The sequence below is a fragment of the Barbatula barbatula genome (assembly GCF_947034865.1).
Source record: "Barbatula barbatula genome assembly, chromosome: 9".
In the NCBI taxonomy this organism is placed as follows: Eukaryota; Metazoa; Chordata; class Actinopteri; order Cypriniformes; family Nemacheilidae; genus Barbatula; species Barbatula barbatula.
Window position 1 is genome coordinate 18,324,988 of NC_136772.1, and position 288,358 is coordinate 18,613,345.

At 39.0% G+C, this 288,358-nt stretch overlaps 9 protein-coding genes across 18 annotated transcripts; 6 read left to right on the forward strand and 3 right to left on the reverse strand.

The window, feature by feature from the left end:
- Window positions 1-27,494: 27,494 nt before the first annotated feature.
- Window positions 27,495-33,338, reverse strand: rsph1 (radial spoke head component 1). Its single transcript, XM_079463886.1, has 8 exons — window positions 33,190-33,338; window positions 32,999-33,112; window positions 32,809-32,914; window positions 31,970-32,060; window positions 31,659-31,794; window positions 31,191-31,262; window positions 30,986-31,100; window positions 27,495-27,966 (listed from the first exon to the last, which is right to left on the reverse strand). The coding sequence occupies exons 1-8, from the start codon at window positions 33,238-33,240 to the stop codon at window positions 27,938-27,940; spliced, it is 714 nt and encodes a 237-aa protein (XP_079320012.1). The 5' UTR covers window positions 33,241-33,338; the 3' UTR covers window positions 27,495-27,937.
- Window positions 33,339-33,696: 358 nt separating this feature from the next.
- cln5 (CLN5 lysosomal BMP synthase) lies at window positions 33,697-39,782 on the forward strand. Its single transcript, XM_079463793.1, has 4 exons — window positions 33,697-33,953; window positions 38,314-38,488; window positions 38,571-38,796; window positions 38,948-39,782. Exons 1-4 carry the CDS (start codon window positions 33,862-33,864, stop codon window positions 39,430-39,432), a joined length of 978 nt encoding a protein of 325 aa, XP_079319919.1. The 5' UTR covers window positions 33,697-33,861; the 3' UTR covers window positions 39,433-39,782.
- Window positions 39,783-48,964: 9,182 nt separating this feature from the next.
- mycbp2 (MYC binding protein 2) lies at window positions 48,965-140,880 on the reverse strand. 7 transcript variants are annotated; one of them, XM_079464020.1, is made up of 85 exons: window positions 140,197-140,880; window positions 138,752-138,827; window positions 123,568-123,783; window positions 120,966-121,119; window positions 120,657-120,853; window positions 116,969-117,211; window positions 116,704-116,775; window positions 116,444-116,540; window positions 115,959-116,032; window positions 114,389-114,527; window positions 114,227-114,303; window positions 111,932-112,136; window positions 111,655-111,819; window positions 107,744-107,902; window positions 107,349-107,553; window positions 106,967-107,112; window positions 106,305-106,415; window positions 103,659-103,763; window positions 102,521-102,640; window positions 102,350-102,431; window positions 101,767-101,884; window positions 101,152-101,356; window positions 100,886-101,039; window positions 100,216-100,388; window positions 99,795-99,920; window positions 98,884-99,011; window positions 98,695-98,786; window positions 98,288-98,422; window positions 98,123-98,206; window positions 97,065-97,161; window positions 96,668-96,860; window positions 96,040-96,314; window positions 95,220-95,441; window positions 94,927-95,118; window positions 90,265-90,471; window positions 89,937-90,074; window positions 89,424-89,602; window positions 89,191-89,333; window positions 84,222-84,322; window positions 82,693-82,911; window positions 82,360-82,582; window positions 82,099-82,217; window positions 81,729-81,816; window positions 81,295-81,344; window positions 80,807-80,979; window positions 80,457-80,601; window positions 78,267-78,473; window positions 78,141-78,196; window positions 77,926-78,041; window positions 77,517-77,614; window positions 76,717-76,833; window positions 74,519-74,659; window positions 73,158-73,259; window positions 70,936-71,157; window positions 69,604-69,736; window positions 69,376-69,501; window positions 67,534-67,698; window positions 63,434-65,047; window positions 63,186-63,355; window positions 62,000-62,244; window positions 61,535-61,702; window positions 61,269-61,426; window positions 60,913-61,112; window positions 60,432-60,581; window positions 60,181-60,341; window positions 59,831-59,987; window positions 59,521-59,745; window positions 59,337-59,402; window positions 57,798-58,037; window positions 57,630-57,719; window positions 57,432-57,512; window positions 56,890-57,156; window positions 56,104-56,387; window positions 55,608-55,704; window positions 55,309-55,428; window positions 54,803-54,904; window positions 54,576-54,704; window positions 54,164-54,296; window positions 53,810-53,913; window positions 53,523-53,711; window positions 53,319-53,426; window positions 52,577-52,786; window positions 52,068-52,175; window positions 50,388-50,553; window positions 48,965-50,235 (listed from the first exon to the last, which is right to left on the reverse strand). In XM_079464020.1, the coding sequence occupies exons 1-85, from the start codon at window positions 140,463-140,465 to the stop codon at window positions 50,120-50,122; spliced, it is 14,232 nt and encodes a 4,743-aa protein (XP_079320146.1). In that variant the 5' UTR covers window positions 140,466-140,880; the 3' UTR covers window positions 48,965-50,119. The 7 variants fall into 7 exon arrangements, with proteins under 7 accessions (XP_079320146.1, XP_079320151.1, XP_079320147.1 ...); XM_079464025.1 differs by lacking the exon at window positions 73,158-73,259 and having other exon boundaries at window positions 106,305-106,391; XM_079464021.1 differs by lacking the exon at window positions 73,158-73,259.
- Window positions 140,881-142,683: 1,803 nt separating this feature from the next.
- scel (sciellin) lies at window positions 142,684-150,407 on the forward strand. Its single transcript, XM_079463766.1, has 25 exons — window positions 142,684-142,872; window positions 143,771-143,818; window positions 144,081-144,180; window positions 144,281-144,343; window positions 144,506-144,589; window positions 144,805-144,840; window positions 145,069-145,116; window positions 145,196-145,261; window positions 145,369-145,437; window positions 145,553-145,606; window positions 145,696-145,725; window positions 145,804-145,875; window positions 145,981-146,052; window positions 147,660-147,713; window positions 147,814-147,843; window positions 147,931-147,984; window positions 148,074-148,127; window positions 148,217-148,288; window positions 148,388-148,453; window positions 148,684-148,746; window positions 148,857-148,916; window positions 149,038-149,148; window positions 149,235-149,343; window positions 149,526-149,628; window positions 149,712-150,407. Exons 2-25 carry the CDS (start codon window positions 143,779-143,781, stop codon window positions 149,726-149,728), a joined length of 1,527 nt encoding a protein of 508 aa, XP_079319892.1. The 5' UTR covers window positions 142,684-142,872; window positions 143,771-143,778; the 3' UTR covers window positions 149,729-150,407.
- A 2,035-nt stretch (window positions 150,408-152,442) lies between these two features.
- Window positions 152,443-160,810, forward strand: slain1a (SLAIN motif family, member 1a). Of its 2 annotated transcripts, none has more exons than XM_079463823.1 (9): window positions 152,443-152,985; window positions 153,471-153,607; window positions 154,991-155,119; window positions 155,636-155,734; window positions 156,917-157,066; window positions 157,695-158,027; window positions 158,203-158,382; window positions 158,488-158,770; window positions 159,475-160,810. In XM_079463823.1, exons 1-9 carry the CDS (start codon window positions 152,546-152,548, stop codon window positions 159,548-159,550), a joined length of 1,827 nt encoding a protein of 608 aa, XP_079319949.1. In that variant the 5' UTR covers window positions 152,443-152,545; the 3' UTR covers window positions 159,551-160,810. The 2 variants fall into 2 exon arrangements, with proteins under 2 accessions (XP_079319949.1, XP_079319948.1); XM_079463822.1 differs by having other exon boundaries at window positions 157,695-158,018.
- A 1,372-nt stretch (window positions 160,811-162,182) lies between these two features.
- On the forward strand, window positions 162,183-162,929 carry LOC306899027 (THO complex subunit 1; the record flags this gene model as incomplete). The annotated part of the gene is made up of 3 exons (XM_079464979.1): window positions 162,183-162,203; window positions 162,301-162,464; window positions 162,695-162,929. 3 exons carry the CDS (start codon window positions 162,183-162,185, stop codon window positions 162,927-162,929), a joined length of 420 nt encoding a protein of 139 aa, XP_079321105.1.
- An 8,862-nt stretch (window positions 162,930-171,791) lies between these two features.
- On the forward strand, window positions 171,792-174,566 carry kbtbd7 (kelch repeat and BTB (POZ) domain containing 7). Its single transcript, XM_079464960.1, has one exon. The coding sequence runs from the start codon at window positions 172,117-172,119 to the stop codon at window positions 173,989-173,991; it is 1,875 nt and encodes a 624-aa protein (XP_079321086.1). The 5' UTR covers window positions 171,792-172,116; the 3' UTR covers window positions 173,992-174,566.
- Window positions 174,567-180,462: 5,896 nt separating this feature from the next.
- On the forward strand, window positions 180,463-184,569 carry rgcc (regulator of cell cycle). The gene is made up of 5 exons (XM_079463808.1): window positions 180,463-180,695; window positions 180,874-181,044; window positions 183,048-183,155; window positions 183,253-183,315; window positions 183,671-184,569. Exons 1-5 carry the CDS (start codon window positions 180,662-180,664, stop codon window positions 183,676-183,678), a joined length of 384 nt encoding a protein of 127 aa, XP_079319934.1. The 5' UTR covers window positions 180,463-180,661; the 3' UTR covers window positions 183,679-184,569.
- Window positions 184,570-203,704: 19,135 nt separating this feature from the next.
- Window positions 203,705-277,637, reverse strand: vwa8 (von Willebrand factor A domain containing 8). 3 transcript variants are annotated; one of them, XM_079464690.1, is made up of 45 exons: window positions 277,388-277,637; window positions 276,934-277,011; window positions 276,516-276,646; window positions 276,285-276,395; window positions 272,044-272,211; window positions 271,425-271,589; window positions 271,276-271,325; window positions 271,089-271,197; window positions 269,024-269,128; window positions 268,722-268,853; window positions 268,380-268,514; window positions 268,121-268,198; window positions 264,728-264,888; window positions 263,987-264,100; window positions 258,925-259,093; window positions 258,312-258,389; window positions 255,380-255,495; window positions 255,060-255,163; window positions 254,606-254,712; window positions 251,600-251,671; window positions 250,915-250,991; window positions 248,776-248,851; window positions 245,649-245,784; window positions 245,434-245,553; window positions 244,918-245,123; window positions 239,822-239,973; window positions 238,188-238,296; window positions 237,873-238,011; window positions 237,064-237,251; window positions 234,772-234,894; window positions 234,286-234,350; window positions 234,064-234,189; window positions 233,867-233,976; window positions 232,414-232,568; window positions 232,124-232,316; window positions 231,944-232,025; window positions 231,539-231,743; window positions 220,951-221,059; window positions 220,554-220,710; window positions 214,971-215,079; window positions 212,249-212,374; window positions 211,633-211,791; window positions 206,535-206,633; window positions 205,086-205,324; window positions 203,705-204,361 (listed from the first exon to the last, which is right to left on the reverse strand). In XM_079464690.1, exons 1-45 carry the CDS (start codon window positions 277,524-277,526, stop codon window positions 204,253-204,255), a joined length of 5,691 nt encoding a protein of 1,896 aa, XP_079320816.1. In that variant the 5' UTR covers window positions 277,527-277,637; the 3' UTR covers window positions 203,705-204,252. The 3 variants fall into 3 exon arrangements, with proteins under 3 accessions (XP_079320816.1, XP_079320815.1, XP_079320817.1); XM_079464689.1 differs by having other exon boundaries at window positions 276,922-277,011; window positions 277,388-277,622; XM_079464691.1 differs by lacking the exons at window positions 203,705-204,361; window positions 205,086-205,324; window positions 206,535-206,633; window positions 211,633-211,791 and adding an exon at window positions 211,924-211,975 and having other exon boundaries at window positions 276,922-277,011; window positions 277,388-277,622.
- Between the last annotated feature and the right edge of the window lie 10,721 nt (window positions 277,638-288,358).

Sequence of the window (288,358 nt, forward strand, 5' to 3'; positions counted from 1 at the left end):
TGATGAGAGCGCTTGAATATTGGTGGCATCCTTTTTTAAAAGCTATGGTCTCAGCACATGTGAGCACGTGTGAAGTTTGTCAGGGATATAACGTTAAACCCACGATTAAACCAACAAGGGGTTCGTTTCCTTTGACCGGTGGTCCAGGGGACGAAATCGTGATTGATTTCACAGACATGATCACGAGGGTACAGGGTAAGCGTTATGTTCTGGTAATCGTAGACTATTTCACTGGATGGCCTGAAGCTTATCCTGTCGGCAGAGAAGACAGTACGGCGGTGATAAAATGTTTAATAAATCATTATATACCTCGTTACGGTTTCCCTCGCCGTTTACGATCAGATAATGGCAGTCACTTTAAAAATGAACATTTGCGAATCGTTGAAAAGGCCCTAGGCCTAAAACATGCATTTGGTGCTGTCTGGCATCCTGCCAGCCAAGGTAAGGTTGAACGAATGAATCTCACACTAAAACTCAAATTGGCTAAAATCTGTGCACAGACAAAACTAAATTGGTTGTCAGCTTTGCCATTGGCCTTAATGTCAGTAAGATCATCTGTTAACCGAATCACAGGATTCACCCCTTTTGAATTGCTTACAGGTCGCCAGTTTCCAGGGCCACGGAATGCACTGTCGGATGCCATTGTGACACCATTATCTCACACTGTCTATTTTGATAAACTGACTGCTCTCATTAAGACTTTTTCATGCCAGGTCAATCCATCTCCAGCAGCAGACCCCCCTCCAACGACGGTACAGTGGGTGAGGCTGAGGACGTTCAGGAGAAAGTGGAATGAGCCAAGGTGGTCAAAACCCTATAGGGTGACAGCGAGGACATCACACTGTGTTCAATTGCAGGGCAAGGGTGACACTTGGTTTCATTTAACCTCATGTGTAGCTTGTGACCCCCCCTCAAGGGATCTTGCAGAGACACGGGTGGACCTGTGTCGTCAGGTCCAAGAGAGGGAAAGTGTGGGTGGAGAACCAGAGGCTGAAGAAGCCACAGGTGAAATCACAACACCACCAGTACAATAACAATTGCAAATCGTTCACAAGACAGGTGTCCCAGGTGAATGTGCTGTGACCAAAGAGAAGGACGGTAGAATCATTTTCCAAAAGTGCAACAAACTTTGAGTGAATATTAACGGAGGTGGAAATACGTATTACCATTTATTCTTTATAATCAAGATATATTGTTATAATTGTGATTTTTCATATTTTAAATATTCACATTTTCCATATTTATTATTTTCATATTTTTCATATATTTCATATTTTTATATTTACTATTTTTCATACTTTTATATTGCTATTGTGATTTTTATATTGTCATATTCATTAACGTATAACCATTTATTCCTTACATTTCTATTTTGTGGGATTTTAACCATATATTTTTTCCTTAATTGCATATTCCCATTAAGTATACTGTGTGTTTAACCATTTTAATTTCCAAGAGAGTGTTTATTGTTCCTTTAAAGTCCAAGAGAGGGCAACAAGATGAAGCTGTGGGAAAACTGTAAACTGTCGGGGATCCTATTAATAATTTCAGTAGTTATAGTGGGAATAATTTTTAGCCTGACAGAGGGTCAGGGAAGCAACAACACCATATTGAAATCGAGACACAAAAAAGCCATAGCCGATACGAGGTTACCTTGTGAACAACTCGTAATTAACTATGTTTGGGGTAAGACCACATCATTTACTTTCGACCTATGCGCTGTCATAAATTGTGGGGGAAAAAATAGCTCATGGAGGGGGTACAACATATATATATGTATGGATGGGAATATGGACAGTGTTTGCAAGGCGTTCCAGTCTAGGCAAACCTATAGGGGTGAATGGTGTCCATCATGGAATAAGGTAATAGCATATACCGGTGGTTGGACCCCGGAAGAACCTAGCCTATGGACCCGTACCTCGGCAAATTTTGATTTCAAAATGCAAAGAGATTACAGTGCAAGTCAAAATCCACTCACCCTTTCAATATCCACCAGAACGGGATCAGCCAATTATACAGGGGAGTTTTTCCTTATAATGGGGGTGCACAGCCCAGGAATAGATAAAAAAGCAGTAATAAAATTTGTTGTGGACAGTTCACCTGAGGAGGAAAGAAATGGGACAGTAGCTGAGCCATTATCGGTAGGACAAAAGAATGGAGTGGTAGAAATAGATTACACCATGTTAAAACCAGAAGATATGATAGAGAGAGCCACAGGATATGGGGAAAATAATTTGTGGCTGGAATGGATAATTACCACAGCCAGAGAACAGAGGTTAGATGATTGTGTAGGATGTGCTAATGCAAGACCCCATTTATATATTGAACCAGCCCCGTTGTACCAAAATGATACGTGGGGCTATGAGTGTATGCTGGCATTGACACGGATGGCCAGTCCAAAAAATTGTACCACATTGGCAGCAATATTCCCACCAATAACCAACCTTTCACGGGCAGGTCCATTTACACCAAAGAAAGCAAATTATACCTGTTTTGAAATTAAACGTCAATCACCAACCAGCAACCTGGGGGAGATAAACAAGGAGTGGTGTGATCAGGTAATAGTAGATAATGGGACTAAAATAGGTACGTGGGCTAGGGCAGGTTTGTATTATTATTGTGGAGATCGAAGATTGTTTACTAGGATACCTGAGAAGGCAAAGGGAGTGTGTGCTTTGGTAAGACTGGGAGCCCCAATAACTCTGATAGGTGACAGAGCAGTCAGAAAGGAAACCATAAATTCAGCAATATTGACTAGAAGACGTAGGAGACACATCATTAAACAGAGAGCAATAGGTTCAAGTGTAGATTTATCATTAAATAGTCCGACATATATTGATGCGATAGGGATTCCCAGAGGTGTGCCAGATGAATATAAGCTAGCGAACCAAGTTGCAGCAGGTTTTGAGAATATACCCATAATAGCTGCTCTTTTTCCAGTCACCCCAAACAAGAATGTAGATAGGATTAATTATGTTCATTATAATGTGATGAGATTAGCAAATATGACAAGGGATGCCGTAGATGGTTTAGCGGAGCAACTAGCACCAACTTCACTGATGGCTATACAGAACCGTATGGCTCTGGACATGCTGTTGGCAGAGAAGGGAGGAGTATGTTTAATGTTTGGTGATCTTTGTTGTACGTACATTCCCAATAATACTGCCCCAGATGGATCAGTGACGAGGGCGTTGGAAGGTTTGAAAACTTTGTCTATCGAAATGAAGGAACATTCAGGAGTAAATAATCCTATTGGAGATTGGCTAGACAAAACATTGGGAAGATGGAAAGCAATAGTAATGTCTATTGTGATGTCTATAGGGGTATTTGTAGCAATTTTGATTACGTGTGGTTGTTGTTGCATTCCTTGCCTTAGATCACTGTGTAATCGCTTAATAATTTCAGCTATGGAGAGACCGGAAAGCCCCAAACCATTTAATATGCCATTGTTATCTAGCTATACTGACGACACGGAGGACCAAGAATTTTGACCTCTTTCGAGGTCAAGAGAGGGATTATTGGGATTACGATGTTTTATGTATTATAAATTCATGTTTACTGTTGTTTTACTGTTAAATGATATGAATATGTCCATGCTGTGCTGGGTTTTTGTCTTGAAAACTAGTTGGCAGAAGTGTGAAACACGAGCTCTGAGGAATGCAGAAGCAGAGTCTCAGATAACAAGTGTGTGAGTGTGTGTGTGTGTGCGTCAATCGCATCTTTTGGCAGGACCGGCTATTTTCAAAATGTTTTGCAGGGACCAATGGTTGGGGGAGAATGGAGTCAGATTAACATGTCCCGAGGTGATTGGTTCCAGAGGATTGAACGCCCGCCCAATGAAGGGGAGGAGCCTGAAGAGAGAATCGACGTCACATATATTATAAATATCTGTAGCCCGGAAGTGTGTTTTTCAGTTGTTAGCTCATATATATGTTGAGAGACAACCCCAGCTGGAAGAAGCTTTTACATCTGATAATAAATTGTACTTAAACTTAAACTTATTGGGAAAAACTGTCTCTTTGACTTTTCTTCAAATTTTTGAACATGCAGGACTCAAGCGAAAAAGTCCGTTAGATGCAATTCCCTCTAAATACTTGTAAGGCTCAATTACGAGTTCCCTTTGAAGTTAAGGAATGCAGCAAGTGCAAAATGTTAGTCAAATCTTGCTGTGGATTTGTTGGCAATGGCATGTTAGGTTTTTATGACAGCATGGAGGGCCCAGACACTATGTACAATAAATGTACAATGTTTTTAAAAATTTTGACAAATATGTATATTATTAGGTTTTTTAATTACTTTTCAACAAACATTTGTGAATGTTGTTACATGTATTTATGAATTGGTGAATCTGCATTTTCAAATCGTCACACGTGTATGGATTGCTTTGAATTTATGTGTGGTATTTTTTAGACTTTTTGCCACGGTGAGAATCACACGTAGCCTATAATTTTCTTAAGGATGGCCTGTTCAGCCAATCACATTGAGCATATAATCCACAAATCAATCAAATATAAATCAAATATAATCCACTGAAAATAAACCTGATTTACCTAAAATTCCTCCAACCGATTGTGTCTGAGCTAAACAGACTTAAAATATTTCAGCTTGACAAGCCTGATCCTGCAAAGCTCCTTACAGAACTTTTAACATTTTACCAGTCCCTTCTTGAGCGTATAGCATTGCCAAAGACATTTCAGAACTGGCAAGACGTTATGGAGTTTAACCTTTCTGATGAGAATCTTTTGCCCCTCAATGCAGTAGACTTTGGGGTCCAGTACCGCCTTGCATTGCTTGAATCAAAGGGAATAAGCAAACAAGCAGAACAGGACATGAAACGTAGGTACATGCTGGAGTTATCTAAGGAGATTAGGAAGAGACTTCCAGACAACATGAAACAATTAGAGGCTCTCAAATTCCTGTCACCAAGACATGTTGTGACTTCAAGCAAGCCAATGCTTGATGATCTTCCTTTTTTCTGCCTCTTCAAGGGAGATGTAGGAAAAGCAGAGCAACAGTGGAGAATAATTCACACTCTAGAGTGGGAAAATAAAGAGGATAGCAAAACTGAGGACTTCTGGGTAGAAGTGTCACGAATATGGTAGGAAGAACCCAAGTGCAGGTAGCGGATGCAAGGGGTAACAAGATTTTAATAAATAAAACACAAAACTAGAATATACTTGACAAGGCTTCTAGGACAAGGTAACAAGTACAAGCAAGGAAACATGTACAACGAACGAGCACGGGACAATAGGGCATTATAAAGGGAGACAAACAAAAGAGATAACGATGGGCAGGTGTGGGTAATGAGACACAGGAGGAAAGCTATACTAGGAACGGGAGGTGCGGGGCCAAATGACGAGACTGGAGAGAAAGCATATTATGTCCTGATTGTCAATAATATGTTTCTCTCCACATAAAACAAGTGGGTCTGTCGTGATTCTGCCCCTAGACCAGAAAATCAAGACAAGAGAAGGCAGAATCATGACAGAATCCCCCCCTTAATGAACGCCTCCTGGCGTTCACCAAGGGAGCAGACTAACGAGACAAGACCGACTGGGAAACAGACATCATCCAACAAAACATGGTATGCAAAATAAGGGGTAGACAATAAAACAAGACAAAAGGGTTGGGGTGGCAGCCGCCCTCCGTTGTCTCTTCTTCTTCTGCCGAGCCACCCCCCTGGTGGCCGGCTGCAGGAACGACGAGAATGGGACGTGCGGCTCGGGATTGGAGGCCTCAGACGAGGACCCCCAGGATTCCCATCTCCCTCGCTTGCCAGTGAGACTGGCCGGTTGTGGAGAGACTGCAGAGGTTGGAGAGTGGTGCGTGGCGATGCCCACAACCCCGATCTGCGGAGGACCACTCTCAGGTATCGCAACCAGCGGAGATGAGTAAAAGGAGTTCGATAAGGTTGTGGACTCCGAACGACCTGTGGCTGTAAACCACACAGCGTCAAAATCCGACGGCCTCATCGCCCTCATCTCCGAGTGAGAGAGTGGCTCTCTGAGGCCGGTGTTGAACAGCACCGCCAGCTCCTCCTCCCCGAAGACGCCCTGTCCTGCGATGTCCAGGAACCTCTCCACATACTCATCCACAGTCTTACTTCCCTGGCGAAGGCTGCAGAGGCGGTGGGCCAGGCTAGATCGGCCAGTGTCCATGCTGCCGCTGGGATCTGTTGTGGCTCGTTCGTTCTGTCCCGAATATGGTAGGAAAAACCCAAGTATAGGCAGCGGATGCAAGGGGTAACAAGATTTTAATAAATAATAAAACACAAAACTGGACTATACTTGACAATGCTTCTAGGACAGGAAACATGTACAAGGAAACAACCACAAGACAATAGACAAGAGGGCATTATAAAGGGAGACTAACAAAGGAGATAACGATGGGCAGGTGTGGGTAATGAGACACAGGAGGAAAGCTATACTAGGAACGAGAGGTGCGGGGCCAACTGGAGACTGGAGAAAACGCATATTATGTCCTGATTGACAATAATATGTTTCTCGCCACATAAAACACGTGGGTCGGTCATGATTCTGCCCCTAGACCAGAAAATCAAGACAAGAGAGGCAGAATCATGACAAGAAGTCTCTGGGTATACAGATACTGCAGGTAACAGAAGCTTTGAAGAACTTGGCAATTTTGCATTGTGTCTTCTTGCTTTACCATTCAGCAATGCAGCAGTTGAGCGTGCCTTTTCCCAAATGTCACTAAAAAAGAACAAGCTCAGGAACAGGTTAGAGCAGACTTCTCTGTTAAATATAATGAGAATCCGAGCCTACATATGCAAAGAAGAAAAATCTGCTGCCATGAATTTAAACCATCACCACGCATGCTATCCCTCTTTACTGCTGAAATATATTCAACACCAGCTGAAGAGGGTAGAGAGGAGAGCACAGATTTCTAAATGAAAACAGCCCTAAGACTGTACATAGTTCTTGTTCAAGCTGTAATAAAAGGGAGGCAGCACAGTTTTGCAGTATAAAGTTTTAAGTTCTGAAAAGAAGGCAACCAAGAACAGCTTTTAAGTTTTCCAGGACAGTGGACAGTGTTCAAGTTATCCAGTAAGCATATATACTGTATTGCTAACAATATTAAAATGCCAGTTTATGTTCATTTAATTTGCCTGTGTGTTTTGTTTTGATGCTTGTGTGTTGACGGAACAACAGTGAATAAGAATGAGAAGAGAGCAGTGAAATGAACAGAAAATGTAAGTACAAGTAATTTTTATTTGTTCATATATGGTAGGTGTTGTGTTTGTACTATTTAACACAATAAAGATCAGACACCAACGAACTGTCTAACTTCTTTTACTGAACAAAAACTGGCCTGCCAACCACGAGGGGTTGGCCAACCAAAACCGAACAAAGAGTTCCTCTCTTAGAATGGACATGCATAACAAACCCGGAGTTTCCCCACACTCCATACACCACAGTAGGTCCAGGGTGTATTGTGTAATACTATGCAATACATATAGGCAAGCCAAGATAATATAATCTAAACAAGACTAAAGTAAAATGCATTAAAATATATGTTTAGCGTTACTTTTTATGCATTTTGTGGTAATCACACAGTTGTCCACTGTGATTGGACACGAGAAAGATTGGGCTAGTTTTGATTAGTTTTGGGCAGGTTTTAAGTTGCCTTTGGGCTGGAAATTTTTATTGGACCTGGCAACCCTGCTCAAGAAGCTCAACGCTGCGCAGTACTGTAACGTGTGCATCAGTCAGTTTAAAAACAGAGCATGCGTGACGCTTTTAGCAAGACCACACTTAACAAGTAAGTAAAGTTTACTTTTTATACCCGATGCCACTCTTAAAAATATAAGTAAGGCTTGTTTTTGTTACTGAGCTGGCAGTGTTAAAACGAAGGTAAACATACTGTGCACAGATGCCATGACCAGTGCGTTTGAAATAGTCGCAACACACTTTGCTCTTGCGGTTCATGTGATAAACATTTGAACAGATGTTTATAGGAATACTATCAATGACGCGTGTGCGTAAGACATATTCCTGCAGGCTGGTATTCATTGGGTGAACCACTTATATTTTATGTAACGGGTGGAATAATTATTCACGTGTCATCGGGTGTAGTAGGTCGGGAACCAATGTGTTGAAGCGCTGTCTGAAGAACACAATTTGGATGGACAGTAATCACTTCATGTTCTTATCACAACTGAAATAAACGTTTAAGCTCATCGTGTTGCTTCCCAGCAAACACGTGTATGTGGGGCCCACATGGGTTGTAAATGGGCTACAGGGGTACAGACTGGGCATGGGCTCAAAATGGGCATCTTATCTGGGGCCCACTTGGGTTGTAAATGGGCTACAGGGGTACAGACTGGGCATGGGCTCAAAATGGGCATCTTATCTGGGGCCCACTTGGGTTGTAAATGGGCTACAGGGGTACAGACTGGGCATGGGCTCAAAATGGGCATCTTATCTGGGGCCCACTTGGGCGACCCAGATAGGACCTACATGGGTGAACCCAGGTGGGCTCCCCATGTGGTTTCTAGTTGGGTAATTCATGTGAAATGTGTGCATGGGTTTAAAATGGGCTACAGTTATGTCTTTTCACAAGGAGTATTATTTAATTAATTTGTTTCTTTTTCTAGCCAAATTTAGTAGGTATAGCCATGGGCTCAAAATGGGCATCTTATCTGGGGCCCACTTGGGCGACCCAGATAGGACCTACATGGGTGAACCCAGGTGGGCTCCCCATGTGGTTTCTAGTTGGGTAATTCATGTGAAATGTGTGCATGGGTTTAAAATGGGCTACAGTTATGTCTTTTCACAAGGAGTATTATTTAATTAATGTGTTTCTTTTTCTAGCCAAATTTAGTGTCCACAAATGTACATTTCGAGGAGACAAACCTATATAGGTGTTAAGGCGGAAATCCTATCTAATTCAATGTAATGTTTAGCAAATATAAAAGTATTTTGTTACTTAGTGTTAATTTAACATTTTAATTGTTTTATTTTGATATTGCTATAATTTAAATATTGTGTTTGGTTTTTTTATGTATTTGAATAATGTACCCAACATTTATATTTGAATAAAAAAAGAATGGTCTTCACTGCGCAGAACCATTGGCGTATGTCATCAAAGTACCGCGAGATGCAGCCGCAGAAAGATCCGATGAGATTTCCTTTAGCAATTCCCCTCCCCCTATAAGTATTTGAATCGCGCCGCCAGCATTTACCTGCACGTCCACAGACTTGGCTGAACTTTGCCTGCAGTTTATAGAAGGTAAGAATTACAAGTTAAACAAATATATATATATATACACAATGTATATACTCTTTAAGTATGAAAATACTGTTTCATTATGGTTCAAAAACTTAGTTTTGACACTTGTCATGATAGAATGAAGACAATATCGCGTCATATTTTTCTCATTTCTGGCGCCAATGCTAAACGATAATGCTGTAAATTATGCCTTTGTTCCCAACGCCATCTAATAGTTCAAGACACGAAAAAGCTTATACTTAAACTACAAGTTTGGCACCATGCGGTGTGCTCACGATCGAGGAAGATTAGCGTTATAATTAGATGAAAGGGCTCATAGCAGAGAAGCTAGTATACGCTAGTGTATAAAGCAGCTTGGGACAGATCTCTGTCAATAATTAACAAATAGGCTTTAACAACTTTTAACAATACATAAAAATAAAACATTATTTCATATTTATCATGCAAACAAATCGTTCTGCAAGGGCACATGGAGAAGATGGGTAAAAGACTCTTTAATTTTAAATCTTGATGTTTGGCGCCAGAATGCTAACCTGACACCCGTTGTTTTAACTGTGAAAAGTGTTATCATGGTTGAGTAATTATTGTCTTTTCACAGGGCTGTTGGGAGAGAGAGGAACGAGGACATGGGTGAACCCATTCCTCTGCAAAACTTGAAAATTCTGCACTTGCATACTGAGCTCCATTGTCAGATACTACTATGTCCGCAATTCCATGTCTTGTAAAGATGGACTTTATTTCCCTGATGACTCCACAGCTTGTCGTGTCCCTGAGTAGTTTTACCTCAATGTATTTTGAAAAGTAGTCCACACATAACAGAAATGCTAAACCACTATGATAAAAAATGTCTGTATCTATTTTTTCCCAAGGTCGCCCTGGTACTTCATGTTGGAACAATGGCTCTTTTTGATTGCTGTTCCTGTTTTCATTGCAGGTAGCACATCTGGATACTGCATCCTCAATTTGTGTCGACATACCTGGCCAGTACAAAATGTCTCTGCCTCTTGCCTTGCATTTGACAATTCCCATGTGTGACTCATATATTTTGTTGATCATTTCCTGTCTTAGCTGATTTGGAACAATGAGCTTATTTGCTTTGAATAACAGACCATCTTCATAGCTGATTTCCTCTCGAAATGTCCAGTATTGCTGTATTGGTTTGCATCATAGATCGTTCTTTTGCCCATCTATTCAGCGCTGCCTTTTTTATCATTTGCATCTCTGCATCCTCTGCTGTTGCTTTTTTGAAAGCATCCAGTTTCTGTTCTGAAATAGGAAGCTGTGATGTAATCCAGTTCACTGCTAGATCCTCTTCAAGCAGATTTTCCTTCTGCTCATGTAGATATGCACGACTTAGAGCGTCTGCTATGTATAGTTCCTTACCAGGTTTGTACCTTCAGATTGATCTCTGTAGTCATAAAAGCATTCTTTGTAATCTCATAGGAGCCTGATGCAGCGGCTTCTTAAATATACTCTCTAATGGCTTGTGATCACTTTCAACCGTGATTTCCTTCCCGTACAGATACTGGTGAAATTTCTCGCATCCATAAACTATGGCTAGCAGAGCCTTCTCAATTTGAGCTTATCTACGCTGACAGTTGTCAGAGCTCTCGAGCCATAAGCCACTGGCCTTCCTTGCAGAATCACAGCTCCCATTCCTTCTGAACTGGAATCTACTGACAATGTGACCAGTTTGCTCACATCAAAGAATTTCAAAGTAGGACTTTGAGTAACCAGATATTTCAGTTTTTCAAAACTTTGCTGTTGAGCATCTTCCCAGTGCCACTCTGTCTCTTTCTCCAGCAATTTCCTCAAAGATGCACGTATGCCTGACATATTGGGAATGAACTTTGGCAGATATTGCACTATTCCAAGAAATCTTTGCAGTTCTTGCTTGCTTTTTGGTGGTGGAATTTCAGTCACAGCCCTTACATTTTCTTCGTCTGGCTTAACTCCTTGAGCACTCAGTATGTGTCCTATGTATTTGATCTCCGTCATTCTTATTTTGCACTTGTTCCTGTTGAGCTTTAGATTGTTTTTTCTTCCACATTCCAGCAGCTTTATCAGCCTTTCATCATGCTCTTGAATGGAGTCTCCCCACACCAGCAAGTCATCGATGATATTTCCCACACCTTCCAGTCCTTCTATCATTTGTGCAATGGATCTCTAAAAGACTTCAGAGGCTGAGGATATACCGAAAGGTAACCTAAGAAAACGGTATCGCCCGATTGGCGTGTTTCATGATCTAGCTTTATCTGCCAAAACCCTTGATTCGCATCTAGCACAGAAAAGTACTTTGCATTTGGTATTCTTGAGACCACATCTTCTACTGTCAGCATTGGATAATGCTCTCTTTTTATTGCCAGATTCAGATCTTTAGGATCCATACAAATGCGCATTTTCTTTAATTCTAACTACAGTTACCATGCCGTTGACCCATTCAGTCGGCTCAGTTTGCTTTGTTATGACCCCCATCTGCTCAATTCTTTGTAGTTCTTCAACCACTTTCTCTCGCAGAGCTACAGGTATCCTTCTAGGTGCATGCACAACTGGTCTGATATTTGGATCAGTTTGTATGTGATGTTCTCCTGGTAAACAGCCTAATACTTCAAATAGATCGTCAAAATCCTTGAGAATGTCACTGCTCTTTTCAATTTCATAGTCTTTTAATCATGCCCATTTTTTGACATGCAGTCGTCCCAGAATGGCAGGTGCATCATGCTTCATTATTTCAAACAGGATTTTGTATTTCTGTCCTTTGTACACACAATTCAGTGCTTTTTTGCCCAATGGCGCCATCTTGTGTCCCGAATATGTAACAAGTTTGCAGCTTGAGCTCTGCAGTCTCCCTGCTATGTTTAGCAAATTGTACCCTCTTTCTGACATGACATTACATTCAGCTCCTGTATCCAGTGTCACTTTTACATCATTCTTGTATATCTGGATTGTCTCGAACCATTGTCCATCCTCATTGAGTTGATGGACATAAAAATGTTTATTTTTCCACTGTAATTGTACGAATAAACATGTTATCCTCTTGTTCAATCACGTGCATTCTTTTACTCTGTCTCTGCAGGTCTTTGGAATTACACATCTTTGCAAAGTGATTTTTCTTCTGACAAGACTTGCATGTTTTCCCGTAGCCTGGGCATTTTCTGTACTCGTGCTTGTTGCCGCATCTGCTGCATTCCTTTCTCATCAATGACGTCTGCTCTGATTTGGTGTCTCTTTTCTTTGGCTTTACGGATTCAACTTTGTGTACATTTACTTCATCACACCGCTAACAGAGAAGGCTAAGCTAAACATTTGACATGAGGTGCAAGTAACATTAATAAGAGAGAAGCCGTAACTCCCCTGGTTTGAAGAGTAATTCCAATTTACCAAGGTTGTTTGATGAATCATAGAATACATGTGTAAGATAATTACTTTGTCTAGGTAAAAAAGTTGACAAGTCTAGTCAATGGAACACTCAGCAGACCCGGGCCCCGGGGACCAAGAATGACACAGACACAGAAGTGCAGTTCACTCATTTACATTTATTCATTTGGCAGACGCTTTTATCCAAAGCGACTTACAAGTAGTTTTATACAGTGGCACATTACTGCAGAGCAATCAGGGGTAAGGTGTCTTGCTCAAGGGCCCTTCAGTCATGACCTGCTGGCACTGAGATTAGAACCGGCGACCTTCTGATCACAAGCCCAACACTCTAACCATTAGGCCACAGCTGACTCAAAGTCAAAGTTTATTAGGGATGCGTACAGTATATATATGCATAAATGAGGATATGAGAGTACGCACAGATCCAAAATATAAGGTCAACAGAAAGTTATTTTTTTTTTACATCTAGGCATTTGTCAGATGCTGTCATGATCGTGGGTGGTGAGACAAGGACAGAGGACCCAGGTGCAGACAGCGGGTAAGGGGTTAACAGATATTTTAATAATAAATTATAAAACAAACACCCACGAGGGGGTAAACTAACAAAACAGGGGATGGATACAATAACATGACAGGACTAAGACTAATTACACTAAAACAAGACTAAAATTTACTTTAAACATAGACTACACAAACAAGACGCAGAAACTCACCACACAACCACAATGTACCAGCACAAGACAGAAGACACAAGGGCATTAAATAAGGGACCAAATCAAGAGGGGAACAGGTGAAGGGCAAGAATCCATAACGAGGAGATGAGAGGGCGGGAACAGAGACGAGACTGGAGAGTTTATGGAAGGCCATAAGGGCCATAAATGCCTCTCTCCACACAAAACATGAGACTCTTTCATGATCCTGCCACTAAACCAAGAGAAACATGACATGATGCGGCAGACGCTTTAATCCAAAGCAATTTACATTGCATTATACATTTTACATAGGTATCTGCAATCCCCTGGGATCAAACCCACAACCTTGCATTGTTAATGCAATGCTCTTACCACTGAGTTACAGGAAAGTCACATCATGCTATATTTAATCATTCTTATATAGGGTACAGATATAAATGTTAGTCGGTTCTTTGTTCATCTTGTCAAGGTCATTGTGTTCTTGTCTCCCCTATCCCTTGAGTCTAACCCCCAAAATCTATAGACAACGCTTTTGCTAAGAGATGTGTAACCTTTGACATGAAAGGTGTCCCGTTGTCGGATTCGATAGTCGAAATTATGCCATGTCGGGGTATTATTTCCTTTGTTAGGATTTTAACTACTGTTTTAGCATCTTCTTTTTGCACACGGAAATGCTTCTGGCCACTTTGAGAATCGATCAATAATTACCAAGAGGTATGTCAGATTACCTATCGGTGGCATATGACTGAAATCGATTTGTACATGTTGGAATGGGGATTCTGGATGTGGCAACGCATCGTGCTTAATTGGTTTGGCAATATAATTGGTTAATTGCCTGAACCACTTTTGCACAGCTAGTGTAAGAATAACTATGATAGTACCTAATTAAATAATTCATCCTACCTTTGGTAGTGCAAATCTACCCTTTTCGTCTCTTTCAATCCCTTCTTTATCTGGAGCTGTGTCGGCTGACATGTTAAGATTTTGATGTCGATGTCATGTACATTCTTTAAATAAAATGTCATAGCTACCTGTGTTTCATCTTTTTGATGAAATGGCGATTTAATCTTTGAGCCTCCTGAATCCGGTTTACCTGCTGGGTTATTGGCTTCTCCCGCAGTAGTTCAGGTGAACCAAGGGACAGTTTATATACCTGTTGTTAATGTTGGCGTGACTGATGTAGTGCTCTATCTACGGTCCATTAGGAGCACGTTGAGTAGTGTTTATGTGGTAAGTTTACCCACATGTGTTACAGAGGTTCAGCCGGTTGTGGCTCTTGTGGGGGCGCAAAGCGCGGAAGTAGTACCTACTGTACAAGAGCAGGTGGAGGCCATGGACTTGTCGATTTTGTCAGAGGAAGAGCAGAGTCTGGTAAAGTCTTTACTCTGTAAATTCCAGGCAGTGTTCTCTACCCAGGAGGGGGATTTGGGTTGTACGAATTTAATTTCACATGATATTCCCTTGGTAGATGAGACTCCAATTTGACAGCGTTTCTGGCACATACCCTCATCGGAGTATGAAGTAGTAAAGGCCCACATAAATCAGTTACTCGATGCTGATATTATTCGAGAGATCTGTATTTTATATGCTTCACCAATCTTGCTGGTTAAAAAGAAAGATGGTGGCCTGCGTATGTGCGTTGAATACCGTCAACTCAATGCCAGAACCTTTGCCCCGAATAGATGAGTCTCTTGATTCCCTGAGTGGTGCTTTTTGTTTTTCTACTCTTGATTTGGCCAGTGGGCATAATCAGGTTCCAGTCAAGGAGAAAGATCGGTTTAAGACAGCTTTTCGTACACCCTTTGGACTCTTTGAGTGGAACCGTATGCAATTCGCCTTGTGTAATGCCCCGGGCACCTTTCAGAGGTTGATGGAGCGGCTGTTCGGGGACCAACAGTGTCAATCCTTGCTCTTATGCCTGGATGATGTGGTAGTATTTTCCACCTCTGTAGCGCAACATTTGGAGCGTCTGGAGGTAGTTCTGAGTCGTTTAGAACGTGAAGGACTTAAGGTTAAGTTAAGCAAGTTTGCGTTTTTCCAAAGAGAGGTGAACTATTTGGGCCACGTTATATCGGCCTAGGGGGTATCAACAGACCCTGCAAAGATTGATGCGGTAGCTGCTTGGTGGAGGGGTTTGCCAAATTGGCAGCCCCCCTACATAAGCTGGTTGCAGTGTGTACTGGTTCAGGACCCAGAAAGCAAGTGGATCAGGGGTTTGCTGGGGCTTGGACTGAGCAGTGTCAGGTGAGCTTTGAGGGTTTAAAAAACAGATTGTCTACTTCCCCCGTGCTGGCATATGCAGACTTCTCCCGGCCCTTTATCCTGGAGGTGGATGCAAGCCATAGTGGGCATGGTGCCGTCCTCTCACAAGAGCAGGAAGGTAAGGTGCGCCCTACTGCTTATACCAGGCGCGGCCTGAGGCCCACTGAGCTCAACATGACTAACTATAGATTACATTAGATCATCCAGCAGGCAACGGCCAGTGTGAACGGTTCAATCCATTCATACCCTTCTTCGTACTCTTCGGACCTCCCGTAAATGTGACTGGGCATCTTGCCTTCTGCAGATGTTGTTCTGCTATAACAGCACCCCTCACCAGAGCACAGGTGAGTCTCCATATCTCCTGATGTTTGGTCAGAAGCCTAGACTCCCTGTTGATTTCCTGTTGGGTAGGGTCCAGGAATCTGGGGTGGTGGGGTTCATGAGTGGATGGTAGAGCATCAAACTAGGATGCCCGTGGCCTTCGAAGGGGTACGAGGGCATTTGAAGGCTGCTGTTGAAAGCCGTAAGAAACTGCATGACCAACACGTTCGTGATGCACCAATGAGGGAGGGTCAGCTGATTTATCCCCGGGATCATTGCGTGAGAGGTCGTCATAAAATCCAGGACCTGTGGAGCTCTGTGGTGTTTCAGATCGTGAGAGCTCCTATAGATGGAGGCTCTGTGTATGCTTTTGCACCTACGGATGATCTGAGTAAGATCCGGCATGTTCATCGTTCATCAATGAGGACTCGTATACAACGAGAATCCCCAAGAGTTGTTTATTCTTGTTTATTTCCAATGCTGTCGTCATTGGGGGATGTAGAGGAAGTAGACCTTTGGGTGGCCGTTTCAGGTGATTGGCAGGTTGGGTCAGGCCAAACCGTAGCATTACAACCCGTAGCCGTAGCGAGGTACCAGCCACCAGCATCACCGCCTCTGGAAGTGGTGGGGCCACCCCCGGTAGTGTTTGTACCCTCTGTAACTTATGAGTTGGCACCGGATGTTGATTCTGGCCGGGCAGGGGTGCCTGTCTCTCTCCCCTTGAACCATCAGGGGGATAGTGTTGGAGCAGTGCGAAGAACGGGACGAGCTACCGTGGGCCAACACCCTAATATTTACCATCTCCCTCAATCGGTGGAGAACGTGAGGGCTGTCCCGTGTGTTCCAGGGTCTATATCCAGTGTTACTTCTAGGTTGTTTAGGCCTTGGGACTAATACGTGGTGATTCGCAGCCTATTGTCGGGGTAAGCTGACTCAAGGCTGCTCCCGCACCTTCATCGGAGTTAACAGCTGCTGATTTTGCATTGTTCTTCGTAAAGAAAACTACCGCCATCAGCAGCCAGTTTTCTACGCCACCACCTGTTGAACCCGCCCACATCCCTGACACGTGTGTGTGCTCCCTGCCTTTTCTCCTCTGTCTGAAGCTGATTTTTCCAAGGTCATAGGTTCCAACCACCCTACCACCAGCCGACTGGATTCCATCCCCACCCATCTCCTCCAGGCCATCTCTCCAATGGTTGTGCCTGCTCTGACTCACATCATCAACTCTTCGCTCACCACTGGGACATTTCCCACAGCGTTCAAAGAGGCCCGCGTCACACCGCTTCTATAGAAACCCACCCTCGCCCCTACACTGCTAGAAAACTACAGGCCTGTTTCCCTTCTTCCCTTCATTGCCAAATTCCCGGAGCGAGTTGTTCAACCAGCTCTCCTCCTTTCTCATGCGAAACAACCTCCTGGACAGCATCAGTCCGGTCATTCCACAGAGACTGCACTGCTCTCAGTCATCGAAGCCCTGAGACTGGCAAAAGCATCGTCCATGTCCTCTGTGCTCATCCTACTGGATCTGTCTGCTGCTTTTGACACTGTGAATCATCACATCCTCCTGGCTTCTCTGTGCTATGGGTGTCTTTGGAATGGCTTTGCAATGGTTTGAGTCCTACCTCTCGGGTAGGTCATTCAGAGTATCCTGGAGAGATGAGGTCTCCGCGTCCCAACAGCTCAACACGGGGGTGCCACAGGGCTCAGTGCTTGGACCGCTACTCTTCTCCATTTACATGACATCCCTCGGCTCGGTCATTCAGAAGCCTGGCTTCTCTCATCACTGCTATGCCGACGACACACAACTCTACTTGTCATTTCAACCGGACGATCCGACGGTCTTTGCTCGCAGGTCCTAGTCCAGGCTCTTGTCTTGTCCAAACTGAATTATTGCAATGCGCTTCTGGCTGGACTTCCTGCTTGCACAATCAAACCTCTCCAGATGATCCAGAATGTGGCGGCAAGAGTGGTCTTCAATGAACCGAAGAGAGCGCATGTAACTCCGCTCTTCATCAGGTTACACTGGCTCCCTGTTGCCGCCCGCATAAAGTTCAAAGCTATGCTCCTCGCCTACAAGACCACCACCGGGTCCGCACCATCGTATCTCCACTCGCTAATGCAGATCTATGTTCCTGCCAGATCACTGTGGTCTGCAAAGGAACAACGACTAGAGGTACCATCCCAAAAAGGAAAAAAGTCACTCTCCCGTACCTTCTCTGGATCTGTTCCACATTGGTGGAATGATCTACCTGCGGCTACAAGATCAGCTGACTCTGTTGCCATCTTTAAAAAAAGCCTTAAAATGCATCTCTTCCATCAACACATCTCTGATTGATTTATCCTAATTCTTTTCCCTGTCCTTCTTAAAAAAAAAAAAAAACATAAAATACTCACCTCACTATTCTTAGCTTTGTATACCGTGCTAAGCTTTAATGGACTAGTTTGATGTTGTTATAATTGCTTCCAATGTTTCCTCATCTGTAAGTCGCTTTGGATAAAAGCATCTGCCAAATGACTAAATGTAAATGTAAAATGTATGCGTTTCAACTGTGCAGCCCGTTGTTTTGATTTTAGAATTAGGTGATGCTGCATTGTTTCTTTATTTGTATTTGTTTACTGTGACACTCTTGCCATCGAGGCTGCACGTGTTTTCGACACACATCCACATTGTAAGTTTTAATGTGGTACCGTTGTAATTTTTCGGGAAGTTTGTTTGTTTGAATGATCTGCAATGCATTTTAGTGTGGCGTGCCTTCGTGGCATCCATTGGTGTGGCATCTCTTAGTTGTCTCCTCGGAGTTCCAGCTGTTTGTTGACTCGCTAACGGACCCATCCGTGTTTGTGCCGATATTCAATACCAGTATTTCATATCATATTCATATCACCAGTCCTTTAGCTGCATGATCATCACTGTTTTATGACTTATTGCATGGATTGATCGCAGCCAAATGGTCCTGTCATCTATATAGTTTTTGTGATTAGTTTTTGCTGTGTTATTTCTGATCACTATTTGTAGTGGAGTGGGACTTTCGAATTGTGTTTTTCTTGCCCTATGCAGCTATAGGTAGCCTGCTTTCGGGGGCCTCAGCCCCTGCAGTGATCTACATTCTTTGTCTTTTTGTTAACGGATCGAGACAATTTATTGTGAGTTGTTATTATTTGTTTATCTGTTCTCTTTAATAAAAAAAGCTTGTTTAATTGTGAACTCACACCTCCTGCCTGTCCTGAGCAAACTGACTTGTGTCCCAATTAATTAGATTATTTCCCCGGTAATTCGGGGTGGCGTAGTCACTACTAGATGAGCCACGTTTTGCTACATGTGGCGTAGTCGGCAGGATTGCACAAAATATATGGCGGAGACGTGAGTTGTATATTTTGATTTATTAATTTGGTAAACGTTTTTTTGTTAGTTTGGTGGTTTTTTGTTTGTTTTCTTTTTCTTTAGGAATAAAGCAGCAGACGTGTGCTCTGACGATTGCAGTTTTTGGCTTGACCTCCTTAGGTGCCATTGGTTGTGGGTGCAGAGTTTGGTTAAATTAAGTAGGTACGTGCTTTAGGAATGGAGAGAGCCACAAATTTTGAAAGATTTATAATTAATCATTTATTTATTAACCAATAGGTGTCACCGGGTGAACGAACCAGGAACCGAAGAGAGACTGCGACTCGTTGTTAGGGGGAAGAAATGCCGGTGCGACACCATAACGAGCGGCAGCTGAAGCTAATGATTAGCGCTTCATTGAAGCATGTGCTTCAGTATAAAGAGAGAGGCTGAAAGCATGGTAGGAAGAGAAGAGGAAGGGGGAAGAGAGTGTTCGTGCAGTTGTGAAGCGCTGTAGGAATACTCGAGGATCATCGTAGTGGCAGTGAGTGGTGAGTGAGGAACAGAAACTGTACCAGCTGGGGAGACCATCGAGTACGGGTTTATCGTTTGGAACTACTAACCTTTGGATCGTTCACCCTATGAAGAGGAGAGAAACGAGTTGATTAATCGCTGTAAAGAGAGAGTGAGTTTGCAGTGTCTGATGGAGTGAAACCAACACGTGTGAGGATTTACCAGAGTGATTTATGCACGAGTGTGGTGAGATCGAACAACTGTTTTCTCTGAGTCTCTGATGGATGAAACTGGTCTATAACCTTGAAGATGTATTCGAATTGAACTGTCCCTGTAGTTGTTTCCAGGTCCCTAACGATCGTGCGCATGGCGTAGAGGAGGAAGGAGAACTCAATGCTCCGTTGTTGCCACAAATCACGAGCACTGTATCCCGCCTCAGCGAAAGCCCAGCCTTGCCAATTCTTCCGATGATGCCTTTCCAGTATATCCAGAACGAGAGTGGAGGCTGGTAAAGTACCCGGTTTTTGTCTCACCTACTACTGCCTGCCTCACTATCGAATTGTCCGTCCCTTACAGGGAGTAAAGAGGGAGCTACTGTGACGAGTTGGATGGTGGCTTTGTGAGCACGTTGACGAATCCAAGTCCAGAAGCTGCCTGCCCCACGAGTAATTCCACGAGTCTGACGACGAGGAAAGTCCCGATCGGTCCCACGAGCCTGCTTAGAGAGGAGTATACTCACCTGGAGAACGGAAAAGCACCTACCGGCACCCCCCTTCCTCACTTCATCAACGCTACAGCCACAGGCCCACCAAGAGAGGAATATCCTTACCTGAAGGACGGAGAAGTACCTACCAGCCCCCCTAACTCACTTCATCAACGCTACAGCCACAGGCCCACCAAGAGAGGAATATCCTTACCTGAAGGACGGAGAAGTACCTACCAGCCCCCCTAACTCACTTCATCAACGCTACAGCCACAGGCCCACCAAGAGAGGAATATCCTTACCTGAAGGACGGAGAAGTACCTACCAGCCCCTGCTTCTTCATTGCGTCCACGCTACAGCCACGAGCATCCCCACCCCTGCTTTTATCCCTTTTTAGATTAATAAAGAAACTTACCTTTTAAACTCATCCTTGTTGTCCGCCTCTTGGTGTTCTCTGGTGTCTGCTCCTCCGGAGTGTGGTAAATAACCCTCGGCCCTGTCACCGGGTGACATAACTTTTGGCGTAGTCGGCAGGATTACCACTCGGGGTTGAGCGGCCAGGGGACCCAGGATGGCGGATGAGGATTTGCCAGCCGCCCGGCAGCCGATGGCATCTATATTTATGGGAGCCCCGTGGGCTCAGAAGTACGGTGGGCCCGGCTCAGAGTTGAGCTTGACAGACTGGAGAGCGCAAGTCGAGTACCTGGCCGGACTGCAAGGGCTCAGAGAAACCCAGAGGATACAGTTTGTGCTGAATTCGCTCGAGGGGGAGGCAAAGAGAGAAGTTCGAGCAGCACCTGAAGCCGTCTGAGCCACTACACAAGCGATCTTTGAGTTCTTGTCCAGACAGTATGGCGATTCCACTCCCGTGGCAGTGTTGCGGGCTCAGTTCTTTAACTGTAAGCAGGGACCTGGGCAGACCCTGCGAGCATTCGCTCTGCGACTACGAGAACAGTTCGCCAGGTTGAAGAGTCGGGAGCACCATGGTCTAGGAGATGAAGAGACATTATTAAGAGACCAGTTCCTGTTGGGGTTACGAGAAGGTCCAGTGCGACAGAGTCTGAGATTGCAGCTTCGACGGGACGCAGCACTGACTTTCGAAGACCTACGTAAAGAGGCCCTAGCCCTGGAACAGGATCACCACCAGACCGTGGAGTCGCCGGTGTGTATGGCTGCAAGTGGTACTAGTGCCCCAGTACTGCCTGAACCGACGGATTGGAAACAGGCCTTACGTGCAGAGTTGATGAAGGATGTTCGAGAAGAAATGGCTGAGTTCTCGAAGACTCTTCTGGGAGAGATCCGTCGTGGACGGCCAGAGCCCCCGCCTTTGCTCCGAGACCGGTCGTATTCTGACGGGGGGAGGGATCCGGGGAGACGTACCGGCCCACCATTCAGTTCCAGGTTCCAGTGGGATGGGCAAGGGCGCCCGATCTGTAACAACTGCGGAGAGCCAGGACACTACAGCCGCCAATGCGGCCCCCAACGTAACTCACAGGGGGGTTTTTAGGACGACCGGCCACTGTGGGTCAAGTGGTCGGAAACCCCCGTATGGACCCCTTTTTAAGCTCAGCTCCACGAGACGGCCTGGTGGGACGTTGCCCCCTCGTGGAGATTAAAGTCAATGGAGTTACTGTTCGGTGCCTGGTAGACACAGGATCCCAGGTCACCATGTTTGCCGAGAGTCTGTCTAAAGATCTGTTCGATGCCCATCACTTACTTGAAGCTGAAGTCCCCTGGCTCACCCTGCGAGGAGCAAATGGCCTGAACATCCCCTATATCGGATATCAGGTGACCGACTTTGAGATCCAGGGCACCACGATCCCACAGAAGGGAGTGGTGATTGTGCGGGACTCCTGTCTGGGGGAACATCGAGCCTTGTTGGGGATGAACGTAATCATGGACTGTTGGGAAGAGCTGTTTCGCGTGGGTCCTCTTCGTTCCACTTCTGTCGCCGAGAAGCGAGAGTGGGAACGTGTCATCACCGACTGTCGACGAGTACAGGTCGCCAGCTCCCAACAGGATTGGGAGGACGTTGGCCGAGTGGCATGTCGATACGCTGTCTCCATTCCTGCCCGGAGCGAGGCTGTGGTCTGGGTCCGTCTTCCTGAGCGGGCCGATGGTCCTGAGGAGTGTGTCCTTGTCGAGCCCCACTGGGAATGTCAGGCCGTCGAAGTTGCTCGGGGGTTAACGGTAGCCCGTCGGGGCCGAATTGCAGTTAAAGTGAGAAACACGAACACTTACCCTGTCCAACTCTATCGTCACCAACGGTTGACCCGTATCACGCCAGTGAGTTCCCATCAGGTGAGGGAGGAGCAGGAGGTTCGCTTCTGCCAAGTAAGCGCAACGGTGGTCGAGGTCGGTTTGGCAAGGGAGGAATCTGGTCATGGACCCGCTACCCACAGCATGCCGACCCATTTGCGGAGTGAGTCCCTGCAGGGGGAGGGCCTACAAGAAGAGCAGACCCACCAACTTCAGAGCTTGTTGGCCAAGTGGCAACACGTTTTCTCCACCCACGATGAGGACTATGGGTGCACCGACATCGTCAAACACGTTATACCTACCGGAGACGCTCCACCCAGTCGAGAGCGGTACCGTCCGGTACCCCCGACTTTATACTCCGAGGTTCGTGCCTTACTAAAGGGGATGCTGGGACGTGGAGTTATTCGGGAGAGCAGCAGTCCATGGGCCGCCCCAATTGTTCTGGTACGAAAGAAAACGGGCTCTTGGAGATTTTGCGTGGATTATCGCAAACTGAACTTGGTCACCAAGAAGGATGCTTTCCCCCTGCCCCGGATCGAGGATTCCCTTACAGGACTGACCAATGCCGCCTGGTATTCCACCCTTGACTTGGCGAGTGGCTACTGGCAGGTACAGGTAGAGGAGCAAGACCGAGAGAAGACCGCCTTCACCACCCCTTTTGGCCTGTTTGAGTGGGATCGCATGCCCTTCGGACTCTGCAACGCCCCTGCGACCTTCCAGAGGCTGATGCAGCGATGTCTGGGGGGACAGCTGATGGATTCCACCCTGGTATACTTAGATGACGTGATCGTCTATTCCCCCGACTTTGACTCTCACCTGTTACATCTGGAGCAAGTCTTCCGAGCTATGGAACGGTATGGACTGAAGCTCCAGCCAGGGAAATGCCAGCTCCTTAAGAGGGAGGTCCAGTTTTTGGGGCATCGAGTGAGCGCTGCAGGAGTGGCTGTTGACCCGGAGAAGGTGTCCGCAGTACAGGGCTGGGTTCCACCAAAGACCGTCAGGCAGGTGCGGTCTTTTCTGGGATTTGTCGGCTACTACAGACGCTTCATAAAAGACTTTTCAAAAATTGCGAAGCCCCTGAATCAGCTGCTGGTCGGATCCGGTTCTTCACGGAGACGGAGTTCCCCCACGATTACTTGGAGCCCAGAGTGTGAGACCGCCTTTCAGAGGCTAAAACAGGAGTTGCTGCAGGCCCCCATTCTGGCTTACGCTGATTTCACCCGACCCTTTGTACTGTACACCGACGCTAGCAACAGCGGACTGGGAGCCGTACTGGCCCAGCGACAGGACGGAACAGAAAGGGTCATCGCCTACGCCAGTCGGAGTCTCCACCCAGCAGAGCGGAACGACGCCAACTACAGCTCTTTTAAAATCGAGCTGCTGGCCCTGAAGTGGGCTTTGTGTGAGAAGTTTAAGGACTACTTGTGGGGAGCTGAAGTGTTGGTGGTGACCGACAACAGCCCATTGGTCCACCTCCAAACCGCAAAGCTAGGGGCGGTGGAGCAGAGGTGGGTGGCTCAGCTCGCCAATTTCAACTATCGGCTGCAGTATCGGCCAGGCCGTGAACACATAAATGCTGATGTTCTGTCACGATTACCACCGTCAGGGGAAGGAGGAACCCCAGAACCAGAATCAGAGGAAGGGCTGATGGTAGGGATAGTGGAGGTACCTGGAACACGATCGGAGGGAGTACCGGCAAGTTGGGGATGGGACCCCCACCGATGGAAGGAGAGGCAGGAACAGGATGAAGGGTTGGCTACCCTGCGGACCTACCTGGAGCGGAACAAACTCCCGGGGATGGATGAACGACGGGGACAGCCCGTGGGATTAAAGAAGCTTCTGGGGCACTGGAAGCGACTGAAGTTGCAGGAAGGAGTGATCTGTAGGTCTGTCTTGGACTCGAGGACCCACGAGATGGTATACCAGGTGGTGGTGCCTGAAGCCCAAATTCAGCCATTGCTCCAGGCCTACCACGATCGGCTAGGACATCAGGGTCAAGAACGGACGGTATCACTGCTGCGCCGGCACTTTTTCTGGAGCGGGATGGAAGAATCAGTGGGGAGGCACGTACAAGGATGCCCCCGCTGTGTGTTGTTTAAGTCCCGACGAAACGTGAGGGCCCCCATGGTTCCGGTGAGGCCCAGAGCCCCATTGCATATGGTGGCTATGGATTTCTTGACCTTGAGTCGTCCAACAGATCGTTATCAGAACATCTTGGTCGTTACGGATTTGTTCACCAAGTATGCCTGGGCCATACCGACCTTAGATCAGACCGCCACCACCACTGCCAACGCTCTGTGGAGACATGTCTTCCAGCCCTTTGGATGTCCCGAAACACTCCACTCGGACCAAGGGCCGAACTTCGAGTCCCGTGTCATCCAAGAACTATGCCAACTGTACGGATGCAGGAAGACCCACACCACTCCATACCACCCACAGGGAAACGGGGGATGCGAATTTTTCAATCAGACGCTTCTGAGTTTACTGGGGACTCTGGATGCGGACCACCAGGGTTATTGGACGGATAGCCTCCCGGCCCTGGTGCAGGCCTATAACAACAGCGTCCACAGCACTACGGGTTATGCCCCTGCTTACCTGATGTTTGGGAGACATGTGCGTTTACCCATGGATCTGCTGCTCGGAGCAGCAGTGTTCGAGGCCCCCGCCACCAACACCGAATGGGTACACCGACACCACCGCCAACTCCACTCTGCGTATGAGAAAGTGTCCAAACATCTCGACGTGGCCGCCCAGAAGAACAAGCGTCTGTATGACCGTACTGCCAGAGAAGCCCCCTTGTTACCCGGAGAACGGGTGCTGGTGCGAGATAACCGGCGCCAGGGGAAGGGGAAGCTCAGCGACCGGTGGGAAACCGTGCCATATGTGGTAGAGCAACGACAGAGACCTGACCAGCCCGTCTACACCATCCGGCCAGAGGGGAAGGCCGGCCCTGTGAGAATTCTGCACCGAAACTTGCTTCGCCCCTGCCCTAGCTATCCGCAGCAAGAGACTGAGGAGCCGCCGGCGCCTGTGGCCCCTGCACCACCTTGGGTGGGTTTGGCTATGTTCCCTAGAGCCCCTACTCCTGAACTCAGGGAGGAAGAACCCGCTGCTCCAGCTCGACGCTCCCAGCGGGAGACCCGAGGAGTACCTCCTATCAGGTATAGAGAATAGGAGTCTAGACCCCGTTCTCGGGACTAGAACGGATCCGGTGGGGGAGGATGTCACCGGGTGAACGAACCAGGAACCGAAGAGAGACTGCGACTCGTTGTTAGGGGGAAGAAATGCCGGTGCGACACCATAACGAGCGGCAGCTGAAGCTAATGATTAGCGCTTCATTGAAGCATGTGCTTCAGTATAAAGAGAGAGGCTTAAAGCATGGTAGGAAGAGAAGAGGAAGGGGGAAGAGAGTGTTCGTGCAGTTGTGAAGCGCTGTAGGAATACTCGAGGATCATCGTAGTGGCAGTGAGTGGTGAGTGAGGAACAGAAACTGTACCAGCTGGGGAGACCATCGAGTACGGGTTTATCGTTTGGAACTACTAACCTTTGGATCGTTCACCCTATGAAGAGGAGAGAAACGAGTTGATTAATCGCTGTAAAGAGAGAGTGAGTTTGCAGTGTCTGATGGAGTGAAACCAACACGTGTGAGGATTTACCAGAGTGATTTATGCACGAGTGTGGTGAGATCGAACAACTGTTTTCTCTGAGTCTCTGATGGATGAAACTGGTCTATAACCTTGAAGATGTATTCGAATTGAACTGTCCCTGTAGTTGTTTCCAGGTCCCTAACGATCGTGCGCATGGCGTAGAGGAGGAAGGAGAACTCAATGCTCCGTTGTTGCCACAAATCACGAGCACTGTATCCCGCCTCAGCGAAAGCCCAGCCTTGCCAATTCTTCCGATGATGCCTTTCCAGTATATCCAGAACGAGAGTGGAGGCTGGTAAAGTACCCGGTTTTTGTCTCACCTACTACTGCCTGCCTCACTATCGAATTGTCCGTCCCTTACAGGGAGTAAAGAGGGAGCTACTGTGACGAGTTGGATGGTGGCTTTGTGAGCACGTTGACGAATCCAAGTCCAGAAGCTGCCTGCCCCACGAGTAATTCCACGAGTCTGACGACGAGGAAAGTCCCGATCGGTCCCACGAGCCTGCTTAGAGAGGAGTATACTCACCTGGAGAACGGAAAAGCACCTACCGGCACCCCCCTTCCTCACTTCATCAACGCTACAGCCACAGGCCCACCAAGAGAGGAATATCCTTACCTGAAGGACGGAGAAGTACCTACCAGCCCCCCTAACTCACTTCATCAACGCTACAGCCACAGGCCCACCAAGAGAGGAATATCCTTACCTGAAGGACGGAGAAGTACCTACCAGCCCCCCTAACTCACTTCATCAACGCTACAGCCACAGGCCCACCAAGAGAGGAATATCCTTACCTGAAGGACGGAGAAGTACCTACCAGCCCCTGCTTCTTCATTGCGTCCACGCTACAGCCACGAGCATCCCCACCCCTGCTTTTATCCCTTTTTAGATTAATAAAGAAACTTACCTTTTAAACTCATCCTTGTTGTCCGCCTCTTGGTGTTCTCTGGTGTCTGCTCCTCCGGAGTGTGGTAAATAACCCTCGGCCCTGTCACCGGGTGACATAGGTTTCAACATTATCGACATGTTTTTCTGTGTTGTCTGTTTATATTAATAAATATAATAAACTAATCTTAAAATATTAATAATTTTCTCTCACAAACGTATTGTTTAACTTTAAAAAACACAGTCTAATGAATTATGACAATGGATAGATGTCAAGTCAAGTCAGCTTTATTTATATAGCGCTTTTTAAAATTTTCATTGTTACAAAGCAGCTGTACAAGAAAACATTGACTATAAGCAAAACATATAAAGTTATGCAAGTCAAAACACAGGTCAAATATCAGACACACTATAAATTTCTATATGCAGTGTTAATAAAATAAGACTATAAAATTCTAGGGACCTAGAATGTGATGTGATTTTTTTAAGCTTTTAGCGTATGTCTCCATTAAATGGAATTACAAAGCTAGCATGAGTCAGAATATTATTTTTAAAACTCCAATTGTGTCCAGCTGAAGAAAAGACAAGGACATTATGAGATACTTTTCGTAGTTTCATATCTTTTTCATTGATAAGTTCAAGTACTATCAGATGATCAGGAGCAGGACTTTGGCAAAGCAGAAGCAGGCCTGGTGCAGTCGTCCCTCTTCCTTACTCACACTCTTCCACCACACCTTGATCTAAAACAAGACAGACACAAATGTCTTAGGAAACTAGATCTAGAAAACGATCAGGAGTAAAAAGCTGTTGCTTTATGGTGACATTTCTCTATTGTTGGGACTAAACTGCTTTAAATGGATAGTCATATCATTTATATCTTGTAATGTTACACATGCTTACAATGAGAAAAAATCTTTTAAATATTTATTATGAATTTAATAGGTCAAACAACATTAAAAGAAAGAATATAAAGGGTGATTGTGTTGGCCAAAACAAAAGCCAAATAGTGATACTAGTCACAACATTATAAACAGTGCGTGCATAATTATTATGCCAGTATAATATTAAATATAAGAAAATATTTGAAAATTGTCTAACAAGTGTTTAATCATAAAGTTTAGGGTAAGGTTAGGGGTGTAGGGCGTTACATTCCCAAGAAGTTACCATCATTTTAATAATTTTGATAAATATAATAATTTACTGTCATTTGCACAAAGTCCTGCTCCTGATGCAAGATGGGCTCGCATTTATAGTGTGGAAGAAGCAGGCGCTTGATGTGCTTCACACCCCATATGAAATTCACCAAACAAACCTGAAAAGTTGTTTTTGTTATTATTTTCAATAAACATTGCATATTAAAATGATAGGTGATTTTGTAAATTAAAATAAAATTGACTTTTAGCAGGGCTTGACATTAACACCCGCCAACCCACCAAATGCGGGTAGATTTTAGCTTTGGTCAGTAAAACAGCCACTTCCACTAGCCATGTTGGCGGGATTCATATATTTTTATAATTCCCCTACACCCAGAGTTTGATTATCAGAATGCGCAAAGTCTTCGTTATGAACGGAAAAGTCCAGTTGTTCATAAACGCAGCATATCGACAAAACGGCAAAAATATATATACACATATATACAGTGGGTAAGGAAAGTATTCAGACCCCCTTATATTTCACTCTTTGTTATATTGCAGCCATTTGCTAAAATCATTTAAGTTAATTTCTTATCTCATTCATGTACACACTGCACCCCATATTGACAGAAGAATACAGAATTGTTGACATTTGTGCAGATTTATTAAAAAAGAAAAACTGAAATATCACATGGTCCTTAGTATTCAGACCCTTTGCTGTGACACTTATATATTTAATTCAGGTGCTGTCCATTTCTTCTGATCATCCTTGAGATGGTTCTACACCTTCATTTGAGTCCAGCTGTGTTTGATTATACCGATTGGACTTGATTAGGAAAGCCTGTCTATATAAGACGTTACACCTCACAGTGCATGTTAGAGCAAATGAGAATCATGAGGTCAAAGGAACTGCCTGAAGAGCCCAGAGACAGAATTGTAGCAAGGCACAGATCTGGCCAAAGTTACAAAAACATTTCTGCTGCACTTAAGGTTCCTAAGAGCAAAGTGGCTTCCATAATCCTTAAATGGAAGATGTTTGGGACGACCAGAACCCTTCCTAGAGCTGGCCGTCCGGCCAAACTGAGCTATCGGGGGAGAAGAGCCTTGGTGAGAGAGGTAAAGAAGAACCCAAAGATCACTGTGGCTGAGCTGAAGAGATGCAGTCGGGAAATGGGAGAAGGTTGTAGAAAGTCAACCATCACTGCAGCCCTCCACCAGTCAGAGCTTTATGGCAGAGTGGCCCGACGGAAGCCTCTCCTAAGTGCAAGACACATGAAAGCCTGCATGATGGCCTGCATGATGGACTCCAAGATGGTGAGAAATAAGATTCTCTGGTCTGATAAGACCAAGATAGAATTAAGGCCAAAAAGTTCTATGCGGTATGTGTGTAGATAACCAGGCACTGCTCATCACCTGTCCAATACAGCCCAACAGTGAAGCATGGTTGTGCAGGATCATGCTGTGGGGGTGTTTTTCAGCTGCCGGGACAGGACGACTGGTTGCAATCGAGGGAAAGATGAATGCGGCCAAGTACAGGATATCCTGGATGAAAACCTTCTCCAGAGTGCTCAAGACCTTAGACTGGGCCGAAGGTTCACCTTCCAACAAGACAATAACCCCAAGCACACAGCTAAAATAACGAAGGAGTGGCTTCACAACAACTCTGTGACTGTTCTTGAATGGCCCAGCCAGAGCCCTGACTTAAAGCCAATTGAGCATCTCTGGAGAGACCTGAAAATGGCTATCCACCAACGTTTACCATCCAACCTGACAGAACTGGAGAGGAAATACTGGGCAAAGGGTCTGAATACTTAGGACCAAGTGATATTTCAGTTTTTCTTTTTTAATAAATCTGCAAAAATGTCAACAACATGATCAAGGTTTATTATTTTAGGTTTTATTTCAGAAAGGCAACAGTTACGTTTTAGTGGTAAGAATGAAACTACAATGATTACATCTTATGATAAATAAGTTAGCGCTGTTGCCTCACAGCAAGAAGGTCCCTGGAACGAGCAGGCGGGAGGCCTTTCTGTGTTGAGTTTGCATGTTCTCCTTGTGTCAGCGTAGGTTTACTCTGTCTACTGCACAGTCCAAAGACATGCAGGATAGGTTAATTGAGGATTCCAAATTGTCTCACCCCTGACATGTGTATGGATCGATTTGTGTCTAGAACAGACTGGTGTTTAGACTAACTAGTTCTCGCCATGAATTTAGCCTTAGATGGTGGAATGGCATTAAGAACAAAACCATAAATAAATAAATCATGTTTTTTAACTGAAATGAGACAACCTGGATGATGTGTGCGGTCGACAAATGCAACCACCAGAGGACAAAGCCTTTTAATATTTATTACAACAAAATTTTGGCCAGTTAAAATGCTGCGTGGCTAGAAACTTAGGCTAGTAAAAAAAGCACTAGCCAATCTTGGCGGTGAGCAAAAAAGTGGATATTACCCAACACTTAGTTTTGGTCACCCTCCACCTGTCAAACCAGAGTTATGCCTATAACTTGCATAATACTCATGCACACACTGTAATGTAGATAATGTATATACTCTCACAAATTAAAGTAATCAACTGATCATCATGTATAATATGTACATGATCACATCAGCATATGCATGTACCTGAAGAGACCGTATCTATTACAGTGGTCCAATTAGAAAGCTTTGTAACTGCCTTGGGTTTCCACTGCAATATTGTTGTTATGAAAGGATCATCTTGCTCAGTTTCTCCTTTCACCTATAGAATCCAGAGAATAACAGCATTTTACTTTCTTATATTATTCATCTTCAACAAACAAAGTGTGTCTGGCAAAACAAAGAGACATACCTGATCTATCTGGAGATACTCTCCATGCTGCGCACATCCATGGTTAAAGACATATTTCCCTGAACCAGATGGCTAGAAAATGTCAATAATACTTACAACATGGTAATTGTGTAAAAGAGGTACAACTATCTTTATTCAAGAATGGAGATGATATGGTATAGTAGTTCTCAGCTAGTTGTGCTTTTTGACGTTGGTTTCACATTGGACATCACATGGCAATCCAAAACACATTACCAAAAAACACCAACTTAAATATTGTGGCATTTTTATGCATATTTTATATAGATGAGATCGATTGCCGTTGACTACTTACATTTTGTTATATTAATTATAAATGTTTATATGGCTACTTGTCTTTTTAAATGTCATTTTATATGTGCATTGGATTTTCCCTGCTGTACAAGAAACTGTCAGAACAAGACTGCCGCCACATCCCTGCACCCATGAGAACAACTGAGTGTTACTTACATTATTATGAACAAAGTTTCCCTGATATCTATGGTTGAGATGGATAAGCTCTCCAGCTGTCTCAATTTTACCCATGATCCATGAGCCCATGTACTGAGAGTTTGTATCATGATATGTGTATGTACCTTGACCATGTCTAAAAGAAAAGAGGTAGATACATCTACTGCATAATTAAGCATGTTCTACATTTAAATGAATTAATCTTAATTCATTGTGCATATTTTCTAATATACATAGAAGAGACAGACTGTTAGATTCGATCAGTGAGAATTTGTATGCTGTTGAGCTACAGAGTTAAATTGCAACTTCACCTTTGATGACATAGCCATTCACCATTGTAAATATCTCCATTAGGGTATGTGTAAACACCGTGACCCTGACGCAGATCTTCCACCCAGCTTCCTAAGAAAGAGCCAATCCATAAAAACCTTTTGTCATTTTGGGGTTTTTGTTTTTTCCACTTTTGCTTTAAAGTCATGAAATCAAAACTAACCATTCTTGTTTTTATGGAATATTGCAGTTTGGATTATGCTATTTATCTAAACAGAAATATTTTTAAATGCTAATTATTATAATGCTATGTTTATTTTATAACTAAATGCTAAATTATAAATAAATTTAACTTTTCTGTGTTTTTTTATGTTTTTAACATTACATAGATTTAATCATACATTTTTGTACATGCATTTTGTAATGCAACAGTTGCATTTTGTTGTGTCTGACTGTTTACATGCACAATGTCGCCTACGGAACAACGCTCTCTTCCCCTCATTCATTTGCTATCCACTTTAATTAATCACTTCTCTTCCATACATTTTTTTTATTATTTCCTGGCTTGAAAAGATTTTGTTCTTCAAATAATGTGACAAAAACAGAGTATTTGTAAATGCACAAACCAGAAGCAATAATACACAACAAATGGAGAAGGAATGGATCTTCATAGAACATAAAATAATTTCCATGTCCCCATTTATTAGGAATATGGGTCATTTTCTATGAGACAATTCTGACCATATGGGTATTTAATCCACCAAATATTTACATCAGAGTTCACAGTATGATGAAAACATGGTAAAAACTTTATTTGTTTATTGTAAAGTTGACCATCCTGCATATTATTATTTTTTAAATAAAACAGCATATGTCTTACCTTCATATTTGGAGCCATCTGGATAATAAAATACACCTTGTCCATGTTTTAAATTCATATACCATTCTCCAATGTATCTGGCCCCATTTTTGAACTTGTATGTGCCCTAAATAAAAAGCACATAAGTGTTACCATAGGAGACCAAAGACTACGAAAGCATTCAATAGAGAATCGTTTTGGGCACAGTTACCCTGCCAGATCTCTTGCCGTTTTCATACGCTCCCTCGTAAGTGTCTCCCTTAGGTAACACAGACTTGCCTTGTCCATGTCTCTCTCCAATTTCATTTCTATCCCCCTCATACTCCTGCAACACAACTACGATGATCTACTGCAGCACAGTTGAACAACTGTGAATCAAACAATAACCATTAAACCACTCACCCCCAAGGAACCTTGCTCGTCATCAAACTCTTCGGATCCAACGTCTGACATTTTAAAGTTAAGGCTGATGAGCAGATTAAATGGAACAGCGAACTTTCGGTTCAGCGTTGTTGACTGTTACCATAGAAACGACGCCGAACAGTTCACCCGGCTCTGGTTCATCCTTGCTGGAAAATTGTATCCTGTTTTCAAAATAAAGCATTTATTATAAAATATCATTATCTTAATTTTAAAATAAGCATATAGATAACGTCTTAGAGAATGAAGAGTGCAGAGCTGTAATGTTGGCAAATGGTTGCTACTGTATATATTTAATGTAGTATCATTATGATTTGTTTAACATGGTTTCGCCAATATTTCTTTCTTGTAATTGTTTTGTTTATTCATTTAGTTCGCTTACATATAGTATTATAGTATTAAATGGTTATTAATTATTATTATTAGTAGTAGTAGTAGCAGCACTAGTGGTAGTAGTAGTAGTAGTAGAAGTGTGACTTTTATTTTGACAGGATTTCAACTCGTAAATAACAGGCACACAAGAAACCTCGTGAGTGATCAGTTGACACTTAGAAAGTCATGTGATCTGTTTCGTCTAAAACAAGGATGTGATACTAAAAGCTACACGTCTGCGATGTCGACAGTATACTACTGTTTCAGTACCAATATTCTGACATGAATCATATAATTTACGCTGTTCTTCTTTTGTGGATTCTGGTTTTACCATGTAGTGTTCATGGAACGCACGTCTGGCCAGTGCCTTACAAGTAAGCAAGCTGCAGACAAAGTAGCACAACATTTATTTATTTAATGTTAACGTACTTAATTCATTTAAATTGTTTAAAACGATCTTATTTATGTCGGATTAATTCCGTTGTTTGACTATAAATTGACTTCTCAGTGTCCTTTCTGTAGTTTAGGAGGCATACGTGGAAGTTTGTTAAATGTTTATAAATGCACTAAACTAATTAACTGTTCACTTTTTGGGGATAAAACCCAACCTTAGGATAAAAAATATAGACGCGCGCATGCCTTGACTATTCCTTGTGTCTGTTAAAAGTCAAGGAAATCTCTCACTGCTTGTTAATCAATAGCTTTTTGGTAACTTAAATTATGATTAATTTGTACAAGCTATCGATTAGTTTTGTAATAGAGTATTCTACTGATTCTTCCTATTAAAGAGCAATACTAAATATACAAGAGAAAATAAGACAGGTCTCTTAAAATGAACAACTACTTGTTACTTTGTAAGATTTTTTTTATTGCTGAAATTGCATACATATCTGTGAAAACTTATCCTATTTAGTACATTACATTGCCGTATTGCATTCATAATGCAATATACACTGAACAAAATCATAAACGCAACACTTTTTGTAAATGTAAATGTTTTGCCCCCATTTTTCATGAGCTGAACTCATTGATCTAAGACTTTTTCTATGTCCCCAAATTTCATATTTCTCTCAAATATCGTTCACAAATCTGTCTAAAAATGTGTTGACCACTTCTCCTTTTCCGAGATACTCCATCCAACTCACAGGTGTGGCATAAAGATGCTGATTAGACAGCATGATTATTGCACAGGTGTGCCTTAGGCTGGCGACAATAAAAGGCTACTCTAAAATGTGGAATTTTACTGTTTTGGGGGGTCCGGGGATCTGAAAACCAGTTAGTATCTGGTGTGCAGGGCTGGTCTGATAATATGGCATACCGGGCAAATGCACGGTGGGCCGACGCACTTGGGGGCCGATATAATATAATATTTTTAATCGGCCAACGACCGGCCCATAAAGCAGGGACAGTGGCCCATTGGTTCATTTTCCATACTGACACTGTGCTGGCCCAATCATCTCTTAACAGGCTCCACCCCTCCCCCTCCGTTTCTTGTGTCAGATCCAGTCAGTGTCTTATAGAGTGTTCACACCAAACGCAGCAAATCGCGCTATTCGCGTGTAGTTGGAAGCTTGAACATTTTGCGTTTACTCGCTTCATTCGCTTGTGAAATTCGCGCCATTCGCACGTGAAATTCACGTCATGGAAGGCGGCTTTCCGTCTAATTGCGAAATGGCGCACATGGATTTTGTTGAGAGGGTAGCTTCGCATTATGTGCTATGGAAGGCTGAAGAACGACGAAGGACTCGTTCGGCGCCGTGTCTGGGTCCATCAAATCCTTCAGAGGCGCAGTCCTCAGCTCGCTATGTCATAATCACGTCCGTAGAGCAAGCTCCTGGTTGGTAAACGCGGCGCGCGAATCACGCAAACTATGGGAAGCCAAACAATCCAAAAGTGGGACGAGACAGCGGGGTATTACAGAGCTCGCGCCGCGCTGACATGTCATCTGTGTGATTCAACGGACCGTGCCGCGCAGCCGAGTCGTCAGCGCACACGGACATGTTTCCCAGCGCTGCGCCGACCAATTTAAACAGCGCAAACCGTACACTCAAATGTACAATAAAGAAACCCCTCATTCCTTAAAAACATTTACATTGGTTCTCTGCTGAAGTCTAAAAGTTTTTCCCTAGAGAAGACAAAGCATAATCTTTTTTTATTATTATCTTTAATAGTTTTACAAGTAAACGGTAGCGTTGTGCATCGATACTTTGAAGAACTGCCCATATGTATAGACTCTATACTATAGAGGCTACGGAAAGACCTGTACAAAGCAGAAACTTAAATGACTTCTAATATCGTAGTCTTGAGGAGCACGCCAACCTCCTGGAAATTATATAGGACAGTTTACATGTTCAGGTAATACATTTTATTATTGTAGTACGTTTTGTGCCTAGCCATTTTGTAAATGAGTGGCGCCAAATGAATTTGTATATGTTTAAATTGGTCAGCGCAGCGGATTGGTTGGCGCCACGCTGCCCATTGGTTGGCACTAGGAAATTTAATCGCGCAGATGACATGTCAGTGCGGCGCGAGCTCTGTAATACCCCGCTGTCTCGTCCCACTTTTGGATTGTTTGGCTTCCCTTACTAACGAGCGATTCGCGCCAATCACACCGCAAGTAGGTGTAGGTCTATCACCAGGGAGTCAGTCAAGAGAGAGTCGGCACACTGGTCCACTTGCACTGGTCCACGGCACTAAGTTCTCTGCTTTGTAGGTTTTTTGGGGAATGGAACAGTGGATATGCATATCTACAGGGGCCGCATGGATGGTGTACTGGTTGGTTGTGTCCGACCGATTGTGGTTGGCCGGTCTGCGCAAAAATGCCAGGGCCCTTTTTTTGTCAGTCCAGCCCTGCTGGTGTGATCACCATTTTCCTCACGCAGTGAAACACATCTCCTTCGCATTGAGTTTATCAGGTTGTTGATTGTGGCCTGTGGAATGTTGGTCCACTCCTCTTCAATGGCTGTGCGAAGTTGCTGGATATTAGCAGGAACTGGAACAAGCTGTCGTATAAACTGGATTTGGCCACTCAAGTCGGTTACGCAGTCAGGTCAAGACCCTGATGAGGATGATGAGAATTCAGATGAGCTTCCTGAAGACGTTTTCTGAGATTTTGTGCAGAAATTCTTTGGTTATGCAAACCGATTGTTGCAGCAGCTGTCCGGGTGGCTGGTCTCAGACGACCTTGGAGGTGAAGATGCTGGATGTTGAGGTCCTGGGCAGGTGTGGTTACACGTAGTCTGCGGTTGTGAAGCCAGATGTACTGCCAAATTCACTGAAACGCCTTTGGTCTCCTGTTACCTGTGAATTGAATGTTCATTTCTCTACCATGAGCCGGCTGGATATTCCTGCAGTCAGCATGCCAATTGCCAAAACTTGCGACATCTGTGGCATTGTGCTGTGTGATAAAACTGCACATTTTAGAGTGGCCTTTTATTGTGGTGTGATGTGTGCAATAATCATGCTGTCTTGATATGCCACACCTGTGAGGTGGATGGATTATCTCGGCAAAGGAGAAGTGCTCTCTAACACAGATTTAAACATATTTGTGAACAATATTTGAGAGAAATAGGCCATTTATGTACATAGAAAGAGTTTGATCTCATGAAAAATTGGGGAAAAACCAAAATTGTTACGTTCATAATTTTGTTGAGTGACATACAAATGTATAAATAAGAAACATTAATAAAAATAGAAAGAATAATTTCAAAGGTAAACCACTAACTTCATCTTATGCATGATGCATTTAGTTTATTGTATTAGTTTAAGTAAATTTTTTTACTATAAAATAGTAATATATTTGTCCAGTTAACCAGACTTTTATTTTGTAGTAAACGTTATTAATAAAAATGTTTTGGCATAAAGATAAATTATGCTTACATAGACCCAGAACAACCCAGTAAATTTCATATTCATTAAATCTGAAAAATAAGCTGTTCACTTTATAAGCAGCAGCACATTAAAACATTCTGTTGAAATTGACCGCAGAGACACCCTTTTGCACTTGTACATTGATTGGTTCCACCAAAAAACATTTTGGAGTTTTTGTACTAAACCTGCAGGGCAACCAACTAATAGTGAATAACAGTAATCTAGTCTTTATGTCGTGAATGCTTGAATTAACTTCTCTGCATCTGATGGTGACAGCATATGACAATTTAGATATATTCTTAAAATGGAAATACACAATTCTACAGGTGTGTTTACATGGCTCCCAAATGACAGATTACTATAGAATAAAACACCAAGAATCTTTGCTAACGATAAGGGTTTTATGGAGCATCCATCAAAAGTTAAGCGGTATTCTTGGTTGTTACGTATGGCGGTTTTCGGTCCAATAAAGTAACACTTTATTGTTTAGTAATAAAAAGTTGTTCCTCATCCAGTTTTTTATATTGACTGCATTCCATTATTCGATGGAACTGCTGTGTTTCATGAGGCTTCGAGGAAAAAAGTTGCGTAACAGCATAACTCCGTGTCCCTTAATTATATCTCCTAGAGGTTGCAAAATACATAGTTAACTGGTCTTCAATGCGGCACGCATTACTTAATAACTATTAATTGGTGGAATTTCATGTTTTGGCTTTCATAACGTCACATGTTGGTCTTGCTTCTGTAAAAATAAGAAAAAAATAATAATTGCGCCTGGGAAATCTTAGAAATTTGGTTGATTTGACATGGAATGACCCAGCTTTTTATACTGCATATCTCATGCAACAACACATCTCTTTTTAGGAGACTTGACAGACGTCCTGATGTTGAACCTTACTGCCAGGCTTTATATCCATTCTGCCCCACTGGAGATCCAGACGGCCAGATGCCATGGATGAAAGCTTCTGATACCATCTCAGTGTTCAGGCTTCAGGCTCCTGTGTGGGAGTTCAAATATGGTGACATGTTGGGAAAGTTTGTAAGTGCATTTATTAAATAGAAGGCCTGTTTTCTGCATGCTATATTACATTTAGTCTAATCATGAGTTTTGTACTGTTCAGCATATCATGCATGATGCCATTGGCTTTGCAAGTGCAGACACTAGAAGAAACTTTACTATGGAGTGGTATGAGCTATTCCAGCTTGGTAATTGCACTTTTCCACATGAAAGAGAAAATGTAAGTGCACCATTTTGGTGTAACCAAGGAGCTGCATGCTTCTACGAGGGAATAGATGACATGCACTGGAAACAGAATGGGACTCTGGAGAAAATAGGAGAGATTTCAGGTAAATCTAATTTCAAATATAGGCTTTACATCCACAAAATATTTAAAGATCAGACACAAATTATGTTTCTTTCAAGGCTTAATAAATATGGTGTGACTTGTTTTTATTTTCTTTAGACTTCTTGCTTTCTGATTAAGTTTCCTTTCATTAGGTGAGATGTTTAATGAGATGGCCCAGTGGGTTCAAGACGACAATGAAACAGGTGTATATTATGAGACTTGGACTGTGAAAAGAGACCCTGGAGCCAATGCTACAACATGGTTTGAATCATATGATTGTTCCCAGTTTGTACACCGTACATATAGGAAATTATTGGAGCTGGGTGCCGTTCTGTTGAGCAAAACCCAAACCAATTATACAAAGATCTATTTGTACAGTGGAGAGCCTGTGTATTTGGGAGATGATGCTATTTTTCAACAGTCTTCAACAAAAGATCTTGCTACAGATATCAAGAAGTTTTATCATTCATTTCGCCCTCACCAGTCAGTTTTGGAAGTTATTATTAGTGTCTTTGAAGCTTATGAAGAGACAATCCTTGAGAAGACCTTCTATTTGTACTACAACTCTGCATATTGGAAATTGCAGATGAAACAGCCCTACTTAAGAATAACCTACGAGGAGATCCCCTTACCATAATGCCATACCAGAATATGATCTACTATTTTTATTTTCTATAAAAAAAAATCAATTTTCATTATCACTACCACATTATCACCAGATAACTTGGCATAATAAAAGCAATGTTTACCTATATTGTGTTGTACATTGTTAACAAAATACTGATTTGTGAACCTGAAAATATTTTCTTATGTAATAGTGTTGTTCTTGCTGCTTTAACTCTTGCTGTAAATGTGACTTGATATCATTAAACAACATTCAGATATGTCTGCATAAATGTTTAGTTTGCCTATATTTAAACATCAAATACCTTATCATGTTTTACAATGCAAATAAATACAATCCTTCTGATTAAAATGTTCACAAGCAGACAATGCTCATTTGATATATATATCAAAATCAAAAAGTTTAAAATCATTTGCTGTCATACAGAATAGCCAGGTTAACAAGTGTGATGTTTAAAACCAAGTTTTTGTTTTAAGAATTATCTAATGACAGAACATCTCACCTCCAAATAATAGTGAATAATTTTATCCTGAAAAAATATCCCAAAAATTAATTAAACATGTTTTTTAAATGGAATGTTTAGTTATTCCAAAGCATAGTTCCGTTTAACACGATACAATTGTGTTTGAATATAAAACCTAATACAATGGTGTTCCAGTTTTTTCAAATTGCTTACACACAATTTTTTAAACGTTTTTCTCAAAACTTCACAAACAATACCAAAAAACACACGCACGGAACTATTTCGCTTCTAAAAAAATATTTTTGCGTAGTAACCCTGCACCCAAACATAAAATAATTAGCCACATACACAGCAAACTACACACAGATGTGAACAATGTAAAACACTTCTCTCTTGTGTCTTTTCCAGTGTGCTGTGAAGTGCACAGGAATTTGTCATAGCACTCGCACTAGATTTACACATTCACGCTGTATATACAGTGAGGGAAATATTGATCTGATCCCCTGCTGATTTTGTAAGTTGACTGCTTACAAAAAATAAAGGGTCCATCATTTTTATCGTAAGGTTTATTTTACAGTAAATGTCCTAGCCAGTTTCTAGAGCCTAGTCCTATAGAAAATCTGTGAATATTTATGGTTCGCTTTTTGTGCATATGTGAATTTTATATGTGAATGTTTGTGAAACTTTACATTAGTCCTCTACAACATTAGGAAAATTAGACCTTTCCTTTTGGAGCACTCTACGCAAGTCCTAGTCCAGGCTCTTGTCCTGTCCAAACTGGATTATTGCAATGCGCTTCTGGCTGGACTTCCTGCTTGCACAATCAAACCTCTCCAGATGATCCAGAATGCGGCGGCAAGAGTGGTCTTCAATGAACCGAAGAGAGCGCATGTAACTCCGCTCTTCATCAGGTTACACTGGCTCCCTGTTGCCGCCCGCATAAAGTTCAAAGCTTTGCTCCTGGCCTACAAGACCAACACCGGATCTGCACCATCGTATCTCCACTCGCTAATGCAGATCTATGTTCCTGCCAGATCACTGCGGTCTGCAAAGGAACAACGACTAGTGGTACCATCCCAAAAAGGAAAAAAGTCGCTCTCCCGTACCTTCTCTGGATCTGTTCCACATCTTTAAAAAACGCCTAAAAACGCATCTCTTCCGTCAACACGTCGCTGATTGATTTTTCCTAATTCTCTTCCCTTTCCTTCTTAAAAAAAAAAAAAAAAAAAAATTACTAACCTCACTATTCTTAGCTTTTTATACTGTGCTAGGCTTTAATGGACTAGTTTGATGCACTTATGTATTTTGTTGCCTATGTTGTTATAATTGCTTTCAATGTTTCCTCATCTGTAAGTCGCTTTGGATAAAAGCGTCTGCTAAATGACTAAATGTAAATGAAACTCTATATTTATTTGCGGATTATAGTTTATTTATTCCGAATATTGCAATAATTCTGATCACATACCCATGTGAGGGATGATAATTGTTTAAATTACATTTAAAAAATATATTTTAACAACGTGACTGTTTGGTCGTTAGGACGTGCTCATCACGTCCCAGAAATGTTATTTGGTACGTCGCTGCGACAAGTATGGTACGTTCCAGGTATGTCGTCAGGGGATAAACTCTATCTCCCAACAACGTCCAATGTTACGTCGTCAGGACGAATATGGAAATCACAAAGTTATTGTGGTACGTACGTCATGTCAACGAATATGGTCCGCTCCAGGTACGTTGTCACAACGTAACTGTGTTAGCTGGGAATAACATTTACATTTCATAACACATCAATGTCTTAGGATATACTTGCAGCACAAATACATTGTGTCTCTAGACTTGAAAATGAATCGCCGATAGCTGGAGCCGAAACATAACTGTACTCCACATAAGTTGTAAATGATTGAAATCCGTTGAGAAATTGTTTTTTATCCAGATAAACCGCAGAACCGCCATTCACTTGCATGTGTTTGTAGATGAAGGTTGCCACCCCTAATATGGCAGTGCCGTTGACGTACGATCCAGCAGCCAACAAGAAAGTTATTTCTTATGTCTATGGTCACAACTCGATGCGTTCTGGGGTTATGGCTTGAGGGACTGGGCAGGTTACACTTCAGTATAGGGTTCAATTCTCACTATAAACTATTTGTTATTAGCATGCCTATTAATTTTAAAATGGCTATTTATTAATACTTATCCTGCATGACCATCCTCTACATCCCTAATCCTACCCAATACCTAAACCTAATAACTACCTTACTAACTATTAATAAGCAACAAATTAAAAGTTTATTGGGGAAAAAGTCATAGTTAATGGTTTGTTAATAGCGAGAATTGCCCCCTATACTGAAATGTGACCCTGGGCATGCGCACTTCAATACCGCATAATTTACTGTTAATAACTATTTTCTTATTGTAAGGTTAAGTTTAGCGTCGTGGTAGGTGTTGGCTAATGCAATTTATTGTAATTTTATGGCAAGATTTTGCATCATTCCTGCTGTAGCTGTATCCAATCTGGCCACAACCCGTTAAGGGGCACATTCTTGCTCAAAACGGTGTCATGTAAAATTCAGTCCCATACTAATGTACTGACATACTAATTGTTCTTTCGATTAATATTAGGACGGATAGTATGCTGATTGGAATGCAGAGCCAGTTTGTCATGAAAGGTGTCATGAAAAACCTCATCTACGCAGGGGTGGACAGTAACGAAGTAAAGTACTTAAGTACAGTACTTACCTGAGTAATGTACTTAAGTACACCTCACTCACTTAGACTCCCGCAATTGACTGTTTTCTCCCACTCTCACGCCACATATAATTTTTTTCATGTAGGATCGCATCCACCATTTTTCTGTGCTGTTAATAACATTTGTGATAGAAATGCCTAAAAGCCATTGAGTAGACCTCAATGTTAAAATAAGGTGGCCACATTGACCAATCAAATGTAAGAATGCGGGAGTAACTGTTGACCGAGCCGGTGTGTTGACCAAATAAAATCAAAGAAGACAGCTAAGATTCGAGTGCAAACAATTCAACGCATGATGTTAGAGTCCAAACATTCAATATTTTAACATTTTTTAACAATAGAAATGTTTAGCGGTAGTATCCACTGATGCAAATGACAAAACGCCATTTTAAATGGGAAATATGTAATTTACGTGATTTGTGTAATGTAAACATATGTTGTGTACACACATATGTCAATATTTCTGGTTTCATTTCAGAAAGGCAACGGTTAAAATTTAATTACAACTATTACGTTGATTTTATAATGTTTTTAGCTAAAATGAGACAACCTCGATGATGAATGCTGGACAAATGTGACCTCCGGAGGGCACATCTCTTATTTGGTCTGTGGCTCAAAATTTAAAGGAACAGTTCATTACTAAAAAGCTCTTTTTGAGAACTCAGAAGGGTCAGAAACAAGCCTTTTGGACTGAAAACTGCTTTTTGTGATCCCCAAGTTTACCATTTTTCTATATACTAACCAAACTTTAATTAAGCTATTTTTTATATATAACCACAGTAACAAAAATTTACCATAGTTTCATTATAGCAGTTATAGTTTATATTGTAGTTAAACTATGGAAATACAAATGATAATAAATCAAACAAACACATGGCTTCTTATACAAGAACCTTACTACTTACTGCTAACTTGCTGCTAAAACTGGCCACGGAGCAGTTCCCAGCTCCGCTGCTCCTCGCACCAGCGTCACGACCAAGACGATCGTCTGTCTCCCAGTGCGGCCTGCACCTCCATGGCCACCTGAACTGCACTTTCCACCCCTCCCTGATATGCGTGGGCTGTGGGAGAAAGTTTAGTTATTGGAGAAGGCGGTCGGTGTGGCACTGTCCTCTTGCTTGATCCAGGTTTCAGTAAGTGCTAAAAGAGAAAGACCAGAATGTTTAGCAATAGCTTTGATGAAATCTGCTTTGTTTACAGAAGATTGGCAGTTCTATAAACCAATAGGAAAGGTAATTGAGGTAGTTGTGGATACTGAAAGATTATTAGCATCACGATGCCTTCTACGTGACACAGGTCATTTCAAGTTGAAGTTGACATTAGGGATTTGAAAACACAAAGTCAAAAGCGGAGATTAAGAAATATAAAGACAAAGTAAAGAAGAGAATAGATAGAAGTACAAAAAGTTAATACCTAATACCGTTTTCTTCAGGATCTGAATATTCTTGAAAAAAGAACACAAAGAATGTCCTTCTCAGCTGCCATAGATGCAACTCTTGCGTCATCAGAACAGTGTTCAATGCACCACCTTTTCCTTTAAAAGTTTTTGCAACGTTTTGTCGGGGCTAAACACAGCCCAGGTGCTGCACAATTTTTCCTAAGCATGTGCAAAAGCACATCTACTACGACAGTTGATCTGTGGATGTGCTCGATTAAATTCCTGGGCTGCATCCGAAAGCTCTAAAATGCTGCCTTCAAGGCACGTCCGAATCCAACTTTGTCTCCTGAGCATATTTTTCCTGCCGTTAGGGCTGTTTCCCCATTCATTATCTCATTAGGTTTCACAACGGTTACACATCTCTCACACATTTGCTCTCCTTCTTAAACCCTCTGTTTTCTCGTCTTGTGTCGGATCCCCCGCAGTTGAGTCATTCTGTTGCCGCTCTACTCTCCGTGTCTATGCCTTGGATTACCCTGTTCCTGTGCACCATGTCCTTTCGTTTTGAGGACTTATCATTATCACCTTTTGTTTGTGTTGTCCCCCTTGCTGGAAGGTTTTGCTTTGCTTCCTTGTTTGATTTTTACTGTGTTTTCCCATCGTGGGTTTTTGTGTTTGTCCTTTAAGTGTCTTTCAGTTAACCCCTTGCTGTCTGCACCTGGGTTCTGTCTTGCATTACGTGACACTGTGAGTGTCAGTGGCGGCTCCAGACAATTTTGATTGGGGTGAAATGGGGTCCTGGTCATTTCAAGGGGGGTCTCGTGAAAACCAACAAAAAATACAGTGGACACGGCTAATAACTGCATATTAATGCTAGTAAACAAATAAAACAACACAGCATATCAACTACTTTGGTTTTAATTAATTAATCAATTGTAGTTTGCAAAAAATATGCTCAGACTTTAATTGCCATAGCCACACCCAGTCCGCTGCTAGCCATATTGGTGCCCTAAGCATAATTCCATTATGATGCCCCCCCACCTTGAAATAAAAAATAGTTTTTGCTTTTTATTACCAAACATATAACTCAATACCAGTAACACAATAGCAGCATCACAGTGTAAAACCTAAGAACACTAAATAGCGAAAGTAAAATCTTCAATGCAGGGACGTGCACAGGAATTTTGAGGGGCAGTTGCTCTGACCTGAAAAAGGGCACCCCCCCAAAAAAACAACAACTCACAGGCAATATGAAGGACTTAGAATAACAGGGTCTTTAATAAAAAATATATGTAAAGAAGTAAAACACTGAAATACAGCACTCAATCACCTTAACTAGTACAATTAATAACACAGAAAACATCCCTACATCAATATCCCTATCAAAAAGTATCCTGAATTGTCTCTCCTGAATCCGCCTCTTTTCAGTGGGCATCTTGGCTTCAAACAATACCCAAAATTGTGATAGGATTTAGGCATTTAACCATTTTGAATAAAAAAATTAATGTGATGCATTACTTCCATCATTCATTCTTCTTCCTAAAACAAAACCTGAGAAACTAACTATCAGCAGACACTTAGTTTGCCTAATGCCTACCTAGCAACAACAAATAGTAGCCTAGGCTGCTTGTCTGCAAGCAGTAGCGGCTCCAGACAATTTTGATTGGGGGGTCAATGGGGGGTCCTGGTCATTTAAAGGGGGGTCTCATGAAAACCAACAGAAAATACAGTGGACACGGGTAATAACTGCATATTAATGCTATAAACAAATAAAACAACACAGCATATCAACTACTTTGTTTTTAATTAATTAATCAATTGTTGTTTGCAAACAATATGCTCGAACTTTAATTGCCATATCCACACCCAGTCCCGCTGCTAGCCATATTGGTGCCCTAAGCATAATTCCATTATGATGCCTCCCCCCACCCTGAAATTTGCCAGTTTAACTTTTTATTACCAAACATATAACTCAATACCAATAACACAATAGCAGCATCGCAGTATAAAACCTAGGAACACTAAATAGAGAAAGTAAAATCTTCACAGCTTTGCTGACTTTGTCAAACATATGTATAGCCAACACACACTACACATTTGAAAGTGCAAACTTTTCTTCAGTAAACAGAATTAGTAGCAGCACATCCACATTTCCCGAATTTAAGTTAATTAAACATGGACATACCTGCATGTGATGCACGGTCATCATCTCGCAGTTTCTTCTTCTTTCTTTTCTCTGATCCTGACTCCTAATGTCTTTTCGGGGCCATTTCCAAATAAGTTGCCTAGACTACCGTCTGTCACACTGCGTCAGGCGGACGCGCCATCAACCGGCGCTGCCGCGCGGACCGTACATGGGCGGGTGGTGGTGATATGGGATTGTTCGGTCGTGTTTTTTTTACATATACATGGCTAAAATGTGCCCGCCTAATCATTTTTCTATAGCCTTGTGAAATAATATTAGATTTGTAAAAATGTTTTTCATTATGCTATTTTGGTGTCGCCTCAGCACTTAACTTGGCGTTAAGTTAACGTCACACGTCACTCAAAATGCAAACGTAATAGCTCATTTGCATAGCCCGTCCTTTTCTAGGTTGCGGGCTCTACGGCAAGTTAATGGTTAATTTGACTGCAGTGAATGATGTTTAATACTTTAGGGGAAAATCTTGGTATTAAAAAATGAACAATACATTTCTGACGTTATAATTAGCTATTAATGTTACCTGTCTACACCTGTCTACAATACTTTGTTCTCCATGCTCTGGTGATGCTTCCAACAAACAATCAAGTTGTGAATTTATGCGATCCCTTATTGCAGATAGGCGTCTTCTAAAATGATGATTAGGTTCTGTAGACATAATAAGAATGAATTGAACTCCTGACTTTATTTTAAATCAATCCCTTTGACCCGCGCTTTTGCAAAACTGGATGCTCCGACTTGCCGTAGAGCCCGCAACCTAGAAAAGGACGGGCTATGCAAATGAGCTATTACGTTTGCATTTTGAGAGACGTGTGACGTTAACTTAACGCCAATCGGCGTGCGGCGTTATTTAAACGCGTGGCGGCGTGTGACGTTAGTTTAGCGTCAAGCGGCGTTTATTTAACGCCTGGCGGCGTTAAGAAATCGGCGTTTCAATATTAATACGGCGATTAAAAGCACGCGTTTTCTGACCCTGTTGGCTTTCCATAACAGCGCGTGGTAGCGGCGGCGTTTGCCACACCCATGACAGAAAACATATTTACAATCCAAACGAACTAAGCGTGTATGATTTAAATTGAGGCTGTCTTGGTTTCTCGGCTGGGCAATGGATTAAATCCCCAGTTAAATCCTCTCCGCCGTCAGGATTCCCACCATCTGTGCTCGCTGTAGCGCTCGATGAGGCGCCATTTCTTTCCATCTGCTCACCTGTCTCTTCCGCCCTTTTTTAGGTATGACAAAACGATCCATTTTTTAGCTTCAAGAAAAGTGCGTAGCAGCTCTTGCGGTCGCGCGACAGCGCCTTGAACGCAATGACGCAAGACGCAGCGGCAGCGGCAGCAACGTTCATAGGGCGTCGCATTGATTCTGATGTTTATATTTTTTTATATGTCGATTAAATTATTAATTATTATTGTTCTGCGTAGTTTGAAGAGAACGATTTTTAAATCTTTATCCTGGATATATATTTTAATATATATCAAATATTTTTTAATCAGGAAGGGGTGGGGGGTCTAATGGGGGGTCAAGGCGTTTTTTGGAAGGGTCTTGAGACCCCCCAAGACCCCCCCTGGCGCCGCCCCTGTCTGCAAGCTATCTGTCTTATTATTTAGGCTAAAAGTCGCAAACTCAGCCTGGATTTATGAAGATTTTAATTCATTTCATAAAACTTGATGATGATCGTTCGTTTGTTATACATCACAAACTCACCTTTTCTGACAACGTAATGGTGGCCATTTCCATAACAGCAAAAAGGAGGACACTCAACATTTAGTGAGGCAAGAATAATTGCATAGGACTCTGGTGTACTCGTAACTACAATACAATTTTGTGCATCATATCGATGGTCTCATTATACAGTGATTCTGAAACAGTCTACTCTTTTCATTGCCAGACAATTTTTTGAAAAAATATTTGACCTGAAGATGTACCTGCAGCTCGTCGGTTCGTCCTTGACTACAAACGTCCACTTCACAGCGACATCCATGAAAACTGTCTCTACTGCCTTTTTATATAAAGTTGCGCTCTTTTGTCCATTCCGGATTAAATGATGTCTCACGTTTCAGCACGTTACCGTTATGATGTGACGAAGCCAGCACGTGGACTCCACTTCCACGTCGTGGAGGCTTGTTTACGTTTTTAACCAATGATATATCAGGTATTTATTTGACACCTCTTTTCGCCAATCATTTGTTTGACCGGAGATCTTACAGCGTCAGACGCTGCTGCTCGGCTCAGCAACTACTCTTGGAGAGCGGAGCTACAATTTCTCCTGGTGCAAGAGTCAAAGGTAAGAAAAAACGATTTGATCTCATAAGTGACTTGTTGTTCTTGCACATAACCATGTTACTTTTGTTCCTTGCATTGATAATAAAATCAAGTTTGTAAATGTCTGGTTTCAATATGTTTAGAAACGTATTCATTTCTAAGCAAACTTATTGAAGCAGAAGCGAATATCTAAATGTCAGTATCCTTGCTACTAGGTCTTTACAATAATAATAGATAATAGGCTATTTTGATCTGTTTCTCCAATTTTCATTTTCTGCATATAAATGCAATTTATTTGAAATTTGGGAGAAATTTTGTTAGTAGTTCACAGAATAAAACAGAATTATAATTTTATTTCATCACATACCTATAAATAGTAAATTTTTAAATCTGAAAAATGGTCTCCAAATCAATATATGTTGCCTTTTCAAAGATTGTATAAATTATATTAGGTGTTCCTGGAAATTGAAGAAAAAGCACACAACACACTTTTTGTAATGTACCTTTGCTTAACAGAAAACCTGTTTTATTAAATGGATTACCATTCAGCTCCATCCACAGATAATAATATAAAGCAGACTCACAAGTTACAGTTTTATGTCTTCTACAGCAGCTGTTAACCACACCTTAAACTCCCCCCACCCCTAAACATTCCTATATGTCTTCGAAAGTTTCGAATATTAATTATTTTGTTTTCCTCACATTCCTTTCATTTGTTGCGAGGACTGGCCCCAAGAGTCATGTTCTTACAATACAAAAGCAGAACATACTCACCTTTTGTTTTAAAAGGACAGAAAATGATTTATATCACGTCATTAAGACAAAAAAGGGAGACACGGCAGACATTAAGCCCCTCAATACAGTTCAGAGTACAGAAATTATATACTTGCCAGGGGAAAACACAACCGCGTGTGTATCACTGTATAAAAATGTACAGTGGTTTTATTGACATACATTCCATATGTTTACATCTGCGAGGAGGCACACCCAGTATTGCACTTCATTAAAACTTCTGGCTCAAAACAAAACCCAGAATGTCAAACAAAACTGAAGTGTAGAGTAGCAACATCAGAATACACATATGAAGGGTTACTGTCATTATATACAAGATTAGATAAATCGTACACTATTCCTCCCAGCGTAACATTCTACAGTCCTTATATATGATTTTATTCTTTATCCGTCAAACCATGATGCACTTCAAAGTTAAGGAATACTGTACAAGATTAAGAAAAGAAAAGTTTACATACAACAATATAATCTTAAATTTGTATATCTGAGAGGCTGAATTAATCTTGTTTCGCCTTTTTTCACGCATCCACGTGGTGATAAGCAGCCTCAGATTCGGTTCAAAAATCCTTAATACAATGTTACACTTCAGTGGTCAGAAAGTGTGCAATGTTTATGGGAGCCACAGGGTTACAGTGGCTGCATGCAAACATGTCACAAAGGTTTTTTTTTTGTTCTTTTTGTAATTCTTCAGCATCTAAAGAGAGGTGTGCACCTCGGAACACAGGGTGCCAGTTAAAGTTCCCTCAAGAACTGGACAACCGGTGAATCTGCTCTCTTGCTGTGTTGACAAGGGAGCTAATTGACACAGGATGATACTGTATATATAGACAAAGAGCTCATTACAGAATCCTGCCATTTAGAAGGTATGGGCATTTCTACAAACACCACACCCCAGTGCAAACTCCTCTCCTGTGGGAGGATGTACCACATGCAGGGGGCACTCGCTGCCCTCTAACTGTTTTCCTTTTGGTCCTGAAAATGAAGGAATAAAAACAACCTTGTAAAGTCTTGCCAAATTTTTCCAAGACAACATTTGAATCAGCATGTAAATAAAAAGCAGCGATTAAACAAGTAAAGAACAATGAAATTCTCAACGCACAAATATTTAAATTAAGCATTTTTACCAGCAGGACAATGAGGCAAGTCTTCTTTGGGAACACTGGTCATCCTTTGGAAATCATCATGACAAGCATTGCAAAAATGCGTGGTGCCAAAACAGAAGAACACCGCCACAGAGCAACAGTAACGGCATTTATATTCCAAGAAATCTGTGCCGTGTTTAGAGCACATCTGCAACAAGAATAAAGTATAAATCTACATTAAGTGTGCAAAATAAAACACTATGCATTATGCAAACATTTTGTTTATGTTTAATGGTATACTGGATATCTTAAGTTAGCATATCTTAAGCTTTAAAGGTGTTTATTGGCAAAAGTCTAATATATGCAGTGTCAATATTTTTCACAACTCTGTCATGCTGGACAATAGCTTCTGGGCCAAATCCTGACTGATGGCGATCCTTTCTTGCCCAATTAGTGCTCTGAGATTATCACAATTTTGGGGCTTCTGTTTGGCCACTCACTTTTTGGGGGATTGACCACAGGTTCTTTATAGGGGTGGGTCAATACCAGTTTTTCCTTTACAATCCTTTTCCGATACCTGAATTGTAGGCATAGGCTGATACGATACTAGTTTCATGGTCAGTGTACAATTGCATGTATTTTAATGTATTGAACAAAACTATAACATATTTATGAAAGTTGACTGAACATTATGATATATGCTTTATGATGTAGTGCAATATTATTTTTCAAAGTAAAAACAATGTACATGAGTAAAAGTGAAAATACTTCACTACTGTACATCATTGCTCTAATTTAAAGTGGGACAAAAGGGCCCATGCAGAATTATGCACTTAATAGATCAGCTCTACACATATAGTGTATTCTGGGAGCTGGATGACGTGCTTCATTCATTCTCTTATTTACACATAATGTATGTGTCTCGGCTGCAGAATGTTAATACATCCACCTTGATGAACTTAACACACCTTGTTCTGAAGTTCAACACAACACAAAGGTAAGAGATATGTTATACGTTTTACATAAAGTGTATCACATCCTAACAGTTGACAGAGTTATTGTGTGTGAGAGACTTCTAAAATAGCCAAACAAGCTCTAAAAGCATTTTTTAGAGAGATAGACAAAAAAAAGATATGAAGAAGTTTTTTCTCAGAATATAATTTTATTTTTGCCTAATGTTCCTGGGATCATTCTGATGGATTTGTTGTGTTTTTTAAATCTAACTATGGTCTGATTCTCTTGCTTCACAACAACATCTTCCTAAAGCAAACACCACACGTAGAATAAACTACAGACCTTTCACATGTTTCATTTATGAATAAATTATTTAAAGAAAATACCATATCTGTGAATAAAATAGCTTTTGATTCGACTGTCCAATTACTTCTTGCCCCTTGAAAAAGGGGGAGCTAAATATTAAAGAGCTGTAATTCTTAAACCCTTCAGTTAGTGCATATGTGAATGCACTTTAAGACAATATCCTTTACATAACTGTGACTCGTATCATTTTGTACACAGCTAAAATAACACAAAATGTGCCTTTGTCCAAATAGTTATGGACCTTACTGTATAATCTTTACTTTAGTTAATTTCTAGTATTCAAAATGCTTTATGTTGAAAAATTGCTGTTCTGCAATGATGTATATGCAATTAATGTATGTTTAAATCAAACATTTTTAAATGAAATATGGACAACTTGGAAATGTCTATTCTTGCACTGACCTGTGCTCGGGACACATCTGAGCATGCTCCACAAATGAGCTCACGGGGATCATAGTCATCACCTTGTCCTGCCTCAGCATCACAGCGGGCCTCGCCCCCAAAATATGCCTAAGATCAGATCAGACACTACTGTTATCAGTGTTACCAAATAACAATCTATTACTCTATATTTATAAACCTCATTTAACATCAGAAATGGCAAATATGGATGTACCCACAAATTCACCCACAAATACAAAATGTGTGTTATTTTTACTTATTTTATGTAATTCAATAACTGTATCATTGTGAAGTGATTGCTTGATACGAGAGAAGTAACATGGTATCATTATTTTCAAACCTGAAAATGTAGGAATTGAAAGCTATAGCTATTGCATGAACCAGAAGACTGTTTTTCTTTTTGCTTAATGATGTAGACAGTAAAGAATGACAAGATTTTCATTTTAAACTTTAGTTTCAGCTAATCTTCACTATCTGTGCTAACTACAAAATGAACAGTTTGATTGAACCTTTTTACACTTGAAGCAGACATAGTAAGCATATCTGTTCATGGCAAATCCAGCTGGGTCATTGTAGAATCGAGCTCCAGACATTGTGATGGCTTCACTCTTGTGTAGACCTTCATACTCTAGTCTCATTAAAGCCTTTCTCCTCACATCCTCATACAACTCTCTGATGGGGTCCAGCAGATCTTTCAGCACAGAATGGTTTATCTTGTTCTAAAACAAATCAGTAAAGATAGATACATTCACATCCAGCTCTCATGTCATTTCGAGTGAGTTATACAATTTTCCTACAAATCATTATTTTGATTATTTATTTAGTTTTAATGCTAAAATGTCTTCCGTGAAGATACTTAGCAAACAAAGCACATTGTGAAAGGTGCAACAATTAAAATTTTGAATGGAAATGGTCATGTTTCAAAAATGAAATGGAATATTGTAAAATCACTAACAGCGTCTAGTTATAAATGTGAAAAAATCAGAATTTTTTTGCTCAATGACCAAATGAGCCTCCAAATAAACAGGATTTTCTTTTGATAAACACAAAAGAACAAATTGTGTATTCCTGAGCTGCATTTGTGTGCTGGAATTGTTTATTAAAGCAAACAATAGCTCAGAAAGCAACTAAAAAATTGTGTTTGGTGAAAATTGTAGTAATGAAATTAGGTTGAGAAAAGGGTGACCAAATATTTTTTTATATTTTTAAACTGTTCCTTGAACTCCTATAAATGAAGTACAGAAAATATACCTTGCAAATAGGGCAAGACATGAACCCGAAGGTTATCCTGGGCCCAAGCCAGCGGTTTTCGAGAACCCTTCGTGTACACTGAAGATGGAAAACGTGACTGCAGTCCAGCTAAAAACACAGCAGAACACACTGTTACACGCTGAACACTTATGTATTTTAAAATCCATGCAACCCTGACACGCAGATTAATAATTAATTGTGTACCTGGATTGCTGGAGCAGCAGACAGAGCTTCAGTAAAGCAGATCATGCACATATCATCAGCGTCCTGTTTCAGACACACTGCAGTTTTGTCACAACCATGCAGACAGGGCAGACACATCTCTTCATTTTTTACCCCACCACATGGGTGACCACACGGATGAGTCTTACTGCAGGCCAGTTTTGCATACTCCTACGCAGAAGATAATGCTAGATCACAATGCTAGAGAGACCATTTGTTAACAAAGCGATAAAATGAATATCATTGACACAGCATTTTTGAAGGTATACCTGACAATCTTGGTCTGAACACACACTGCCCACAGCAGATAGCTCTGTTCCGTTCCTGGTACCACAGAAGCGGCATACGTCTGAACTGCTGGATGCCGGTTTACCTGAGTGATAATACAATTACTTAAACAGTCTGTGCAAATCACTGAAGCCACTAGTTTAATAAGGCAGCCAGCAGTCACAAAACCCAAAGTGTCATTTTGAATTGTATACCAGAGCTGTGACCTGCATAAGAGAGTCAAAAACAAATTGGGGACCAATAAAGGTGACTGTCAAAAAATATGCTTAAGAATTTCCTTTTTTAAATTTTAAATCCACCATTACTCTGTCCATTGTTTGTAATGTAAATGTCACCTGTGTGCTCACGAAACTCCACCATGGCCTTCATGGTCTTGGAGTCAGCAAGTGCCATAAGCCAGAAGAGTTTGGTCCTGCCACAGCCTTCATGTAGGTCCACCTTAATGGCCTCCTCTTCTTCCTTAAACACCTGCACAAGGCCAGGAATAAATGTCATGAATGAGGATGTAAATCATTGATTTACTTTTAATTGATTCATAATTTATTTATTCTGATTTTACTTTATTTATTTTCCACATCTGAGAAATTATCAACAAAATATTGCAAATCAGTACGTACTGTGTGGTAACATATCATTTATCAAGTTTCTTTTATTTTAACAAATTTTGTTATTAATCTTCAAAGCTAAAATGTACAATTTTTAAAACAGCAAAAGGACAGCTGCTTTCAAGCAGGTTTAAAGCCTGACCTGTCTCTGGTGGGAACGTGTGCGCCGGTGGAGATGCAGGAAGCGGTCGCAGTCAGTGCACAGGTTTCCACATGCATTACATAAAATGATGGCCGCGGTCTCCCCGTCATCGTGGTTATCACACATGGGCTGTAAATAAATTGTCAAGGTAATGGAGGAGGACTATTAAACTCTACAATTCTACTAACCGGGTTTTACTGTGCCATTATTAAACTCTGTTGCCATACCATCTGTTTCTGCTGCCCGTCTTTACCCATCCAGCGACCAGAGGATAGTCGGTCCACATGGTCCTGATCCAGCACACACAGAGAGGCCAGAGCAAGCCACAGCTAAAAGAACAGAAACAATATTACCTTACCGTTTTATTACAGTAATACAGCATTAATACAGAGTAGGCAGACTTTTTTGGAGACAGAGAGAGTGAACAGGCTCTCCTATTTCTCTTTCCTACAGTCATCACAAGCGCGACAAATCTACATTGCTCATAAATTACATTCAATGATCAAATAAATCTTTGGCGAGGCAAAAATTTGTTTTGGTAGCCGCCCAAACATTTTTAATGTAGAAAAAACCCTGCATGTAGGGTTGTGTAGATAAGAAATGGGCCAAACTATACACATGAGAAGCAAAATATACAAGTGTGCTTCAGGAAAGTGTATAAAACAAAACTCTCTTTTAAAGCATGTTCTTCAAACAGGGTGTCAACAAAAGCATTAGTGTAATGTAGTCGTACCCGAGTGGTAGCGATGCAGCGCACGGGAGCTCTGTGTTCTTCCTCCATCTTTGTGAGTGCAATGATTGTCTCAGCTATAGCATTCTTAGTCACCCTTGACCAGGCGTCCGAGAGGTGCCCCTGGGGTAAAAAGACATTTAAGTGATGAGAGACTATTTCTGAAACAAAAGCATTTAAGTGCATTAGCTATGCAAGATATACAATTACATTTGATGATTCATATTCATCAAGCTAAATAAACAGGTCTCATGGATATTATGAAAGATAGTGGAGCTATGGGTTAAGAAGTTATTACTCACGGCAGCCATGTCTTTGACCAGTTTGATGATAATCTCAGCTATCTGTGGGGGAGTTGATCCCTTCATCCACCAGTGACTCTCTCCACGTCGTATGTAACTGCACAAAAACACACAGAAGCCTGAGAAAATATATAATTTTGAAAGAAATTGCTTAGAAAAGCACTGTAGAGAAGCTAAGGTTCAGGGTCCAATATTAACACTGACCAAGAAACAAAAGCAAATACAAACTAGATTTAGTAGGTAAATTAAGTGGCAGCTAATTTTAACAAAATAAACCGTTTAACTGAACTGAAAGAATGCTAGCCAGTCTTATGCTAATGTAAGTGACATGCCAATTCAAATCAAACACTCTTCACCACCGTGGAAATGTGTTTTTATTATGTAGTAGATTTTATGTGGAAATCTATTTGTGTACTCATGTTACCACTAAAGGCTGTTTAATACAAAATATACAAATACATTTTGTTATTGGCAAGGTGAAGGCAACCAAGCTGACCTTGAGTTAAAGATCATTGGCAGAGTGACTGTCGTGACTCCTTTGCCTGCAACCATTCCAGCTGTGCCAACTATAGTGGTGCCCTTAGCCTTGAGCTGCACTGTGAGGGCTTTGGCAATGCAGCCCAGGAACATATCCAAAATGCAAAGCTTGGTCCAGTCGCCCTTCTCAGTAGAGTGAATGATATCACTGATGTCTGCTGGTGGCAGGGCCTTCACGCCAATGACACTGGCCAAACGCATGGGAGTAACCTCAGGAAGAACGCGTCTGAGCAGTGATGTCACCTGAATGCAGAGAACCCGGAGAACAATCAAAACTGCATATCACAAGACTAGTGGTCAACCAAAATGGCCTTTTTAAATCCAAAGACGAAGGCGGTCGATAACAAATATAATGATGATTATGATGTATATAAATAGTGTAATTTAATGTAAGAAAATAGAATATATACAAAATGTATGAAACAAAACAAAATAATTTAATATTCAAATATTCCTAATTGATTTATTCTATGAACAAAAACGTCTAGCAACAGAGGTTACTAGGGCTAAGCCAAGTAGTATTTGGCTAGTCATGTGACTGCAACAAGTCAGCCCCCATGAGGTGACCTGCTCCATGTAGAATATAACTTTTTAATTAGGCTACTAATAAGACAACTGATCAAACAGGTTCGTGAACTCAAGGATATTCAATTATTGCTGTAAATTGATTTGCGAAATCAGTCATACTGATGAACGCGTATGAATCTTTAAAACAATTTATGATCAGGACACCAAAGACACAAACCTGTCTCTGGACACGTGGTGAAGCAGTGTGAAGCAGGGAGAAGAGGTCCTGCAGCAGGGTGAGCTGCTGAGCCAGATACTGCCTGCCAACGTTAGATCCACTCAAGGCCAGGACCATAGACAGCAGCTCAAAACAGTACGCATCCGACGAGGCATCATCATCACTTGGCTGCGAGTTTGCGTTCTCCTTGCTGGAGATGGCATGCTCCCATTCCTCACGTACACGTGTGGCCTCCATTCGAATGGCTTGGACGATATGGGCACATACCTTTAGACACAGTCAATAAGGTGTGAATTAGCTTATGTTTATAGAGAAACTTTTTTGGACTTATTTTCCAACTCAAGTGGAGCCTTGGGAAATGGCTAAGTAAGATCTAAGTAAGACAACTATAAAAGAACACAAATATTGGGAAAGACTGCTCACTTGAAATCTACCAATCTTCTCAGGCTTGGATCAAGTCTTTGCATCGCACATTTATCTGTGCCTGTATAGACACTTCATTAAGTTTTGGAACATGCACAGAGTAGTTCAATTGGTGTTACCTGTTTCTGAAGGTTAGTCAGCTTGCTCCTGCTGAATATAATGCCAACCATGTGCTCCTTTAAGTCTGCATCAGATGGGGCCTAAAGACAGAACATTTCCAAAACTGTTTGATAACTTCATGCTACGCAAAAGCACACGATAGAAAACTGGGTAACGGCAGTAGGAAGCCACCAAACATAAGACATTGTAGTACTCACTTTGTCTTCTCCCTCAGGTGATGATAGCAGGTTCTTCTCTTCTTGTTCTGGTGTTGGCTCTGCATCCCCACAAATCAGTTTTCCAAATACCTACGAAAGAAATGCCATATTGCATTTATGCAAAAAAGTGGAAAGTCTAAAAACACTATGATATGATTACAGACTCACCTGTGATGTAATAAGGCGAAACACACGCAGCGTCTCAGCCTCACAGTTCTTCTGCTGGGCTACACTGGCTGATATCTGCCCAGCAATCTTGATGCTCTCGCCCTCCTTCCAGCCAAGTACTTTGACCTGTCGTACCCTAAGCGTGTTTTCAGGCCCCTTTAGCTCAATCTTGATTACATTGTGGTCCCCTCCAGGAAGCTCACTGGTGACCCAGCCCATGTGTCTGGAGTCCAAGTCAATCTGACACAACAAAAACTCCATCAAAATGACTCCATGCAGCCAAGTTGCTTCATGGGATACTGTGTGTACCCACCATTTTATAACAATGGATTTTAGTAACACAAATCCGTAATGGTCTTTTTTAAAAGATGATCCCAGAATCTGTTGTAATACGAATTTCTGATACATGCTACATGTTAAGCAACTCAGTAGAGATACAGTTGTGTTCAAAATAATAGCAGTGTATTTAAAAAAAACTGAGTAGATCCTTATAATAACATACACAAATGCATTGGGAACACTGCACATTCCATTGTACATCAAAACATGAAGAAAATAGTATAACATGTGTTATTACTTTACAGAAAGTGAAGATTTTTGGGCCGTTCAAAAAATAGCTTGTCTACATTTTTCTTTACAAAGTCAAACTGCATTGTTACTGTGTAAAATTAAAAATTCTTTAAGATTTAGCGTTCTTGTGAATCACTGAACAAATATTAAGTTGTATAGCCATGGTTTCTGAGAACTGCTTCACATGTTGCATTGAGTCAACCAACTTCTGGCACCTGTGAACAGGTATTTCAGCCCAGGCCGATTGCACTACACCCCACAATTCCTATCCATCTCTTGGTTTTGCCTCAGAAACAGCGATTTTGATGTCACACCACAATTTTTCTATTGGATTAAGGTATAGAGATTGGGCTGGCCACTTCATAACGTTAATCTTGTTAGTCTGAAACCTTACTGGTGTGTTTGGGGTTGTTGTCTTGTTGAAACCCATTTCAAGGGCATTTCCTCTTCAGCATAAGGCAACATTACCTCTTTAAGTATGAACTTAAACTGATCCATGATCCCCGGAATCCGAAAAATAGGCCCAACACCACAGTATGAGAAACATCCCCATATTATGATGCTTGCACCAATATACTTCACTGTCTTCACAGTGTACTGTGGCTTGAATTCAGTGTTTGGGGGTCGTCTGACAAACTGTCTGCAACCCCTAGACCCAAAAAGAACAATCTTGCTTTCATCAGTCAGCAAAATATTGTGCCATTTGTCTTTAGGCCAATCAATGTGTTCCTCGACAAATGGCAATTGCTTTGACCCCAAATTTGGGGTGCAGTTTGTCTTATCTTGGAGGTAGTATGCCTTATATTTATGAGTCATGACTCATGCATGACTTTTGTTCTTTCAATCATTCCCAGCTTCTGGGGTGGATCGTGTTTATCAGTCAATAATAACTATTATCATGGACCCTGATCAAAATGGTTGAACCCAGGCTGCCAAAGTGAAGGTGTTGTAGTGTAATCTTATTCCCACCTGTTTGATCCTGCAGAGATCTTCCACAGCCTTCCCACACAGGAACGTCATTGATGTAACTTTATTCTGAGCACAAAGAATAGTTATATTCATCACTGGCTGCTCACAGACAGTGTCATATAAAATGAAATAATTATTACAATGAATTTCAATAAATGCATAGCAATGGATCATGAAGACTCACTCCAATGTCACGGGAGTTGTCCACATGAATAGAGACATAGGAAGCATTGATCCCTTTAACACAGCTAAAAGTAATGCTCTTTGTTTTGTTCTTATCTTCATCCCCAGACTCCCAGAATGTCTCAGTGGAGCCGTCAGTCAGGCTGCCAATCATGGCCGGTCTACTAGAGGTTTTAATGTCCATCACACTAGTCAGGTCTTTCAGACAGGTCACCACACAAAGTTCCTGCGACAGACATTGAAACATGTTAGTGTGTGCAACAAGAAAGCAGGTTTATGCTGTTAGATAACAAAGAAGGAAATATTTCAACCTGACTGATCGCTTCATATCCAGACTGCACACTGATGTTAAAACTCTCCTCGCTGTCTCCATCGTCAGATTTGGACAAGATGTTGTTGATGTGGTGAAACACATTACTCTGGTGCAAAAACTGATGATCTGACTGCTTGAATTTAAGACTCCAACATCTGTTGACAAAGCAAAACAAACTTAAACTTAAGATGCAAACGTGACAGAAATTGCTGTCACAAAGTTTGGCTAGTTACCAGGGTGTTACTAAGCAGTTTTTAAGGTGTTCAGAGTAGCAGAGCACCCCCAAATATCAACCCACAGTCAAAAAAAAATTCTGCTGGTAAAGCTCTGTCGGTAGGATGAAAATACCTCAGAGCCATTTGCTGGAGGGAGCTTCCACTAGGCAGGGACATCATAAGATCAGAGATGGTCTGGAGCAGACGATGAAAAGTGTGGGGCAGTGGGTGAGCCGCTTCTCCAGCGATAAGTATGTCAGAGAGTGGGTGCTCACAGACACCTAAATCCTTCTCCTATAAGACAGAAAACCTCTGGTGTCAGAAAGTTCTAGCCTTTATTTATAATGGGATCTGTGGAAAATGTATGCAGAATTGTTTTCACACCTGCTCAAGGTTCTCTTTGTTTCCTTTGCTCTCCTCATCCTCTTCTTCTTCTGTGTCAAAGGGAGATGGGGTCAGAGACGCCACAAAGTGCCATAGGATATCATGCAGGGAGGTGGTCTGAGTCACATTACAAAGCAGCCAGTTAAATGCCTGAAAAGAAACAGAATAGATGGTTTGTTAGTTCCAGTGTGATTTGTTGTCAAAGCAATGAATATTACCACGATTTTGGCAGTCATTTTAACAACAGATTGTTTTTAGATTTTAAAAATTGCACTCACACAGAGCAAATTACTATAGTTCTAATACATTACTGATATTTTTACCGAAACACAATTTCCCTGATACTTCTAGATACTTGTTCATAACTGCACATAATAAACATTATCTATAAATTGCAACGATTACCTATATCTTTCAAATTAGAAAAAAAATTAAAGGAAATAGGGATGTCTTTAAAGACTTCTCAAAAACAATCGCTCACCTCCATGGCAAACACCCTGCAAGCTGATTTGCGAAGCGCGTGTTTCATGGCCACCTCTAGTCCCTCCAGGTCATGATGCTGGATCACGAATGCTAACACAGGCCACTGGAAATTTCTCTCGCCCTTGCTGAGAGAGCCATGGGCCGAGATCAGTCGAGACAACTCAGGAGATGGGTGACGCAGTAGAGAAGACCCAACTTCTGTAGAGACCAGCAGAAAATTAAGTACATTAAATAAACAACAATACCAGGTAACTTTGATGATAATGATAAACTAAGTTTTAAAACACACAAGCAAGAAATTGGATCAAACATTGTAATTGGACCATGCATATCAATTAGGTTACAAGACAGTACCTGCATCCCCACTGTGTACCCTGCGCCTGGGCACTGCCTTTACTCGTGCCGGGGAGGCTGAGTGCTGCTTGTCATATTCAGAGGCCACCACTGAATAAGAGCGCTGGAATACTGTCCTCTTGGCTGTGTCACTGTCTGTGATGGGGCTTGTCTCCAAACTAAAGAAACACAAGCCGCAAAAAAGTCTAACAGAGATAATAAGCGGTAACAAAATGCAAACGTTCCTAGAAACTAGGCTACAGCACTATTTTATCTTGTTGCAGTACCTTGGGGGCATGGACTTCATGTTACTTCCTGGCTCTTCAAAAACACTGGGGCAGGCATCTGGAGTGACTGAGATGTAGGGAGCAGGAACTGATGTAGAACGCAAATAACGCATTTCATCCTGAAACAGGTTGTCATCTTGGTAGGCTCCAAAGTTCTCTGTGTGCTGGCTGCAAGAAAATGACATCGCACAATACCTAATGACATACTCTGAGAATGACTGATTTCAATAATGAACAAAAACTTAAATCCTTTTCAAACCAAGGGACAGGCTAGAAATAATATTAAGTACATTAAGTACAATATAAATAAAAATGGAACAATCTGAAGAGCAAAATCATTATTACATTTATTGGTTGCAGAGATTATTGGTTGAGTTGTTTTTTGCAGAGTGGCACACATTGTTAGTTTAATAAATCTTCTTTTGGGACATTATGGATAGATAAAGGTGAACACAAGGTATTTACCGAGCTAGGGTCTGCAGATAGAGACAGCCCATCTTGTTTGGTAATTCCTCAGACACTCCCTCCTTCAGACTGGGCAGATGTGTGTGGAATGGTTTGGGTGGGTGATGGCAAAGCATGCTAGGCTCAGCAGCACTGCTCAGGGACAGCAGGAACAGCGCATTGGCACGAATCACCTGGTGGGCCTCCATTGTGGGAAGAGCCCGTGGGGTTTTTACTTGAAGAGGTTTCTTCCTTGACTGCTTAACCTGATGAAGGACCACATGGTTAAGCCAGTGTAAATTGTAAGGGTCATACTACAATTGGATGTAAATCTCACGTCAGTGGGATATATATTGTCATCAATATAAAGCACCAATGCTTTTTTAGGACATAATTATCTTTTCCCAATCAACCCCTATTTTCTTCTTACAATTTTCATTTAAAAAAGTATTGCCATATGTATTGCATCACTATATATATATATAGTTTCATTCATTAACTTCCGGTCTGTGTTTACATATAATATAAAGATTTATTTTACGCACGCACGCACGCACGCACGCACGCACGCACGCACATATATATAAAATATGATTTTTATATTTTATTGTATTTTAATTGTATTCAATTACATTAAAACTACTCAACAGTTATTGATTCTTTGTGAAGGTCTTTATGTTGTTGCTGCTGAAACGTCTATATTCCACCGAGAACCATGTACAGTGATCTCTATACACAGCCCTACTACTGTACATATATGAAATATTTTGATCTCAAAATGGAATGGTTTGTCCTAGTCTTACATAATTTGCACAGTCCTGTAGAAACAAATGGATTAAAGACTAGAAGATATGTTCTCACTCTTCCCGAATATTTTCATTAAAATAGAAAGATTGAATTTACTGACTGAACAGTTACTCAAATATCATGGCTGCAATTGTTAACAATAAATGTTTTTGTTGTTTACTGTTTATGAATAATTAATACAAAGATACCATGTACTCAGCAGTTTGTATTAATTATTCATAAACAATAAACAACAAAAACATTTATCTTTGTATTAAGATACCATGAATATAGGCCGATAAAGTTTTCAAAGCGTCAACTTTATTTCACATTTTCAAATGTACCCCTAATGACTTTAAAGCAGTACTTGCAAATAATTTGCATCTCCAAACATGGATGTGCTATGATTGTGAAGGCATACCTTTTCCCTAGCAGCTGTTTGTTTCTCTCTGAGGTATTTTTCTCTACAACGATCACACACCAGATACCAGGTGCTTCCTCCAATTCCACCATCTCCACAGTTACCAGCCCAGCCTCCACAGAAGTGGCCAATACTGTTATAGCCCTGACCCCCAGCATACCTGCCACAGCCTGAAGGAAAGCAATAAAACAACTTAAGAATGACAGCTGATAAAAAATTATAAAGAATGGGCATGTATAAACCTGTACCTGGGTGGGCCTGCCTCATGTGGTAAGTAACAGGATATGGGTGAGATTCTCCACACAGCTCACAGATGGTATCCTTCTCTGGGCCTCCCATAGCTAACTGTGCCATCTCCCCAAATAGGTTCCCCCTTGGACGCACCTCGGCTTTCTCCTTTTTCTTCTTCTCCTTCTTTGACTTCTTGTTATCCTTTTCGTTCTCCTTCTTTTTTAGGATAGCGCTGGAACCAGGACTGGGAAAGATCATGTTCTGTGTAGCTGCTTTTATGGTTGCCATAGATATGTCCTCCCAGAAGGCTACTAGGTGCTGGAGGGTGAGAGGCAAGATAGACTTAGACCTCATGGAGGAGTGACTTGTCATCTCATAGGCAACCGCCTCACTTTTTCCATCCTCACACTTCTCAGGCAAGGGTGGCTCTTTAAGCATTGATAGAACCTTATTCTTGTTGATGCTTCCCATCTTGGAGATGTCTGGGCCATGTGGTGATATGTTGAACATGTTGAGAGCAGAGGAGATCTCCAGTGAATGGCGGTTCTTTAGTTTGCTCTCCCTCTCATCAAAGCCCTGCTGGCAGCTGAGAGAGTTGCGAATAGGTGCATGCTCCTTGGTCAGCTCAGGGTTAAACTTGAGGAAGGATGAGCACGCCATGGCATCATGGACTATACCCTCATGCCACAAGAAGGCAGCAAAAACGGCACGAGCACATTCAGCAACCGATGGTGACATGGCCTGCTTTGCGGGTTCTGTGGGGCGCACATTCTCACTCTTAAAGAGTGGCCCTGATTTGTCTTTTTTGGGTCTCACATGTTTGTTGGAGGTCTTACGGCTGACTTTGGGTGAAGAGCGACTTTCAAGCTCCTCCTTGTCCGGGGCTTTTCCAATACTAAAGTGCACCTTGGAGGAGCCCTCTTCGGCACTATGCTGATCTGCGTTCTCATCATTGGCTTCTTCACTTGACAACAATGCGCTGGACCTGCACACTTCCACCACCTCACTGTGGAGGTTTTCCTGCACGACGTGGGGAGATGGGGCTCGGTTTTCTGCATTACTGCTTCCTCCTTTGCCCTCTTTGGCTGCTGGTTTTGGCTTGGGTGAAGTAGATCTGCCCCTCAAGGGCTCCATGAGAGGTACCTTCTTTTTTCTAAGAGTGTCAGGATCCAGCGTATAGGAGTCTGATTTGGATCTCTCACGAGGTGGGTCCAGGTGAGATTTAGAAGAAGGAGTAACTTTAGAGGGAAGGTTTTTATCATGAGGGGAAGAGGAGCGTGGGGAATTTGTACTGGAAGGGCTGGATCTGCCTGAGGAATAAGTCTTTTGTTTGGGTGAAGAAGAACGGGACCCAGGGTTCGGAGACTCAGCCCTCAGTCCGGAGGTTCGGCCATCGGCTTTCAGAGCTTGCAGGGTATTGTGGTTAGGAGAATGAGAGCGGCTATGAGAATCAGAACGCAGTTTGCCTGTGTCTGATTTTAGAATGAGGGCTTCGCTGGCAGACAGACTGTCATTGTTCTTGCTCTTCACCTGGTCAACTAAAGTGGTTCTGTCTGGTCTGGACAAACGACTCTCCTGACGATGCTTACTGGCCGGAGACATGGACCGACTGGGCACATTTTCCCTGTCACCTGCGTATTTTAACAAATTAACAGTTATGCACAACCCAGTTCAGTACAGCAATGCACCTTAACTTGTCATAAGAAAAAAGCTGAAACAACAAAAATGTCACAAAACACAACATACAAAGGAACTGAGGTAATAAAAAGCAAAACAGTACATGAGAAATGTTGCATCAAGAAGTATCCAGTAAAATCCAAGCACAACTCAATGTGCTCATTCATTATTTTTTAAGTATTCATATCTGCACTTCATATATGTATCACAAGAAATATTTTGTCAGGGCTTGTACCATATATATTCCAAAGCACTACATACTCCATTTAGGCCCAAGAGGGTAAACAAATGGAATGTGGAAGAGAGGATGACAAGAAATCCATCCCTGTATTGAATCTCCAAGGTGCTCCCAGGACAAGACATGCATTACCCACCCTTTTGTCTGAGAACAAGAGATGAGAGAGCGGTGCCAGCCCCGGTCACACTGCTTTTGTGCACACGCTCACGTGAAGCAAGGCTGCGTGATGAAGCATCTACAGCGGAAAACAGTGGCAAGGAAAGTAAACAACAAAGCCTGAACAGAGGAATTCAGTCAGAGAATGAAAGATAAAGAGCCAATGAATGAGGGAAAGTGGAAAAGATAGGAATAACCAAGAAAGACTCCGGCCTGTTCACACCTCGTATAATCATCCATCTGGTCACAAATAGTCAGTTGAGACACATCACAGTTTAATCCTTGTACTTATGTGCATGTCTCAAATGTCTCACAATCACCACTTGTGAAATAAATGCTGTCTGATTTTCTAACTACATAAGACACTTAATGTACTTCCTTGTTAGTGTTTACACAACAAATGAGATGTGGTTGCATGTACTTCTGACTATCTTTAGAGACAACTTATTACCGAGACTACCTGACTACCGTTACCTAAAATGTTTTGGATCCCACTGAGACCTGTATAGAAAATGTGAAGCTGACGTCACGCCCTACGTTACATGTTGCAGTGGCGCCACATCACGGGAGAATAATACTCCACTGCTACAATTTTTTTTATATGTACAGTTACTTGTTTTGTTTGATATTTGGAGAAATCGAAAGTGAAGGACCTTTTCCTGAACGACTTTGCGTAATGCTATTGCAGTTTTTAACAAGACCAACCTGCCTTCGTTATATAACCTAATAAAACTAGAAAAACAAAACACTCCATTGAATGAACTAGCAGCCATCCTCCCACGATGGCACAACATACGACAAACGATGTTTGATGTCCATTAACAACCTCTATTATAGGGAAACTTTTCCCAAGAATGAAATTCTGTCATAAATGTTGTCTTTTATGTTCAACAGGACAAAAATATAATTAGTAATTTGTCTGACCATGGTAGTCAATGGGGGGGCAAAATCTGTCTGGTTATTAGCATTCTTCCAAATACCTTTCTCTATATTCTTGACATTTATACAGATTTGGAACCATTTGAAATTGAGTAAATTATTTTTGGGAGAAGTATCCCTTTAATTCTAGTCATCGTTTTGCCAACTACAATGTGTCCTTGCATCAACATCTTTTCATAATGAAACAACATTCCTGACATGGAAATAGCCCAAACCCCGACATTTACTCATAAAATCTGAGAAAATAATACGTTGAGAAGAACAGAAGACTGACCCTAAGCCAAACCCAACATTCTGATAAAAATGTTGTTCTGGAATTAACCAAAATGTCCTTGGTGAAAGCATGTTCACCATTAAATGCTTGCGATGGGATCCCCTGATACACCAGAGTGTAAGTACCAGGTGTAAATCAAGAAAGTCATCTAGAGACAGAAAAATTAATAAAGAAAGAGCAACAAGTAGAGGGACAGAGCCTGTAAGAGAGACAGATTGGTAGTGAAACAGACAGTGAAAAGAGTAAAGCAAACCAGGGCATTAACCAGTGCAAAAGGGTACTGAAGCAAGAGTCTGTCCAGAATGGCTGAAGAAAGAATATTTTAATGAATCTGGAATAAGAAATAGAGTATTACGGCTGTGGAAAATATTGAGATAACTGCACCTTAAACTTTTCTTTTGCATACATAAGAGTGCTTTTAATTGAATTGGGAGTAAAAATGCAAAACCAAAGAGCTTGTTTGCTTGGACACATTCCTGGACCTCATGAAAAGTTTAGGAAATAAAGCCAATGAATGATCAAATGAAACCGTGTACATTTAGCAAAAAGCCGAAACAGATCTGACATACAACACATACTGTTAGGAGTTACAGTGGAGGAACATACAGAACTTTAAGAAACTGAAATGCTACTACACTACTAAAACTAAAACAAGAAAGAAAAGATTCACCAACACAACAAGCAAGCGGGTGTACGATGGCAGAAAAGCAGGGGCAATCCTCCTAAAACGAAACTCAATGCAACCTCAAACATGCTAAAAAGAATAAGCGACAAGAACAAGCAGCACCTGTGTAAGCAAGCACCGCCACTAACTTACAGATGGACAGACTTACTCGAAAGCTGTGGATGCGGTTGAGGCTGCTGGGGAGGGGACTGTCCAAACACAAATGGGCTGTGGACAGGGGAAGAGGGAGGTTTGGCAGCTTGCTCAAACATGGAAGGAGTTGGGAGGAAAGGCCCAGACTGAATGGAATTCAGTATGGCACTCAGCCGGTCACCTGCAATGCGGAAGACAATGGGAGTGCTGTAGCTTATATGATCCTCAAAAGGAGCCATACAAAAACGCTAGTCAGTTTAACATCCCCACACAGGCACTCACTGGGAGATGTGGGGTGTGTGAGTGGGTCAGCTGAACCACATGAGGGGAATAAGGAATGGGCTGGGAAACGTTGTAGGTCAGGTATTAGTAAAACCTTATACCTGAAACACTCTCAAGGTTAGAAAGAAAGCATTGGCAGACCAATACTTTCATTTTATCCCATCTAAATTTGTAACTTAAGCAAATCAGACTGAAGAATCAATTGCTAAGTCAGGGGTGTTTTATAATGTTATTTGTGGGTTGGACACAAGAGAGTAGGAAGGACTAACTAACAGAAACTGATTGTATCGTAAAATATTTTCTTTGGAAGAATGTGCACTGACAAATTAGTCCATGTGTTATTAGAAATATATACTGTAAGGTGAATTTTGACATTGAGCTTTAAGACAAGCAGTTTTACCTTTAAAAGGGGTCATATGGCGAGAATACGTGTTTTTATGTGTCTTTGGTGTGTTATAAATTGCCTTGCCTGTATTCGACAGGTTAAATTGCAAAAGTAAATTGTTGGAGAAATGAGGCATTCTATCTAAAATCATAAACCACACCCCAACACATCTATGTCAGTTCGTGGTCTCATTTGACTAAGACCGCCCAAATGTATATGCAAGAACGGTGGTACTACTGTCAGTACAACTGCTTTGGAACCTGATGTTCCAAATATGGTAAGAAGTGTTACATTTCCGTCACAGGCTTGCTGTATTTGACCAATCACAACGCACTGGTTAACTAGTCTATCATAGCAAAGCTCGCTTTTCAGAGCGATGAGCTTTGAAAAAAATCTGCGCGTTTCAGAGAGGTGAGGCAAAGAGTAGATACAAACATTCACGGTATGTGTAAAATACAGCATTTTTTAATCGTGTATAAACATTGCATCGCATCTAAAACAAACAATAATATTCGTTTTAGCCGTGTCATATGACCACTTTGAAATTGTTCATCAGGGGTTTATTTAGGTGCATCGAGAATCTAAGAGGTGATGAAGGACCCATCAGACATGGTGCAGCTCAAAAACAGTCTATGGGTATCACCATCAAGCAGCGATGTATGGGGACGGTATGATGAGAGCCAGTGGAGTATAAATGGGTAAGACCCAGTCGCAGCACACAGAGTCTTGCCCATGCACACAACAACACCTTCACACCGAGCAGACAATAGCCAAGACACAAAGGTTACAGCATGCAGAAAATAACTACTCTGATAGAAGTGAGCTGGTTGTGTTATCTTATTACAAATTTGGTGCCTGTACATGTACATCACATAATAATACTGAAGATATCATACTCTGAAATTAATATTTAACAAACACTTAAAATAAATAAGACACCATTTGGCTTTTTGGTCAATGAACTTCCATGAGGCCTACTTGACATTTCACTCACAAACAACAATTTTGACCTGAATATTGTAGTTAATACAATACAATAAAACTTCTTAGTAGTTGGTTTAGGAGATTATGATTGTTTAAGCATAGTTACACAGCTGAACTGTGGTAACTGTTTTAAAGTCCTGAATTTCGTAGAATACAAATAAATCTTTACTAATGAATCAGATTTTCTCTTCTGGATTTAACGCTCACCTTTGTTGTTGGAGATGCCATAGTCGAAGCCCTGAGCTCCTGAACTGCCCATGCCCCTATTAAATGCCTGGACTGAGAAAGGGCTGGGAGGTGGGGTCTGGGCTCCATGCTCCAAAATCACTTGCTCTATTCCAGAAAATGTAATTAAACCACCAACTACTAAATTCATTTAAAATCTCTCTTTAATTCCATAGACAAAGACCAGAAAAGAAGACGCATGTGTGTTACCTTCGTCATGCAGGAGATACTGATTCCCTCCTCTGTCTCGGGCTAGAGACCAGGCCTCACCTTCATCACTCTCACAGAACTCCACCACACTGTTCTTATCCAGCTGAACCCACGTGCCCTCTGGGTTAATCACCTGATACAGACACAACTTAATATTATTAGACTGATTACTTAACAAAACAGTGGCGGGTCTAAAATAAAGCGTGTTTAGTTGCAAACTAAATTTACTGTATCTAATAATACCATTTATTTCTCAGGCTTTATGAACTGCAACCTAAAGAAAGACACCATTTTGAAATCAACTTCATTGTTAAGGGAGCATTTGGGAGCAGCATAGCAGAATTTGTGTAAATTGGTCGATTCAGATTTAGAGAGCAATTGAGGACAGCATGACACACCACACCCTCTACTGAGAGAACAAAAAAATCCAAGTCCAGTGCTACCAAAATCAAACAATGACATTTCAAATGGCATAAAAGAAAGAGTGCTTACCAGGGTTTTATGCCATTCTGAACCGAATTTGAACTGATGTTACGAACAGGATGCATTTCTAAAGAACTTCATTGGAATTCAGTTACTGCTAAAATTATTTTGTTTGAATACTCTGCACGAATTCCAGAAACATACAATTATGTGAATACTGTACCAACTAGTATTATTATATGAACATTATATTATTCAATATTATTAATGAATATAGATTTAAATTAAATTAAACGTATTTTCAGCTTCCCACAATTCCCTACTTAATCCCGAGATAAATAAAGGATGTTTGTAAATATTTATGTATCACAAAATGTCAATTTGACTAAATTCCTCAGTTTCACAATACATTTTCAAAATTCACCTTTCTGTGATTACAATGCAACATCCTGTTGATACATCAATTCAAGTTTCAACATGAAAAAAAAGAGCAGCCACTTAAATTCTGACAAAGTCTAAATTCAGAGATGACTTCACACTTTTGCACAAATTTAATGCTGTCATAATTTTACTAAAATATGAATTTCCAATACCATTTGGTATCAACAACAATCTAGTACAATATAATAAACAGATTTTCCTGCGGGAGAATAAACTGTATGTTATAATGTACTGTTACTATGCAAAAGCTGAAGCCGTGCTGGTAGGTTCCTGAGGTTAAAATATAGAACAACAAACCCACATCAGAGATGTATGGCGTGCTTTTGCTATAAAATGGAAGTTACACAAGAGGTCCTATTTGTTTAAAGAAAGATCAAGAGTTTGTGTTACAGAAACTGCAGAACTAACAAGAATCTGGCTAGTCAGTCATTTATTGGCACCTACAGTAACACAGTTGGGAGTCCATACCTCGCCTACCGCCTTGACTTTGTTCCCCAGAACTAACATTCCAATGGGGATACCTCTAAGGTTTGGGCAGCTTCTGATGTTGTGACCCGAAGGTCCGGTCTTCACTACCTTATAAAGACCTGGTCCACCACCCAGGCCTGTGTTTAGACCATGTACGATGGTCTCCTGACAAGGGCGGCTGCTGGTTTCCTTTCCATATTCATCCAAACTTGACCTGCCCTCCTGCAAAACCAAAGGACACAGATTACAGTTACATAAAAATATATATTTATATACAGAATAAATATGTAAATAAGATTTAAATGTCCATATTTTATGGTAAATGAGGAAAAAGAGATGCTAAAAGAAAGATAAAACTATTCTGGCTTTTCTAAGAGTTCTGTGTAATGCATTCAGGTTACTTTCATATTTTTTAGAAAAAAAGGTTTTAACAAATATTTACTTTTATTTTAAACTCTAAAATGTAACCATTACTTCAGAGTAAATATTTTTCTTATTAAACTTTAAATACAAAATAATACATGATATAGAAATATCTTTATCATGAATATCTTGCTGTTTCTTGTTTTTAAGTCTCGCAATTGACACCAGAGCATGTGTGCGAAGCCGATCATTAAACTTTCTCGCAGAACGGAGAGTGGCATTCTGAAAATTCTGCTCTGCTCGTTCAATACACTTGAATTTAGATGCAGTTACTTTGTCCAAGTTGAAGTTTCTAAAAGTAAAACCTAACATGCAGTAAAGATTGAGGTTAGACCACATTTCCCTGTGTTTTGGTGAAATAAAGTAGCAAAAATCAAATATGATTTTATGTCTGAGCAGGATTTGGTTTAGCGTGAGGGTTGGCTTGGTTTGTGAGCGACTGAGAAAAGGAAGCGTTCATAGAGCAAAATATTGTGTGGTGCTTCGTTCACATGCTCCGATTGACACACAACTATGGGAATCCACGGCCCATGGATTCTTGTCACCAAACAGCAAAGTTGGTTATGATGGTTGGTGCTACTATTCATATTTTAAAACACAACAAAAAATAATTTCGATAGACAATAGCTATTTAAAGACTCATGTTAAGATATCTCTCTCTTTATTAGAATCTCTATACCGTTACACCTCCATGACATTTATTACTTTATCAAAATGTACTTTAATTCAGACATTCAAACATGTTTATGTCAGTGAAGTGTATATATATTTTCAATAAATAAATATATGTAAGAAATAATTGACAAAGGGCCATTCAAAATTCAGGCTATTTGTTATCAGTTATAAGCAGCATGAAGAGGAAAACGGACCAGTAGGCTATCAGTTTTTTTTATTCATTTAGTTTTTCTATTCAGTTACTCGATTTCAGTATATGTATTTCTATATCGTTTTTGCAACGCTTGAACTGAAACTAAAACTTCACGTGTTTCCATTGACAGTAAAGTTTAACATCATAAACATCAGATGCAGAGCAGGGTGATGTGTGCGGTGATGACCTGTAGGCTACACTATAAGCTTTCTGTTATTTAAACTTGGCGAAGTGATAATGCGGTCGGCAGACCTACACCACCTTCTAAGGTGTGCATTTACTGAAAGTTAATACATACCCATAGAACGTTTGTCAACCAATCAGATTGAAGCATTCAACAGCCCCATGGTATAAACAATTCTAATTGTGGCTCTACATAAGAGGTTGTAAATGTGACTATATAACAGTATGGTTGGCTTTATAATAAAGTTGACAAATATCAGGTAAGTAATGATGTTTACTGTAAAACAGACAAAATATGACTGTATGGAAAATAAAAACATGCATGTTCATCCACGTTTTTTCCTTAAAATCCTCATGCAACTGTCTATGTTTTGTTAACCTAACAAATGAAATTTGATGATCCTAAGGTTGTTAAAAGACACTTAAAATGTGCTCTCTGTGCATACAAGGAAAAGATGATCAAATATATATTTTGTTTCACTCACAAGATTTACAAAAATTAAACATGCAACTTTGATGATGCTCCGAAATATGTAATCACACAATTTGAAGTCTCAAAGTAATGAGAAATACTGGTGGAAAACAAAGCAGCAGTCACGCTACAAACATCTCGCCTTCTGATAACTCACCTGTGGAAAACAAGATAAGGTGGTCCAAGACAAAAAGTTGATATCCCTGACTCCTTGGCTAGCGCTAAAGATATTCTAAGCAACACATTACAAGGAAGTCAAAACACGTAGGGAATTACCTTAAGACAAGAGCGCAGATGGTATGGTTTGTCTTTTTTTGGAAGAGATGGGTTTGTTATTGTGGCAGGTTGTTTTTGTTTGAATACTTCATTGTTTGTATGCTTCATTTTGAGACAGTAAGAGAGAAATGAAACAGTCTGCTAAAGATTAGTATTCAAAATGCTCTAATTACAACAAATCACATGAAAATACAGAAAAATTTAAAAGAAATAAAAGAAATATGAAGATTCATAATCTTCCAAAAAAAAATTAGTGGTGTGTCATGCTGTTCACATTGGGCATCCTAATGACATTGTTACAGCCATTAATACTCTCAGAATCATGGACCGATGTTGACCGAGCAGAATTCAGACAGCTTGTTTCATGGCAAAACCTCATTCAATCCTGTAAAACCCATCAGCTAATTTTGTAAAAAGCATTTTAACAGATCAACAAATTTTAACTCATGTGTTGTAAAGGTTTCATTGCCATGGAGCAAATGTAAGCAAATTAATGTTTATCTGTCCTCATTATAGTGCTTTACCTTGCAAGTTTCTATTAGGCTGCATCAATGCAGTTTATACTTCTGTACCATCATGACAAACTAGTTTTTTCACACCACTTACGGTATGATGTTTTACTATGCAGTAGGGCTGCACCATGAATCCAACTGTACCACTGCACTAGCTGCTGCAATCAGTTAAATCTAAATCTATTACAGCATTCTTTTTGTCTATTTTTACCAGTCCCTTTTTTAAAAGCAGTAGAGCATTGTAACCAGTCACTGACAGGCCTGTCAATGATCCATACGAACCCAATCACAGGTTTTTAAATTGGGCATGGCTTTAACCGTTTTAAAGTAAAGACTAAATTTATTGCTGCTTACAATAAAGGAATTTGGATTAACAGCCATTTTTTTATATAATTGTTTTAAATGTACTGTACATTTAAGACTAATCACTTAAATTTAAACAACTGATTTAAATGTCAAGCGACATAATGTTGGTAATAACCATGCAGCCCTACAAAAGAGTATGCATGAGTTAGTGACTCTCAACTAGAAGTTAATAAAATGAGAGATTAGCGACATGCACCCACTTTACATTCTTGTGTCTGGGTGATCGTGCCCGAACCAAAGTACACAGTAGCAATACAACATGCAAAGACATATTTGCTGGCCTTTGCAGGTTTTTGGCACAGCATGCTTGTAGACATTTGGGAGTAGGTCACTCGATAACATTGATTCACTTTATAAATAGCCAAATTCAAGTACATAGACTCATCACCCTAAAAGGGGACTCAAGTTATGCAGACAACAGTTATACACGTACATATTCCCATCCCAAATAAGCAGTGTTTTAAGGGCGAGGGCTTTACTTACATCGACGGGAAGCAGGAGGCTTCTGCCCAGATGCTGGTTAAAAGAGAGGCACCAGGCCTCAGTGTACCCATTCATGTTGGGAACATACTTCTTTACTGTGTCATCATTCAGTCTGAGCCAGACACCATCATCATTGTGGATCTATGGGAAACAAGCAACAGAGCGAAGCCACGCCCTCCTGTAACTGCAAACAAACCCCTCACGTGAGCCTCCAAGGCTTCCAAGCCACTTAAAGGAGAAGTAAAGCATCCAGTGAAATTAACATTATTTATTAAAGGGGTTTTCACTCCAATAAAAAATTATATAATAAACCAGATTAATGTTGCAATTTTAAAGAAAATGATTCCTTTTATTTTTTTTGCAAGGGTTCCATGTTTCATGATCTCAGCCTGTATATTTTCTTATTTAATTAATCCACTGTCCTGTATTTATCATTGTCTCTGATGAACTCGGTCAGAGTTAGCGGTACTGCAAGAAGGGGGTGCCCTTGCTACAAAATAATAAGGCACCTTTTTTTCTTTTAAATTGTAACATTAATCTGGTTTATTATATAATTTTTCATTGAAGTGCAAACCCCTTTAATAAATAATGTTAACTTAACTGGATGCTTCACTTCCACTTTAATGCGCAGCATTAATTGGATTTATGGTGAATGCCAATGTGTTAAGGAAAACAGAGATTGCAAATCCTAATGTCGGTTGCCAGCAGATAAATAAAAACCCTTTGACATACTTGCTTTAGGGACTGAACGAGCGCAGTCAAAATCTGCTAATGGGTAAATAAATGTAACTATTCATGTAAAAATGTATGATCTTTTATTGACAAATTACATTTTATGTTGGGCTGCCCCTGACTACAGATTTTTGTAATCGACCAGCAGTAATTCATGTATGCCATTAGTCGACTATCGCAAGTCTATGTTATATATATGATAATTTAAAGATTTTAATATAAATTGGAGAATGGATGAGGATGTTTAATGTAACATTGCTAACACACAAAACCATAATAATGAGCCTTTAAAAACATAAATTAAATGCTTAAGCGCAAGTATAATGCAATCCGCTGTGACTCCACTTAAAGTTATGATTATATGTCTCAATATAATATTTCGCTACACAACTAGTAAAAACTGAAAAAATATGGAAAAAAGCTCAATAGGCCTATAAAGAAGCCTAAGAACACATAGCGAATCTTTTCTAACCTGTATTCTCTGGATTCGAGTATTTTCTTCAAAAACGAAATGACTATAATAAATAAATTGTAAACGAACTAATAAATACAAATACAGCAAACTAAACAACTTAAAAGAAAAAATATAAATGGAAATAAATCAAGCCGGCGACCTTAACTCATGTTCCTGCGACCGTGTATTATGTAAAGAAAAGCTACTTTAGCATTTTGGAATGTTGCAAGAACCCAGGTTTGTCTGCATTGTGGAGAAAACTGAGCGCCGTGTCTCGCACACAATGTAGCAGATGCGGCTACCTTTAGGAAGCAGTGCACTGATGGCGGGCACATGGAAGGGAAGTGAGCATGCTTAGCAGTTCTGGCAAATGTATGATTGCATTCCTCATTTAGTAGCCACCATGTTACTCGTCCACTCTTCGACAAATAAACATTTAAATATGCTTGTAATAGCATGCCTTTACCCACGGTTTGCGAAATGTTAGAGCGAGCTTTTGGCAAGATTTTAAATTTAAAAAAGCAGTGGTCGTGGTGCAAAAAGATGTCTCTTCTAACAAAAATATTTAATTCAAACTAATGAAAATGTGTTTCCTGTTGTGTAATTGTGAAAAATTAGATTTTGACTTGTACATAAAAAACATCAGCCAAATGCATTGTTGTGCAATGTTAATGCATGTGAAAGGGCATTAAGAGCAACAGACAGCATCGTCTTACGGGAGCAAGCAATGATCAGCATGCAGCCATGGGTTGTTTTAGGAATAGGCTGGGACAGATCCTTTCTATCTGAGATTTAACTGCCATCTCAAAGTCTCCTGCATATAAATGAAGCCAATACAAGGCAAAGAAACAGACCAAATAAAAAGTTGATCTCAAAGCTCAGATGCAGAAAATCAGTGTAAAACGGTACTCATTTAAAATTACGTTCACTGATAAAAGGAAAGGAAAACAGCAAAGGAAATCAAGGAGATCTTTGAAACATAACAGATTGGCCCTATTCTATAGAGCATTACCTCGTCAATGAATGTGATGGTGCCATTGACATGGACTATGCCTATCTGTTCGCTTTGGAGAGAGGGATGACTACGCACACGCAGGCCTGCGCTGTCCTTGGCCACAAATTTGCGCACCTGAGAGAAGCAGAAGAGGGGAGAAACAGACAGAAAGTGAAACAGGTGAGAAGATGTCAAAAGCTACAGGTCAGAGAGCAGGGATACACTACAGAGAGAGATGGAGAACAGTCAGGCTGATCAGCTAAACATATATTCTTTACAATCAGCTTGGAGAAATTCAGAGACCAAGAACAAGAAAGTTGCGCAGTTGTGTTGCTTGTTTCCCAGTTCAATTCACAGTCAAAAGGTAAATAGAGAATTGACTTGAGGGCAAATTACCCTAGTAAAGCTTTGTAGTAAAACACATTTATTTGCCATTTAAAGCCCATACAGAAATAAATAACACTTTTTAATAGTACATAAGTTTATAATTTTTCTTGGTTAAAATATGTTTTATTATAATCAAATTTTTTTATCCACTTTTGTCTGAGCGTTCTCTCACAGCAACATTAGTGCAACCAACCGAGTCTTTAAAAGACTCCAATAATATAAGTATTCTTCATGGTGTGTACTAGGCCTCATTGAGCCTGAAAACATGAAAACATGTTGATATGATCAAATGAATACGATTGAGCAACATGGTAACTGAAAACTTTTTTGCAAAATGTCAGTATACAGTCCAAGCCAAACGTAAAGTCAGCATACAACATAAATAAAACATTTCTTGATGCACTTTTAAGTTTGTTAACTAGGAAACTCACCTTGCTCGGTTGAGGTTCAGCTTTAGGTTTAACCATCTGTGTTCCAGGTGGGATCATTCCTTTGGGTGGGTCATTCACCTCCACCTCCAGACCAGCATCTGCGTGAATGCATTTATATTCACATATATGCTATTGGCAGAAGCTTTTTCCAAAGAAACTTGGAATGTATTCAAAGCATACAATTTTATCACTATGTGTTCCCTGGGATTCCAAACCACAATCCTTGCATTGCTATACCAATTAAGCTACAAGAACACAATTAGAGGGAACAAATAGCAAAATGTGAGCATCAGTAATAGTAATACTTCCCTAATCAGACATAAAATTCTTAAAATCTACATTGCTAAACATAATATTTTCTATCATACATTTAAAATACATAACGTTTTTATAAACAAAGAACATTTACCAATTTCAATGCCATCTATGGTCACATGAATGGTGTAAAGTCCAACAGCACCAGGGGTCCAGTTAGCGCTGTAAGTGCCATCTGTGTTGGCCCGGATGAGCATGTTCTCACTAGGCCTGAGTAAAGATCAGACAAAGTGAGAACAGTGCTTTGACATCATAATTCTGACTGATATAAATGGCAGATGGAAAAAACATTGTAAATCCAAGAAGCACCTCTTTGGTGTGGGTGAAGCAAAGCGAAGTTCTTCAAACGAGTAATTTTCATATGCCTGGATAAAAAGATAGTAAATTATGTGAAACACGTGTAACATTCAGAATTTAAACAGATAAAAAGCCAACCTTCATCATGGTGATGGCGACATAGCGAGCTTCTTTTATAATCATAGGCTCATAAGTCGCCTCTAGTTTGGGTGCTGGGTGGCCACCGAAGGTCAGGTCAGTGCCCGAGGCAGAGTTAGAGGAGCTGCCTGGCAAACGCTGTAGTTTCTTAATATTCTCCTGCTGGATGGACTTCTTCTGAGAGACAGGAACAGCCTTCACTTCAACCTACAACACAGAACAGGGATGCCTGGATAAGCCAATATTCAGCATGTTTGATATTATTATTCAGTAAGTGAACTTTAGTGGCCTTGCCAGTGAACTCCTTCTCACCCTGAACTTACAAGACATTGCCCGTCAGAGATCTGGGGTCTCACTTATAAAACTTTTGAGTGTGCCACCGAACAGCCAGAACCTGAGCATTATTCGCTATTATAAATCCCTTTATATTCTGCATGTATTATTACTTCACTTGCACCAGGAAAGAGGTTGTACAGGAGGCTACATATAGTATCGTAGTGGATTTGATGGCGAGACAGCATTGATTAAATATTTTGATTTAATTATGATTTGAGTTGAATTTTACAAGGTGTTTATGAAACAATTATCACTCAAAACAAGCGCAAATAATACTGCTGGATCTTCATGATAATGTGAATCTAACATATGATATAGAGCGAAAATAAATGTGTGTGAGGCATTAGGGCTGTGTGTCCACTGAGGCTTTTAAAAAATATATAAAAATATAAATTGAGGAAAATGTTCCCTTTTAAGACCACTTTTGTTGTCCAGGGTCACATATGTGAACGCGACCTGTGTAAATCATTGCAGTTCGCTTTTAAACATTGGCCATCAAGTATTTAAATCATCATCCCATTCCTCTATTAAGTAGTGGACCGTATGCTGGTCAAGTTTATAAGGTCTGTATGTGTGTAAGTTCACATTCTGCTGTAAACAAATTACATGAAATGTGGCAGAAACGTGTAAGTACATTACGTTGAACCGGAATTTTCTCACGAAAATTGGTCTGTGCTAAGAATAAATAAGCCAATGTACCATGCATGCGATACAGTTTGTCAGGGGCATTAGACAGAGCTGCGTGTTTGTGTGAAGTGTGTTCTCATTGTGCTTGTTTATGTGTGACATTAATCAATGTTGCACCAATATTTTACTTAATTTTAGTCTATTTTGCCAGTTTTCCGGCTGCATTGAGTCCATTTACCTTGATGCGGACTCGCAGACATGGAATCCTGTTATTCAAATGCGTCATCTGGCTGTTTTGCGTGTCTGAGTGAATGAACTACACAGTTTAACGGCTACACGCATGGCCCTCGTGGATTGGTTATCGTCCAATATGTCTTCCAGACAACCCATCAAGATAAAAGTCCCATATATACATGAACGGTCAGATGAAAAAAATATATTTTTTTGAACTAGTGTATTTGCTAGAGAAAATGTTAGTACCCTTGTAGTAAATTGATAAACTGAAGTAAAGACTGTATAATACAATAATAAGGTTCAAAAACACTTTAGTATCTAGGATTTTTAGTGCAGATTACTACAGTTAATACCATAGTATTTACATTAATGCATTGGCAGTACTTTTATCCAAAGCGACTTACATTGCATTGTACTATACATTTTATTTCTGACTATGTGCAATCCCCTAAGATCAAACCCATGACCTTGACGTTGCCACCGCCATACTCCAACCACAGGAAAGCATTAGAATCCTACGGTAGGCTAATTTATGTGGACAGATATACCACTATTGAATAGTAAAAATGAATAACATAGAACTTAGAAAAATTTAAACAAATTTAGGTAAAATAAAAATTATATGGCCCTAATTATTCCAACTGTATGTAAGAATGTCAGTTGTCAGTTACTTGCTTATGCGAGTGCAGTTCATCACATGAATATTTTTTTAATGACAACAGACATTTTATACTTGTGCTACATCTTCTTTGGCCTGTGCTACGAAACTTTAAAACTCTGTAGCACGTATAACCCTGCATAAGGTGTAGCAAACTTGTGGATTAATCTTTACTTTTACATAGGAAGTGGTGAATGCAACTTTTAGGACATGTTTTCTGCCTACGCAACATTTTCAAATAAATGAGACCCCAGAACTGAATATTTTATTCTTAGATCACTAGATGGGTGTCAAGAGAAAACAGAATGGTTCAAAACATGCTTAATAATGCTAACCTTCATGTTTGGCACATGAACAACATCACCATATTGGTCTTTGGTCTGCACTACAACAGTAGTGGGCCAGCCACAGCGGATGTCATCTTTGTTCAGAATAAGAGAGGTTTTTTGAGGATCTGCATAGGAGTCAGGCTGAAGCCACCTTTTAAAAGAAATTTTTTTATAAATTATGTGAATTCATGTCACATGAGGGAACCAAATGGCCAAATAACCCGAAATACAATATACACTGCACATCATATTGTTTAGTAATTAGGGGATGTATTATAGAAACACCCTAACCCAGAATCAGATAGGCTCCTTTGGAAGCCATTCTGAACATTGATAAAATATGTTTTAATAAAGACCTGGCAAGCCGTCCACCACTTGAGTTCTGCATGCAGGTGATGAAGTCCTCAAGGAAAGAGTGTTCATTTGTCTGTAAGTGAAGTGGCAGGTTGCCCTCCAGTGCCTCCAGGATGGTGGGCGAGTGCGAGAGGGCCAGCCCCTTCCCCAGGAGCCCTGAGTGAGTTTTACACACCTGCTCAACAAATCACAATTCAAACTTGCTCTGTTAATGTGTGGCACTCTCTTACACAGACACACACGCAGGTGTTAGTATTTGTGGTTTACATGGCTTAATAGTTTTTACTGTTTATCATGCACAAACCACTTATTTTATCTCCTTACCTTAACCTCAGCCCTAAACCTCAATATCACAGAAAACGTTATAAATAAACATGAACACACACACAATATAAGGACTTTGTGTCCTATTTTTATGGGTCAAACACGTACATATACACACGAACGTCGAAAAAATAGACATGCACCAAAAGTGTGTAGAATAGATTACCTGGAGTGAGGCCTCTTCTAAGATCTCCAAATCCTCTTCCAAATCACTTCCTGTAAGATGCAAAATACATAATAGACAGTGGAAAAAAACACTGGAAGTCTCTTTGTTTATATTAGAACAAAAGACACTTATATTCACACATCTTGAGGCTAAAGTGTTTTTCTTGAGAAATTGTTAAATGTAGCTGTTAATAACTTTTCTTTTGGCTCATTTGAATTCTTCTGGTTTGCTGTTTTTTTAGCACTTAATATACAATATATTAAAAACTGAATCAATTCTAATTGTTTTCATGTTTAATATGTAAAAAAAGCCTGCTTGTTCAAACATTCAATATAGATCATTTTGCTAGTACTTAAGAGTATAGATACAGAAATAAATTTACTAAGGTTGTAACAGAGGGAGAGTTTAATACTCCAATACTGCAAAAATATTACCTATGGGTAAAGCTAGATCCTTTTTCATGAGAGCCGCTGCACACACACTTCCCAAATAGGCCAATTCCTTTTCCAGCTGAATAATACCCTGAAATCACATTCAAATGATGAATCAAATATATGCAATATGGATCACTACTGCTTTATCTGATAAAAACAATCATCAGTTGTTTTCATAATAAGACACTGCCAGAGGTTAACCCATGACATTTCTATGGTGTGAAACTGTCTGTGTTATCATGTTAGAGTGATCATTGGCATGGGTTCGGAGTAGGTATTTTTTGTACAACCAATAACAGACAGTGATGACAGATGTGCAAAAACGAGACACTTTTACAACTTTATATAAGTGGCTTATGTGACAACATACCTCATCAACACCAGGGTTAAACTCATAGCCGACAGCCACACATTTGAATCCGTAGAAACAAGCCTTCTCATCTTTCACATAATCAGATGCCGTTTCCAAGGAAAAATTAGCTTCGTTTCCTTACATAAAAGAAAGAAAAAAAATGTAGAATTTAATGAGTAAGCCAGTGCAGCATAACTAAACTTAAAAGTCTCTAAAAAGACAACACTCTGTAAACAAAATCTCAGAGCCTTTGTGTTTATTTTGGGGTGTCGCTGTTACCTGGTAGCACCAGGACAGCAGTGGGCCATCCACTTGAGCCAGAGAACTTCTTGAGCTCGGTCCAGCTGTTGATGGTCTCGTGGGCCAGAGCCTTAGAGCCAAGCCCAGAAAAATGGAGCGATCGGCTGGGGATCAGGAGACGGAGGACATCTTCCGGCTGTGCTGTTCCACACTGAGGGTCAAACTCAATGGTAATCCAGCGAACACAGTCTGGGAAGGAAACCTGAAACCAGTACGGGTGTCATGCTTTTAAACAGATCTGATAAACATTGCATTTTAATTTGTAACAAAAAATGTTTTATCAAGACAATATTATTACTATAAATGCTGCACCTTATACTGAGTGACACCAGACTGCTTATAGGGGTGGTCACATTCTATAACAGCATAATGATTAGAGGTGGTGCAAGCTGACAGTCCCGGTTCGGGTTGGTTCCCAGTAGTGCTGTCTGTGGATTGGTTTGGGTTGAAAGCAGGGGGTGCATATTTCTGGTTAACGGAGGAAACAGCTGGAAGAAGTTCCTGTACCAAACCAAACACCTCTACGGCAGCCTAATAGAAAACAGAAATAAAATACAAGTACAGTAAGCGATCAATTCATTGACAAAAAAATACAAATTGATACTTTGTTTACTTTAAGAAAATAATGCTTTATATTAGTTTATATATCTGTGACCCTTGACCACAAAATCAGTCTTAAAGGGGTCATATATAACGGCTAAAACTAATATTATCGTTTGTTTTAAATATAATGCAATGTGTATTATTAGGCAAGTAAAGATCATGTTTCCTACTGTAAATATATCAAGACTTGGTGAATGCAGCAAAATCGCAAACAAAAATGGCTGAAAACAGGCTTACAAAGTTCGCTTGCTCATGCCTGCTCTTTGGGAATTACCCACTAAAGTTTGTTATCCATGTAAAGCTTAGAATTGCCTCTTTCGGCTTCATCTACTCTACACAATGTCATTACAGCGATAAGCCAATAGAGAGCATTAAAACAAACCTGTTTCTTCTTGGCAACGCCCTGCTACAGCGCCTCTGAATAACAACGTTAATTGAATATTAAGGTTGTTTGCACCCTCAGATTCCAGAGTTTTCTAGATATTGTCCTATCCTAACAAACCATACATAAATGGAAAGCTTATTTTTCAGCTTTCAGATTATGTAAAAATATAAAAAAAGTGCTCTCCATGACAGATTCTTAGCACCCTCACCCACAACATGTAAACAGCCCCAACGCATTGCAATGATTGTCTGCGTTTCGCGGCTGCTCCATCAGGTTTATTTGCCTCAGGCGTGGCTAACTTGCCAGCAACATACCCTACTTCCGTTTAGTAGAAGTAAAGCGCTGACGTATGTGGTTTCAACAAGATGCATTTAGACTGTATACAGTTTTGACTGTAATGTGTCACAGACCACCTCCTGAAGTGGTATGAGCGAACGGATTTAAATCCGTCTTGAATGCGTTTCAGAGGGCATTTACACCTGATCTTTTCATGATCAGATAGGTCTCCGTTCAGAGAAAACTAGGGCAGCGCATTTAACACGTTAATTATAATAAACTGGTTCTGGAAAATAACGCGATTAAAAATTTTAACGCATTAAACGCACCCGCCCCGGCCCAGACATAAATAGGTCATGTTCAATTTTATACAGTTGACGAATATGATGCTGGCAACAACTAACTGCGTGATATACATGTATAACAATGATGTGTGATTAAGTTAACATATTAACATATAAACAACATTAAAAACTAGATTTTCGCCACAGGGGGTCTGTAAAACAATGTGAAACTTATTAGACAGATAATGAGCTAGAAGGGATTTTTGTAAATTACACACAATACATATGCTTACCTTAGGCACAGAGGATGCCACAGGGCCGATGTATGCTAAAATAAGCGGAAGCAGCATTGAGAAGAGACTTGAGGAACTCAGAAGCTCTGGAATATCTTCAGCTGCAGAGAAACCAATGAAGTCAATTAATTTAAACAAGGCAAATACTGCAAGTAATGCTAATCCATTGATTTGAATCTCATGGAACTATGTCAAGGTTGCATTTTATCAACATAAAAAAACATCAGCGATAGGCATGGACTGGTATGAGCCAAATTATCATGGTCTCATAGTGTGGCGGTATTTTGTAATTACAGCTTAAAAATGTATAACATTTTAATCTATTTCAACAAAATCTAGTGGAATCTAGCACTAAGGTTGCGAATTTCACCCCTCCCTTTCGAAGAACTACATAGGCTGACAAAAAGTGTCTGCCAAATGCATAAATGTAAATCTAATATAACACTTCATTATGTAAGCAAGTTGTATTTTATTTTCGCAATAAGCGAATAGACCCCCCAACAAGTTACACAATGGCCTTTTTACCCTCATGTGGTGTTAACTACAACTGCACTAATCTGCTGTTAGTGGACAAATTTGGGCACTTGGTGATTCCATTTATATTTTGCATTGATATATAATTTTTTTGTCTTTAATAAATGTAAAATCTTTCAAGTTATGCATTTATTTTTACATCAATTAAAACACCGTAAATAAAACCTTTAAAATAAATTGCGCTTCACATATCCTGGACTTAAAGTTGCAGTTGCAATTACATGAATTATCAAAGTAAATATAAAATAAAAACATTTAATGTTATTTTTACCTGAAAATGCACTTAAAAAAGAATGTCATAAAAATCTTCATTCCACTAATTAAAACACAATGAAAACCCTTTAAATATGTCACACTTTTGTTTTTTAGTGACATCAGATTGAATCAAAATAGCAATCACATTTCAAGAAAGAGTTCCACTTTAGCTATGTTTTATCTTGAAGCATCATCAAATCTCTCAGTGGGACTTCGATCTCTCTTTGAAGTGTGTGTGTGTGTGTGTGTGTGTGTGTATACATAGAGTGCATAACAGTACTCTACTCTCAGCCAGTCTTGTCTCATTGCTCCAAGGTTCCCAGAGCGAGCAGGACGCACTTAAAAAGTGCTATATAAATAAAGCTGACTTGACTTGATCACTAAACGGGAGCAAAAACGTGAGGAAGAATATTTCTCAACTGTACCTGTCTTCCATGAAAGCATATTACATAAACATGGAATATTTCATTTCAATCTGAATCTCGATAATTTAAAAGACATTTTAAGCTTTCTTTAGACATGTTTGTGTGATAAGTATTGCAGAGATTTGGATCATTTTAGTGACTCGTTTCAGAAATATGGGAGCAGAGTGGAGACAGGAATGGCTGATAATGCGTCCTGTTCATTTAATTTATTTTACAAAATCACAACGCTTTGTTGTGATTTGTGAGTGTATGCACGTAAAAGTAGACCACTTACAGTTTCTAATACCGTCTTACATAAATGTGTACGCCCAAAAATAATGCAGTAGTTTAATGGCTGGAATAAACTAAAAGACTTTTAAAATCTGAACAGAATTTTTTTAAACTAGACAAACACTTGCAGACTTTTAAAAAGTTTTAGATAGAAACACACCAACTGATCAAATCTGCAGACTGGCACAGACTTTCTGCAACAAGTCCAGACTGAAAATTTGGGCAAAATCTGAGCAAAAGTCTTGTATTGTATTTTAGTCTCTTTTGCTTTGATAAGAATAAAGTGAGGTAGCTGCACCCGTCAACATTGATGTTAAAGGGAAAGTAATCGAAATAACCGACATGGGAAAAATACTTTGATTACAGGTCCTGAATGTCAGTTTCACTTTTCTTTTAATCGCCCAACCCTACATGGTTGTGTCCGGATCAGGACAGGGAGGGAAGCCGATCTGGACCCACATCCATCCACTTCATATTTCAAGTGCACTCTCATCAGACCTCAGTGGCACACAAAAACGCACAAGGCGTACGAACCAGTGTTTACAGAATTATTCCGTCAGAAAAAGCACATAGCAACTAGCGAAATTTTGGATAAACCGTATTCATTCAGTAGAAAAATTGCAGGAGAATGATAACCATGATTACACTGCTACTGACTGTCTTGGCATATGAACATGAATGTAGTTCATCTGTAAATATGCACATTTGTGGCACAGACAGACGTTTGTGCTGCATGATATATAAAATACTATAATTCTGTTTAACAGTATTGCAGTTGTAATTCAAGATTTTAGCAATTCAGTTGAAGTGACTACAGGTTACATTAAAGTACTATTTCAGAAACAAACAATATGCAAATGAGATTAGTTTTTTGGGCATTCAGTCTTGCAGTACTGTGTATGTAACAGTTCAGAGAATAAAAACTAGGCATGGATATGATAATTAGCATATGTAAAGTTGAATTATTATACAGAATTTTAAGCATGTTTATTAAAACAATTTTTTATTCCGGACCTTTTTATGTTGATGGAAATTCTGATTTGGACCTTTGAATGTAAACCCCTGTTGTATAGGCTCATTCCTTCTTTATGTGAATGTATCATCTGCATTGTGTTGGATTAGTTGATGGTTATTGAATAAATATTTTTTTTTGTAATTTCCTATTGGTGCCCACAAATAGGCACTAACAGCTCATTAAGGAGTTTTAATTTTTTTCAACTTTTAGGGTATGCTTAGGTGGCAAACTTAGGAAGAGTAGCTGATTTTTGTATAGATCCGATCAAGAGAAAAAAAGTTATAAAAAAGTCCAGGTAAAAAAATGAATACAATATATTTTATTTATAAGCAACAGAGAATATTTGGAACATACAGTGGTATGCAAAAGTTTGGGCACCCCTCTGAGATTTCATGATCATTTGCACTACCTTTATAGGAGAAGATCACAGCAACAAGATTTGTTTTCCTACAGAGTGTTTTCCAGACTGAAATTCTTAGAGTAGCATTAGTTTTGTTATAATAAAAGAAAATGTAGGAAATGGGATGTGCAAAAGTTTGGGCACCCTTTTAATCGCATTCATTTTAAGACCTCTAGGGATTTATAGCTGACAGGTTGCAGCACAAAATTGCTTCGATAAGCTCGTGAGACCTTCAATTACAAAGACAAGTGGAACCAATCATGAAAAAGGCTGTTTAACAGGTAATTGCTGGCTGTGCTTGTCCTCGGTTCTTTCTTAGAGTGTGGCAACATGGGGGCCTCTAAACAACTCTCCACTGACCTAAAAACTAAGATCATTCATTATTATGAATAAGAAGAAGGGTACAAGAAATTATCTTGAAGGTTTGGACTGTCCATCTCCACAGTCAAAAATGTAGTGCAGAAATGGAAGGCCACAAGAACAGTCCTTGTGAAGGAAAGGTGTGGTAGGCCGAAAAAAATACAGGAAAGGCACAGGCGAAGGATGGTTAGAATGGTCACAGAAAAGCCACAGACCACCTCTTGAGAACTACAATAACATCTGGCTGCTGATGGTGTAGTTGTTTATCGTTCCACAATTCAGTGTACTTTGCACCAGGAAAAGCTCATTGGAAGAGTGATGCGCAAAAAGCCTTTCCTGAGTTTTCGTCACAAGAAGAGATGTATGAGGTATGCAAAACCACATCTGGACAAGCAAGAAGCATTTTGGAAAAAAATACTGTGGTCAAATGAGACTAAGAAGAATTATTTGGTCAGAACAAGAGGACGTATGAGGTATGCATGGCGAAAAAAACTCACTAAATTCCATGAGAAGAACTAATTGACTGTGAAAATTGGTGGAGGGTCCATCATGTTATGGGGCTGCATGCCTAGCACAGGTACTGGAAACCTTATTAAAGTTGAGGCCCACATGAATTCCTCGCAGTATCAGCAGATTCTTGACAAGAATGTTCAAGAGTCGGTAACAAAGTTGAAGCTACGCCGGGGTTAGATTTTTCAGCAGGACAATGATCCTAAGCACTGTTCAAAATCCACCAAGGAATTCATGCAGAAGCACAGAAGTACAATGTTCTGGAATGGCCATCCCAGTCCTCAGACCTTAACATACTTGAAAATGTATGGATTGATTTGAAGCAGGCTGCCTACGCACGGAAGCCAAGAAACCTGACTGAACTGGAGGCGTTTTGTGTGGAGGAATGGGCAAAAATACCACCTGCCAGACTTCTGGGACTGGTCTGTGGCTATAGGAGGCATCGACAGGCTGTTATTGCAGCAAAAGGAGGCTCTACTAAATATTAATAGAATTATTTCTTTGGGGTACCCAAATTTATGCACATGCCTATTTTTGTTTAAATGCACATAAAAAAGTTTCTGTTCTGCAATGTTTCGGTTTCCATAAGGTATAACATATGTTAAAATTAAGTTGCGTCTTCAATAGCTCAGCAAGTGACAAACCGATGCAGTGATTTTCCTAAGGGGTGCCCAAACCTTCGCATACCACTATACATAAACATGCACGTGCACGTGTGTCCGGTTAAATCAGTGGTTCCCTAACTTTTTGAAGGGATGGCACCACTTTCTAGTAATTCGTTTATATGCATGTCTCAAACGTACATGCATACATACATGTATACTAAATTAAATGCAGACGAGCAAACAACAAACTAGCATAGCATGAACAAAAATAGTACAGAACCTCGTGGATTCCTGAGACAAAAAACAGCTCATATCTTGGAAACGGAATAAAAGAAATGTTGTTTTAAACAGTGCCTTTTTTAAAATTGGTAATCGGCTCATGGTTATGGACAATTGTCTTTTAAGCTTTTATACAGAGTGACTTAGAGGTTATACAATTTTAATCCGTATTTGTGTTTCTTGGGAGGCTAACCTACAACTTTGTGACGCTAACACAATGCTCTGCCAGTCGTGCTTGAGGAAGACACGTAATTGTAATATTTTATTATGATTTCTTGTAAAATATGACCCTGATTTACTCAAAAGTGTTTCTCACCATCCACAGCAAAGGCCCTGTGCAGGAGATCTTTGGCTGCCCGCACCACCACGCTGACCACAGAGAGAGCCCGACTGCAGTTCTTGTCGTCCTCATTGGCTTTACTTAACAACTGCGACTGCAGGTCACCATCATATTCACTCCTGTGACAAATATAAGTGACAAAATGTGATGTATTTAAAAATGACTTTAAAAATGACAATGTGTACTTAAAAAGGTTACAAATTATGCACCTATAATAGAGAATCTGAGGAATCTGGCCTCTGGTCTGGTTGGTGCCATTGCTGCTTAAACTGCATGTGCTGAAAGTGAAAGTAACTCCATCCGAGCACTGCACGGTGGTCAGACCTCCATCCCCATTGGCTGTACGGCTGCCGTAATTTCGCAGACGAACAGCATATTTTACATTTTCCTGTGTATAAGAACAAGAGAAACAGAGAGGATGAGAGTCAAAGTGCGGTCAACTGCGGTACAGCTTTTCTGTAGCTCAGTGGTAAGAGCATTGCGTTAACAACGCAAGGTTGTGGGTTGGATCCCAGGGGATTGCAGATACCTATGTATAAATGTATAGGATAATGCTATGTAAGTCGCTTTGGATAAAAGCATCTACCAAATGCCTAAATATAAACTATGCTTGCATAATAATTAATAGTAATGGGTTTCATTTGGAATATTTCTGACATTTAATTCGCAATGCATTCAATGCAAATGAAAACATTTCTCTGTATTGCAAAACTTAGCAGCACCTTCAGAGGAACAGCTTTGTCCAGCCGGATCTCAGCAATGTCACTGGGGGAGTCATCAGTACTGTAGGTGCCTTTGACCAACTCCAGAGACGTCCATCTGTGGGAGTGGGTGGAATCTCCAGGGTGCTCCGTCTGAGCCTGATAAAACAGGACAGATGGGAACATTATTAGACACCACACTATGAAGTAATTTTTCAATACAAGATAATTGTGTGAAATCTTTAGACAGGCCCTGCTTGTACAGAAAATGTCTATGTGACAGTAATCAGTGATTTTCTTTGGTTGATTCTTTGCCCATTTTTTGTAAAGAATACGGAAAAGGACTCACATCATCAGCGAGCACCTCCAGCTCATATTCATGGATGCCTCCTCCCCCGTAGACACAGAAGCCCACCAGTACCACCCCTGGCTTGTCCACCATGAAGCAGATGGCATCAGGGGAGCCGTTTCCTGTGTTCCAGCTGCGGCCCTGGCTGGTCTTCGTGAAGCGATTGGGGGTGGCCTTCACCGAATGCAGAGAGTTGAGCCCATCCACCTGCAAAACAGCACCAAATATAAAAAATATTTTAAGTGCTCTATAATGTCTTCTTGGGACATGGACCAGCTCTGTGTAAGCAAACCAAAATTTTAAACAAAAAAACTTACATTTACAATCCCATACATGTATACGCATATTTAAACCTGGTATGCACTGAGACGCACTGTGCTAGGTGTGATGTCAAATGTGCTAGCGTCCTGATAAAATGCACAATTTACTTATGCATACGCGAGATTTAAAAGCTAAAGTTAACATCTGGAAAAAAGACTCTGAATATAACATCAATGGTTGTACGAACACAGATCACTTCAAACTGTATAGAACAGACATTTTGTACATATAAAAAATATTATATGGTTTGTTACAATGTGAGGATAAAAATTACAAATATAATTGAAAAGAGGAATTATGTGGGCAAGTCCACCAACAGCATAAGCAAATATGAACGCAGGGTGATGACTTATATATGTCGCTTAAAATCTCAGCCATTTCCGCTCTCATAGGACTAAGGTAAATTGTCACAAAGTAATAAAGTTTCCACAAAAAAATTGAATTTCAGTGAACTGACAGCACTACAGCTAAGCATTGTTGAGTGCCTCTGTGTCAAGCCTCAAGTGTGTTTTTTACATATAGAGGGTGTGCATAGACGTCACTTTCCCACGTGAACAAGCCGGGACACGCCCCCCTTGAACGCCAGGACAGTGTGTGGTAAACATTCAGCAAAATGGCTGTGGAGAATAGGAGAAATAAAAATCAGGTGTCCCTGGACACTGAAATGTTGCACAGAATTGCGTTTCCTGATATTGTAAGTAGTCATTTTGCTGAATGTTTTGCCACTAACAGGGGTGTGCTCTTTATTATCTTATGAACAGAACATGCGCCAGGTGTAAGAGAACTAACTCAGACATAACAAGGAAGCAATCGTGATTAGAGTCTATTGTAATAACTGTATCCTTTTTAAATGCAAACTATAGTGGTCTCTATGCGACTGTATTACATAAATAATGTAAATAACACTACACATAATTTAACATTTTTGGTGAACTACGCCTTTTAGATCTCCACTGAGCCCGGCCAAGACCAAACTACTCGTGTTTCCGGCACACCCTACGGTGCAACACTATCTCACCGTGGCAATTCCACATCACTCCTTCCAAAACAGCCAGGAACCTTGGAGTCATATTCGATGAACAGCTTTCCTTCAATGATCACATTGCAAAGACAACGCGATTCTGCCGATATGCCTTATTCAACATTCAAAAGGTTAGACTCTATCTCACTGATTATGCGGCACAACTCCTTGTCCAGGTCCTGGTAATCTCAAGGTTGGAATATTGCAATGCTCTTCTGGCTGGTCTTCCTGCAAAGGCTATCAAATCACGTTCAAAACGCAGCAGCACGGCTCATCTTCCAACAGCCCAAAAGGGCCTCATGCGACAATCCCTTTTCATCTCTCTCCACTGGCTACCGGTTGAAGGCCGTATCAGTTTCAAGTCACTGATGCTTGCCTACCGGACAATCCCTGGATCTGCAATGGCATACTTTCACACCCTCCTAAACTTCATCAAGAACCCTGCGTTCAGCAAACGAGCGGCGCCTTGTATAGCCTTCTCATAAGGGCAGTAAATAGCTTTCCCGCTCATTCTCCTTCACAACTCCTTCCTGATGAAACATTCTTTCTAACTCGGTTCGGTCAACCACATCTCTTACAACCTTCAAAAAAACGTTAAAACCCACCTCTTCTGTGAATACCTGACAGACAAGTGAATTTTTTTTATATATATTTAAATGTACACTAACCCTCTTTCTTTCTCTCAACAGGTAGTCGTCTAGCTTTTGTTTAAACTAGGTACTTTGTATTAGCACCTACTGTAGTATTGCTCCATTATAACATATATTCTATTGCTCCCTGAACTCTTTGTAAGTCGCTTTGGATAAAAGCGTCTGCTAAATGACTAATTGTAAATGTAGATGAAGTGTCTTTTTTCAAAGCAGGTTGCAGTATAACAGATAAAAATGACCAATGGAGGACATGTTTGTTTTTCAATAGGGTTCAAGATAACCAACACCAATACAATGGAGCAATTGTTAGTCAGACTATTACCTTCATTTTCAACTTACAAACCATTTTAAACAGTTACTGAGCAGCCATGACACTTCCAGAGCCATTAAGAGAGACTCATGACTGCTGATGTTCAAAACAGGCTCGTAAAAAGTCTGTCATAATCAATTTTTATCCGTCACTATGGTGCAAGGTGATGTTATGTACTAATTAGCATGTATGTGACATCATCGTTGTGTACATGCATTTACTCTCTGAACGTACTACAACTGAATATCCAATAAATTTAAGTCATTTACATATTTAATGTTTCTGTTGTCAGACATAAAATTATAATTACAGATTAATGTTTATAATCATATCTTCAGTCAGTAACAATGACAAGTGCTTGTAAACGCTGTTTTGTAATCATACATTCATTCCCTAATAAGTCACTTTAAGCTGCTGTTTGGTTATGAATGTGCGCTTCTGCCGCTCATTGAACAGAAAAGACCCAGAGATATTTTTCCACTTAATGTTACTTAAAGTTAAGGTTTATCCAAAATGACGCTAGTCGCTATTGATCTCTGAAGAAAAAACGTCTGTAAACACCACACCACTGTGCGTGCCTGTGTGTATATGTGAGCATGTGATGCTGGGGTCTGATTAAGTGACAGATGCATGCATTGCAGAATCAGATCCAGAAACAATGCCTCAATTAACCTATTTCCTGTGTTGTTATGAAAAATTTAAAAGATTTTCAGTTAGTTTTGAAACTATGGCAAAACAAATTAGAAGGTGGTGTTTTAGTCTAATGCCTTGTTTATACAGGCGCCTGGCTCCACACCGCAAGTCTGCTGTTACTGCACTAAAAAGACTGTTCCAGTGAAGTGAACAGAGTTGAGGTGACTTTGGACACTTCATAAACTCTGCATGACAATCCGGTTGCCATGGCAACCAGCCAGTATCCCTAGTTACTGGCCAGACGGAGACCGTTGTGGTCCTGTGGTGGACACACCTGTACCCATGACTCAGCTCTATACAACAAAATCTACCCAGGTGCAAGTAGATATGGAGATTTTTCAGACTGTGGGAAAAATCTGTGAATTCTTATGAAAAATTTTATGAATCCAGCCGAGAATACTACACTTGTACCCAGGGGTTAAATTGGGATTTGTTATTTGCAGGGGCTCAGTGGGGGATTTTGAGGGGTGCATATATGAAGCTTCAAATCTTATTAATTGACAAACTGTAAAATATAAAATATATATAAGTTGAGAGAGCCCTTTGCTGTGAACAATAGAATGCTTATCAAACTCATTCTAGATGCCAGCAGTTTACAAAGCTACATGTGATAAGAATAAAATCTTTATGTAGGCTTGTGCCCTTTCCTTGCATAAATATCAAATAACTTCATTTATTAATGTCCCCAGAATTGTATGTATGACCCATGTATTTTCAGTACTGTCAAAAATTCATACAACATTCACAATAATTGAGATGACCCATTCAATTTTGTTGCTGCTGCACACACCATGAAAAAAACACTTTAATTGCCTGAATTTGAATAAAATGACAATTTTGAAGTCAAGCCTTTCTTCACAAACAGCTCATTATGACTTGAAATGTTAAAACAACAGTTCGCAGAACAGACGTGACGCGGCGGCGTGCGTCATGTCTGTAGCTCGCAAATAGGTATTGCACGGCTAGGCGCTGCAGAAAGGAGACACAAGCGCGCACAGACACGCGGAGCATTCCAAACAGAATATATCTCTTCCGAAGTGCCTTTTGGGAAGGGGACAATATACAAAACATTACTTAGTCCAAATAAAGAGAAAACAACGTTGTTTTTTTGCTCCTTTTGCCAAGTGAATTTTAAACTGACAATTAAATGTTTCCCTTCAAACTTACACATCAAGGGCTCTACTGTTCGTAGATAGTAGGGTATAGGCTGATCATTTCGCAATGATTTCTGTGTGCACACGGTTAATGTGTGACAACTGCGAGTTGGGTTACGTTGCATACTGTATAGAGCTGTCTTTCCGCGATTATCAGTGTAAGTTTATACATTGACAAAAAAGATAAATTGTTACTTAAACTTGAGATTTATACTGGGGCACGACGGAGTGCTGTTCCATAACACAAGAAGAGCTGCATAGTCGCACAAATGCGGGGACCAGAGTGCAACGTTCAGCTTATGTACCCCGCCCAATTTAACCCCCGATGTTACCAAATATAATTGTTTTGTCATATATTACTATAAAATGTAATCAAAAATAGCCAGTAAACGCTGGTAAAACAGATGCTCTCTTTTTGCAGGCAAAAGCTTTGCTGAATATGAACAAAAGGCAGTATGTGTGAAAAGTGATAAATAAGAGTATCATGTTGGAGATCAGGCAGTAGCATCTTACCTCAGAGCCGAGAGCAGAAGCAGTCAGTTCACTAACAATACTGGCCAGAAGACCACAGGTGTTGGACACCAGATGAGGAGAGAAAAGCTCCATCTCCTTCCTCAGACTCTTCCTCACAGGAAGCACCACAATGACCAGCATCTTCTCCAGAACCTCTCGGAATGTTGTCATGCCCATGAGATTTTCCTCGGTCTAAAAACATTAGATAAAAGAAGAATTAGCTGAGCATCAACAAAACAATTGAATAATACGTATTGATTATGCTTGTGTCTAGGGGCAGGGAGAGTACTCACGTGACTGAGTTTCTCCATGTGTGCCACCAGCAGGGGGAAGCGGTGAGCGAGGGCAGAGTCGTTCTCCGTGCTGACCTGTTTGACGAGCGAGCGCAGAAGAACCTCTCCGTCATAAGCAATAGGCAAGATGGAGGTCAGCTTGACGGATGTGTTACAGAGCGCTGACATCACGGCAGCAAGCAGACGGCTGCTTGATGTGCGAAAGTTCGCTTCTTGAATGTCCTGCGAACAAAATGTCAATGTTAAGATCTGTAGAACATTTTGTTATTATTATTTGTATCTGTCCGATAGCTTTAAAAAAAGCTTAACATTTTTTAACATCTGTTAGTCTCTGCAGATATCCTTCATCACAGTTTTATCTCTCTTTTTTTTATTTCATTCAGGCCTACTTTTTATTTGATCTCAATGAACAGAAATGTTTTATTAGTCTAAATCAACAGTTTCACTAGAATCACTAGAGTAGCACAATTTATTTGAAAAAAAACCTGTACAAGCTCTTCAAACGATTTGCCAAGCAATAACAAATGGCCTCATTCAACAAATACAGGTCGACTACATAGCCATATATTGGTCATTTCCCAGTGACTAAGAATATGTCTCATCCAATCCATACATTTCATTATTTAATTTCCAAAAATGTCCAAAATGTTATATGCTCTCATACTTGTAAATCGCTTTAGATAAACGCCAAATTAATAAATGTAATTTTTTAACTTCTGGATTGGTTTTGAGAGTTTTACATGGCTGAAATGCCGTAACACCAGCTTTACATTGATTCAATGTCATAGAAGCATTTTCTTCATGATTTGTGATTGACTACCTGATCAAGGCAGTTGAGCAGGTCACAGAGACAGGCCCACTGCAGGGCAGGTGTGGGGTAGAAAGAGTGAAAACATGCAGTAAAGGTGTTGTGACACTCTTGTAGTACGGCCTCCAGCAGAGTGAGGGGCTGACTCAGATATCCCTGCGGGTCATTGTCCAGTTTGGTTAAGCAGTTATCCATCCCCTCTGACAGGATCTTCTTTAAGAGACTGCGTGTCTTTCCAACACACTCCGCCAGCTTGCTGGACTCTTCCACCACTGCTTTGGTGCTGGCTAGATGGGACAAAATAACCGTAACAATTAGATTTTTTTTTGTGGGTCTCAGTCACAGACGTGCCCATAGAAAGTTTACTGACTGTCTAAAACATACTGTAATACCACCAAACTCGCAACAAAAAGAATGAAAGAAAGCACGACTGGTCATGTCTATGTCAGACATTTACTTTCTGGTTCTGTCTGTATTTACAATTTAATGTTTATGCATCTGGCAAAACAGAAGGTAACAGTAAGTAGCTGTGCCTTTTCTTCTGAAATGGAGTTGTTTCAAGGCAGCTACTGGAATGGCACTGTGTGTAGTGACATATATACCTTTTCAAATGTAAAATATGTCCAAAGAGATGAAATACCAGAGATGGGAAATATCTCGCAGATGTAGACGCGCAGTAGTCGCAGACAGCATGTGCCCACAAATCGCAGACGCTCCAAGTCCAGAAGGGTGGCTGTGTACTGAAAACCCTTAAGCCCTCTGAGCTCTTCGACCCCCAACACCAGTGTGGTCCAGCTCCAGTGCAGAATACTCAAAAGAGACTCGAAACAATCCTGAGGCAAACAGGAATGAATAAAATATCAAATATATTATTTAGGGGGTTTGTTAGTTATGATAGCTCAAGAGGAGAAAGGCCACCAAATCTACTGCTTTTACTAGCTGCATAATATTCATTACGTAAAGCATGAAATTATTAAGCCATTTTATAAAACGGCATTATATAAAAAAAAGTTAAGTATGTCTGTAGTAACACTTACCACAGAGACGGTCCTGGCGAAAGACCGTTTGAGGATGTGAACAGGTTCACTTGTCTGCTGCTTCCCTTTGGATGCATTACCATCATTACAGGGTAACCTGGACAAATCAGATGGAAACAAAATAATCAAAGAATATTAGAGCCCGGCCGATATTATCGGCCGATATGAGCTAATGGCATTTAAATCGGCATCGGCGTTTATAACGGCCGATAAAACATTTGAAACAGAGTCTCATGCTTCACTCATGTTCACTCAAGCTCTCTAACAGGTTCCAAGGCAGAGATGTTGTGCTTCCTGTACTACAACCTGCCACTTCTCAACTGGCAGTACTAAGGAGCACCCTGTTCAAGACATTTTTCAAAACACTGTTCAAATATTAAAGTTCAGAGGTAGACAGAGTAAAAGTCTAAAAGTATAATTTGTAAAAAGTAGTGAAGGAGGAAAACCTCTTGCCTGTGTGCTGTATATATTGAGAACATTCTACATTGTTTTAATTATATTTTGGTATTATTTATTTATTTTATATTTATTTATTGTATATGTAGCTATACATTAAACTTATTTTAATTTTATTATGGTTTTGTGGAATATTGAATTTGTTTGGTATAGGTCTTTTACTTTAACTTATAATTTATTTACAGTACACTGTTAAAACCAGCTTCAACTGGAAGTAAATAAAAGTGTTAAATGTTTAAAACCAGACTGTTTTGTGATCATTGAAAAATATATACTTTAGATGTGCAATTGTTTAGTCATTGAGACTATAATCTAAGGCTTTTTTTAACATCCCTTCTGGAAAATGGTTTATACAGCCCACATACCTAGAACAGGCAGACATTTTGCTATTGAATGTTGTGTAAGTGCAGTTTATAGGAAATGGGTCTAATATCCAGTTTATTTTCAAAATCAAAATATCGGCTTATAAATCGGCTCTTTTCAAGTTAATATCGGCATCGGCATCGGGGGGCCGATGCCGTAAAAATCCATATCGGTCGGGCTCTAAAGAATATACTTTCTTTACCCATGTAACCAGCACAGAACAAATATTCTTAATATACCTGTAGAGAAGCTGAGGTATTTGTCCAGCATTCACATCAGTACCATTGTTTGATTTCTTGGAGCTTTTAAACTGAAAGACCACACTGCAGGAGAGAGTTCAGGATTATTATAAAACAATCACACTTTGAATCACTGCACTGCAAATACGTTTAAGTTGTGGATACCCATCATCAGTGGTGATGGTCGCCTGGCCGTGGGATCCGCAGTCACTGCTGGGACCCGACACACGAGCCCACGCCACGTACCACCAGCCCAATTGCAGGAGTACAGGCTCATCAAACATCATGGCGTATTTCTCCCTATATACACAAAACGAACCAGGACGAACAATTATACCAGTGTTTTTAACAGCCATACCTGCACACAAATTATGCAAAAGCTTTGAGAGTTAAGGATTGCTCAAAATGTACTGTATTATGTGTGTGTGTGTGTATTACTGTATATCATCCATCTTGCTCTCTATGTAACTTAATTTGGTATCTGCCATTAAAAATCCATATGGGTTGAACACTACTTTATTATATTATTATAGGACTTTGGATTTAAGCTAAGGTATTTTTATGAAGCGTACCGAGCGGCACAGTCATATGCCAGTACATCAGTCTCGGCCAACAGGTCTCCGTCCGTCTCATGGTCTCCACCATCTGGGCCTAGCTCAAACAACTGCAAAGACAATCACAGAATGCAAAGATTTAAAAAAAACTCAGGATAAGATAAAAAAAAATTTGAATAAGAAAACATGAGTAAAATAGCAGCTGACCTTGATCTTTGCAGTATACTCCCCTCTACCACCAAAAAGACCCAGACCCCCTAACAAGATGTCAGCATCAGCACAGAAGCGGATGGCCTCCACAGAGTGGGCCGAGTAACCCCAGCCTCCTCCGTGGCCTACAAACACCAAAGAGCAAAATGCGATTAAACACAATCTGGCACATTTAATTAACAGGCACCTATAATAGGAAAAATGGCTTATTCACAAAATCCTCAGTTTAAACACTGGGGGTTGTCTAGTTGTGGCTGTATGGCTGATTGAAGTGAAATGGCTGAGAACTACTTATTTGCTTTTTGAAAGGCAGACCACGGATACATTTACACAGCATGAAAGAACGTAAAGTAATGTAGGCTAAAAAGAAGCTAAACATGACTGCTGTCTTAAATAATGGCCTTAAATAACACAATAATAAGATGCTTGGGGTTTGGTTATTTATTCTGTATTAGGGCACACATGAATATTAGCCCCAGTCAGCTAACGACAGAGGGAGAGATAAATCAACATCAAAAAGTCAAAATCTGGATAAAATGCATTGCATTATGGCTAAAACACCATGTATATAATAAATTCGAACTGATTTTGGTTATTAATAAGCATGTTTGTTTCTGACAAAACACATTACAATGTATGAAATTTCACCAAATAGCATCTTTAATTTCTTTCTTCTTTTAGCGGTTTATATATATATATTAGCCATATACGTTTTGCTTATAGTCTATATACATTTTTTAAAAAGCACTATATAAATCAAGTTGACTTGACTTAAATGTGGCCCTTTGTTGCTGCTCTTTTGCATAAAAATCACAGTGATCACATTGATCCCTGCCTATCGTGATACGGGATATTACCTTTTTGTAATAGCTACAGTGTTATTACAATGTCATTATGTATGATCTTACTCTCAAAGCGGTTGACCACACTGTAGTCTTCTTTAGAGTAGACCTTCATCACAGCCTGGGTCTCTTCCTCAGCACTGGCCACACCCATTTTTAGTTCCTGCATAGCAGCCAGTGTGTCAAGACAACCTGCACACAAGGCACAGTGAAACATTTAATTCCCCAAAGTCCTTTCAACATGTTTGTCTGTCATCACAAACAGTAGTTTGGTTTCACAATTTTCCAAATTCCCTCTGAAACAATTACTTTGCTGTGCAAAAATACAGATAGTGGGCTTTGTTCCAAGCTAGAGGATTGCTGTTGGGTTCAATATAGTCTTCAAAAAGAGTCAAAAGGCTTTGGTATAATGGTTTAAAAGAGAGCACTGCAAACTACGGATTTTAACAGAGCAGTGAAACAGAGAAAGGACAGGAAGCTGTTGTACCCAGGATGTGCAGAGCTCCATGGGAACGTGTGGTTGTGGCGTGAGAGCCTGATGGAAGAGCCAGCTCAGGACTAAGAATGCTGCAGAGGGCCTGGATGTCAGAGGCGGGAGGCACACGAGCGTCTGCTATCACAGCGTTATAACAACACATCTCACATGTGCCAGGTAGGAACCTGGAGGAGAGAAAGATTGTTTTAGGTGAGAAGAAATAGTTATACCCAATTAGACCACCTAATAAAACAGATGGATTTATGATTAAAGGATCATAGAATAATGCTGTTTGGCTTCAATAAAGATTATTATCAACTCCTAGCAGCGATGTCATCTTTAGAAGTTATTAACTTACAAAAATAATATTTAGAGCATGAAATGAACACATATTTACATTTACATTTAGTCATTTAGCAGACGGTTTTATCCAAAGCGACTTAAAGAGAGTTCAGGGAACAATAAAGCGATATATTATACAGGAGCAATAATGCAATAGGTGCTAATACGAACTAGTTTCAACAAAAGCCAGAAAAATACCTGTTGAATAACATACATATCAAACGTATTGTTTTTTAAGCTTGTTGCCACTGGAACAGAAAATAATTCAGCTAAGGGCCCATTGCCGCATAATGGAAGAAATGCTTCTAATGTTCATTTTTAGGCAAACTTTTCATCTCACCTCCAGATGACATCGTAGACAGGGTCTAAACAGAGACCAAAACCCTGTAGGTCCTCCTGCTCTGAGTCATTGAACGTGCGGCAGCTCCCATCCATTTTGTTGATCAATAGACATTTGAAGGGTGGAGGCTCAGATACAGATGTTGGAACCAGACCTAAAAATGAACATAAAAATTAATTGTTGTCAGGTTTACCCCAGCATTGAAAAAGCACGTTCTGAAGGAGCTCAGAAGACTCCTCGAGTTCCCTGACCACAAGTGAAAGTACCTATAATGTGTTTGCTGGCGAAAATCTCTGAGGTGGCCAAGACATGGGAGTTGATCAGCGCCTCATCAATTCTAAGGAAGGTCTGATCACCGCTGGCACCAATCCACGTGGCCTTGCGGCCATACTTGGCTCCAATGTTGGGCATCGGAGAAGGCTTGGCGTTCCAGTAGGGCATGTCAAGAATGGGCCGCCCTAATTGCCCTTTCTGTTAATACAACACAATGTATGTATTAATAGGGTCACAAAAGACAAGTATTGGCAATAACTGTGATATTAATAACTGGAATTGATATTTTGTCAATAGTACACAGTATTGCGCCTGATTAACATTTTGCATTGAGACAAAAATGGATACAAATGCTTTTGGGTGTAATTATTGGTCAAATAAAAAAATACACGCACACAAAATTAAGTACAATATATATCTGAATAACAGCCCTAATTTATTCATTTTATTCATATATATTACAATAATATCGTTATCATTTATTCTTTTAGTCACATTCATCGTTTGTGAAAACCTGTTATTGTGACAGCCCTAGTATGTATGTTTTAAGGTCTGAACCACTATAAAATCTAACAAGGTCCAAGTTGGGAGTGAAATAAATGATATACCGAGAAACTCCCAAAGGTGAAGACCTGTCCATCCATAAGAAGCACTGCAGTGTGGTTACTGCCTGCAGTCACCTGAGTACTGGGTCCAGGTAGAGCCTGCACCATAGTGGGGGAACCCCTGAATGCAGAGCCAAATCAAATGTGCCAAAGGTTATTAAAGAGTTGTGTTTATGTTGTTGAAGCTTGTAAGGTGTTCAACATTTGTTGCTTTCATTTCGCAACATGTAAATAATATTATGTGTAATATTCAAGAAAATGGAAGTTAGAATCTTTAAATTTGTTATACAGTCTCCATAAGATAAAAACTCAATGGAGGTATCATAAGAGCAGTCCAAATGGTTTCTACATTATATTTTCTAGCCCTTCTTGAAAGGAAGATATAACCAATATAGCCAACTTGTATGGACCTATAAAATATAAATGCACCTAGGAAAGATTCTTCAACATTATACCTTTGAGTTTCACAAAACAACAGCATTTAAAAATAACACAACAAGTAAAATATTTACATATGAAAAGCAAATATTTACTAAGTTTTCATTTGTGGATGAACTAACCCTCTAACCCTCTCAACCATCATTACCTAGAATTAACATCTCCATGTCCAAGTTGTCCATGCTGTCCATAACCAAAGGTGTAAACGTCACCATTCTCCATTAATACCACTGTAAAAAAATAAACAGGTGCATAAATATGTATCCAATAAATGGACAACAATGTGTCATATTCACAGTCAGAAGTGATTTTAACTTACCGGAGTGATGGAAGCCACAGCTGACCTGCACAGCTCGCAGTTCACAATCAAAGCGCACAGACCCTGGAGGATAGGTTGTGATCTTACTGGCATCTTTGTCCCCACGTTCACTGCTGCCATCTGCAGTTAAAACAGAGCATGAGGAATGAGGACGAAAGAAGAGGGGCAGAGGAAAACAGAGTGGTGAGATGGATGAAGCCGGGCTGTTAACCTGAGAAGAGAAATTATCTCCTGCCTCAGAGGAAAGACAGACAATGAAATATTGGCATGCTTGGACAGGGGAGGGACAGAATAATAGCTTGGAGATAAACTAAGAAGGAAGTTGTGGCTCTATACATTCTTACGCACTTTCTCTCTCAGGGATAATAAGAGTGATTGTCATTGATTTGTGGACACAGACACAAAAAAGGAGCACATAAAAGTGAGCTGATCAGGTTAACACTTCAAAAAGTTAAGACGATCAGAAAAAATTATTGTATATACCATTATTTTGCAGGTATAACATATCATACTTTTCTACTTTCCAACCTTAATCTTCTTAATTTTTAAATGATTAAGGTTAGATTTGTAGACAAATATACATCGTGTCAATTTCCTACAAAACTTGACTGGTAACAATGTGACCATACAGTTCTTCCCTTCTGCATACATAAATATACACAAAAGAAAATAGGAACAAAGTTACATGCACCAGAGTCCGGAATAGGCATAATTTCATTTATCAATATATTAAAATACACTTTACTTGGAATTCACATTTGACCACAACAGACTGTTTAGGATGCAAGGACAAATATAGTAATTATGTAAGAATGCTATTTTAAGCAAAGACACCATATTTGGTATAGTATTTGGTTTCGTTCATATCAATTAAAGCAATGCCTGCACTCTTGCTGTTTGGTTTAAAACATGCTGTACACCTGCCAACTTTTATTTCAACAAAAGCACTCAGCACTGCATACAGTACAGCCAGTTAAAAGCACTGTCCTTACTCTTTCCCCAGAGACAGAATTAAGACAGAGCCATTAATGCGTCCAGAGAAAGCTGAAAGATGTGATAGGATACAGCTGAAGGGAAGGAGAGAGAGAAAGGGGCATTATGGGGCTCCAGGTGGAGTCTGTAGTGAAGACCGCAGTACCTTTGAGTTTCTCCCGCATTAGCTTAAAGGCCTGAAGGGGTCTTAGTCTGGCTAGCACCTGCTCACGCTGGTTCATAAAAAGGGGGCCGGGGTAAACAAGGGGGCCTATGGGGGGGAGAAAGAGACTTTCACATGCATGGGGCAAAGCATTTCACGAATGGAAAATAAAACAGGATATTAAAAACATAGTTCTTTATGAATTTACAAGCGAGAATGGCGAGCATCCACAAGCAACCCACACCCAGAAGAAACAAGAATATGGGAGGCTGGAGATATTTCCCAAAACCCAGAGGAAAAGACCTTGTATGGAATATGCATGAGGTGCTTAAAGTGAAACGGAGAACAGGACATGACCAAATGTGTTTGAAAAACAAGTTGTTGCCTTTCTACTGTAATTTCATGACATAATATGGTGCAAAATAATGTGATCTATTTAAAAAAACCTAACTGAATGTAAGAAAATAATAACAGGGCTGGGCAATTTAACCAAACATTGAAGTCGTAATAATCTAGACAATTTAGAATCAACAATTAAGAGATTTTCAAAATCATTTTGGACTATTATTTTAACAGCTATTATTGCCAAGAATATTCAAAACATTTTGAAATGTATTCTTTTGAATGAATGAAAATGAGTCAAATACATTTTCTTACATATTCAGACACAGAGACACCAATTTTTGCTGTTTATCCCAAAAACTAATTTTAAACTCACTTTCACTTTCAAGTTTAAATCAGAGATGTGACTTGAGACACTTAAAAGTCTCAAGACAAGAATTAATTGTGATATTTGTTTAAAGACCGTTAGGATATAAGGATAGGATAACCCAGCCCCCTGGCCTATATAAAATATTGGGAAGAATTGGAGAACAGAATCGTAACGGTGTAAAGACAAATCGCATCTTGGGTAGGATGTTTGTGTGAAGCAATGATTTTACAACGATTATGAATGGAATTTGATAACCTATAATCACGCCTAGCCTATTCCTGTTAAACTCAGTCGTTGTTTAGAATCCCAAATAAAATCGTTCAGTGTGTAGTGTCTCATGATTCTAGTCTTTGAATTTATGAGCCAGTTATCCTTACTAAGGATTTTATTAAACCCGTTTAATATTTACGACTGGCGGCTGCAATCGAAGACATCACAGCCACACTGGAGACGGTATGTAGGCAGAAACAATGAGAGGAGTCAAAGAAATAAGTTCAAATAATGAAATTAATAAGTAATCTTTTTTGGGTTATTATACAGATGTTTTAAAAAAAAACGGGAAATATTTATGAAGAGTTCAGATGCCTGAACCTAATTTCAGAGTCAGACCTCATTTCTTTTAAATGGGCCTTTTTTTATCAGGCTCGTACATTTACTTTCATTAATACCAGATATTTCAGACCAGATAGTGTGGTATTTAGCGGGTTTTGAAGCCAAATACTATTTTGAGCATTCACTCAAAATAAGCAATAACTTAAAATAAGCTATATTGTCATATTCTAAATTTCTTAATCGAAAATATGCAGTGTGTTAGTAAAGGCACAAGTTACAGAACAAAAGCTCACGCAGAGCGAAATAAAAACCTGTTAATAAAGCAGACTGCCATAAGAATGTAGAGAACATACATAAACACTCGAGTGAGTCGGCATATGAGCATCGTGTTTTGCGTCACATTTGTCGAGTAAACCATATCAAAATGACCGGGTTAAATTTGGGTTAAATTAGCCTTGTTTTAAAGGTAGCAAAGCGATAATATTTTGTGATGACTATTCTGATTAAACTTTAAAGAATTTAGAGGCAAAAGACGCCACATCATTTTATCTCAGTTTTGTTTGGGATGCAGTTTGGGACTTATATTATATATATATATATATGTATTATGTAGGTAAATGCTGTTTCTTTTCTTTCACAAATAATAAATTACTCTTTTAACTGTTTTCATTAACAACTTATTTCATTAACAACTTCCTGTTATGCATGCTTGAGGTCTAAAACAAAAGACTAGGCCTGTCGCGATGGCAACTTTTTTTTGCAATAAACTGAATCAGAAATAATTGCGATAGTCGATATTTTATTGTCATTTTATAAACATTTTATGCCACTGATTAAGTACATTTATTCATTTTGCAGACGCTTTTTGTTCACGCACTACTTTGTTTTCATATCAGAGTGGGAGGTTTGCAGCTTTGCACCAGCCGATGAGGCCTACTACAGCTTTACAGTTTTATGTAAAAAACTAATATTTAAACAAAATGGCAATATATTGCATCACCAAAAACTACCGACGTCAAGTTTATATATCGCACGATAAGTTCGCGACAGGCCTACAAAAAATGCATAACTTTATTGGAAAAAGAAACATGTGAACATTGTCGTTGCTTCACCCTGCGGTTTCATTACTAACAAAACATAATGTAACGCTAAGCCTGCTGATCTATATCGGTACATAGATATTATGCTTCGGCAGAATGTCCTGTCGTGACTCAAGAGTTGTTAGATCTGTGGTGTAGTGGTCTGATGCAGTAGTTAGATATGTGCTCGTTCCTCACTGTCAAAGACTAGAATCGGTTCCAGTAGCAAGAAAAACTAGTGTGTTGAGTCCAGTCTTAATATGTTTCAGCTAGTCATTAAGTGTGTCCCCGGCTTAAGCGGCATACCTCGGCCCTCTTCCAATCGGTGCCGGCGATTGACACGCTGTCTCTTCTCCTCCTGTCGAATCTGGATGTGCTCTTCAATATTGACGCCTGGGGGGGGAGGGACAGGCACAGCTAAAACAACAGAGATCCAGCATGGGCGGGGCCAAAGGAGACAAATGAGAGACAACACAGCAGATGAATGGTGAGCATGAGATGCAATGCAAGACATGAGCAAAGACATAAACACAAGAAAACAGACACACAATGCTGATTTACTAGGCAAATATACAAAAGTAACATTGGCAAATCATTCAGAGATGATCTGAATCATTGATGCCAGATTTAGTATGAATAATCATATATTGTAGATGGCGTCCATTTATTTAACATGCAGATAAAGGGTATTAAATCTCAAAAATGTTTTACTTGACTGCATTATCTAAAACTATATATATATATACAGTATATATTGTATGTATATGTGTGTGTGTGTATGTATGAGTAACTGTACAATGATGAATAGGATTTTGGTCATACCATCCACCTCTATAATGAATATATTACATGCACACAGACAAATGGTTCAACATATGACATGAAATTGGCCCACAGACAGGAAAGAGATTTGATTGGATGGCTATGGAGATGTATTGATTGAATATGTTCAGATGACAGTGCAGTACCCAAGAGCAGGTCCAGTGGGATCATTTCCTTCACAGCATCAAAGATTCCCCTCTGTCTGGCCTCCTGACCATCCAGTTCCCTAGCACAAGCTTTACAGCAGCCACATGATGAACAGCCCGACTCGCCAGATCCACAGCCACAAATCCTGCAGAGGAGAGGAAAGAATATATTTACAAAGACAAAATTCAAGAAGTGCAAAGACTCAAAACATACAGAAAAGAACTACTGGAAACAGATAAGGTCAATCCCTGATGCAACAAATAAAGACTGCAGTCACACTGTCTACTGTTATTCTAGATATGATTGAGATATGAAAAGAATGACAGGAAACCTGTATTGCCTACTGTAAATTGTCAGATTATTGTAGTCTGTGGCACTCACCCTCCCGGCACTCTGTCAGGTCGCCCACTGCTCACACAGCTAGCACCATAACCTGTGCAATCTCCACACACGGTGCACACCATACACTGGTCCAGCTTCCACTTGTGCATGCCAGGCTGACACATCATAGACTTCTCCTCCTTCTCATCTAGCTCATCCTCCAAGTCCTCATCCATAGCAGTGGCCATGTTCTCCACTCCAAATGCTAAGGCAGGAACACATCCAATAGCTCAAAAACACTTTCATAAATATATAAATAAATGTATAAGGAACTTCCAAGATATATATATATATATATATATATATATATATATATATATAAAACAATAAATATTCACAATTATGCTGGTTTGAAATGGAACAAATTCATGTTTTGTGTGAAAAGAGGTATTCACCTTTCCCTGCTTGGCTCATGGCTCCAGTGTCTCGACCACACTGGCCTTTGTTGTTCACTCCAAATGTCCACACCTCCCCGCTCTTGGTGAGGATGCAGGTGTGAGCTTTCCCCATGGCTACCTGAGTTACAAAGTGTCCTTTCAGATCTGATACCTGACCTGGGAAGAAAAGAGAAGAAAATAAATGATGAATCATGCAAGTTGATCTCACACCCAGCACTGACCACATACAGTTTAAGGCATGGGTCTCAAACTCAGTTCCTGGAGGGCCACAGCTCTGCACAGTTTAGCTCCAACCCTAATCAAACAAACCTGATTCAGCTAATCAACATCTTCAGGATTACAAGACACTTCCAAGCAGGTGTGGTTCAGAGCTGGTTGGAGCTAAACTGTGCAGAGCTGTGGCCCTCCAGGAACTGAGTTTGAGACCCATGGTTTAAGGTATAATATTTTAAGTCGACTAGAGGCCAGAGAGTAAAATAGAAAAAATACTACTTTATTTTCACGTACTTTTACCGTTTTTTTAATTGCTTGGACACCAAGCAGTGTTTCCCATTTATTGACGAGACTATGGCGGCCAGAAAAAATGTTTAGCCCCCATAGTCTCACAAAATTCTGTGGGAAACACTACCAAGGGCCTTAACCTTACGATCTAATGGGATGGTCTAAATCACAAGTGCACTTAGAGCATGTCTGAATCCACTTTTGCTAGTTTAAGGACCGGGAAAATGGTCGGTGTGCCAGGCACATGGTCTAAAAGAGCTGGCACTATTTTCGTAATGAGTCATGGGTTTGTTTTGGGCAAATCATGCAGTAAACCAATCAGTCTCATCTCCCATTCCCGAGCCTGTTGCACTCGTGCCATGACGGCATACACAGCAGAATTCGAATATAATTTTTTTTATATTGTAATCCATTTATTTGTAATTATCGGCATTATTGTGTGCTGCTGTACATTCCTCCGTATGTAATAAACAGAGTGCATGCGTGCTATGCACCCACCTAAAAACATTGCAGGACCAGATATCAGTTAGTCAATGTCTAGTCTATTTCAGTTGCCTCAAAATAGTGATGCACCAACAATGTCCTAAACACACCTCGTTTTCAGAGCAGCAAGCCCATGGGCGCACAAATCCATTTGTCATTTAAACGACGTGGTTCAGGATATGAAAATGAAACCGTGCAGGACTGAAACTAACGGAAAACACTTGCGTTGCGCCTGGCGCCGCATTGCACCATGTGTGCAATAGGGCCCTAAAAGTGACACATAAGGCTCACTGAGTGAAACCATTCACCTAATCTTAGATCAAGTATGCAAAACCAAAAACACATTACATTCTTTAAACTCAGCTTACGATTGTAAAACAAACGTTTTCCAAAACTCTAAACACAAGCATATTTGCATACAGAATCTTCAAAAGTCTTTTTTTGTCTTTTAACGTTGATTGCTTATGCCGGGGCCTCATCAAAATGGAGCATAGAGCATATAATAAAATAATAAAAATAATCACAACAATAAAAACAAGGAATTTAAAACTTTAAAACTGATTTAAAGAGTTTTAAACTGAGAGAGGCCACAAACAACAAATCCTAGATGTAATCGTTTTGATGCTATGTGTGGTGCGCCGGGAAGTGACGGATACAGCACATCAGACACAAAACAGATTTTCAAAATAACAAACAAATTATTCACAAGTTTAGTGAATACTTTTTTAAACCAATGCAACAAATGCTAAATAAAACCACAAGTTCACTAGCTTAAACTTGACATTCAAAATGAAAGTGCAAATAGGAATTAAACATCCAAAACAAAAGCAGCTAAGTAACACAACAGCTTCACTAGCTTGGTAAACGTGTCCAAATAAATAAGGGATGTGCGCTACAACTAATTTGACAGTCATTTAAACGAAAGTTTTGTAACAAGTCGACTAGTCTAAAACTAAGAACGGCCCACAAGGTGGACCAAAAACTTTGTGTAGACCATATGTAATAGCCTACCATGTAAAGACTTAAGACATAAGATTGTATAAATCAAACTGGCAAATCCAATATTTAATGTAGCTAAAACAGGCATATGTGTTCCACTTTCCTTACGTTATGATAAATAATATTTCTGCATTTGCTGATGCGCCAACCCTGACAGGACTGGCTGCAAGAAGTGATGTGATGATCATTTGTTTGGTTCGGCTGGTCTCTGCCTGGAAGTAAAATATAAAAAAAAATCTAACTTTGACTTTTTTCTTTAATTCTGTTTTTTAGGACTCTAAAAGCTCAATTAAATGTTGGTAATCAAATTTAATTAAATTCAATTTTAGTGAAAGTTTGTATATTTTTCTGAAATAAAAAAATACGTAATTAACAACAATTAATGACAAGCTAAAAAACTAATGTTTAACTATTTGTTTGTTTAAATGCTTTTTTGTTTAATCATGTCGCAATTTAAGAACAATTTAAGTTAGAATTAGGGTAGGCGTGTAGCCTATCATCAAACAAGATAAGACGGCCTACTCAAATACCTATTATATCATGTTTTATTTATAAAGCAAAGCAATGTGTTAACAAAAAAAGCTAAAAGAACGCAATGGACAAAAAATACAGAACAAGTATGCTACAGAACAACACATTTAATCTCACACAGAGCAAATGAAAAAGACGCTAATAAAGCAGATGCCCATATTAGCTCATTTATAGAACATAAACAGGCTAAACAACCGTGTGATTATGATGTCAAGATAATTTTAAAGGGTCTTGTTGAGGAAATGCAAGCATTATGTTCAGAGAGTCGGCTCAATGTTTGTGAACCATAAGGCCACGTTTACACGATGAAAAACGGAAAAGTGTTTCTTTTGCGTTTTTGAAAAGGTTCACGTACACACGACAACGTTATCAAAACAATCCGAGTTTAGACAGATCCGCAAAAATGGCGACATCACTTTGTAAAGAAAAAATACCAGAGCCTCTGGCGATGGATTGACGGTTTATTGGAAGGCGGACTTCCACAACTCCCCCACAACTCGTCTTTCAAGTGGTCATTTCTGAGCGCGCTGCAATTGGACACAGGAAACACATGCTAGATTTGACTAAAATTAAAACACTTCAATCCTACTATTAATAATTCATTTTTCAAACCTATTGTTTTAGTATGTTATTTAAAATGTTTATAAACTAAAACATGTAAAAACATGTTTTTAAAATGAATCGTACAGTGTAATCGTCTGTTGTTTTCAGTGTCGACCTAGACAACTAGTCCCGATCATCCTAAATAAATGGAACCAAAATCTCTTAATAACTGTTTAGTTTATAAAGCGCTTTTTGGGATGAAATCTCAATGAAATTGTAGTAAACTTTAAAGTTTTATCACCATCCCTCTGAACATTTGCTTGGCAAATAATGCAAACAGCGGTGGAACTTGTAACTTGTGAAATACCTCTAAATCGCAGATGTTGTTGCTTACTCCATGTTGTTCACTGCTCTATGCTCCATATGTTAGCTTGTTCACCTGCGTACAGAGCACGTTGCTAGTGTATGATGTCACACACTGCGCACAGCCGTGCTGTGAAGGTGTTTAAGAACCAGCATCCCCGTAAACTTTTACATCGCCTTGCAGAAATTTTATGTCAGATCGGGCCAATTGTCACCAATACCCTATCTCGAATTTTATACAGTATCGACACCGATACACGATACAAATATCAATTTTAACTCTGTGTAAACATTCAATTGTAATTTTGTATATACCGTATATGCTATTTGAGAATGTTGAACAGGAACAAACTATAAATAACTCTCTCTCATAGGAGATTAGACACAGCAGGTCAAAGACAGATAAATGGTCTTACAGGCAGTTAAATGATAGTGCATCATTTCCCACCTGCCATCCCTTAATGGGCACTCAAGCAGTTGGCACTTACTGGTACTGTCGCTGTAAATGGCATCCTTGCCAAACATGTAGAGCTCTCCGTCTTTAGTGACAATACTACTGCTGCCGTTGTTGCAGGCCGTGTACACCGCGGTCTTGGTCTCGAGTTTGATCATCTTTTTGGGTTTGTAGGGCTTTGGTTGTCTCCTGCTCTTTGCTAAAGACAAGCAATGATAACAAGAGTTTTACAATCCATGTGTAACATCATAACAAAAGGATTATCATCTCAGACCAATTATGCAAGACAGAGAATGAAATACATGTCATACTTGATTCTCCATCCTCTCCTTTGCTGGCAGAGCCTGTGAAAAAGACACTTCCATCCTCTGCCACCAGCAGGGCGTGGGAGCCGTCATGGCCCACTGAAAACTGAACGATCTTTGGCGATTTAGTAACTGGAAGCTCCACCCACTTCCCAGCTGATGGGCCACCCTGCTTGATACCAAGGCTCTGATACTTTCCAGTGTAGTAGATCTGCAACATTGTAAAGAAAGACAGTGATGTTTATAACTCCATCTGCTTGTCAACCGGTGTTTGCGCATTCAAGTATTATAATAACATACTGATCCAAAAATTTATAAATGTAATTATTAAGATAAATAAAGTAGTGTGTGCTATTTATTTTATGCTTTAAAGACTATGGCCAAAGTCCCTTTAAGGAAGGTCACTGTCCTAGGCAGCCATATTTGCAACACCTCGAGGCAGCTATTTCATTCATACTGTAATTCTTAAATCTCTAAAATCACTTGCTAAAACTTAACGTTGCAGATTTATTTTTAGATGAGCAAAGGTGTGAGTGTAAGTATGAATGAAAAAACATAAAATTATTGTTTTCTGTAAAGATTGCTATGTATAATATTTTTTTCATGCATACATAGAGCCATCAAAGAGTTCTTGGGGTCATAGTCAATTTTCTTCCCATTTGACCACAGCACTTTCTCCAAAGCCTTTTCTAAATCATTTTAATGTTCATCAAAGCCAGGCGGGCCTTATTGGGCAGGAGGACCGTGCGGGTATGTCAGGATTTCAATCTGTTGTGGCATAGCGAGTTACCAATAGTTTGCTTGCTAACTGTGGTCCCAACTGTCTTAAACTCATTAACAAGCTTCTTCCGTGCAGTTCTGGGCTGATCTTTAAACTTTCCCATGATCATCTTTACCCCATTGGGGAAATCTCGCAGGGAGCTCCAGACCAAGGACAAACTATAGCTATTTTGTATTTCTTCTATTTCCAAATAATAATAAATAATCACACCAACAGTTGTCTCCTTCTGACCAAGCTTCTTCAAGGTTTGTGCAGGTCTACATTCTTGTCCCTGACATCCCTTGAAACATATTTGGTCTTGACCAGGTTGAAATGAAAGATACAGAATCTGATGGCAGGCATCTTTTATATACATAACAAGGTGACTTAGGAGTACTTTCTTAAAGTGACGGGACTAATCTGTGGTTCATATAGGCACAAAACCAATACGTGGAGCAAGAATTCTTAATGCTTGGTTGGGGATCAAATACTTATTTCACAGACTGAAATGCAAATCAATTTTCCTGATTTCTTTTTATATTCTGTCTCTATCAGTTAAAAATGATAGATTCTTCATTTCTTTGTAAACAGGCACACTTCCAAAATCAGCAGGGGATCAAATAATTATTTCCCCAATGAATAGCTATGTTTTAGGTAAAATGTTATTTGTTTGAAAATGTACAATGGAAAATCTGGTCAAAATAAAAGAAAAGATGTTCTTTATTTTTTCATATTTTTATATTCACTTTTAAGCAACACAGCAGTAATAGTTATACGTATATTTCTGTATTTAAAACGTTTTTTGGTGACTTTGGAGAAACCTTAACCTTCATTCAGAAGAAAAATGTCGCCAGTACTGCCCCGTTAGTACGAGGATATTTAGCGCAAGATCATCTCTTTTGCCATCTACAATTGACTGTATGACAGCTGACTCGTGAATGAATGAGTGCAAAACAAGGTTTGCAAACATCTGTCACTATTACTGACTGGACATACAAGCATGAACATAGATGGCCTGTACATATAAACATATGATAATTAGCACATGACATCATCCAGTGACACAATCTCACAAAAACCTGCCTCTGAACATTTGTAACATTACATGTAAATACACAAGCTGGTTTTCTCTCCGGCCTTTCACACGCTCAATCTGGCCTCACTTGAGTGTCAAAGAGTCTAAGCACTGAACAGAAGCGCTACAATCAAATTACTTCCAGTTATTTAGGCATGTGTGCAGATCTACAGACTGTCTGCTCTTCTGCTGCCTTTGTAACTTTCACACAACAGACAACACTTGCGGTAATGGAAATTATCTACCACTTAATTATCATTACAAAAATATTAAAACACATAGTCTTTTCTTTTGATTTGGGGTAATATAAGACCACAGAATTGTTGAGATTCATCAAACTATGCAGTTTTTTTCTATAGTTCTGAGCCATTTATGTGTTTTTTTTAAGACAATAATTCTTTCAACGTAATCCATCAAATGTTTTAAGCATAGAATGAGTGAGGAATATAAAGAGGTGGGTGTTTACCTTCCCAGATGCAGTTTTCATCAAAGCAAACTCTCGGCCGGCTGCAATCAGAGCTGCTTCCTCATCAAACCCAGTACCTGAAGACACGCACGCAAACCACAACATTTTTTAAAGTATGCAGTGTAGGCATGCATAAATGCGAGCTTTAAAGCATTGTCTCACTGATGATATGAAGGTCTTTCTCAAGGTCAAAGAGAGAGATGCCACAGGCGTGAAGACACTTCCTGGCCAGTTTGAGCTGCAGTTCTTGCTGTAGGGCTGAGTCTGAGCTGGTGGCGTAGATCCGCACCACAAAGCCATCCTGAAAAAATTCACACAATCATTTATAACCTCACTAACTCACTTTCTCTTGCCCTGAAGAATCACTACGAGCAGAGCTACAGGAACATTGCTTGAGTTTCGGAATATCACTAAGGTCAAGGTTAGTGACGTTTTTTCTGTATCAGTCATATGGCGCATTGAATCAACAAACCATGTACTTACATCACCTGTATGGCATTCATTTGACTTCGTTAATCAGAGCAGATTTATCTAATTTGAGTTAATCCTATTTTTGGCTGCCCTTTTATTTTTAATGAAAGAAATTACTATGTTGACACAATTAGATTTTTGTCTATAAAAAGTAACTAAATATTGATCATGCTGCCTTTACATTTTGGGTCTCATATTTTTAAAGTGTACTATACCTCATCTAAATTGGAAAATAAGGCAGACATTGCAATTGTTGTTTTCCATTTGCAACTGTATTGCCCATGTCTTAAATTTTGACCCTGTCATATTTAAATGTCTATCTGCTTCTTCACTTACTCTTTATCACGTTTAAAGCCTGCAAAATCTCAAATGAAAGCTTGGTTCATTGGCATTTCCAATGCCTTGCACAGGGTTGTAATTAAGGCGTGTTTGTCACTCAAAGTCGACCACATCACAACATACAAACCCTTACAACTTATTTTATTAAAATCCCACTCTTAATCATCTTTCATTCAGTTATGCAAAAATTCATCTTCAAAGGCAGATGTATGAATATTTCACCCCCCAACACATCCATAAAACAGTCCACATATGACAAGGCAGTGGGTTTAATCCTGCGAGGACTACAGCCCCTACCCCTGTCTGAATAGCTTTGACACACATAAACTCACATACAGCAAGTCTGAAAGAGGCTAAGACAAAGGGGATCAGGTGCCACTGACAGCCACAATCAAAGCACTGATCATGTTTTTATGACACACAGGTTCGCATTAATGACTCTGCAATCTGTTTGATGAACACATCAGTTGAGAGAGAGCATATTGGAGTAAACCAACTCCTTTTGCGTTTCTGCAATGTTTGTCATCTATTTCACTGCACTGATGGCTATATCATTGTGTGTCACCTAGCGACAAGCCAACCTGTTCGAAAAACAACCAATAGCAACTCCAGCAAATAATTGCAAAAAAAAAAATTTCTAACAATCTCACAGTAAAAGTCTATAAGGAAAACCAGAACAATTTTACTAGTTACAAGAGCAATAAACAGACTCGCTATCAAAAAGCTTTAGCTGAGCCTGATGCGGATTACATTGGATGAAGGACACATGTCATCCTTAGAATCTGACAAAAACAAGACAATTTAGAAGGCAGCAGCAATAACTTTCGAAAACAGGCATGATCCTAATGAAGTTCTCTGGTTTTGGACTTTGTTCATCTGAAAATACTTTAGTGTGACAATGTCAATGAATAAAATAACTTACATCTTTACAGGCTGCAATTTGGTTAACATATTCTCCATCAGTGAATATAATGTTCTGCCCATCTGATTGAAGACCTAAAGAACAGAGAGAGTAAATATAATAAAGAGGGAATGTGGAACAGAGAGAAAAGTGCGTTATCTACGATTGTCAAAGTCTGAATAACAAAGACAATTTACTCTAGACCTGCTTGCCACGATCCTGCTTACGCCCAATATTAGGATACGTTTTGATAGATCTGGTCAAATGTTTCATGAGATAAAATGTTTTACACTTTTAACCATAACGATGTGGTCGGAAAGCATCCGAAAACTTATTTGTAGTGAAAACGCATGTGGTTAACTCTTTCAAACAGATACATAGGACTGTCTATTCATTAAATGCATAAATGCATCTTTAGGAGAAAAAAATTAACATTTGACAAAATCTTATAAAAAATGCTTCTTTAATCAGTGATTGTGTAATCTACAGCAGATGTGTGTTTTTACCAGGCATTGTGATGGTGCCCTCCTGCTCCAGGGTCTCTGGATTGATCTTAATGGCAGACATGCTGTGACTGTTCATGTCCCGATAGAGCAAACAGCCCTGCAAAGAAAAAGTGCCACAAAAATTTTTCATCGCCCCCTAAACATGTTTGGTATTCTGTCTTAACAAATAGCAAAGCCAGAAACCGCACACTATCCTAATGATGATGATGATATACAAACAGACACTCAGACCACCATGACCAATAATCCCATTCAAATACCTGAGCGAATCCCAGCCATGACCTCTTCTCCTTACGATTTCTGATACGTGATGTAGAGTTGTACACATGGCCCTGCAATCAAAAGCCTCTCATTAGTTCACACATAAATAACCTGCTAAGTAAGCACTTAAACAGCCATGACATTATAAATCTTACAAATGCCCACAGGAGAAAAACAGTAAAATATATTAACTTGCAGAAACAGAAACTCAATTAATACGGGCAGTTTCATTGTTTATACTGAAAAATGCATGAAATGCCTCACCCTGACAGTCCCACTGTAACCTGAGCCCACTTTGTAGAGACCATCCTTGCAGAGCAGGTACAGGAAGGAACCATCTGTTTGAAGAAGACAGTGTTCATCTTCATCGATGTTCACCTCCTTTAGAACCCATTTGTTCATCAGCGCAGCTCGCTTGATGCCGTTCCCGAACCAGTCCTGAATCTGGATTTTCCCCACTAGAACCGCCTGCACACTGCGCTGGAGAGCATTCAGGATCGTCGGAACCTTGGAATATGATAATATGAGTGTTGGGTCAGAAACTTGTGCATTCGCATTCACCTGAGTCTCATCTCATTTACCTCAGAATAATGTATTGGAACTGGTTCCTAGATTTTTGGTAAATACACAAAAAAGGTGCTTTTCACAAAGGCAACAGCATTCTGTCAATTTACCAGTAAGTAAATTCATACAGCTTTCACAAAATACCAGTAATATTGTCATCAAGTGGAATATTTCTTATAAATACATGCAATACATTCGGCGTTATGTTCGAAAATATGGCAGGGAGGGATTTTATATCTGAACGAATACGGTGAGGGTTGGGGTATATCAGTTTGTGTCTATTGGAAACAATTGAAATCATACGCCGCCAGAAACGCCTCAGTGGACACAGCTCCATACAGAGCTTTCTGCTGCTTGCAAACAGACTATTTATAATACATTTTTAAATCTGGAAACGTCGTATTACCATTAATTTGACACTCTGATTCCACTCGAAATGCGTAAAACAATGCAGGATCACTCTTGCTCAAATCGAAGGTGAATTACCAATTATTATGAATTACCTGTCAACTCTAACATGCGTTTTATTGAAGTAAATGGATTATAAATTCATTCTTAAGCGCATGCGCAGGGTTTAGTACCATGGTGCACACCCGAGTTCGTGTGACAGCTTTTACATTACCAATTTTTTTTCATGCAATCCGTGCTCTGTTCCGAACTAAACTCCAAGCGTTACTTGGCTGTCAACATTTGTCTTGGGAATGTGCTGTACACCTATGCGGACGGGATGTGCAGCCGACCACAGACCCTCCTGATGAAGAAACATTGAGTCATGCAGGGGAATCGCGATGCCGGCCCAACATTGTGATGGTTGTCAGCAATCGCCCTATGGACCATGTCATCGTCTATCAGCCAAACTCTAATTTGTATAACAAATAAATAGGATCTAAATGCGCAAAACAGCTGACAAATGGATCTCTAGAGATCAGATTATAAATGTGAAAGCCTTCATGCTCAAACTAGAGAGAGAGCTTGTGCACACTTAAACTATCTTTTACAATATGCTTTACACAGCAGTTTAAGTTATGCGAGAATGGGCGTTAAAATTTTACATGCACGCTAAAACTATATTTTACTCAATGAAGAATAAACTTGCAATAAAAGGAGAAACCGCATAAAAGTCAGAAATTTTTTAGTGCTATAATCGTGTCCCTGGTGCATCTACCAAGTCAGAAAACGTGAAAAAAGACAACACAGTAACATTGTTTTGGTGAGGCTTTCTCTGCACAGTGTGAGAAATTGGCCCAAACAGATTTCTATCCCCTTCTGACGTAGGAAGGGGGTCTTATTATAATATTACTACCCACGTTTCCACCCACAGCGCTGGCGCCATTGTTATTTTCACAAGCAACAGTGGCAAACTTGTTGTGACGTCATGGTAAAAGTTGACTTCTTTACAATGTCAAACATGCTGTCTTCCCATGTTTACCATGGTCAACTTATCAAAAACCGAGTTGCACGTATAAAGTAGTATTTCTGTGCTCGATACACTCCCCAAGTGTTCGTACAGGTTTCGAAAACTTTTTTCTGCACATGAAGGACGTTACGTAACAACTTCTGTAAGTACTCAAGATTAACATGAGATATACAGAAACTGTATGAGTTTTGGATGCTTTAAACTTTACAGCCGAGTTGACCGCCCAGTTTATCAAACCACTGTGCCCTCACTGTTTTATTTGTGTTTTATTTATTTCCCTTTTTATTTGCAACAAACACTGAAGCATGACATGACGCCTATGTGTCTGTTTCTGACTTTATAGGTACTAATAAACAGCCAATATGCTTATAAGGGGGCAGTCGTGGCCTAATGGTTAGAAAGTTGGACTCGTGACCAGAAAGTTGCCAGTTCGATCCTCAGGGCCGGCAGGAAACGACTGAGGTGCCCTTGAGCAAGGCACCTTACCCCTACCTGCTCCCCGGGCGCTGCAGTGATAGCTGCCCACTGCTCCGGGTATACGTGTGTTCACCACTTGCTGTGCGTGTGTTCACTACTCACTGGATGGATTAAATGCAGAGGTCACATTTCAGGTATGGTTCACCATAACTGACAAATAGGTCACTTTCACTTTTCACTTCATAATAGGCATGCTAGTAAAAAGGGGGAATTGGTCCCTTTACTGTTTCCGTTTCCGTAAAGACAAATAAAAATAGGCAACAAAATGAATAGTCAACAAGATGAGTAAGAAAACTATCAAAAAGCTATAAAATTAAGAAAATAAGCAAAAAACTTTGGTGTAGCAAGAAAGATTTTTTTTCTGTTTCATGGCTGAGTGAAAATTCAGTAAAGTCACAAAAAAGTTGTAAAAATTATAAAATCCAAATACATTTTACATTTCAAACTGATACTTACTAAATGTGTTTTAACTGGCTAAAATAATCATATTATATACTTAAGTATTCACAGCCTTTGCCATGACACTCAAAATTGAGCTCAGGTGCATCCTGTTTCCACTGATCATCCTTGAGATGTTTCTACAGCTTGATTGGAGTCCACCTGTGGTAAATTCATTGATTGGACATGATTTGGAAAGGCACACACCTGTCTATATAAGGTCTCGCGGTTAAACAGTGCATTTGCTATGCATTAGTAAGATAGACATAAGTGCTGTTACTGAACCTTTGGAAACGAAACCAATGGTTCAAAAACATAAGGTGAAGATAAAAGTGAAGAGAGCAATGTTATGCATTTTACAGCTTCTCCTGCGCAGTCGTTACTAAACAACATTTTAAACAGCTGCTGGCTGGTTAAAATGAGCTTCAGGGATATCAGCACCTGCCGCATGACAGTCCAAGTTCACTACACAATCAGCTACGGACAGATCGTTCTGCTGAGCATTCACATCAAGGGCCTATCGTACACCCGGCACAATGCAGCGCAAGGCGCAGCTATGCTAGTTTCAGACCAACGCAGATCTAATTTTCCCACCCTGTGCTGCGTTGTTGAAACAGCAATGCTGGCGCCAACTCGAACCTGGTCTAAAGTCAATGGCGAAATATTTTTTTAGTTATTTAAAGAGCGCGTTAGGAATATGTGCCTACAGGCGGGTGCACATGAATTACAATGTAATAGTTGATTACTTTGGACATAAAGTTAAAATCTGTCTTGTCCTGTAGATGGTCTGCTTCCGTGCTTTAACCTCTCGCATGAGCAGACGCGTTTCCTTTATTGAGATGTGTCTGCTCTACCGAATTCCGTCGTATCTGCCATGGCGCAAGTGCAACTGGCTCTTAAAGGGAATGGAAGATGACACTCTGATTTGTTTATTGCACGTTACGCGTTTAGACCATGCGCCCAGGCGACCATTTTACCGCCGTTGCAAGTTCATTAACCTCTGTGGTAAGAATTTCCTTGTTTTCCTGAAACTTACCAAATCAAAGAATCTCTTACCTGAATGGTTTGACATGCATGGCTGCCGTTGTTAGTGAGGATGGCAGACACAGCCTGTAGGGTTTTACCAGAGTCTCCCCAGGCCACCACCAGACTGAAGAGGCAGGCGCAAGATAACGCTGTCAGGGTCTGCGCGGTGGGGTCATTCATCCCTGTGCTCCGTACCGTAGTCTCCAACAGAAGATGGAACAGAGACTCTGCCGGCAACAGCGGGGTCATGATTAATGTATAATAATGACATATATGTTAGGCAAGCACATACAGCATAGGTAAACCGATAAAAGCAGGTGTGTTAGAGCTTTGTCTCACCAAGCACATCTGGAGGTTCGGTCTGAAAGCTCTCCGGCTGTTGACCCTGTAGCATGTCCAGAAGTGCCTGAAGGCTCCGCAAGCACAGTGATGGGTGAGAAAAGCGTGTCTCTTTGATGAGCTCAAAAACTCCACACAGCCCAATACCAATGATCTGAGGACAAGAGGAATATACCTGTGATGTGACACTTGCAACTTGATTTTAATGGCAGATGCTAATATCTACAGACTGAAATGGACAAGGATTTTCCTACATTAAAAATGTCTTTGCGGTCTTCAAAACTAATTAGTGAACTAATAAAGTGGTTTGTAAGATTGACTCAAATTTATCCACAGTATTTACTTTCTTTATATGACAATGTGTAGTAAATAACCTACAAAATAATTTTGTCAGGAGATAGGAATTACCAGAATAAATCACAGGCTATAATTGAATTGTGTTATTTAAAATATGGGATTGTGAATAATGGTTTATTCAACTAGTCAGGATAGGACTAATATGATTATAAATCAAAATAATTATCAGGCAATTAAAAATCAATCAAGGCCAGTGGAAACATTACAGCTTTTTGGCAGAGGGCAAGAGAGCAGGAAAGTAAGAGTGACATGTAATAACTATGTAAGATAATTTCATATCCAATGTATAACTTGGAAGAGTTTGTAAAACGAAATAATAACGACAATAATGATAACTGAAGATTAAGTTTTAGATTGTTTAAGAGAAAAGCAGTCCACACAACTATAACAATAAGGATGCAAAAGAAGATACTTTTTAGATCACTTTCAGAGTGATTTTTTTCTATCCAATGAATGATTAAACATTCACAAAATGCATTCATATTTAAAGGGTTTACGGGTTAAAGTAATCCACCCAAAAATGTAAATTCTGTCATGAATGTCAATGAACTGAAAAAGAGAATATTCAAATAAACATATTGAGAAGAATCTATCTGATTATGTCATTCACAACATTTAACTGGATTGGGCAGCAACTGCTGAGTTAGATGGCTATCATTTAAGCTTTAATTGTTATCAGTGACTTCTTTGATTGGTAGATCAGGGTTGTAGGTAATGTAGTACATCACTGGAGGTTCAGCAATTTGTCAGAAGCACATACCATCTTTACAAAAACCTCAGAACTCCTGGTAGGTCAGGCTTTAACAGTTTATATGTTAGGAGAAAGAATTTGGAACACCTGGACTCTGTTCAGCCACTGTAAAGCCACCATCATACCACCACAGAACAGACTATATCTGAATTACTGACCATTTCTCTCAAGTAAATGTGGAAAAATTCATCACTATAGCAACAGTGTTGTGGTGCCAAGAATTTCCAATGAATTTATGTGATTTTCTCAGACTGAAAGAAAATTATACAACTGGGTGTAAAAGACGAATTTACATCAACTGGCTTATAATTAGGTGTTGCCATTTCACATAACAGGTTCATGGAGGGCAAAAGCATATGGATCACAAGAGACTGTAAACCAGACATTGGGTCTCATTCACTAAGCTTCCGTACGCACAATTTTGTGCGTGAAATGTGCGTCTGAACGATTTTAAGAACAAATCATGATTTAAGTTAAGTAATTCTAAATTTAAGAAAAAATATGAGGACAACTGAAACCACACGTTTGCAGATAGCACTTGGTCTGTACGGTCTTATAATTGCGTTAAGAAGTATTATTTTATCTCGTCACGACAATAATCATATTCAATTGTTACCTTAATTGTATTATATAATTTGTTATTTATTAAGTAATAAAAAAGCACAATTGAATATATTCTTTACTATATTAGATTATACAGTATACAGTGAAGAGTAAGAGTAAGAAAAGCTGCATACATCTTCAGCTGCAACGTTTCTACTAAAAACGCAAATACACACATACATGCGCTAATGAGAGGTCTGTAATCTGGGTATAAAATAATAAAAGTTGTTTAATTGTGTTTGAAATGCATTTTAGAATGGCATTACTTGAGGGTCGGGTAAGAGCACGTCTGTGAACACCAGCATGTTTGACAAGTGACAAAAGGCTGTAAGGAAAGTGTGTGCAGAAAGCCCTTATTTGGAGGTGCAGGGCGTGTTTTATGCAAATGACTAGTCTTGTGCATGCAGCTGCTCATTCAACACTCCAAATTCAGTTAAGAACGATATTATTTAATATGTTGTGAATTAAGCGGAGACTTTTCGTGAGAAGTTCTCCTGTGCTTACAAAATACAAAACAATCCACGCAGTTATTGGTGAACGAGACCCATTGTCCTCTTCACAGCTATGTTTAACATCTACAATGGAATTTTAATAAAGACGTTTCTGTGAGAAAAGTTTGATTCTAAAGATGCCTCTTTCTGTTATAAGGCACTGTGTTGATCATTCAAAAATCTTAGATTTTATTTCAAACAACTTCTTTTGAGCATTAGACAGCCAGTCATTAATGTGTAGAACAGTATGAGGATGAATCAATTATGACATCATATTAATTTCAGGGAAATAAATGTCCAACACTCTCAACCTTATTCTCTATTAAAATAGACCCTACATAACTTTGTCCTACATAACAGCTCTCAAAGTCATATCTTTGCATTTGTGTCTGTCACTGACCTTTGGCAGTTTTACGGCAGGTTCACGGTACTCCTCCTCCTCCTCACTATCAGAGTCTCCGCTCTGGACAGAATTGCGTGAGGCCAGGGCCAATGTCGTCTCCTTCTGCTGCCAGTCGAGAACACAATGACGCACATTACAGTAGACGTTGAATGCTGAAGGGTTGCTGTGGAGTTTGATGTCTGGCACTAGCAAGGCCCCATCCAGACCTTCTGACTGCAACACATTAGATGGAGAATTAGCGATATAGGAGCAGCAAGAGATGAGGCGCTGTTGATTATATACATAAGTACATATCCTTGTGACTAAATGTAAATATATATATATTTATATATAAATAGCTGAATCGGAAGTGGCAGGACGATGAGAACATACATACATATATATATATATATATATATATATATGTGTGTATGTTATCATACCGATCACACACTTTCATACCGATATTAACGGTATGAAAGTTCCATATAATTTTTACAGTGAACACAATTGTCAGTTATCATTATCATCACAATTTTTTAAAGGAGTCATATGATTATTAACTTGTGGTGCAATACAATGTGTTTATATGTTTATTCGCCCCGCCTTTCTAAACGTGTCAACTTTTACAAAACTCATCACTCTGGGAACCGCAGTGTGCTTTGATTGGCCAGTTGAGCAGTGCGTTGTGATTAGGGATGCACCGATACCAGTTTTTCTCTGCCGATCCGATTCCGATACTGAACTTTCAAATATCGTCCGATACCGATCCAAATCCGATATCAGTTATTGTTGACCTTTTAAGGTTTAGAATGTCTGTAACTCACACAGTCATTAAATTTATCTGCTTAAAGTCAAGCTTTGCATATTCATGAAATACATCAAAACTTAGATAAATAATATACACAGTATGACGGACATCTTTATTAAGGACACTGTGCTAAACTTATAATTGAAATTTGAAAATGTAATGAAAACATTACATTTAATCAAGCTATGGAGTCATCCAAATGACAATCTGTATTTTCCAACCATCCAGCATTTCTTTGATTGTAGCTGAAGTCACGCTGTTGTGTGTGATCCTCGCAACTCTTTAGCATGTAGCACAGCACTCTGCAATGCATAACCAGAATCCATCCCATCCGCGGTTAAACTCAAAAGGGACATGGGACACACGTCGGAGCTCCAAATATTAGCAGTGAAGCTCAAAGATTTTACATCTTTTAACTGATCCGCAAACATGCGACGACACTATAAAATAACTCAGGCAAAGCTGTTTCAGAAATGTATTTACGCGATGGTAAACTAACGCGGTTCAGGCGACGGAAGCCTACATTTTCCACAACAGAGAGAGGCTGATTATCTAGTACAATAAATTCCACAACTTTTTCTGTGATTTTTACAGATTTTTTTGTCGTCTTTGTGAAGTTTTTCTTGCCTTTGAAATAATTCCTGCAAGGTTTGGTGCTTTAATTCGTCCTTTTTGCGTTTCGCTTGTACAAACTCTTCGTGATCTTTTCCGTGATGCTTCTGAAGATGTTTGATTAAATGTGTCGTGTTGTAACGCGCAACAGTACTTACACACTGGCAGCTGTGCTGCTTTCTGTTGTTTCAAGCGTGAAATATTTCCACATCTGCGACATCTTCAACGCGCTGAAATTTCCATATAGGCGTAAAGTTGGGTCCTGAAAGGTCTCCCCACTAAACTCGCCTGTCGGGCCATTACGCAAAATAAATTTCAAAGTATTTAATTATTATTTTTAAGTAAATGCATTTTTCTCAAAATAAACGAACGTTTTCTATTTACTTAAATACAGCTCCCCGTTCAACAATTGCTGGTAATTTGGTATCGGATTTGGATCGGTTGTGCTGACTCGCGCATGATCGATACCCGATCCATTCAAAAAGGTATGGATCGGAGCCAAATCCGATCCAGAGTATCGGATCGGTACATCCCTAGTTGTGATTGTGGTGCGGAAATGTTACGCCCCTTACCATAACAACAAACTTCCAGGACGAGGCAGATAATCGATTGTCAGTTCATCTCTCCTCTCACTCAGAGATGTTTTGCGTTATAACAGTTGCAAAAACAGAAACGAGCATGAAACAGGAGGATCAAAACCGCCAGAGTGTGTGTGAAATCACAGAGCACGCAACTTTCATGCCGGAACGATAGTCAGTTCGCCCCGCCAACCCACTCGGAAGGGAACTTGCGTTAGACCACATATTATAAATAGCATAGATACAAGCACATAGGTAAATAAAAGAGTAAAACCAGCATCAGTTTGGACTTCAAACCAAGTTAGGAGACTGAAAAAGACGGAAGGACCAGAAGGACACTTCCCAGAGGCATGTTTTTATTTTGACTTATGCATTTCCGCTGTGACATGGCAGCAGCAGCACAACGGCTGCGTATTTTTATTTGCATGTAAATGTGGGCAGCGTTATGCAAACATAACCACAAACTAACGTAGAAATTAGGGCTCGGGCGATCCCAATACTCTGGATCGGTATCATGTCGATACAGACCATTTTAGCTGAATCGGAAGTGGCAGGACGATCCAAAATTCGATGCCGTGCTAAATAATATTATCAAGCTTTAAGAAGGATGAGCTATAAAGAAACCGTTGTAAGAGTTTTTTGCGCTAAATTTGAACATTTTCTTATGTCATGCGATAGCTTTATGTGAGGAGAAAACTAAAGATTTAATTTTAATTATTCTGCATAATTACTAGATAATGGTCTTTGGTGTGGATTAAAAGGATTGTATTTTGCTGGAGTTGGTAATCACTGATGATTAAAGCGTTGGAAGCCGGCTGAGTAAAACGCGTCACTCACACACAATAACTCTGAATCAGAGGTTTAAAAACAAAGGCTCAGTAAACTGTTGGAAGGATGCAATGCACTTTATTTAAAACAACTAACATTTGTGTTGTGACTTAAGCACACACTTTCTTCTGAAGTTCATGTCAAGGTGGATGTATGAAACCCATAATTTCTGCGTCCAAGACGTGAAAAGTACATGTAAAAAAAGTCTGCTTTTTTACTTCTGCGTCGTACCTGTGCTGTAGGCTACGTGTCAGTTTTCATTTATACTTCGGCGTCGTTGTCCGCGTGGACAGGCAATGACCACTAGGCGTAAGTGTCCATGCGCGTGTTGCTTGTGTAACCAGGACAAGGGCCTAAGAAGAAGCAACTCGCAGCAAGTAAACATTTTGTTGCAGCTTGATATGTTAAAAACAGAAGAACAAATAATTTACTTCAATGCATTTCCGAACTAATTATCTGAGTCAACATGACGCTATCACAGAGTTTTTGGACCCGAGGGAGGGGTTCAAACCGACCAATTACAGCATTTGCGGTCCAAGTTGAGTTGACGCGTTGATACATTTTTGGAGAGGTGCACGTCAGGCTACGGCGTAGGTCAGACGCAGAAGTAAAAATCCGCCTTAAGAGAATGAATGAAGCGTAGATATGTACTGTAGTGAAGTATTTTCACTTTTACTCTTGTAAAAAAAATTATATCTGTATTTTATGAGAGTGTTTTTACACAAAATGATTGAACTACATTTCATGTTCAGTCAACTTTCAAAAATACGTTATAGTTTTGTTCAATACAATGAAATACATGCAATTCTGCACTGATCAGGAAAAAACAGGACTAGTATCGGTTTGGGATCTGTATCGGCCGATACTTTCAATTCAGGTATAAGAATCGAATTGTAATGGAAAAACTGGAATCAGCCCACACCTAGTAGAAATGTGGGGCGTGATTGCTAGAGGCGTTTTGACAGATCTGGATCAGACTTTTGTTAAAAACTTAGAGTTTGGAGACATTGGACAGCTTAAACATGCATAAACAGTTATATAACACACTAAATAAAAAGCAAACATGCTGTCCTGTTCCATGACCCCTTTAAAATGTGCTGGAAATGTCGAAAAAGTACAGGTCCGTGCCCATATGCAAAAACCTTTTAAGACGCATCTCCGTCTGTTCACGACCGAGTTGCACATGCGGTTGTTTATTCAGGTTTGTTATCTAAATGTTAATCGTGCACAAATAGTAACGGCAGACCCCAAGGGAGCACAAACTCCCAAGCACCAGAAAGAGTCTGAGCCAATAGCCCTGTGGTAATTGCGTAGACATATAGTGCTAGTGCTATATTATTTTATTATTTTATAATATATTATTTTGCTTGTTTTTAGCACACCTGACATAACTGAACAAACCCTGCGATTCATAATGCACCTCTGTTATTCTAAGTTTTGTGTAAACAGTCCTAGTCTAAGCCTTAGACGTCACCCCCCACGGACCGTTTGCTGAACGTCTGATGCATAAGGCACACTTTTCTGAAAACACTTCAGCATGTTCGTCAACAATTTTCTCCTCCAACCCATGCTGTTTGCTAGGGATGCACCAATACCACTTTTTAAGGATCGAGTTAGATACCGATACTTTTTCCCTGGTACTCGCCGATACCGACACCAGGTTTTTTTGTTTGTGGCAATTTTCTAAGAACAACACAATGAGACTAATGAACATATCAGCATCTTTATTTGTAACAACTTCAACTCATATTATGAAAAAATAAATCAATCTTATGTGCTTATCAAAAATATTTTCAAAGCCAAAATTCAGTGTTCAATAACCTCCAAAGGGCAAAACCGAGGACATAAGCATGCAGATTGCCATGCGTGGGCCGTCATCATTGATTTTGAAATATTTCCACACTGCTATGCGCGAATGAAGCGTTAAAAGAGAGTGATTTACATGTTAAGTCAATGCAAAGACGCGATATCGACCTACCTACGGTGCGTTTCATGCGAATGAGGCGGCGTGAATTGAGCGTTCGCGTTATTCACGCCAGTTAAAAAATCTGAACTTTGGCGAAAATTTTCGCCGCGTTAACCAATCAGAAGCTTGCTCTAGTAGGGACGTGATAATGACATAGCGAGCGGAGGCAGAAATCTGAAACAACAATGAAGGACTGCGCCTCTGGACCCAGACACGGCGCCGAACGAGTTTACGTCTATCTTCAGCCTTCCATAGCACATTATGAGCAGCTACCTGCTCAACAAAATGTCCGCCATTTCGCAACAAGAGTGGAGCCGCCTGCCAGTAGCCCCTCCCATGACGCGAAATTCACTCGCGATTGAAGTGAATTCCACGCGCGAATTTAGCGAGTGAACTGAAAATGTTCAAGCGTCCAACTACACACGAAAAGCGCGATTTAGGTGTGAACACTCTATGACATTGTGTCTGCTACGGCAGGTGTCTCTGTGTGCACTGTCAATTACTTCACGTGAGGTATCGGTCTTTGGTATCTGGGAATTTTTACGAGTACGAGTACATGAGCTTGGTATCGGGTCAGATACCGATACTGGTATACTGGTACCGATACTGGTATCGGTATCGGTGCATCCCTACTGTTTGCCCTTTTTGTTTTTCATCAACTGAAAAAGATTGTTCTGAAAGCGATCGCAATGATATTGTTTGCGGCATCCTTATTGTTATATCTCTATTCTCTTAAATTTAGAATGATTTTCAAAACCTTATTTTAATAGTTACTGTCCAGTGTGAACAGCTCTTAACACTGTTTTGAAACAATATATATTACAATATAGATCATACATTAAATTAATTTAATACAATATAGATCATACATTAAATTAATTTAATGGCCAACAAATGGCCAGCACACAACTGATCACCTTTCAAGCCTACACAACATATGGTGGTGATTAGGAATTAATTTTCCTATAGCTGAAAAAGCAAATGGGGATTTCTCCCTCTTTACAGAAAGAAATTTTAGGCTTGATACTTCTGCATTAAACATTTATCATACTTTGCCTACACATTTTTTGGTATAAATTTAAAAGCAGATATGGGCCATTCTACAGAATTCGTGCAAACTGCTGTCTCATATAAAAAAACATGTTTAAAAAGCATCCAAGTATTCAAATCTTAGCTGTTTACTAAGATCCTTCTATCATCTTTCTAAATCCACAATAATATTGATATTTAATACCACGGGAAAAAAACTGCCATAACAACAAGGCCCTACACATTTTTCTTTGTTAAAAGTTAAATTGAACAAGCCTAGACAATGAGGTATATTGTTATATTATTTAATAATAGTAGTTTTTTTCAGTATTAATTGACCAGAGCTTACATTAATAGTTGTAATTTTTAACTTACATTTTAAAGAGATTAATAAATCCTTAAACAAATGTTTGTACACATATAATCGTTGAGCATCGAGTCAAGTCTGTGAGAGGAGGAGGGCTTTGTTGTCACTACGTTCACGTGCAGTGTGTGTCAACTCACTGTCACAAAAAAAAGAGAGGGCGCAGGAATGCACAAGCTGGTATCGATACATGGGACATGCGTATTGGAACGACTTCCTATTTTTCACTATTGATACGTCTGAAAATATTGATATTTTTGACAACACTAGTGTGTAAAAAATTAATCAGAACTTTGCTCGCAAACCATGTGGTGATTAGCATCTTTCACCTAGGCCCAAACTTATAAAAAAATTGTAACCACCAAAAAAAGTCACGACCGAAAAGTATCACTAGGTTTCATTGTTTTGGTAGTAACAAAAATTGTTTCGTTACAGAGAAAAAGAAACACTTAATAAAAAATCTCTGTACAGTTTTGCAAATTATTGGTATCTTAGTATGTTTTGGTAGTGATATAGTATGTGGGCTGTAGGTTTTCTATTAGATATTTACAGTCAGATGAGTTTCTGTTATGTGCTGGCTGCGTATATGTTAGGTTTTAATGTTGGAAAGAGGGCGGAGACCAGCAGCTAATTTGAATTTAAAGAGACACACACCAAAACAGCCTCCACACAGGCAAAAATAGACTTGTAGGGTACAGTATGATAAAAGATCTGTGGTGTATTTTGAGCTGAAACATCACAGACACATTCTGTGGACTCTTAAGATTTACATAACATGTTGTAAAAGGGCTATATTAGAGGTCCTTTAACATAATTTGTTAAAAGTCTGATTCAGCTGTGCAAATAAAATATTGTGATCACTACCAAAACATTCCCATCACTACGGAAAATGTGTGTGTCATGACCGAATTATGGGATTATTTTTGTCAAAAATAAGGTAAATTAAATTAGGTTAAAGATGTTATGATAGTGTTTGTTTCAATATATATATAAAATAATGAATAATGAAAAAAGTTTATTTAAACAAAATCTTAATATGTAAAAATGATCCTTCTTATTCAATTATATATTATTGTGTTTCGGTGGAGACAAAATTTGGGGAGAGGAAGAATTGTCCAAAACTTTTCTGAAGGAAAATGAACTGCATAATTACTAGAACTGTGTACCTTTGATATAAGAGGTCGACCAATTATCATCCCTGGCCAATTATCAATGTCGAAATTAAGCATTTTTATGATTTTCGACATGAGTCATTTTCAAAGCAAATTAGCTGATAAATTAATTTATCTTTGAAACACGCTATCTGGCTCCAATGCAGCCTCCTCTGTTGTAATTAACAATCCACTCTTTGGCCTAATGCAATGCCCACCATTTGATTTGATGAAAGTTACGATTCCGGACAATCAACGCAGAAGGCTGCAGACAAGGAAAGGATTGCAGTCTCACACTGAAAGCATTTGCTTGATCGAGCTGCTTCAGTGACCTAAAAACGCATTAGTTGACGGAATAGGCATTTGTACATTAATTTAAGTCATGCCAATTCACAGATAAAAAACAATTTTAAAGCATCAAGGGCTTGCGTCTTCTCAAAAGACAATCTTAAGTCAGTTCACAAAGACAATGCATGCGCACACGGGACAAAGCCTGCACTCAAACTGCTCGCAACAAGTGTCAGATTGTGTTTTTTTTGCAATTTATTACGCATAAATGTTCAGATACACACATTATAATTCCCGTCTTGGAGAGTATAGAGCTTGTTACTCGACGACACACCGCGTGGAATGTTGCGCCATCTTGGGAGGATGGCTGCTAGTGAGTTCAATGCAGTGATTTTACATGTAGTAACCATGATTTCTGGGCAACGTTTTTGTCAGAGCTTTTGATATTCTTCATTTTGAACATATTTTTTATTTTTACACCAGACATATATCCGGTTCAAAATATTGGTTATCGTTCTACTTGATCTGTGATAATCGATATCGACATCGGCCCTGAAAAACGCATATCTGTCGACCCCTTTGGATATATAAAACATTCTGGGGAACTAATTTTGAATGGCCCGTATACAACCGGAAAGACTAAAAATATTGATATACTGTATGTATTTTAAACATATGTCTTTCAGCTATTTGTGGTTCTTTAATATATTGATATATTCAAACATATATGCTAATTATTTCAACCATAATGGAAATTAAGTAATTTAAGCAAAATCGGAAAAAAAGCGGGTCCCAGGGACTCAGTCAAATATGATGTGGAGAAGGATAAAGTAAAAAAAGCCTTTATTAAGTGTGGCTTAAGTCATTTAAAATATGAGCCAACATGTTTCGACCAACAACTGGTCTTCCTCAGGGCAAAGTATCACAAAGGATGAGAATGACATCAAATTATAAATAACCTCACACCCACAGTCACACAATGGAATATTCAATTAACCTAATCAAGCCTTCTACAATCAATTAAGCCAATTAGGCAATCAGGTCTACAGGATAGGAGAACATCCATAATTGGCAACACAGTAAATAAAGAGAACCAAGAAAAGAAATACCCCTCAACGTAGGTCATCTGGAGAGGAAAATAACAAGTTTTGAGCATACATAAAGACATAAATACGTATTAGGCAAACCCAATATATAGGCATAGACAACATATCATAAAAAACTCAATGTCCTCATTCAGACCTGGATACCGAAGTGCATCAAGCTGATGGATCCAAAATGTCTCGCGCTGGTTGAGTCTACGGATCCTATCCCCACCTCTATCCACAGGTCTTACATGCTCCAAGACCTCTATTTTTAATAGGGAATCATTTTTGTTGTGCATATGTAAGAAGTGTTGAGCCATCTGATAGTCTGGGCTGCTAATACGAATAGCATATTTATGCTCCGCCAACCGATCACGTAAACGTCTTTTTGTGCGACCGACATAAAACACATTCTTACAGGGGCAAGATAGGCGGTAAATAACAAATGTAGTGTTACAGTTTATAAAATCATTCATTTTAAATGTTCTATTAGATTTAAAATCCACAAAACTTTTACAGGGAATGATATTAGTACAATGAGGACAATTCATACAACGGTATAACCCAATAGGTCTCTTAAGCCAACTTTCCTTCTTCTCAGGGGGAAGATAGCTATGTACCAACTTATCTCGAAGAGTCGGGGCCCTTCTGTAAGAAAACAGAGGCGGTTGAGGAAAGACCTGTTGGAGGGTAGAATCCGAACTAATAATGGCCCAGTTATCCTGAATAATCCGTTTTATCTGTCTGGCCTCCCTACTATATTGTGTAACAAAAAAGGGGCGGGATTGATTATCTACTTTACGTCCCTTCTTAGTCAAAGTATCAGGGAGATAAAGGGATTGAGCTCTGGAACGTGCACGAGCGACGATATCTGGTTTGTAGGCTCTTTTAGCAAAGCGTTCTGACATAATATCTGCCTGTTTTTCAAAATCAACATTGTCGTCACATATGCGGCGTAACCGCTGGAATTGGCCAAAAGGTACATTGTCAATGAAATACGGAGGATGAAAAGAGTCAGCCCTAAGAATGGTATTTCTGGATGTCTTTTTTCTGAAAAGCGTGGTATGTAACTTTCCTTCTGGGTCAATAGAAATGGTTAGGTCTAAAAAATCAATACTGGTTTTAGAGTATTCTAAAGATAATTTAATATTTCTATTGATGGAATTAAGGTATTGGTGAAACTCCCGGACCTGAGAGTCGGTACCCTTAAAAATAAATAATAAATCATCAATGTAACGACCATACCATGTAATACAATGATAGAAAGGATTAACCGAGTTGAGGACATACAGCTTCTCCCATAACCCCAAAAACAGACAAGCATAATTAGGTGAAAAACAACAACCCATTGGTACACCAATCTTCTGTTTATACAGCTTGTCCATGAATATAAAAACATTGTTATAAATAATAAACTCAGTGAGTTGTACAATAAATTGAGAAGGAGGTCTTTTGTCCTTTCTATCAGAAATAAAATGTTTCAAGGCGTGTAGACCCTCCTCGTGGTCAATGTTAGTATATAGAGACTCAACATCCATGCTAATTAAATAGTTGGACCCAACATTGCCTAAATTCGACAAGCTGTTTAAAACATCCACAGTATCCTCAATGAAAGAGGGCAGAGTTCTAACAAACGGCTTAATGAAAAAATCAACAAACTTGGACGCTGGTTCAGTAAGTGTACCGTTACCCGAAATAATTGGTCGCCCAGGGGGGTTATCAAAAGGGGGTTTATGTACCTTAGGAAGTAAGTAAAATGTAGCCAGAGATGGGTGTTCAACTATCATATATTTCATTTCACTATCAGTAATCCATTCAGAATTTCTGGCATGCGTTAGAATGTTATGAAAAATAACGGTCAATTCAGACATTGGATTGCTAGTAATTCTTTCATAGTGCTTAGTTTCCAACTGTCTTGTCGCCTCTAGGATATACATATCTTTAGAAAGGACCACTACAGCCCCACCCTTATCAGCAGGGCGAATAATTATGTCATCAATCATAGTGAGCTCTTTAAGAGCCTTGCGTTCACTTATAGTCAAATTCGATATTAGTGTGGGTCCGGACTGAGTATCGAAACATTTCTGCACATCAAAATCCACTTTCTTACAAAAGGCTACAAGAGAAGGATTCGATATTATGGGTGTAAAGAAAGATTTAGGTCTAAACAAATAATGATTCCCTATTAAAAATAGAGGTCTTGGAGCATGTAAGACCTTTGGATAGAGGTGGGGATAGGATCCGTAGACTCAACCAGCGCGAGACATTTTGGATCCATCAGCTTGATGCACTTCGGTATCCAGGTCTGAACGAGGACATTGAGTTTAAGTGTTTTTTATGATATGTTGTCCATGCCTATATATTGGGTTTGCCTAATACGTATTTATGTCTTTATGTATGCTCAAAACTTGTTATTTTCCTCTCCAGATGACCTACGTTGAGGGGTATTTCTTTTCTTGGTTCTCTTTATTTACTGTGTTGCCAATTATGGATGTTCTCCTATCCTGTAGACCTGATTGCCTTAATTGATTGTAGAAGGCTTGATTAGGTTAATTGAATATTCCATTGTGTGACTGTGGGTGTGAGGTTATTTATAATTTGATGTCATTCTCATCCTTTGTGATACTTTGCCCTGAGGAAGACCAGTTGTTGGTCGAAACATGTTGGCTCATATTTTAAATGACTTAAGCCACACTTAATAAAGGCTTTTTAACTTTATCCTTCTCCACATCATATTTGACTGAGTGCCTGGGACCCGCTTTTTGTTCCGATTTTGCTTGTTCCCTACCCCAAGAGCACCTATCACAGACTTTTCAACTTCACCTGAGCGCCTGGTTGAACCTCTTCTTAAGTCATTTAAGCGCTGAAGCGTTTAAATAAATCAAACAAAAGAGATGACATTCGAGCAATATGTCTTCAATCAAGCAGAGTCTTCCCTACAGTAGAAACTCCACCCATCTGTTTATGAGCAAACAAAGGCACGGAGCTCCTTTTAAGGATGTGGCAGGATAGGAAAAATATAAGTGAGCTCTTCTCTATAGTCAGTTGGGTTTTAGGGCGGAGGATTTGTACAGCATATACTCTCCTCTGCTATGTACAATCACATTATTCTCAGCAACCACAGCCTGTGAAGCACTGCCATCCACTAGGGAAAACAGAGTGCCTGGGAAAGGATATCCAAACACAATTAGACATTATCCTCACAAATGCTTTGGAAATGGGAAGACAATAGACAATATCCAGTATAAGACATTTTGGGTTGCCTATTTTCTGAGCATTGTTATACACATTGAGACAAACCCTAGCTGCCCGTTAAACTATAGGTGCTTAGTGCAGGAGATGCAGGAAGATGTTGCCATGGATACATGTAACACATGGGATGCAATCAACAGCCAATCGTGACCCGGCCACTCCCAAAATCTCCACCACGTGTTCACTGGAATCTCTGCCCTGATGACTAAAATCAGTAACCTAGCAAATCAATTAAATGTCCCATTAAGAAAATGAAATTTAAACAAAAAAAAACATTCTGGATTAAAATCTCATTTTGATGACGGTCAAACAATGTAAAGAAGCCTATATCAAATACAACAAAGTATTTAAAAAAATGCTATAATAATTTCATTAATTAAATAAAATGCATAAATATTGTACACAAGATCGTACACTGGATGGAAAAGGAAAACATCATGTAAATATATTTAAATAATCTGTAAAGCAATTCTCACTATTAACTAGTTGTTATTAGTATGCATATAATTGGCAAATTGGTTGTTCTATTAACAATAGGGATTCACCGATATTTAAATTGTGGCTGAAACCGATAACCGATAATTCTTTAACATTGGAAGCTGATAACCGATATATTGGCTGATGTACAGTATCTATATACAGTAGCTCAGTGGTAAGAGCATTGCGTTAACAACGCAAGGTTGTGGGTTGGATCCCAGGGGATTGCACATACCTATATATAAATGTATAGGATAATGCAATGAAAGTCGCTTTGGATAAAAGCGTCTGCCAAATGTAAAATCTAAATTAGGAATGTTCATTTCGGTAATTTCCTTAACTGAGAACAGAAATACATTTTGTGTCTCATTTGAAACGCAGAGTCCTCTGGAGGTGGCGTTTTACGGCTGCATACGCCTTTTGAATGTGGAGTCCGGAGGACGCAGAGAGATGAGACTAAGAAGCTGCTTTGTAACAATGAAAATTGTAAAAAGCTCTATATAAATAAAGTTGACTAGACTTGACAGTTGACTGTGACCCATTAAAAAAAAAACTCGCAGATTTATTAGATTTAGATTTAAAACTTTGATAGACCAGCAGACCCGCAGCAGAAAACACCCTTTCAGATGGCACGGATGTCCCAGGAATGCAGAGATAACGCTTCGGGAAGCGCGTTTCATTTGCTTTCAATCAGCCAGGATTAATGTAAATACAAACATAATTTATTCCTTATTAATATTGAGTTGTTTGTTTTTATATGTCACGTCTAAAAGAAGTCTGTTTTCTCCTTTCCAAACCGTAAGGGAGTATGCCAATGCTAAGCATCCCTGAGATAAGTTTATGTAAAGGATAAATTGATTTCTAGAATCAAAATTGAAAAAACTGAGTTTCATTACGGCGCGGATTAGGGCTGGGCGATTTTTTCGATTTTTCCGATAAATTCGAGTTTACGTTTTAACACGATTTAATTTTTGTTAAATCGAGACATCGAGATTTAAAAAAAAAGTTTATCATGCACATCCAATTAGATACGTTGGAAATACTTGTCAATACCACTTGATGGCGCGCTTGAACGCGTCTCAACCGCTCACTCAGTGACAAATCAGTAACGTAGAAGTTAACGGCTAACATCATGGAGACGCCTGGCTCTTCGCATCAGGATGATCTTGTATCAAAGAAAGGTAGTAATGTTACTTCAGTGATTTGGAAATGGTTTGGATTTGAGAGGGCAGACGTCAAACAAACTTTCGTCAAATGCAAGATATGTAGAAAGTCAGTTGCAACCGGCAGTGGCAGCACAACTAATTTGTTTCAGCATTTGCGACAGAGACATTAGGCTGAATGGCTCGAATGCACAAAATTAAGAGATGAAAACAACACAGTCAGCCACCCAAAGACGACAGATACACATCGAAATGCACAACGCCAGGTTTCATTAGCGGCATCATTTTCCAACGCCATTCCATATGATAGAAAGTCACACCGATGGCAAGAAATAACAAATGCTGTGGCATTTCATATTGCAAAGGACATGGTTCCCATGCACACCGTGGAAAAGCAAGGGTTCATAAATATGCTACACGCCGTTGATCCAAGATACAAGTTACCAAGCCGCAAACATTTTACAGAAGCCGCAATTCCCCGAATGTACACTGAAACACGCGAAAAAGTGTCGGAACAGCTTTATAGCGCATCTTTTTTTCCCACGACGACTGACCTGTGGAGTAGTCGTACTCTTCAGCCATACATGAGCCTCACTTTTTTTAATTAAACTATAGTTGCTTTTATTATTCCATCATATATTTTGCAAAGTTGTACTTCTACACCTTCTTGACCACTGTAAAGTACACTGAAAAAACAACTAGGCACAATAAAGAAATGTTTTAAAATACAAAAACTTTCCTTATTTATGTTTTTTTACTAAATTACTAATAAAGAGAATGTTATTTCAGTACTTTATTGTTGTAGTTATGTTTTAAGTTGACTAGTTAAGCAAAAACGAAAAAATCGAAATCGAAATCGTGAATCGGTCAAATGTTCAGAAAAAATCTAGATTAGATTTTTTTGCTAAATCGCCCAGCCCTAGCGTGGATAAAGAATGTCACTGCGTGTTTTGAGCTGACTATCGCGCACCTACATTAAAAAACGACAAACTTAAGCTTGAGCAAGGCTTACTTGCCCATGATGCACTCTGTTTGGGAAGTAAAATCCTCACAAATGTGGCCTCAACATTGTAATACATTACACTTGTCAAGTGTCCAAGACTGAAACAAAAGGCAAAAAGTGGACAACTGTTTTTATGTTTTTTATTTAATAAACAAATTATAGATGTTCTTCCAGAGCAATCCAGAAAAAAGTTCTTAATAGCCACATGTCTAACAGGTCTCAAGACAGAACATGCTTTTGTATCTTTAATTGACACATTCATAAATACTGTTTATGCATACTGTTCCTACATCAACAATATTTTCCTAATAGCACTACGTAAATGATCAGGACGGAAAGCCAGTACTGTACTGTATTTTAACTGTGAGCAGTGTGCAGCTGAAGTTTAACCAGAGGAAATGATTTATCAGCTAAAATATATCGACCTACATTTTGTATAATGGCCGACATATTATAGGTAGTGGTTAATTTTTTATGTTATCGGTATTGGCTGATACCGATATGGCAGATAATTTATCGTGCATCCCTAATCAACAAGGTTGAAACAAAATGTGCAATGAATCCTACAGTTTCCAAAGAGAATTCACAATCCTACCTTTGTTCTTGATTTCACTTTCGATTTGACTTTTTGCCGCCTTTTTAGTTTCTTCTTACTCAAAGCTTTCTTTCCCCTGTAAAAAATTGAAGATTGTTTGATTGGGTTTTGCAGTTTAGCAACAGGAAATTACTACAAATGACAATAAAAAACAATTCATTCAAAAGCCAAGTTACATCATATGAAAACAAAACCAAAAAACTGCCATTACATAGAGATGTTCATGCCATTCCTGTTTTCACTTTTAACGTTCAGGGAGAATTTTTTTCAAGAACCTATAAAGCTATATAATATTCACTTCTATATATAAAATAAGGCAATAGGCACAGTGTTTAACGTAAGAGTATATGGAGACATTTCAATAGGAAGAAATTAGATCTAGATCTCTAAATCTCTATTGCAGAAAAGACAAAACACAGAGATTAGTTTTATTTTCAACATGAGGGCCATCTATTACAAGGACCCTTATGCACGTGGTATAGACAATGAGACAACAGTAGCTGACAACAGCATGTGAAAAGTGAAAGCACCTAGGCTGCCTGGAGGTTGGGATCACACTTTGGATGCTGTTAACCCTGACGTCATGTTTCCAACACCTCTCCAACCTAAAACTACTCATGTAGAGTCAATGTCTATTTACAATACATGGCCAGTTGGGACGTAGTATGATCACCAGTAGCACATTCGTGATGGAGACTCCTGAGAGACTGCACGTCATTGCACTACAGCAGGGTGACGTAAGGCAAAACAGAACAGGACCAAGCCCACTCCACCTAAGCCAAGGGTGCCCAATTGAATAAATATGGATGTATTGACATGTATGTCGATGATAAAATAACTTCCAAATGAAGTGGCTGGTTATCAATAATCTCTACCTATATATACACAATTTGGCGAACAGTGTATATAAAACGACGCCTTGCCATTGGTCCATTACATATTCATAAACCTATAGGTAGCAGTAATCTTTGCATTGAGTTATGAAGTCATATAATAATGACAACAGTTAATTCCTGACGGATCAAATAAGTGAGTGTAAAAATACAAAATTTTTAGTCCAACCAGCTGCTTCACAGCTAGCGTTACATCTGAAAGGTTTGCCTGTGTAAGGTGGCTCGGTAGGTCTGTGACAGCGAATTTAAAACACAAAATTGCACAAATAAAAAAATGCAAGATAAACACAAACTGAAATATAGCTAAAAGTAAATACAAACTGAAAAAATCTACTCGTAACCCTAAACGAAGCCAATGTTTTTGCTTTAACGTTACCCGCTAATGCAACCTCGCTAAGGAAGTTAGCCGCTAGCTAACCGCTACTGTTTTGGCTCGAATGAGCTCACATTTGAACCCAATGGGTCGAGGCCGTTTTGTTTACCAACACATTTAGCCGCACATTGTCACGGTCCGGATTTTAAACCCGAACCGATCTGTAAAACGGTACCCACCTCCCAAGGTTTAGCCCCTGTTCTTTGTCGTTGATGGCGGTGGTGTAAATCCTCCGGTACCTCTCCGCCAGCGCTCGCCCTGAGAGAAGAAGCTGGTAACGACTTCGACAGTCTGACCGAGACCCCAAAACGGGACAGGAGCCCATTCCTGATCCAATCGCTCCGAAATCGTTTCCAGCTCCAGGAATGACCCTGACACCCAGCCCCATGGAGTGGGATGAGGAGGACAGGATCCCACCGGCACCCGCTGCCGCAGCAGCACACATCATCGTTTAGGGGAACAACGCATATATTGGATTACAATGTCAATTGACAGTACTAAAACTGACAAACACGCTCCATATATCCGATCCGCAAACGCACAAAACCGCCGGCGGATTACATCCGAGTATTTCTCTGATCAATTGCGCCTGCGATGCAACGACGTTGTCGGTTAGCACTGCTGCAACTGCGAAATGCGCTTCCCCGGATCAAAATCTAACACAATTTCCTCGATTGCAAGCGATTCGGCCACACCGAGTTTTCATGTTCAATCGCACCAAGAGGAAAAAAGTCAAATGCGTGACATGACGTCTGTGCTTTGCGTTTTATCCTGTTGTTTTTCTTGACCCTGTGAAGACAGCACCTTTAGTAGCGCTGCCATCTTAGCTTCATCATCCTTCCCTGTTCATGTCGCTGACTGTCAAGCATGCTGGGATACATTCCCATCTACAGCAAACGCGGTTCACGAAGCGAAACCTAGCATGACCCCTACATAGATAGCATTTTGGGGCGTTGACCAACGTTTCAAAAGAAGCCCAAAATGCTGTCTAACAAGGGAGCTCGTTAGGTTTTCACGCACAGCCGCTGTAGTTATAAAGAAGACGTGCATAAGGCTTTAGATGCGGGCTCCTCAAGATGCTTTAAACATTACTCTTCAGAATGTTAATTTACAACAGGTATAAAAAACACGCATCATGCACAAATGTCTCTTTGATATTTCATTATGCACATTGTCCTTCTAAGGACACGATGAATCCAGTATTTACGGTTTCACTGCATTGGCCATGGCCATGCATTGCATGAATCTGTCTGATAATGTTTAGCATTAATGCAAATATAAGTCTGTTTCCATTTACGACGATCTCACATCTAGTATTTAATAATCGTAAATGAATTCCAAAAATGTAAATTCCAATTCAAGTTTAATAAATAATCATTCTTACATTTCCTAAACGTATATAATTATACTGGCTTTGTGCAGAATTAAACTGGTAAATATGTGGAAAATTTCACTTCTCAAGCCCCATATATATGTTTAAGAATGTTGACAAACAAAAACTGTTAACGGTCTCCATTCACTTCTATTGTATGGACACAAAACCAATGCAAGTCATTGGGGACCAACGGTTTTCTGTTACAAACATTCTTAAAAATATCTTCTTTTGTGTTCTGCTGAAGAAAGAAAGCCATATGTTTGTAATTGCATGAGGGTGAGTAAATTATGACAGGATTTTAATTTGAGGTGAACTATCCCTTTATATATGTACGCTTTAAAAATACTGATAATAAATAAAAACTTCAACTGGATGTGCTTCTGGGCCAGTGTTTACCACTTGCAAAGCGGTCTATATTCGTGTATATAAATGGAAATACTGGGTAGCCCCTATTTTCTTTAGATCTAAACGACGTCAGCAGTAGTAATTCTAATGTGATGCTCCATCTGGTGGCAAGAAATGTCACTTTAGAAAAGGTGGACAGAAGGGAAGCAGATACATTTTTAGCCATTATACAAAATAATAACAATTATATCATGTTTCTTATTGTACAAAGCATTGGAGGTTTGGTAATATTAAAACTGATTAGCCATGTAATGTGTATTAGAGTTATATATTTAAGTTTACATAAGTATTTTTTAATTACATTTTGTATATTATTTACCTATTTACAAAAAAAAAATTTCACCTGCTTACATGACTTGAAGATAAGAATCTTAAGGCTTGAGGCATGTAAAAGTACTTTTACAGATCAGCTCTTTTGTTAAATTATCATGGTTCAACATTTAGCAAGTTCATTTTAATGATAATGCTCAACTCTTTCAGACATGTTTATCCAGATTGATTAGTAGTTTGTCAATGTGTACATTTTTTTCATTATGTGTGTTTCATGATTATCAAACCCATGATCTTTTCCACGTCTACCAGTTAAACTAATGGAACATTTTATGTGTGTGTTGGCAAAATATTATCAATCATAAACAGCAGTGACAATGCAGACTTTAACGACCACAGACTTTTGAACTTTTAAACTATGAGACCACACCCAATGTTTTATACAGTATTTTCAGCTTGGCATCTGGGTGGTGGGTCATATGCTGCATTTCACATAGTTTCCAAAGACTGAAAAATGGCTGGTAATGTGACCTTTATACGACTTGTCATCATTCCTGTCTGGTGGGAAAGACCTCATAATAACACACCTCAAATGAAACTACAAACACAAAACTGCATTGTAAAAACTGCGATGACAGTCTGAGCTTACAGTTCAGGTTCAGTTGCTCTCATATGTGTCATATGAAACCACACCTCATGGCCATGCCTTCCCTACCCAGGTCAAATATGTAAGAAGGGAAGAGCAGTAAACTGTATGTTATTCTCATTCAGCTTCTAATCACATCTCACACACCTGAAAACCAAGGTATGACTCTCTTGACACAAAGTGACTTTTCTCTATTTGCCTTATTTTGTATTTTGATTGTGTTTATTCAAATATCTCACTTTACATTTTTATAGAGTTTTGCTTTCAACCAAATTTATTTTTATGACAAAGTATGGATGTAATTAATATGTCACTGTACATTAATTTTATCATAGTTCACAGCTAAAACATGTACAGCATTTAAATGAACATTTAAATTAATTTCAACGGATTTACTGTATGACTCTGTAAAATGTGTACAGGTAAATTGGTATTTGTTTTTTCACAAACTTTCTGTAGATGTAAATGTTACATGCAAACAGCATCAGTTTAATGGCTATGTTACTTTGAAAAATATTAGTTTAATGGCTATGTTACTTTGAAAAACATTTGAGCTGAAAAAATCAGCTATTTGCTGCTCAATTTGAATGTTTCTGAAAATTGTTTCTATGCATTGAATGTAACAAATATTTTTGCTTTTGAATATATTTCTGAGATCCCTTTACTGTTATTATAATGATGCCTAAAATATGAACAAAATATGTGATAAAATGTTAAATAGAACATTTTAAAATCGTCCAGTACATTGGCAAATGCATTTCATTATAAGGTTGAGAAAGTTGCCAAGGTTACGGTGGCAGATGTTTGAACAGGGTGTGTGTATAGTGATCGAGACAGACTTGTTTTGGGTGTAGTCAGGAAAGTATTCAGGAAGATACCACTCCAAACTCTAACTGTGTTATCGATGTTTTGTAAAATATGCAGTTCATGCAATGTATGTGTTTTCTAATGGCACCATCTTGAGGACACGTTAGAAATAGCTTAATGTTTATTTTTGTGATAATAAAAGTGATTACTCCATACACTAAATAATGTGTTCTTCAATTTCCTTCCATAGCTTAAACCATGTCTTTCACCGGAAAGTCATATAGTCAAATCCAAACAGGTGAGAAAAATATAGCTAAAGCTTTCCATAACTTCAGCCATCACGCTATTTTATTTTGTTGATAAATAGATGAACAACTATTTGTATACAGGTGTTCACTGTACAAATAAAGACCAGTCGAAAACCAAATACACGCCTACCACTGTTGCTTACAACCTTACAACCCTTTTTTATAATATGATGAACAAATTAAATATTGTTTTTATTTTACTTTACAATATGTCATTAACACATAATCAAGTAATTTGTTATCATACTGCAGCTTCCACTAGAACAGTGGTGGAGGACAACAAAAAGAAGACTTCATTGTTGAAGGACAATAGCTGGATCAAGAAAAATGTGGAGGAGGACGAACCAGTTGAGTAAGTTTTTGTTGCATTCATCATTATTAATGTAACTGCAAATGAGATGTATAATAGATCAAAACTAAATATGTGCTGTGCTTCTATTTTTTCTCAACAGTAAGGTTGCTAATTTCGGCAAATCTGTTCTGAGTCTTACCAGATCCAAAGAAAACATTGCTAGGTAGTTACAGTAATATCTTTAAAACACTTTATATATATCCCACATTTAGATATTATGCACTTGCATCTAAAATATGTTAATTTAGGCGATCATTAAAAAAATCCTCCACAAGCATTGCCAATATTAAAATATGTGTCACTGACTGATCTTTCCCCCTTAAAGTTCTACAGGTTCAACCAGCAAAACCGAGAGCAAAACCACCACAGTGACTACATCACCTGCCTCTGTCCAAGCCCTCACTAAGAGGTAATTAATACACTGCTAAAGGCAACATTTTACATACTATATCTTTCATATAGCTAAAATACCTACTTTGTTTTATATGTAGTGAATGATTATATGTATGAATAATTCATCATTAATCATTAGTGCTTTAAGAACACAGAATTCAATTGTCCCTTTTGAAAGTTAGTACAGATAAAAACATTAACAACTAAATCTAAACATTTTTCAATTTTTAGATTTGGTGGGAGCCAGGACAAGTTGGATGAAATCAGGTAAACAGACATCTTATTTTAAATTGTTTGTAAAAAAGATTTTACTATGTATTATTAAGCACAATAAAGGAGGTGACATTTAAAAGAAATACACTGAAAGATTGAAATGTTCCTGTGTGAATCAAAAAAGCCTGCAATAGTATAATGTACAATTATATTAGTTTTACCTCTTATATTAGTTTTGAATTGAAAATTTCATTTAAGACCTTAACTCTCTTTCCTACCCAGGGGAACCACAACAACTAGATCAACTGTAAGAACGCAACCTAAGAGCAGGTAAGTAGCTTACTGTTGAGGATTGAATGAACGATTTGTTGTTACAAACTTTTACAGTGAATGATCATGCCTCTTTCAGTACTTCAACAACGACAACAACAGTCAAGGATGGTAGAAAGTTTACTGAGACTGTCTCCACAACCAGGTAAGATCAAACCAATTTTCCTTGTTTGCTCAATATCAAGGTAAATTAATATTTTTTTAACTATTCTGTGTAGTTTTATAAAACTGTAGTTTTATCCTTGTCCTCAGGAAATCATTCAGTAATTTAGAAACTATCCCTGCTAAAGACCTCTCTGATATTAAGACCAAGAGTTCTGGGTAAATCAGCTCAATTTAATTTACTTTTATGTTTACACACACACATACACACACACTCACACAAATAACATTTTCTGGTTCTATCATTGAAAATGCAAATGTTCTGCCCCTAAAGAGAATACAAGTCTGAAGTCACTTCTGTGAAATCATCAAAGGACACCATCGATGGGTGAGTATATGCATTTTAACAAAATTTTGAATGATTGTTCTGTTTTTGTTTATTTAATGTGTGTATGTTTACCATTAAACCGATAATAGGCCATCCTCAACTGTCAAGTCCACCACAAGGTACAGTAGTTTTGTATTTTCCACCAACAAACTGTAAAGTAGCCTACTTCCTTAACATCTGAACAATTATATTTGTAGCATCAAGACCTACACAAAGGATGACGTTTCACCAGTTAAAACAACCTCATACTCTCTTAAATCCACGAAAAGGTGAGAAATCTTAATCCCATCTCCATTTCAGAATCACCATGCTTTTCATTCATGGTAAGAGAGGGCAAATCATTGACTTATCCTGCAAATCATGCTTTTCCACAGCACTGATGATCAACTGTTTGATACTCTCATACCAACGTCAATCAAGAAATCCTATACAAAACCTAACAGCAGGTATGTGGCAAATTCATTTATTGCATCAAAGCTTACACAAAGTAAAATGTTTCACCAACAAAAATCACCTATAAATAGATTTTATTATCCCAAACTCTGAATGTGTAAATAATGCAGCTGTGACCAAAGATGAATTAAAATTATATTTGGAAACTAAAATGTTGCTCACTGTTCTGTGTTAAAAGTGACTATGAAGTCAATACTGTTAAGTCGTCTACAAACACAGCTGTCGGGTTAGTTCAATCGAAAACAACCATATTTAAGTGTTAATTCGTTCTTGTGCAGTAGAAAGTAGCCAAATTAGGCATGTGGATAAATTACATGACATCTACCCATCTTTAAAATCTATTAATAACAATTGGTAAAATGTCACATACATTTACACATTGTTTCATAGCGTCAGGATTATAACATTTAAGACATAGTTCTCCCAAAAAAAACTAATTCTGTCATCATTCACTCACTCTCAGATTGTTCAAAACTTTCTGTTCTGCTTAACACAAAGGAAGATATTTGGAAGAATGTCAATAGCCAAACAGATCTCATCCCTATTAACTCCCATAGTATTGATTTTCCTTACTGTGGGGAATGTTTGGTTTCTGACATTCTTCTAAATGTCTTCGTTTGTGTTCAACAGAATACTTTATACTTTAGAACAACCTGAGGGTGATTAAAAGATGACAGAATATTCATTTTTGGGGGAACTATCCCTTTAAGCTAACAACATTTTTTGTGTGTAGACCAGTCTCACATGTCAAGACCACCACAAAGTACATAAGTAACAGTGTTTTGTTTAATTATTTAATTATTGATAATTTTACTCTGTACAATGTTTTACTCTGGGGTCAGCTGTGGCCTAATGCTTAGAGCGTTGGGCTTGTGATCAGAAGGTTGCCGGTGCTAATCTCAGTGCCAGCAGGTCATGACTGAAGGGCCCTTGAGAAAGGCACCTTACCCCTGATTGCTCTGCAGTAATGTGCCACTGTATAAAAAAAAAACTACTTGTAAGTCGCTTTGGATAAAAGCGTCTGCCAAATGAATAAATGTAAATGTAAATGTACAATCCATAAAATAGCAGTTTGAAAGATTAATCATATCATTGTCTCAACATTACTGCATTCTGTAATTCCACAATTTTTAGTGCCTAATTATAACCTAAAAATCAGGTAATTGTCCCAAATTTACGAGATTCACAAAATGTTAATCTATGTACAAAATGTAAAACATGTATTCAGTGACCAGTAAGAGATGTATACATACAAATACATAAATAATCCCAACAGGGTGAGCAGGGAAGAGGGGAGGGGCTATGAATCACCTGTTTCTTTTTGGTCATAATGACTAGCTTATCCCGTACATTATCCTCCTTATTATAGGGTTACTTGCCCACATAACTAAGTCATTAGACAACAAGTATTTATCCAAGAAGAAATATTTTATTAGTTAATATTTTATAAAAGTAGTTCGTAAAACATTAAAGTAGCAAGAGTAAGGTAACCCAGATAAGCGGTAGTAATTCAACTGTTTTAAAAAGCAGTTTAATGAAAGGTAAAATAAAATTTTGTATCTGTAATACCACTGAACGCACATGTCTTTTGTCTCTAAAGTGACTACAAGTCTGAAGTCACTACTGTGAAGTCATCAGTGAAAACTATTGATGCGTGAGTTTAAGACAATATACATACAAATCTTACCTATAAAAATTATTACATTTTGTCACGTTTTGTGTGTTTATTAACACAAGAATATATTTTTGTCTAGACCAAACTCGCCTGTCATGACCACCACCAGGTACAGTAACCTCAGTTTTGCTCACCAATTGCCAACTAACCTGAAGAAAAGCCTACTCTCCTAACCTCTTAACAATATAATCTGTAGCATCAAGACCTACTCAAGGGAAGAGGCATCCTCACCTGTCAAGACCACCGCTAGGTACAGTAACCACTGTTTTGCTCACGGATTGGAAACTAACCTGAAGAAAGGTGGCTAATCTCCTAACCTCTCAACATTTTTATCTGTAGCATCAAGACCTACTCAAGAGAAGAGGCATCCTCACCTGTCAAGACCACCGCTAGGTACAGTAACCACTGTTTTGCTCACAGATTGGAAACTAACCTGAAGAAAAGTGGCTTATCTCCTAACCTCTCAACAATTTAATCAATAGCATCAAGACCTACACAATGGAAGATGTTTCTCCAACTAAAACAAGGTCCTATTCTGTCCAGTCCACAAAGAGGTGGGACCTTTCATTGCACAATGAAAATCTCTGCATCAGCATGCCTTTCATTCATACAGTAAGAGAGGACAAAAAAACTTACTTCATTCTTTTCCACAGTACTGAGGATCAACTGTTTGACACACTCATACCAACATCAATCAAGACAACCCACACTAACAGCAGGTACGTGGTATTTGCCTTTTTAGAAGGTGTGAACACATTTGTGGCGAGTTTGACATTTACTCTGGCATTCTCTGTAAGTAGTTTAACCAGTCGTGCAACTTACACAGAAAGCACAAAAGCCGCTGTGCTTTCTCATTTAGGCTGTCAGAAGCTCGCAACTTTCCATTATAACTTCACTCTCAAGGGTCTAGCAGTGTTCATTCAATAATGTCCTTCTACCGTTCTTACAGTCGCGAGGATCAGGATATTACTTTATCCAAAACCACTCGGACAGTGTATTCATCAAACGACCGGTAAGATACATTTGTTTCATTTCAGCTTATTCGTCTGGCACATTCGATGTGATTACACTTTTTGTGTTTTCATGGTTTTTTTAATGTTTTTTTTTTTTGTAACTGCATAGTCATGAGTGGGATAGTGTCACAAGTCCTTCTTACACTAGGACGTCATACACAGAAACCAGGTTCAGTACCCATAATATTCACATGCTTTCTTTGATTAGGTTAAGATATAAAACGCAGCGGTAGGTTAACTATTACTGTTTTTATTACCCTTACAGACTTAATTATTTTCATATTTTGCAGGCCTATTGATTACCTCTCTGACAACATTACATCAAAATCATCTACAACAGTGTACACGTCACCTTCCATTACATCAAAATCATCTACAACAGTATACACATCCCCTGAGAGGTACAAATCATTTATATAAACTATGCCAGCATTGAGTTCAATGTAAAGTGCAGTGCACGTGTGACATTGGAAACACTTTGTTCTAGGAAAGTCAGTGAGAGGGACCTTTGCACATACTGCCGTAAAAACATGTACACCGATGAAAAGATTATACTGGATGATATGAATATAAACTGCCACGCACGTTGTTTCAAGGTTAGTCATATGTCTCTTTAAATGCAGAAGTTATTACCGATGTTATTGAAATATATATCTATTGAGGTTAAAATATTTGAATTCAATATTTTTTATATTTAAAACAAAATGTATGGAAAATTGTAAATTGTAACTTTATTTTAAAAAATATATATTTAAAAAAAAAATCCGTGTTTATGCAGTGTAATGTGTGCAACACCTCTCTTGGGCACCTGAAGGCAGGTGACAACCTGTGGGTCTACCGCAGTGCTGTTCACTGTGAGGGCTGCTTTAATGTCACTAAGGGTAAGACACACTCTACTATACTTTTCAACAGCTTTAAACAATGTAAAAAATGTTTAAAAAATAACAAATATGTTTGTTTATAGGCAAGTGGCACCGCTGAATATATATTTAAGTTTCGGTTCAAGATATGGACAGAAGAGATGGACTGCTCTGCATTACAACAACCTATATCAGAACTTTCCCATGGTTTTAAATTTGACACAAAGTACATAAAATAATTTCTTGGTGGTGGTTTCTGTGAAATAATGGAATTAAGGGTTTCAAATATGCATTCAAAACTGTCATTCTCTAATGCTGTGAAATGTATCTCATCTAACTTGAAGGATTATATACGAAGGACTTTAATTTATTTCTTGCTATCATTTGATTATTTTGTATTGTTGAGATTGTGTGTGTGTCATTCCAGAGTATAGTTGGGTCATACCTGTTATGCAGTACTCTTTCTTTCTTAAAAGAAAAACACTTAAATTAACAAAAGTATTTCTATGAAAGGAAACCAGTCTTTCAGAGAAATTATCTTGCAAAGCTCAGGTGTTTAAGTGATTAAGAAAATATTTCTCTCAGTAATACCAGAATACAGCAGGTTGGAAATAAAGAGCTATGTTTGCCATCCTAAGATTGAAATTACTTTATTTTAATAGCTTTTCTAATATTGATGTTTTCATATACATTTTTGTGACATTATATAACAGGATTAAATGTTTTAGAATGAGACAATCACTACCACACAAAATAATTCACATAATAAATAAATGATCTGTTGCTAATACTGATCTCTGCATTTGTTGTATGCCCCTAAAAGTTGCATCATCCAGGCAGTGGTTTACGTGATACAAACATTTACACCGTATTCCCACTACAAAATGTCGAGGATTTCCGTAAACCAACTTAAAAAAGCACTAGATAACAACATCGCTTTGTGACAGATATGAACAGTAGATAATGAAACGAAGGCAAACGCCCCTGAAGCTTCTGCCTCTTCGGGTGACACTGCAGCTGCAGCAGACACAGATGTTAATGATACATAATATTTTCAGTAATGTTCACAGAGAGAGGGGAAGAACCTCTCTCACACTAAACATGTGGGTCTGTCATAATCCTGCCACAAGACTAAGAAAACATGATCAAAAAGAGGCAGAATCATGCCTCTGGCCTCGACCCTGGAGGGGAACCCGGCAGCCGCGACCCTGGAGGCGAAGGAGACTGCTCGCAGTCCATGGCTGCTGCGTTATGTCAGGAATGCTCACAGAGAGAGGGGGAAGAACCCAATTGCAGGCAGCCAGGTAGACATACAACATTAATTTAAATAACAATCCTGCGATGGGGAAACAGGAACTCAAATAAGAAATAACATAACAAGCAGGGCATGAAATCATTAACAATCAATAATGAGGAAACGAGAGGACAGGGACAAAAAACAAGACTTTATAGTTCTTAAAGATCCTTTTCCACTAAAGAACCTTTAGAAAAACAGAAAGGTTAATAATCGGATGTTAAAAGTTCTTTATGGAGCCATACAGCCAAAAATACTTCTTCTATGGCATCATGTACACCTTTATTTTTAGTCTTTGGAGGAACATTTTAAAAACAAGTTTTTAATTGTACTGTGTACACAATAGGCTTTATCTTTGGTCAAAAGATAAAAAAGCATCCTCAAAAAACAAAATGTGAAATGTCTGCCTATAATATTTGGTTCTATTCTGGACTGCATGACACACAATTACAGATTCAAGACATCTCATCATGGGTGTTTTAACATTAAATCTATTTTAAAACATGTTTTTTATATTTTTTATTGCATTCTATTGAATTGCAAAGCAGCTTTAGCACAAACAATAGAGAGATGAGAAAAGTAGTACCGAAAGTGGAAAAAAGGAAGGCATATAATACTTTATAAGATGTAAATAATTATCTTTATTGGATTGTAATCGGACGACTATATGAAGGAAGCTGCACTGAAAGGTATAAGACTAACCTCAGAATAAAACAATTGTCATGATCCTCGAGTGGCGAGACACGGACAGAGGACCCAGGTGCAGACAGCGGGTAAGGGCTTAACATGTATTTAATAAATAATAAAACAAAGACCCACGTGGGGTAACATAACAAAACATGGGAATATAATGACAAGACAGAACAGGACTAATACTAACTACACATAAACAAGACTTGAATAAACTCTTGACAAACTACAAATAACTAAACTAACACAACACAGGAACTCACCACACAAACCACAATGAACCAGGACAAGGCAGAAGACACAAGGGCATTAAACCAAATCAAGGGACCAAATCAAGAGGGGAACAAGTGTAGGGCATTAATCAATAACGATGTAACGAGAGTGTATGGAAGTCCAAAAATACCTCTCTCCACACAAAACATGAGATTCTGTCATGATCCTGTCACTAAACCAAGAAAAACATGACATGATGCGGCAGAATCATGACAACAATTGAAATTCTAGGAATCCGGATCATCAACAAATCCAATTTAAACTTTATCCAAGACTTGATGCCACAGGAACTCTATAGCATGAAGCTCAAATCCGATCCGTATTGCCCAATGTGTCATACAGGGGCAATTGGTTCTTTTTATTACATAATTATCGATTGCCCTGGGGTCGTACATTTTTGGAATATGGTTTGGAAAAATTGGCCCCATATGTCTTTATTACTTTCTCCCCTTCTGTTTCTTTCTGCTTTGGTTCCCTCTCAATTTCGTATTATTATAATTTTTTTAAAATAAGTCTGAAGAGCTGCCCTCGTAGGCTACTGTGAATGGTTCATATTTCGAATCGCTTCGAGGGGAGGAGACACGCAGATCAGCATCTGAGTAATGAGGCAGCATGTAAACCGACTGAAAGCAGTGCAAGCGGTATAGGGTAAACACACTCCGCCACCATCTTACTGTTCATATGCTTTTTTATTCAATGGACGAACTACTGTATAATCCACGAATGATGGCGGACGTCAACGGCAACAGTAAGATCATGAATGCAGATGTGGAGGTAAAAAAGCTTCAAGAGCTCGTCCGAAAATTGGAGAGACAAAACGAACAGTTGCGAACGAGAGCAAACGCTGCGAACAACTGCACCTCCAGCACCCGAATATCATCATCACCATCACCGGCCTGTATCATCGGCCCAGACCCGGCTTTGTATTACACAGGGAATTACTGCATTTCACCTCTGTCGACACTTTCGTTTGGACTGGACACATCAGAAGAACGCTATCCATATTTACATCCGCCGTCAGTGAGTGATGCTGATGTGGATGATGGTGGTACTGTACTGGACGAGGTTGAAATTTTGAACCTTGATGTTATTCTTCCCTGCGATGAGTCCGATCATAACTGGTACTGATTTTGGATATTAATCTAGATTCAAATTATAAATAGTCTAACATCGATAATGATGTAACGGTCTTTTTTGTTTACAAAAACCGTTTTCTTTGTGCCCCCACGAATATCGCAAAAACAGAATGCGAAGTTGTTTGGTTATTGCGTGTATGAAAAGCTCAAATGGTTGATCGATATCTTCATTTGTTTGTTGGGTGCAGCAATATTCTAAATTTAGAGATGTTTTTTTGGTGTTTGTTGCAACAAGAAGGTGCACACACACACTGTTCTGTTTTCATTTTACTATAACAAAGGAACTGAACTGGTGCACTAAAGGGAGACTCAATAACTCAACTCATATACAGTTAATGGTTGCACTTTATTTTACAGTAAGTGTTCCTATAGTGTATTACAGAGTACTTACCTAAGAAAGTACCCAAAATAATAAATGAAAACCGCTTGCATAATGCTTGTTTGACCAAGTTTATGTTTTATATGACCAGGTTATATGTGTCTCCAAAAGCCAAGCTGTTCCCACATTTTCTCCTGACCCCTCTACGGTGGTGTAGACATGTGCTGGACAACCCCAGAGCAGAGGTGGAATTAGCCAAACGCTCATTGTGCTACAAACTGGACCAAGGTACCAAGTACTGTGTACTACAGTATGCATAAAGTTATTACATGTACATAGGCCTACCTTTAAGAAATGTGTCAGCATTGTTATCCACCATTCGCACATCATTACACGTTAGACACAATAAATTAAAGTGCATGTATGTGTTCAATTCTTTATGTTTACGTACATTCTTTAACAATCAAACATGACCTTGCGAGTGCCATTGTCTTCCATTTGAGCTTAATGTTTTTAAACATTACATCGAAATAGAAAGTAAAAAGACACTCGTAAAATGGATGTGTTAATTTGAACACATTGTTTGTGTTATCCAAGTTTTAAAGTGTTAAAAGTAACCCAAAACCTGTTGTCCAAAGAAATAACACAGAGATGTGTTCAGTTGAAGAAAACACATTAATGTGTTGTTTTTGACACAACTGTTTTTAGAGTGTAGATTAAGTTTTGATTGTTGTTACCTCTTTATGCATCACTGTGTGCCATTTGTGTTGCCAAAGTCGTAAATTCAGAGTAAGGAGGGTAGCAAATTAGTTATTTTCACTACTTGTGTAAGCATTCTTTTGCTGGCAGATAAGATGGTAACCATAGAAACCATTTCTATATTTATAAACCTGTGTGTAAAATCTGCATTTAACAACAAGTTGCAAACATTAAATTTGGTTTATTGGTAGTCAAAAAAACATGATACTTTTGAGATTTTAGCAATTAGCATGTCCAAGAGACGTAAAAACAAGCATTCATGATTGCCCACAAAAACAAAGGTTTTCAGAGACCGTCTGAACAAAGCTGTATTCATGGCCCCATTAGCAGACAGCCAGGCTTACTGAATCTGGCCTTTCAAAAGCTCAGAGTGCCTGCAAATTCACAATACACATCTCTGTATATGCTCCTCATACATAATTTATATATGGACTGATCCAAAGGAATAACTGATACAGAAAATGTTCTAGACAACATCTGCAGTTGTCAGAAAGTGCTCTCTTTGAATACCAATAACTTAGTATTGAACAATTTTTATTATTGACCTACAAATAATGCAGAAGCTGAAATATTTTTCACTATGCAAGTCTCCTCCCCTCAGGTGTTCTGTGTTCTGAAAACAAAGTTTAACCTTTTAGTTACAATCTACCTTTATCATAATGTGAACTCTTTCCTTAATGTGCCCAGGGTGGTTTATCAGATATAACAACAATATGATTATTTTATTATTTAATATTTTTAGTGTGGGATGATAGTATTTTGTATTGAAGAAAAGAATGTACAAAAAGTACTGTAATTACGGAGGCTTTTATACTTGCTAATATTTTTCTTGTGATATTAACTCTACAGTCTAATCATACTAGTACTCTATTAATGTTTTTGTTAATAAATGCACTAACCTTTTCCCATTAGCCAAAAGATGGAGAGGGCTCCTCTCGAGCTGTGTGTCGTCAAGCCTTCTTTACAGCTCTTTGGATGGAATCTCATCTGTAACCAGCAGTTCTAAACCCTTTACTAAACCTGCACTAACTGAACAAACAGGTAACACATCTGCCATTTTTTGTGACACAAGATTGATAATACCTTTACATTATTAATCATTCATGTTCCTTCTCTAAATGTTAGAGAACATTTGATCCTAAACCCTCAAATGTTTAGGATCAATCATTCTTAATTTATATTTTTCAAATTTTAGAATAATAGTAATCTCATTACAACTATGGGAATTGTGTTATTATGAACTATGGGAATTATGTAACAAAAAACATCCAAGGAAATCAAACCATGTTAGTTTTAGTTGTAAAGTGCTCAGTACTGCTCACCTGGAGCCTTAAGAACCAGATTATACATCCTACAGTAAAGTGACTGAACACAGTACCCAAATTGTTTAAAATTATATAATTGAATTTAATTGGAAGCACAGCCTTTCGCATCAGCAACAAAAGATTTGAATCCTTTTTCACCACTTGGGAGCCAATATGCATTCTCATTCTCATGTTAATGACAACTGCTGACTTTTACTATCATAAGTAAACTATCTAGTCTCTTCTGACCCAGATTCATCCTCACAAAACTACCAGCAGTCTGTCACCGTGAGGAACTGCTCAAGTCTAACGGAGAGATCTCCCACATTCTTCTATCACACAGCTACACACAGTAAGCCTGACCATCTCCTGTCATGTTCTATGAAGCATACACATCCCTTCTGCAATTTTGTGTTTAAAAAATATAAACACTTATTTTTGAATTGCTGGTGAGACTTCTGTGCCACTACAAATTTCCGCACATTTACTGCGCATTAACAGCAGAGGGCGTCCTTAAAACTGTGTTTTAAAACACTTGTGTATTTCTTTGCAAACCAATTCTGCAGGCATTTTCACAGTAATATTTCTGAAATGCTCAATGCTTATTACTACTGCACTAGAGAACCTTTAATTAGTTTTGTCTGCAGAACAGTATGCAATATTAGATTAAACTAATGATGCTGAGTATTTGATGGCAGTACTTAATGTAAAGGATTTTATAGCATTCAAAATAATCTATCATGAGTACTAGATGGTAAAACAATTTAATACTAAAAACTAGTGATGCACCGAAATGAAAATTCTGGGCCGAAACCGATACCGAAAATTCAGGATGCACTTGACCGAAAACCGATACAGAAAATTACTTAAAAAACTTTTTGAAATAGTTGTTATTTAACTGTATTTATTACACACGCTAAACCTGCAACAAAAACAATACTAAATATACTGTTTATTTTTTCTTGTTCATTGCAACTCAAGCCAAAACAAGCAACCAATCATGTAAACGTTGTAGTTTCTAGAATTATTCTATGCATAAAATTAGTCAAGTTATAGCCAAACTCAGAAGCTCCTGCTAGTACAAGAAGTTTATAAATGGTGCAGAATCATTTTGTGTAAGTCTATTCATGTACTGTAAACAAACTTAAAATGAGCTTCAGCGATATCAGCACCTGCCGGATGACAGTCCACGTGATCTACATCATCAGTTACTGACAGTCGGTTGCGTTTAAAGTTAGGCTTTAAAAGTCAATGGGCGTGATCCCCGACAAAAAAGAAACTTAAAGCCGGTCACGCATTATACAGAGCTTGCGTGTAATTTTATGTCCGCTGTTTCGGTAGCAAATATTTCGGTGCATCACTACTAAAAAAATAAGAGGTGTGCATCTTGAAACAAATCAGTGATGCTGATATATTTAAGGACATCAATCCTGCAATCTTGGAGTCACCCATGTCAAACAAAATTTAGATCGTTGTAGTCATTTAGTGAGATTCTGCAGTCTTGTGAATTTACCTGTGATTTTAATTTTACAAGATAATGTTCATCAGCCACGGCCTCTCAGTCCTCAGTCTTCCATTGACAGTGAACTCAGCGTCTCTGAGTTGGAGGAGGACTCCATTTCTATGAGCTATAAGCTTCAGGACATGACAGATGTGGAGGTCATGGCTCGATTGCAGGAGGAGAGTGAGTTCATTTAAAATACTTATCTAATAATAAATAATCTAATCTAAATATATAACAATCATGTTGTGTGGGGAGATGTTATTCAGACTAATCCAAATTTTATTTCTATATCACTCTTCACAATTTTGCTTTGTTGCAGGACAGCCTTTTTCGAAGATAGAGACAGAAGAAAAAAGACTAACAAAAAAATTAGCACAAAACATTATATATATATATATATATATATATATATATATATACTGTAGGAGAAATAATAGTGCAGAAATAAGAAAAAAATTTAAAAGCAAGTAAATTATAAAGTGCATGAAATATTATGTACATTTCTGTAAAAACTGTAAATATTATAAGGTGTCTATATGATTGCAGATGCACCCTTCAGAATGTTCTTGTAGCTCCTTTACATGCAATGACTTTCATAGTGACCACAGTAGATAGTTAGCCAACTAAAAGTCTCTACAATTTGAGTTAGGTAGGCCTACTACACAAGAGTAAATAATGACATAATTTTTGTGTAAACAATTCCTTTGGACAGCAGAGTTTAACAAGATATTTTGGTGACAAGTTTTAGCCATAATATTAGTAAGCTAATACATTAATACATTGACTAGGTCTATTTTATGTGTGCTAGGTCTACGGCAGGAGTATGCCACCAGCGCTGCCACAGCCACTCACCGTAGCGGCAGTCTTTCTGTGCACACTGGTGCTCGTAGAGGTATTAGGCATGAGATTGAGCTAGAAGAATCGGAGGAGTATGATCAGCTGTCGGCTCCTCAGCCGCGACTCTTCCGTACGGCTTCCATGCAGCGCAGCACGTCTCACACACAGAACCTCTCCAGCATGAAAGAGTGCAGACGCAGCCCCTCCACCCCTCACCATCTGAACAATTTGTCCCACCAGCAGCTCCACATATCCGGCTACAGCCCCGTCACAGCAGAACCCCAGAGTTACAGAGGTAACACAGGTCAGTTAAATATAATAATAACACTGATGTTTCAAAAGCAAGCATTTTCCTTATCTTCTTTTCCTTCCTTTCTTTTTACTGTAATTCATTTCCTCCTTGGATCGTTTCATAAATGCTTTCCTACATAAATTCTGTTAGGTTGCATGTTTCAAAACAGAATGTCTTTAATTTTCAGACAAGTTACGGAGGAGCATGCCTAATCTAATTCGAGCTCCCAGCGTTCCCAGTGTATTCAGTGGACCTAATGTTTCTGCTCTGACCTGCAACATTGCAACATCGTCCTCGTCTTTGACTTTACTCCGAAACAGTCAGAGTTTTGATTCTCAAAATGGTCTAACCAAAATACATTCTGCAAGTGAGACAAACACTAAAAAAATATTCTGTTACAATAACTAAAATGTTGCAGATAGTCTATGTATGTTTCACCTTTTCATGCTTATTACTGTCTTTTCTGTTTTAGTTCCTTCCCCTGGTCAGTTACAGCAGCGAGTTCACAGCGTGGGTAACTTTTCAATGACAACACGGCCACATCTGAAAGCCACAGCCTATGTTAGCCCAACAATACAGAGTGTCACCACAATGTCTTCCTCAGTTAGCCTCAACTGTATTCCTAGTAGTAGTATCCCTCTGCCCAGCAAACCCAGCACCACCTCCACCACAAGTCGCAGTTCTCTACCTCGACCAGCTTCTTTTGTTGGGACAAGCAGTGCCTCGCGCAGTAAAAGCGCTCAGCCTGTACGCAGGTAATTATTTACAGTTATCGCTATTCTGAATTTGTAAACGTTTTACTCAATATTTTGATTACTCAGTGTTTTGTCAATGTATCACTTGTCTTTTTTGTATTGTTTGTTTTTTATAACTTGTACAATTTGTATACCTTGTACATTCTAAAACTTGAAAGTTTAATTAGCTACTTTCTAGGAATAAGGTACAAGACTGAAACAAGTTATTCACATATTCTTATTCTGTGATAACATACATTATGTGATGCTTTTTTATTTACGTTGAGTAGCCTACGTTTTGTGACTTCCCCACAAAATCAAATGGAATGCAAAAACTTTAAAGCTCAAAACTGCTCAGAATGCAGATACCTGTTGACCCTTATAATTTGAAGGTGGCACTTGGTTCTGGATATTCAGAAAATGTTGATTGTCAAGCTCAGGTTGTTATACTAAATATAGCTATTATATATAATATAGCTATGATTTAAATAGCTGCTCCAGCAACTGAAGTCCAGTAAAAAGACCTGATAGGTAAAGATTGGTGATTCTCTGAGGGATGGGCTCTATACAGATTTTAAAGATATCCATTCCCCATTCAAGTAGTTAGGACTTTGGTTTTGGATGTCTGAAATAGTTGCCAGGAGGCATTGCAAAGATGGCGGCTGAGTTATACCTCCTTTAATATATTTTGTTGTCATTAATAACCCCTATTACTTTCATTGCAGTTTACTGACACCCCCAAAGAGTGTAGCTGCTCTGAGCACCCTGCGTGATGGAAGTTGGAGGAATGGCTGCTATTAAACTGAGGAAACTCTACTGTGCACACTGAACTAAAATGTTTCAGGCCCAGCTGGCTGGGCACACTTTTTGCTTATAGACTTACAGAAGTGGAAATAAGAAACTAATATAAACATTACAGTGATTTAAAGTGGAGTTGGAAAGTACTGTTAACAATACAATTGTTATTAATGCAATACAAAACTACTGCAATATGCCTATGTCTTAAATCCAGAGCATCATGCAAGTGTTTACATGCAAATAATTTCCTTAATTGTAGCACAATTTTTTAACCACTGAAATCACAAATGGTATTATTGATTGGACAATGAAATTATGAAATTGGGTTGATTTTCAGAAAAGACAGTTTTGTTTCTGGGTTGATGTTATGATTTGATAGGCGTAAGTAAAAAGCTGTCCCCCAAATAGCACTTTTACTGTGAACTTGCATTATTACATTAGAAAAGCTAAAGTGCAAGATTATTCTACCGTTTTTGTGACGGCCTAGTTGCATTCCATTTTATAATGTTTGGCCATTATTTAGCAACAAGTGAACTGATCAAATGTTTGAGATTTAGAGAGTTAAGTGAGCTAATGCATTTGTTAAAGCAACTACATTTTACATGAACAATTTGTTGCTGTTGGGTGGAAAACATAATATCTCCATGTTAGATTAATTGTTTCATTTATCATAAATTGTTTCATAAATTATTAATGTTGGAGTTGCAAGTTTGGATATAAGAGCCCCATGCACGGCAACAAATTGCAGCCTTTCTAGAATGTTTACATGATGCTCATAATATAGAGCACTGTGGTTATCGCATTTGCACATCAGTGGAACAATTTGTTTCACTTTCTTAGAACTGGTTACAACGGAAGGAAGGTTAAAGAATTCTGAACTAAACTATTTGCTTCAAAATGTTTGCTATCTGAAACAGATGATGTCAATAAAAAGAAGCTGAAATACTGCATTCAAGAGAGTTTATCAGACAGTACTTGAAAGATCATTATGATGTTTGTACATAGTTTTGTGGGAGAAATGAAAGATTCTCTTTAAAATAACTCCCTTGGACTCCAAAGCCCTGTGTTACCCCAATTTCCAGCTGTGATCACACCACTACATCCATGATCTAAAATTATTAGTGCATAACCACTTAATACATTTTATGAAACATAAAGACTTAAAATTGTAGTTTCAGCTACAGTATCTGATTTTACATTTGTACAATCCAATGTTTTTATTTTGTACAGTAGCCAAAATAACAAATAAACAAATGGCACCTGACCTGAATGTTCCTTCACGCTTTAGTAATGAATGACTTAATGAAACGTTTTACAAAGAGAGTATAAAGGAAACAATATTAACTTTTCGATGACAGCTTTTGGCCGATTCATGGATGCCCATCCGAAGGAAACTAGAAATTACTCCAGCTCCTGTCTGGATCCAGCCTTCCACAAAGACTTCAGATTATCTAACACAAAAATGCTGCCAGAAGTACCAAACCATGATATGGATTCAGATAAAGTCAGCTCTGGACCAATAAACAAAACTGCTGAAATTTACAGACATTGAAGACATCTGCCAGTTGATGTACCAGATTGCTTGCTGCTACTCAGGCAGCTTGTAAACAAACAGTATTAACTTGAAAGTGGCAGCAGAGAACTGGCACTCCTGGATGAGTCTGTTTTTTTTCATGATTTAGAAGTTTATAATACATTGTTATATATTCTTACTATGGAATTAAATAACAAATTAAAATAGATAACAATTAAATAATAGTCATTTGAATGCAATTACATTTACATCAATATTCATACACCATATCCCACAGTATTTATCCAACCTATAGTCCTACATATTAAGATATATATTTCTCAAATTTAAGTTAATTATTCTGCCCTTATGTCTCCAATGAACAAGCATACACTGAAAATGTAGTTTCACTATGCCATAACATTTTTGTCTGAATGGTTTCTTAATGAACCTATAACATCTGAAGAGCCTTTCTGGTTTTACCAAAGGTTTCACAAAAGTTACTTTGTACTAGAAAGAGGGTCTTCAGGTTATGAAAAACTATGAAATAAATGTTAAGAAAAACAGTTGTTTGGGGAATAATTTTTTCTTTTATGGCATCGATCAGATGATTTGGCACAATTTGTGGTAAAGAAGAAAATGAATGGTCGGGGGTAATTTTACAACAGGGGGCATCTTTTCCCATCTTTCTATACTAAATTTCATATTTAATTTGAAATAAAATAAATAACCCATCCTCTAAATCTACTCCACTAAATGAATTCTTGGTGTGGGAGCAAACTTGGTTTTAATATTTAACCAAGTAGTTGTGTTGTCTTTGTTGTCTCTATGACAATGATGGGTCACTCCTGTTATATTTACCTTGGTATGCTACAGGTCAGCTCAAAATTGTAAGTGTTTTTTGAATTTATGCTTATACTGTATATATATATATATATATATATATATATATATATATATATATGCTTGCTAATACATTATTTAATGTAGGTAATAATAACTCCAAAATACAAATACATTGAACGGTGCGGCTTTGACTAAAATAACATACTGTAACATTGTAGCTCTTGTTTCTTGCTTATAGAACAAGTCAGCACTAACATCCTCGTATAAGTGGAAAAAATGACAAACAAAGTACAAGAGGTTAGTCAATGAAATATATTGTTATATATACTGTAGACCTTAATTGACAAAACATGTTTCTTAACTAAATGTGGATGTATTGTACTTTGCCCTCTAGGATGCTGTGATCAATATGAAATATGTGCAGGAGATTGCTAAGCAGTTAGGGTTTGAGTGGACCGTTCTGGCATATGAACTTGATTTCACCAGAAATGAAGTCAGACAGTTTCAGGGCACATCCAAAGACAAGAAGGTTCAAGCCCAGAGAATGCTGGAATCATGGTGTGTAAAATTAATTTTATGCTGTGCTAAAACTTTTCATTAAGAGCAAGGTGATTGATTCACAGTACAGAAATAAATATAATACTGACTTAGGAGAGATGGACTACTTCTGACACAATCATTTGCTGATGGTAGATAAATTCGAGCACTTTATTTATTACTCTTAGCAAAACTGTCATAATAAGACATTTTGAAACGGTTACCCAAATTCATTTTGGTTTCTAATTCAGGTATAAGCGCTCCTGGGACAAAGCAAACAAAACCAAGTTGCTGCAGGATGGTCTAGATCGAGCAGGTCGCCGTGACCTGGCTGAGAGGCTCCGCTGCCTGCACTGGGGTCACCAGAAGCTCAGTCGCAGAGTGGAACTGCCCTCTGCCTTCCCCTTCATCATTACTGTCCATAAGACTATAGATAACAAAGATGCCTTAAGCAGGATCAATTTGCTTAATCGCAGTTATAACTAAAACAATTTGAATTTATCATTTGATATATTCAAATACTGTGCATTGTGACTTTTTACAATAAGGTTCCATTTATGACACCCAGTGTATAGCTCTTGTTTCTTGCTTATAGAACGAGTCACCAACAAAATCTTTGTATAAGTGGAGAAAATGGCAAATAAAGCAAAAGAGGTTAGTTAGTGAAAAATATTGTTACATACTGTATACCTAATTTTTTCTTAATTAAATGTGGCTGTATAGAGAAAGTGAAGCTGACATCATGCGCTGCCATCTTGGGAGGATCATACTCCACTGCTATTATTGTTTTGATATGTACCATTAATTGTTTTTATTTATATATGGAGAAATCGAAAGTGGAAGAACCAGGGGCCTTTTCCTGAACGACTCTGCGTAATGCTATTGCAGTTTTTAACACAGCAAAACCCACCCTACCATAGTTATATTTCCTAATCAAACAAGAAAAACTAAATACTGCATTGAACGCACTAGCAGCAATCCTTCCAAGAACATTCGCAACATTCAACAAGGCGTGACAAAGCTTCACATTGTCTATTTATGCATACTGTACTTTGCCCTTAGGATGCTGTGATCGATATGAAATCTTTGCAGGAGATTGCTAAGCAGTTAGGGTTTAAGTGGACCCTTATGCAATATGCACTCGGTCTCACCAGACATGAAATCAGACAGTTTCAGGCCTAAATAAATGCACAGTGCTTATAACGCAGTTATAACTAAAACAATTTGCCATTTTATATTATCAAATACATTGTGACTTTTTAAAATAAGGTTAATTTCAATTTCCAAAACTTGTCAATATGTAATATGCTTTAAGGATAGCATGTACTTAACAGAGCCTGATCATGTAAATCAGGCTACCAGGGCTGTGCAAAATTCTGTATTTCAGAATTGTATTCAATTAAATGAATTAATTTGAATTTAAATTGACTGCACCCTACGGGATTTTGAATTGGATTTGAATTACAGGAAGTAGAATTGAATTAATTGCAATTCAGATAAATCATTCATTAATTTATATCAGTGAGAATGTGATACTTTTAACATAGATTCCCCTTCAGTCGGTCTCTCGACGTTGTGAGAGACTGACTGGGGTTTGATCTTGAGAACCTACCTTCTCCGAGATAATTAATTATAAAACGCCAATGGGCTTGGCGAATGGCACGCGCACGCCAGTCTCCGCCCCGTGCATACGGGTATAAAGGAAGATGGCGGCGGTCATTCACTCATCCTTTGTTCTTCGGAACCTGTGTGTTTGCTGATGCTACACGCGATACTCGACTTCGAGAAAACTTTTAACCTGCTGGATTTATGACACGGAGCAGCGGACTTCTCCTTTCGGTGGACTTCCCCTGGGCGTTTCGGCAGAAGGCTACAGACCTTAAGAGGTAAGTCCCTCCGGCTACGAGCATGTCTCGTAGCTGTATCCTTGGGTGCGACAGACTCATCCCGGAGTCTGACGGCCATGATTCCTGTGTCACTTGCTTGGGGCTCAAGCATGCTGAGGCAGGTTTCACTGATGCGGTATGTCCCGTGTGTGCGGACATAGCAATCAGGGTGTTGCGGTCACGGTGGCTACGTGCTTTTGAGCGCTGCCACCACCCCGTCTGTTTCCCAGGCGTGTTCAGCTGCCGTTTCGGCGAGGTTGACCGCTTTGGCGAGCGGCGGGGGTGATTTAGGGACGCCGATAGATGTTGCTCCGTCAGTTTCACGCTCGCGGACCATCTATACCCCTTCACGCTCACCTGGTTCGTCCCCTACGAGCGGCAGACGGCCGTCTCATAGTGGTAAGACTTCGCATACGGATGATGACGCTATCTCTGTCGCTGCGTCGGACAGCTGCCTGCTGGCATCGGATGCGGAAGACTCCTCTGATCTCCTGTCGTCAGGCAGTCGAGCTTCCGGATGAGACTGACGCTGAGATGTCGGCCATGCTTTCCCGGGCAGCCGCGTGCATCGGGTTGCAGGGTGTAACAACATCCTCCTCGGAACGCTCGCGGCTAGATGCGCGGTTTCGGGGGCGTGGTCAAAAGCCACGCCCCGCTCCGTTACCATTCTTCCCGGAGGTGCATGACGAGCTCGCCAAGTCCTGGAATGCGCCCCTTTCAGCGCGTTTCAGGCCGGAGGGCTCGGTGGCTGTGACTTCCCTGGTTGGTGGGGCGGCTAGAGGCTATGTTCACGTCCCCCGCGTGGAGCGTGCAGTCGCGGGCCACTTGTGCCCGCAGACAGCTGCCACTTGGGGGGCTCGACCTAGACTCCCGTCCAGAGCATGTAAGCTCTCTTCGACACGTGTCGAAGGCTTGCAGTGCTGCTGGACGAACCGCCTCCGCTCTCCACGCCATGGCGGTCCTCCAGGTTTTTCAGGTGAAAGTCCTGAAGGATTTGGACGGCGGGAAGTCCGACCCAACTCGTATGAGTGAGCTGCGTACTGCCACAGACCTCGCGCTAAGAGCGACAAAGGCCACGGCACGTGCCCTGGGTCGGTCGATGTCCACAATGGTGGTCCAAGAGAGGCATCTGTGGCTTAGTCTTGCGCAGGTGAGCGGCGCCCAGAACGCCGTTCTGGATGCGCCCATCTCGCAAGCAGGGCTGCTTGGTGATACCGTGGAGGACGGCAGTTCTCCGCGGTCTGGAAGCAGACTGAGGCGATCGAACAGATCCTGCCACGCCGCAACGTGCCCGCCAACAGGTCGGCATGGTCTCGGGCACAGCCTGGTTCCCAGCAGCCCTGCCCTCCCGCGGCGGCCCTCCGGTTGAGGAACCTCCCAGAGGACGACCCACCAGAGAGACCCCCGCGGTAGAGGGCATCTGTTCCCCGTTAGCAGCCCGCCAAGAGGTCCTTTAAGCGGCCTTGACGGGACGAACCAGGGGGAGACTTTACTGGGAATCTCCACGTGGAACCAGTTGCAGCACATGCCCTTAAACGCCGCCAACGTTTAGGGTGGGCTCCTGGTTTGGGCGTACGCCTGCGAAAGCGCTTTCTCCCCTCACCAGGTGAGACTAGTGCGCTATTGTAGCCTCCCTACGTTCCCCTCTCGGGTGAAGTATAGGCATTCCATCCATCACTAAGCATTGCACTTGGTAAGACTGAGCGGAGCCGTCTGTTAGAACCAGGTCCGTTATAGGTAGAGTCATCCCTGCTCAGGCAGACCCCTGTATTAGGACTAGTGCCCCATACGTAGTGACTCCCCTCTGGGTCGTCCCGTGTGTTGAATTCCTCACTCAGGATTTCCCGATTGGTGAATCTGTGACCTCCCCGCCGGTGGTAATCCCACCTGGATTGTCCCCCTATTCGGGCTAACACCTTTCCGCATGTTGTTCTCCCCGCCGGGGAGACCATGTTATGTCTCCACATGTAACCTCCCCTCCGGGTAGGATGTGGCCTCCGTAACACACTCTTCTAAGAGGAGAGCAGTGTTTCCCCAGTGTTCGGCTCCGGACAGCTCCTCGCTAGTAGAGGCGTACGCCACTGTCCGTGAGGCCGTCAGTAAAGGCTTCTCAGTATGACCAATACTATATGACTGGAAGATTATGTCTCGCGGTAGCACTCTTGTGACTCGCTAGCCCAGTCAGGGCCGCTCCGCTAGAGGTCGTGATATCGGTGCAAGCGCTGTGGCGTTTAAGATTGATCCCCAGTCAGTCTCTCACAACGTCGAGAGACCGACTGAAGGGGAATGTCTCGGTTACGTCTGTAACCTCGGTTCCCTGATGGAGGGAACGAGACGTTGTGACTTCATGCCACAGCGCTGCACCGAATCACTGCAGTGATCGGGAGTGCCCTCTCAGGTTCCTCAGTACAAAGGGTGAGTGAATGACCGCCGCCATCTTCCTTTATACCCGTATGCACGGGGCGGAGACTGGCGTGCGCGTGCCATTCGCCAAGCCCATTGGCGTTTTATAATTAATTATCTCGGAGAAGGTAGGTTCTCAAGATCAAACCCCAGTCAGTCTCTCACAACGTCTCGTTCCCTCCATCAGGGAACCGAGGTTACAGACGTAACCGAGACGTTTTTCTTCCTAATGGAAAATTCCCTTTATGTTGAATAATAAGCAATATCTTCATTTCAAAGTAATCAAATGAAACAATGTTTTGGTAAATGCAATTATCATTTATTAAGCTTATTAAGCTTTCCTGTAGCTCAGTGGTAAGAGCATTGCGTTAACAATGCAAGGTTGTGGGTTGAATCCCAGGGGATTGCAGATACCTATAACATGTATAGGAATTTAATTGAATTGAATATCTTTATTGTCATTGCACAAGCACAACGAAATTGGAAAGAAGCAAACCCCCAAGGCAAAAGAAAAATATACATATAAAAATACTAATAATTCACAATTACGTTCACACTTCCACAAATTGTCCTCTCATTGTGCAACAAGTGCAACGCAGATAGTCAACAAAAATTAGGTCTTCATTGTGTTCAGTGCAGTTATGGCTCTGGGGTAGAAACAATTTTTTTGTCTATTTTTCCGAACTGTCATTAATCTATAACGTCTGAGTGAGGGCAGTAGTTCAAAGTGAGTGTGTCCGGGGTGAGATGGATCTCTGAGAATATTATTGGCCTTCCTAAAACATTGGGAACTATACTGATCATCCAGGGAGGGGAGGGGACATCCGATAATCTTCTGGGCCATGTTGACGACCCCCTGGAGTGCCTTCCTCTCTGCGACTGGGCAGCTGGAAAACCACACACAAATGCAATATGTGAGGATGCGGTAGAAGGACACCAACAGTTCCTGTGAAAGTTTATTCTTCCCCAGAATTCTCAAAAAGTACAGTCTCTGGTGTGCCTTCTTGATGGTGGCAGTGGTGTTGGTGCTCCAGGTCAGGTCATCATTAATGTGAACGCCCAGGAATCGGAAGTTAGTGGTCCTCTCCACATGATCCCCATTGATGAACACCGGCTGAATATCAGTTTTCCTCCTCCTGTAGTCAATAATCAGTTTCTTGGTCTTGGTAATGTTCAGAGCCAGGTTGTTATCTGTACACCACGCTGAGAACTGCTCCACTTCTTCCCGGTATGCAGAATCATCTCCCCCAGAGATGAGCCCCACCACGGTGGTATCATCAGCAAACTTGATGATGGTGTTCCTGGAGTGGGTGGGGGTGCAGTCATGGGTGTAAAGACTCAACACACAGTCCTGGGGAGAGCCGGTGCTGAGGCTAAGGTATGAGGAGTAGTAGCGGCCTACCTTCACCCTCTGAGGGCGATCGGACAGAAAGTCCTTAATCCACAGGCAGATAGTGTGAGGTATTCCCAGATCTAGCAGTTTGGTCACCAGTCTGTCAGGGAGGATGGTATTAAAAGCAGAGCTGAAGTCCACAAAGAGCAGGCGCGCATAGCTCCCCCGCTGCTCCAGGTGGCATAGAGCCAAATGGAGAGCTGTGGCGATGGCATCCTCTGTGGACCTATTTGCTCTTTAGGCAAACTGGTGAGGATCAAAACTGGGTGGGAGGGTTGAAACTATATAAGTCCGAACCAGCTTCTCGAAACACTTCATTATGATAGGTGTGAGTGCAACTGGACGGTAGTCATTCAGACAACTGATGGTGTTCTTCTTCGGGATTGGGATGATTGTAGAGGTCTTTAGGCAGGATGGAACGACTGCCTGAGAGAGGCACTGGTTAAGGATCTTGGTAAAGACCCCTGCCAGCTGACCCGCACAGTCCTTCAACACCTGTCCTGTGACACCGTCAGGACCCGTAGCTTTCCTCGGTTTCACAGCCCTCATCGTACGCCTCACATCGTGCTCCTCCACCCTGAGGATATGGCTACTGTGGGCTGGTGGATGTGTTCTGGCGGTCCCCGTTGGCTGCATCTCGAAACGGGCGAAGAAGTTGTTCAGCTCTTCTGCCAGTGAGGTATCACCGTCTATGGCCGAGTGGTTGCTGGGTTTGTAGTTGGTCATGTGCTGGACCCCCTTCCACACCTGCCTGGGCTTGTTAATGGCTTGTTCTGGAAGCAGTCCTCAGTCCTCCTCCTCTGGGCAGCCTTGGCATCCCTGATCCCTCTCTTCAGGTCAGCTCTAGCAACACTATATAGCGCCTGATTACCAGACCTGAAGGCTATGTCCCTTTCCCTAAGCAGGTGCAGCACCTTTTTTGTCATCCAGGGCTTCGTGTTGGGATAGACCCTGATATATTTGTCCACAGTGACAGTGTCTGTACAGTGCTTGATGTATCCCAAGACCGCTGCTGTGTACTGTTCCAGGTTCTGGTGTTCAAAAACCTCCCAGTCTGTTGACTCAAAGCAGTCCTGCAGCTGTTGGGAAGCACCTTCAGGCCAGGTTTTTACAATCTTGTTAATGGCAGGAGCCCTATGTATGCTGGAATTAAGTACACGGACATATGGTCTGACAGGCCCATATGTGGTAGTAGTTTGGCCCTAAAGCCCAACCTAATCTTAGAATAGACCTTGTCCAGTGTATTTGCTCCCCTGGTTGGACATTTTACGTGCTGGTAAAAACTAGGGAGCACTGCCTTTAAGTTTGCATGATTAAAATCCCCTGCAATGATATGAACCGCATCAGGGTACATTCTTTGCTGATTACTGATGGTGTCATGTAAAAAAACCAATGGCCGAGCTAGCATTAGCATCTGGTGCGATATACACAGCTGTTAACATGACGACAGTATGTTCTCTAGCTAGATATATGGGCCTGCACTTAACAGTCACATACTCCAAATCTGGGGAACAGTGACTGCTTACTACCTTGGTATTAGTGACCCATTTATTATACAGGTAAATGCATAAACCCCCTCCTCTGTTCTTACCAGAGTCTGTGGTTCTGTCGTGCCGGTATGCAGTGCGGCCTTTTAGCTCGATAGCCGTGTCCGGGATGGATGAATTGAGCCAGGTTTCTGTAACGAGCATAACACAGCTGTTCTTCACAATGTTATTCGTAGCCACCAATAGTCTCAGCTCATCCATTTTATTAGCAAGAGATCTTGCATTCGTAAGAAAAATACTCAGGAGCGGCGGTTTGTGTGGCTGCTTCTTTAGCCTGGCTAACGCACCCGCCCTAGAGCCTCGCTTCTGCTTCCCCTTCCTGCGGAGATGATAATCCACGGAGAGCCGGGGCTCCGGGCTATTTCCGCCGGGATGTCATGGTAGTGAAGAAACTCTGCTGTAATAGCCCGCTTACGTATAGGATAATGCAATGTAAGTCACTCTGGATAAAAGCGTCTGCCAAATGCCTAAATGTAAATGTATTGTCATTGTAGCGTTCTGTCATCGTTCTGGGCTGAATATCTTGCCTGCAACCCTAAATATCCTCTCAATTATGTATCATGAATTTCTTTGAATTTTATGGAATTCCAATTGTACTTCCTACAATTAGAATTTGAATTGCAATTCAGCTTCCTGTTTGCAATCTCAATTCAAATTTAAATTCAAATTCAAGAATTTAATTGGAATTTTGTGGTAAGTCTCAATTCAATTCAGAATTTTGTACAACTTTGCAGGCTATGTCAGTTTATTTTCAGGTTTTATAAAATGATATCACATGTTCTCCGTGATCACCTTAAAATGTCTACATTCATGACGGCAGTCCACTCCATATAAAGCCAGCTATTAAAACTGTAATTTTATTTTTTAATACTGTAGGAAATATATATATATATATATATATATATATATATATATATATATATATATATATATATATATATATGGGTCATTACACAATTGCAGGTACATTTCAAGTAGAGAAAGAAAACAAAAAAATGATTTATTTTTTTCTGTTAAACTTTTTTATTTTCATAGAATTAACTTTAAATTCAACATTTTCAATATTTGCTGATCTTAAACTTGTAAGACTCATATATTTAATACTGAACATCAATGTACTAACAGAAAAATCTGTCAACTCTGTTATAGACAAATTGTGTCATATATATACAGTAAACAAATGTAACACAATTGAAATACCTTTCATCCCTAACAGAACTTGTGTCTTTTCATCCATTAATGCAACTTTAAGCATAATAAGATAGAGACTTTTTGTTTTGGAGTAAAAATATCAGCACATTTAACTGAAAAGTTGCCAAGATTGTGTGCATTTTCTCTAAGCATGGCTTTAAAAATAAACGAAATCCTTTAAAACTCCATGCAGTAAGAATACTAGTTATGCTAATAAGATTCCGATCAATTTGTTAACAATAAAACACATATGATTTTTTTAAAGTAAAACCTTAAACAAACAGAGTTGACATTGATCATAACAGAGTTGACATTAAAAACAGAGTTGACCACCTATAGATAAAAGATCAAGTTGAAGGTGGTAAAAGGTGGTGTGGGAGTCATTTAGTTAATATTTACCATTTTAAAAAAATCCCAAATATAAATAATGCATTATTTTTTGTGAAAGTTTAATATAATTTGTGTTATTATTGAATACTGATTCAAAATAAGCTTCCAAAAGAAGGTTTATCTCGAAGACTCGAGTCTTCGAGATAATACACACACATATATATATATATATATATATATAGCCTATATATATATATATATATATATATATATATATATATGTGTGTGTGTGTGTGTGTGTGTGTGCGTGTAGGCCGATATATATATATATATATCAAAGTATGACTGTCTCTAAGATCCTGGTGAGCTGCCTACATAGAAAGCACTGATCGTCGCGTGCGGCGTTTCCGGTGTATCAAAAACGCACGTGCCTGTGCCTTTACATGCTGTCTACCATTTTTCATTGAACAAAAAGTACAAATGTAACAAAAAGGTATTTATTACAGCCGTAGAAAGAACAAACGAAACAAAGCACCAGTGCGATTTATCACACAGCCGCTGTGACCAATCAGCAGCGCCGTATGTGTCAGCTGCTCACACAGTAGCCAGCAAGTTTGAGTGAGACGCAACGTCGGTGTTTGAAGATCAGAAGCCAAACTAAATCACCAATTAAACGTAACGGACGTCGCTGCAGCTGATCGCATGGCCGACGACGTCCAAAAAAGTGTTTAATATAGTTAAATAGACCTTGTTTCATTAATGAAAAATGCCTGCGTTGTCGCCAAAATGAAGAAACAGCGACTGAAAACCTACGGCTCGCTGTCAGACTTCGCAGAAGAGCCGAGAAGATTTAAAACTGGCTGCACAAATAACGGGATTTTGTACGGAGAAAGCGCCTTAATCTGAACGTCATTTGGATCAGTATGGCTACAATAAACTGTTTTGTGGGCCCAGAGGAGCTTGAGGACACGAATCACGCTGTAAGCTTAATGAAAGAGCTAAAATTATTTTACGAATCGCAGTTATTAGTCGACGTTAGTATCGAAGTGAAACCAAACCGTGAGTCCGAGGATCAAAGCGTTTCCTCTGTCTGTTCCTCTCCTGTGAAACTTTTCCAGTGCAACCGCAATATACTGGCTGCAACCAGCCCTTATTTCAGGAGCATGTTCACAGGAGGGTTATATGAGAGCACCCAGAAAAAGATAACCATATATGATGTGGACTCTGATTCGATGGCCGTCATCATCGATTATTGCTACACTGGCAAGGTGAAAATCACAGAAAGAAATGTACAAAGGCTTTATGCAGCTGCCAACATGCTTCAGCTGGAATATATACGTCAGGCTTGTGCTAATTTTATGACAAGAAGGCTGGATCTTTCTAACTGTGTTGGAATATTGAAGTTTGCTGACACCTTTGACCATCTGGATTTGAAGAACAAAGCTCAATCATTCATTGCAAAGAATTTCGTCCATTTTAGTGGCAATGTGAGAGATTTTTGTGAGCTAGACCTGAAGCAGATGAAAGACATCCTTTCTCTGGATTCTCTTGATGTGGACTGTGAAAGGAAAGTGTGTTCGTTTGCAATTCAGTGGATTGAAAATAATCAGCATGCTGCGGCAGAAGATGTATTGCAGATTCTTAGATGTGTTCGTTGGTCTTTGTTTTCCGAGAAAGACAGTGTTTTTCTTGATAGCCTTAAATCGAAGCCTTTTATGAAAAAATATCTATCCAGTGTGTTAGACGAGGCTGTTGGTGAGCAGAGCAGTATGCTTTCAAAGGGTCTTATTGTCACCAAACACAGAATTGGCAAGAGTGCAAAAGAAGTGATTTTATTTTTTGGACGGCCAAATGAGCAGTTCATGTGCTATGATCCTTACACAGAGGAGATATGTTCGATGGCATCACCGACTATTAACCTTACGAATCAAAACTTCAAACGCTTTCCTATGGAGACATTTTTGGCCTGTACCACACCAGAGGACAATCTGTATCTTGCCTCACACCTGTCAAAGCATTTATGGGTGTACAATCCCTTATTAAATTGCTGGCAGGAGCTGGCTGAAAGGCTGCTGGGAAGAATGCACTCATACATGGGCTACCTCAATGGGCACCTGTATATTTTGGGTGGCAGAGACCCAGTATCGGATGCCAGGCTTAAGGAGGTTGAATGCTATAGCATTCAGAGGAACCAGTGGATATTTGTGGCTCCTTTGCCTCATTCTTTGGGAAAGATGCAGGTAGTGACAGTAAATGAGCGACTTTATGTTGTGAATAAAAGAAGGATGCTCAGCTTTGAGCCCAAGAAAAATCACTGGCTCCAGAGAGGCTCCCTGAAACGCAGTAAACTCCATAAAGCCTGTGTTTTTCAGGAGCAGATTATCTGTTTGTGTGATATCCCTGTAGTGAAAGCCTACAATCCGGCTCGTGGAGAATGGAGGCGGATTGGGGACATTCCAATCGACAGCAGTGCTCTTAACTACCAAGTTGTGCTACACAACAACAGACTTCTTCTTTTAACTATTGCGATAGTAAATCACAACAAAAATAGGCTTGTTATACATGAATACGACACTACTCGGGATAATTGGAAAAATGTGACAACCATGTTTGGATCCTCCTTTGGTTTAGTAAGCCTCTCCACCCGGGTCTATACGGCATATCTCGGTTCTGGTCAGAAATTCATCTCAGAGGAGGATGACGACAGTGGTTCTAGTGCTGACTGGGACTTTGATGGATTGACTGATGCAGATTCTGACTCTGGAAGTTCAAGTTCCTTTTCAGATGAGAACTGGTAGCCAGTACAATTTTTGTGTCAAATTAAACTGGTTAATAATGTCAAAAATGGTCCACAGTATTTTAATGATTTTTTATTATTAGCCTGGGGCTCACCCCACAACAAGAATGTTAAAATCTTCTTGCAATTCATGCTCTTTGTATCAGTGTTATCAAACAAAGTTTCTATATTTGAAACATTTGAATGACACATTTTGTTTTTGGATTAATATAAATTGATTACAGGAATTAATGCAATCTGAATATAGAGAAACAAAAAAACAAAAAATGAATGTTTGAAAATTAAATATGAGAGAATAAATTATCGTCCATATCGGTATCGGCCAATAAATGGTCATTTTTATGTTATTGCTATCTGTCTGATAATAAAATTGGGCCGATACATAAGAGCCGATAAGTAATATATCATTTCCTCTGGTTAAACCACGTCAGCTGTGTGATGCTCACAGTTAAAATACAGTACAAATGTCTTTCTGTCATGATAATTCACTTACTGCAATTAACAAAACATTATTGATGTAGGCACAGTATGTAGATATTTATGAATGTGTAAATAAAGCAACAAAGGCATATTGTTTGAATCAGACTGCTGTCTGACTTCTTTCTGTTTTGAGTCCTGTTAGACTTGTGGCTATTAAGAAAACTTTTCTAGGTTACTCTGAAAGAACATCTAAAATGTGTTTAAAGGGGTGGTGCAACAGTGTGTCATGCATCCTGACTTCTTTACAGATGCCGCTGTCACCTGATGATGACGATGATGGGGCTTTGGTGAGTCAACCGCCTAGTTTTGCTTGTAATAGCCACAGCCCTATACTGAAAAAAAATATTTTGTGGCGAAGTAAATAACGTTACTACAGAAAAAGCTAATTTAACCCTTATGTTATGTTGGGGATGTTTTCGTCCACTATGTGTTGCTATTGAGTCTTAATTTGGCCACAACTTTCTCTGTGTCACAGCAAATGGAATGATTTTTGGTGACAAATCTTATTTTGACACATATTTGGGGAAAATGCTTTGAACATTTTTCAAAAACTTAACAATAAACTGTGAGCAAATTCACAACCGTTTTGTTATGTTCAGGATGAAAACATCCACTCAATTAAACTTACTGTAAAATACTGTATAAATCAGATTAATATTTGGTTTCAAATTATTTTGCATAAATCTGTTAATCAACCTCAGTCCTGAGTAAAACTGCTAAATGTTTAAGGAAAAATCCTGGATTTTTACTCTTTTATTGCCAATGATCTTTTTCAAAAACTGAAAAAAAACACACAAAATGACAATATAAAAAGTGATTGTGGACTGGATTTTTTCAACCTTTTATCACAGTCTTGGACATGTGAAAGATTAGTAACAACATTGGCTTTGATGCATTGTTAGTTTTTGTGCAGCATCAGATTAAATGTTTTTCTCCCTATCATGTATCATGTACATAGGTTTGTTTGTAGAATGTTTGAAATGTTCAATCTCAAATATAATGTCAATTCACTGAAAATATCTTGTATATGTTATATTGATATGGATTTGATCTTAAACAAATAGTTTTCCTGGTATTTTGGCAAAGACGTGTTATCTGAAACCTTATACTCTATTGGGTTCCATCGTGACTATTAGTTTGTGTAGTGGTACACTTTGTGTGTTCTCTGCTTTCCATCTTCATTTTGAAGAAAACATTTTTCATTCTCTTTTAAAGATCGGGTAGTGGGGCGCCATACACGCCTTCGCCTTGGGCCCCCAATTTGCTAAATCCGCCACTGTTTGCAATATACAGAAACTGTCTGAGTTAGGGAAGCTTTATTAAATAAATAAACCAGAATAGTTAAAGAATATTTAGCTATAGTGTAAAGTAGGCTTGGAACATGATTTTCAGGGAAAAGGAGAACAAATATTTACCTTGTTTTCTCCAGTGAAAGTTTTCAAATAAAAGCAGTTTTCCATGTTTAGCCTTTGTTTCAGTCTCAGACAATTTTTTTATGAATATTTAGATAACCGTAACTAGTCACAAAAGAATGTGACTTAATGAAAGAAAAGAGTTGTCCACATTCTCAGCTCAGAGGTTTGTGGATAACTCTAATTTTCCCCTTTATCAGACATCTGCAAGGGACCCTTGAGTTGTCCACATTCTCAGCTCAGAGGTTTGTGGATAACTCTAATTTTCCCCTTTATCAGACATCTGCAAGGGACCCTTTGGAAAAAGAGGATGTAGAGGCCATTTTCCTGACCTTGGCCTACAAGATAGAATCACACGCCACTGAGGCTGAAACAGCTTGATGAGGCCAACTTCACAACTCACACGTGAACAGGATAAGACAATCTGTTTATGCTAACACACAAGCTCATCCATTTTCGTGACGTTTTCATGAGACAGGGCAACGTGTGGGCTTTTCTTTAGTTTTTCTTTACATTCATGACAATAGGATTTGCATTTGGTGTTTGCATACAATTTACAAATGCCTTTAAAAGCATGAGACATTGAACAAGTGAAACACATTTTACAAAGCAGGTGTTGTTTGATGTGCTAGAAATGCCTCCAATGTAATATAATAACTGCATCTTATTATTTTGGGAGATTTTTAACTGTCTTGAAACACACTTGTAACATTATCAGTCTATATTGACATTGCATTTAATTTCAATGCTGAATGGTTATGAACCTGTTGCAACATTTTCAAGTAGGCCTAGTGTTTTGCTTTGTTAAAATTCTGAAGGCAGCCTGATAAAGTTTTGGTGGACAAAAGTTTTTTTTGTGGACAATAACCACGAGTAGCCTATTCTGCCTTGTTAAATGTTTTCAAAGTATTGATATAATTTGTCACTGCATATTTAAATCTCTACTAATCTTTTGAGAGATAACATTTGGAAAACGTACTTTATATTGCACTTGAAATTAACTATGTTTTGTCATGTTTAAAGATGATTTGCCATCCTATAATTAAATTAGTGAATATGTTATCATTGTTTAAACAGAAAAGGTTTAAATTGATTCATTATGTGCTTTTATGTTGTCAATTTATTTTACTTTGAAAAAAAGCAGTTACAGTGAAATGAACAAAAAACATAATTTAATATTTAAGGTTAATCACAATCATAGATAATAAAAAATATATATAATGACTTAATTATAAGGTAAAATAACGTGATTAGTCCAAATTGTTTTATTGAAACACTTAGAAAATTCCTGTGACATAATTTCACAGTCCCATTTTTATTGTATTTTGTGAACACAACCTATAGCAGTTTCTCAGAAAGTAAGTGTTGTTTTTGACACCTACCATGTGCACTAAACCCTAAAGTCTGCAGGCAAGTGCAGCTGCAAACACATGCCTGGTTTTTCCATTTGATCAAGACACCAAAGTTGTGAAGAATGCATTTTCAGAGTGGTAAATTCCACACCTCACTAAAATAGCCTGTAGGATTAAACCTTTAAGTGTTAACGGTTGTCATAATTCTGACTTTTTGAAAGCTGCCAAATGTTTAAGTGTAGGTTTTTGATAAAGTTGGTGTAATTACATTTAGACACCACCAGATGTCTGTACAAACTTAACTTGGGGCAAATTGGAGCCATTGTTCTGTAAATGACACAGGCGTTATGCATAAAAACAGGGATTAAAACAAACACTTTTTGTAATAATTGATTAAAATACATGATTGTATTTTGATCGTGACAATTTAAGGAGAAAAAAAATCTGAAATATTTGCATGAATTCCACTATCGCTTAACAGCATGCACTGAAACTAGTGGATCAGCTTGTTTCCATAAGCAACTTGATGCTTTACTTCGATGATAGGACTTAAGATGATACGAAATTTTGTACAAAGTTAGCAGGTAAAATCACAAATGTACTTAAAATTGATTAGTGACACCTGCAACTTTGCATCTAAGTAATCCATTATTTCCATTTAGGCCAATTTGGACATCTACTGGATACCGCTATTTCTGTTTATTTTTTACTGAATCAGACTGGTGGTAAAAAAAGTTTTGCCAAGCTATGTTTAAAAATAGAGAAATATCTCATCAATGTGTCCTTCATGTGTCATAGTGGCTGTTTACAAAAAGGCTCTTTTAAGAGGGAATGACCGCCAGTAGTTGTTTTTGTTTTATTTTGACGCCAGGAGATATAACTCACACGGAGGGCTAATCGGCTCAAGCGTCTCAATGGCAATGCAATTCCCACGTACATCATGCCCGCCATAGACTATGGCAAGCCATTTTGACATAAAATACGCCTGGCTGTACTAGTCATAATTTAGTTTTGACTAGTCAAAATTCCAATTCCAGATATCTCTTCTGTAATTTTGAGTCGTCGCAATTGGAATTAGTATATCTACAATGTGATTATTAATAGTCATAACAGGCAATGAAGATATCTATAATGTTATTCTGGCTATTCATAATATACATTTGAGATATCTACAATGCTGTTTTGACTAGTCATATTCTTCCATTGACTTCCATTGAAAAATATTTTCAGATATCTACAAATGTGTTTTGATTGGGTAGAAACTGCAATTAAAGATATCTATAATAATTTTTTTACTAGGCATAATTCCAATTAGAGATATCTTGAACTAATTTTTACTAGTGATAATTCAATTAGAGATATCTCTAACTGAGTTACCACCAGTAGAAATCATAATTAGAGATATCTTTAACTGGTCTTTGACTAGTCATAATCACATTTAAGAAATATTTAATGAATAATTTTTAAAGATATCCAAAACCACATTTGCAGATATCTGAAAGTAACTTATTACTAGTCTTATTTTAATTGTAGATATCTTGAATTGGATTTTTGACTCGACAAAACTAAATTAGAGATATCTTGAATTGAAATTCTTCCTAGTGATATCTCATTTAAAGATATCTGCAATTTAATTATGAATATCTCAGTCTGATTTGTAACTAGGAAGATCTTTCTTTGGATATATCTTCATTTAGCTTGGCGACAGGAAGAATTTCAATATAGATATCTGGAATTAACATTCTAACTAGTCAAAATTACTTCATAGATATCTAAAATGAATGCATGCAAATACACTTTTTCTAAGCCCCACCTTAAGCGTTTTTAACCAATCCTTCCTTGGAAACTGTTGTCAGCTGCCATTTTGTCAAATAATTATATAATAAAGGTCTTACATTTTGTGTCATTCAAACTGCTTCATACAAAAGTCATAAGGTAAGCAGAGGTATTAGTTAAATATCGTAATGTTGGAGATTTGTGCTGTGGATTAAATAGTGTTTGCCTTTATTCCAAATGAACACATTTAAGATAAGCATCTGTATAGGCATCATGTCTGGTGCAACAATTTGATTCATTTGTAAATATTTAATTGCACTGGACTCATCACTGAACACAACAGAACATCACCATCATTGATCTCTTACTATAATATAATACAATACTCCCACCTTGTGTGTAACTACCTAAAGACACAACTTAACCTGCATTAACAATACATACTGTATGCATAACGAAACATACTTATAAATGCCATTAATGAATGTTAAACTATGATTCACTTGTAATCTTCTTCAAAAAAAGTTATATATTTTGTATATATACAAAATAAATTACAACAAAACAAGCAGTTTGCTGATCTTTGTATTTATTGAACATTAGGCCTACACATTGTTTGGTCCGCTTTGTCACATGACTGCAATTAAAATCTCAGCGCTATGCAGACATGCATGTTGGACATCTTTTACCACATGAATGCATCCAAATATTATTTAATAATCACGTAAGAAGCATACTTCATTCGGTTCTTTTCTCTCCTTGACAAGTTACAAACGCTGTCTACTGTTGTTAGCCGTTAGCACTAGGTATAAGGAGGGGTAACCCTTATTTCAGTTAGATGGAAGGGTCTTTAATACATCCAACTGGAGAAAGCGTAACAGCTAACAAACCCATAGACATCCATTTTAAAAACTAGCTTGTTGTCTCCTTGCTGTGTTCCGATGAAGCTAAGGTGATAGCATTAGCCGTTGCGCTTTTGGCTTTGGCTCTGGTGTAGGGGAGGAGCTGAGGAGATTAAATCTCACGTCACACAACAGCAGATTCGACTAGGTGCAGGCACAATTCAGATATCTTAAAATATAATTGTGACAAGTCGAAACTGAATTCGAGATATCTTTAAATACTTTGCGTATGTGTGACGAGATAATTTTAGATATCTATGACATCATTACAGATATCTCAAATAGAGTTTTGACTAGTCAAAACATATTTACAGATTTCTCGAATCAGATTTCTTACTAGCGCAATTATAATTGCAGATATCTCTAATTATCAATTTGACTAGTGAAATTATAATTATGACTTGTCGAAATACAATTGAAACTATCTAAAATATATTTTATGGATAGTCAAAACATAGGTTTATATGTCAAAACGGCTTGCCATAATAGACAAGTATGATGCCCGCCGTCACAAACCACCGCCCCCATCCGGAAAATGTTAAAGAACTCCACCGCACAAACGCCCCCTTCAGGAATCACCGCCCCCACCCATAGTCGGGCAATATTTAAAACAACTTCAGCCAGCGCAGTGTGCAAGCAAAGCAGATCACAGTCCACGCTGTTTGTGTCTATTTTACAGAGGAAACAAAACTCGCCTTGTTTTATATCGGATATTTCAGAACTGAAGATTGGAACCGCTTGGAATAAAAATGAAGTCTCCAAATATAAAGGCACAAAGCAAATGTAAGTTATAAAGTTATCTTCTTTAAAAAATTGGAAACATGTTTGAGGACGGGAAAGACACTCTTAAACGCTTAGACCCGACCACTGTAGCCGGAGATGCAGCAGTTTTAATGAGTTCACATATTGTCTCTGCGTGCAGAAGGAGGGTTGACATTAAAACGAATATTGTCATTTTCAGCATTTCTTAAGGATGATGACCTCAGTGCCGTGTTGTGTGAATTCGACGCTGTTATTGAAGATTTCACGTCCCCGGTGGAGAAGAGACACTTCAGATACGACGAGCACTTAAAAACTATGAAAAGACGGAGTAGCACGAGCGTCAGCGACAGCGGCATCAGCGACTCTGAGAGTGAGTACAAATAAATAAATAAAAGAAAAATAAAAGAAACGGTTTAAGCACAAAAAAGACAGTGAGTACAATATTAAGGAGACCATCAGACCAATAATAGAAACACACGTGCTTTACCATGACCTCATTATCTCTGCGGAACGTTTCCTTAAGATTGTTTTAAACAGCGCACAGCCTACTACATAGACCTAATCTGATCTAATCTGATCTGCGCCCACCAACAAATACTAGGGGACAGATTTGCCTTGAAATAAATGTAAAGACCATGACATTTTGATAATGAAAAACAACGATTTTACTTTTGTGTCATCCTTTGGAAATATAGAAAAATCTACATTTTTGTTAAGGGGTTACTGCGGGTTGTGTGTCAATTGGTGATGATCAAAGACTTTAGCCTATTGAGTTGTCAGTTCTGATGCTGAGAGAGTACAATTTATACTTGCTACTAGCCGATTGTGAACCGTTTCGGTGACAGTAGGTATAGTAATGACTATTAAGTGACAACGGATGAGTATTTTTACAAGTGGAAGCATTTTTTGTGTGTGACAGCTCATACCAAGAACATGAAGACATGAGTGCATGGAACACTATGAACAGTTTTAAGAAACCCTTTTTAATGTAATTGGCCACTTTTGCCATAAAAGTGTTTTGATTACTGATCAAAAAGTTGAGTTTTTTTAAACCCTTATTATTTTCATTAGGAACAAACAGGAAAGCTTGAAACTATTTGATTGGATGATCTGTCTCGCACAGAATCAGAATGTTCATTATGTTCATTGTACTCTGCGCCAAAGGATATTGACTTGCCAGTGCTGTTTTTACACATCATTTTCTCAGTTGGTTCACTCCAGACACTGGAGATGAAAAGTATACCAACATAGTATAAAAACAATCAGAAATTACCTTTGAATCAAACATTAAATGTATTAGTATTGCCATGCTTAAGAACAAAATCAATATGCTATAGGACTGTTGGCTATAGACTAAAAGCCACTGATCTACAGCATGAACCTTTTTTTTGCTTCCACACTTAAAATGTTCTGAAACAGAGACAGGAGTGCGCAATGACTGAGCAAAGATGGCAAGATTGGATTTCGGTATAGTGTTCTGCTTTGCTTTAAATGTGCGTACGCTCTGACATACTGGACTAACTCTTTGACTTTAAATGAACCTGCTTGAGGGTGGGTCACAGTTAAAATATCTCTGAAAGTGTGTTTGTGAGTGAATGGAGCATGAAAGACTGTTATTAGAGCAGTTGTATTGATTACTCTGCAATGCAAGCAGAGACGAAAAATCCCCCAAACACCCCCTACACCCTTTGGTTATAGGTCAGTGCACATGTTTGACAAGAATGAGTGCTGGTATTCTAACTGGTTTTGGTACCCAGATTTTAAATGGAACCTCACATAGGCAGTACTGCCATTGTTTAATTTCCAAAAGTAAACAAAAATGTTTTTAATGTCAAGCATTTTAATGTAATACATTTACATTGTTATGTGCCGGCCAATGGGGACTCTAGGCTGTATAGCGAAAATATGATTTGTTCTGTCTTTAAATGTCTTGATGGGTTTGGCTCCTAGCAGCAAATAATTCACTGCTGCACAAGTTAGCACACTCTTATTCTTGTTTCATGTTAAAATGTATTGATATTGGTCTTTAGAGATTGTGATGTTATTCAATCTGCCTGGATTTGAATTTGGCTGGATTCTGACAAGTGACAAACTATACAAAACTCAATACAATATTTGTGAAGTGGTTTTCTTCTCCTTGTGAAAGGTATAAAAGTCAAAAGCCTTCATGTTTTGTTATCCTAATGCTGAATATTATATGGTTGATTACATTTTATTATTCACATGCAACATTGTTTTTCCTGCTTTATCTGTTTGGGTTGCAACCCATCGATCGAACGTCATTGCTAAAATTTGTGATTGGACTGTACTGGAAGCTGTATACAAAGAGGAATCACCAGCTACCATCTCTGACTCTTCTCCCTTCTGTAACAGGTGCAGAGTCATTAAACAGAAACAGCTTCAGCTGTAGTGATGAGAAACTCAACTCTCCCACAGTTTTCACCCCTTCATCAATGAGTCCTTTGGCTGCATCTCCTAAACGTAAGTAAATATATCTTTCAGTCAGTTCCAGGTTTACTTGCTTTAATGTCTATGTCAAACTGTAACGCTACATGACCTGTACATTTTTCCGTTACAGCTAAACTTGGAGACACAAAAGAATTGGAGGACTTCATTGCTGACCTGGACAGAACATTAGCAAGTAAGTGCTGTTGTGTCATTAAGTGTGAATCAGACCAAGTGACCTTGTTTGGAGTTGACATTGGTTCATCATTAGGCATTTAGTGACTGCTCACATTTTGTTACAGATTTGTTTTGATATAAAAAGTATTTTTCAAATATATTTTAATAAATATATATATGTATATGTATTGTATATGCGTGTTACATGTTGTCATGTTTAAGAGGTTCTACTCTGTTCATGTACTGATGCAGATATGTTTATTGGGCTGAAAGTGTTTATTTTGGGGGTGTCTCTTAATCCTTCCCCCAACACACTGAGAATAGCCATGACACCCAAAATACCAATTGTCCCCTGCTGGCATGTTTCTCTTCAGGCATGTAAGTGAGAGACGGGATGACTGGTGCACCACATTGTAGCTCTGCCTGGAGGAGACAGCCAGACTGCACCTGACAAACCTGAACTACTGTGAAAATGCTGAATGATCACTTTGTGTCCATACACAAATGTAAAAGAAATACATATTTCACAGGGTTGGCTGTGCTGCCTGAAAACTTGAGCTGTAATATTATTTAAATAGCTTTTTATAAAAACAAATATGTTTTGTAGAGGTGGTTATTGTAAATGTTTCTGGAATACCATTTTTCTTTTTGGAATTTATATTTTTGTAATATTTTATGTAAATATTGTTTCAAACTCTATAAGAAGCATTTATTTTGTTTTATTGAATTATTGAGCTTAAAATCATGATTCGAATATGACCATAAATGTAAGTCTTCACAAGAAAAACTGGAAAAGGGATATTATTTAATGCAACTAATGTCTTAAAAATATTAAAGTTGATTTTAACATATTTCATGTTGTTTTGTTGTTCTACTTTTAGTGCTTGGTTTATATCTATGGTCAGAAAGGCAAACTAACACAATATTAAATATTGCTGCAGTATATTTACATTTTGCACAGTACACCGTTTGTCTGTATGCATAGAATATTGAATCATCTATAGTGTGCTTTGTCCCACATTTGATCTATAGACAAATTTACTCCATGTAGTCACATTCTGTACAAGAGCATGTTTCTAATGGATTTAGGGCAGTTACTCATCTTAAATAAGTGATTGACCCCACAGCAGAGACTTCAGATTGTAAGCAGTTGCGGTGATGACACATGGTCACCTTTTCAGCAAATCTGTCAATGTGATCCTCTGGTCTGCCGACCACAAGCCTGTTGCTTCATTTAAGGTCGTCACAAATAATAAAAAAGCAAGTTACTGTCCTACTGTCATGCTGATTTGTCAATACATAATTTTATTCATACTATAAACATAAAAAAACAGCTATTAGGTGAAATAATGCCCATCATTGCAAAGCACTGTATGCATGATGAACCGAGCATTCTATGTTCTATATTTTTACTTGTCCAGTGGTTTTAAAGGGATTGTTTACCCAAAAAAGAATTCTGTTAACATTATTTCATCCTCATGTTATTCCTGCATAAAACATTTGTCTGTGGTAAACAAAATATATTTTGAGAAATGTCTCATTTGAATGGGCAAATGAGACTCATGTCACACTCGTTGGGGGCCATTTATGTTTAGGTACCAACATTCTTCAAAATATTGTTTGTTCTGCAGAACAATGTTTGGAATGACATAAGAGTGCGTAAATGATGAAAGAACTTCTCCTTTAACTATGGCCACAAACAGGCTCCATTTATCTCAGCTTTAAATCACATTGGTTCCCGTTCTCTGCAAAAAATTATGTTCTTACTAAGCATTTTTGTATCGTTTTATAGTACAAATATCTTAAAATTCTTAAATCAAGATACATTTTCTTGACCAGAAAAGTGACCTAAGATATTTAGTTTTGTTTTATTAAAGGAAATTGAAGCATTAGGGAAATTCTTCCACTTTCTTTGCTTGTTTTAAACATAAATTTCCATAATTCTTATATTAGATTTCGATTTCGGGTGAACTTTCTTTACAACCCAGTCTCACAGCAGTTCGTGGCATCGACACAACATTTGGAATCTATTAATCGTGTTCATGGACACTAATATCCCCATTTTTTTTATGTCAGTGAGCACGACGCAAAAAATGTGAGTTTCACTAGTTGGCAAAACAATGATAAATGACATCACAGGGGAAAGGGAAATCATAAGAAATGATACCAATGAGAATTCGTAGGAATTCACACGAATGAACCACCTTGTAAAATAGGTATGAATTACCATCAGATTGCATTGATATATATTTACAGTATACATATGAAAGATAACGTATATTAAAATACATTCGATTGAAAGCCGTGCAGAATGACACGGAAAAAGGGGGAACTTCTTGTCGGTAAACACGAATTAATAGATTACAGTTAGTGATTATGTCAAAAATTCCTGTGAACCTTAAACTTATTCTTAACACGTAACACGTATTTAGATTTGTATTGGCATTTTTAAAAAGAAGTGTGGAATAGCACTTATTTACAAAAAGATAAGCAACTGTGGTTTTGCTGAATCTATTTCTAGACTGAGTGAAAGCCAATCAGAGCTTATCAAGTTTATCAGATAATATCAAACATTGGCACAGTGTAGATGAGCATTGGTCAGCATTAAACAGAAGTAAAAAAATATTTTACTCAGCACATGCTGCAAACACACATACAGCAGCTGTTCTCCACATGCCCTGATTGTTCTGAAGGTGGATATGGTGACACGACAGCTTTAACCACAAGATAAGTTATAAAACAGGTTGGCGGCGAGCAGCTCCTAGCTGTGGGGGCTTGGCTGGGTGAGGATGGGCAGTGGTGTGAGAGTGTGGGAAGCCGGTAGTAGTCCAATAGCCAAGATCAACATTTTCTACAAATGGACGATCAGTGTCCTGCATAGTTAAGCAAAATTCTACATTCACGACTCCTCTGTTTTAGGTAGAGTTTGAGTTTAAATGGTCAGGCACCAGCTGTTGAATTGTGGGTTGAACTGAAATGACAAATAGTGAACTTAACAGAACAGAAATTCAGAGAAACTCAACAAGCAAGCACAATGTACTTCATTATTAAGTAATTTCACTACATAATACATTTATCTTAGGTATTCTGTTGGGAAGTTTGCATAATAGAAGTCTACTTTAGGTTGATTGGGCACATTTTAATTCTTGGTTACCAACTCAAATAAAATTTGATTTAATAAAAATGTAAAACAAACAGATTTGCTTAAATATTTCTAACGTTTCTAACTAAATCTTATACCTATATTTATACCTAAAATAATGACCGGTTGGAGCTGGTGTTTATTTTATCGAGGCTCAGATGACCCCCAGTCTAGCCAATATCTGTGCAGCTACTCTCTTTAGTGCTCTTAAATAAGACATGAAACAGTTAAACAAGGTTGTTCATGAACTGATGTTGTAGGGCAAGATGTAAATAACATAGCTCTTGCCTCATTTAAAAAGACCTGAGGCAGACCTAAGTTAAAGTTACCTAAACAGACAATGTCAAGCTACGTTTGACAGAGTGAAGTAAAGTAAAAAATATGGAACTGACAAACATCGCTGAGCTATATGCTTGCAAGAACATGATTCCTATGAACAGGGAAAATGAAAAAAAAATTAACTGGCAGGCCTGTGACATTTTTTCATTTTAAGTTCAAATATAGGTCAAATGAGTCAGAGCAACCTGCAAGAAAGGCTTTAGCATCGCAGTTAGATGATGAAGTTCTTGGCTTTAAGTGATAGGAAAAATATCAATCAATGCTAATGTAAAGAGAAAGCAATGCTAAAGGAGCAGTGTCTTGAAAAGTCTGCTGAGTGGATTTCATGTCATTAAATCGGTTCAGTTATTTACGATTTTCTTTTTTGAATGTGATGCTTAGCTGGAGTTGAGATATGTTGTACAGTATTTACCATTAAGATGTTTATTTACATTTAGATACTAGTAGGGATCTATGAGGTTCCAGTATTGCATACACTCAGGAATTAGATGAATACAGACTCTATAAATCTGTACCCCTTACTTGCACACACAAAATTCTCATCAGCCTGCAACTCACTCATGTGCAGGAGTGTTGCATGGTGGTATGTAGCCCCAGAGCCAGTGGGGCACATTGATTTAAAGTGATGGGACTCCTAGGCCCGAGCTTTCTGTTCTTAAACACCGCCCCTCTATTGTGTCTGTCCTTCCCCCTGACCTCTGAGTCACCAGCTACTTTTCACTAACACATAGGGCAAAAGAGCCTAGGTCAAAGGTCACTTCAAAAGACATCAGGGTTCCAGAGGGAGAAAAATTCCTCTTTATTAGCTGTAAAAGTAATTTTTTTTGCTAAAACTGGTGTGACATTAACTGTGCAATGCATGGAATTTAATGAATTGTTAATAACAATAATAATAATAATAATAATTCAGAGATAAAAATTCAAATGTAGAAAACTGTCAAGGTCATTTTCATGTAATGTTTCTGTTATATATTTAATAGGTAACTTAAGATATTATACAAAAACTGTTACATAAACTATTATCTATTAAGTCTGAAAAAACAGGTGTTTGGATTATCTCTGTACCAGTATTAAGGAAACAGTGTGAAAATACAGATGGTCTTTTGTAATTCAGACCTCTATTGTGATTAGACAGTCTGGTCTCCATCTGCTGTGGGGTGTTCAACTATCCTCGTATCCATGGGAAAATGATTCCCTGACTGTCACATGCTGGAAAAAGCCTCTTGACTGCGTATTTGAAAGAACAATCACGAATGACATATCTTTAATATCTCAATTGTACCACCCAGACAACAAAGAGAAAAAAGGACCTGCTTCTGAGTTTTTTCTCCTCGATAGTTTCAAAGATCTGGGCAATGTCTCGAGACTCACCAAGTAACAGGAGACAGAGCGGAAGTCTGGTATTGTTATGAGTGAATCATTTACTCTTTGCCCATTCAGAAAGTCAACCAGTAAGGACAGAATGGTCACATGAATTCTAAGGGAAATTAAGTGTAAGCGATAACATTCAGACCTAGCTTTCCATTGCTTGTTTTGGGGTGCCAATGCAAACCCATTAACACTTGTTTGTAAATACTTATAAGTTTGAAGGGTATGTGTTGTGGTTTTAAATCGAGAACAGCTTTCATGTTGACTGGTGTAGTAATGTTGAGTATGAATGAGAAGTTAATGTTCAAAGAGAGAGGCAGAGAGGCAGAGAGAGAGAGAGAGAGAGAGAGAGAGAGAGAGAGAGAGAGAGAGAGAGAGAGAGAGAGAGAGAGAGTGAGAGTGAGAGTGAGAGTGAGAGTGAGAGTGAGAGTGAGAGTGAGAGTGAGAGTGAGTGAGTGAGTGAGTGAGTGAGTGAGTGAGTGAGTGAGTGAGTGAGTGAGATTGTGGCACTATAATAAACAATTTGTTCCTATTCATTAGTCAATGCATCTTTCAGCACAACTTACTTATCTGCTTGTGGCAGGTCAGTGGCTGCCAGGGGAGAAAAGAAAGGCCACTTTGAGAACTCATGAATGAGTATTAAGCAGGGGTTTGCCAATGTCACGCAAGGGCTTAATTTAGCAGACTTTAAAGAAAGGCTGTCTCCTGCAGACTGCTTTTTATTGAGCATTACTTTACATGCAGCGTGAGTGGTGCTTTAAAGGAATAGTTTAAAAATGTTTTGTTATCAAACACTGTTTACCTTCCCGTATTACTTTCTAATATCAACAGGTGAATTTATGAAGAATTTTACAACAACTCTCCCTCTTCCATATAACGAAAGTGAATAAGGACTGGGGCTGTCAAGATTTATGAAAAAAAGTTGGTAACATCAGAGGGGTTTGACAACACGGTTTGGTTACAAGAGCCAGTGATCATTACAGAACATTATGATTTAAGTTTCTCGTCTGTGTCTTACACAAAGACATTATACTGATGTGATATATGTGTTTTGGTGCTTGAAAGCTCCAGTTCCTCAAAAAAAGGAAAATATACCACCAGAATTATAAATAAGATGAACTATTGCATTGATGGATGAACCACAATATACATTTTATGTCCAAAACAAATTTCTGAAAGTAGACTTTCTTCCAGTTTTCTGAAAAGTAATACATTGAAATTTTTGCAAAAATGCAAATAAACATTATCAATTTTTAATACTTTTTGTAAAAGGAGTGACCTCCTGCCACATTATTTTCATCTCTCCTACCAACTCGCTCCTGTCAGACTGAGGAGGTGGGCATATTTGTGCATCTTGTGGAATCAACACCCTTTCATTTGGACTAATGTGAGACTCCCTGCAGGCGTCAAGGTTTACCCTGACCACACCTTCACCGAACACTTCTCTGGAGACTGACCTGTCACAACACTTCTTTCATCCTCTCAGCATTTTTGAGTCTAGCATTTTTTTCTTTCAGTTTTTGAACTGACTCGACTGTGAGTGGACCATTAAAAGGTTGTTTCAGATAAAGCAGCACTGTGCCTATAGCCCAAGGTTAGCGGTGTGACCTGAATGATTATCTGTCAATATTAACTCATTACACCAGCTTTCCCTCCAGTACTTTCAATGTTATGTGAGAGTGAGCTGGGCTGGGTACAAATAACATTTACCTAATGATATGTTAGTGACTGCTTAGAAAATGTTTTTATTATAACATCTGACATTAATCTTTTTTTATTTATTTTTTCATGTAATACATTTTGCATATCAGTGAACCCGAGTTCAGAAATCTCAAATGTGTAAAATTCACATCTCCACATGACTTATTGCTCTTGAAATGCTAATTTAGCAGCAAGTGGTTAAGCTGCCAAAGCTGTTGAGCGATTGTATCTCTGCAACCAGCAGTGGATGTCAAAAACTGCCAGCCAATACTTTGACCTAATTAGCACGGGACAAATGAGGTAGAAAATGCCAAAAAGAGTGTGCCTACATACAATATATTCCTGTATGTATCATGTACAGTATGTATGTTTGGCAATAATAAAGGGGTGTATATATCTTGGATTATTATTAGCATTCTAGTTATTAGGATTACTAGAAACATGGACCCACAAAAATACAACAAATACTGATTCATACACAAATACTAAAATATATATATATGGCACTCAAATACTACTATACTCAATGTATAAATGTATGTATAAATCCATAATCAGAATGAAAACTGAACAAACATTTTCACAACATGATCTTGAGTTTCTATTCATCAATGCTCTAAATAAAAATGTGTTTATTAAGTTTGCATTGTAAAGCTACAGGGCTGAAGCAATAAATTTCCAAATGGGTCGGCAATGTTTACATTAGAAGACTTTCTTTAACGGCGTATGTTTGAGCATGGTGTGGCTTTAATGTCATGATGTCATGAGCAATCGAGTTCTATTGAAAAATAGAGCTTAACATCAATGAGACTTTTATCAAAGGGTCTTCTTTTGTCTCCTATAGGGCCCCAGCATCTGAATCTACAGGGGTGAGTGTGATATGACCTTCTCTAATTACTGTTCACATCCATGCAGTGAAAACAGGCAAGCAGAGTGCCAGCTCCACCCAAACAAAAGATGAATGCTCGATGTTTCCTCAGAGCTTCACCACTGCGGCTCACCCTGTTCTAACTTGCCCATGTGTAATATTTTCCAAAGCCCAAATCAATGTACACAAGGTGGGTGAATGGTTATATTAATGGAGTACTTGAGTTAAGCTTAAGGACTAGCTGGAATAAGAATCCTTAGGCATTTGAGGTAGTGACATGAAATAAACCGTGATGCTGCTTTGACATGCAGGTATAAAATTCATAAGATTTCAGAAATAACTAAAACCCAAACCATTTATTACATCTCTTTTCTAGTGTGGTTTGTGCTTGCGAATGTAGCGCCCTCCCCCTCCCTGGCTGTTGTGATTTCTATGTCCCAGTGGTTTAATGCAGCAGCGGAAGGTTTAATGCAGCAGTCAAAAGATTGACCAATCAAATTTGATAAAAATGTTCATAGTTCACAGAATTCCAGCCGATCAAATTACAGAGACCACGCAGAATCAAACAACGCTAATCAAACTAAAGACAGAACTTTCAGCCAATCAAATTGAAGGACGCAGAACTTACTGTCAGTAGGCGGGTGCTTAACATGCACGGACTCCAGTGCAGGGATTCAGTTTTAATGGTGACCGTGTAGTGAGATGAAAGAAGTCATTACAAAATAATGTAATGGTAAGATACAGAGATGCAAACTACTTATGTTCGAGTAAACATGTCTAAGAACACACTGAAAGAGATAAGATTATAGCATATGAGGCATAACACATTACTGTGTATATACGGTCCAAGAATTCAATAGACTGCAGAACTATCATCACAGGTAACTAAATTACTTTTTTCAAATGTGTATTGAATATACAGTGTAGTTTTAAAAAGGTTATTAAGTTCTTTTTAGTAAGCTTATAAGTTTTCAACTTACTTAATAAGTCCAAAGAGTGACTGTTTTCTTTCCACGCTTCTCGATTTATAAATCATAACTTTTTAAGACCTGTATAATGTTGATTTTGGAATTTATTGCTAATGTAAAGCAATATTTGTTAGCAAAGTCTAGTCACACCATGTCATGGTCAGTTTACATACATTATCTTAAATTACAATAAATACTTTTTATTTAATTGACATGTTTAGGTAGGCTTTTATGTCATTTTGAGTTCTGTTTCTTGCTTAGACTTTACTGGCCTTTACGGTTTAATGTTTTATTGAAAACATTTATATTTAAGAATTATAGTGCTAGAATGGTTTGTGCATCAGTCCATTGTGTTATGTTATGTTGCGAGCTGGGTGTTGTGTGCTGAAGAAGTCCAGGTCCACTCCCAGTCCGCTGTACCTTAACCAATGTTGTTGGGTAACCAAAGTTCTACAAAGTATCTTTCTTTGTGATCCGCAGAAGAAAGACATGAGGGTGAGCAAATTATGTATACTACATTTAAGAGAGTAAAGTTAAATGTTTACTAGTTCAGCCAATTGTTAAAGATAAAATATTTTACATTTACTACCATTTCAGTTGGCCCAGCAAGGTCATTTTCAGTCACAGAGCTGCAGTCCCTATTTCAAATGATCTAGTAAAGATAACTCTGCCCATCACATGCTGTTGTTATCTGCGCAACATGATCAGGGGCCTGAAGTAGATTTAGTGAAAACTCAGTGTATATGAACCCTGAATTGAGGGAAACTCTGGGTTCTCAGTTTCAGAATGCAAGGTATGTCATACCCGAGAAAGCGGAGTAACTCAAGCCTGTTTCTAAAAAAGAGGTAACTTATACTCAGAGTCAGTAGCCATAGTAACTTACTCTGTGAACCTTACCTGGTCTGGAGCAGGTTTTATAAACCCAGAGTTTATTTCTCCTCCCCCTTTTAAAGCGCAAGTTGTGTACCTCATTCATTCATTCATCAATACAGTTATTCATGGCACATTTTGATCACACAGAGACCATCTCAGTGACTTATGTGTCATATTTTCTTTTATAGAGGATTCAGTCCTTGAAAAGGCTGCATTAATTCATAGAGACGTACTTTGATTTCAGGAGAGCAATTTAGAACTTGAGTGGAATTTTGTCATTTCCCTGTGCTTTTTAATAAAACTGTATAATATTTCAAGATATATCTCATCCATCCTTACATCAATAACATCAGCCATCGTACGTGTATTACATCGGAGCATAATATTCTATGGACTATGAGAAATGACTTAACAATGTGTATAAAAAAGTTCTTGAATAAAGAAATGAATAAATATAGACATTAAGAAATTAAGCAGTAAAGGTAATAAACAATTCATTTTGACCTGCAGCCATTGCAACTCAAATCTGCTCAGAGCAGGGTTCGAACCGGTGATCAGGCTTACTTTGCATGAGAGTCTGACACCCTACAGGCGTCCTATACATCAAGACCTATTTTTTTCTGTTGTTTCATTCATTTAATGATTCATTTATTTGTTTATTGGTACATTTATTTATTAATTTAAACAAGTCATTTTCAGCATATCAGTAAATCCACTGTATGCAGAGTGGAAAGTGTGCCTTGCACTCAAGTGCTTTCTGCCACCATGTTGCTTTTTGGTTGCCATTGCCATGGTGAATCTTACTATCGGAGCTCCATTTTTTATGGCTTGTTGTAGTTGTGTTGCAAGTGCTTAACTCAAGGTAAGTCTACCCAGAGTTGATAGAACTAACTCTAATACGCTGTTCTGAAACCAAAAACTTAGTGTAAATCAACTCAAAGTTCATATTTTAACTTGGTGTTGTTTGAACCTCCTTATTGAAACGGCCCCTGAAGGCATCTATAGTTTCCCTGCCAATATTTAAAGTTACTCGAGAACAGGTCATGCAGACCTTATTATAGTAGACATGACTTAAATAACTAAAGAACCTCCTCTGTTATATTTACTCTAACACCGTGTCTACACTGGAAGCGACCGATGCGATATAACAAAAGACATTAGAAACGCATTAGAACCCATTATTATTGTAGCTTCGTGTCTGCCGCGTCCTAATTCTGGAAATACAGTCAAGTTTTTTCGCTTGTATTGTTCATGAATGAATTCAAACTTCAACAATCATGCTGAAAGTTGCATTCAAGGCTAATTCACACATCAACAAACTTTGCAAAACCCATTTGCTGGATCAATGTCGAGGACAATTTAGAATGTTGGAGTTTGTTGTTTATTGGCGTTTGTTTGATCAGTGTGAACTGGCCTTTAAAAGTCAATTACATACACTCTTAAAACAATTGTGTTAAAGACAACACTTTTTGTGCTCAGTTAGGGACAACAAATTATGTTGTGTTACTTTTAACACATGTGGGTTATCCCTTTCAGTTACTTCACACAAATTCAAAACAAAATGTGTCAAATAGCATAACTCAAACAGTGTTAAAATTAGGGATTCACCGATACCGATACCAGTATCGGTATAGGGTCCGATACCAAGCTCATGTACTCGTACTCGTAAAAATTCACCGATAACAAAGGCGACGTAATTGACAGAACGTTCCAGTGCACACAGAGACGCTGTAGCAGACACAATGTCATAGAGTGTTCGCACTTAAATTGCACTATTCGTGTGTAGTTGGACGCTTGAACATTTTGAGTTTACTCGCTTCATTCGCGAGTGAAATTCGCGTCATGGGAGGGGCTTCTGGCAGGCGGCTCCAGTCTTGTTGCGAAATGGCGGACATGGATTTTGTTGAGCAGGTAGCTGCGCATTATGTGCTATGGAAGGCTGAAGATTCGCGTGAATCGCACCGCAAGTAGGTCTAGCGCGTCTTTGCATTGACTTAACATGTAAATCACTCTCTCTTAATGCTTCATTCGCGCTTAGCAGTGTGGAAATATTTCAAAATCAATGATGATGACCCACGCATGGCAATCTGCATGCTTATGTCCTCGGTTTTGCCCTTTGGAGGTTATTGGACACTGTGAATTTTGGGCTTTGAAATTTTTGATAAGCAGATAAGATTGATTTATTTTTTCATAATATGAGTTGAAGTTGTTAAAAATAAAGATGCTGATATGTTCATTAATCTCATTGTGTTGTTCTTAGAAAATTGCCACAAACAAAAAAAAAACTAGCATCGGCGTCGGTATCGGCGAGTACCAGGGAAAAAGTATCGGTACTCGTACTCGATCCTTAAAAAGTGGTATCGGTGCATCCCTAGTTAAAATGAATGCATTCTTTTTGAGAGTGACTTTTTACATACATGGTCCTGATGGTAGTATGCACAAATCTTCATGGTGTGTTAAGAAATTCTTATCAAATTGTATTAACATAAAAATAACATTTAAAACTTAATCTGACATTGCAGCATTGGTGAGTATCAGGTTTACAAGTGGAATAACTCTTGATAATTGAAACTCAATACAGGTCTGATGTTGATCTGGTATGTATGCACACCTTACTGAAGTACTAAACTATAATATTCAAAAAGAATATTCACTCCAAAAATAGCTCCGCTGATTTATGTCAAGGTTCTTCCAGGTCAAAGTGCATGACACACAAGAGGATCAGTGTGTTAATGCTGATGTCCTTGTGTGCTGAAGGGCAGAGCAAGTGTGTATTGGTGTGTGTTATGGTGAAATAAAACACAGATACTGTAGTTTGACACTAAGTATCAGACATAATTCCTTCCCACGACTGCCTGTAACATTGTCCAAGAAAATTAAAAAAACTTGGCATTAGGACCTATTTGTCCCTGCTACAAAGATCTTGTGTGTAAATTCTACAATACATTCTTGACACAAAACCTGAATGACTTTAAATGAAATCATTTTATAGAAAAGTAACACAATATGCTCATAATAAGAGGTGCACAACTGACTATGTGTCGCATTGATGGGAACCCTACAAAGGACATCATCAGCAGCAACTCACCAAAATGCATCTTTCACTCAGGATAATGGATGTGATGAAAGTGGGATCGGACACACAACTCATGAGATGTCGCTCTGATAATAGCAGGGTAAGGTAAGTATAAACTTGCTATGTATTTCTATAATAGTTTATCCCCCAAACACAGAGGATGCCTACCCGACGAACCCAGTGAAACCTCAGACCTCCTTTCTTCTATTCATATTCTTGACTGCTCACCCTGTCATGCATAAGGCGTGGGAAATGTCCTATTGAGCAATTCAACGGTGTTGAAATAGTGGGAATACAATACCAGGTTCTATAAAGTGAATCTTATTGCTTTATTAAATAGTGGCCATAGTAATAGAATTAAAGACAAAAGTAAAAAAATGTGAGTGCAAAAACGAAACTACTGTATCAACAGCTTCAGTGTCACTGTAAAAGTAGTTTTGACGCTATCAACCAAGTTCGAATCCACCTTTTCGCTACTTTTCTACATTTTCACATCAGATATCATAACGTACAGGCATTTATTTTTATACAGGAACATTTTCGTTTTAATTTTGGGCAGTTGTTTTTTGGTATAAGTTAATCATTTGTTAAGTTTATTATTCATTATATTTATTAAAGTTGAATGATTTATAGCATTTATCGGTAATATTAGGTATAATTATAGATTTTTTACTAATTTTCAAACCCTGGCTACGGCCCAGAAAGGGCTAGCCTTAGCTAATACTGGAGTCTGAGGATTCATGTGTTAAAAATGGTCAGTATAAGCATTCATTGCAGGTTGCAGTGAAAGGCCATTATCCAGATGTGGACCGTCTGGACCACTGGGAAAATGAGAGCCTGACCCAGCTGACACACATTCACAGGAAGCACAGTTTCTGCTAAAATAATCAGAGTTCCTCATAAACGGAATACAACTGGTCTTCCAAACACAGAGCATCACACCCATATGAGATAATCCAGTTACAGAAGAGCACAAAAATGAAGGGAGATGGAGAAATAAATCGCACAGGATATCATGAAAACCATCCAAAGGTACAGTGCCCTCCACTATTATTGGGACCCTTGGTAAATATGAGCAAAGAAGGCTGTAAAAATAAATCAGATTTCCAGCATCAGGGCAATGATCAAGAACTTTGAATGTACTGGAGATGTTGAAAAATCAGCTTGAAACAGGATGTGTGTCTATATTGTATCAATGCACAGCGAGGAGAATGTTTTTTGTGGCCAACGACTCTTCAAAGTGCAAAGATGGAAAATTGCAGTAATCAGTTGAATTATGGGGTCAGAAAGCATTTAATAAAAAGGAAGGAAAACTGCACATCCAGCATCACAAGTTGTTTGGGACACTGTTGAAGAAACAAATCTTCTGCTCTCATGCAAAAACAAACTCCAACATATTAATCTGCCACAATGGAACTTCAATTGGGACTGGGTTCTATGGCCATATGAAATGAAATATAGCTTTTGGCAGCCATAACACAATATATGTTTGGTGCCCACAGGATAAAAAAGTGCCCCATGCCCAGAGTTAAATACACCACCAGATCTTCATTGTTGTGGACCTACTTTTATACCAGAGGTTCTGGACATCTTGTTCAGATACATGGCATCATGTATTATATGAAATACCAACAGATATACAAATCTAAACCTGACTTGCTCTTACAGAAATATAATAATGGATCGTGGTTAGATCTTCCATCAGCACACTTGTTCAGAACAACCATCAAAATCAACAAAAAATGGGTCACTGAACACAAAAGGAAGATCCTGCCATAGCCATCCCAGTTCCCTGACATGAGCACTATAGAAAATGAGTGGGAGGAACTGAAGAAGTGGCAGCACCAACATTTGAAGAATCAAGAGAAATTCTTTATAGAGGAATGGACTAGGATGACTCCCAATGTATTCTCAAATCTCATCAGACTCAATAGAAAACTGTTCTAGCTGTTTTTCTTATAAATTAAGGTTGCAGAGTGTGTTAAATACAAGAGTGCCAATAATTGTGGCCAACATGGATGGAAGAAACTTTTTTTTACAATGTGATATTCCCCCCACTTCAAATAGTTTTCCTTCAACGAAATGTTAGAATTTTTAAATAAAAGATCAAAACGAGAAACAATGCAGAAAAATTTTTACAGCCTTCTTTGCAGATATTTACCTAGGGTCCCAGAAATAGTGGAGGGCACTCTATAGCTAAAAGCAATAATTGAACTACTGGACTTTTATGGTGCTCTAACATTCTCTATGGCCTATTGTATTAAAAAGCAAGTTAATGTTCAACATTAAAATAGTTTGAAATTTCTTTGAATTACCATGTTTATACCATGTAGATAACTTGAATGATGATGGCCAGTGTAAAATGACCATCACCAAACTCTTTAAATTTTGATATTCAAAACAATCACAATTCACAAAATCAAAGAGAGTTAATAGAGATTACACAAGAATAAAGGAATGTTGCTGAGAAGATTTAGAGACAACATAAAATTCAGTCAAAGAGATCTGGCCATTTTTTCCCCATGTGACACTACTGTGGAAGCTGCGATGTTCTGGCAGAATTAAACCACATTTAGAGAGTGAATGCTGTCCAGAACAGGGCTAATTTAAACACTTATTTAAAGAGAAAATATCAATCTTATCCATCATGAATTTTTATAACCCTTGAACCCTTGGCACTTTGTTGGTCTTGCTGAATGTGCAGTGTAAAAAAATCCAACCTCAAAATGTTCACCCAACAAAGGTTTTTCCTAAACCTTGCCATAGACCTCATTAGCAGTAAATATTACAACATTTCAGAACAACATGTAATCAACTAACTGCAAGAATAGACTGACTGTGTAATCTATAATCTTAGCATAGTAGTTCATTAGTATTCCTTAACTATCCATGTTTTAAATATGAAGCACATCAGACATAACTAACCAAAATATACATGCGAATGTAAAAACAGCAATTGTTTAGGAGTGTCAAACTAAATTCCTGGAGGTCCACAGCTCTGCAGAATTTAGCTTTAACCGTAATTAAACACACCTGATTCAGCTCATCAAGATGTTCAGGATTATTAGAAGTTTATCAGGTGTGCTTGGAGCTAGACTATGCTGGAACTGAGCTGAAGACTTTTTTGAGGTGTGCATTTCAGAGGTTTGTTTATAAGACAAACGTAAGACCTCCTTGCTTTTTCTGGTCTTTTATGACAGCTCAATGACATAATAATGTCAAATCGTACATACCTGATCAGCACCTGTGAGGGCAATGACCACCCAGTGCCTGCTATGTCTCAGAGCCCAAATGCAAACACAACAAAAAAGCTGTCGCAGCCTTGACCCAACAGCCATGATAGATAGTCAGCTCTGACGCATACCCCTATCCTGAAACATGGCCTTCAAAACATTCTTATGCAAGACCTGCCCCCACCCTTTTCTTAGAACCCTTTATTACCTGTGCTTTAAATTCTGTAAGGATAAAGACTTGTTAAGGTTTTATGATCATTTATCTTTGAACAAACTGCTAAACTCCATAAATATAAATCTACAGTAAATTACTGGCTGTAATTTCTACAGAAATGTACAGTTAAATAGAACAGCCGAGGTCACATTCCTCTAGTCATGACAATTATCGGCACTGAGTTTGACTGTAACCCCAACAGATTATTACACAACTATAGTGTATCAAACAGTGTATGATCTAAAACTTCAACCGTTCTTCCCACCTCCACACGACCTTAGCAATGCAAATCTGTTGACTCATACTGTGAAGTTTTGGGAGTGATGTGTTATGTGTAATAATGTAATAACGTAGTTACATACAAGACATATTATGCAATGCAATAGTAATGTAATCTTGAGAAATTGAATCTCTGGATCAAACAAGAAAATGTCACATGTGTTCTGCGGAGAAAATGACAGAACAGAGCTAGATGTTAACACAGAGATTAACGGTACTTATTTGTGACATAGGTATTTTGCAATGTTAGTGTTTTGACATGTGTTTGGGGAGTCTGAGAAAGATGTTGCCAGAACAAGACACCAACGATTACAGAGGATACAAATATTTACCCCATCACCACACTTCAGAAGAATCTAGACATCATCTCATTGTTTCAGATGACTTCAAGATGTGTCACATTTAGTAACTATTCTGTCATTGCACTGCACTCATAAAATGGATGTCTTAATTTTAACACATTGTTTGTGTTATACTATTTAACACATTATGTTAAACAGAACAACTGTTATTAGATTGTACAACAAATCTGCAATGTCAATGAACTGCAAAGAGAGAAACATATAACGGACAAACAGTGAAATTAGATTTTTTTAATTGCTGTAGTCCTGATTTATTGTATAAAACTGCAAAACACAAAGCACCACACAGCTTTGGTTTGGTTCCCCCCAGTTTTACTCTCTGATTACTAGTTTGTATGATATTTAATTCCTGTAGCTCATTTGGTATAGAATTGGGTGGCAAAGCAAATGTCATGGGCTCAAATACCAGGAAAAACACAAACAAATAAGGTCGAGAGTGAATGTAATTCATAAATATGTGCATCTAAACACTGAATAAAGGGATTGTTGATGCAGTGCATTCTTAAACTACTTTCCCTTTTAATTTTAATTTCACATTTTAACACAGGGTTAACCTTAAGGATACTTTCAAGGGTAGAATTAGGCCACAACCAAGAAGGCAGCTTTTGGGTTTCAAGTATTTTCCTGATATGCTTAGGAAGCTACAACAAATCTTTGTTTATTTAATTTTTTTACATGTATCATTACACCGTTACAGATCTAAAACAGACTACATCAAGATCAAAGGATAAGAGAAGGACAATAATAATATACACGCTCAGCGGCACTTACCAACTTCAAAGTTAGACTTTGTTTTAATAATTATAATTGTGAGTCATTACATTGTTCTTACAAAACATTTTTGGTGGTTTTAAAATACAGTTAGTCTGGACAAGTACTACAGTAAATATAGATATAACCAGGGGGCTGTCTGCTCGAAAGAAGCAAAGGAAGATCATCATTTATTCACAAAGAGGTGCATGGCAGTCCTGGCACACAACTCAAGTGGAGTACTGTATATGCGGCACGTGTTTTGGCTACACCAGACTACTGCAGTCAGAAACAATAGTACATTTAGGGCTTAAAGTCATCTTGGTTGGATTTTATTTACTTAACTAACATTCTGAGGTTGTCTTCTCTGTTATGGATACATGCGACATTGCCTTCTAAAGAAAAAGATGCCAATCATTTAAAGGCCGACTATGTAATGTAGGCATCTAAGCAGGTTAGGAAGAGAGCATCAGAGTTGTAAATAGAAACATTCTGGAAACGGCGTGTCCAGCTATCTTCCTGTTACCCCTTAGCTATCCAAAGTCATCCAGCTGGACAGGTTCTATAAATTACATCCACACTTTCTCCTCGGCAACATCTCGAGAGTGTAGGGTAACTGGAGTCAGGTGCTGGATTCCTCAGCTCTGTGTGAGAGGCAGGGTGGCAGGGCCAGGCGTCAGTGGGTCCCGTAAGACAGGAAGGAATAAGATTTACCGCGGACAAAGATTGAGCACGTGGGAAACATGCATCTCAGATGGGCTTAACAGTTTGCGTAAGCACAGAAAGAGCATGTGAAGTCAGGTGGACAACATTCCAACCTCGGCTCTTCTAACATTGGCCTGGTAAACAACAGAGGTCAAATATGACAGGATGTCCAGAATAAATGTTTGCTTCAAGTTCACTCACAAACACAGGATGTACAGAAAACCATAATCTTCCGAAGTAAAAATACGCAAATTGTTTTGTGCCAAAAATAAAACACAGCTTTTTATTGCTTGACTTGCTTTTTCTAGGGTTGTATGGAAAACCATTCACTATTTAACTGAAAATTGAATTGGGATAAATCTAAAATAGCAAATAACAGGATATAGAAATGTACTTTGAAATTAAGAAATATTATTAAAATGCAATGAGATTAAAATAAATCCATAACTGCCGTCAGTAGTTTTAAATAATAGTGATCATGTGGTTTTTTTGTATAAATTAGAGGCGAAAGAAGCACAACCTACTGCAGGGTTAACACAGACATTTTATATTATTATGCAGGTTTGAGTGATTTGTGTGTTCTGCATTTTTCTTTCCTTTCTTAATAAAAACAATGTACATTTCACTTAACAAAAAGATAACAGGGGCTTACAATATCTTTTCATAATTGTACAGCATTTTTACATAGCATCTATACGTTTACATATCCATTCATAATAGAAGGATGAGGAATGGACTCATGAGTGGTTTTCTATCTATTATAGACAGATGCACATTCATTATCCATCTATAGTATATACTGTAACTGTATATCTGTCTGTGACAATTAACCCCAACGATGGAATTAGCTGTAACGTTTTAACGTTCTGTGTAATGGAAACAGTATAGGTTGAGAATTGATTATGATTAATAGAACTCAAAGCGTTAGGGTGTAGACCACTCTCTCCTTCCCATATTATTATACAGAACATATGGGGTATTACATAATTAATAATCTTTGGGTAATATAAAAAATGTCTGAAATGTCATGTATAGACTTGTTTTTCCCCCAAACTTCATAAATTGGTCAATGTACTGATCGACGTACAATGTACAATCAGCAGGTAAGTTATGTTGTATTATTAAAATCGGAAACATGTTAAAACGTTTAAGGAATGTCGATTTTTTGTCACAAAACATAATTAGTCTGTTGACTATCAGTATATTTCAAATTCTCTTACATGGCCATTCAATTCTTATTCCTTCTCGTAAACCAGAAGAAAGATAACTCAGAATTTCCGAATTTGGCTCAAGCCTGTTATTTCAATAAACTGATGTTTTCCCTTTAATGTGTATTTTAGAAAGCAGAGATCAGAAATATATTTTCATTTAGATGTATTCGGTTAAAGAGTGACAAGTGTGTAATGGGACATCTGAGGAATGTGTGGTTTGCAATTGCACTTGAGGTTCTGGTTTCTCAGGACAGAAAGAGATTCATGAGTAAGTCTTGGGAGATGGGCGGCACTGCAGTAGTGTGTGGCTGAATGTGTGCACTTTAAAATCATGAGGTGTTTATAGGACACTGGGAAATTCCAAACAAATATAATGAAAGGAAGCTCTTGCATAACATATAAACAAAACAAGAGCTAACTCTGACACACCTTATGTTCTAATATTATACTGCTAGGGCTGGGCGATATGAATATTTATATCTTTCAGAAGATATTGCAGGAGATAAAATCATTAAAATGCTATTTTTTATTTGTTTCATTTCATTCAAGACATTAGACTTTAACTTATATAATATTCATTATTTCAACATTAACAGAAGTGGCATGTACCGAGGTATTTAAAGTGATTTCAATTATGTCATTATTAAATCACCCTCTTGTCATTATAAACCTTTATGACTTTCTTTCTTCCACAGAACAAAAAAGAAGATATTTTGAAGAAAGTTGGTAACCAAACAGCACTGGCACCCATCCACTTCTAATGTATGGCCACAAAACCAATGCATGTGATTGGGGGCCAGAATGCAAACAACATTCTTCGAAATATCTTTTGTGTTCTGTGGAAGAAAGTCATACAGGTTTGAAATGACAAGAGGGTGAGTAAATGATGACAGAATGTTTACTCTTGGGTGAACAATCAATTACAGAATACGTAAAAACCTGTGGCGATCGATGCCTCCTCTGCAGTGAAGCAGGAATAAAAAATACGTGTTCAGCCTGTCGTGTGTGGCGTGCCATGTCAAAATACGTGTTCAGCGCTTCACGTGAACCAATGTGCATCATGTCAAAATACGTGCCTGCTGCAAATGCGTCGAAAGGTTTATGATAAAAGAGACGCTCTCGTTCAGAAGACACTGGGTTAACACTTAACTCTGATAACACATGAGACTAAGCGAGTATCTAGCAAACGTGAGCGTCTCTTTTATCATAAACCCTTTTGACATGTCTGCAGAAGGCACGTTTTTTGGCGTGATGCACATAGGTTCACATGATGTGCTGAACACGTATTCTGACATGACACGCCACACACATGATGGGCTAAATAAATGTTTTGCCAAGCTTCCAATTACTGCTTCCCCCGAAGGAGTCAATGATTGCCACTGGTTAAAAGAAACTGTCATACTTAAAACATCTAAAATTGTCCACCCTTCAGTACAGTTCACTCCTTACAGAATCACTACAGATTTGTAAGCATAACTGTCCATATTTAAGGCTGTGTCTCCTAAATCCACACAGATCTCTGCCATCTTGTGTTCGAAGACCCAGTTTTGATGAAACCCACTAAGGATCCTGACTGGTTGACTACCAAAATCAGGTCCAGGTTACATTATTCCCCAATAAAAAAGAAAATTTGATTGTGTCTTAAGAATTGCATACAGCCTATTAAGAATTGTTTTACTTGCATACATTTTACTTCTTTGTTCTGGGCTTCATTTTCTTCACGCAAAGTACTACATTTTTCTTTCTTTCAAAAGGTATATGTGCTCCAGACATGTTTTTGAAGATTCAACAAAGACAAATTGGACATAGAGATCACCATGGGTGACCTGTCAGGTTTTCCGAGATTCACCCAGCTGCTGGTGTTCTCTCAGGCACTAGACAGCATGGTGGATGTGAAAATCTGCTGAAGGATTTGAGGGATCTGCTTGGTGTCCATTGCGACAAAAGAGCGCCCAGCCGGCAAGGTTCTCTGGAGCCTGGATGTCGGAGAAAGAGAAAAGATCCCCCCACATCAAACATTAGCAATGCAAATTAGCTTTCCCAGTGAGTTCCTATTCCTCCATGGGGGGGGCAATGGCTGTCATTGGTGGTGGGGCTTTGATAAAATACGGGGTCTTGAGAAAAGTCTGTCGATTAAGAGGGGCTGAATGCAAAGTACCGCCCATGTCCTTTCACTTAGCTGCTGCACCTCCCTTCACTTATCATTCCTTACTGTCAGTTTGTCTCCTTTGAAAGGAAACACATGCTCTTTAAATCATTCTGGTCATGAAAAGACCACCACTGTGGTGCCCACTGCAAGCCTTCAAGTTCTCCTCATGTGCCATTTGCGAGTCAAGACCAACAAAATCCACTAAATAATGCAAACAATACACCACTGAGAGTTTTACATAAGCCTATAGACTCTTTTCTTTTATATGGCTCATCCAGATCTTAGGGGCCATGCAAATTACATGGTTGTAGAAGTAGAATTCTAATTACATTTTTAAGTCATTATGCTTTTTATGGTGCCCTAAAGATCTCATTCTTTACACTGCATTTAGCAACAGAACAAACTCTAGAATGGGATTTTCTCTCATAGCCATTTCAGTGGCACCTCTGTCACAACCTTGTGAATCTAATCCATGCTTAACATTTAACCAAGCATGATTACATTCAACACATGACCGAATGAGTCACGCAAAGCCGAGTCAGTAAACTCACCTGTCAGCCTGGTCTCCTAGGGAACCAATAAAGATGGCGAAGCCATTGACCTGCGGGTTACTGGTGAGGGCACACGCAAATCGATCGGGTCTGATCCCGTAGCGCTCCAAGTTAGCGTCACTCAACACAATGACAAAATGCTCATCAGCTTCTTCACGTGCCAGTTCCTTAATGGCGTGTTCGGTGCCTTCCAGAGTGTAGTCTCCGCTCATGCAGAACTGTGAGTGGGCATGCATTGTCTGAAAACACAGCAGAAGATAAAGTTAATCCATATTCACCAGAGAGGTGGTTAATATGCAGATGAAGACATTTAATGACAAAACACAAACTAAAATGTCAGAAGCTAAATGTTTTGTTTATAGTACACTTCCTGAAGCAGTTGGCTTTGAATCAATCAGGTGTGTTACGCATTTCCCTTTAAAGCATATTAATCTTGGCAATGCCCCTGGCAACCTTTTTCTATATACTGTAGGCAATAAACATGCACAGTTCCTATCTATGTGAATAGGATATAAATATTTAAACTGCTTATGTTTAAAAGCATGTCTAGTTTATAAACGGGTGGCCTATAAAATTAAGGTGACTGAATATTTCAACTGAAAGGGGGGACCTTAGTTGCTACAGCCTGGGGGGCAAGGATTGGCTGTATTTTCAAGTTAGCTCCAGCTGGTCGCCTATTGTCATAACTATACCGTCCTGGTGGTAAAGATCAGTGTAAATTCTGTGTAAAAACTTTTTTCCTATAAACTACACCTATTTTATTAAATTATAGTAGATGTTTTGTTACCAGCTGTTGTGAATAACATAAATGAAAATTGAAAATAGGTAAGTGACAAATATACTGTACATGTGTCATATTTATTAAAAACAAACTTTTAATAAAATATTATAATTTATATTTATAATATAAAATAGCATAAGAGAGATTCATCTTTATTGTTTTTCTACATTTTTGCAGTCACAACATAGGACACAATAAACACTTGACCGTGTTGAAACGTTTAAGCGTCTTAAAATTTACCCATGCGCAGAACATGGAGTCACTTTTTTTTCATACAATTTAGTATCGATAAGCGTTTGTAAAACGCTTGAAAAACGCATGTGTGGAATACAGTTTTTAAATAAAGTTGTCAAATGTATGCCTAGGCATGGACGTAGTCTAAGCACACTGCTTTAAAAAGAAAGGAAATGATTCAAATTTTAAAGGCTCCCATTTGGCTGCAATCCTGCGTCAGAGCATCTCAGTCACCCGACAGTGCACTCTCATGCCTAAGAATTTATGCTTTATGTTTCTTCTTCCTGACGTGGTCACATAAAACAATAGGAGGAATTCTGGAAGAAATGTGTGCTACTACGTCAGCAGAAGTGAATGCATACGAGCAAAGATTTCCAAACAAAACAAGGAAATGAGGTCAGACCTGCATTAGAGGAATGGTCTTATTACTGTACCTTCAGAACCTTCAGCCTCTCTTTGTCGTTCTTGGGCACTCTGTCACATCTCACGAGTTCTATGTCGAAACCATCTCCTGAGTGTCCCATAATGTCATACTAACAACAGGAAAGAAGAAAGAGATTAGCCCAAGGTACGAAAAGAGTAACACTGACAAACAATGCATAATGCTGAAATAAACACACTCTAAGAAAGTGTGTTATTTTCGATAGTCTGAGATATGTCAGGAATGGTGACCAAAAAAAAACAAAACAACAATGGATGATGTAAGCCAATTAAAATGGTTAGCTGGGCAGCACACAGACGTTTATGGTATTCTGATATACACATGAAAGGAAGTTTCATAAACTCCTGTTCGGCACAAAGAGTGAGCATCAGAACATCAGAACATTATTTATCTGGCAATTAATCGAACAATTACCACTGGTACAGCGATTTAATCGAACCACTGGTACAGCGATATTATCCCAAACAGTGTTGTAGTGTCTGAGGCATATGCAGGGGCATATGGGCACGGGGGATTGGGGGCCCACGTACAAGATTTATAAATGGCCGTTTCAGAAAAAATCTGAGTTTACAATAGACTACTGAATACACATGTCTCATGACTATGAGCAAACAAATGCAAACAGTTGGTTGTTGATGACAGTTGGTTACTACTCAGAGACCGACCAGTACACACTTAACATGATGGCGAGGAAAAGCAAGGACGTCTTCGAGTGGATAACATTATATGAGGTAATCCATGAAATCAGGCTTGAATCTGGTGCCTCGCAGACCGATTGATGGCATAAATCGTATGTAACCGATGATTTTAAGATACTCCTGTTACAGTGTTGTCGTGTAGACGGTGAAACCGGAGATTTGACATATGACGCTGAAATGCATACTGCTATCTCCTTTGTTTGAAGTTAGATTCCAGGCTTCTGATTGGCCAACATGGCTTTATGGTTAGGGTTATATCGCCACCTGATGGTTCGCCATGTTTTTGACAGCGCTTTATAGCGTGATTTTGCATTTTCGTGTGGATGCAGGGGTTTTTTGAACGAGGAAGGAAAACTACCCTGGACGTTTGGACTAGGTCTAGAGTGTATAAACGATGACACATTTCAGTGGTGTGGTGAGTAAGTCGCGTGAGAAGTACTTATTAGACATACCGACGCTACATTTGAATGCAAGTTCAAATCCATCTATTGCCAACCCACTCTTCTACATTTTCACATCACATATCAGATCAAACAGGCATTTATTTTCAACAAAATGAGGAAATAATTAGGCTTATAGGTGTTTAATAATAAACTGTATGGTGAGGTTAGGGGAATTAAGATGGTCTTTATTGTCCCAATTAGTTGGCATCCGTCTAATAATTTTAATCAATATAATAATTTACACTCTATTATTATTGTGTAATGTATAATGTACTTAGTTTACCTTCTTGTGTCAAAAAGGAATGAAGTTTAATTTCAATAGTGAACCGTGATGTTTAAGCCTTGGCCCTCTGTGCACGCGCAACCCCAACGCACACACCTACCACAGTACATTAAGGTATTTTACCTTACTGTGCTTTCCTATAGAAGTGTGCATACATCATTATACCATCACATTTACCACATTATACATTTACAATGCTATTGCAGACTTGGAGGCAAAAACTGAACAGCACAGCAAGAGTTATCGCCAAAATAACACACAAATTGACGCAATACAAATACAAAACATTATTACACATATGCATTAAGTTTGGCGTGACTCATGTATGTCTCTTCAATGGAATAATCGACACACACACGACAGTCACTGCCTCCCAGTCTGATCATAAAACCAACACAGACTACAAATCATCTATCAAAAATAAAAAGACATTTGGCCCACACAAACAGCAGTGGTTAGTGCACATACTGTACACAAACAGCAGGATTGTAGAAATTGTCCCAAATTGTGTGTGTAAAACATTACTGGAATGTTAACTAGAGTGATCTGCTTTAAGAGATGTAGTCTTAGCATAGCTGAAAAGAACATTAATACAGGATCATTTAGAATAATAAAATACATCTCTAGTACTTTTCTTAGTTTTAGGTAGCCAAAGCTGAGGTAAAGCAATAAATGTGCATGTGAAAATGGCGTTGAGTGCAAGGATTGCTGTCCAATCAAATGAAAGAAGGCAGGATTAGCTATTGACAGAAGCCAAGGTTGACAGAGTGAGCCAGCACGATGTAAGAAGCTAAATGTCTGACAACTGTGTTATTATGTTAGGTCCGTTCACATGTCATGTGTAAAAACACGTGTCACTTTGGCTGCGTCCCTTTCTCCCTCTTTCTGTTGCTTGGGACTCTGCGCTCCCTTGGGGTCTGCCGTAACTATTTGAGTGCGATTCTCGCACATCAGCATTTAAATAACGCATTCGGGTAAACAACCGATGTCCAGTAATGTGCAACGCGGTTGCTAACGGATGGATGGGGCCTGTTAAAAAGTTCTTGCACATGGGCCTAGACCTGATTTGCCCTCATATCCAATTTAGGAGCCAAACAACTTCTAAACTTTGTTTAAAAATTAACCTTAGGCCTATATGCAGCAGGTGCTTTACATGCTGGTAAAATGGCCACATCCTGTCTTGGTCAGAAAAAAACTAAAGATTAAAGTGCATGATAAACAAGCAGTATATCTTAAAAGTTTTACAAGCAGAAGTGGGTCAGAGGACAAATAAGAAGCATGTCTGTTTGACAGTTCCCCTTGCAATCCCAGGTGGATGACAGATATCAGATGCACGTTTAAGTATTGCAGATTATGCAAGTGTCACTGAGAAAGAGATATATGATCAACAACTGGATGAGCAAACAGGTCATTTGAAAGCCAAGGTGGGGTCATTGAGTCTGGTGCCTCTCTCTCTCTTACACGCATGTGCACATGCACACAACATAGTGCTTTGTAAAACATCTGTGAACTGTTTCTCACCGTTTGCAGAAGTGCTGCAGGTGTGCGTGTGACGTAATGTGGATCATGTTTTGCTGTTTATATGCTGCCATTTACGGTATTTTTAATGCATCAGACATAACCCCTGAAACTCCCTAAGAGCAACACACTACGGTGCTTTTAAGTGGTCAGAATGGATTTACAAAATATTTTTGAAACAATTACAGTCTGAATAGGGTTGTAGAAAAGTATTTTCTCTAAATATTACAACAGTATTTAAATGTGAAATAATCAAATGCTATTATTAAATACAGTATATCTACACTCTCAGAAAGCTGCCTTTCCAATCGCATGTACACCAGATCTTACATGTTGTATAACTATTCAATATATCACCCAGCTTCAAATGTGACCACACACATTTTAAGTGTTACACACGTTAATAGCACATTAAACAGAGTCAAACAATGTCAGCCATTGACACCGGCTGCTGCAAATCTTCTGCTGTTTTCCTCCCCAGATTCTCAGGGATGGAGATAACAGATCTTTTGTGGGTGTGCTATAAATCTGCAAGCAGCTCCAACAAGGGCTGTGATTCACTGCGTCCACAGTATCTGCCAGCAGCTCAGCCGAGTGGGAAAGCAAGAACAAATGAAAAAGGAAAAAGTGGAACTTTAAGTAACAGCAAGAGTTAGAAAGAATAAGAGAAGGGCAGTGAGAGGGAAAAAGAGAGAGAGCTGCTAACCACTGATCCACCTAAAACCGCATGACCATCCCTATGGTAACTGCTTTGCATCACACTCATCGTCACAATTTCCATGGCAACATCCATAACAGCGTGTCAGTACGTTTCACGGGGATATCCCTTGACTCATCATACAGTAATGAAAGCTAAAGGTTTTTACCCTTTGAGGATGTAAATACAAGGGCGGTTTCCATAGTGTGTTACCTAGGAGATGGTTTATTGTAAACAGATTATTATAGTATTATAGGATATATTTAATTCAGTTTTCTATTTGTGCAAAAATCTGAATTGTATTAGAGTGGAACCATGAATTTTCCATGAAAGAAGGATCAAATTAATACTTCTAACTTAAAGGGATAGTTCACTCAAAAATGAAAATGATGGCGTTATTTACTCACAAACCTAGATTTACAGGAACTTTGTTTAACACAAAGATAGATATTTGTCAGAATGTAAGCAATTTTCAGTTCTGTGACATCATCCACTACCATGGGAAATACACATTTGATCTTTTTTTTGTTCTGTAGTAAACAAATTATTTTTTTGTATCTATACAGGTATGAAATAACATGAGGCTCTGTAAGTGATGACACAATTTTCATTATTAGTTGAACTATAACTTTATATAAAACTTTCTGACAGATTTGCAACACTCTTTAAACAAAATTGCACACTAAGAGAGTGAACTTGAGTAGGAGAATAACAAGACAGTAACAGATTTCAGTAAATACTAAATAAAAACTACAATTAAAATATAAAATTTTCTAAATATAGTGAACCACTTTATCTACTTTTCGATATTGAATAAATTATATTCATAATCAGAAATTCTTGCACTTTGCCTGCCGTCTTGGCTTGTTTCAATGAATTTTACGATTGATTTCAACATAGATACATGCTGTCACAGGTGTGGTGGGGACGAACCCAAGTGCAGGCAGCATTGATGGGGTTAACACCGATATTTAATAAGGACCAAAAACAAAGACCCACAGTGGGGAGACACGAAAAACCAAACAAGAATACAAAACACTTCCCACAAGGGGGCAAAAATAGACTACGACACAACGTCAAACTAACACGGATAGGGTAGGCAAGTTTAAGGCAAGTGTATGGTAACAAGGTTACCATACAGCTTTCCTGTAGCTCAGTGGTAAGAGCATCCCAGGGGATTGCAGATACCTATGTAAAAGTATAGGATAATGATATGTAAGTTGCTTTGGATAAAAGCGTCTGCCAAATGCCTAAATGTAAACAAGGGAGTATGCACAACGAATGAGCACAGGACAATAGACATGAGGGCATTAAATAGGGAGACTAACAAAAGGAGATCACAATGGGCTGGTGTGGGTAAGAGACGCAGTTGTGGGCCTTCGTGTCTATGAGCCTTAAAATTATGCCTGCATTTTTGGAACACGTCCAGTGACTCATTGTCAACATCTCACCTTAAATTTGTGTTCGTAGCTCTCCAAAGCCTCCATCACCATACACACGGCCTCCATAGATCGCTCCAGACGCCCGTCCACACCATTAAAACGATACATGCTGCCAGAAACATCCACTAGCAAACGTAAACGCTTTGGCTTCTGCTGAGGAGATCCTAACTGCAGCCAAAACCAAAAGAAAAATATGCAAGTCATCAACACATCAGATCTTAATGCCTACACTGACATAACTGAATTAGGAAAATAATTTTAAAACATTTAATATGTGCTTATCTAATTTTACTAATGTTGCTCAGATGCCTCCTCTGAACGGTTTTGTAGATTTCTAATGGAGGTGAGGTTTCTAATGGAATACACAGAAGCCACATAATAAAACAGAGCACCACTTTAAGATCTCAGCAAAGTTCCATTTAGAAAGCAGATTTGAAGTAAGGGCTTGGAAAACATTAAACCCTCTTTCATTACTGTCTGCTATAGTGGCATTTTGCTAGGATGTTATCGTACTGTACAAGCAAATCAAAATCAAATCTATAGCAACATTAGACAAAGCAGTATGCATTAGAACGTAGAAATTAGTTTTTTAATGTGTTTGCTTGAGTGTAATTGTTTCTCTCACCTCGGGTTCCTGCTCTCCTCTGCGTTTATAAATTGCCTTCTCTCCTGTCAGGCCGTCAATGATCTTTGCATCATCCAGCTCACCAAGAGCCTGATTCCTCAGCCATTGCCTCTCCTTTCCTTTGGCCTGAATCAGAGGAAATTTTAATCATTTACTAATACTAATTTACTTATTTACTAATGCTGATGTCTCAGTCTCTCCTCTCTTCTTTCTCCGCTGATGTCACCTATGCTAAAACTCAGTACTACCACACAAAAAAAACAGCTCCCCCGACCCTCGTACCCTCTTCTCTGCCCGCCTGCCTGTAGAGAAAACTACAACCATCAGCAGTCAGTTCACTGCACCGCCACCCCCTGAACATGCACAAACTACCGAAGCTTTCTCTCTCCTGTCTGAAGCTGAGGTTTCCAAATTCTTTACTTCTAGTCACCCGACTACCTGCCTGCTAGATCCTGTTCCCAACCATCTCCTTCATGCCATCTCTCCATCGGTTGTTCTCGCTCTGATCCACATTATCAACTCTTCTCTCACCACTGGTACATTTCCCACTGCTCTTAAGGAGGCCCACTCTTGATCACACACTGCTAGGCAACTACAGACCAGTATCTCTCATCCCCTGTATTTCAAAATAAAGAGTGATCAGTCCACAGAGACTGCACTGCTCTCAGTCATCGAAGCCATGAGACTGGCAAGTGTGGCCTCTAAATCATCTGCACTCATCCTCCCGGATCTATCTGCCGCTTTCGACACTGTCAACCACCTAATCCTTCTGTCGACCCTCAAGACTATAGGTGTCTCTGGAGCGGCACAATGGTGGTTTGAGTGCTTCCAATCTGATAGATCATTCAGAGTTTCCTGGAGAGGTGAGGACTCTGAGTCCCTACATCTCAGTGCAGGAGTACCCCAGGGTTCAGTTCTTGGACCACTGCTCTGTCCATAGGTTCTGTCATTTGGAAACATGGCTTTTTCTATCACTGTCATGCGGATGACACACAGCTCCACCTGTCATTTCAGCCTTATGATCCAACGGTTTCTGCGCACATCTCAGTATGCCTGAATGACATTTCACTCTGGAGGAAGGACCATCACCTGCAGCTGAGCCTTGCAAAAACTGAAATGGTCGTGATCCTGGCCAACCCGATGACTCAGAATGACCTTTTCATTCAAATAGGTTCATCAACCATTACTCCTTCCCGAATGACCAGAAACCAGGGAGAGGTAATTGATGATCAGCTGAACTTCACAGATCTTAGGAGAATAAGACCTTTCCTGTTTGAGCATGCTACGAAAGTTCTTGTCCAGTCTCTTGTCCTGGCCAGACTGGACTATAGCAATTCTCTACTGGATGGTCTTCCAGCTTGTACAACCAGACCTCTTAAGATGATTAAGAATGCAGTGGTAAGAGAGGTCTTCAACGAGCCGAAGAGAGCGCATGTCACTCCTCCCTTCGTAAGGTTGCATTGGCTCCCTATACTGCAGTTGCTTGCATCCAATTCAAATCTCTGCTCTTGGCTTACAAAACCACCACTGGTTTGGCACCCCCATATCTTCACTTGCTAATTCAGACTTATGTACTCGCCCGAACCATGCGCTCAGCTATCAGACAACATCTTGTGGTGCCGTCCCACAAAGAGAAAAAATCACTTTCTCCGGGTGTTTTCCACGACTCTGGAACAATCTCCCTCGTGCCACAAGAGCAGCGGATTCTGTAGTTGTCTTTAAGTTTGATATGTAATTTTATTCAAGACTATTGCTTTACATGGTTTCAAAATAGAAAGAGCTGAACTAATAAATTTAAACAAACAAATGACAGTGTTTTCCTTTCAGAGAGAACTTTTCCTTAAAAACATAATGAATGGAGGAAGGGAAGCAGAGTGTTTGCCATATGTGTTGACATCTTCACAGGAGCAAATGAATAGGCAGTGGTCAAATTACTAACTGGAAAAAAAACAAGTGAAAAACAGAGGCTCAGGGTGATGCAGAGGTTAAATACTTCTCAGGAGAGAACTTGTACAGAACCATACCAATTTGATCATCTGGACCACACATGACAATGTAGCTGCCAATCCTGCTTGATAATTTAAGTGAAAGGAGATAGTGTCGCTTTGAAGGACTGGATTTAAAGAGAAAGAGGGAGATAATCCTTGTCACCATGTTTTCACATAAACACATCTGTCTTTAAGAAGAGCTCCTCGCTGCCAAAGAGGAACCTGATCCTCCCTTTGGCTGGAGCCAACCCTCTGTTCACACAGCAGAGGGAATCCCCATGTGCACTCGGCACAGAGGGGCCAGAGATCTCAGATCAGGTAAAGCTGCATCACCTTGCTTTGTTAATAGTAAAAGGGGGCATTAGCTGGTCTTCAATCAGCACATTCTTAGAAACTACACCCATGTTCTAGAGCTCTTTCCACCCACACCCAAACAAAAAAGATCAGACGAGCTACCGGACATCCTTCCATACAGAACGACGACCCCGCTGTCCCTATCGACAGTCCAATCGTTGGGCAGGACGTGCAATAATAACAACAATACGCATGTTCTCTAAGTCAAAGGTTGGCCCTCTCGTGACTTGGCTAAAACTATAGGAAAGCCTTTTGGTGATTGCGTGCATGGCTGTGTGTGCACGTGCAGAACACAGCTTGCGTGTCGTCTGAAAAGTAGTGTACTGGGACAGTTAGTGGGTGAGTGTTTAAAATTCAGTCTGATAATATGGAGTGCTTACCTGCAGACTGTCCAGAATGATGCGGAGCGAATGGACCTGTCTGCTGACTGCTTCTGAAAAACGACTGTACGTGGCAGCATCATACTCACTCATGTCAATTTCCTTGAGCCTGGAAATAACAAAAACACAGTCAAAAACAAAGAGATTGTGCTTACTATGGCAAACTTCGTTATGACTACTGTTTAAACTTAAGGTTAGGGATCACACCTACATTGATAATACAATGATGATAATGTTGCTAAAACAATCTCACTGTCTCAAGGCATATCTAAGAATCTGGGGCTGGATTCATGAAACTGTTCTTAAGACAAAATCTATGGTTGTTCTTAAGATAAATTAAAAGAAGTTTGTAAGAATGTCCCTTAGTGCGATTCTCAAACATTTCTTAAGAAGTTCTCAATTATTTTCTTAAGAACATCTTATTTTTTGTCGAACTGTAAGAATAAAATGATATGCTTTGTCAATGATTACACTCGCCTGCTCCTGTAACTGTAGGTTAATCTATACAATAAGCTTTATTTGTGTAGCTAACAAGCACCTAGCATTCTTATGTATGTATATATATATATATACTGTCAGCGAGAGTTACAAAATTATATTTATTATAATACTTTTTGTTTATTACTACACCATAACATTTGTGACCCTCACCATTTCGAGTCGCTTTATCCCAGAATAAATGTAAAAAGCACTCCGTTTTTAAAAAGAAAGCTAAAGTTAGGGAGCTAGACAATATACAAATTCCTAAATGGCAAGTAAATGTCAAAATTATGATTCTGGTTCAATACAATACACGTCACATGTTAAACAACCAAATACTATTAAATATCTTTCCTTCAGATATTTAAGACAACCGTTAAAATTATCTTCATTTTAAGATGATATTTATGACAGCTTTTGTTTTGAGAATTTGGAATCACCTTCATTTTTAAGGTCAGAAGATCAATCTGGATTTTTCAGGAATACATAACCAGTAAGAAACAAACTAGCAATTTGAAAAACCCCAGCTTAGCTGGGGTAGTAATTTTTGCATCAGCAAGCCCCAAAGAGATTCAAGCTTCATTTACAAAACCTAGCTTCATTTACATTGTCGCTCGGTGACGTTTTACCATGCAAAGGATTTTAAATAAGCCTCTGGGGTTTGGCATTAACAATCCTTGTAAAGAAGCATTTTAGAGGGTATTGATGAAATAAAGACTCTGTTTAGTCACACTGCGGCTGTCAAGAAAGACAATGGTGAGCACTTGAGTGTAGAAAGCAAAGGATAAACGTTACTTTAAAGGCATGTCCCTACAGCTCCACGACCTGCACCTATACACATCTAAACCCAGGTGTTTAAAGCCCAGCTCAGCAGTGTGGGCGAATAAAGGATGAGGTTTTGCCATGCAGTTCACCCATGATGTCCGATAATAACTGTGTCAATGGCACAAAAACACCCAGAGCACATTAAAAAACTAAATAAAAATGGATAAAAAAGTAAATAAAAAAAGAGTTGGGGTGTCCGATTTCCACATTACGCTTGTTTAGACAAACTCGGGCTGAGTACCAAAACAACATTGTAGCCAATCAGCAGTAAGGTGTACAGTGCACAGGATGGACATTAGTCGAGTCGAGCGCTGACGAACAGCGAAGCGAAAGGTTGGGGTAGGGGTGTGTCTGTTTTGAGGATTTGAACATCAACAACAGCTAAGAGAAACCAGACACCCTGCCTTTAATTTGCTTATTTTTTTGACCATTTTGATTTTAATCTATTTGTTAATCTCATTGCAGTAAGGACCTTTTTTTGCAAAACGTTTAATTGAATTGGGATGTGTATAATTGTCATGTGAGTAATGTCACGATATGAAAAACTATATTGGTCATACAAATAAGGCTTTGTAAAAGGTAAATTACTAAGCTTCTGAGCCATTAGCGTCAATTTCTGAAATAGCAAAAATGATTTAATAGCTTTTAATTGAATTATTCAAACACTCCCCAACTTTCGCATTTGTGTGGGGGGAGAAGAACCCAATTGCAAGCAACCCACAATTGGTTGGTTAAACTAATTTCTAAGGAACCAATAAACAGCTAACTAATGGTAATACATCATGCAAAATAATGTTTTTGAAATAATTATTTTACAGAAAAATAAGAAATTATCATAAAGAAATATGAACTACGAATTTAAATTTAACTTTAAGCTTAAAACAATATCTTACGTTTTTCTGATTGTGGTAAAATATGACCCAGGCATATTATTGAAAGGTTTCGTGAGGTTTACCCAACCATTCGATGAACAGGTGGCGTTCTGCCTTCCAGGTGGGGTGATAATCCCTAAACCTGTTCTAATCTTACTCCTACTTCTCAGATCCAGGAAGGTCATGGGTGAGTGTGTGCGAGAGGTGTCTGATGTTATGAGGGAATCAGAGTGTGAAGTATGTCTAGACCGCAAGTGCTCCTCAGACCTCAGGTGTGCTCATACACCACATGTATCAGACGTGAAATCTGTCCAGACAGCCTCATCTGAAGCCCTATCTCAAAAACCGATGACACATTTTTCTTTCAAAAAGGAATGGCCCTTCTCCTCTCCATTACCACCTGAACCAAAAATGTCTCAAATTTGCCACAAAAAAAACCTCTTGATGGGTGCACGCTGATATGAGCCAAAAGAAATGATAATCTTACTTGTAAAAAATTCTTGCTCGTGATATTATCATTCCCCTTTCTTCCTGCTTTGTCTCACTTTTTCACACACACGCTGTGGTTTCCTGCCTGGCCTCTGAAGCTCACATTCTTTGTGCACGGTTATTGGAGAGAGTAGAGCTTGTGCTATTTTTTCCTGAATTCCAAAAGTGTCCACAAACTGGAAAGAACCAGCCAGCGTGGCGAATCAGCAACGGGACAGAGAGAGAATTAGAGAGAGAGAGAAACATGCAGACAGAAAATATAGACGCAAGTAATCTGGTTCACTTGACTGAATATCACTTATAAACAGTTTCTCTGCATAAAAATGTAAGGGATGAGATGTACGCTACCGTTTAAAAGTTCAGTTACTAACCCATTCTTTACTATTGATAATTTTTTTCCACATTCTATAATAATAGGAATATCATCAAAACCATGGAGTAACACACATTCCTGTGAAAAACTGAGATTCCTGGGGTCAAACATGAGATTTACAGTGCCATCCATTATTATTGGCAACCTCTGTAAATATGAGCAAAGAAGGCTGTAAAAATAAATCAGCATTGTTTCTAGCAATGCCAAGGTCGTGGGTTCGAGCCCAGGGGTTTGAACATACTTAGAAAAAATAAACATTGTATAAGGCAACGTAAGTCGCTTTAGATAAAAGCGTCTGCCAAATGCATAAATGTAAATCCCACTCATTTTCTATAGGGTTCAGGTCAGGGAACTGGGATGGCTACGGCATAAATCTTAATTTTGTGATCAGTGACCCATTTTTTGTTGATTTTTATGTTTGTTTTGAACCAGTGTGCTGATGGAAGATCTAACCACGACCCATTATAATATTTCTATAAAAGCAAGTCAGATTTTGATTTTTATATCCGTTGGTATTTCATATAATACATGATGCCATGTATCTGAACAAGATGTCCAGAACCTCTGGTATAAAAGTAGGTCCACAACAATGAAGATCTGGTGGTATATTTAACTGTGGACATGGGGCAGTTTTTTATCCCTGTGTGCACCAAACCTATTTTATGTTATTGCTGCCAAAAAAACTATTTTCATTTCATATGGCCATAGATACCAATCCTGTTTGAAGTTCCAGTATGGCAGATTCATAATGTGGAGTTTATTTTTGCATGAGAGCAGAAGATTTGTTTCTTGAACAGTGTCCCTAACACCTTGTGGTGATGGAGGTGCAGTTTTCCTTTATTTTTATTAAATGCTTTCTGACCTCAACATTGAACTGATTACTGCAATTTTCCATCTTTGCTCTTTGAAGAGTCTTTGGCCACTCAAATTCTTCTCCTCGCTGTGAGACAATAAAGACACACATCCAGATTTTCAACATCTCCAGTCCATTCAAAATTCTTGATCATTGCCCTGATGATGGAAATAAGATTTCGTATTGTTTTGACTATTTCCTTAAAGCCATTTTGTATTTTATGTAGCTCAACAGAACTATATTGCACATCAGAACTATATTCTTTGGTTTTACCCATTGTGATGAATGATGGGGGTTTGGGATTTGTGTTACTTAATGTTATTCTCCTGTGCAATAAGAAGTCATGACTGGACACAATCATGTTTCTATTCACCTTAGTGTGCTCAGAAATGCTTTATATTAATGGAAATACACATGAGAGATATTTTACTCATAAGAATTTCTAGGGGTTCCAATGATTGTGGCCACGGTGTATTAGAGAAAGAAATCTCAATGTGATATTTCCTCCACTTCAAATGAACAATTCAAGACTATAGAGGTATACCCATTCTGCAGTGCATCTGATGTCCCATCATATGTTCATATATTATGGACAAAAAACTAAACTTTTAAACACATTCACTTTGATTTGGTGTTTGAATATAATTTTGCCAATCAATTTACAATCTTATCTCATTACCCTCAATGTTCCTTTTCATTGTAGGCGTACTTGTTGTTAGTAATTTCTTTTTAACTATCAAAAGCAACATCTTTCTCAAGGCCATGATATAATTCTGATGGGCAAAACCATATGATGTAGTTCCTGTAGCTAAATTACAAGCATAAAGGGGTCACGGTATGGCGAATTATGAATGATTGTGTTTTTTGGATATCCTATAACAGGTTTCCTTTTTTATTGTTTTGTTACATTACTGCATCATCTGTCTTCAGCATTTCTGTCAAAAGTTTGTGTGGGAATTTCCTATGCCTTACCATATTCACAAGATTCCAGTTCTCAATCTGTGATTGGTCACTCGCTTGAATGTAATAAAGTGTGCAAGTGTTCAAAAATAAGTATGAAAGAGGGCAGAGGAAATGCAATGAACTCTGTGAATCTGAACAGAGGCCTCCTTCATGACGGTACAGTCTCACACAGTTCCATATAGCTAAACACACGCACAGCTTCATGAATCGTTGCATTCATATGGGTGCATATTTGAGATAGCTGGGCTGCTAAAGACCTCTGAACCTCTATAGCCTCTATTCTGTGATCTGGACCATTTTTAACGAGAGTGTGCTGTTTCTCTGGCTCTTCACAAACTAGAGAGCAACCCTGCTGAATATAGCCCATATTGTGTGGGAAACTGCTTCCTTAACCAAAATTAAACTTAATAATTTGACTTTTGGCCAAAAGAGTGTATTTTAGAATAGGGTATCTTAGAAACTTCACAGCACTTCGTGCAAGCTTTTTGAAATGAGCATGTACCTGTGCCTTTACACATTTGCTCTCATATTCATTAACATGTTCACACACTCAAACTCACAAATCCCTGAGCCTAAAGTCCCAAGCGCTGCGCTGTGAAATATCTGAAGAGATTAACAGACCCTCAGAGCATAGGGTAAAGGTCAGGCGGGGTCAAGTGCAGGTTTTTTGGAGAAATCTGTGTTTGAACTGAGGGAGTGATGAATGAGAGAGAGATGGATGAGTTCACCTCTGTTTGAAAGCTTTCTCAGCCATCTCCCGTGCAGCTCTTTTCACTTCTTCTGGCACGGCGTCTTTCTCCTCCTGTGAGATCTGATAAACTTTGTGATTGGCGTCCAGACGGTAAGGGCCTCCCTTCCCTCCAAGACCTGCTGTATCTCTGCCGCCTACGGGAACATGTAGGTACTTTGCTGAGAAATTACTAAGATTTGCTATAGTCATTATACTTAATGCATACAAATGCAGATTTATTTATGATATTTATTTATACTGGCATAATGTATAAATTACAATTTAAATATTTTAGTTTTTTTTTATTAACGATAATACGGGTCGGGGTGTAAAAATTCACTATTGAAGATCGGATAGACGTTATTGTGTCCTAATACATAGGGGGTGTGACTTACCCGTACCCCCAGCCCATTGGTTCCCCCCCACATGAGGGGCGTTTTTGGGGTCAATCTTGCCGTGTTTGGGGGAGCTGACATCCAGGTCACTGTCTCTCTGAATGGTTATCTGAAACAAACATAACACGAGATTTTGTACACAACACTTCTGTTAAAATATGTTGCTAACATTTATCTCTGCTCAGTTTTTGTAAATAAACTACACTGAACTTTTATGCATTATAAAAATAGAATTCTCTGGAACAGTTACAGGAAAGTGTACAGTATAAATATGTATACAATTGCAGGGGTGCCAAGGGGGCAAACGTACATTAAATGTGTTAATATTAATATATTTGTCTTACAATATTGTAAACATTCTGATAGTGTTGATAAATTGTGTATGGGAGATTGTGGGGAAATATACCCATGTAGGTTATGAGCCAGTTAATATCTGCTTTGATTTGTCCATCAGGCTACATCAAAAGTATATGCAATTTTACTACTGAACTTGTAATTTTTCCCCTTGAATTTTTTGGCCCAGTGGTCTACTGTATGTGTTCCCACTTACATGCTACCGTCTCTGGTGAAGCACGGCCTCCTTTGGGCCCCAAAGTTTTCAGGGAAACGGGTTTGGAATAACATGAATTATAATTTTTGAGCGAATTATTCCTTTATTTTTCGATTCAAAGTACAGGTACATCTGCCATCATCTAAACAGATCTCTGTGATAAGAGCACAAAGTCAGTAAACATCATCTTACTTAACCATTTCATTTTAACCCAGGGATAATTCACAAAAAACCTAAAGTTTCAATTCAGGATAAATGTTCAAAGAGATAAATTATCCTAATGATATTCTATGTGTTGCTGACGCAGAGAAGCTTATTCATGCATTTGTGACCTCAAGACTTGACTACTGTAATGCACTTCTTGGTGGTTGTCCTGCATCATCAATAAACAAACTACAGTTAGTTCAGAATGCAGCTGCCAGAGTTCTAACCAGGTCCAGAAAATACCATCACAGTCGAGCTTTTCTCATACACCTAAACTCTGGAATAGCCTTCCTGATACTATTCGAGGGTCAGACACACTCGCCCAGTTTAAATCTAGATTAAAGACACATCTTTTCAGCCAAGCATTCACTTAAATGCAAAATATGCAAAATAAACCACCGTGAGACTGCATTTATTAGATATTATTTACTAGAATAATTTAACTTGATATATAAAAACCATGTACTGCGCTGTGTTTTGGCTTTTTTTATGTTTTTCGTTTTTCCTTATTTTCCACTGTAAAGCTGCTTTGGAACAATGTACATTGTGAAAAGAGCTATATAAATAAAATGAAAGTAAATTTTAACAGAAAAGGTAAAACACATTGCATGGTGTTTTATAGAACAAGCAAGATCATTCTAGTACATAATATCTAATAAATGCAGTCTCCCGGTGAGCAAGCCAACACAGCCTCTGTAGCTGGATATTTGTGGCTAAAATATTTGGAAACGGCATTCAGAGAAGACACATTTTGACAGGTAACAGATAATTGACAAATAATGGATTCCAGAATGCATTCTGAGACTCTGTATTTGGTGTGTTTACTCTGAGAGAGGTAACATTGGGACACTGGGGTGGGAAAAACAGTTGCTTCCCCTCTTTAAGGAAGATCAGTGACAGTTCTGTTTATGATAAGATTTGTGTGTGTGCAACGTGGCATCAGATTAGCCAGGATTTAACAGTTTAAATATGAAGCAGCTTCATATCCCTACACATCACACTGGAAAAATGAATGGTTAAACTACTTTGGGAATGTATTTGTTTGGAATGTATCTTTTCCACATCTGTCTTGTACCAGGATTTGAATATGATTATTGTTATACAAGAAAATGTATCATTAAATAATATCACAAACACAACAATTACACAGGTACTGTAAAACAGGCACAGACAATGATCTTCTTTTCAAACATTCCAATCAGTCTGTTTTCTCTAAAAACACGGTTCTGTCTCAGTAACAGCAGTGTAGTGCTTTTTAAACTGGAGAGCTATGTAAATAAAGCCTTGTGTTAATTTTAACATGAACTTTATGAAAGCTAGACAGCCTTTCTTACCATTGTTAATCATTATACATCTGTAGCCAGTGCTGTAGTACTTGAGTCCGGACAAGAGACGTTTTTCTGTAGTCTCTGACTTGTTTTTGAATTATTGGTATCTGCACTCTGACTTGTCTCGGACTTGGTCATTGGACTCCCCAAACGGCCGGTCTCTTCTGGGCAGAAATCAGAAGGTTACTGTGTTGCCGTGTTTGTCTCCAGACAGAAGTGTTATTGGAGTGATGCCACGCCGCTCATTCTAGCGGTCCAGTGGCCAGAGCAGGAGCCTCAGTTGGAATGTAAAAAGTGCCTATGTTTTGAGGCGGTTAACCTGAAACCAAATGTCCCAGTCTGGTTGTCAAGAGGCTACTGTGTTGACTAGCATAGAGAGCAGCAGACCACAGGAGACCCACCAAGGAGAGACAAGCCTCATAATTACATCAGTGCTAAATGGGTTATTCATTCACAGTTCCACTTCAGACACCCTGCAGCAACAACAAACTTGGATATTAAAGGAACTTCAGGTCCTTCAAGTTACATAAAGACTGGAATTCAGGGTCAGATATGGGCTATTTAGATAGCAGTGATGACATGGCATGTCTAACAGATGACCTTTGTGAAAGCAAAGACACAGAAACTCTGACGTCTAGCGCTAACCCTTGATCACATGACCAGCTCCTGTTACAATGTTCTGTATGTCATACCATAGGCCAACACACATACTGTACATACTGTAATATATGCTCCTCACTTCCATTTACACTTAGAATTAAACCGTTTTTTATACAGCACCTTTAAGATATCTAGTAAATCCACCGTGTTAAAACTCATGTTGTAGTTATCTATAGTCCTCCAGGTCAGCTTGGACATTGCTTGGGGGAGTTGAATGCGCTTCTGTCATCCTTACCTGAGGATGGTACTCCTGGTGGTACTTGGAGATTTCAACATACAACTTGAAAAATCACAGGGTTCCGACTTTAACAAACAGACTACATCTGTAATCAACTCGATCTAGATCACTCCCAGTTCACTCTGCTGCATAGGTCTGATCATTTCCTCATCACTCTTGATCTCGACCTAACTTCTCCAGACACTACACATTTTTCTCCACTGGTCACATTCCGGCACAACCAACGAAAGCCCTCCTCCTCCCACTTATCCTCTGAAATCTTTGCCACACTCCCTTCCTCTGAACAGTTCTCTCTCTTGGATACTAACAGCGCCGCCGGCACTCTTTGCTCCACACTTACTTCCTGCTTAGACAACTTATGCCCTCTTACATCTAGGCCATCCCGTTCGTCCCCTTCTGCCCCCTGGTTATCTGATGTTCTCCGTGAGCATCGTGCCTGTCTCTATCAATCTCGCCTCTCCTCTTTCTCTGCTGATGTCTCCTCTGCGAAAACTCAACAACGCCTGACTCTCGTACTCTCTTTAAAACCTTCTCTGCTCTTCTTTACCCGTCAGCCCACTCACTTCCATTAGACTTAACAGCTGATGATTTGTAAAGAAAACGACCACAATGAGCAGTCAGTTCCCTGTGCCACAGCCTCTGAATCACGCCCAAACACCTGACACATGCTCTCTCCCCTTTTTCTCTCTCCTATCTGAAGAAGACGTTTCCAAGTTCATTTCTTCTAACCACCCGACTACCTGCCTGCTAGATCCCAACTCATCTCCTTCAGGCCATCTCTCCATCGGTTGTTCCTGCTGTGACCCACATTATCGACTCAACTTCCGCTACTGGTACATTTCCCACAGTCTTCAAAAAGGCCTGTATTACTATGCAACTGAAGAAGCCCACTCTTAATCCTTCACTATTAGATAACTACAGACCGGTTTCTCTCCTCCCCTTCATTGCCAAAACTCTGGAGCATGTTGTATGTTACCAGTGCTCCTCCATTCTCATGCAGAACAACCTCCTGGACAGCAACCAGTCTGGTTTCAAGAGTGGCCATTCCACAGAGACTGCGCTGCGCTCGGTCATTGAAGCCATGAGACTGGAAAGTACAGCTTCAAACTCATCTGTACTCATCCTACTGGATCTATTTGCTGCCTTTGACACCATTAACCACCACATCCTCCTGTCAGCCCTCAAGGCTATGGGTGTGTCTGGAATGGTGCCACAAGGGTTCAGGTCTTACCTCTCAGGTAGGTCATTTAGAGTATCCTCTAGAGGTGTAATCCAGGCTGACCTTAAGATTCATCACAACCTCTCCACTCAACTGGGCTCATAAACGATCAAAACTTCCAGAGTGGCCAAGAACCTGGGAGTGTTGATCGATGATCAGCTAAACTTCATGGATCATGTTTCCAGTACCACCCGGTCCTGTGGCTTCATCCTCTACAATATTAGGAAAATAAGAACTTTCCTATCCGAGCATGCTACGCAAGTCCTAGTCCAGGCTCTTGTTCTATCCAGACTGGACTATTGCAATGCGCTACTGGCTGGACTTCCAAACCAAACCTCTACAGACGATCCAGAATGCAGCGGCAAGAGTACACATGAAGAGAGCACACGCACTACTCTCTTCATTAAGTTACATTGGCTCCCTATAGTCGCTTGCGTCCAATTTGAGGTTCTGCCCTTGGACTACAAGACCACCACTGGTTGATAAATTAACATACAATGAACATGACTAAACAGGTAGTCATATGTTAATATGGTCATTAATATAATGTCATAATTATGTTTCTTTAAATACACTGTTTTAAATAGGTTAATCTAAATCAAACAATTGGGACAGTTAGTGCCTTTTAATTATCTTAATTTACATTTCTGTAGTCAATTTATTAATAGATGCAATTATTTTCTTAATTTGTATGAATAACCTTTGACGCAGAAAACAAAGCAAAAACATCTTTGATGGTTAAAAAAGGCTCAGTTTGACAGCCATGTTTTTTCTTTCATTTTGGTCTCTTATTTCAGTCAGCATTAGATCACCAATGTTTTAGCTGGAGTGGGTCTTTTTTCTCATCATAAGTGTATTTTCATTTGTGAGTCATAGTGTCGACTCATTTCCTTTCAGATAGACTTCATGTCTTTATTCTGCATCACCACATCTTTCAAACACATCTGCTACATTGATCACTTCATAAACATACTGCATTGGCGTACATGTTTGGAGCGGGACAGATCAGTGAGCTGAGCTGACGTCAGGGTTTGAAATTCCTAGCATGACTGTGAACTGAGCCTCACTGCATGACATGACCTGACCATCATAATTGACACAACCTCATTAGCGGGAACAGGAACATTTCAATGTCAGTCAATGGACATTCCATGCATGGCCGTAGCCAGCTATGATTTCACTAAGGTCCTGGACGCTGTAATTTTTCATATTAAAAGATAAAATGTGAAGCTCTTAAAGAATAATCAGCAGTTTAAAACTCTTCTGAGTGTCTGCGTTACACATATATAATTCAGTCTATACTGTTTACAAAGTTGTTTATTGTTTATTAGTAGGAACAGTTAGTTATTTTGGAAAACCAGCCATGGTATCAAGCCCTGTTTTTAAATTTATCATTCGTTAACTTCATTATTCATTCTATTTATTAAAGTTGAATGATTAATAGCATTTATTGGTAATATTAGCTATAATTATTGACACCCCACCACAGACCTCACAAATTTTCAAACCCTGGCTACGGCCATGGTTCCATATATGCACAATAACCAATATAATAATTTACATTTACATTTATTCATTTGGCAGACGCTTTTATCCAAAGCGACTTACAAGTAGTTTTATACAGTGGCACATTACTGCAGAGCAATCAGGGGTAAGGTGCCTTGCTCAAGGGCCCTTCAGTCATGACGTGCTGACACTGAGATTAGAACCGGCAACCTTCTGATCACAAGCCCAACGCTCTAACCATTAGGTTCCTGGTTCCGGTTGATCTAACTAGTGCAGCCTAGATCTGGCCTAGAGATTTGGCAAACGATAATCTGATTGATTGGCAAAACACAGTCCTTGACACTTAGGGCACAAAACAAAAGTAAAGCTTTGGAACAAACCAGCCTTGAATAAAAATAGTTTATCGATCAGTTTACAGATTTACAGATTACATCTCTGAATGATATTGTGTTATTAGGTCTGAGTTCATACTGTATGTGCCGGTCCATGTGTTTAAATGAACTGAAGTAATATTTTGGCTTTATTCTGCATCGTACCCTGCAGTTAAAGGTAACTTTTCAACAATGTCATGAATAATTCTGTTTGAATGCTCACCTCAGGTCTCGACCGCCTACTTCTCATGTACAGGCCTGGTATGATGAGGTCAAAGACTACTCATTTCCATACCCACAGGAATGTAACCCATACTGCCCTTTTAAGTGCAGCGGTCCAGTCTGTACCCACTATACTCAGGTAGATGTAATATATGAAACATCTCTTATATGAAATGAATTATTGCAATTCATTTCAGAAGATTATACTTAACAGCTTCTTATGAAATGAATGGACAGGATTGTTTGAAGGAAAATTGTTAAATGAAGAAACTTTAAGAGTTAAAACTAGCACAGCTATGTTGCAAAATCAAAAGTAATAATACCAAAAACTGACCGTGTGCCCCGATTGACCAATCAGAATCAGTCAGGTAAAAATAATACCACTAAAGCCATTTAAAATTATTCATAATTGAAAAAATGCCTTCCCCACAGCCATGCATATTAGTGAGCGATAACAAAATTCCAATTCTCTGACATAATGTTTGAAAGAACAGACACTGTAATTCAGGGTGTTTAAATATAGACAGCAGTGATGTGCTGTTCTCCGATATCGGGGCGAGATGACTGACAGTCATATTAGACTGATATAGCTTGAAAGATGTTTTTCATCACATAGCGTATATACTGCATGTCAGAGGTTTAATTTATTTGCAGAGTGGTTCTCCGTGTAATTTGGTGGACCACAGATTCACCTCTATACAGTGACTGTATATCAAGTGTCTGTCAAAAAGATTAAAATACCTGACGATTTTTCCTAACTAAGAAACAAATGAGAAAAATATTTCTAGAACACTTTCCAGGCCAGTTAGTTTGCTCTCTATACATAATCAGTACCGATGACGTCAAACTGATCATATAAATATTTACACAGTGCTTTCAACTTAAAGCAACACTTTATATTTTTGTTGATCTTAAAACAAAAGCAACTGAAATAATAACTGAACAACTCTTAACTGGACGAAAGTGACTCCTGCTGCTACCTAAGCGGCTAAAACCACACTCTGTAAGTTTTGTGTTTGGATCAGTACACACCCCCCTCCCATCCCACACTTAAAACATGAAATCACTGGATGATTGTGGGTAATTTATGAGCTCATTAATGCACAAAGGGAAGGGAAATGGCAACACTAGCTAACTTTTATTTTATTTTGTATTATAACTTAGGAAACTAAGTTACAAAAACCTTCTAAATATGTTGATCAAAGCAGCAGTAATTAAAATAAAACAAAACAGAACAAAAATATGTCACACTCAAAACATTAATACATACATTCTCCTATTTCTTAAGGAAATCAATTAAAGGTGCCCACATCTCTTCAAATTGCTGTGCTTCGACCCTTGTAATGTATGTTAACTTCTCTAAAGTAACACACATTGCCATCTCCTTAATCCAAGATTGTGCAGAAGATATTTCAGTCTCTTTCCAACTCAGAGCAAACACTAGCTAACTTAATAAGTGTTCACTGCCCTGGGGACAAGAATGCAGCACAATAGGCCTCTGACCGAGGCCATAGCACACAGATAAATTAAAGTAGTGTCACAGACTATAAAATATGAGCAGTATGAGAAAAAAGAATAGAAGGGGAAATTGTCAAATGAAGCCGGGGAATGAGACGCCCGTGAGACTGCAAGAATGAACAGGAGGTGGCAGAGATCCTGAAGGAGGAATTCTGCCTGCTGGAATCTTAACTGTTAAGGTTTGTTAAGTTAAGTTTGAAGATGAGGCCAACTACATGAAAGAAACATTTTGTGTTGAAAGTCTTCCAAATTTAACGAACACTTGAACAGTAGTTTTTAAAGGTCAGGTACAGTAGATCTTGAGGAGAGACAGAAGAATGGGATAATTCTGAAATTTTTGAGCTAGACTCAAACCTGAGTAGAAGACTTGTTCAGCACAAACCACTTTTCAAGGCATTATAAAAAATGCTTTTTTTCAAAAACGTCAGCTGCATGTAGATATGTATTTTAAAGCACAACTCCTGCTTAACGCAAGAACAATTTGTAAACATCTGACCTTCTCTAATTGTGGATGTTCTGTGTGTCTAATCCTACACCTAAAAGTATAAATCAGTATAAATTCTGCTAAATGACTAAATGTAAATGTAAACCTGAACCTAGCTGTGGGTAGTGCAAAAATTGTGTTTGTTGTTTAAGTGTGGTGAAAAGGCTCAAGGGTGGGGTAGAAGGTCTGAAGCCGTTAAGAGTAACCAGACCAACAGTATGATAACACAGTCTTGTGCTCAATGATAAACCTTGATATCACAATGTTAGAAGATTGCATCAGTCAAAGCCCAGCTTATTTTAGTTTTTATGCTTTTCTCCAAAGGGCGACACCAAGCAAACCTTTGTAAACAATATTTTACTGAACAAACTTGCAAATATCGTTCAAAGAGCTCTTCTTGGAAAAATCAAGATTCCAGCCAGTCTTATCGATAACAGGAAGAGAGAGACAAACACAGTATACAAAGGTGTTTGAGGAGCTGGGAGTGTATGACACAATAAATTACAACAAGCATTTGCAATCGTGTCATTTATCGTATTCTCAGTTGTCCCTGCATTATGATATTGTGTCCTCTGGATCAGTAACATTGCACCACTACAAACATTATCAGTGAGACACAGTAAGCACAGTAACCTATAAGCTATTTATGAATTGCAGTAAAAATCACCTTTTGTTAAAACTTTTTGAAGTTTGTTTATGTGGTCCTTTTCATAAAAAAGTAATGCAGATCACTTATATAGATAAAACCTGTTTCACGTAGAAAATGCTGGAAATTATTTACAATTAACCAATTTAATAAAAAAAGTACAAAAACAAGAAAGATCGGAAACTAACCAATAAATAACACACTACATCATTTCTGATGTAGGCCTGCCACCACATGGTAAGAATTTGAATTGCAACATATTTGGCTCATAGTTCAATTTATGTGGTACAGTAGATTTAAATTTCAGAAAAAACTGTATTTAATTTCAACAGACTTTAAATCCAAGGTAGTGTGTGATTTCTGTACAATGAGACACATCAAATATAATAGCAAAACTAAGTTTTGTTAAAAAATGGACCCCAATTTTTTTAGATTTTGCACTACGTACAAATGTAGACAATATATATTTTGTGTACATATGTGTTGTTACAGTACATTCCATGTATATTTAAAGTATCTGCATGCAGGGCTGGGAAGGTTACTTTAAAAATGTCATTACAGATTACAAAATACATGCTTTTTGTAATGTATTTTGTTAGATTACACAAGTTTTGTAACTTAATCTAAATAGTTTAGAATACTTTGGAATACAAGGTACATTAAACAAAGGGATCACCTAACAGAGGACTTGGCTTTCCTCTGCATATTATTTTAAACAACAGCAGTTTTACAGTTTTCCCTCATTGGACATTATAGTCCACAATTGTGAGTATGTCTCTCAATTCTAAGAAAAGAAGACAAGAATTGTAAGTTAAAAACTAAGACAGCGTGTGACAAAAAGTTACATTAAATGACCATAAAAATTGCTTTAACAAGACACTCACTAACAACTATCCCCAAAAATGAAAACAGTCGTTGATCATTCAGGTAACAACAGAAAATAAAGATTCAAACCTATGTAAATGTCGTTTATGTGGCAATCAGTTTAAATTCAGTCAGTTTGTCATTGAGAGTAGGCTATATGTAAACTTCAATTGGGTGAAATAGTCTATTCAGGACAGTACTAAATAAAAGTTAGGGGTGGTATTAAACTTATGGGCATAATTGTAGTTTAAGATGCTTTTGCAGATTGTCAGAGAATCGCAGATCGCTGTTTAGATCAATTGCCTGATACAGTTTATATCCATGTTTAATGATAAAATCCAAGCAATCACTAATCTAAAATACCTTTTGGATGTAACTGTAATTTAATGAAATACAGTTACTTAAATTTTGTATTTTAAATAGGTAACTAAGTTACATGTATTTTGTCACTCCCCAGACCTGTCTGCATGTGATAACACTCTCGACCGTATCCCTAAACACTTACATGCACAAAATGCACAATGTATTTTTACGTGTAAGGACACACATATTATAAAGCTGGACAATTTTTTTTCAAACAGATCTAAATCTGAATGTTCCACATTGGTCATCAGATGCTTTTTCCCTAACGCAGGAATTGTAACTTTTGATGACTTTTAACATTTAAATCAGCATACAATAACATCAGTAAAGAAAGCACTAAAAGCAAAACAATTATAATGCTCTCAATCGATTTTAGAAAATAATGTGACCGCAATGTTCTACCAAAAGGTCCTACCTGAACATGCCTGCCATCCTCAGATCCGATCATATTCCTCCACTCCAGCAGAGAGCGCTGCAGGTTGTCAAGCCCCGTTTCCCACAACCTAACATATCCCCCCATGTCAACAGTGACTACCCCACCAGAGCCCAAAGGAGCCATCACTACATCTGTGTCTGAAACCTTTGAGATCCACACAGTGTAGGGAGACACTGAACTGCTCCTAAAAAAAGAGAGTATCAGACAGTATGAGTACAACAACAGTCCTGTTCAAAAAGGTAACTTTTAACTTTAACAGAGTAGTAGGTTGATAACTGGAAATAAATTCCTTATAAATAGGTGGTTTGTGGCCAAAATAGGCAGGATAAATGTGATCTCTATTTAACAGAAGAGGGAGCTACACCTTTATGAAATAGTTTGTACCTTGGCACTGGAATGTATTTGAGTTTCTTAGAGTTAAGGTCTGTCACTTCAAGGTAAGCAGCAGTCATGGGTGGCGTGACATCTGTTAATGAATTGACACAATTACTAAGTAAGGTCCTTTATACACATACCACATAATTTTTATATGAAATGTGTATATGAGTGCTTTAATTCATATACCTTTAGGGTAGATTTCAGTCAGTGGAACTTGTGTTGGAGGCAGTGCTCGGATCACCTGATTTGCATCTAATAGACATAGACAGTTGAGCCTCTTTGCAGGTCCCGTTCGCTTACTTGACCCAAAAAACATATCAGGTCCTCGTCCCTCAGTTATGGGTGACGGTCTCTTAAAAGTGTAGACCTCATTTGGGGACTGAAGGAACACAATATAGAACAATAATACATAACGAAACCATATTTTCAGTCATACTTTAGTGTTTTCAAAGACGGACATCAAAATTGTCACTAACCATGAGATCTGGAAAGCCCACAATCACATTAGCATAGGTATTGGTGTCACAGAAGATGCGGTTGGGAGAGATGATTTTCTGCCCCAGGGCAGAGCTGAGGTTCTCGTTGGGCAGCTGATCACTTGATACCTCCTGGGGAGTTGTGGTTTCCATCCCTGAAGAACAGGATTAGTAAGCATCACTCCAAAACTGTACTCTTAAAAATAAAGGGTCAGAAAGGGTTCATTGCAGCGATGCCAATGAACTACTTTCGGTTGCCCAAAAAAACTAACTTTATAGGTTTAATGTTAAAAGTATGAAGGTTCATTATACTACTTAACACCCCAAGTCCAACATACAACCTTTTATGAACCTTTTAAGAATATGGTTCTCAAACTATTAGAAGTGGCCCACAAGACCCTTATTCATCGTCTGGTATCTTTTAAAGCTGCACTGAAACTGTAATTTTGACCCTCAACCTTTGGAGTCCAGTGAAGTCCACTATATGGAGAATAATCCTGGAATGTTTTCATCAAAAACCTTAATTTCTTTTCGATTAAAGAAAAATATACATAAACATCTTGGATGACAACAAGGGTGAATAAATTATCATAAAAATGTATGTTGAAAGTAAACAATTCCTTTAAGTGCAGTATAAACTAAAGCTTATAGGTAGAAAAAAACTGTAGAGAATTTAAATAATTGGTAGTATCTCTCAGATTTTAGATGTGTGAATCTAAAGAGTACAAACATTCATCATTGCTCTTCCAGGAACCTCTCAGATAACACAGATTGCCTTTATAAATCTCATATCCCGAGATCACTCAGATTCTAAAATTCTAAACTCAGACTGTAATAAAATTAGCTCAAACATATCTAAACATATTTAACTGGTCTTTATTCAGAAATTCTAGTGACACCCTGCAAAGCTCAAATTGATTGAGGCCTCCAAATAAGATGACGCCTATGTGTGTCTAAAACTTTAAATGTATGATTCTCGCTAATCGCTCAAACACTGACATTCATCCCATTAACTGATATTGTGAGCTTTCTGAAACTGAAGCGTTTTGATGGTTGTGTGTGAACCCTAAACTAAAAATGTAAAGGAATGGTTTATTAACTGACAGAACTGTAAATTATCTTTCATTCATCCTACCTGTATTTCGGACATTCAATGCCTGCTTTAGGAAACTGCTTTAAAGTTTAGGAATTCTCTTTTTAATAAGCACTGTGTAAACTAAAATGTATAAGTAATAAAACAATGTTTGACTTTGCAACATGCCCTTTTTGGCTATATTTGTAGGTAAACCATAACAACCACAAATTCACTAATGGTGATTTTTGTGTTGCTATGCAAGGCTCTGCAGTTAATAAGGTGTTCTGAGTGATTGTTAGTGCAATGCTATTTTTATCATTCATCACTAGATGGAGTTCACTTTAAAAAGCCTCACAATTTAAGCAATTGTTTCTTCACCTGAGCTGGTGCCAAAGCCCGTGTTTACAGCATCTTCAGTGATGGCATGCAGCTGGCACACTCCAGTGTCCTCAGCACCCATGTGCATAGGCTTTGTCAACAGGAACTTTCTACACAAGATGGTAATAATTTAGTTAAAAACAGACTTAGTTAAAGCACTAAAATATGACAGAAACCAGGTACCAGCACCTACGTACCTTTCGGTCTGATTTTCAATAAGCAGCCAGCGGTCTTCAGCCACCAGGTACACAGCCTTCAGGTTGATGGGAAGGGAGATGGTGTGAATCTGACCCTCTAGGACATCAACAACATCTAGCTGACTCCTGTCCAAATAGAGCACAGTAGAAATTTGTATGACATGCCTGATAAGATACTACGAATGCCACACACATTGGATAAATGGGGAGAGAGAAACATACCCATTTTCTTTGAAGATGAGAAGCCAGTTCTTATGGGCAAACTCCTTGCACATTTTATATCCTGACTGATGACAATACATAGGAGCAGAAGATTATTCACAAGAAAAGAAAGATATTACATTCATGCATTTGGGACACGCTGTAAAAATAGTTTATAGTGCATGAAAGGTCCAATTTAACCTATAATCTAGCCATTGCAGTTGCCATGTTTACAGCATAAACTAAAGGAACATTATCATTTAAGCTGCTGCATGGTACAGTATATTTGACCAATGGGAATCAAGTATTCCAAAGAGCCGTGTAATGTCAGATTTTTTCCTGAAACAAAGTTATAATGGACAAGACAGTCCTGGGTTACAATTCTAACACTTTTTAACACTAATATTTGAATATTTGACGTTATATGGTGTGATAAATTATACGTACTCTAGTTTTGAATACACTCACATGATAACTGTATCTAAACATTTGTTTGTAGATGTTCACCTGACTCTCTTTGTTACTCCACCAGTTTGATGTCTTTTGTACTGGTTCCTCTGGTTTGTCCTGAGGCATAACCAGTCTTCTCACAGCACCAGAAACCAGGTCCAGATGTAGCAAAGTATTACCCTATAGAAGAATATTCTTTTTTACATTGATTTATTTTCACTTATAATGTTTAACAAGGTTTTATGCACCAGAACACTAAACTTTAGTTTACTTGATCACTTTAGAAATTGAATATTATTTTAAGTTAATGTGCCTTTCAGAAATGAAAATCTCTTGTTTACATGTTGAATACAGTAAATATGGGCAGAAACATACTTTGCTCATCCTTATGACAAAGCCACACCGTTACAGTATTATCAGGCTAAAATGATCTAGCACATTATTTAACTTTTAAGGAATTAAGGAATAATTTCGTGTTACAGACCCCACATATCTAATAGATACGCTGGTGAAAGGCCATTCAAGATCGATTCCTATAATTCACCGGTAGCCATTGTAGGTTTGCTGGAATTGAGGTTATTCTATCACTCCTTCTCCTCCAGTCAATAATCTGGCAGCTGTATTTTGAACAAGCTGCAATCTATGTACCACTGACTGAGACAATCCTAAATACAAGGAGTTGCAATAGTCCAGCCTGGTTAATACAAATGCATGAATGATCGTCTCCAGATTACTAGTGGACAGCATTCGTTTTATCTTGACTATTAACCAAATAAAGTAAAAGCTGGTTTTCACCCCTGCTGGTTTTCACCACTGTATACAATTGCATGTCATCAGCATAGCAGTGATGATAAGCTATCCCAAATTTCCTAAAAATAGACCACAAGGGTAGCATGTATAAAGAAAACAGAATTGGATTTAAGATTGACCCTTGAGGGAGCCCGCAAAATATAGGGACTGAAGGAGACGAGTGGTTGCCAATTGTAACTGAAACCGACCTATTGGACAGATAGGAGGAGAACCAACGTAGAGCAGTGCCATTAATCCCCACTTCCTGCTGATCTAAAATCAGCAAAAGATCATTGGTCACTTTAAGAAGAGCCGTTTCAGTGCTATGACAAGCTCTGAACCCTGACCGAAACCTGTCACCGACAACATGATCTGATAGAGAGATACGACCTTTTCCAACACTTTCGACAAAAAAGGCAGCAAAGCAATAGGATGAAATTCCTAACATCAGTCAGATCAAGATTCGGCTTCTTCAAATGTGGTCTGATCACTGAGTGGTCAAAGCAGGAAGGGAACACACCAGTGCTCAGCGAACTATTGATAATTGATAAAACAGCTGGCCCAATAGCCCCTAATAGTTCTCTAAAGAGACAAGTCGATGTAAGATCTGCTGGAGAAGACGACGGCTTTAAAGTAAAGATCAATTGTAACAGATTAATAAAATCAATTTGATAGAATTTTGTTAGCTGAGTGTTATTAGCCACCAGATTGGAAGATTCAGGGCCATCATAAGTACTCGGAATACATGCATATAAAGTCTCGATCTTATACCTAAAGAAATCCATGGCAGCACTTTGATAGACAGTTCTTATACATCTCTAAGGAGACATGCAAAGTATCTTATTTCCATTTGCGTTCTGCTTTACGACACTCGAGCATGTGCATACAATGATTTAACCATGGATGTGATATCCGTTTAGCAACCTTAGGGGTACTAGAGAGTTTAAGTTTGAGCAAGTCAAATTAAACAGTTCAGTTAGTTCCAATTGTGGCTATGTGCTGGCATGTCTAAGACAGACCTGGCTGGAGACTCTAGGTAGGCATTGGCGAATTCCAAAGCAGTTGAATGTCTGTACAAACAACATTCATAAGTAGACTTAAGGGAGTAAACTGGGACTCAAAATGTAATGTAAAACCGGGATGAATGATGCCTCTAAAACAACAACAACAACAACAACATCCATTAAAGAAAACTGAAACACATCAAGCTTCAGTCAAACTCACAGCCTTGTTAACACATATCCAAAACATAAACAACAAATAGTGTCATTACACATCAGTTCTCATCAGATCTAACTATGGTGAAAGCATACGCCTAACTCAATTTTGTTTTCATCTGTGGCCATTTACTATAATTAGACATTGTTTATCCCTCTCTGGTTTGATGGAAATGATGCATCAATAGATAATCTTCTGTTTTCATGTCTAGACAGCATGTTTCTGAGATAAACATCAATGCAGTGATGATACCTGTATAAATGGATTGATAATGACAGCGCATGGATGGCATTTTGTTATATGCACTGGCTGTGCAGAACAGGCAGGTTAGAGGTCACACACCTGTTCTTCATGAAGCACCAGCTGGCCCTGCAATGGGTTGCCAAGTGCTGCCACAGAGACGAAAGGCTGCCACACGCCGCTGATGGTGCGAGGGAATATGTCATTGAGTTCAATACACTGTACAGAGTCCCCTTTCTCCTTCATAGCGTAGAGCAATACAGGATTACATGTGGCAACATAAATCCAATCTACAAATCAAAACATTCCCATGTCACTTTCAAGAAAATGTTAACATACGTGTATTAGGACTGGGCAGCATGATATACTCTGAAACATGTTAACCTCCAAAGTCTTTACTGTACAGTTTTCAGTGTTCTGCAAATATATGGAGAACATTAATATACTAATGTAGAATTTAATTTACATAAATTGTGAATATACAGGTTTTAAATGGGATGTGTATTACAACATGAGAGATAATTTGTTGAATAATCATATGTTGTTCATCGTCACATAAATAATCAAATCTTGTTTTGGGAGTGGTAAAATGTGTTCTCTGGATTCATTTCAATGACTTTTGGCTTTATTTGTTTTTAATATGGATGGCCTACCAACATTGCCTCTGATTAAAAACTTCAGAGGCATTTTTATCAATATTAAAATGTTTTTCACCCTCAGATTCTAGAGTTTAAAACGGCTTTATCTCCGCCACACATTGCCCTATCCTAACAACCCACACATCAATAGAAATCTATATAGTTATTCAGCTTTCGGATGATGTAAAAATCTCAACAAAAAAAAGAAATGGACCCATAAGACTGGTTTTGTTGTCCAAGGTAACATATCATTATGATGTTGTCCTGGCCTACCGTTAGCAGTGGTGACATCACTGACAATGTTAACCTCATTCATGGGGATTTGCCAGTGAGCCTGTTCCTCAGTGAAGCTCATGGACCTAGACTCGTGCCTCGCAGATGGATAACTCTGAACACGCAAAAACACTGGACCCTGAAAAGTACACAAATATCAAATTAGCACCACAGTGTTTTAATTTAAAGCCAATTCAAATTTATTACTATAGCAATTTTCACAGTTTTGGATTGTGGCAAAGCAGTTGTACAGTTATTACATATTAGTACAAAAAAATAGTAAATCTCAATTGGTTGCTTGGAGGTTTATGATACCTTGATATCTATTTGATGCGTGTCAGTTGGGCACAACAGCTTTCGGCGTGCATTGCCCCCCTGATTGATGGTCCAGTACCCTGCCATCTTACAGTCTGGCAATGGCAACCTGGAAAAAGGTATTTGGCTAATTTGCTTTTGGAAATCAATTACTAAAAACCATTTGAATAAAAAAATAAGGGATTTCATTTTCAGATTTTTTGAGAACCTGAATATTGACTTAATCTGTTTATGTAAACCAGGCTAATGTGTTTAGCTGATGCTTACTTATTGGAAATATGATTTGATTATTATTATTTTGCACATGTAAACAGTCAAATTATCATTATAAATGTAGCATGATTACATTTACATTTAGTCATTTAGCTGACGCTTTTATCCAAAGTGAGTTAAAAAATGGAAGCAATTGGACAACACTAGGGCAACAAAAAGCATAAGTGCAGTAAAACCGGTCTCATATAGCCTACCACAATATACAAAGCTAAGTTTTTTTTAAGGATAGAAAGAGTAGAAAAGAGATAGAAGTCAGAACTAATCGGCCAGGTGCCGACAGAAGAGATGTGTTTTCAGCGATTCTTTAAGATGGCTACAGAATCTGTGGAGATGTGGAACGATCCAGAAAAGGTACGTGAGAGATTAGATATCATTGAGATTACATATCATTCCCATTAATAAAAACAACACCGTCATTTATAGAACCCCTGCTTAACATCAGTTAAAAGAAAATATTTGTTTCTTCTCTACATTAACATACATTCAAAATATACTTGTACAAAATAACCTATGTAAAATGTCAAAATTTCATTCATAAGCGAAGGGAATAAAGACAAATGCGAGAAAGAAGAAACAAATATTTTCTTTATTTAAAAGTGTATAATAAACAATAGTGAGACACTAAAAGGAGGAGACATTATTTGGTATGATAATAATATATGGATGGTTTATCCAAAAATGAAGTCGTTATTTACTCACCATGAGAAAAAGAAATGGCATAGGTCAAGAATCATTAAAATAATGTAAAATACTTTTCGCTACACACATTCAAATATCTTCAGACCACTTTGACTTTATGGCACAATCAGTAAAAAATATTTATTTACATTTAGTTGACATGCCATCTGTTTTGTTAACCTTGTTTTGTTGTTGTTAGACATATACAGTAATTAATGACTAAATTTGCACCTTTTGGGTTAATTATCTATATTAATCTATGATTAATAAATGTAAAAAAACACAATAAACAGCACCTACTAATTTCTTATTTCAAGTTTTCTTTTAGATATGTGAGTGGTTTCTATTGAATCTTTGTGAAATTAGCAGCTTATGAGTTACAGTAAAAGTGAAGCGTGTCATTTCTGCACTAAGAAAACCAAAAGTTGCAATATGATTGCTTAAACATAAAGACTAAGCTGGACCTAACAACATTGGTATGAACAGATACATTTTTGCAAATCCGTCGAGTGTTAATAGAAATGGCACACTTCATCTTCAAGTATACAGTACTTTCTTTTCAAGTGTGCGCTTTTAAGGACGAGGTGGAGCAAATGCTCTACAGATGTTTATTGTAAATCTAGGTACTATGTGACTATGTTTGTCCTTGGATATTAAAAAGAGATGAGGAGGTGAGTTCTTACTCCTTGGCCAGGTGTACACTGGTGGGTTTGGCTCCGATTGGAATGCCGTGCTTGTGCAGCGCTCCAATCAGCACCTCACGCATGTCCTTATTATAGGAGTCAAAGTCAAACACATTCCTCACCACGTTGGCTAGGCCCTCATCTGGAAATTTCTGAAAAAGGGAAAGAGTGTTAAACTCATGAGACAAAAGCATTTACATTTATGCAGATGGCAGATGCTTTTATTAAAAAGCGATTTACAGTGCATAAAAGGCACATTATTCAGTATGTGTGTAATCTGGGGTCAAAACTAACATTAGCACTATAACACAATACCTTAACTGACGGAGATACAGGACATTTGATTGTCTGATTGTCTTATGACACAGCTAAATATTACAATAACAATGACACTGCTTCCTTGTCATGTAAAAAGAAAATAGAAATTCCTAGAATTGACTTAGCCTGACAAATAATTTCTCATTCAATGCGATAGATGAAATCCATCCATTTATAAGAAATCTCTATCTTCTGATAGCTGTACAAAAAGGAGGGGGAGAGATGAGAGCAGGAGGCTGGAAGTCAAGTTTGTGTGTGAGTGGTGTAAAACTCCAAAGACAGGTGGCCCAGATTGGCAGTGTGGCCTCTCAATGTGTCAGATCAGGGTTTGAGTGGGATGATGAAGAGACGGAGCCTCTCTTTTCGTCTCTCTCCTCTCAACTTGTCACAAAGACTCTCGTCCAGGCACTTATTTATAAAATAGTAATTTTTATCACCAATGACAAAGTCTGAATTCCTAATGTTGGGCATATCCTTAATATGATACTGGTTGCACGGAGTACCACTGGTACGGTAGCATCGCAATGCTAATTTCTTCAAAATACTGGCCATGCCGCTCTATTTTTTTACGGTAGTATCATAGAACCGTGAGTAATGTTGCATATGTGCATTAACTTTCTGCATAATAGCCATTTTAAAGGGATATTTGCAAAACTAAATTTCCCCATGTTTTACTCACGTCTAACATATATTTGTGGTCCAATTTTGTACATATGTGTTTATTTAAAAAAATTTGTGACACTCTCTAAATGTATTTGCTATATATTTATTTATAACAATTCTGACCCCATAGAATTGCAATCACATTTTTCTTCGCATAAAATTCTGTCAGAAGTGTCAGCTATTTTGAGACCTAGTGCAGCAGTGTGGCTTTACATATGAAAAACTATGCATGCTTTACTGTCATACAGTCTAATATTAAAGTCCCCATGAAATAGAAAAAGAAAAGTACTGTGGTGTTAATTATAAACAATTTATCCATGCAGGTCAATCTGTTTTTAAAATTCATGTGCCCTCATAATCTTTAATCAAGATCTGAAAATGTACTTCTGCCTTCTAGTGGCGATCCATCTGTGATGACGTCAGTTTTACAGCTTGGGCAGAGCACGTGCTAACTCATCCCTCTCAAACTCAGTTAGCTGCAAGTTATATTTCAAAATGAAATGCCTGCTTTTCTATATAAATTCATGGTGAAAATCACAAGCCACACATTCTATTTGCCATTTATTTGGAATTCCAAACAATTACAAACAATTGCAACTTGGGTTCCATGGAGACTTTACTTTAGTGACATCGTGCACAGTGTAACATGGCACAATAAAGTGACCAAAATAAATTATGTTTATCTAAAATTTTGAATGTATATTAAAGGAAACCCACTGTAAAATGAGATGTATGGCCTAATGCATTGCAATAGACTTACACTACTAGCATTTGTCGTTAGAAACAAATCAAATATTTCCAATTCTTTAAAAGAAAACCTAAATGTAATACTCATTTTAACCTAAGGAGGACGCCATGTTCTTTTTCGATGGTGTATAATGGTTGCACGCACAGCTAGGCAGCCAAACTAAAGGGAACCCAGTGTATATTGAGATGTGAGGCTTAATGCATTTTAATAGCCTTACACTACTAGCATTTGCTATTAGAAACACATCAAATATTTCCAATTCTTAAAAAAAAAACCTAAGTGTAATAATAATTTTAACCCAAGGAGCCTGACATGTTATTTTTCAATGAAGTAAAATGGTTGCACGCACAGCCAGGCATCCAAACTAAACACAGACAACCTAATCAGTTCTTCAGTAAATATTGTCATCTTACTTATCAGACAGACATAAGTTTGTCCATTTAAATGGGGAATCATCAAATATAACGCAGTTAGTATAGTTCTTCAGTAAATATTGTCATCTTACTTATCAGACGGACATCAATTTGTCCATTTAAATGGGGAATCATCAAATCTAACGCAAGTAAATTATGGATTACCTCAGGGATCGGTTTTAGGACCCTTGCTATTCTCCATATACACGCTGCCCATTGGAAACATTATAAAAAAAACATGGAATTAGCTTCCACTGCAGATGATACTCAGCTTTATATCTCATCAATACCAGCTATCCAAATTGGCAGAGTGCATCGAAGATATAAAACATTGGATGACTTGTCATTTCCTTCTTTTAAATTCTAATAAAAAAGAAATATTACTTATCGGACCAAAGACACGTAAACCGAATATTTCAGATTATAAACTGCAAATTGAAGACTATCAATTCAAGTCAAGCTTTATTTATATAGCGCTTTTAACAATTTTCATTGTTACAAAGCAGCTGTACAAGAAAACATTGACTATAAGCAAAACATATAAGGTTATGCAAGTCAAAACACAGGTCAAATATCAGACAGACTATAAATTCCTATATGCAGTGTTAATTAAATAAAACTATAAAATTCTAGCAGCCCCCCGGCCAGGCAAAACAGTATGCAAACAGTGGCAAGGAACCAAAAACTCCTTTGGAGGAGAAAAAAACCTTCAGTTCCCCTCTGGCAAAAGCTGCAGCCTCTGCAAAAGCTCGACAGTGCTTGCACAACAAGGCTAAATAAAAAATAATTAGATTTAAAATTATCATTAATAATTTTGTAGAGTCGCCACATCCTTTGTCCAGCTCTATCATCACAGCATTTGTCAGGTCTGGGCATGGACTACGCCCTGCCCGCTCTGGTAACCTTGGAACAATGAGACAAGACTGGCTGAGAGTAGAGTACTGTTCTGCACTCTCTGATGCAACAAATGCATCAGTTGTTATTGGAAGTGTTCCTGGTTCCGGTTGATCTAACTAGTGCAGCCTAAACCTCCGGAATATATATATTATGATAGTTTAGTGTATGCAAGATTAAAAAGATGCGTTCCAAAGTTTAGGTGCTATATAGGAAAAGGATCCGCCGCCTGCACTTGATTTTGACCGGACGCCTGAGAGCGTAGTGCACGTGAAGGACTGTAATACGAGAGAAGTTCACTCAAGTAGTGAGGAGCTAAACCATGCTGGGCTATATAGGCAATAAGCAAGATTTTAAAGTTAATACAATGCTTTATAGGTAAACAGTGCAAGGTTGACAGAACCGGGCTAATATGCTCATACTTTTTGGAAGTGTAAGAACTCGAGCTGCCGCATTTTGGACCAGTTAAAGTTTTTGTAATTTTAAAGCTATTCCCTTAATACCAACATAATTTTCGAGTCTACGTAGGAGTGTGCTGTAGTCAATGGTGTCGAATGCAGCACTAAGATATAGCAGCACCAATAAGGAGATACAACCTCGGTCAGAAGCCATAAGCAGATCATTTGAAACTCTGATCAAAGCAGTATCTGTACTGTGTGGTGCTCTAAATCCAGACTGGAAATCTTCATTGATGCCATTGGAGGAAGGAACTATAATTGAGTTGAGACAACTTTTTCCAGGTAGATTTGAAATAGGACTTTAGTTAACTAGTTCTCCAGGGTCGAGATGTTTTTTTTTGACAAGGGGCCTTATAACAGCCACCTTATATGCTTTAGGCACATGTCCTAGTGTCAGAGATGAGTTAATAATGCTAAGAAGAGAATCTATCATTTCATAACAAAATCCACCAAAGGGGGTTGAGCTTTCTTATACGTAACACCTAAATTCGAGGGTCAGACACACTCGCCCAATTTAAATCTAGATTACAGACACATCTATTCAGCCAAGCATTTACTTAATGCAAAATATGCTCAATAAACCACCGGGAGATCGCATTTATTAGATATTATTTACTAGAATAATTTAACTTGTTATATAAACACCGTGTACTGTGCTGTGTTTGACCTTTTTTGTGTTGTGTAGTTTATCTTATTTGTTGCTTTGGAACAATGCCAATGTGAAAAGTGCTATATAAATAAAATTGAATTGAATTGAAATATAAGGTTCTGTAGAATAATATATATATATATATATATATATATATACTGCTTAAATAAGAAAAGAAAAGAAAGACGCTATTTGGGTTATTGTCATACATTTTAATATTGTTTGTCAGAAACAATACAAACATGAATATTAATAACCAGAATCATTTCGAATGTATTATATACACAGTGTTTTATACAATGCATTTTATCCAGATTTGGACTTTTTGATGTTGATTTATCAACATCAGTAGCCTAATGTTATTGTCTTCTCTCCCTCCCTTCAGGTGTGCTCTAATACAGAATAAATAACCAAACTACAAGCATCTTATTTTTGTGTTTATCAGTATATTCTCATAATGTATAAAGTATACGATTATGGTGGATGCTGATGTCTTAAATAGTCTTAAATGTCATAAAGGCGGTAGTTTAAAGCTATGATTTAATGCACGCTTTTATGGCAGGCAGGCTGGCTTGTGTCAAGAGGACATAACACCACCTAATTTTACTGTTATATATGAAAACGTGTGTTCTTCGCTGTTGCGAAAGAGAACAGGTTTAGGTTGCAACCATTTGACATCACTGATTTTGATGCCAAAAAAATGGCGGCCTCCAAGTAAAAATATGTTTTCAAAGTTTATGAATACTGTGACAGTTACACAGTTTTTTTATTTCACAATTATTAAATCAATGCCATTGCTCATATATCATTCATCACTCTATACCAAAGGATCCTTTTAAAAAAAAGTTGATACCACAATCCTAAGTCAAAATATCACTCAATATCACTTACATTTTGAACAGAGTTTTTGCTCTATGGATGACAACTAATAAACAAGACAACCTAATGATTACCTGGAGATGCTTTACGATGTTGACCACCTCTCGTGTAGAGTAAGGGTAGGTGATGGTTCCTTGATCGGCCATGTTCCGGAGCTCTCCAAATGCAGCCACCAGCTTCTGGAGAATAGCATCAGGAACGTCAGGCCCATATTGTTTCAGCATGGCAAACTCTGCCTGAGGTTTCGGGTTGTCCACTGCATGGCAGCTAAATATGTCACCTGACAGAATTTTTCGATATTAGAAACACATTTGCAAGATTATTTTTATCTATAGTTAATTATAGACCATCTAACTTTTTTAATTTTTATTTTGTATTGCCAACGCTATGCTACAGAAAACTTTTTTGTTCCACTTTGTTGTACTGATATGATCAATAGGAAAGGACTTTAAAACCTAGTTTTTTTCCACTGCATTTACCACTTACTTGCTTACTTAAATGCTGTGTATCCAATTATACAGTGCTTGTGTACATTCTATACAGTAATCAATAAAGCACATTTGTTGATTCCATCTATAGAAGAATCTCACCAAGAGCACCAAAGAAGTCATTTCCCAAGAATGGAAAGCCAGGTCGATTTGCTAAAACAATCATCCGAAAGTCCGGATGCATGGAGATAGCATTCGGCCTTCCTGCTGCTTCCGATGGACCTATGGAAAAGATGAACAATCCCAGTGTTTAAGACTGTCTGTGACCATCCCAGGTTATTAAATACAGTATATTCAATCCTTTCAACTCATTTCACCTGACACTATTCTCCTTCCATCTGCCAGAATCATCTCTCCGCTCTCCACCAATGTTTTTAGGATACAGGTAACATTTGTGGGTGCTTTGTCAGCTTCATCTATAACCAGGATATGTCCCATCTTCACAGCTTTCACCTTAAAAACAACACAGAAGCACATACTGTTTTGTTGCGTATGCCATGTCAACAATGGATCACACAGACACCATGATCAATATACACTGCTGACATTTTAAAATATAAGGCTGTCTACATCTGGAAACTGCAACACTGTCATGGTGACAGTGATGTCAATTCATTAGGTCAGGGGTTTTCAACCTGTGAGTCACCAGTTTTAAAATAATTTTGTTGAAACATGAAATAAAATACAATATTTAAATATCTTTGGCTGATGAAATCTGATCCATTTCACACCAGCTCCTGAATATCTTGACTCCAAAATATCAAAGAGGAGTGTGAGTTAATGGAAAACTACATAATACCCACATTCATCTTGTTTTCCACATCTCTAAAATATATCTGACATTTGATCATTTTATTTGCAACCCTTTGCTGTCTGGGGGGTTTTCTAGCTGCTTTTATCTGTCGGCTGGCACAATGCGAGACCATTCTGAATCACTGATATCCTATGAGACATCAGAAGAGGCTTGAAAGTGTAAAGTCTATTTATACCCAAAGAGCTGCTGCTGGATGCTAATTGAGGGGCTAAACTCCTGTGTCACAGTCCGCTTTTCATCTCCGTCCTTTGCATTTTATACTATAATCATGGACTTCAAATGACTTTGGATCTGCATGCTCCACTAATAACCAAAACTGTTTCATTTGCAAACCCTGCTCCTTGGTTTTACCGGAATTGCTAATTTAAAAAAAATGAAGGGTCGTCGCCTTGAACGTCTGTGTCTACGAACTGGACTTATAGTCACGCATGTGTTCAGCGTATGGACTTTAAGACAGCTCTTCGTTCATCTAAGGAAGAGTACTATAAAAAATTAATTGGTTCCTGCTAAGGGAATTCAAGAATCCTTTTTCTGTGGTTAATAATATTATAAAGCCACCAGACTCACTCCCTTCTTATATGTATACAGTTGAATCTTGTGAGGCTTTTATGACGTTTTTTTATAGACAAGTAGGTAATATTCACAGGCAAATCCTAGGATTGAATAAATGTAGCCATGCTTTTAGTATCTGTCCTAACCAACCACTAATTTCCATCCTCTCTACTTCCACACTCCCAAGTATGGATGAAGTAGTGTTAAAGTAGTGAAACGTAGTGTTGAGACTGCTTTAATCAAAATTTCTAATGACTTATCCTTAGCCACTGACACAGGATCATTATCGATACTGGTTGTACTCGATCTAAGTGCAGCATTCGATACAATTTCGTATGATATTCTGTTAAGCCAAATGGAATCGATTAGAATTACTGGAACTGTACATTCTTAGTTTAGGTCTTATACAACTGGGGGAACTCTATTTGTTCAATTGAAAATTCATCAAAGCTATCTAATGTTGTTACTGGGGTTCCACAGGGCTCTGTCATGGGTCCTCTCTTATTTATCATTTACCTTTTACCACTTGGTTATATTTTTAGGACGTTTAACATGCCGATGACACCCAGTTTTATTTGTCCTCTAAACCTGGTTCTTCCCCTTCAGAGTCTCTCTCTGACTGTGTTAAAGGAGTGGTTTACAACAAATCTCCTGAAACTTAACAACAATAAAACAGAAATTTTGCTTATTGGCTCAAAAAATACCTTAGCTAATTCAGAAAGTTAAAGCTTCTTGACAAACTTCAATTAGTTCAAAACTCAGCAGCACGAATTATTTCTAGAACCTCAGAACTACATATATTACTCCTGTATTGGAACAACTGCATTGGCTCCCGGTCAAATACCGCATTGATTTAAAAATTATTCTTTTTGTTTACAAAACACTTAATAATCTTTGCTCCATAACTACACCCGGACTTTAAGACCATCTACTGCACATACTCTTCGCGCAACTTCTTTTGGATCCAGATCCTTTAGTTTTCCCACTCCACACCTTTGGAACTCATTACCTCAAGGCATTCGGGAAAGTGAAAATCTTTCCACTTTAAGTTCTCGTCTTAAACTCACCTGTTTAGGCAGGCATTTCGATGATTATATCACTTGTCTAGGGATATTTGTGGTCTAATTGATTATGTTTTGTTTCATTTATTTTTATGTTTACCTTTGTATCCTTGCTTATGATTACTTTGATTTATGTCGGTTAGATCATATGTTGTATTAATGGTTTTATGGATTGTTGTTCTATTCAGTGGAGGGTGTCCTTGAGTGTCTAGTAAGGTGCATTATTATGAGTGTCTAGTAAGGCACATTATTATGAAATAAAATAATAATAATAATTGAGCAGAGACATCATTAAAAGTCTTTCCCTGGTTCACAAAAAAGGTTTCTAAATGGCACCATCATGCTAACAAAACAACAAACGGACTTCAGACACAGGCAGAGTGGAGGATTATAACACACTGTCCTTGAGGTCATTCATTAATTTTTAACGCAGTTTCCCTCATCTGTGCTGGAGTGTCCTATGGGTGTGATCTGGCAACATGTTTGTCCTCACCGGAGCAGTGATCTGGACCATCTGCTGATAGATGAATAAATATCACTATGCAAAGTTTACACTTCACGCGGCTGGTTTTCGGTGGAGTGCAGGACGGCAAGAACAGCTGCTTGTAGGCGAGAACATGAGAAAAGTAAGTCTGTCTAACTAAGGTCTGAAATTTTCCAGCACGCATTGCAACTTATTCAATTCAGTGGTTCATATTTTAAAAATTATAACTGTTTTAGGGTTTGCTGACTTTATTTCTGTGGTTGCCACTGTTAGTGGCATGTTTTTCCTGAATTTAACAGAATCTGTTTAACAGAAATTTTAAATTTTATCAAAATCAACCTCTGGTTGAGCTGACATGGAATGATCGCTTACTTGCTACTTACTTAAATTAAAGAAATCAAATCGAAATTTCAATTAATGTTTTTACAATTTCTGTTAATGCCGAACCTCTGGTCAGAAACAAACCTACGCTGCTTCAGATTTTTGTCACCAGATCCTGTAAACAGAACCCTTGATATCAGATGAATACTGACCAATGGGGAGTCTTCATACACAATGATTCCATCTCGGACAGAGGGCTGCAGAGTTAAAGTCTGGACTGTAGTATCTCTGTTGGAAGATGAGATCAGAACATGTACCATTAACACACCTCGAACATCTCAGAGGAGGAACACTAATTTCATGGGGTCCTACATAAATATGACCAACATTTGATAGACAAAGCAGTGTCTAATTTGACATGTGACACATTTCTCTGTGGAGATACTGAAAGAAGAACCCCTAAAGTGATTATTTTGGTCTTATTTAAAATATCTGTAGCTGTAAATGAGGCCACAATGCAAGTGTGTGTGACTTTGGGTTAACTTTCAACAAGAAACTTGTTGATGTATGATGACTGCCAACTACATCCTCCATAGCTGGGTTGGAAATTAGGGATTTTATTCAAGTCAAATTTAAACTTGCATGACCAATATGATAACTAGTTTTTAAGAACCTCTGAGCCTTTTTTAACTTATATCAACATGTTACTCCCCATATGCCAGAATGTCCAAAATGTTCTCATTTGTGTTCAATCAAAAGTGCCACTTTTAGACTAACCGCACCAGGTTTGGTGCTAAATGCCATTGATTCTCACTTCATGCTACTAATTACAGCATGGCAACATGTAAAAAATATGTTAATGAAGTGGAAAGATTTGATCTGTCAAGAGTGACTTAGTGTCTGTTCCTTACACAAATCTACTGTTTTTAAATATAGCACACTGTATGTTTTTGGCATCACCATACTTTTTACTTTATATAAAACTGCAACTCGTATGTCTAACTTTGATTGCGGATCACGGAAAACAGAAAATAATACAAGCTTAGTATGAAGTGAGTTGTTTGAGTACATCATAACAAATTTTCTTTTAGGGATGAACTATTCCCCTGACTGCATCTCTTCAAACACTGCTGTTCTCATTGCCCTTAGGTGTCCTAATTTCTTAGGGATTAAAATAGCTCACTCCACTCTTAGAGAGGAGATTTTATATTTCAGGCACTCGATGAGTAGAAAAGGAAGTTTCTTTTTCAAATGGAAAACACTAATTTGGTGCATCTGTGACTACAACATAAAGAATGATGTCCTTTTCTTCATGCTGTTTACTGGTTGTGATGCACAACAGTTCACTAAGGAAAAAGCTTTAAGGCACTAAAGGCATTAAAGGAGTCCTGAACTGGCCTTTTTTATTATTTTATAGATCTACTTATGACGTTTGTGTTGTTTTTACATTCAAAAACATCAAAATCAATAAGTAATAGGCTATTTCTACCCTGGTTTTGAGGCTGGCTCAAGAAACACTCTTTTTTTTATGGGCAAGCCGCATTGAAAACTTGGACGTTAACACCCACTGCTATGATTGGATAACATTTCCAAAAGACAGCAGTTAGGATTGCACAATTAGTCGAAAAACTAATCAAGATTATGATAAGAGCTCCAACGATTGTGTAGTCCTTAAAAGCCGTGATTACAACTGTCCATTTATGCTTATTTTCTGCGCATGTCAGCAGGGTTGTTGCGGGTTAAAAGCAGTGTTAAATCAGCAGCCTATCATGAATATGTAGGCGTGGCCTTAACAACAACCAAACAGTGTCTTTTCTATGCGGTTGTGAGCGGAATCTCTAAATGTGTTTCGAAGGATGTTAGTTCACACTAAACGTGTGCTGATAAAAGAACATCGCATGACCAAAACGAAAAGCACCGTCTGTTAATTTTGGCTTTATGTGTGTACTATGTGTACATGGCTAAAGTCATTCGCGAACCAGTGGGTGGGGGCTGAGAAGTAGTTGATATTCTTCTGTGGAGGCGATGTTCAACCAATCAATAACATCAACATTCCAGGACCTGGCGTTCGCTGGGCCTGGTGTCAATAAAGTTGCCATTTCATTAACAAGGACGTCTTCAGTTCTGACACTTACAGGATGTTCGTTTGAATACGATGAGCTTTCATATAACAAAAGCTCAGGTTAAAACTTATTTCTTTATTCATGACACCTTTAAAGCACACATGATGTCAGTGGATATGGGTCATTCCCGGTGTGGCCACGTAACCAGGTTCTAATTGAGTCTACAGGAGAATGGTTTATTTTAATAGGTGTCCCTAAGATTACTGAACTTCAGGAGAACTTTTTTACCTGTGGAGCTGAAGATATTCCCTAGGCCTGTTTAGAAGATGCAAAAATCGATCAACAATCTTGTTTTTCCCAACACCCTGTGAACAAAGGATAAATATGTAAAAGTGGTATTTAGTTGCACATTTCAGTGGTATTTTCGGCACATACTGTATATGAAGAGTTCAGATGCAAAACCCTCCGTCTGACAACTTTCCGGTTAAACAAGCATTTTTATCAGGCTCCACCATTTACTTCAGTGAAAACCAGATATTTCGGACCGGACAGTGTGGTAAATAAGTGGGTTTTGAAGTAACAAATACTATGTGTGGAGAGGATTCACGTAACATCATAATCACATTTTTGACGGAGGTGGCTTCTAGAGGGTTTTGCATCTGAATTCTTCATATGCAGCCTTTGAAATCAATCAATCAATCATAGCTCCAAACTCTTAATATGACAGCAGTCAATACAAGCCGACTCTCACACCAAAAACAATCCCAGGAAACCCTAAGGTCTGGAGTGGGTGACTGATAGGCTTCTGTATACAGTTCAAAAGAAGTTTAAACTTTTAGCAGGTAGATAGATGCATTAAAACGCTGATATGCTTCAGGGAGAAAAGCCACTGCCCAAGGCTAGCATACTGTATTTGTCTCTTCACTTGGTTTTGTTATGGACAGGTCTTCAAGAGAAGGGAATCCTCAGTTACCTGGTTCCCCACCAGAAGCAAGTGTTCCCCCAGCAAGAAGTCCTTCAGCATGTCTTGCATGACCATCATGTGCTTTGCATGAACAAACAAAACAAGTTATACAATCATACCAAAATTAAGTCTTTAATAACATTATAAATCTGTATATAAGCTGTAGCATTAAGAAACAGTTAAAATTAAGATATATAACATAAATAATAAGCAGTATTTATGAATGAACAATGACTGTCTGAGTTAAAAAAAAAAAAAAGTCTTAGTGACAGCATTTGTGGCATAATTAGTTACTAAAAAATATCTACATGGATCTATAAGTCCCAAAATGAAGTTCACATTTTCCACTGAAGCACAGTGAATTATACAGTAAAACCCAGTTTATAATTCAAGCTATACTTATGTTGTAGTTCTTTTCAAAATGATTGTATTTATAAAATAAAAATCAAATAAATAGAGATTTACAGATTTTTTCAGAGTAACTGTTTGTCGTCTGACCTGATTTAAAAACACATAAAAGAACAAAGTTTCTGGCCTTTTTCAAACGTTTCCAAGACACAAATTGTTTATTAATAAGACGAATAAGAATGAGGCTGTTTATCACACAGACACATACAAAACAAGGGATGCAGGAGGATAAGAGTCGTGTTGAGGGGACGTGTCCTCATTTACACCTCAGTGGACTACTGCACCTCTCCTTCTAGTTCTCGAAAGGCAAAAAAAGTAGGTCACTGAAAAGTGGGACATGAGGAACTTTTTCTGTCTACCATTTTCTGAGTCTCTGAATGGAGAGGAACTATTTAAGCATGCTGTTACTGTATCTTTTTAAATCAGTGAATAAAAAGCTACATTTCACCAGTTAAATATGAAAGCCTTGCAATTGACAACAGTGTACACTCACCTAAAGGATTATTAGGAACACCTGTTCAATTTCTCATTAATGCAATTGTCTAATCAACCAAATAACATGGCAGTTGCTTCAATGCATTTAGGGGTGTGGTCCTGGTCAAGACAATCTCCTGAACTCCAAACTGAATGTCAGAATGGGAAAGAAAGGTGATTTAGGCAATTTTGAGCGTGGCATGGTTGTTGGTGCCGGACGGGCCGGTCTGAGTATTTCACAATCTGCTCAGTTACTGGGATTTTCACGCACAACCATTTCTAGGGTTTACAAAGAATGGTGTGAAAAGGGAAAAACATCCAGTATGCGGCAGTCCTGTGGGCGACAATGCCTTGTTGATGCAAGATGTCAGAGGATAATGGGCCGACTGATTCAAGCTGATAGAAGACTTTGACTGAAATATCCACTCGTTACAACCGAGGTATGCAGCAAAGCATTTGTGAAGCCACAACACACACAACCTTGAGACGGATGGGCTACAACAGCAGAAGACCCCACCGTGTACCACTCATCTCCACTACAAATAGGAAAAAGAGGCTACAATTTGCACAAGCTCACCAAAATTGGACAGCTCACCAAAATTGGACATTGGTTTCTTGAACAAGACAATGAGTTCACTGTACTAAAATGGCACCCACAGTCACCAGATCTCAACCCAATAGAGCATCTTTGGGATGTGGTGGAACGGGAGCTTCGTGCCCTGGATGTGGATCCCACAAATCTCCATCAACTGCAAGATGCTATCCTATCAATATGGGCCAACATTTCTAAAGAATGCTTTCAGCACCTTGTTGAATCAATGCCACGTAGAATTAAGGCATTTCTGAAGGCGAAAGGGGGTCAAACACAGTATTAGTATGGTGTTCCTAATAATCCTTTAGGTGAGTGTATATATCTGACTATTAAATGAAACATAATATTGTGATAATAGGTTATAACATAATAATAACACTTGCATAACAGCTAATTTGTTAAGCCAATAGCATGAATCTGTGGCAAACTACCTGTCGGTCGAAACGATGCCAAATAATTTTTTCTGCACTTCTTTTTGGTGTTACAGACAGCACACCTTTAGCCCTTTATGCACCTTTAGCAATTCATGTACTAAAAAGGCCTACTTAAAGGAGGATTTCAGCCATAAATTAAAATTTGTAGTTCATTTACACATCCACAAGCCATAGGTGACTTTTTCATAAGTGAAACAGTAAAATACATTTTTAGCTGAAATCTCGGTTCTTTGTGATTCATAAAAACGCAAAGTTTTTTAGAATCAAAAGTAGATGTAGGCAACAAAAAAAAGGGCCACGGCTACAGCAAAAAGTATTCTTGTTCTACTGAAGAAAGAAGTAATTTCTGATGGGATGATGTGAGGGAAGCACATTTTTAGGTGAACTATAATTTTAAGTCCTCCTGCAAAGCATGGGAACAACAAGTTGCTTGGAACAACAAGTTGCTTAACACAGCAAAGCTCATGTATATGGAAACAACATCTAGATTAACACAGGGCTGTTTGGTCTCTTTTTTAATAGATGAAAGCAGTAAGAGGTTTAACTCTGAATTACGAAAATGCCTTTAAATACCTAAAAAAATAATACGATTACTCCCCATCAACTCATTGTAGACCCGTCAATACCCTTCTGTACTAGTGTGTGTGTGTGTGTGTGTGCATGGGCAACGTGTCTTTATGGGTAGTCTCTGACCTTTGAGCAAAAGCCAGTTGATTTACAAGGTTTAGAGAGAGAGAGAGAGAGAGAGAGAGATGAAGACTGAGGTTTCCTCATACCAGACCAGTCATTAGATGTTGCTCTGAACCACAGGCAATGTATGTTTGCTGATATACTGACACTGATGCATCACTACAAAGGATAATGTCAACATGAGCTAGTTGTAGCCCATCTGGGCTGTTGGCCGCAGAGGATGATGATAGTACCTGCTAAAAATAATGCTGCTTAAAAGGTTCTTCACAGCGATACCATAGAAGAATTTGATTGATTCCACCAAGAACCATCCAGTCAAAGGTTCTTTAAAGAACCATCTCTTTCTTCCTTTTTTTAATCATGGTTCTTCAGATGTTAAAGGTTCTTTATGAAACCAAAATGTTCTAATGAAATTACCTGAACATTTTCATAAAAGAGCACGTCTGGGACCTTCATCTTCTCATCAGGGATATATACCGGAGCGGAGACATTACCGATGGTTAGAAGTCCATCTTTTACTGTGCCTAATTGGGACAAAAGTAAGAACCATGTCAGCTCTATTTGTCACATTTCTATAGCTAAGCTAAACCTATTTCCAGGGACAGTATCAACACTTTTAAGGCACCACACTGAGAAAGATCTGAAATGTAATACTCTGGAAGAGTCTCTTACAGAAGGAGGGGAAATGGGACGAAAATATCAAGTCAGGCTAAATTGTATAGGCCAATCAGAACATATTGGGGACGTGGCCCACTGAATTCAAATGAAAACGCATTGAACTGAAAGGAAGATTCTTTTTTCATTCTGTATTTGCTTAGCTGGGGTTGGAGCTAGGCTATGATGAGACCAGGAAGGCGGTAATATGACTCACATGTATAGTGCTGGTCATGTTCAGCTCTTGGGTCAGGCTGCTCCTCTATTGAGCAGTTGGTTAAACTTTTTTGAAGAGACGAGCGAGCCAGGCTGGGGAGGAACCTACAAATCCAACAGAAAAAAATCTTACATGATGCATTCCAATTTCCCAGTTATTATAATTGTGTTTTAAAGGTCATGTATGCCATTTCAAAGCCACTATTATAACACTCCATGATGCCCTGAACCAATGACCTGGCACTGTTGATTTTAAGTATGTTGTAACGTATTTGGTTCCAATGGTTGCATTGTGCCACCTATGAATGTGTTTGCATTCACCTGGACAGACAGGCTTTGTTCACAGCGTGTGCAATGCTCTCCTGTGGATACTGAGAAAGACGTCGGCAGATTCTCAGCAGCTGCCTGGTGGACAGTGAGGATGCAAGGGACAGGGCCTGAATATAAAAAACAAACACACAGATACACCAAACAATAATTATGTTTACATCCCATTATCACAAGTATTCCAAATGGAAAAACACAATTTACAATTTCTGTCCTCTGTCATTAATCAAAGGTATTGCTGCAAAATATATTAATACAATTGACAATTAGAAACCTTTTTTATCTCTATATTTTGCTGGCATTGGTGCAGAATATGATTTATGTATTTTCAGGTTGAGACAAGTAAAGAGCTGCAAAAACCTTTCTATCCTATTTCTACCTATTTTATGACAGGTGTCCTGTCATAAATTCATCCACACAAATTAATCAAACACAAACATATTATATTTACTTTTTGTTCTCTTTTAGAAGGTAACTGAGAGCTTTAGAAAATAAATATTTGATAGGTCTATTTGCAAAAATATATCACACTACTCCAGCATTTCACAATTCAATAATGCCAACTGAACGTTCTCCATATTTTTCAATTCTTTATTTGTATTACTTTGTAAAATATATTTGTATGGCTTACACACGACCATATCTGTAGCACATCTGGGTTTTAATGCATGCATTTTATTACTGAGGAGAGCTAAAATTATGTTGTACATTAGTGCAATGATAATAAAGGTATTCTATTCTCTTCTATTCTCTTCTATTCTATTCTATTCTATTCTCTTCTATTCTCTTCTATTCTCTTCTATTCTCTTCTATTCTCTTCTATTCTATTCTATTCTATTCTATTCTCTTCTCTTCTATTCTATTCTCTTCTCTTCTATTCTATTCTATTCTATTCTATTCTATTCTATTCTATTCTATTCTATTCTATACTATTCTATTCTATTCTGTGAGTGCTCTGTGTTTGTAAGTGGATATGTAGAGCTAATTATTGACTAATTATCCACACACAGCACCTGTCAATGTGAAGAGCAACAGCAGGGTTCTGCAAGTAAAGATATTTGTCATTGGCCCCATCGAGAAATTGATTTTAAACATTTCTGAATAATAACTTAAACTTTTAAACGAAACTACCTGAAATGTCTCACTTGCTTGTAGAGAAGAAGCATATCAAGTGAGAATTCAACTTAATTTAAAAAAAGATATTGGTGAAGCCCCTTTTACCATGGGAACAGTAATACTGACAACAGACTACACTCTTAACCTACTTCTATTATTTCATTGCTGTCTTTCTAAAACTTCAGATTTTTTCAATAATTGGAAAAAACACTAATGATTATAGATGATTAAATAAAGTGTTGTCAAAGATAGCAAGCACTTTTTAATACTTTGTATTGATCAGATATGTGCATAAACCAGTGACAAACATAAAGGGTAACTAATAATAATGATTTATTATTAAAATCACAAAATATGGATATATTAATTTTCAGATGGACAGCAGTGAATTTGTAAAGATCTTGCAAACTTAATGTATACAATTGTTTTGGTAAAAGTTTTTATTGTTCCGTTGATTTTTTTTTAGTACATAATTTGGGATGCTTTGTGATATGATTAGTTAATTTACAAGAAGGCTTTTTAAAATCTTAATATTTGCTGCGTAAAACCAATTGTAGCGAGGTAGGCGGGACGACAGCCGGGATGCGAGGTGCAGCTGTACGCGCACTGGTCTCGTATCACTGAGGAGATTGGGGAGCATAAGAGGACGAGCGACCGGACCATCAGTGAGAGAGGACCGGGCCCGGATATTTGTTATGATTTGTGTCGCCAGCAGACGCTGGCAGACTTTGTTTTTTTACGATTGATTTTTATAAATTAAAAGTTATTTTATGTTCGCCCGTTCCCGTCTCCTTCCCTTTTATTGAATCTTGTTACATGGGTGCCGAAACCCGGGAGGAAGGAGAGACATGCTGTCAGAGAGTCCTCGCCGCCGAGTGGCCTCGCGGTGCCGGAGAGTTCGGCAGTGCGGATGAGAGACGTCCGCCAGCGGCTGCCCGAAATGGTGGTTCTGGAACAGAGGAGACCTCGCAGCCGAGCACCTGGGTCGAGGTGGGATGGCTGCCTACCCAGAGGGAGCGGGGGGAGCAGGGGTTAGCGCGCAAGGCACCCCGAAGGAGAGTACCCCGGCTGGTTGAGGACTGAGCGGCAGCATGTCGGGCAACCGGACTATAATTTTCGGGTCGCTCAGAGTGCTCCCGTCTCTGTTCTCTCGTCTCGTCGGTGCATACCCCCAGGGGATAGTTCCGCCAAGGCTGCACGACACCCCCAAGGGTAGCGAGGTAGTCGGGACGAGAGCTGGGATGCGAGCTGTACGCGTACCGGTCTCGTATCATGGAGGAGATTGGGGAGCATAAGAGGACGAGCGATCAGACCGTCAGTGAGAGAGGACCGGGCCCGGACATTTGTTATGGTTTGTGTGTGTGTCGCCTTGTGTATGCTTTGTTTATTTACAAAGTTATTTTATGTTTGCCGGTTCCCGTCTCCTTCCTTCCCTTTTATTGAACCTTGTTACACCAATTTTGAAATCTTCCGATTTATCTCAAAGCTGGACTGTTAAACTTTATGGAACCATATTTCGAAATTCATAAAATGGATTGAAAGTTCACAGGAAAAAGATTCACTTTTACAGCATATAAAGAGATTCTAGAAGAAGACGTTCCTAAGCAGGAAGCTATACAGTACAAGCTAAGTGCACTAACAAAGGTTCATGTAAGGTGAATAACCTACTTATTATCCTATATAAGTTTGCTCCTTCACCTCCACTGGTCAAAGAATGTGTTGTCTTCAAATCGCATGTAACAATGCTGGTGGTGATAAAATCGTTGATTTTGGTTTCTGTCTTCGAAAGTGTTGACATTAAAGTGCTTACGGTTGGATCGTAGGACTTTTGCAGGCTGTGTGTCAGGTGTAGCAGCTGCTCCACCGCCTCTTTAGGAACATTTGGGATCTATTAAAATCCAAACAGAGCAATTAAATTCCAACCTTCTTAAACCTGACATTTTTACTATAATTTTTACATGGTTTCATCTTATCTATGATTCTGTAAATGACAATAACCTGTGCCGAAAGTTTAAAAATCTTGCAAATCAATAATAATTGTCGTGTAATACATTGTCGAAACAAATTGAGTTCAAACATTGGTCAAAGCTATATTATGAAAACCACACACCTAGAATATGCATTTAATCTAATTCATGGGTCTCAAACTCAGTTCCTGGAGGGCCAAAGCTCTGCACAGTTTAGCTCCAACCAGCTCTAAACCACACCTGCTTGGAAGTTTCTTGTAATCCTGAAGATGTTGATTAGCTGAATTAGGTGTGTTTGATTAGGGTTGGACCTAAACTGTGCAGAGCTGTGGCCCTCCAGGAACTGAGTTTGAGACCCATGACATAATTCATTACTCAGCACGTGAACATGATACAAAATACGGTTATAAACAGGTTATTGAATTTTACGTTCAAAATAAACTTGAAGCAACATACCATGCCCTGTATAACAGCAGTTTCTTCTGCTTTGGCCAGTGGTTTGATGGTGTGAAAGAAAAACATAGTGAGAATCTCCGGGCCGAGCCACTGCTGTTTGATACTGCTGACCTGCGGAGGCTCCGCTAGGGCAATGATACGGAACGATGGATGGATGGGGAAAATGGATCTGTGAAGAAACACCACAGTGAAAAGTTTGACAGTTTTATTTATTATTGATTTTAAAAGCACAGCCTCTTTTCAGCACATGCCTGAGGAACAAATAAGTCACAAAAAAGAGCACAGCCTCGTCACCATACTCTTTGATTGTAGTGGCCAAAACAACGTTTTAACAAAAATTCTAATCCTGGCAGAAAGAAAACAAATCATAAGGGTTTTAATGCAAGAAAAAAATCCTATATGCATGAAATACCTGCAGGACCAACTACATGTGCAGTATACAAACAAAGCACACTTCAAAGATAACAGTTCACCACTGTGATGATAGAACAAGGAATAAATCACAGTAACATCTCCCCTTACAAATGATTTCAAACAGGCTCCAAAGCCAATGGACCAACAGGTGAACAGAAACCACCATTACAGCAACATCAGTCTTTGGTAGTGAAACATAAAATAATAATTTTAACAAAGGCACTTGACCACTGATGACTATAAGAAAACAAGAGTGTGTAAATCCAGCCCATTGACCTGTCAGAGTGAATTGGCTATGCCCATGTCAAGATCCATGCCCTCACTGATCTGCGGCACAGTTTATGCTGTAACGCTGACAATAGCTTGCATGCGAGCTGCATCTCGACCTAATCCAAATAGACAGCTACATCTATTTATAAACAACAAATCCCCCTGCATGAAATGCATAGATACACCTACTGGCGCACAGATTCTTCATTATCACACTATTTTAGATCTTCATTAGATCAACTGCCTCTTGTTGCCTGGCAACAGTTTCTTACCTTCCAAGCATGTGCCCTTGCTTTCAAAGACACCAGCACTCATTTCTTACATTATGGAATGAAGCACTTGTTAGAAGTGATCAGGTGCATCACTATCATCTATACCCAAAACACTTAACAATATGTTACTGAACTAGAAGAAAATCGAAAACTTTGAGCCTGTTAGTTACATAAAGGTATCTTCAAAAGAATGTATAGAATTACATAAGAAAACATGTAACTTATATAATGCTTTTTCACTTTATGATTTTTTTTATTTGTAAAATAACAGCGTTAACATTCTTAAAATATCAGCGTTTGGAATTGGATCTGCTGATGTTTTGTGATGCTTGTTTCTGAAGGTAGGCCGAACACACTGTTATATGCAACAAGTCTAATTATAAGACAGAAAGAGAGAACGTACTAAGAATAGTACCAGCAGACCTCCCCTACTGTAAGGGCTCTTATATTCTGCTTTAATGCGCAGTGGCCTTGGGGGTCAAAGACGCTAGCCCTTTCCACACAGCCAAGCAAAGTGAGACTTATAGTAGTCTCATTTATAATGCCGTGTAGTAAGGAGTGTATGTGAGTCGACAGAGAATTGCTAATTAAAGCAGTGTTGGAACCACATAAAGAGAGCACAAGTGTTGCTTGAGACGGCGGCTGGAAAACACGGGAAGAGGAAGTGGCTTTATTTCAACCTCAGACACGCCACCACAAACATCCTTCCTAACAGTCTAGGTGGGGCTCCATGAGCAGAACACAAATATTCATCCAACACTTATTTCTCTAGTCAAGACACTCAAAATTGTGTAATTGCTTAAACCATAAAATAACTATTTTATTTAAATTTTCATGTGCCCATTTATGAAGACTATGGATCGTTATGGATTTGACAATTTGGAAATTGACATATTTTATATAGATACATATGGGGGAGCATTGATAGATTATGATTATACTGTATTGCAATATATATCATTTTAAAATCAGTTTAAATTGGAAACTCAGAGAAATAATTCATAACCACTACTTGCACTGGTTACCTATAAAGCATCGCAATAACTTTAAAATCTTGTTTATTGCCTGGTCACAAAGCCCTGCATGGTTTAGCTCCTCACTACTTGAGTGAATTTCTCTCGTATTACAGTCCTTCACGTGCACTATGCTCTCAGGCATCCGGTCAGCTGGTAATACCTAGAATTTCTAAATCAAGTGCAGGCGGCAGATCCTTTTCCTATCTAGCGTCTAAACTTTGGAACAGTCTTGCCTGCACTGTCCGGGAGGCAGACACACTGTCAGTTTAAATCTAGTCTAAAGATGCATCTTTTTAATATTGCATACACTACACTATCATAATATATATTCCGAAGGTTTAGGCTGCACTAGTTAGATCAACCAGAACCAGGAACACTTCCAATAACAACAGATGCATTCGTTGCATTCAAGAGTGCAGAACAGTACTCAACTCTCAGCCAGTCTTGTCTCATTGTTCCAAGGTAACCAGAGCGGGCAGGAAGCAGCCCATGCCCAGACCTGACAAATGCTGTGATGATAGAGCTGGACAAAAGACGTGGCAACTCTACAAAATTATTAATGATAATCTTAAATCTAATTTATTTTTATTTTGCTTTGTTGTGAGAGCACTGTCGAGCTTGTGCAGAGGCTGCAGCTTTTACCAGAGGGGAACTGGAATCCCCTGGTTAGGCCTGGTTTCCATCTGAGGTTTTTTTTTCTCCTCCAATGGAGTTTTGGGTTACGCGCCACCATTTGCATACTGTTTTGCACTGTTTGCCTGGCCAGGGGGCTGCTAGAATTTTATAGTTTTATTTAATTAACACTACATATAGGAATTTATAGTCTGTCTGATATTTGACTTGAACAACCTTTTATGTTTTACTTATAGTCAATGTTTTCTTGTACAGCTGCTTTGTAACAATGAACATTGTCAAAAGGGCTATATAAATAAAGCTGACTTGACTTAATGTTAAACGTGACAAAGTAGTTAATAATACATGTACCATTATCTAACCAAAGTTACTGTATGAAGAAAATTATCTGAAAAAATGAAAAGTAGAAAGACAGAATGCGTATAGTTGACGTAGACGAGTAAATGAGATGAATACAAGAGACAAGAAAATACCCAGAGCCCTTGTCCTTGTGACTACACCCAACCTGAGAAAACTGACCAATCACTAAGCCCCTCTCTCAAACACAGATCAACCAATGGTAGTTGAGTATCAGTTGCATGGTTACACTGGAACTCTGACATCTCTAGGGCTTCAGGGCAATAGAGAAACATTGTAAGATCTTAAAGCTCTCATCAGGAGTTCACTAATGGCACCTGTGAACTCATTATCAGGATAAAAGACACCTGTCCACAACCCTCAGACAGTCAGACTCCAAACTCTACTTGGAGAAAATTATGTAGCTTACACTTTTCAAGTGCTTTTAGACCCGAAATGTGACCGGTCCCATATCTATATGTATACCATGTTTTCTGTCGCATATGGTTGTGTTTGGGCTAAGCCCCAGATATCCAGTGACCCCAGAACTGCACAATATTTACACCCAACGTTTAGACCGTTATATTCAGAAAAATTAAATTAAGATATATATAGGCATTTATACAGCTTGCCTTTTTGATAAATGGGTGCAAAAGACAAACACCTGGCAACCTCCAAAAACTGAGGGGGACATTAAGATGCAGAGAGGATATAGATGGTAAATGGCCAGGAATCAGTGTTTTAATAAAATGATTACCTTGACTTGCATCAGGAAGCATAACAATGATCTGAATTCTGTTGCCATGTGCATGTTGAACAAGCATGATAACTAATTTCTTCATTAACAAACCACACAACAGTTCTAAAAAAATCATAAACACTGTCAAAATAAGCAGTTATACTTTGTGTCTTATGTTATGTTATAAAATAAGACTGTTAAAAACTAGCCAATTAACACCACTTGTGTCATACCACAAGAACGGACTGACCAATATAAACAGCAAGTGTCATTATGTTAAATTACAAAATATATAAAATAAGCCCTCAGATTAATTTGAGCTGGACTGTCTGGTGGCCAGTTTATTTTTATTGCAGTTTGCAGATGAAAACAGCCATTGTCACGGCCTAAAATATATTTCATTGTAACTTCATGCTTCTACCAGACATAAACGCTCGCTCTAGACTCTCTGCCACAATGGCAGAGCTTTCTTTCAGTTTAAATGATGTTCTGAGTTTCACTACAGAGATTATGTCAAAGGACGCGTGTGAGCTATCAAAATATTCAACATGTTCCAGCCAGCAGACAATTGGTCATGAACAAGCTGTCATGTTTCTCTGGGCTAGTTAAAAGAATAGTTCACCAAAAAAGGAAAATTAACCCATAATTTACTCACCCCCATGCCATCCGAGTTAATCTGCCAAACACATATAATTTAAAATTGTACACATAAATGAATGAAGCGTGGCTTTGCACCACTTGCAGACTTAAGTTCCAACCATAATCCAACATTTCAAGCAATCCTGAAACTAACCTACAATAAAAAAATATCAATCAATACTATCAGTTAAATAGAGAAAAGGTAATTTTAACAAGTAGTCTACACTACTGTTAAAATAAGTGTGTTGTCTGTAGCTCTTAATGCAGCATAGTAGGAAGGGAACTGAACAGCGATTGGTGCTATAGACCATTTTGCAAGACATAAACAACACTGGAAGCTCTTCCTTCCATCTTCCCTCTTTCCAGTCTTTTAAAGGTACATCCAATAGGAACAAATGACAACAAACAAAACATTTATAATTTAATCAAAATGTTAAACAAACATTTTATCAAGAAATCAAGACTATATTATGCAAAATACTTGAGTTGATTAGACCTGCCCAACAAATACCATAACATAAAAGGGCCTTACCAGTTTTGTTTTTATTTCAGCTTAAAAAAAGGAATATCTAATGATAGAATTTATCACATTAGGTGAACTGATCCTTTAATGAGTGTGATGTAATGTACAAAGGCTGTAATAATGAATGTGCTGCCCTCTAACATGAAAACAAGTTTTGGTGTTGATTAAATTGAGCTTCTTAAAATGAGTTGCTGTTGGAAAAACCTGATCCTTTCATTACCTGTCCTGCAGATCCTGGTCACTGAGCTGCAACTCTTCCTTTAGCGTTTGGTAACGGTCCCACCTCAATAGTCGAGTCCCGTCATACAGGGCCAACTCTCTATCATGCAGCAACCTAAAACAGCAGAAGATATTAATAAACAAACAAACCAACCATTAAAATGAACAGTTAGAAACACCATATGTGTCTTCTTAGTTTAAAGCTCGTCAGGTCATGTACACAGTGCAGGTTAAATCAGTTGACTATCTTCTAATCGATGTATCTAATTTTGTAGATACATAGTTTGGTTATTTACAACGTCAGAACATACAACATACATCAAATTCTACTGAAAAGAAATTCAGATAGTGATAAGCAAGTTTTAATTTCATTGAAAGTGTGTTCGGAACTAAAAAAGCAAGAAACTAGCACTTCCATATTTAAATGAGATTCACTTCTAAAACTTTGCGGTGTAAAATCTCATTGTGCATTAAAACAAGTGTGTAGTGGCAATAAAGCCAACGGCAATGGTGCTCAAATTGGAGGTCCGTCTTTGAGTCTGACTCACAGTGTATAACAGTAGACATAACAGGAGGAGGAGGTTATGGACCCACTGGCATCAAAAAGTTTTTTGCGTATAACATAATCATGAGTGTGATTGGCAGAAGGTACATTGCATACTTTCATGGTGGATATTTAATGTGAACAGGTCTTCAGATTCAGAATAAGCTCAGCAAAGTGCAATAAAGGGGTAAAACTGACCTAGAAAGCACAGCTAGAGTGCCCAGGTTCACTCGGTGGATGCCATCTAGTAATACCAGTTTGCCCTCCTGAGCAGCAGTGACCAGCGGCGAGGCCTTCCAGGCTGTGTCTCCGTTAGGAAGGGTGTACCTCTGCTGGAGGAGGTCCCGAGCTGTCATATCCTACCAGTCACACACACAAAAGCTGTCATTTCGTCTATGCTGTGGTGTGTTGAAAGAGAGACAAAGGGTCTATAAAGGGGGTATGGGACTTCAAAGAGCATTTAAACTTTTACAGAAATGAAAAGAACTGAATTACACATATAATGATAATATTTTAAATATATTACTCCACTGTTAAAACATTTCGGATCACATAACTGAGATATTTTTCATGATCTTAAAAACCTATTGACATACTGAAGGCATATTCTGAAATGAGTTAAATAGAATTGTGCAAACATTATATTCTCATATTACAATCTTTTCAAACATATTCAAGAAGCAATGTGAAGATTTTAGCGACAAGCAATACGTTTAGAAACTGCAACCAACACCTCACTTCCACCCCCCTCCATGCCCCTCACTTTCGAAGCACTACGGTGGCTGCACAGAACTAAGATGTCATCGCTTTTTTGCTTCTTTGCCGAAAGGACACCGTATTTATGAAATGCGCATTGAAGAGCAGTTTGTCCCTGTAGGGCTACTGTAGAAACAACATGGCGAATTCCATCCAAAGGGACCCACTGTGTATGTAGACAGATGTAGCTCATTCTTAGGCATGGGTCCCCAGGTTTGGTCCTGGAGGGCCGGTGTTTAGCTTCAACCCTAATTAAACACACCTGAACCAGCTAATCAAAGTCTCACTAGGCACAGCAAAAACTTGCAGGCAGGTGTGTTGAGGCATGGTTGGAGCTAAACTCTCCAGGAACAAGTTTGGGGACCATGTTCAAAGCTAATTAAAACAAAACTTCATCTCATGTAAGGTCTTTAAACACCTCTGAAGACAGTTATCTATATTATGTAACATTTATGTCAATAGATCCCACACTGGACCTTTAGATGGCCAGGACGAAATAATGAAGAAAAAGCAGCCAAGAAGAGCCCAGCATAGATCGTCAACTGTTTTAATGTAGCCTAAAATGGTAAGACCTCAAAAAGCTGGTTAATATGAAAAAATGCAAAGATTGGTGGCTACATCATACCTATAAATAGCCTACAGGCCACTTATTTGCATGATTTATAAAAAAATCTAATAAAGACGTATTTCTTCGTTTTTTATATAGTAAAGGGATAGTAACTTTGTTTTAGAACCTATTGTACTAATTGCTCTTTGTATGACATATCGCTTATTGCTCGCTTTGGATAAAAGCGTCTGCTAAATGACTAAATGTAAATGTAAATACATTAATGACAATTTCAAAGGTGGGAAGTACTTTTACTCTATAGAACATGAAGTATCAGTACTTTTTGGAAACAAAATAGTTCACTACATTATAAAATACTTCTTCCTTCACTATATTTCATAAATACATTTTTATGTTTTTTTTACCTTTAAAACTTAAGTACATTACAGTACTAGTTTCCTGATTTTACTCAAACATTTTTTAATTAAAAGTACTTAATGTAGTGAAGTAATATTTCTCTCAAGTAAAAACACTGCTAAAATACAGACATTTCAAAATACACTTGAGGGTAAAAATGAAGAGTTCCCACTTCCCACCTCTGCAATTCCTTGACCATTAAACACATAATAAGGTGAACCTTTCCACTAGGATTGTTTGCCAGGTTGTCAAAATTCTTACTCACTTTCTAGGAGAGGAAAATTGTAAATGTTATCTACAGAGAGAGCTTAAAAATATCAACAAGAGGAAACAAAACACAAAACATATTATTGCTTAGCAATAAGACCGACTCTAATTCTGGTCCATGATGTAGTGTTTTTTTCCAAAACACTCTACTAAAAAGCACTCAGTGTCATCAGGGTGAACCATGGCCTGTATGCGTTCATAAAAGGCCTTCAGTGGTCTGACAAGATGAAGCTTGCGCCAAAATTCCTCTTTTCCCAATACGCTGTGACCTCTTGCTCTAACCAGGCAAAAATAACTTCAGCATCATGCACAAGCAGCTTCCTTTTCCTGCTCTCTCCCTGAGACAACAGAATTCCCGGCATTCCAACATAAACACACAAATGCAGCGTTCTACTACCTGTGGCATTTACACTCGACTTTGAGTGCCTTTTCACAGCCTGTCTGGTTTGCATCAAAACTCAAGAGAACTGTGATCATGTCCAGATAGTAACAGGCTACTCAGGGTGTGAAAAGCATCCCGGCCGCTGGTCACTTGCTGGGAAATCAGCTTTATTTGCTCACTACTTTTTTAGTGAAGTGTTGGCAAGCACTGTACGTTTGCTCAAATCCTTAACAGGACACAATAAGAATAATCTCAATCCTGATATGCTGTTTGTTTTACATTAACAAATGCGAACATTACAGGCTTTAAGTTTTAAACCTTTATTTAACCTGGACGACACTGGCTTGCCCAAACCTAGTAAGCAACCAAGCCGAAAGGCAGGATTTTGTAAACTAAGTTTACCACAATGCATCATGGGATTGTCTTGTGTGCAAAGTTAACATAATCAGGCACCTTTTGGAACATCTTTCACATCAGCAGCTTGCTTATTGAGCACTTTAGGCTTTGAAAGGGTGCCGTTGTGTTCTGACTGTAGAATGGGGCCAAAGCGTTTAATAACACTGGGGAAGATCGAGGACAGAGGATGACTTTGAACCAAAATAGAACCAAGCCCAGATCACATAGAATACATTGCTATTTCAACTTAGAAGTAGTTTGTGTGGTCTTGCAAGAATGGCAAATATTAAAAACAACGCTCATCACTGATGGAAAACACAGGGAAATGTTTGACCCCTGTGGTGAGTAACCTCTGGCTCTGTGTGCTGATGTCCAGCACAGCACTGAGCTTTACCCATCAAACGCAAACACTGGTTTATAAACCTCACTGTGCACCTGCAGCTGCACATACAAAACCATGCTGATGAGGTACTTTTAGATATCAAAACAGAATAAAGGAAAAATGTGAGCCTGAGGGAACAAACCAAAAACGTGTATACATTCATGCACTTGTCTATGAGGCCAGTGTTTTTCGGGTGTGAACAACTTCAGTAGTAAAATTTCCCCAAAAGATGGTTCGACTGATTGATTTAAAGAGTGATTTGATCACAAGCATTGAATTCTAAATCTTAATTAATTTTAATAATAATCAACGATTCTGTTGACAGATCTCAACTTCTGCTGAACCCCAAAAATCTCTTTAATAATATTTTTCGCGAACACATAGTACCAATGTGTATATGCACTGACTGATCTTTATTGAGTTTTCAAGATGGTTTGAAATTACCTGATAAAGCATAATCGGTTCGATACTGTAGCCCAGCATTTCCGCAAACTCTCTAGCAATCACAGACTTGCCACAACCCTGAAAAAAAGTTTTTTCATCTTTCAATCAAACACAATCAATGACACACATATAAACAATTTTGGTAGTCTTTCAGGCACAAGACAGTAATCTATGATATATGAACTATTGTAAGTTATCGACTCTCTAGTTCAAAGTGGACCTGCTCAATGAGGGTGGCCACTAGAAGCTGTTTGTGTACCTTGGCTCCGACCAGACAAATGTCTTTGACAAAGTGGGACTGCATCATCTCAGCCAGCATGCGGCTGTGGGTGGGGGTGCTGATGAACGTGGGACTGCTGTTGGGTGGGCGAATCGGACGCGTTCCTGAAGGAACCTGCAGAGAAGGCAACAGCAACTATAAAGAACAATTGTACTTAGAAATAGGTGTTATATTATATGTGGAAATCACCAAACTGTTCATTCTCAATTTATATAACAGCAAAATCTCCAAAGTGTGACTTGTGGCTGAATTTGAGATTTTCCATCAATTTGGAAATATTTCATTTCTTACTAATCTTACTGTAAAAAAACAAGTCCTGACCTGAAAGGTGACGTTCTTGTCTGTCATTTTGAGGGTGACAGCTGCCTGCCCTGTGTGATCTCCACTCACAGGCTCAATGTTCACCACAGCAGTCGGAGGAGGTTTCGTATTGGCATCAGTCAACTCAAACCTCTGTGAGCAGACAATCAGTCTCCCAATTAATGATGGATTAATCACAATCATTTAGCATGTTTTGTTACATGGATTGTTAGATATTTAAGGCCTTTTGGCTGTATCTGTGTAAAACAGAGACCCCTGTTATATGGGGAGAAGGAAAGAACCAGGAATAGAGGTGTGCTTACACTGAGGATCCCCTTGACCGCAGTGCGTCCCTCTTTTCCCAGCATGGCCTCATATGGGTAAAGCCTCTGGAACAACTGCTGTGCTGACAGCATGGGGAACAGGTTCTGCAAGGTACAATTGATATTCAAACAGCTACTACGCCAAGAATGTGAATCTCTTAAATATAATGTATTTTTCTTAGTCAAACATCTAACTGCAGATTTACAAAAAGGAAGTTAATTTCCTCAAAAGTGTAGACACTGCAATTCTGTGTACTATCATGTACGGTATCCTACCAAAGGAGGGAGAGAGCTAACCATTAGTGTTTCTGTTTATCTGAATGCAGTAGTTCAGTTGGTGCAGAAACATGTAAATATAACAGGGCTGTCGAATCGATTAATAGTGATTAATCCAAACTGATTTGTGTTCATATAATAGATGTGTGTGTTGCTTGTATATGTATAAATAAATACACAATTATACAGGTATATATTTAAGAAATGAGTAATACATGTATATATTTATACTTGTATGTGTGTGCATTTATATCAACATACAAATCTGATCAAAATACAAATATACACCATTACACACACATATTAACACAATTTTTTTATATAATCAATTAATACACCATTACACACACATATTAACACAATTTTTTTATATAATCAATTAATTCGCCTGACACAGCAATCAACCAATAGCAGTGTGGGTTACAGCTTTGTTTGTTCAACCAAAAGCGAATGCTGAGAGTGTTGCCTTGAAAATCAACCATTATCAATTTAACAGTGATACAAAAATCACACACTTCATCTTTACTTGTAAAATAAAGATTTTTACAAATGCACTGCTATCAGTCACAGAAGCATTGCGGCAAGGCGCAATACAAATCCTCGGTCCTGATTCTGCTAGACCTATCTGCAGCGTTTGACACGGTCAATCACCAGATACTACTAGCAACCCTGTCATCCTTAGGAATCTCAGGCTCCCCTCTCCGCTGGTTCCAATCCTACCTCTCCGGCAGATCATTAAAGGTGTCATGGAGGGGCTTGCTGTCCACTGCTCACCATATGTTCACTGGGGTCCCTCAGGGATCGGTGCTTGGACCGCTGCTTTTTTCCATCTACATGACATCCTTAGGACCCATCATACGGGCACACGGCTTCTCGTATCACTGTTATGCTGATGACACCCAGATCTACATCTTGTTTCACCCACACGATACCACTATAGCAGCTCGCATAACAGCCTGCCTAGATGTCATCTCAGCTTGGATGAAAGAGCATAACCTGCAGCTGAACCAGGCCAAGACAGAACTACTCGTGTTTCCGGCACACCCCACAGTCCAACACGATCTCACCATCCAGCTTGGCAATTCCACTATCACTCCCTCTGAATCAGCCAGGAACCCCGGAGTCATATTTGATGAACAGCTGTCCTTCAATGATCACATTGCAAAGACTATCAAACCACTTCAGTTGGTTCAAAACACAGCAGCACGCCTCATCTTCAAACAGCCCAAAAGGGTTCATGTGACACCCCTTTTCATCTCTCTCCACTGGCTACCGGTTGAAGCCCGGATCAGATTCAAGTCACTGATGTTTGCATACAGGACTATCACTGGATCTTCGCCGGCATACTTCCACACCCTACTACACTCCTATACCCCATCAAGAACCTTGCGTTCAGCAAACGAGCGGTGCCTTGTAATGCCTTCTCATAAGGGCACTAAATCCCTTTCCCGCTCATTCTCCTTCACGACTCCTTCCTGGTGGAATATTCTTTCCAATGCGGTCCGGTCAACCACATCTCTCACAACCTTCAAAAAACTACTTAAAACACAGCTCTTCGGCGAATACTTAACAGACAAATGAAAAAAAATTAAAATAAACACTAACCGTCTTCTCTCAACAGATGGTGGTCTAGCTTTTGTTGAAACTTTGTATTAGCACCTATTGTACTATTGCTCTTTGTATGACATATCGCTTATTGCTTCCCGAACTCTTTGTAAGTCGCTTTGGATAAAAACATCTGCTAAATGACTAAATGTAAATGTAAAATGTCATGTGGTCTGTAATTCACCAGAAGAGTGAGGGCCGAAGGGAGATTGTCCATAGGAAAGTCAGGCAAGCTTAAGCTGGCAGACTCTTGAGAGCACAGAGTAGTTGCACAAGACAAAACTTGAGATACCCTATGAATGACAAACAACATTTAATCAGAAACACTTCAAAATCTGCGTGCTGCAATCCATCTTCGAAAACTGACATACCTTTCAGGGGGCACATTTTGTCCAATTGTATACAGATGCTCAAGCTGGTCCTTCAAAAAAGATAAACTGTTAAATGGCAGATACATTTAACATGACACACTGATCAGTACACCTCATTTTTAATGCTGCTACTGTATATCTGGAAGTACCTTGAATGGCAGGTAGTAGATGTCTCTGGCCTGGAAGCGTGAGCGGAGCGGTGGATCCAGTGGGTTTCCTGTATATCGAGGCACGGGCAGGCCGAGAGCAATGACTCGAAAGTCTTCACTCACCCGTACAATCTTCCATGTGTCCAGCTCTTCTTTAGTGTGCTCCTATCAGACCAGCAGAGTTTTTTTGTGTTCAGGAATGTTTCACATATTTAGGAGTCAAAAAACAATCATGAACAACCAATCCTGATAGGATGAAATTTCATAAATGTTAGGGAAAGGCTCAGAACTGTCTTATTAACATTTAACTACAGTATAATAATTACAACACTAACCAGGTTCCAAAAGCAAATAAATTTGTCAGTCAATTAAATGGAGTTACTCTGCAGCTGGTCTGCAAATGTATTAAAAACTGCACTGTAATAGATGTAAAAAATGTAATAACAATGCAAAATATATTATTTAATCAATAGGATTATTTACGGATAGTTTTTTACATTTGTTTATTAATAATAAACATTTAGCAAAAAGTTTATTTTGGAACCTTTGTTTATGAGGTACCTATTTAATATAAAGCATGTCTCTAAACAAAAGCCTCAGTAGATGACCAGAGATGTACCTCCAGGAGTTTGTCATAGCGCTGTGAAGACATGAGAAAGCGTCCATCCTCCAGCTGCATCTCTCGATTCTCCAGCAGATTATTCAGAACTGGGAGAACATTCCTCTCTGCCTTCTCCAAACCCTCCAAGACCAGAATGCGGCCTTCAGTGGCAGCTCGCACAGCACACTGAAATAACAGAACATACCGGTTCACCTTGAACTTAAACTAAACATGATATTTGGCTTAGTGAGGGCTTAGTTTTAGATTTTATTGAATTTAAATTACTCTGGAAAGTTTAGTTTAAATTTGTAAACATCAGATAAAATGACCAGAAGAAATGTAAGGTTATGTATGAAATGCTGGGTCCTAAATGGAATCAGGTGGTTAAAATTATTTGATTGATATTATTAGATGGTGCATCGGTGATTGCTGAAGATCTAGCCATGCAAACATGTGTACAAAAATCAAACAGAGAGAGAATGCATGGCATGACAAATGCCTTTCTGACATGATCGAAAACCAAGACAATGAGAGGCAGGATCATGACAGGACCCCTGCCTTAAAGAACACCCCGACAGACAGGAGGACAGACATCATAAACAAAGAATGGAACACGCTAGGGGCAGGACTGACATGACGATGAAGGGGTGGAGGGGGGATGGGTGGGACAAACTTGCGAACACTATAGCTGGGTGGGACAGAGGGCGGGGACTTAGGAGGGACAGGACCCTGCTTCCTAGAGGGCAGGACAGTCTGGGTGTGGTAGGGAAACCATTATTGGAGCGGCTGGAACGGGTAGGGCAAGACGGGATGGCCATGGTAGGGAAAGGCTGGGGCAATGCCATCTGGAAGGCCGGCTGAGTCACCAGCTGGAGGGCAGGACTGGACGCCTGGGTCACTGGCAGGTCTGGACCGAACACTGGACCGGACACCTGCTGCATCACTGGCTGGCCTGGATCCCGCGCTCTACTCTGTCGAGGTAGCAGGGGCCGAGGCTGACAGCGCGGCAGTGGTCACGACCCCGAGCTTCAGGGCGAGACCCTCAGGGATGGGACCCAATGGAGAACAAAACTTTGGAAGGACGGAGACCCTGGGCTACGGTCGGCTCATGGCAAACCTGAGCACACCCTCAAAGTCCAGCGGTCTCAGCCTCCTCATCTCCGCTGGTGATAGGGGAACCCTGAGGCCACTGTTGAACGCCGCCGTCACCTCTTCCTCCCCGAGGACCACCTCCCCTGCGGCTTCCAGGAACCTGTCCAGGTAGTCCTAGAGGTCTGTGTTACCCTGGTGAACGCTGCAGAGGGGATGAGGCTGCCGGGACCTTGCAGCGGACATCGCTGCCTGCTGGGTTCTTCGTGGTCGGTTCATTCCCTGTCGTGATCCTGCCTCTCATTGTCTTGGTTTTCGAGTCTTGTGGCAGGATCCAGTCAGACCCATGTGTTTTGTGTGGAGAACGCCTGGGACAGGGACAGAAGGAAACTGGGGCTAGATAAAGGGAAACACTAACGAGGACTGATACACAGGGAGAGTGGCAGCAGGTGACAGGAATTAAACACTAAAGGAAAGCTAACAGGAGGACTGCGCGAGGCAGGTGAGGGGAATGAAATACTAAGGGAAAGATGGACCAGGGACGGTGAAAAGACTTAACACTAATGCGCCACTAACAGAGAAACAAGGGGGGGGGGCTAAAGGACGCGACACTGGAGAGAGAGCATGGCGTGACAAAACAATGCCCTTTCTCCACACAAAACACATGGGTCTGACATGATGAGAGGCAGGATCATGACACAGGATTGACGTCAAAAGCAGATTATCTGGGCCACTCCGGTGACCACAAAAGAATTTGCCATATAATTAGGTTAAAATGTAAATCCATGCCTGATTGTGTGGGAACAGGGCCTATAAATATGTAGCCAGATGATCCACATTTAGCCCAAGACCCATTTCCATCCTGGATACTATAATTACAAGAAATGCCTCTAAGATGCAGACTTCAGAGACTAGTCATAACCATTTACATTGAGGGCATGAAGAAACTATCATCAGAGGAAAAAACTTTTGCATATGCTATTTTAATTCTCAAAGATGAGTTATAAGTGATCAAATAATCTAATGCAGTGGGACTTTAAAACCGTCAATCCCATAGCACGTTTTGCTAAAATAAAGTATTTATTAATGATAGTCTTATTTAATTAACACTGCATATAGGAATTTATTGTGTGTCTGATATTTGACCTGTGTTTTGACTTCCATAACCTTTTATGTTTTACTTATAGTCAATGTTTTCTTGTACAGCTGCTTTGTAACAATGGAAATTGTAAAAAGCGCTATATAAATAAAGCTTAATCATACATATTAAGACATGAATTCTATTTTAACAGAAAATTATACATTTTCAAAAAAACATAATTGGGGAAGTTCATAATGAAAATTAAAAATGTCCAACAGCATTTTGTGTTCATTTCACCCTGAAAAATTCAAAAATAATTCTGCTTTGTGCAAGGAAGAGAACACAGTATATTAAAGCCATTATATTCAAGTTCTGTCATTTGGGTCCAAAATGTTTATCCCCCTACAAAATGGTGACACAATTCACCCCTGGACATTTAATACTTTAGCCTTCCTCATCATTAAAGAACTCTTCAAAAAATATATATCAAAACCACATTTTAGTCAGGAAACCTTCCACAATTTGGTTGATTTGACACAGAACGACCCTTTAGAAAGAAAAATAACATCCTCCCCATAAACACTTGCAACCCCTTGTGCTGGTCAGAACATGTCATGTGAATGAATATGCTACGTAAAATAATTATTAATGGACATTTAAAGGAATGATTTTAGCATTGCAATCAATAATTCACAATCACATCTGTGCTGTAATGCAAATATAGTCACACTTGCATTGTGCTTATCAACAGCCTTTAGCTATAACTACACTCACAATATAGCACAACATTTTAAACCTTACTGACTGTTCAAATCAAACATGTCTACAAGATGGACAGTGGATTATAAAGAAACCTTTATGAAAAGTTGACCATTCTGTCTAAGAGATTTTCTTTCACATGATGAGGTTAGTAAACTGGAAATAATTTTGCCTGACACACAAAACTTGTTATTTGGGTCTGAAAATGAGCTCAGGGCCCAAGAGAGCACTGAGATGCTCTAGTTTACACCCAGCCCCCACACACCATCCCACCTTTTAACCAATCCACACATGCCTGCTGTCTATTTATCACTCCAGACCTCAAATACAAGCATGCATGACGCAACACTACAATCTACACTGAGCAAAGACAAAAGCTGATGAATAAACCATCTGCTTTAAACACAAACAATTGAAAGAATCAGATTGGGCTAATATATCTGATACATATGGTTGAGATCCTGTGTACCACAGGATTGAAGTCTTAGAGATGGTTTCTATGGTAACGATGAGTCCATATTCACTCACTGAAACTTCAGGGTAACTGAGTGAACTATTCATGAGGGTAGGACAAAAGAAGGGCTTCCTTGTGACCTGAATAACCTCTTATTAATATGCTTAGCTATGCTTAGATAAATAAATAAATCAATTAACATTAAAAGTTTATTAAATTATGGTAAAAAAAGGAGAGAGAAGAATCATAAAAATAGCACGGCAAGGTATAAAGTTGGTTTCCTGGAAAAGTGTTTATTGCAGTTTACTGATCATTTTGACACATTTTATTGCAGAAGGCAGACCAATCAGAATCAAGAACACCACAAACCATCTCATGCAATGCAAGTGCATGTTGTCCGAAGAAAAAAAAGAGGACTTACTATATATTTAGAATCTCTAAAATTAATGTAAATTTTTCTATATAGGTTTAAATTTTTTGATACATTTGACACATTTGATACATTCAGAACTATCGCTTGCAAAGTTGTAATTGAAGGAATACCAATTCCAAGTCCATGAGACTACTAATAAACCAGAGTCTATGAGCACTGTTAATTCTTATTACAATTTTAAGCTAAGCTTTTGTAAACTCACGGTGAACACTAAAATCTCCAACATCAATATTTAAATAATTCATAAAAAATGAATCACCATCGTGGCTGTCGTTATGGAGATAAATTCAAGTTCAAGTGAAGATCAGGGTTTTCAATAGTTTTACACCAAACTATGAGTTGTTGTTGTTTGTACCCGGAAGCGGTGCTGAGGTGGTACTTAACAAGCGGATAGACCTTAAGCATGGTAATGGCACTAAAGATGGTGAAAATTTTTTACTTGCCTGGTCTATATAAAAGGCAGTTCCTGATCGTATTTCTCTGCGTTGTTTGAGATCTGTCTCAGTAGTGTCTCTTGACAGAGCAACATATTCAACTTCTCTCTTTGTTAATTCCTATTAAACAAGAAACAAATTACTAGTGTTCAATTGTTAGTCTCCAGCACTCTGCAGTAGTTTAGCAGGTATTTGTGTTACAATGTTATATTACTGTGTCAGTAAAAATGTTTTACTTACCAGGTACTGCATGGCAATTGAACGACGGAGAGGACCAGGAGGGCCAATAAGAAATACATCCTGACCAAGCAAGTCTTTCTGCATTATCCAGCGAAGGTGCTGGGTAATTGTTTGAGACAAAGCCTCTGTTACTGCAAAAGGAAATAAATGATCACAAAATGCTTCGATGTTTTCTTACATGTATCAAGGTGACTAAGTGTTTTAGCACCATTGATATCTGAGTCTAGTTGTTGGATTAAACTTTGACATAATCCATGTATAATATTTATTATCTTTAGGCAAAAAATGTGTGAAATGTTTTGCTTGTTTTAACTTAAGGTAATGCCACAACATGCATAACTAACAATTAAAATATGTCACAAAAGCTGCCATTTGACCCAAAAATATTATAGATACTTTAACATACTATGACACATACTATGATTTACTGGAACAAGCTCTGGACATTTGGGAGTTTTAAGCTGATATAAAATCTCTCCGATCTTCACTGTGTCACCTGCAAAGACAAATAAAGACCAATTAAATAGCAAAACATAATCAAATTCAAACACAAAGATTGAAATTTGAATTGCATTAGACACTGTCCTCTTTGGTTATAATCAAAAAAAGTTTTTTTCCAACAAAAACATTATATATTTTATAAGAAGATATTATAGTACTTGTAATATTATAATACTTATAATATTATAGTACTTATAATATCTGATCCTCTCCTATAAAAGGAGAATTTAAAAGTAAACTTTAATAACTATGTAATACTTTGCTATACCTGGGTGAACAGTTAACTAATGAACCCTTCTAAGAACATGATGTAAACCCAAGCAGACATTTGTTTTTAGTGTCAAACAGACTTGGAAAGGTAAATTAAATACCCGAGGAGGTGTTGATGAGTTTGACCTCATGAGCGCTGCAGTTCCAACCTTCCTTTGACATCACAGGTCTTAATATATGACGAATCCTTCTAGCAGCGACAGCTGCTGCTGTGCCTTTCAGTAATATACGCGTATTCATCCTGAATCTGTAAAAGTGCTGTTAAAAACAAAAGTAAGGTCTGTATTATTTTACATAAAATTTTATTTCATCATCCTTATGTCATACGTGTTTATGCCAGCAGTAGACAGCGGCAGACGGAGCAGATTAAGCAATGGACCGAAAACTGTGCGTTTAATAAGTCTTCCGTGTGGAAAACGTTGCTGTACTGTGAGGTCCATTAAGGAAACTAACGGATCGGGAAACAAAACAAACACCCGACTACAAGCGTCCTTTTTTTGGAACCCCTAGGGAAATGCAATGCCACAATTACACAATGACATATAAATCAACAAAATTACAAGATAATAATACATTTAGTTTTCAATTTAACATACGTTTCATGATTGATGTCTGACCTTTACCCCAAATACGCATACTACTGTTTTTCAAAATAGACATATAAATAGATCTATTTGGTTGTGTCCCATTGACCATTCCCATTATTTGAGATAAATGCAGTGTTATCTGTTTTCGATGTTATCAGCCATCTCCAGCACCAATGAACACTTATCGAATCGAGCCTTATATATTTGTGTGACATGCATTAAAACGTAAATCATTTGCTTGTAGGTAATCCAAAGACATTCATAAAAACATTTAAAAGAACATGTGTCACAAAACACAACATGCATATGACACGTATATTAAATATAGCACATTTAGCATCGTTCCAGATCAAGCCCCCATTCTGCCCTAAGCACCCTGTTGAATATCTTTTGTTGTGTAGCCTAGCCTGTGTTTGATTATTTTGAAATGTAGGCTGCACGCTTTTTGTTCAGTGTTTTATTCAGCCTGTGGTGCTCTTGGTGATGACTGTGATGATAAAATAAGATATAATCCGAAATTATTATTTACAGGGACCTTAAACTCTTAATACAAATTATGACGCTCTTGTATTGTTTTACTTGTTTTTCTTCTAATCAGAAGGTCCAAAGAGCCGTACAATAAATATGTGTGGTTAGTGTAAAATCAGGTTTCGGTGACGTCATGAACGCTGCTTCAATTCCTTGACATTTATCACGTGGAAAGGAGGATCAGCTTTCGGAAGACCCTAGTAGAGTAGGGAGGGGTGGAGAAAGCCATATGATTAAAAAGTAGCCCATCATTTGTGTTAAAAGGACGGATAGAGAGACCCTGAGCAAAGGGATTAGGAGAATATGGAAGATGAGTGTGAATATACTCGCAGCCCTGCATGGGAAGAACTGGTTAGTGTTTGACATTTTTTTCTGTTCGGAAAAACATAAAAGAGATTATTTGTAACCACAAACGTCTAGGTTGTCGTAGATAGGCGTAGAATGAATGTTAGATGAATTACGTTATATCTGTTCAGATCGTGATGATGAGATTGTACTGATACGCGAACAATCTTGTTTTATATTGAGTGCACGTTGGAGTTAGACGAGTTTACATTCCTATACACGGACTCAATAAACTTTTTGATCGGAATTTATTTAGACGCTTCAGTCTATCAAATGTATTAAACTAAATTGTCGTTGTCGGCTATTACAGTAGCCTACACGAAGAGTAGCCTACAATAGTTAACGCTGTGTAGGCTATTGTTCAGTTCACTTGAAAGGTAACGCTATGTGACAGTGAATCTTTGTTAAATTGGCGTTTCATTTGTGTTTTTTCATAGTGAAAGCAAAATTAAAACGGATTTTCGAAACAGCTGTGAGGTGTCCACATACTAAACAAGAGACAAATATGTAGGGCGAAATGTGCTAATATTTGTATGTTTTTGTTAAATGTGGATTCTTTGATACGGTTAAATTCACAACCAGACTACAGATTCGCCACTACATAAGATACGTTTTAATTAATTAAATTAAAATATTAAAATTTTCTTTAAAACAAGCAAAAAACTTGCGTCTATTAGTAAAAATGGTAGCACTAGTTGTTTTTTTTTTTCGTTCAGGCTGTTGAAGTAATGAGTCAATGGCCTCTTAAACACAGTAGTCTATGGCTATGCTGATGCGAGTAGCTGATGCCGATGCATGTGTATCAGCTGGAAAGGGGGCAATAATTCCCACAAACTCGGTTCAGGTTTGCAGTATAGCTTGCTAGGTTTTGAATCTTCTTTCTTGACCCAATTGTGGTTTTGTTTTTGGCTACAGTCAATGTTAAAGCTGACGGAGAAACATCTGTTGCTGCATCTTCGCCGTAGTTTGTGAGATGCGTGTTCGCCGCTAGGGTTTGCTCCTCCAGAGTCCCGCTCTATCAGTCACATATTCATACAACCGCCGTTTAAGTCCTGAGGAAAACGAGCAGCCGCTTTTAGAAATGAAAATGCACATTGCTACATTTTCTCACCAGGTCGTTTACACTATCTGAATAAATTTATGTCCGGAGGGGCGCGCTCGGGCAGAAAAAGGCAAAAGCATGACGGCCAAGAAAGCCGCTTTCCAGCCGCTGTCCAGCTCCCGCATCCCGGCGGATAGGAAGGAAGCGGCGGAGCGAGATCATAACTCACAGTGCCGTGATTGCTTTTCCCCACAGGAGCCGGAGAAACCGGCGGATACCGCATCCGGGATTCACCACCCCGCCGTGGGTGCCGTCGGGGGCTCGGGGCCGGTGGTGGACGAGTCATCCGACAGCGAGGGAGAACAGGAAGGGCCGCAGAAACTCATCAGGAAAGTGTCGACCTCCGGGCAAATACGAAGCAAGGCAAGACACACTATAACACAGCTGAAGCTAATTTCTGTTTGTGTATTTGATGTTTGTATGAAGGCCAGTGCTACTGGATCCCTGCTCACACGGTATGGAATCAGTAAACATTGAGCTTTACCAGCATCAAATATCCGAAATTATTACACAATTGAAAAAGGAAAAATGCATTGATTTAGTCATAATCAACTTTTTATTGTGATCATGTAGGAAATGCAACTCATTCAATAGTGTTCTTATACTTTCTTCCACCTGTTGATATGCAGTTTGGGCAACTTGTTGAGAATTCTCAATATTTCAGTATTTTTTCATCTGACTCATTTGATTGAATTAATGCATTTTTTTGCTTTTTTACATTTCAGCAGCCATGAATTACATTCAAATTAATTATAATTTGTATAGTGTAAAAATAGTGTATTTAAAGATGTTAGACCTGTTGCTCACTGACAATACACTATAGTGCAGGGCTTTACACCCCATAAAAACCCAGGGCCAGTGTCAAGCTTCTCAGCCAACCCAGGGATATTTATAAACAGATTTCCATAATACTGTTTTAAATGTGTTATCCATTTAGTCCCTATTTTCACATTTCTCATCTTGCAGTGTGAATTTAGGAAAATATTTGCTCATAGTTTTTTTATTTTTTAAGTGCATAGAAATACTTGCCACATTTACATACATTCAAGTCCTCGTGAAGCCATTAAATGCTAACATGCTTTTGGTAGGTAATTTAATGAATGGTAATGATGCCACTTAATTATGCACTCTTGACGTTCATAGCAAGACAACACTGTAGCCGCCGTGCTCCACTTTAACCATTACTCCATGAAAAGTTGCTCTTTTCTGACCAGAACAAATCCACTTAATTATTGAGTGCCGTTCTCCACCTTTGGTATATTATTTAAGAAGGCTATATTTAAAAGCTGCCTGTTCTGTCTGGAAGAGACTTTTGTGATGCTAATGAACTGTCTGTGCACGCTGCATGTGTAAATAAGGCCCCATTTAGCACAAATCATTCAGATATACAATTGACCCCCCTTTAAATAGCATGGGGTTTTTATAGCCCAACGAGTTGATGGAAATCAAAAACAATCTTTTAATTTTTTTTAAGAACTGTATAAAATGTTGGCGTGCATTAAAATAAATGTTTCACCCACCGATCACCACACTGCAAATATCACTGTCAACAAAAGGATGGGTTTTAGTCTTATTGTATAGTGCAGGGGTCAGGTACCCTTTTAAACCAAAGAGCCATTTTTCTAGTTTTGGTTAATTCATTTTTGAGAGACATTGCATGTTCTTTACCTTCAATAAGATAAGATGTCCACAGATAACTCAAAAACCGTGAAACAAACAAAACTTGTGTATGCAAAATGCATACATCTGGGGCTCCATGTTGCTTATAAACAACTTCGGCTACAGGTTTACATTAAGCCTCCATTCAATTAAACTTCATTAAGCTCCGGGGGGCTTCATGTGGGCTGCGGGCACGAGAGCTTACCATAGAAACGTTGTTTGCCGTTGATAAGTGTCCTGACACTTGTGCATAGCACTGCATGCGTGGATTGGCATGGACAACCTGAAATATTCATATGTATTATGATGTTTGTAAGTCGCTTTGGATAAAAGCATCTGCCAAATGCATAAATGTAATGCAAATATGTTTTTTAACGATCTAATGTTGGTAAAGGCTATGACACCAGGTGAGCCACATGATTTTTGATAGTTTCCCGACCACTGGTGGATGCATGTTTACATTACACCAATTTGTGCTGTGTTGTTCAAACTGTTGGAAACGGAGTTTCTCCCTTTGCCCTGGTAACTCTGTTCAGTGCAGCTTACATTGAGACCATCTCTCAACGGGAAGTAAAGCCACATACATCCCAATGTGTAATGGGAGGTGGGGCCGCATGAATGATAGTAAGCTGATAATGGTAGGTGTTTTTTTGTTGGGCAGTGGGCTGTGATGTGTGCAGATCAGTGCTAATGGACCATACAGACTGTTCCACATCATTGTTTGCTCAGTGTGGCTCATCACAAGACTGTCCGATGTGCTTGTACTGTGCAGTGGACACTCAATTGTCACACTCACACACATTAACAGTCACAAATCTCTTCAGATGGTGTGGATCTTATAGGTACAGTAGTGTGCACTGACATTTTTCCATCTTCATCAAGCTAATTGTCCGATATAACAGAATGTAGTATGCAAATTTTGGGCTTGAGGGATGCTTCATGGCATGCTATTCAGATAAATGTGTGGTACTTTCATCAAGTAAAGAACAAGAAAAACATTTAACTACAATACATTTTCATTCTCTCTGTTTTTCCTCATTTTGTATATACCAATCTTGCTGTTTGTGAATCCAGTTTTATAAATGTACAATATGCAATATACAGATTTTTGACTGAAATATTTACACTATAATATCAACAGAGAGTCAATATTAATAGACGCATCATCAACAGCATCTCATTCCATTCATCATAGCATACCAACCACCGGAGCTTAATGGACAGCAGTTGCCCTGCTCTTTGCCTAAATTCCCTAATAATGTAACATATAGCAAAACAATGATCTCATATGATGCCAGTAATATGGACATTAGTAACTGACCATGACAGAAATTCTGTGGTTCATTTTGATCTTATACAAAAAGCTTAATGATTTTTTCATTAAACCTAAGGTTTTTTGGTATTATGCCTTTGTTTCGGTGTCTAATTTGGGCCTATGTAATTGATGATAATTAGATTAATTTAATGGTGCAGCTAGAGGAACAGTGGATATATTATGTTTGGAGTTCAAATGATGCGTAGGCAACGGTGACCTTTAAATGCATTTTTATCACACAATGAATTACTCTCAACTAGTATGTTGCATGAATGACAAGTGTAATATCTGATTTTAGGGACAAATTATTCTTATATTTTAGGTCTGGAAAAAAATACAGATTACATTTATTAGAGGTTGAATTAGTTTTTGTAGTAATTGGTTGAGGTGGAAAATTATGTATTAAGCATAATTTTATGAATATACTGTAACTGAATAACTGAAAATTCTTGAATGAGTTTATTTTCACAACATTTGTGGTGTCTACTTGTTGAGTATTTGTTGGCAAGTAAAGTGTAAATCCCAAAACCAGCAGGCAATATGTGTTAAGGTGTTATATTTTTCAATTAAAATAAATGTTAACATTTCTCAAAGTTAATTATTTGATGTGTTGTCGTAATTTTAAGTGAAAAATGCAGATAGCTGAAACATATCAGGTAGCCGCTCCCCCTTTTAAAATAAACAATAGCGTTTCGTTAAAATCAACAAAAAATCTATAAGCAAAATTCTAAATATTTTACAGTGTTGCAGTGATTATTATATTTCATGTCACAAAGTCTGAAGTCATAGTGGACATTATTGAGTGCACCCATTCAATCTCATGATGCATCATAATAGCGAATGTACAACCCATTTACCTAACTGGACTATTCTACCTGGTTACTGGGATATATGAGTGTTTGCTGCCTGCCTCGATTTACACTTGCAGTTGGATTTATGATTGTTTGCTGCTTGCCCCGGATTATCCGTTTTCTGGACTGTGATAATGTGTTTGCTGGTGTTTGACCCTGCCTGTACGACCCTTGTCTTTAATAAAGCTGCAACTGGATCCTCACTCTACGAGTGCTTCATTACAGAAGACATCGCCAACTAAGGTTCTTAAATACACAGATCTCATCGGAAGCCTTTTAACAAACCAAAGCATCCGAACTCCCACCACACTACCCTGTAGCATGTGTAATCGATACCCGGCTCAACCCCTTACAACAAACCAATCAAAAAGAGAAGGGCAAAATAATGCCCCGCCCTTGCAGAAGCAGAGGTGAAACAGCAGCGATCGTTCCAGTGCCAAGTCTAAGTGGCACTGAATTGTCTCTTAAGGACATGTAAGCCATTCTTACATATCTATGGCTCAAATGTGTTAACGTGATTGGTAACAGGGTAATGACGATGTAAACATATTTTTCATTTTTAAACTTTGGTAAACTGCAGTTTTATGGAAAAAATACTCAACAATAGTTTAGATTAATTAATTTGTACGTGGTTTATCTTAAAAAAAAGACACAGACATATAAACAACATTAAAAACTATATTTCCATCACAGGGGACTATAATGCCCGGTTTTACAGACAAGGCTTAAAGGTGTGGTAGCGGAAGCAGTTTCTGCCAATCTTATGTTAATCTTGAGTACCTGTAAAGTAGTACTGCGTTCTTCATATTTCCGAAAGGTCTTTAGTTTTCTCACATTTACAGAAGACAGATACAGCTGTACGATTGTTACCGAAAAAGCAATGTATTGCTCTTTTGAGAAGGCAATACAAACACACTGCTCATTTGCTGAACGCAGGGTTCTTCATAGGGTGTAGGAGGTTGTGAAAGTATGCCGGTGCAGATCCAGTGATTGTCCTATAGGCAAGCATTAGTCACTTAAATCTGATACAGGCTTCAACCGGTAGCCAGTGGATGGAGACAAAAAGGGGTGTCACATTAGCCCTTTTCTGCTGTTGAAAGATGAGCCGTGCTGCCACATTCTGAGACCAGCTAGAGTGGTTGGATTGCGTTTGCAGGAAGACCAGCAAGGAGAGCATTGCAGTAGTTCAACCTTGAGATTACCAGGGCCTGGACAAGGAGTGTGGTGCATGCTCAGTGAGATAGGGTCTAACCTTTTGAATGTTGAATAAGGCATATCGGCATGACCGTGTGACCATTGAAGGACAGCTGTTCATCAAATATGATTCCGAGGTGCCGGGCTGTTTTGGAAGGAGTGATTGTGGTTCTACCAAATTGGATGGTGAGATCATGTCGCACGATGGGGTGCACCGGAAACACGAGTAGTTCTGTCTTGGCAGGGTTCCGCTGTAGGTGATGCTCTTTCATCCAAGCTGAGATGTCTTCTAGGCAGGCTGTAATGCAAGATACTACAGTGGTATTATCTGGGTGAAATGATATCTAAATCTGGGTGTTGTCAGCATAACAGTGATAGTAGAAGCAGTGTGCCCATATAATGGGTCCCAAGGATGTCATGTATATGGAAAAAAAGCAGCGGTCCATGCACAGATCCCCGAGAGACCCCAGTGATCATGTGGTGAGCAGTGGACAGCAAACCCCTCCATGACACCCAGAAGGATATGCCGGAAAGGTAGGATTTGAACCAGCAGAGAGGAGTGACTGAGATTCCTAGAGATGTCAGGGTTGCTAGCAGTATCTGGGGATTGACAAGTGTTGAACGCTGCAGATAAGTCTAGCAGAATCAGGACTGAGGATTTAGATTCTGCCTTGGCTAGCCAAGTGCTTCGGTGAACGATTGCGTCACACTCTCAGTGGAGTGTTTTTTTGTAACCGGACTGCTTGTCAACCAGTAGTTTATTCTGGGATAGGTAGGAATATACCTGGTTGAAAACTGCCATTTCAAGTGTTTTTGACATTAATGGGAAGAAAGAGACAGGTCTGTAAATTAGGGATGTTAATAAACGATTAATTGTTGATAATAATTTATTTGAAACTTAATGGTGATCGATTTCGAGGTCATTCGCCTGCATCCTGCATGAAACGCATTCAGCAGAAATTAGAAACAAAAATGTAACACAGTGGTCAGCTATCCACCTATTGTGTTACTTTCACACCGTTACACCGTCGTTTATAATTTTCAATTACAATATTGTGATGTGTCTTTTTTTTGTTATCAAAAGTTCTGTTTATATAAACAAGTTTATGCGAAATGGATTAGCATATAATTTCCTTTTAACATTTTCGTTAGGAGGCGGGAACCGGCGAAACTTCAACAAACTTTAATAAAATAAAACAACCAATAAACACGTAAGGAAAAGACCGTCAGCCACCTCACAGTCGACTGCCGGCCCCCAAACATAAACACTAATTCAGGACCTGTCCTCGCTCACTGACAGCCCAATCGCTCATCCTTTTATGCTCCACAATCTCCTCCGTGATACGAGATCTTGAATCCCGGCTCTCATCCCGCCTAACTTGCTACATACCCCCATCGCCCCTCACAGGCCGGGGGTACCCCGAGACTGCGCTTGGTCCCCCCCTTCCTCGGGACCAGGGGTATCGCGCAGCCTCGGCGGAACTATCCCCTGGGGGTATGCACTGACGAGATGAGAGAACGGAGACGGGAGCACTCCGAGCGACCGGAATGAGAGAGGGGAGAGAGGAAAAAACAATTATAGTCCGGTTCCCAGACACGCTGTCGTTCAGTCCTCAGCCCAGCCGAGAGGCTCTTCCTCGCTGTGATATGCAGTGGTGCTGGACGTCGGGGGGACAGCCCGATCCTCCTCAACCTCCTGGCGGTTGGCGATGGCCTTGGCTTGATGAGGGTAGACGGCAGTGAGTCCCCTGTTTCCTGGTCCTCACGTTCATGGCTTTTGGACCCAGGATTCCGGCCAACGTCGACGACCCCTCCGCTCCCTCCTAAATGGCTGCCATCCCACCTTGGCCCAAGAGCACGGCAGCGGGCTCTCCGTCCCAGCAGATAAATCTCGATCCAGCACCACCACCTCCTCGGCACCACAATGCAGCGAGGGCTCTTCGACAGCATGCCCCTCCTTCCTCCCGGGTTTCGGCACCAGTGTAATAAGATCCATAAAAGGGAAGGAAGGAGGCGGGAACCAGTAAACATTCAACAAACTTTAATAAAACAAAACAAACAATAAACACGTAAAGACCGGGAGCCACCTCACGGTAGACTTAACAAATGTCCGGGCGCGGTCCTCTCTCATCAACAGTCCTGCTGCTTGTCCTCCTAAGCTCCCGATCTCTTCCGTGAGATATGCGGGACCGGTGCGTGCACAGCTGATTCCAACTGTCACTCATGCCACCGGCCCCGCCTCACGGCTCTCGTCCTGCCTTCCTCACCACAGTTTTATTTTCTGCTTATGTAATATACACATGATATCATGTTATTATCATGATTAACATTATATCAAGGTATATCGTGATTCACACTTATTATGCCTGTCTAGGGCGATTCTTAAATTGCAAAGCCTTCAGTTCTGTGTTTTATGCACAGCTCCTCCGTGAACTATGGCACTTTGATCAGTAGGAACTACTGCTCAATCTAAAATGTATAACCTGCATTTGAAAATGCAACGCTCATCAAACATCATCCTTATAAATATACTTTGTTAACATGAAAATAACGACTAAGAACAGCGAACAGCATTTCCTTGAACTACGTGTGTAAGTTCTACTTCTTCTGTTTCATCTATTTGAAGTTTCTGAGCTTTCGGATTGAGGAGATCCTCAAAGTACTCCTTCCACCGATGACATACCCAGTTGAGGTCAACAGCCTCCCGACTCCACTGTAAACAGCGTTGGTAGGGCACTGTTTCCCTCTCCTGAGGCGCCGGACGGTTTGCCAGAATCTCTTCGAGGCCAGTCGATAGTCCTTCTCCATGGCCTCACCAAACTCCTCCCAGGCCCGAGTTTTTGCCTCCACAACCACCCGGGCAGCAGTCCGCTTGGCCTGCCGGTACCTGTCAGCTGCCTCAGGAGTCCCACAAGCCAACCAGGCCCGATAAGACTCCTTCTTCAGCTTGACGGTTTCCCTTACTTCCGGTGTCCACCACCGGGTTCGGGGATTCCCGCCTCGACAGGCACCGGAGACCTTAGGGCCACAGCTCCGAGTGGCCACTTCGACAATGGAGGCGGAGAACATGGTCCACTCGGACTCAATGTCTCCAGCCTCCCTCGGGATCTGGTTGAAGCTCTGCCGGAGGTGGGAGTAAAAGATCTCTCTGACAGGAGATTCGGCCAGGCGTTCCTAGTAGACCCTTACAGTACGTTTGGGTCTGCCGAGTCTGTCCAGCTTCCTCTCCTGCCATCGGATCCAACTCACCACCAGGTGGTGATCAGTTGACAGCTCGGCCCCTCTCTTAACCCGAGTGTCCAAAACATATGGTCGCAGGTCAGATGAAACGACCACAAAGTCGATCATCGACCTGCGGCCTAGGGTGTCCTGGTGCCACGTGCACTGATGGACACCCTTATGCTTGAACATGGTGTTCGTTATAGACAAACTGTGACTAGCACAGAAGTCCAATAACTGAACACCGCTCGGGTTCAGATCAGGGGGGCCGT

Coding starts and splice junctions, on each gene's coding strand:
- kbtbd7 (XM_079464960.1), top strand. CDS start 172,117: ATGGCTACAATAAACTGTTTTGTGGGCCCAGAGGAGCTTGAGGACACG.
- cln5 (XM_079463793.1), top strand. CDS start 33,862: ATGAATCATATAATTTACGCTGTTCTTCTTTTGTGGATTCTGGTTTTA. Junction 38,489..38,570: donor GTGACATGTTGGGAAAGTTT/GTAAGTGCATTT, acceptor TGTACTGTTCAG/CATATCATGCATGATGCCAT. Junction 38,797..38,947: donor GAAAATAGGAGAGATTTCAG/GTAAATCTAATT, acceptor TCCTTTCATTAG/GTGAGATGTTTAATGAGATG.
- rsph1 (XM_079463886.1), bottom strand. CDS start 33,240: ATGTCAGACGTTGGATCCGAAGAGTTTGATGACGAGCAAGGTTCCTTG. Junction 31,263..31,658: donor GAAACTTTGTTCATAATAAT/GTAAGTAACACT, acceptor GACATTTTCTAG/CCATCTGGTTCAGGGAAATA. Junction 31,101..31,190: donor AGTATCTCCAGATAGATCAG/GTATGTCTCTTT, acceptor TGGATTCTATAG/GTGAAAGGAGAAACTGAGCA.
- scel (XM_079463766.1), top strand. CDS start 143,779: ATGTCTTTCACCGGAAAGTCATATAGTCAAATCCAAACAG. Junction 145,607..145,695: donor TCAAAGGACACCATCGATGG/GTGAGTATATGC, acceptor AACCGATAATAG/GCCATCCTCAACTGTCAAGT. Junction 149,344..149,525: donor GCCACGCACGTTGTTTCAAG/GTTAGTCATATG, acceptor GTGTTTATGCAG/TGTAATGTGTGCAACACCTC.
- rgcc (XM_079463808.1), top strand. CDS start 180,662: ATGAAGTCTCCAAATATAAAGGCACAAAGCAAAT. Junction 181,045..183,047: donor CGGCATCAGCGACTCTGAGA/GTGAGTACAAAT, acceptor CTTCTGTAACAG/GTGCAGAGTCATTAAACAGA. Junction 183,156..183,252: donor TTTGGCTGCATCTCCTAAAC/GTAAGTAAATAT, acceptor TTTCCGTTACAG/CTAAACTTGGAGACACAAAA.
- mycbp2 (XM_079464020.1), bottom strand. CDS start 140,465: ATGATGTGTGCTGCTGCGGCAGCGGGTGCCGGTGGGATCCTGTCCTCC. Junction 111,820..111,931: donor AGGAGAGGATGGAGAATCAA/GTATGACATGTA, acceptor GCTTGTCTTTAG/CAAAGAGCAGGAGACAACCA. Junction 61,703..61,999: donor TATCTGCAGACCCTAGCTCG/GTAAATACCTTG, acceptor ATTTTCTTGCAG/CCAGCACACAGAGAACTTTG.
- slain1a (XM_079463823.1), top strand. CDS start 152,546: ATGCTTTTTTATTCAATGGACGAACTACTGTATAATCCACGAATGATG. Junction 155,120..155,635: donor TGCACTAACTGAACAAACAG/GTAACACATCTG, acceptor CTTCTGACCCAG/ATTCATCCTCACAAAACTAC. Junction 158,028..158,202: donor GAGTTACAGAGGTAACACAG/GTCAGTTAAATA, acceptor TTTAATTTTCAG/ACAAGTTACGGAGGAGCATG.
- vwa8 (XM_079464689.1), bottom strand. CDS start 277,526: ATGAATACGCGTATATTACTGAAAGGCACAGCAGCAGCTGTCGCTGCT. Junction 264,101..264,727: donor ACTCTAGCTGTGCTTTCTAG/GTCAGTTTTACC, acceptor CTGCTGTTTTAG/GTTGCTGCATGATAGAGAGT. Junction 233,977..234,063: donor ATTGAAAATCAGACCGAAAG/GTACGTAGGTGC, acceptor CATCTTGTGTAG/AAAGTTCCTGTTGACAAAGC.